This window comes from Amphiprion ocellaris, chromosome 8 (assembly GCF_022539595.1).
Source record: "Amphiprion ocellaris isolate individual 3 ecotype Okinawa chromosome 8, ASM2253959v1, whole genome shotgun sequence".
Taxonomy (NCBI): Eukaryota; Metazoa; Chordata; class Actinopteri; family Pomacentridae; genus Amphiprion; species Amphiprion ocellaris.
The window spans coordinates 19,328,581-19,616,938 of record NC_072773.1 but is presented as its reverse complement, the minus strand read 5'-3'; the positions used below and the strand labels follow the sequence as shown (position 1 = coordinate 19,616,938).

General features: G+C 39.3%; 12 protein-coding genes and 1 long non-coding RNA gene across 18 annotated transcripts; 7 read left to right on the top strand and 6 right to left on the bottom strand.

Moving 5' to 3' along the window:
* Positions 1–27,135: 27,135 nt before the first annotated feature.
* fam43b (family with sequence similarity 43 member B) lies at positions 27,136–29,472 on the bottom strand. Its single transcript, XM_023261434.3, has one exon. It carries the CDS (start codon positions 29,292–29,294, stop codon positions 28,299–28,301), a length of 996 nt encoding a protein of 331 aa, XP_023117202.2. The 5' UTR covers positions 29,295–29,472; the 3' UTR covers positions 27,136–28,298.
* Positions 29,473–44,748: 15,276 nt separating this feature from the next.
* mul1b (mitochondrial E3 ubiquitin protein ligase 1b) lies at positions 44,749–50,351 on the top strand. The gene is made up of 5 exons (XM_023261431.3): positions 44,749–44,869; positions 46,934–47,076; positions 47,172–47,259; positions 47,450–47,570; positions 48,882–50,351. The coding sequence occupies exons 2-5, from the start codon at positions 46,957–46,959 to the stop codon at positions 49,609–49,611; spliced, it is 1,059 nt and encodes a 352-aa protein (XP_023117199.2). The 5' UTR covers positions 44,749–44,869; positions 46,934–46,956; the 3' UTR covers positions 49,612–50,351.
* A 17,436-nt stretch (positions 50,352–67,787) lies between these two features.
* vwa5b1 (von Willebrand factor A domain containing 5B1) lies at positions 67,788–96,604 on the bottom strand. Its single transcript, XM_035944092.2, has 22 exons — positions 96,305–96,604; positions 92,370–92,526; positions 92,060–92,221; positions 90,464–90,683; positions 90,093–90,247; positions 89,472–89,603; positions 88,066–88,190; positions 85,600–85,776; positions 84,387–84,497; positions 82,888–83,090; positions 80,882–80,996; positions 80,475–80,660; positions 80,008–80,200; positions 78,549–78,745; positions 77,440–77,680; positions 76,148–76,441; positions 75,466–75,603; positions 73,957–74,091; positions 73,360–73,431; positions 72,850–72,919; positions 71,697–71,820; positions 67,788–70,665 (listed from the first exon to the last, which is right to left on the bottom strand). The coding sequence occupies exons 2-22, from the start codon at positions 92,506–92,508 to the stop codon at positions 70,006–70,008; spliced, it is 3,849 nt and encodes a 1,282-aa protein (XP_035799985.1). The 5' UTR covers positions 92,509–92,526; positions 96,305–96,604; the 3' UTR covers positions 67,788–70,005.
* Positions 96,605–96,653: 49 nt separating this feature from the next.
* On the top strand, positions 96,654–107,076 carry ddx19a (DEAD-box helicase 19a). The gene is made up of 12 exons (XM_023261424.3): positions 96,654–96,753; positions 98,890–99,077; positions 99,229–99,283; positions 99,390–99,582; positions 99,670–99,762; positions 103,552–103,654; positions 103,746–103,860; positions 104,387–104,564; positions 104,670–104,907; positions 105,794–105,956; positions 106,067–106,258; positions 106,340–107,076. Exons 2-12 carry the CDS (start codon positions 99,015–99,017, stop codon positions 106,399–106,401), a joined length of 1,455 nt encoding a protein of 484 aa, XP_023117192.2. The 5' UTR covers positions 96,654–96,753; positions 98,890–99,014; the 3' UTR covers positions 106,402–107,076.
* Positions 107,077–107,114: 38 nt separating this feature from the next.
* On the bottom strand, positions 107,115–109,198 carry ubxn10 (UBX domain protein 10). Its single transcript, XM_023261452.3, has 2 exons — positions 109,122–109,198; positions 107,115–108,996 (listed from the first exon to the last, which is right to left on the bottom strand). The coding sequence occupies exon 2, from the start codon at positions 108,931–108,933 to the stop codon at positions 108,232–108,234; it is 702 nt and encodes a 233-aa protein (XP_023117220.2). The 5' UTR covers positions 108,934–108,996; positions 109,122–109,198; the 3' UTR covers positions 107,115–108,231.
* Positions 109,199–109,989: 791 nt separating this feature from the next.
* Positions 109,990–112,985, bottom strand: cptp (ceramide-1-phosphate transfer protein). Its single transcript, XM_023261435.3, has 3 exons — positions 112,860–112,985; positions 112,586–112,738; positions 109,990–111,754 (listed from the first exon to the last, which is right to left on the bottom strand). Exons 2-3 carry the CDS (start codon positions 112,717–112,719, stop codon positions 111,232–111,234), a joined length of 657 nt encoding a protein of 218 aa, XP_023117203.2. The 5' UTR covers positions 112,720–112,738; positions 112,860–112,985; the 3' UTR covers positions 109,990–111,231.
* An 809-nt stretch (positions 112,986–113,794) lies between these two features.
* ints11 (integrator complex subunit 11) lies at positions 113,795–127,716 on the top strand. Its single transcript, XM_023261439.3, has 17 exons — positions 113,795–114,000; positions 114,233–114,330; positions 115,996–116,069; positions 116,167–116,395; positions 116,516–116,614; positions 116,697–116,731; positions 117,902–118,040; positions 118,152–118,216; positions 118,590–118,779; positions 118,873–118,956; positions 119,037–119,126; positions 120,212–120,374; positions 120,487–120,597; positions 121,710–121,771; positions 122,111–122,253; positions 123,202–123,331; positions 127,349–127,716. The coding sequence occupies exons 1-17, from the start codon at positions 113,973–113,975 to the stop codon at positions 127,412–127,414; spliced, it is 1,806 nt and encodes a 601-aa protein (XP_023117207.1). The 5' UTR covers positions 113,795–113,972; the 3' UTR covers positions 127,415–127,716.
* Positions 127,717–127,781: 65 nt separating this feature from the next.
* LOC111562742 (lysophosphatidic acid receptor 6) lies at positions 127,782–128,750 on the bottom strand. The gene has a single exon (XM_035944096.2). The coding sequence runs from the start codon at positions 128,748–128,750 to the stop codon at positions 127,782–127,784; it is 969 nt and encodes a 322-aa protein (XP_035799989.2).
* Positions 128,751–132,702: 3,952 nt separating this feature from the next.
* On the bottom strand, positions 132,703–134,906 carry LOC129349567 (uncharacterized). The gene is made up of 3 exons (XR_008602622.1): positions 134,771–134,906; positions 133,109–133,383; positions 132,703–132,828 (listed from the first exon to the last, which is right to left on the bottom strand). It is a non-coding gene; the product is annotated as an uncharacterized LOC129349567 (long non-coding RNA).
* A 7,736-nt stretch (positions 134,907–142,642) lies between these two features.
* Positions 142,643–149,300, top strand: LOC111562740 (PHD and RING finger domain-containing protein 1-like). Its single transcript, XM_023261438.3, has 5 exons — positions 142,643–146,228; positions 147,867–147,950; positions 148,039–148,172; positions 148,403–148,494; positions 148,914–149,300. Exons 1-5 carry the CDS (start codon positions 146,130–146,132, stop codon positions 149,099–149,101), a joined length of 597 nt encoding a protein of 198 aa, XP_023117206.1. The 5' UTR covers positions 142,643–146,129; the 3' UTR covers positions 149,102–149,300.
* Positions 149,301–150,560: 1,260 nt separating this feature from the next.
* Positions 150,561–152,718, top strand: LOC111562739 (zinc finger protein 257-like). The gene is made up of 2 exons (XM_023261437.3): positions 150,561–150,950; positions 152,130–152,718. The coding sequence occupies exons 1-2, from the start codon at positions 150,732–150,734 to the stop codon at positions 152,652–152,654; spliced, it is 744 nt and encodes a 247-aa protein (XP_023117205.2). The 5' UTR covers positions 150,561–150,731; the 3' UTR covers positions 152,655–152,718.
* Positions 152,719–170,137: 17,419 nt separating this feature from the next.
* On the top strand, positions 170,138–252,223 carry acap3a (ArfGAP with coiled-coil, ankyrin repeat and PH domains 3a). Its single transcript, XM_023261421.3, has 24 exons — positions 170,138–170,339; positions 206,537–206,594; positions 211,026–211,145; positions 211,823–211,876; positions 222,284–222,342; positions 222,683–222,866; positions 225,263–225,307; positions 225,407–225,502; positions 225,928–226,002; positions 230,946–230,957; positions 236,025–236,137; positions 237,617–237,668; positions 238,024–238,124; positions 239,657–239,768; positions 240,119–240,327; positions 241,970–242,039; positions 243,046–243,140; positions 243,226–243,443; positions 244,962–245,051; positions 245,237–245,329; positions 245,439–245,665; positions 247,274–247,383; positions 248,403–248,513; positions 248,621–252,223. Exons 1-24 carry the CDS (start codon positions 170,293–170,295, stop codon positions 248,766–248,768), a joined length of 2,499 nt encoding a protein of 832 aa, XP_023117189.2. The 5' UTR covers positions 170,138–170,292; the 3' UTR covers positions 248,769–252,223.
* Positions 252,224–258,124: 5,901 nt separating this feature from the next.
* On the top strand, positions 258,125–283,137 carry hipk1a (homeodomain interacting protein kinase 1a). 6 transcript variants are annotated; one of them, XM_035944076.2, is made up of 17 exons: positions 258,125–258,459; positions 264,263–264,990; positions 265,631–266,004; positions 266,086–266,209; positions 267,469–267,588; positions 267,691–267,777; positions 268,682–268,863; positions 268,976–269,126; positions 271,228–271,432; positions 271,548–271,666; positions 273,748–273,840; positions 275,301–275,449; positions 275,730–275,882; positions 277,295–277,462; positions 277,608–277,801; positions 279,196–279,329; positions 280,856–283,137. In XM_035944076.2, the coding sequence occupies exons 1-17, from the start codon at positions 258,420–258,422 to the stop codon at positions 281,261–281,263; spliced, it is 3,429 nt and encodes a 1,142-aa protein (XP_035799969.2). In that variant the 5' UTR covers positions 258,125–258,419; the 3' UTR covers positions 281,264–283,137. The 6 variants fall into 6 exon arrangements, with proteins under 6 accessions (XP_035799969.2, XP_023117194.2, XP_023117193.2 ...); XM_023261426.3 differs by having other exon boundaries at positions 275,298–275,449; positions 279,199–279,329; XM_023261425.3 differs by having other exon boundaries at positions 275,298–275,449.
* The last annotated feature ends 5,221 nt before the right edge of the window (positions 283,138–288,358 follow it).

Below are 288,358 nucleotides of genomic sequence, written 5' to 3'. Positions count from 1 at the left end.
CAAGCACAAGGCAAGGAGGAGCGCTTTCTCAAACAGACTTCAACGGTGTAATGTCACATTCGGAGCACATTCAGACGACTCTGTAAGCCATAGAAATATAACTAGATGCCAGTTTTCATCTTCTGTGAGACTGAAAAATGACACATGAAAGCCAGTGGAAAAAAGCAAAGCAGGTACTGCAAGATGTTAAGTATTTTCTGAGGTAGTTTGGCCTGAGAAAATGGATGTGAGTACATTTGAATATTTAATGAAATTAAAGTTCTGCTCAGTGCTTCTGGCGGTGTTTCTTGCTCACAGTTATTAGCTGTGGATATGGTGTGATTTAGCTGCTGAATATTTCAGTCAGTCATGCTTTTCTGCTTCGTCAAAACAACCACGAGGTTCATAAATTCATAATTCTGCTTTGGGAATCTTCTTTTTGATACTTGCATGTTCTGAGGAAAGATTCTCACTACTGATTCCACTTTTCCTGACCTATTTCCTCTTTATGTAACAATGTGGCTGTCTAAGCCCATTTCCAAATCAGTTCTTGTTTTGTCTGCCTCCTCCTGTCCTTTTCACTTTTGCTATTATTCTGCAGATGAGTGCTATTATTGTTTCCTTCATACCATCAGTGAGATTTAGACCCCATTCAGTCAAAATATGGAGGAAAAGGATAGAAGCTTATCCCTAAATGCTTCTCTGCTCTTTTTATTATTGGCTCTTCCATCCATCAGGGAAGTCTCCCCAGAGATCTCTGATTCATGCATCATGGTAGTTGTATAAATATTTGGTATTTTAAATTTTAAAAAAGAAGTCAGGTCAGCTGAGTGTCCCACAGGGAGATGTGCTGAGTGAACTCGGAGAGACTTTCATCAACCAGTGCAACTGTTAACGATGAAACATTTCCCCTTGAAATAAAAAGAATAATGAAAGAGCTCAATATTTTTAATAGTCATGAGTCACACAGTCAGGATGATGGCGAAATCGACTTCATATTTCACTTTTAGCTCCACATGGGTAATTCCATTAAACAAGATACGCAACACATAAGGAAAAATGTTATGAAACCAAAACATTTGTGCACATAATGTAGAAGAGATATACAAGAGGGGCAGTGGTGATTAAAGTAAATAAACCACACTGTTAGTTACATGTGGTGTCACTGCATGTAATTCAATTAAAGCAGATGGCAAAAGTCCAAGAGTTGAAAAATACGCTGGAGAAGAACAAAAACATTAATCTGATGGGTTTTTTGAAAGAAAGAACACACTGTTTCTCTCACAAATGACAAATTTATCTGCAATAAAAGAGCCAGTGCTCAGTTTGACATCAGGATTTTGCTGCTAGTCTTACTTGGTTTGGTAGACCAGTTAGCGTCTAGTGCTATTCAATATTGGCTTATTTGAGATCGATAATGTTGTGTAGCTGATATTCAGTTAGTTTTCTGGCTTCGCTACCCATTTTTTATTGTATCAAATTCACTGTAAGTCAGTTGCACAGCAACATCTATCCAAAGTTTGCCAACATGGCAAAATCTCAGGGTGGACCATAGTGAGCAAAAATGTGCTGGGTTGCTTAGAAATTCAAATTCAAAATGCCCTTCTTTTAAAAGCTACATTGTCTGACCATAAATCTAAATAAAAACTTGGTGTCAGATTTTATCAGGTGGGTCAATATATAATTGCGGAACTTTTTGTTACATAGTTGACATTTTTGCTGTTTACAGTCCTAAAATCAACATGGCTGCCTGTAATCAAACACCACATGGCATTTTTAGAGAAAGATTCTTCTAAATGTTATACATACAATTGAGTAAACTTGAAATTGAAAGTTATTTATAAAGATATTGCAGTAAACCTGTTGACATGCAATAAATCCACATTTGACTCACACACTGCTTTATATTAAATAACCAGTCTTTTCTTCAGGAGGAAATGACATCATGTGGAGCAGGTCATGTGATCTGGAATTAACACACTTCCTTGAGAGGTGTTTCTGTAATGGGTAACTTAGTTGAAAGTGACACAGATACAATTTATTTTCCATATAAAATTTGATATATTGCCAAAAAAGAAATATCTGTCAACATGATCTCAACTTAGTAAAAAAGAACACAATCAAAACATTTTTTGAATAAGCTCATTTTATTATTGTTTTGCTAATTAGAAGGTGGTTGTTATTAAAGTCACATGGTTATTTAGTTGACATCTTAGTGATATCCAGTCATTTTTTATTAATAAGTGATTGTTTCCATAATAAATAATTGTGGAATTTGTAAAGACAGGGTCATAATGAACATTTTTTTTTTTTTTTTACTTTTAATGAAAATGTGTGCAACATATATCCCATGGACTTCAAAGGTCCCTCAATTAAATATTGACCCAGGTACAAGATCAGATAAATGTCAATATTTGTCAAGAAATAAAAAAACAAAATGTAAAGATAGACACCTGTAGGCACAATTAAGCTAATGTAGGTTATCAAGATAATGTATATGTGGTATAAGCAGGTGTGATTCAGATTCAGACAGCTTTATTGATGTAAGAAGGGCAGTTCATTTGCATCTACCAGTGCCATACACATATCTGACTTCAAAACTTAAGGTAAAGTAGTTATATATCAACATACAGACGATACAAGATAACATCAAGCAGCAACCGTAAGGCAAAAACATTTGTTATAGTTCATTTAAATGGTAACTAATGTAAATAATTAAATAACCAAGTTCAAAAGACTATAAGACTCATTTAAAATTCCTACAGCCAGTGTTTAATAGTCTGGCAGCAGGAGGACTGAAGTCTGGGAGTTTTGCTTTGTTCTCCTCAGTGGCGCATTTTAACGTCGGCATGAGGGCATCGCTGTGAATTCACTGGACAGAACATGGTCAGACTGGCTGATTATTCCTTTTGTTGTCTGGGCCGCCTGTGTCTCACAAAGGGAGCACAAGTCTCTTTGCTGGAGTGCATTTATCACAAAGCAAACTTTCACAACATCATTTAGAGCATTTTTATCATTCACAGTCAATTTGTTTAACCAGCAAATAAATGAGAAAGTTAGAAGATGTTCAAGTATAACTGAGAGGTGGTAATGTCACCAGCTCTCTCTCCATCTAAACTCTCTATCTAAACCATGTAACTGCATCTTTATTTATAAGGCACACTGGCCCCAAGTAATATTTTTCCTCACGTTTTTCCTCACGCAACCTCATCTGGAAACAAGAGACATATCAGCAACATTCAGACAAAAACCCACAGCAGTCATCACAGTCTGAGTCAAACATTGCTAAATCCTGATTGGTGCTCAGAGGTACGTGACATCAGTGTTTTCCAACAAACCCCACCCACTTCAACACAGTGAAAAGAGCACAGCCAAAACCAGTACAGAAGAAACGGAAGTAACTCTAAATGCTCTAACTTTTTCAGACAGTGTGCTGTTGATGTTGGAGAATAAGAATCTAGAATGGAAAACAGGCTTTCAGGGCCTTTAGGTCCTGCACGGGATGGATATAAGAGCATGCAAAGCTTCATTATAGTATATGAAGTCACAAAACATTCTGCCATATAATATTCAAAGCCTTGCTGCTCTCATTGGATAAGAAATACTGAATACTTGGCCTGGACTGAAGCTGCGTGTCTGATGTCGACTCCGAGAGAGGCTTAAGACGCATTTTGTTGAGGCAGATTTTTAATGAACAGCACACTTCAGGGTTTGAGTGGCTCCGAGGTAGGAAGGGTTCATAAAGCCTGACTGTGTATGAAACAATTAGAGCTTTGCTCACTTATTATTTTCTAGCCCAGACATCCCAGGAGGGCTTCTCTCTGAGGAGAGCTGGGGAAGAGGATATTTTCAATCTCAGCTCTAACAGGCAATCTCTGTTTGGCATTTACACAGCCGCTGTCCACCTTCACTCAGACAATTACTGTACCTCAGCCCCGAAACCAGACAAATCCCAGTGGAAACCGACAGACAAATATGATCAGTAACGACGATTATCTAACTGTAAAATCAATAAGATGGAACACAGATGTATCAGCTGCAGCAAATGGTGCTGCTTTCAAGTAGTTCAGTATTAGTTTGACGTGTTTAAGACTCCACCAGGGTCGTATCTCAGTTTTCTTCCAGCTTCCTATACAGGCCATTGATTAGTATGATGCATAGATCTTTACCATCATCTTGTCCAAACACTTTTTTGCAGACAAAGTGAGAAAATCTTAGAGAATGATGACGTTTAGAACTCTACCGTTTTAGCATGGTACCAAAACAATATGTGTCTGTATCCATCTGGAGTCAGTTCAGCACTTTAGAAATAATTTAAAATGATAATAATAACAATGATTTGTAAAAGCAATGAAGTTGAAAAACGGGTTGAATGCATCCAAGTTTAACTGTAAGTTAGATAGAACTCTTGTAATAATTTAACCATAAGTCTTTTTATGCTAATTATTTTATCCAAACACTTATTTCCACACAACCATTTACTACACTGTGCATTTGGATGACTTTTATGTTGGGCCAGTCCTAAGAGGAACTACTAACCAAATGTATTGTCTCCATTTTTAATAGCCTGTTTAGGATAATTAACTTTAGTATTCTTGTTGTTCTCAGTATACAGCTGATAGGAATTAAGTGCTTCTGTGTTTAGTTAAGTTTCTATCCGTCTATGCACTATTAATATAGATACAGAAATTAATACATCACTTTATCATTAAGCATGTGGATTAATGTTAGTTTAGCCACCAAATCTACTGTGATCCGCAGGATTTTAGTCGTTTAGTGTTTTTTTCATCTGCATATTGACCTATTTGAGCTGCAGACTAATTTAATCATGTGGAATAAATAAACTGAACACTCAAAATGCCAAGTTAATTTTTCATTTACCAACGAGGGGAAAGTCAATAACCAAATTAAACTTTAATTTTAACTGCAGCTATCGCTCAAGCTTGTTTTCACTTCATGTAGCTCTATGACTAGCTGTCTAAATAGCTGTCTCTCTGTAGCTTTACTGCAAACAGATCACCAATCTGAGTACAGCAACTGCAGCCCGGGTGGACACACAAAGACACAGCAATGCAGTGCGAGGAATATGCACCTGTTTGCATCTAGGTACATATTTACTTTTCAGGCAGTGTTGTGTAAATTCATTTCCAAATCCCCTCTGAGGTGCATCATTCTGGAAGTGAGCTGAAAATCACGTTTTTTGTCCCTAGGATGGCCCAGCTTTCTCTGCCTCTGATTGGTTAGTCCTTGTTGCCTTCGTTGGTGGGGTTGGTTAGGTTCAGATATGAGGGAAAACCATTTCTCAAGATGCTCTGGGCTTCAAAGTACATTAAGTATTCTGTTTGCAGCACCTGGGCAGTCTTTGCATCCCTAAGGCTGGTTTAGAAACATGCATTGAGAATTGAGAAAACTGGCTGTGTCTCTTCTAAAAGTTATAAATCAACAAATCTCTGAATTAAACAGCATCTTGAATATATTTAATAGATCTATTCATGCACCAGGCCTTTGTAAAACCAGTTATATGTCCAAAATGCCCGTTGATAAAAAAATTGTTATTGTTGGCACTCTGACCGACAACACCTGATGCAAATTATATTTCTCCAATGAGACAGTTTACAATAGAAAATACTGGCCTATAAAGTTGCAAAGCGAAAGAATAGTTTTCGTATTCAATTTTCAAGTGACGATGGACTAAGGAATGAAGAACAGTTCATTCAAAGTCAGTGGGCCAGTGTTGACTGCAAAATCTGCACCTCTTCTGTGGTTAATCTTCATTTTAGAATGATTCCTTACTCTCTGAAGTCAAGCAGCAGTAGTGACAATATGCAAATACTACAAGCCCATTTTGGGGTAAACTGAATATGCAAAGGTAGTCTTACATGGCATTGTTTATGACACAGGGAATTTATCCTATCCTAAAAGATCATTTGAAAACATAACTACTCCTCCAGGCACCAGTGTCTCATTTTTCAGGGCAGTTTGATTTTCACAGAAGACATCAGAAAGTCCTATGCAGGTTAATTCACAGTTTTAGGCATATGTATATATATATAGTTACTACTTTTTGCCTGCCTTTGTAGGTGGGGACAAACTAAATGTGAAAAAGCTGGGAAGCCAGTCTGAGGGCATCCTGGAGAAGGCAAGAACTTTGCATTGTATGAAAGTATGGAAGACGTAGTGTAACTTGTTAAAAACACACACTGTACATTAGTAACATTAAAGAGTTCCAACAAGTACGTATAGGGAAAACTGAGAAAAAATGTGTCATTTCAAAATGTCTATTTAAATAATTTGTTTTATGTTCTTTACCTTTTATTTTAAAGTGTCATCTTTTTGTACTGTAGTGATGCTGATTTAGTTGTAACTTGATTGTAACTAATTTCTGTTTGGACTGTGTAATTGCCATGTTATTAATGGACTATTACAATATAACGTGTTATTAGAAAGCAGATTTTTTTGTGTTTCTGCTTTAATTTTCTAATATATATGTAAAGAGGTAATTGCCTTGTAGTACTTGTGCCTTCTTTTTTCCCTTTTTTTCCTCCTTTATTATCAAAACCGCCAAAAACTTTTGGTTAATAGCGCCTGTTGTATCCAAGTAGAGTGCTGTGATATGCTCTAATGGACTCGCATTGAAGCTCTGCACTGTGCTGTTTTCAAGATAATCAGTGAAACTGTTGTCATGATCCTAAACAGTAACAAATATTCTCCCTCGGCAATCTCCCCCGAGGGCTCCTTAGCCAGTGCCAGATTTTCAACCCATCAGCCAGTTTTCATTTCCTTCACAGAGGGTGAAGACGCGAAGCATTCTTCCATAACAGAGAACAAGTCTAATGGCTTAGAGTATATTAACTTTCCCATTCTATGGTCTCAGTGTGTGGACATAACCACTGCTAATTTTTGTTACCGAGTCACAGCAGTGTCATCCACGCGTTTCACGTAGAACGCCGAGGCGGTGTGAACTGACTAATGTGGGGCTATTTATGGACGCCAGTGAGAGCTTCATGATTAACTCTGTCAAGTGTGGGAGGCAATGCTTTCACACACTGGGAAATTTAAACCATAGCCTTCCTCTCCCCGATTCTGCCCATCTGATTTATCTAATGGCTTTGGTATCTCATCTACAGGCTGCCTGCTCGGTGCCCTTCACTCTGTTCATGTGATATAAAAGGAGGAAAAACCCATATGCTTCATATTCAAGGAGGGAAAACACATGAATTAATGCTGAATGTTTTTACTGTTGAAATAGGAGCTAATGTGCTAACTTAGACAGGTATCATGTTTACCATCTTAAAGTAGTCAGCGTGCATGCTAACATTTGCTTGTAAACTCAGTACAGCTTAGACTAAAGAGAATACTATTAATTCTGCAGGTATTGGATCATAAACCACATGGGGGAAATTAAATTTTTTACCCAAGGGTGGTACTAGATGAAAAGTCATTAGGATTACAGTCTCTAGAGACCATAAATGTCTGTAGCAAATTTATGACAGTCCATCCCATAGGTGACATTTCCCTCAGAACCACACGTATCAATGCCATCATTGTACAGGAGAAGTCAGAAGGTGATCATTGTTAGTAGGACTCATCCTCTGTGGACTCTGTATGCCACAAAATGTTACTCCAATTCTTCTGGTTTAGCTTCTTGATGATGGCAGTTGACAAGTCAAGTACATGGTGTTAAATATGAAAAGTCAACAGACCACCCAGGTTGTTAAAATGCGTTCTCTGTAAACTATGAAAGGCTGCAGAACTCAGTCTAGACTTCAGCCCCACCAATGCTGGTATCCATAGAGCCACACAGCCAGCACTGCTAAAAGATAAAGGAATTAGGTTGCTTTGCAGTAGCTGACTTGCTTCAAGTGCTTGCTGCATTGCATTGATGCATTTCCACACATATCTACACTCCACATCTGGCCACGGAACAGCAGAGCAGGGAAGCCGAGTGTTGCTGGGGATCATTTCCCGCTTTGAGACTCGGCTTAGCTGAGGGGGCTTGGCAGGAGCTGCCTCTGACAAACACATTGTTTAAAGCTTCAGGAGATTAGCTGAGCTACAGCCACTGCCAAGTGCTGATATGACTGCTGCTGAATTTACAGCAGGTCCGCTGAATGAAAGTTGTCTGGGTCGGGCTCTCTGGGGGCCGTGACAGGCAGGTGTGTTTATTCCAGCTGAGGAGTGTGAGCAGGAGGCAGCTACTGAAGGCATCTGCAGTGCTGTTAGAGCTGAGCAGGGGCTGGGAACAGGGGTTAGGCCCTGCGGCGATGCTCCCACCCAAAGGCAATCTCATTCTAAAAGGTTCTCATTACCCCCAAGCTGCTGCAATCAGGTATGCCGTAAATCCTTCGGATCCAATTTATTCTGGAATGGGCTGACATGGAGCCTCCACACTAACAGCTTTCCAGGTCTTCCAACCTCACATTCACACACCTCTAATCCGCTGATTACAACAGCTGACAAGAGAGAAGTCTTACTAATCAAATGAATTAATCTTAGCTGGGTGTCATGTTCATTACCTGCGCAGTTAATTAATTTCTCACCACATCTTGTTTATTTTAAACCTGTTAAACATTTGTAAGTTATCGGCTGTTACTGCCTGCAGAATTAACAGTAAATTGTCTCCTTTCTCGTATGTATAGTATGTGTCCATTTTATTCAAACATCCATTATGTATACGCCACTTAATCCTCATATGAGTCGCAGGGGGCGCTGAAATCTGTAACAGCAGACTTGCAGCAAAAGCATTGGACACCCTGGACAGGTCGCCAGTCTATCCCAGGGCTACACATAGAGGCTACTGTGCAGCCCTGTGTCCATTTTACTCTAGTCTTATTCAGTGACATTTTCTGTGCTTCTATTCCCTCAACTGACATCACTGCCAGAACTAATGGAGAGGCTGAAACAGTTTCTTGATCTGATATTTGCAGCTCCCTCTTCCCTCCCTTTACATATTTTATTTAAAAGCCAGTCCAGTTCAGCGAGGGACAGTCTTCATCACCAGTTTCTTAAGGAAAATGCCAAATCTCCAGCTCAGATTAGAAACTAATCTCACGAGCCAAAACTACAGGAACCCCCTAAAATTTCACAGCATATGCTCAGGGAGCTCAGCATATGGTGTGGAGGCTCCGAGCCATGTCGCCTGTCTCATGAGTAAGCTTTCGTTTCTTTGATACTAAGGACAAAAGCAAAAAGGGAGCAATTATCAATGACAGATGCAAATGAAATTTACAGTGAAATTCAATAAAAAACTGTTGCAGTTGTTAAAAATATAACAATATAACTCATTCAGTGCATTTTTGTTTTTCTTCAGATTTTTGTTTATGTGGACTTTTGGAGGATTAGGATTTGCGGTTTTTGAACATGAACAGTTCTTCCAAGCGAGAGACAAGAGACTGTTATGGTGATACAACAAATCCAAATCCTGCAGCCTCTGCTTCACTGACACTGAAAGGAAATCTGGTGGAGATAAGGATATTTTTACTGAGTTCAGAGCCTCTAGCACTATGCTTAAAAAAAATGAAATAAAAGCTAATTTGGGCGTAATACACTCTCCGTCCCCAAAAATCCTTCTCTGCATTAATTACTAGTGAAACAGCTCCAAGTTTAGTCTCCTGACGATTGCACAGATGGATGCTTTGGCTCTTTGGTTTCCAGCTTTTTTGGATTCATGTATGTTTTAAAATAATATTCAACCTGTTTCTAGGGCTGCAGGCAAAGTGTATACATGCAAATTTATGCATTTCAGTGTCATGAGTGTGTTTCCCACATTGGTAACTGTATCCACCAGCGGTCTAATTTAATGTTAGATGTTCCTCTCAGGTCATTACGGAGGATGTACTGCAGCACACTGCTCCCTCCACTTTTCGGAAAATAGCGTACAGGAATGAGTAATGAAGACTTGAGGTGGCTCGCTGTGTGCACTCCAACATTTATTTTCTGCTGTTAACTGCCTTGTTAGCGGCACATCCTGCTGCTCTCTGCTTCCCTAGCATGATTGGAGGTAATTGTTTTCGGTATGCATCATTGAAAAACTCCCAGAAAGCAATGAACTGCCAAAAAAAACAAAAAAAAAAAACAGTAGCGACAACAAGATCTCAGCCGATCTCTCTCTGTCAGGTTTGTTGTTGTGAAGTTAGTGGGGTTGTTAAAAATGCTGTTTTTTCTTCTCTCTTTCAACGCCGTGATGGAATTTGATGGTGACTGTGGGCCGTCCTCGTTATCGGTGGAAGGAGGATGTGGTGAGATTTGGGCATCAGTTTTGACTTTACTCCAGGCAAGGCTGCTTTTGAATATGGCATGAACAGATGCCGATACATGTCTTTTTTGGCAACTCCGGAAAAGTTGCAGATTGAGGCTACTGGCATGTTTTTCTCATAACGAGTTTCCACAATGTTTTCCTAAAAAGCTTTCCGCATAAGAACTGTGTGATGTTTGTATCCCCTCTTGCCAGAATTTACCCATTTTATTATATTATCCAGGCATCTTTTACACAGTCACTCAGGTCTGTCACCTTCCTTGTCTTTTAACATTATGTAGAACATCCAAGAAGATCTGGCTGTGAGAGAAGTCAGAGAACTGACAGAAATTATAACCAAGTGTCTGTCCATGCAGGCCATTCTGACTATGTGTTTGCATATATTTCTTAAAATATATGCTAAAATACATCATTACAGGAGGTAAAATGTAATGATGACATTCTACCGAGGCCACAATGTTCGAATCACAAGATGTACCTAAAACAAAGACTGTATGAGGTTTTAATATAAACAAAGGACGCAGGGCTGATCACACATGATGTGGTCATGCAGCTCATGACAGGAGGTGAAATTAAGGTGAAAATTGTACTTTCCACAGAGTAAAAACTTGTATTAAATTTAATGCTTTCTGAGACAGTAGTTGGCCTTGAGACCAGCTGACTTTGTTGTACTCTGTGTAGTGTAAAATGAATCTACAAGTTCCCTGAAGATCTGTTGCTTTTTTCTTTTCCCAGCTGTGTTATAATAATTCAGTATTTCAGTAACTATGTTCGTTGTATAAATGTTCCACCACACAGTGCTGATCATGGTGTCTTATTAGGCATAACGTTTGTGAATGCAGCCCCAAGTCTGACTCCTGCCTGTGGTCAACTCCCTGGTCAGGGGCAGCTTATATAAGACACCCTTTGGCCTACAGTACGCGTGGTCTTCATGAGGCCAGGCTGTCTGGTGCAGCGGGAAATTGACATTACACACAACTTGGCCTTCTATACTGCCAACATAGTGGTTGCTTTTTGCTCTAGTTTTGATCTGACATGTTGGCTGAGCCTGTTGTCACACCTTTTCAACTGATCCTGTGTTCACAGCATGAACCAGAGGTGGTGAATAGTGTTGCCTGGTTGTTATTCTGCCAAGGAACACAGTGGAGTTATGTGTCGATCAGCGTACGTCTGTCCGTCTGTTTGTCTTTTAGCAACATTACTCAAAAACAAATTAACAGATTTCGATGAAATTTTCAGGGAAGGTCAGAAATGACACAAGGACCAAGTGATTAGATTTTGGCAGTGATGAGGCTTATAGTCTGGATCTATGGATTTGTTAAAGATTTCTGTGTCATTGCGAGATAGTGGCATAGTGTCACTGTAACTATCGACCACTGCGGACATATAGGGACTAATCTGTCGGGAATGATAGAAGGAACAATTGATTAAATTGTGGGGGTCCCATCAATTCCCGCCGCCTGTTACATATTTAGGTCACGTAATTCAGTATCCGTACATAACATACACATGCATAACAAACGCCTGTGCTCACCGCAAGGTAATTTATTAAAAATTTAATCAGTCAGAAATGATACGACGACTGAGCAGCCTCGGCAGAGTTCTGCGCTCTCTGAGTGCTTTTTTTGTTGCACTTGAATTGATTTTTTTTGTTGTTAACCGAACTGAGTTGTATATTTGTGTGTGATTCCTTTCTTATTAGTTTCACGTCTTTTTCAGCGAGGCAGGGCGCCCTGCACTGCATGAATGTTAGTAAAGCACACTGGGACCAGAGCGCAGCTTGCACCATTCTGTTTGAAGTGAAGATTGCTCTGAGGAGGGGTATGAGAAGTGGACTATAAAGCAAATTTGATGTAGCAAGGCTGTTTTTGTGTAAGATGGCTCAACAGAACCTAAAACTCCAGAGATCACTACAGTTGTTATCAGCTTTCTTTGTTAACCAGGTTTTTTGCTTCAGATTTTGTGGGCACTTGACAAAAAATGGACCGATTCTGTGACACCTACTTCATTCAAGAGGAACAGGTTATAATGGGGAACTATAAAGAATATAAAATGCTGGCTATAATGCTGGTTAAAAAACTGCCGATGTATTTATTTTACGTCTCAGCATTTCACTGCAGCTGCTTAACTCCAGTGTGACAGCTGGACATTAGAGCTGTAAAACTTTGAACCTCATCAGTTTAAAAATGATATTGCATTGACATGCACTTAACAGAGAATATGCAGTACTTCTTGTCGACTTGATAGATCTATTGTTCTCATTTGATGTCATCCCTCGCCCCTCCCCATCCGACGTTATATCCGCCTCCTTCATCCAATGAGAGACTGCCTCGTCATCCTATCATGCTCCTTCATCCAATCGGAGGTTTATTCTAATTAACTGAACCTTTGCTGTCTGTGCAGCATCAAGAAAATCAAGAAAACCCTGGATACCTGCTAAACAGACTTGCTAACCTGTTAATCTCGCTTCATCGTCCAGCACTCTGAGAACTTCTCAGTGTTGTCTTCTTGTCCACAAATGGCTGCAGCTCATTCTCCCTGATTCCACCTATGTTGCGTCATGACTAGCTGGATGGTTTACTGCGAATACATCTGTCCTGTATCAGTACAGAGTCTGTGTGCCTTGTTATCAGCTTTTCACAAAGCTTTGAATGTCTCTGAGATTATACTTTCTGGGGTGTCATTTTACACGCTTTTATCACATAGCCTTTTTACCTGCCTGAACAAAAAAAGAGTCTATTGATCGACTCAGTTTGTTCAGAACTGAGCTGCCGGGCTGTTAACCAGAACCATGAAAGGCAAGAACATCACTCCTGTTTCAGCCTCGTTACACAGAGCCCCAGTATGTTTTAGGATAGACTTTAGGATTGTATTGATTACCTTTACGGCCCTTCCTGGTTATATTTCTGACCTTTTTAGTACTGTATGTACCACTACATACTTTGAGATCCTCAGGCAGAGATCATTGGTCTGTTCAAAGAGCCCGGCTGAAAACTAAATGGGACAGAACTACAAGCAGAAATCAGGTTGGGTCAGTGGTCTCAAGTTTCCTCCTAAAACATCTCTTATCAGAGAGCCTTTCCTGATTTTACTTGGGTTTTAATTTTCTTTAAACTGTCTTATTTCCTTCAATATTCTTTTTACATTTTCTAACACTGTTTTCATATACCATGTTGTGTTTTTTCTGTCTTTACGGGGCACTCTAGCTTAGATTTTGAAAAGCGCTCTGTAAATGAATATTGTTTTATCTCTAAAATGAGCTTAACATTTTATTTTTTAACAGTTTACCTCATCAAATGTAAAACATATAACCGTGAAATTTACTGCACTGAGCCGTGCCCATTAGATGAATCCTAATAACTTTTTCATCACCTGTTCTTTCCTATAGCTAGTGTCTGGTTCTAATGAGATATCTTGACAAATACTAATTGCATTGCCATCGCATTGCAGAAATCTATTTCCCCTGTAGGAAAAATTAGAGTAACTTTGATCTCCTACACTTTAAACCTGGTTGAACTCCTGCAAAAACGGATGAGACCTCCATCACATTTGCTGCACTTTGTGGTTAGTGCTAATTAAATCTTAGCAAGGTTTATCAGTAAAACAACATGTTACCATTGTCAGTGTGAGCATGTTAGCATGCCGTCATCAACACACTAACATTAACTGTGTGCCTCATTAGAGCCTCACAGAGCTGCTGCCATGGCTGTCGTCTTGCTGAATGCGTGAGTAAGTAGATAAACGTGTCAAATGTGTTCTGCATCAGATGATATTGTCTGGTTCAGGCTGTGAGGCGGTGAGCTTGTTGCAATTCACAGGGTCACGGCTCTGTGGCTGCTGAGCGCAGAGCGGCTGCTGCCTCAGCCTCAAGAGTCCCCTGGACGCTAAAAGGACACTGCAGAGCGAAGCCTGATTCATGGCTAAATGGAGATGATCCTTGGCCATGGTAAACTTCCTAACAAACCTGCTGCACCTACAGGGATCCCTGCTTGCCTCATATCTACAGATGGCATTTTAGTCATGTCTGCAGAGAAGAGAAAGGACTGTGCCAGATTGAGAGAAGCCAAATCAGGAGACGGAGGTGGAAGATATATATTTATATGAAGGAATAGGAGGAAAAAAAGCATTGGTGCTTGGTTTTGAATTCAAGCAGCCTGTATGATTATTAAAATCCATCAGCAGCTGAAAAAGGAATGTAGCATTCATCTTGTGGAATTTATCAGCACAGAGACTAATTTGTTCTTGTTTTATTTTGAAGAGAGATGATTATGTAAGGAATGTTTTGAGCGGCTGTAATCAGTGTTTTCGTATTAGCAGTGGATCCCATGGATGAGGGCATTCATTGAGACAAACTTCCAGCTAATTATCATTTAACTTTTGTGTTCCACTAACTCTATAGACCGTTATAGCATCATTCAGCTCATTACTTTGATTATTTTGCTCTAAAAAGTCACTATATGACTGGCGAACATCTAGCAGCAGACAAAGTTAGCAGCTTCCAGGTGGAGAAACTGGAGTCAGACAGTCAGTGGAGACCCAATCAGAGTTAAAAAGGAGACTGAATACAGGATCCCCTGAATACAGAATTCATCTTCTACATCACGATATTTTAAAAAAAATGTATTTTTATTGCTTGATATTTAAAAAAAAATCTTTATATAATTTCTTTAATGAGTAGCATAAATGGACCGAATGTGTAATTTTATCATTTCTGTGATCTTGTGATTCCGGGTGATAAATAAATTGGATCTTTAACTTCAACACAGTGGAAACCCTTGATGCGGCTGTTTAGTTTTGAAGCCAGAGAACAAAAATGTTGAGCTTCCTTTCAAGGCCTCAGGTGTAAACTGTCCCAGAATCAGGAGATGGACTTGTGATGAGGACATGACAGCAACATTACTTGAACATCTCTTGTTCAAACACAGCCCCTAAAGGATCACTCTAGCTACACAATGAAATTAATAGTTTATTAGATATGTAGTTAGACAAAAGCATGCAAAATCAATTAAATACATCTCAATATACCCCAGTTCTCCCTTTGATTTGAACTGTTGTGCACTGAAGCAAAGAATAAACTTGTCCTTGCTTAAATGAATTTATCTTTTGCATAATTCCTCTCCAAAATTAAATTTACTCACTCGCAAAACATCTTATTCAGTTCTCAAAACATCCCTCTGCGCCTCCACATAAATATGATTCCACATCAGAAGCTCCTGTATATTCAGTCGCACTTATTGTAAGTGCATAATCTAGACGTTCAAGCATGAGCACAAAATAAACCCTGCTGCTGAGGAATGTTATGTAAGCAACCTGGCTTTTTTTTTTTTTTTTCATTTGATTGGCCATGAAAAATCACCATAAAATCCCTTTCATCAATCTGTTTGCCATGCAGCCAGCGTACAGGGACAGAGCTGATGCAGCAGACTGCAGCTACAGGTTTAAATCACAAGCACAATGAATGTTTGCTTAAATGAATGCCCCGCTTCTTTTTTTTTTTTATTTCTGTCTTTCTGTCACCATCTCCTCAATCACCCTAACGCTGACTTTTTCTCTCTCACACAAATTTACCGTTCTCTGTCTCGTGAAGCAGAATATTAAACACCATGGCTGTCCAATATGTACCCGACTGAATACCTTGGCTCCCTTCCAACTCATTTGTCTTACGTCTCTGAAGCTGATAAAACTGACATGTCTAGTCTCCATTCACAAGAAGCAACCAAGATATTAATATGACCCCTGGCTGCGTTTGAAATGAGAACTCAGACTTGTGAAGAAGCCACATTCATCTCTCCTCATTTATCATTTATCAAAAGAAGTCTCGAAAGTGACAGTTTGAGTGATTCTGATGCGGCCCACTTTACCTGAAGCTTATTTACTGAGGCCTTTTTCTTGTTTTGAAACTTAAGAAGTCTTCTCCCCAACTGGCAGCTCATACATTCATACATACATCTCAGGAGCTCAGCGGAGTTTAGAGCTTTTTTAGTCTTCGAGCCCACTTCTTCCATCCTAATGCACTTTGGCTGAGCAAGTTGTAATTGAACTGATACGAAAATGTATTTTCTATTAGAAAGAATTTATTTAGACTTGTGATTAGGTATCACATCCGAGTATGACCGCCTTTCCTCGAATTCCTCCACTGGCCAGTACTCAACCATACCTGAACACACACACTTCCTGCATACACTGTTAACATGATCAAAATTCAATACAACTGACAGCGTTCCTGGAGCTGACTCCTTCATGTTGCTGTTGCTTTTGCTTTGGATGCACAGACAAGGACATTCAACACACTCTTGTTTGCCTACAAACCTCATTTGTCCTGCAAAGCCACAACGCAAGTATCAAGATCTGCATGCATGTGCAGATTTATGAGGTGATAGGTGGTGCAGAGAACCACTTTTTTCACATCAAGATTGCTTTATTACTATTTCAAACAACTTTGTCCTTCCCTTCCGATGTCTACTTGTTACCATTATCAACATTTTTCTGTGCTATGGGAAACAATAATAACAATCTCTGGGCAGCAAACCTACCAAACTGAAAATTTCAAGTTTTATCAAAGCTTTGGATTGTGCACTAAGGCAACCGCTGCAGCTTTTATTTTTTACAATTGATTATCCATTTTAATGACAGTGCTCCTCGCCCTGCATGCAAATGTTCCACTAAGCCAGATGGTGTCAGAGTTCATAGGTTACAACATTAGAAGGCAGCATCGGTGAAGTTTTATATGGATGAAACCAAATTACGATGATGTAAGTATCTAGTCATGGATGTAGTTTCTTAATGCAAGCTGTAGTTTATTCTATACTCACAGAACATTGTCTTTAATCCTGTTAAAAATCAGCCTGTTTTGAGTTTTTAAGTGCACAGCAGCATGTTAGAGAATATAAAAAGAAACCCCAGGAACATGCTTCACTTTCTCACAATGGCAGATGAAGCTCTATGGGAGTTTGCAGTGAGTTACTGAAGCTTTAAATAAACAATGTGCACTCATATGTGACCGTTTAAATTTGGTTCTACAAAGTTCTAACCCAGCAGTGGCAGAGCTGCCATGCAAGGCCACCTGTCATCAGGAGACATTTGAGGTCCAAGGACACTTTGGCACATGAAGAAGCCAGAAGATCAAACCACCAACTCTGCAATTAGAGGACTAGCAACCCAATCTGACTCCTGAGCCATGGCAGCTCCAGTTCAGAGTGACCTCAAATTAACCTCGGAGTAAAAATTAATGTGTCACAACTTTGGCTCTCTAAGCAGTTCAGATATTGGCTGATTAGCAGTTACACTCAATGTATGTGAGTCTGTGTTTGAAGTTGCTTTCACATCAACTCACGCCGCCTTGAGAAAATTCGCATCTGCTATAATTGCCTCTCTCCACTGATATGAGAGTTCTGTCTGAACTCTGGTCAGATGTTTTCTCAAAAAAGAGAGAATTTCTCTTTCAGTTTAACTTTAAATTCAATACTTTATAACCAACAGTTGGCACACATTGAGCCCTCTACCTGTGAAAGGTTATGAAGATCCTTGATGAAAGAACTCCAGCACAGCGTGTGCAAGGCGGCTGGAGAATATTCAGGGAACATGTTTGTGAACGATCGGTGGCAATGGCTGTCTGTTTTCCTAACGCAGACACAGGAGATGATGAGGTTTAAAATTAATTAGAATTACAAAGTGTGTGTGTGTTTGAGTGTGTGTGTGGTGCTTTTGGGGACCACATCAGTATTTCCCTCCAGCTCTTGTCAACATTTTCAGAGCACAGTTGGCGTGTCATGCAGTAGTGACGAGATAACTGAAAAACGGGAGCAAGGACAGTCACCTCAACAAAAAAGATGAAAACTTAACTGTGAATAAATGAATGCATGAGGGCAGAGAGGGGCTGAATGCAGACATGAGGAATTTATAGATGCTTAAATGTTGAAGCAGTTATGTGTCATGCGCTGCTGTTACATCTTAAAAAAGCCAATTTTGCACAGCTTTGAGCCTGAGATAAACCGTCATGCGATGTAGCGTTTTACATCTTTAATCTGTCTCTGATGATGATGCCCTCCTTAACCTCAGTTTCCAGGCTGCGCCCTGTAGAGATTGGCAGGTTTTATAATGACTTCCTCCTGCTCCCAAATGAACGCGTGCACAGTTTGAAAGAGCACAAGGGATTTGTCATGCATGTAAATCGCCAAACGAGGTAACCCAAGTGGAACTCAGTACCTCTGGTAAAATTAGACTAATGAAATAGCCCAAGAAAAACAAAGTGTTTAAATCTGAGTAGGTGTTATTGAATATCTATTGTTCTGTAAGGGTTTAAATTAATTTAAGCTCTAAAAAAGAAGGTTGCATAGATTCCCAAAATATACGCTAACATTACAAACCTGCCTGGAGGCGCAGTCTTATTTAACATTTTAGCTGTGATAGCAGCAGCGCAGCTCCAGGGTTGGCAGTTCGATCTATTTGGGGCACAAACCACATGGGCACAGACACCCTGAGCAGTGGATCCCCGGTTTGATCTGCAGTGTTTCGCGCTTCCCAAAAAACTCTTGGTCTCATATATCTACAAATAACAGCAATTAGATTAAATGGCATTAAGGTCTGCACAGATATTCAGGATTTCCAGACCTCCAGACTTTGGTAATGTCTTGAGTTTTCATGGCACAAACTTTCAAAATTTTCTACATTCATTTTTGTATTCTAATCAGTTCAGCATCTTTTTGTCTGAAGTTCATATTTGTGGTTTAGATGGATTGCCATTAAATTTGGCATCGACAGTTATGCCCCCCTCAGGATCACTGATATTAACTTTGGCAACCCATTAACTATAATATGCTGTACTTTGTTATGGTTATAGCAGAATGTTATGGAATATTAATCAACACAGATATCTAAATCATCAAACAATGATAAAGTTGCACGTGAACAAGACCTCAAGAAATAACTTTTTAAAAAATTTGTGGTTACGCATGTCTTAAAACAGAATCTGGATATCACGTGCAAATCCAATTATGGCAGCATTTGAAGAGCCTTCCATCATCACAGGAGTCAAATGGTATTTGCTTCCTTGTTAGCTTGACAAGTAGACCTCATTAGGTCGAAGTCTGGCAGCTCTGACTGTTTCACAGAGGATAAAAGAGGTTATTAGACGTCTTCAAGTTGAGAAACTGAGATCACTTTGAACAGACCACTTAAAATATAATTGAGTGTGTTTTCCTTCCATCAGTTATGTCCAGCTACTTCAATTCTGTCAGTAATTAACAGACGTTCTCTTTCTGTTGTGTATAACAGCAGTTATTCATTTAAACACTGCCTTGCTGTTCTGAAAATCCTTTGCAGTGTACTATTATGGACAGAATTATGTTTCACTATAGGGACTAAAATTCATTTGAATTTGAATCTCTCAATTGGAACAGTGTAATATTTTGAAATTGGATTCAGTTTGCTCAAAATCACTTTCTAGTGGCAAATATTTCTGCATGACGATGAGGCTGTTGTAGCATTAGAATGAATGAACAGATTTTATGCTGCACTTGTATATATGTATTTCCTGGTATACTCGTTTTCACTGTTTTGTTTAAATGGGATTAATGAATGAACAAATCAGCCATCAGTAACCGATGCTGCAGTGTGATCGTCTGTGCATTAAGCCATGCTGAAAATATTGCTGTACCCTGGCCTGTTCCCTCTAATAGGCTGGAGAGGTCCAGCCTGTTTGTTTTTGTGCATCCTTGTTTATTCAGGTACTGTGGCCACGGCTGGCTCGCATCCACACACGGCCTCCTCTGTGGCATGTGCCAACCCACTCACATGCCGGCCAAATCCACCCACTCGGCTGCCCCTTTTATCCACCTGCCACTCTCTGTAGATCATCAAATAGAGAAAAAAGCCTGATCTTATCCTCAAACACTGTCTACCTAAATGAAATGCCCTCAGCCTTGTATGTGCATGAGTGTGTGCTTTGGCCCAGTTTCTTTTATGACTGTGTGTGTGTGTGTGTGTGTGTGTGTGTGTGTGTGTGTGTGTGTGTGTGTGTGTGTGTGTGTGTGTGTGTGTGTGGCTAAGTGATCGCTCTCTGTTGACTTGTTTCACCGTTCCCCAGGTAATAGGAAACTGGGAAACAAACGGATGCTGGACCGATTGCCTCTTCACTGTCCGACAAAATGCTTCAGGGTTAAATAGGGAATTTTTTTTCTTTTTTCTTTTTGATGGAGCCATGTTTTCTTCTACTTCACAAAACTTTCTCCGGAGTGGTTCCGTTTGGTCATTACATTAGTCATTCCTTTCAGCAAGACATGAAAGAGCTAAAAGTGCTTCATCAGACTGAACTCAGAGACCCACAGATCTAATGACAAGTACGCCTCCGCTGTTTCTGCAAATAGCGGCAAGTGTGATGATAATTGCAGCCAATTACTTTCCTGTTGCCCCCCTAGTGGTCTGTAAAAGCTAAATATAAGAAGCCTTGAGCAGGGAGGCGAATTACGTGGCTTTAAAATATTATACTTCTCTCCATCTGATGCAGTGGCTTAAAACTATTGCAGAGAAAACATCTGAAACTATGTATTAACTTTACTGCAACCCATTTAATGTTATTAATATGACAAAGGAATCTCTTGTTTTACATGTTTCTTAACCTCCTATATGGACATTTTGCTGAGAGTTCAATCATAAGACTGGCATTACTCTTGTGTCTGTTGGTAAATATGAAGCTGCAGCTAGTTAGCTTAGCCTAACTAGCTTTAGATAGAAAACAGCCAGTCAAACTCACAGATTATTCAATGACAGTTAGGTGATTATACAACGATTGATCAAAAAGCTCCAAGACTGTGCAGGGAAAGCAACATGTGTAATCAATAACTGTCATAAGTCGGGATGTCACACGATACCTCACTATCAACAGTGGAACCTGTGTTGCATTTTTATACATTATGTCAAGCACCATCTGGAATAAGTGGTGAATCTGTTAAACTGGTGACCCTTCAAATTGAACTAAGAGGAAGAAGTTCCAAGGAGCCTGATCTGGTGAGTAGAGCAGGTGGAAAGCAATGATTGAAAAAAAAAAGTGCTTTCTGCCACACTTCAAGTCATTTGCTCCAAATGTTCTCCCTCAGGCTCCTCAGGATAGTACTTAAGAACGTTGCCTTAACAGTCCGACCCTGGGACGTGAATTCCTGGTGCACAACCCTGTCAATGTTGAGGAAAACAATCAGCACACTCCTGGTCCTTGCAAACTGTGGGCTCTTCACTGTAAATCCTGCTGGGTGGTAGCCGAAGACCCACCTCATGGCACCAGTGAGGATCTTCAACATGACAGTTGGATCATCTGACACAGGATGCGTTTCTTCTCTGCATCAGTTTGAGTTCCACAGAGTAATTGCAGATGTGGACACAAAAACATTGTTTGATCAACCTTCATACCTGTCTGTTCACTATGAAATCACTGGGAGATGGTTAGCTTAGCTTGGCATAAACACTGGAATCAGTGGAAGGCAGCTAGCCTGGCTCAGATCCAGGTAAGGGTAGAACAGTATTTTCTTCTGTCTTCCATAACTTTTACAAAATATCCACATCTAGGTCAGACCAACTCTTCTGATGTGTCACAGCTTCTATTCTTCAGAAAACAGAGGATTCAGAATGCAGAACACACCTTCGTATTCCTTCAAACCTCCTACTTGATGCTCCTGCTGGGGGGCTACAATGTTGCTGTTGTCTCCACACAGGGCCGTCTGACTGGTGTAATTCTAAAATATTGCTGATGCATTGCTGTTGATGTTGTAAGGAAAACAGCTATTTAACCGTCTCTGGCCCATTCCAAGCTAATGCTCACAGAACACAGGCTTCCTTCCTCGGGCCTTTAAGAATCTGTAGGTCGAGATGGTCACCTTGTAATCTTTTTACTCAGTGCACAATGTGTTTACACACATATTTAGACTGCCAGTCAAAAGTTTGGACACTCCGTCTCATTCAGTGGTTTTTGTTTAATTATTTTATACGTTGTAGATTGATAGTGAAGACATCAAAACTATAAAATAATACATATTGAATTGTGTTGTAAACCAAAAAGTGTTAATCTTCAATATGAATTTACAATGTAGAAAATAATACAAATACATAAAAATCATTGAATGAGAAGGTGTGTCCAAACTTTTGACTGGTAGTGTACATCTGACTATAACAACATTCAACATGTTTGTCCCAAAACAATCATTATTCCACCACTTTAACTCACTTTAAGTCAAGTAACTAAACTATATTTTCTGTAAGTTCTTTTTTCTGTTTTCTCTGCTGACCCCTAAACAGAGTTACGTATAAGATTTTGTATTTTGTGTACCATTACATTCTTGTCCAAATGTAGTCTAACTCATCAGGTTTAGGCTCCTACAATCTGTGTTACCATTTTCAAAATCCACTTCGCTATGAGAAACAACAATAAGCTCCAGGCAGCGACTAAAAATTTTGTTTTGGATTGTGCAGTAAGGCATCCCTACCAGTTATCTTCAGTGCATCCTGCCCCCTGATACAAGCACGAAGTCACGAATCTGCAAAATCACAAACATTTCTTTGTATTTTACCCTCTAAGGCCAAATCTGTGTTTTTCTCCAAGCGCTGTTGATGTCAGCGGATAATTACACCAGTCAGCGTATATCACTGGTGTGAGACAAGGTTGAGCTGGAGTGTAACTGGATCTCACCGTTACAATCAATGAAGCGGCTGACGCACTATACAGCACAACAACCACAAAACAATTTAAGCAGACCCCAAAAGGACGCCATAAAAGAACACAAACATGTGCTCCCAGGTTATTGATTTTATAATTAGTCAGTGTAATGGCTCTTCTGTGACGTCAGGGGACGAGTGATACGTACAATCCTCCTGCAATCCTCCTGTGCTGCAGGCTGTGGTAGAAAGACGTCAGGCGGGGGTGTGTGACAGGGTTATTACGTTTCCTCATGCGGGTTAGGGGTTCTCCCATTACTAAAATCTTTTTAAAGCCCCTTTCCAAATTTGCAAAGGGTAATTTAAACAGGTTTAATAGTAATATTGTGCCACAAAGAGCAGAAGATATTTGCTGCATCTCGTTTTCAATAAACTCAGCAGCAGAAAGGAACACAGGGAGGAGCAGTAAAGCTGACTGAAACACTGTTCAAGACTGTTTCACCACCATGAATTTATCTGCAGCGTTTGCCCTGCTACGAAATAACTTCTTTCAGGGAAAAAAATTGAGGAGGCTGATATATAACTCACTTTTCTGAGCAGCATTATTAAGCAAACTGCATGCACGGTTTTCCTGAGGCATGGTTTTTCATCTCACACTTCCACCCAGACAGTTTCAGGCACTAGTGATTATGTTTTTATGGGATAAAACTATTAATGTTTCATGGCATTAACTAATCCCTGATTCTCATGAATTACTTAGCTGTGTAGTTCTACTCAGTGGCACTCAAGTTTTAGGGTTAGGGTTAGGGTTAGGGTTTTTCCAGACTATTGAGCGCACCTCAATATAAGCCGCACCCACTAAATTTAAAAAGAAAAAAGTTTTGTACATATATAAGCCGCACCTGACTATAAGCCACATGTGTCCACATTGTAACGTGATATATTTACACAGAAAGATTTTTTTAAACCTTTAATTAAATAAATGCTTTTTTTCCTGAACAGTGCCTGTAACACGGCAGTAAAACACATTGAGTCAGTTCACGCTGCCGACTCCGTCTCATCATGGATTCATTGATACAAAGCTTACGTGCAGCAGCTCTATTTCCTTCTTCAACAGGCAGATCGATTGCCTTTAACTTAAAAGCTGCATTATATGCATTTATTTGTGTGTTTTCCATGATGATGGTGTGTGCATGAAGCGCGAAATGACTGATCTGAAGAATTTTGTGTGAGTACATTTGATTTAATTCGAACAGTTCCATTGGTCCTGTCATGGACAGTTTTTCCCCCCGTTCCTCGTTGGCTCATCGGCTTTTGCCCCTCTCCCTCTGCTCGGCTAGTGATCAGCTCAGAAGGAGAGCAGCTGTGGCAATCCACACCTGTGGGTCATCACAATCACCTTCGGCTTTATAAGCGAGCTCCACGCTGCATGCAGTGTGGGATTGTACTGTTTTCACGGAGTGAGTACTGTTTGCACTGTTTGCTCTGAGGGAGCACTGTTTCGAGCCTTTTTGCCAGACTGATCGATGGAGCTGCCTGCCTTCACCAGTAAGACCTCCAGATAGAGGTCCTAGACCCCCGCATTAGCTACCTCTGGTTGAGATGCAGCACATGGCCTCCAGACAGAGGACGTGCCCCCACCGGACTGCACCGATCAGCTCTGCCCGCGCTGCCGGACTCGGAGTCTCCGCTGCACGCCAGCAGCCACTCATGACTGGACGCCATCAGCGCCAACGTGTGCCTCCGTGACTGCCGAGCTTCCAGGGGCCTGCCTTCCTTCCCTCTTCCTCACTTTAGTGAGTTTCTGGCCATAGTGGCAAATTATTGTTTCTGAACAAAGAAATCTGATTGCACCCACTTGTCTACCGCTCTGTGAATTCTCACTTGGGTTCGCAAAATTTCCACTCACCGGAACAGGTCCACTGTGACCTGTTCGGTAATTTCATTCTGATATGATGAGGCTAAACGTATTGGCGGCATGAAGCTCGCCCGTAAAAATCTATACATTAGCTGCATCATTGTATAAGCCGCAGGGTTCAAAGCGTGAGAAAAAAGTAGCGGCTTATAGTCCGGAAAGTACGGCAGTTTCAAACCGATCATCCTTTTAACTATATGTTTACTATTATAACTATGACGGCACAGTCATTTTATCCCAGACCATGTCTGCTCTTACACCTTACCTTGTTGTTTTTGTGCCGCAACCTGGCAAACCTTAATCATAGCATTCTCATCACAAAATAGATTTCTTTTCAACAGGGATCTGAAATGATTTCAGAAGTTGCAGGCAGTGCATCAGACAGATGAATGTTTTGATCTGGAGGGAATGGGCAAATAATGTATTTCGTTGTTTCATTTGGACAATTCATTGGAGAAGAAATAAGATAAATGTAAATTTTTGTCTAGTCAGCAGCATAAACCTTAGAGCACACACACACATACACACACACACACACACACACACACACAGAGCCACTTTTTTTGCAAGTTTTATTACTTTTCATGTCTCTGTACTGAGCAGTCTCATTGATTCAGTGTCCTTCCTTGGTCTGCACGGACTGTTCTTCTTCTGCCTCTTGCAAAAGCTGCTTTATTTGTACAACTCTCACTGGAACAAAATGGACTGCTACACACTGCCAGCTGTTTGAGACACAACATTTTGTTCCTCCATTGGTTTTCTCATGCTGGCAATGATCTGGCCTGTCGTGCTGTCACTCATCTCCTCGTGTTTGCTACACAGATGCTCCACGCAGGATGAGAAAGCCTCTGAAAAGATGTGTGCACACAAAAGCAGCTTCATGCATCTCCTAAGATGCCCCCCAGTAAAATGGAGCAGCACGATTGTGTGTGACACTTGACGGGCCGGCGTCTGCCGTGTTTGATTAGATTTCGTGTTTTTTAAGAGCATCTCCTGCGGCTGGTGATGTGACAAAACATAAAAATCTCCGGATGTGGGCTTGAGCCCTTGTTATTCTGGAATATGGCTGTGATAAAGCCCAGCATGCACCTTGCTGCTGCCATCTGCTCTCTCTCTTCTGTTTGCCTGACAAGAGTTATGTTTACATAAAAGCACAGTGGCTCCTTTGCGAACCACTATGTTAACACAGCACTGGCTGCATATCACATACAATGTGTTTCTGCCACGAGTGTCAGTGAGCAAACAGCGTGACTTAATCGCATTGTGCTTCATGTGACTGTTTATCTATGCAGAACAGGACTCGTCACACTCAAGAGTAATACAATAAAGCAAGTATTAACATTCTGCAGTTCTCCTGTCTATGAATGGATATGTTGCAAGGGCATAGGATTACTTTATTATCTATCTTCTGACATCCTGCTCTCTTTCAGGGGTAGTTTATTACAAGAAAAGAAAAATATTGATCTCAAAGGTTCCGGCTGAAAGTATCCCTTCAGAACAATCCGTCTCAGCAATTCAAACCTAGTCTAAATGGTTTTGCTCTCTCATCCATCAACACAGCAGAGCATACTTGTCTTCAAAAGCAGAATTCTTAATGAGAAATATCAACTCAAACAGCTTTTGATGTGGCTATGTGAGACAATTAAAAGTGAATTTACGAACAGTTTGAACATGAATAATTTCACAGCAGTAATAGACTATATTCATCGCAGTGCAGTGCTACGTTTTGATGATATAGTGTGGATATGAAATATTAATTCACTGTTGTTCATGCTGGTGATTATACACTGCCCCATTGCAAAACACTACAGCGTGCTTCAGTTATAAATGTTTCATTGTGATTCCAGTAAATCAGCTTAAAGATTCTGTCATGACTAAAATGGCTGATGTTCACAGTAAAATGGTTGATGGGTGAGTCAACTTCCTGGTCCCCGTTTTGGATCACTCGGTACTGTCAGAGGCTGTCAGCCGTCCTGCAGAGCTAACGTGCTTTATGCTAATTTCCTGAACAATTCAATCCCCTGATTAATTGCTCTCCTCAGAGTAAGGCAGTGGAAAGCCAGTACAAGGCCTCTAGAAATTTATCAAACCACATTAACATCTAATGAAACTGACTGGCAGCTTTAAGTTGATACTGCGTGTCTTTTCTTGTGGCATCTTTTTATACAGTTTAACAGCTGAGGAATGAGATTATGCTGCTGTAGAAATGCTGTTATTTTGTCTTTGAAGTGCAGGTTAGTTGTATTTTCACATCACAAACATGCAAATGTGCGCCAGTGGAATGCAGAGTTGTTGGATTCATTTGAATAATCTCTTTGATAACATCTAGAAATAGATTTCTCCGAGATTCAACAAGGAAACCCAAGTGAGGGTAATTTTTATTCATCATATCTGGAAAATAAATAGCTTCATCTCATAGTAATCACAATGCATCTTTAGACGGTAGCACAGATATTATCAACAGGAAATTAGCTAAAGTCATATTCAAATAGTTTTGTGTGAAATTGTGAGGGTCCATCTGCATTTTTGCAAGGGCTCATGGAAAAACTGCATTAGCAAAACTTGGCTAAAAAGGGCACAGCAATGGCAAACTGCTATTTTTTTTTTAGTTTTTGGCAAACCAGGTGACGTTGCAATTGATATAAAGTGAAATGCATTACACAAATTAGACAATGCTGCGTGAACAGTTGTGCATTTGTCCCTGCTCACACATTTATCACAGTGTTCATTTTAAAAGCCGAAGGATCAAAGATCTGACATGAAAAAAGACAAAAGCTCAGCACGAAAAGGTTACTGCTGACTTGTCATGCATAAATGATGAGGACTGTAACAAATGGCAGCAATAAATATGTCGACTCGATGGCTTGCCTCCTAAATTATAGCCTTATTCATTAGTCGGCTGTGATCATTAGGAAAACCGTAATAAACTTCTCACGATTGAGAGCGCCCGGAAAGGTCAGTCTGTGAGCAATTTCAGTGAGGATTGTCGTATTAAAAAAAATTACACAAATTTACAAAGAGCCTCCCTGAAAAATATTACAAGTCGAGCCAAAAAAACATCCCTGCTGGCAAACACGGCTTTAATCATACTCACAAAAATAAGAGACAGAGGACTACTAAACGCATCCTGCTTGGTGCTGCGATCAATGTGTGACCCGCATGTCAGTGATCTCAGCCTCGGTGCTCTGGTGTTTTCTGAAAGCGTAGTCCCCGTCCGTCATTGTGCTGTCGTTAGTCTGTGCATCACCAGCCCTCTTTTGTAAACACGCAGGTTCCCAAACTGCTACAGTCACACCAGCGTCTGAGCCATCTGGCCAGAATAGCAATTACTCCCACAGAAGGATCATCTGCCTTTTCTCTACCACCCAGTAAGTAGGAGAAGTTTCTGGTAAACACTTCACATCACATGGATGGGCAGGAGGGAGCCTGAGTGGGGTTCCAGTGGAGGGCAAAGAGAGGAATGTGTTATTGTAGTGTTACAGAATCCCATTCTCTAAACTGCAATTACGGTCACACCAGAGATGTTATGAACGTAAACGTGTTGTTGTTGCTGTCACTGACAAAGTTGATTTGGCACTGCTCCAGTTGGGCAATGTCCCCAATGGCCAACTCTGATAATAACTGAGTTGGGTCTGTGTTTGTTGTTAACACCTTCTGCTTCTCCTGCTGCTCGTCGACATCCTCCTCTGATTTTTGCTTCCCATCTCTGTTCTCCCTCTCATCATCCTCTTCCTCTTCTTCCTCTGTGATGGAGCAGAGGCGGGTGGTACTCGCGGGGTTGTCTGGAGGCGGTCGGTAGTGGCACTGCCCGTTCAGCAGCCTCCTCAGTGGCATCAGGGGCACCGCTTCCTCGCCCAGCAACTGCTGCTGGCAGTGCCGGAAATCACTCTGACGCTTCAGGCGTTTGAACTCGCTGAAGGCAGAGGTGGAGTTCTGGTAGAGGCTGTGGGCGATGGCCTGGGCCTTCTCCGACTTGCTCACCAGGACAGCGTGACACCGGAGCACCACCGCCATGTTCTTGACCTGGTGCCTGTAGATCCAAGCCAGGATCTTGGGACGACACGGGTCAGCGTTGCAATAGGTGATTCTGTTCAGTGAGTAAAGATGGATGGGTTTCTTTTTCCCGGATTTGTCAGCACTCATCCGGATGCCTTGTGATCCCACCGTTAACCTCATTTTGACACTTTGCTCCCCATAGTTGCTCCTCGCCCAGATCTTGGCCACTGCCTCCTGAGTGCAGCCGTCTCCCTTTGCCATGATGGTGACCACGCTCCCCAGGTATCGCACATTGTAAACTGGCTCCTCTTTATTCAGTTCCACCTTTTGCCGTTTGGTATGGAAGATGCTGCCCACCCAGTCGAAGGGGCAGTCGGGCAGCAAGTCAGGACAGGATCGGAGTAGGGAGGAGAGGATGGAGTGGTAGGTCAGCCCGGTCCCTAGGCTCTTGGGCTTACTCTTGGCCTCGTCCTCCACCAGAACAAACTTATTCCTCCTCCAGGGCAGCATCGCGAGGGAAGAGCTGGAGCGGGTGAGCCCCTCTTTTGCTGCGATTCCTCTCGTCAGCTCAGGCAAGTAGCGTAGGAAAGCCGATGTGTGCGAGAGAGAGGAAAAGCAGAGAGAAGCTGCTTTGTGAAGCACAGAGGAGAGACTGAGAGCTGCGAGCCTCAGCCAGTCTGTTCCCTGCTCGCTCCTCCTTCCTCTCCTCCTCCTCCTCTTTCTCCTCTGTTGTCTGCATCATGCAGCGCTGATCAGTGCAGGAGCCTTCGCCCGGCGCTCGGACACCCTCACCCCCCTCCCTGCTCCGTTGTTTTGCTTCCAAATGGCTCCCTACCAAAGCAATATTTATCCTTCCAGCTTTGCACTGATGTATCACTGTATCCATGGTACTAGTAAATTTGAGAAAAACAGAAGCGCAGAACAGACCACTCTCAGGGGTCTGAGTTGACAACTTTTTAATTCAAGTATAAAAGTCACTTGTGTGATTTATTGGTTCCAATAGTGGAAACATAATGGTCTTGTGATGCTGTTAACTCAAGGATACCTGTTAGTAATTAATTTTCAGTATGTCATCTTATTCCCTCTGCTAGACACAACCACAAGCTTGTATTATTGTCTATTTAATTAAACAGCCTTTTAACACAGGATATATCTAAGTGTGTGGTGTCCTCTAATGCGATGAAAGGTTTGTTTACAACAATAATTTAGAGGTATGACTACTGGTATAGCACACAAAAGACAGAATTTGGAAAGTACGACACCAACTTTTCCATTACGCGCATGAAATATGATCTCAAATACAGTGGTCAAGCTAATAAGGATTAGTAGTGATGTTACTGAATAATTGCAGAGCAAGTTTCTTAAATAAAAAATTGATATGGAAGCACAGTATATTTGTAATTGATAATGTTATTTATCTGCTATGCCTAAGGCCATTGTCTGCTCAAGTAATTTAGAAAAGCAAGGAAATAAATTCTCATTCTTGTCCCATTGAAATTACATTTGCATACTAATTTGTCTCCAGTTATATTTTAAATGAAATGCAACTGCTAAGTTATGTTGACAATGAACATTTTGTTTCCAATCTTCAAATTTTGAGTGGTCAGGTTTGACCAAAAAAGCATTTTGTTCAAGTCAGCTAGAGATCACAGCTCTGATATAAAAAAAAGAGAAAAATAGATTAAATAAATGAATCCCAAAGGAAATTCTTGAATCCTAAAGAAATTTATTAACCAAAAGAAAAAAAACAACAAATGTTGAAAAGATAACATAACCGTATTAACCTGTCTTGAACTAGCCACCATTGATTCGTCTGCTATGTTAACAAAGTTTCTTGAGAGATGGGAAAGTCTGACTGAAATTTCTCAGAAACGACTGAACAGCCTGATTGGTACAGACATTCAAAGTCACCAGAGAATGACACCTATCGCCTTTTCCTGAACTACCACCAACAGACCCAGTTTTACCAGCTTTCTGAAATATAGTATATAGCAGAAGTGAGGACACCCCAGTGCAACATCACTTACTTGCTAAATGTTTAAAAATTTTATCATCTTAAAGCAAATGGATTACTTCTAAGTTGAACAGGATACTTACAGTAATGTCAAAATCAAAACTAACAGCTTAGGTTCATTATACAAAAATACAGGCCCTACAGGGGAAAGTCAAGGCAACAAAAGTCAGTAAAGCTTTCATCACTGAGACTCAAATCTTTTATATTTTCAAGACTGGACGTATATACCTTTGTTTCTGATGACAACATAAAGCTTCCTGAGCATGTACAGCGTTGGACAAATTTCTGGCTGTTCAGAGATGTTATTCTTCTAAGAAAATTTATTTTTCTTTGCTGGAGAGGTTTGTGCTGTTCAGCCTTTATTTTACGCCAAAGTTGTTCAATTTGACGACATACTTGACGAGGTCATGCTTTTTCCCTTTTCTTCGGAATTCTTGTGTGATTTTGGCAGTGTGATTTGGATTGTTAAACTGGAGCGTTCTTCCTCTGCCAAGATTCTGCAGAGTTATATTTCTAAAGTATTTGGTTTTGATTGGTCATAATAGGAAATACATTCCTTATTACCTAAGAAATAATAATTATGAATATAAAATTAAAATAAATGTAAATTCAAAATATACCTGCCAATCTCTCATCAAGCTTTACATTTTGTTTAGTATTTTTTAATACTTGCCAACAGGTCAGCTGATATAGTTTAACCAATACAAACAGACCCTCAGTGGTTAAACACACATTATAATAATGATAATGCCGATGATGATATGTTTCTCTAAAATGCACCTGTTTCCTCAAATTAGTGGCATATAATTAGAAATTCTGTGTTAAAACTCTGTGCACTTTACATGAGTATATACATGAACATCTGTCCTACGTTACCACTGTGTGCCCAACCATATGTTTGGTGTTTACTGACTGCTGCAGTAAATCTCAATAAGCATCATACTGTATGTGTCTGCTACCGAGCTGTGCCGAGCAGCACGGACTGAGCTGTCATGTGTCCATGTTGGATGAAGTTCTCTGCTGAGAGAATAGTTACTGTGGCAACACTGGAAAATAAATGTCCCTCGCTCTACTCCTGCTGTGTGCTGTGAATTAAAGAACCCCATGAATAGCAAATAAATGGAACTGCTTTAGAGGTGCTATCTCACATATAGATGCTTATTCTTATTATTATTACTATTATAATAAGTAAGAGAGCAAAAGTGACTGGAGAAAGATTTGTGATGTCTTTTCAGCCCTGTTTAAAATTCCAGTTACTGGCTCAGGATGCTCACTGAAAAGAAGGCCTTTCAGCCAGGGGCTTGTGGCCCAACACAAGACTGTTTGGAAATGATGAAATTGAATTAATGGTTTTGGAATAATCAGGGCAGTCATCAAAAAGAAGACATGACCATTGAGAAATGATTAACAGACGTTTGTTCTCAGTCTAGCTGGCTGTTTCGTGAACAAAGACCACGATCTGACCCAGAACGAGCTGCTGTCTACATGAGTCACCAAAGACAGCGTGATTGAGAGGTCTGATGCAAACAAATGTGGTCCCATAAATCACCTCTTTAACGTGTGATAGCTCATTGCTACCCACAGAAGATTAACGAAGACCCCGATATGCTAAATTGAAAAGATCCATCATGGTTTGGCCTTTACAGAAATGGATGCATGTATTCAGTATTGACCGATCTTAGTTAACATCTTGTACACAAGGGCCCTTCAATGAAATTAGGATGTTACGTGTCTATTTTCTTTGTCTTGAGTAATGTTTTACTCTCTTATGTTAAACTGTGTTGCTGTAACTACGGTTAAAAGCAAAAGAGGACTTTGTTCAATGGACAGAGGGTAATGCATTTTTTAAAAAATCTGTTTGCATTTAAGGTGAATGGTACACATCTTTTTAGGAGTTGGTGCAAACCAGTTTCTTATATATGCATTTTTTAACATTTAAACAGCAACAGATAGCACAATGTCTATGCAAAAAAGTAAAAAATACTAAAATACAACGTGATAATGTTTGAAGGTTCTCAAAAAAAATAATGTCCACTGACCCAACCATTTTCTTCATCTTATTTGGGACATGTTGGCAGCAGGCTCAGGAGGTCATTCCAGCTCATTTTCCAGCTCGTCTTGGTGTTTCCGAGCCAGATGAGATATGTAATCCCTCCAGCGAGTTCTGATTCAAATTGGATGTGCCCTGAAAACCCTCAAACAAAGGCACACTGGAGGCATCTTAATCAGATACCCCAACCATCACAGCAAGCTGCTTTCAACACATAGCAGTAACCCTACTCTGAGCTCATCAAACTCTCTGAAGTTGAGGCCAGCCACCCTGAGGAGGAAACTCATTTCACAATGGTCCAGTAAAGGGGAGCTGAGCCAGAAAGCAAAACTCACAAGTTACCAGTTGACCTACATAACCACCCTCTTCTATGGTCAAGAGCTCTGGGTAGTGACCAAAAGGATAAGATACAAGGTTCCTGATGCCTGCGCTTATCTTTGTAGGTGGTGGGAGACAACTCCATGTCACTTCTTTGGGCTGTGCCTGTCAAGCCTGACAAGACAAAAGTCTTGAATTACCTACATTTTCTTTAATTTCATTCAGCAAACTAACTGAGGCAGGAAACATGAAAGCTTTTGCTCCGATCTGTGTAAAAAGTTTAAAACATGCATTATCTTGTTGCAGAGGTTGTAGTTAGTTTGTAATGGTAATCATTACAAATATCATTGTACGGCCCAGCGTTGTTCTGTGTTTGTGGTTTGTGTTCATTAACTTGACTTACTTTAGCATGTTAGCATGCTAACACCTGACAAAAAAGGTGTTGCTAAGCTGAGCAGGGTATTGATTATAAAAGCACTAAAAAATTAAGTTTTTGATGTGATGAAAGAGGAAAGGTGAGAAATTACCAGGGTCACATTTTAGTTCATCTCAAGAGGGACATCAAATTTAGTATGAACAGACCTTAATTTCTAGCATTGCTCCACCAATGTGAATTATACATTGTTTATTTGCTGTTCAGTTGCAAGTTCAGAAACCCAACTCCTGCTTTATCATCATCGTCTTTGTTAGTCTTCGTTTCTTTGCTGTAAAAATGTAAATCAGTTCTTTAGCCCATACAACCCACTACGGGTGCAGACAGTTATCAAAGAAAACCAGTTACTTTGATCTAAGTGACAACCCTCCCTCACCTCCCAAATTCTTCATCCTTATCTTTCGTTCGTTCGTCTCGTTGCTCTTGAAGACATCCTTTTATCCAGGGCAATATATGCTACGTATTTCTGTCTAGCAAGGCAGCCTAATTGAATTGGTCTCTCTCTCCATCACGATACACGTACCCAGTGCAGTGTAATCAATGAGAGGGGCATGGCAGAGAGGGGCCCGGCTCTTAGATGGCTGATTTATGGTTGTACGTGAGGGCGGCAGCGAGGCAGACCGGCACAGAGCAAAGAACGAGAGAGAGGCAATGATGACAGAAAGGCTACTGTGCTCTTTATAAATCAGACTGCTGCCACTGATAGCACGCCTACACCCAATCAAAAATAGGACTCACAAAAATGATAAGAGAGTGTTACTGAACGGTTCACAGGGCTGAAGTCTTTTCTTTGTTTACAAAAGGAGGAAGCCCCAAGGGAGGACAATCGATATGATCTCATTCCCATATTATAGATTCCATAGGCTTGGCTGAATGCGTAATGCAGTTCAAGTGAATCATAGTTTAATGAACAGGCACGGCATTATATAGAGGAGGCTCATTCCCTCCCTTAATCAGGAGAACCGTACAGTCACAGGGGACCTGCAGGTCAAGTGATGCACTGGAGTAAGTGAAGTACTTGACTGCATATAAGGTAATAGAAAAAAATAAGCAAACAACTCTAGAGAAATCAGAATTAAGGGGTAATTAATACATAACTAATAAAATTAAGTTCATGATCTGGATTCCAAACATTCAAAGGAGGAAGTAGTTCAACATGTTGGTGCTTATTATTGTTCATTCAGGCAATAGTTAGATAGGAAAATTTATTTCAGTTTTCTGTCAAATATGAGCCTAGTAGTTGGTTATCTTAACTTATAGACACAGACTGTATATAAGAAATAAACGTAGCCTCCAGATCTGAAAAGTAAAGACAATGTGTAGGCGCCTTAAACCTGCTTCTTTTTGACATCCAGCATGGGGCGACTCCTTTGGTTACAAAAAGAAGTCTGATTGTAAAGATGTCAGTGAGACAATGAGCCAACTCCTCCCTTGACTGAACATTGTTCAGTTTATGATCTCAAACACCACTTTAAAGTCTTCCTCAGTGCAGCATGGTGTTTTTCTGTACTTGATTTCTGAGTCACATCCACCCACATCCATACATTAAAGCTGCTGCAATCAATCCAGTGGATAAACTTGACGAATATCTCTGCAACGCATTGGCAAAAAGCAAGGCATTTCTGCATCTAAGCTATTCTTTAACGTAATGGAGGTAGCAGGTATGTGTTGGCAGTTAATGCCTGTGTGACAGCAGATGCAGACAATGGAACACAGGTAGAGATTGGAGCCGATACTGATCACTTAAAAACTGCAATGATCGACCCCGATCCCGATGCATACAGTTACTCAGGTGATCTCTAGTTGTTATATTTACATTCTGTATCTGTAATGACTACACAGCTCATAATCAACTAACCAGATGTAGACATGCTGGTATTTTTGGCATATTACATTTAACATACTGTGCACTGGGACATATTGAACCTTTTTCTGGCAAATGATATAGTGTGGGATTATGGATATTGGCAAGTTCTCTTAAGTGTCAGTGTTATACCTGTAATAGATAGAATAAGAGGGCCTTGGGGTAAAGTCTAAATATTTCTTTTATCAGGTATTTTGATGTGATAGATTTGAAGCAGATATGTTGTTGTGTGTATCCATGCATTACAGAAAGTGATCTCTCTGAAAATAACTACCAAATTTGTCAATGGGTAGCCCAGTAACAATAACACATTATTGTACTACAGTACAATAAGCAGCTCCAGTGAATACGTGGACCTGTGTTTGGAAGGTGAGGTAGCAGATACCACCAAAGGTTTAATAACTACTACTGTCATCCACAAACATTTCTAGAGTTTCCGTTACACAGACAAGACGCCAGTCATTTATTTGTTGGTGGTAGCAAGTGGTGCAGCTGGAACTTATTGTGCCATAAGTGCTCATGCGTTTTGCCGAGATAAAACAAACAATTAATAGTAATTAGTGAACGGTAGATGTGCTAGCAGGTGGATCTTGTTATCTTCAGACAGAAGAGAGCTTCATAATAAACAGACAAGCAAGTCTGCTGTAACACTGCAAGAAGGCAAATAAAATGCTGCATCTTCCCAAAACGGCAACCTATTCCTTGTGTGCTATTTAGAATCACCATTTTGGGTTCGTACTCAAATTTTAATGCTCCATGAAAAGTGTTACAGGTGAATACTTTTGAAGTTTGGAAGGACAGAATATGAGAGGCAACACAATAAGTACTGTGCCAAATGCATTCATTATACATCCTGTGCTCTTGTTGAGAAATGTTCAAAGCAATCCTCCGTGCCCAGAATGCCAGCTGATTTCAATATCTCAAGACTTTTCCAAATAATATGCTTTTCAGTGGGTGAATAAGCAGATTGTATGCCACGGCTAAACGCTGTGAGATACAGTCATAGAATTTAAAAAAAAAAAAAAAAAATCTTACAGTTATTTATGCGAGGCTCTGCTTTTGATGTTTTTTTACTAGACTTTTGATCGCATCCTTGATACAGAATGTTGGAGTCCATTAGAGTCACCTGAGTGAAGATAAAAGACTTGCATTTGATGTTTTATCTTATTTAGATACTGAAGGATGGTATATGTCAAGTAAGTCTGGACTAATATGAAAGTTAAAAGCGTGATGAAACTTTGCTCTACATTGGTTCAGCTACAGTTGTGACCAAAACTTTACATACCTTTGTAAATACCATTCATGTCATGGCCACCTTGAGTTTCAAATTACTCTTACAACTCTTTAATTTTCTATGATGGAGTCATTGAAATGTATGCTTTGTCACAAAAAAAAAAAATCACTGATGAAATTTGGTTCTTTCATAGATTTATTCGGTCTTCTGCAAAAATGACAAAATCTGCTGGTGCAAAAATACACATATATACATTTGGTTAAATGCCCTATGACCATTTTTACCTTGACGAGGTGCTTTTGGTGGCCGTCCACCTGCTTCTGGTTGCATTTTGACCACACTTTTTGACATGTTTCATCAGCACAGTCCATACGTTCTTGATAGGGTTTACGTGAGGGCATTTGGGGGGGCCAGTATAAAGTCTTAATTCTAGCCGATTTTCTTTTTTGTTTATGCACTTATATTGAGTTTTTGGGATCATTGTCTTGTAGGGACACCAGACTGCATCCAAGATATAACCTCCTAGTTAATGATTTTAGGTTTTCCTGAAGAATGGTAATCCTCCTTCTTCATTATCCCATTTACTTTGTATGACGCACCAGTTTCACTGGCAGCAAAACAGCCCCAGAGCATAATACTGCCACCACCATGCTTGACGGTAGGTTTGGTGTTCCTGGGGTTCAGAGCTTCATCTTCCATCCTCTAAACATATTTGAAGTCGTTGTGGCCAAATAGCCAATTTTTTTTCCATAATGTCTTTTCTTTGTCCATGTGGTCAACAGTAAACTTAATTCAGGCTTTTATTTATTTATTTATTTATTTTAAAATTCTTTATTTTAATTCTTTATTTTTTTTTTTGCTGTTAAAACAGGTAAGCTCAGTTGAGAACAATTTCTCATTAACAATGATGACCTGGCAAGAGGCCCCAGCAGGAAGAAAGATAACAAATAAACAAGCACATATACAAAAAATTACACACAAGTTTAAATAGAGATTAAAAACACCCTAAATTAATGCTAGAAATTCAATGAAAACATTCAGCATGTGCAGTGGTCAACAAGTGTCTGCTTAAAAGTGTAAGGTGATGGGAGCGAAGCCAGTTTCAGAGATTTTTGGAGGGAATTCCAATTGATCGCTTTAAGGCGACGTTTCTGGAGGAAGAGCTTTGTTCTTGCATGGCAGCCCCGCAGTTCACTGTGATGTGAAACACACTTGACTGTGGACACTGACACTTGTGTTCCAGCAACTTCTAATTCATTTTTGGTGATTCTTGGTAAAGTCTTGACTATCCTGACCCAATTGTCTCTGAGCAGCAAGTGAGAGTTTGTGTTTTCTTCCCGTTTGTGGCAGTAACACAACTGTACCATGCACTTCATACTTATAGTGGTTTGCACATTTGATTTTGAGATTTGTAGTTGCTTTGATATGGCTACAAGTGACTTTCCTGACTTGTTCAAGTCAGTGATTTCCTTTTTCAGATCTAGACTGAACCCCTTAGACTTTTCCATTGTAGCATTAGTTTCTGAGTCTGATGAGTGTATCAAATGAACCCTAATTAAATTGGCTTAAACAAGTCAGCAGCTGTAGTCAGTTGTTATTACTTTCGAGAAGTTAAGAGGCCATGCCACTAAGACAATTAGATTAAGACAACTTTTTATCACCAAAACTGATAATTCAAGCTGTTGTGTGTATATTTTTGACCTAGCAGATTTTGTCATATTTCCAGAAGACGTAGAGTAAACCTATGAAATGCGTGACTGTCTATTTGTGAAAAAGATGCATGTGGTTTAATGATTCCATCACAGAAAATTAGAAGTGGTAGGAGTCACTGGAAACTTAAGCTACTGCCATGATATCAATGGTCTTTACAAGTGTATGCAAATGTTTGTTCATTAGTGTAATTGAATATTCCAAAGGTTGGTTCTTTGGCTGTATATTTTGTCATTTCATCAACAATGTGAAAAGTATGACTGCTGTGTTATTTCATGTGCAACTGAATAGACTCGAGATAAAGGTGTTGGTCTGGATGTTGCACATGTAGGCGAAGTGTTAGGCTCATCTGAAACAGTCCCAGCAAATTCAAACTGTCATCCTTTTAATAGTACAGCATGAAGATGGCACATGTGATGTTCTTCTCACCTCTTGTACTCCTCCCATAAAGCTGCTGCCTCCATCTGCTGTCCCTATTTCTGTCTGTTCCAAATCCACATGAATGTGTGTCAGGCTGGCATCTGAACTGAAGTCTTGATGTGACAGACACAAAGAAATTATATGGGAGGTTTACGTGGGCAGAGGGGGCTACTGGGTGTGCAAGGTAGACTCTGTCCACAAACAAGGTGACTAATGTTGAACAGAAGCCTCGAGGACATTTCTGTTCTTTTGTTGAGGCCGAAAACAAGGTTGCACCTTTTCCTGGCAGAAGCAAGCCACAGATTCTTGAAGGCTAATCATTCACATGTCAGGTTGATTATGTCAAACTGATTCAGCCAGAGGAGTTCACTCTGTGAGCTTTTCTTGTTATTTTACTGAACCTATAATGTTTTTGAAAGCATAGTTCAGGCAAGCAGCCATTAAAGTGAATGCTGTATTTCAGAGACCTTCCAAAACAGTGAATGCAGTTGATCGACTGCAGAGATAGAAGACAAACAGCTAAAAGAGGCGGATTGAAGGCTGGTCTGACTGTTGCTTCCTTCTGTGTATCAATCAAAACCACAGCCGTTATTACATTCAGCTCTTCTTTGCTGTTTGCCTAGCAAAGCACATGCATCTGCTTTAAGTATTTTTTCCATTTATTCAAAGAAGCAAAGTGCAAAAAGCTGCCATATCAAATAAGAAAAAATGGGAAACAAGTGATTTTTTTAAAAAATACACCCAGAATTTCCTGCTTTATCTTACAGAGCTTTCATGCTACGATGCTGCTCCCAGTTACAAATGGAGTCTGTCATTTTGGAGAAACTAACTTATAACTTGCATATTTAAGTGGTTGGCATATGTCAGATTTACTGCAACTCTTGCTTCACTTTCCCCACTGTAAAGGTCATCAGATTTATTACCCTGCTGTGCACAAGCAGGAACATGTATGAGTTGACAGAACATGCTAGATTAGTGTGTAATTCAGCTAATGTTTTGTACAAACAACACTTTGTTTTCGTGCACACAGAATGAAATATGAGGAGATATTCACTGAATCAGACAAAAACTGTCTTGGATTCAACCCGGTCTCCACAAAATTACAATCTTCTTGAACTAAACTGCATTCTCAATAATATTTCAAGGAATGCATAGTATTCATATTGTCTCATGTTGTATGTTGTATGAAGACATCCAGTTTTAAAGAGCAGCAAAGACAATATTACACTTTGGTTCACACTTCAACATGTGGGAAGCTTGGTTAAGTTTAGGCACCAAAATAACTTGGTTAGGGTTAGAAAAAAGATCATAGTGTGGACTAAAATATGACTGTTTCACAACATGTTTGAAGCCTCTATTTTCTGGGTTACCAAGGTGACAGGTCCCACCCAATGTAATCTATGATTGGATGGCTGAAAAGGAACTACAGTAAGTCAGTAAAATAAGTGGGAAAGATATGTTGATGAGAAGCACATTTGTGATAGAACAAACAAACAGAATCCAGCAGGAAATACATTTTCCTCAAGACATTATTGAGACTCCAGCTTCGTTGTAAAGGACTGGGCTGATTGAATTCATAGCACTGACTCCACATGTAACTGTGTCACAGTGGACAAGGTAATTTCTGACTACTGGATCTTTTTTTTTTTTTTGAGAAAAATATACCTCAATATTTTTTTATCATTTTGACCATTGCATGTAATTGCATTCGTCCAGCATCAATTCTGTACTGTAGCTTTAGTAACAGGGCCACAAAGAACAGTTTGTATTATTAGAGCCAGAATGAACTGGAGACAACTAAACTAATTTCCCAAGGTTTTCTTCTCTTGTTGTCACAAAAAGCTATCTTGAATTGATGTAATGATCACCTGACACCTAATTTGACTTAATAATCTGCCTTTAATGTGAGAATTATTAAAATATTGCAACATACTTGCAAGTCATTGCATTTGTTTTCAACAATAATCCATCCTGATCATGTGAATGATGCATTGTGGTCTAAATGACTACACCAATCCATCTGTTCGTGTCTCGCTCCATTTTTCAATCACATATAAACAAGATTCTGAGATACTTAAACTCCTTCACTTGGGGCTGAAACCAACCCCCAACCCAGAGGTCTCTGGCTCTTGTGCTAGGCACACATTGGCCATAACTAACCATACTCGAGCAAAAGGTGGGTTATAAGTGTTCCCTGCACCAGAAGAACAACTTAGGCCAAACGTTTGGTTGACTTTGTGGTTGTATCATCAGACCTGCAGCTGTATGTCTTAGAAACTGGTGAAGAGAGAAGCAGAACTGTCAGATCATCACCACCAGTTAGTGAATTGGATCAGATGGTGGGGAACTGGGCAGTAGGACAGGCCTTTAAAACCTAAACACATATCATAATAATAAGAACTTTTAATGTATAAAGCACCTTTGCTAAACAGATTTTACAAAGTACTTTGACAGATCAGCCCACTCAAGAAGACAATATTACAACAGAAAGTCAGTCAGGCCAAACAGAACTAAATACCAGAGAAACAAGAAGTGGAAAAAATGCCATAACACAGAATAAACAAGAGTAAAGGAAACAACATCACATAAAGGCAAGTCTATAAAATTGTATTTTAAGAAGTGATTTAAAATAAGCTACTGATTCTGCATGTAGAGGCTGAACTGAAAACAGAAGCATCTTTCTCTACGGTCATCAACTCCCACCTCTGGAAGAATCTCTCATTTATTTCTTATGAGCTGATTATTCTGATGTGATTCTTTCAAGCTTCTAGTTTTAATAGTGAAGAAATGCTTTCAAGGTATGCTTATGCACAGTCCTTGGATAAATGGCCTCTATTCTACAGTTACCTTGATGTACGCTGAGTACAGCATCAACAAAGAATGTTTTCTCAGACTGAAGATTGGTAATGAAATGACTTTGAACTCATTTGTATGGGTTTGGATAGGATTTTGACTGCAGTCATCCCTTCAGCATGACCCAAATTCTTTTAAAAAGCAGTTTCAACCAGCAGCATAAATCCAGACTGCAAAATATCACTGAAATACACTGTTTCCCCCCCAGAGCTCTGGTTGCACTAATGGCAGCGCTATTATTGAATGTAACTGGCTGCTGGTTATTTGTTCCACAGTTCACTATCAGATGATTCACTCACAATCCCGTGCAGCATGAAAGGTTTGCAGTGGTGAGTTTTTGACAGGTGGTGGACCTGGACCAAATTGAAGTTTTGGCATATTTGGAGATATTATATTTTTACATCTGTATCCAAAATAACTAAATATCAGCAGCATAGTTTCTTTATACAGTATAGCAATCAAAGCTGTACTAGTTTGTAGCTTAAAATACTTCTTAAATGCCAGACAGGACAGATTCAGACAGTGTCAGCAGTGCGTGAATTTTCAAGTAAAACAGCCACTTCATACAGAGTACTATTTGACTGAGAACGTAACACCTCTGAGGAAATACACCACACTCATGATGCAACAAGAATGTGCAGAGCAGCAATATATTAAAAAGCAAATTTAGTTATTCAGCTGATGTGGTCCATCAAGGCAAAAAGCTCACATGTTCTACTGAATGATCAATCTACTGACTCACATCGTGCCTTATTTTTTCTGATAAACATATTACTTCTGTCGGGGATTTTTAAAAAAAAAAAATTTCCAGAAGTAACCGTGCCCATAGTGTTCACCAGAGATAGTTAAGGCCACAGGCTGCCATCAAAACTAGTGAGGAAAATCACAATTTGTATGCAGGTCTGGAGGAGCTGCGAGCTGAGAGGGTCATCTCAGGGTGAGAAAGTGCTCCTGCCCTCCAGGTGGCCTGCGGTGCTCCCTCACATTTTTATGGATTAGAATCTGTATTAATTTTACTATGCAGCAGCTCTGACTTTATGTCCTCTGCAGTGGCACAAGAGAGTGTAAATGCTGCAGCAGAAAAAACTGAATGTGACAGAAAATCAGCACAGGAATCGTCAAAAACACTAATAGAGCAACAAAGATCCCAAAATTACCAGAATTATGTATTTTACCAATCACTTAGTTGTTATTTACTTCCTAAATGTGCAATCCTGTAGCACATATATCAGAGCAAAGTGGTGGACATGCTGACTAGCACAGGTTTTAGTTAATAGCTTTAATCATAGATGAATCTCTAAATGACCAAAGAGGACAAAGCATTTATAGCACAGTATGTTTGTGCTGTACGTCAGGTACACTTATGTAAATCCTCATTTGGACAAACAGCTTTTTTCTGTTCGGTTAAGCATTTGTTATTCTCTCTCGACTTTACCTGATCGTCTTAAACTCACAATAAAAGGGTTCAGCCATGTTGTCCTGACTGCTCCACTGTTTCTTGTTTTATGATGCTTTCTTCCTGAGTTTATGCATTTTAAAGCCTGTTCCAGGGAAGAACATTGCAAACCAGCCGATGCCATAAATGCAGTGAATTGTGGCATGAATATCTGCTGCACACAGGAGCACAGTTTATTTAATGCTTTAATAAATGAACTTTAAATACAAATAAACAATTGTAACAATGTGTTTAGAGTTGCTGTAGTTGAGGTACTTAAATTGTCCCACTTCTTACTAACTGCTTCGTAAACTTACATAATATAGTTTATGTTTGTGATACATGAAAAGACCTTATTATGATTATTATTATTATTATTATTATTATTATTATTATTATTATACATTTTGCACTTAACTTGTTGTCTTAGAATATTACTTTTGCAGTTAGTATGCAGATATCTTGAGAGAGTTTGTACTAACAGGGAGTGTTATATGTGCCAATGTCAACCAAACCATGACCGTATAAACCAAAAAAACTTTACAAACTTCAATATTTTGGGTACTTTTGTAAACTGAAAACCATTGTATCGTCTTATTCTTGATTTTTAAATTCAGTAGTTAAATTTCTATAATAAAAAATATTGTAGGGTCTTAATATTTGTTAAATAATTTTTTATTATACATAATACTACAAGCTCTTATATATTTAAATTAGTTAGGTACATTTGTGTTTTGTATAATATTCTAGAGTCTTAGCCTTAATGTTTAGACTTGTTTTGTAAATTTATACATTAAATAATGTTGTAAGATCTTTCATTTTTTAAGATAAGTTTGTAAAATAAACAATATCACAGGATTTTAACCGATCCCAACTTTAAGATTTATATTAATAAATTTGTACAATAAATTATACTCTAGGGTCTTAACCTTAATACTTAAACCTGGTGGATAAATCTGTATAGTAAATACCATTGTAAAGTCTGAGCCTTAGTGTTTAATTTAGTTAGGGTAATTTATGTCAGACATAATACAGTAAGATCATAACCTTAAAATTTGAATGAGTTTAGTAAGTTCAGATAAATAATACTGTAAGATCTTAACATCATTATGTAAATTAGCTAATAAATGTCTATAATATAATTTATTTATATAATAAATAATATTGCATTCACCCTAGCATTTAATGTTGTTCAGCAAATGCATAGAATAAACAATACTGTGGGATATAGGCCTTAATGTTTAAATTACTTTAGCAAATTCATATGATAAAAACCATTATAGGGCTGTAACCTTCATATTTAAATTTGTATCGTCTTATTTCTCTTTGGGAAAACACTTATGTTGATTTAAAAGTTGTGTTAATAACAGTTTCCTGTCTTCACAATAATTTACATTATAGGGACAAAAATAGTTATTTGTTTCTTCCTGTCAGGGTATAACAAGAGTCAAATGAAGCAATAACCCAGCCAGAGATTATTTAGATTTTTGATTTTTAGTTCTATATTTATTGAACTTGTAGAGTGTTATTGGCCCATATGCTGATAATCCCACCTGCAGCCTATGTTACACGCATAGACAGTATATACTATAATAAAGATGAAGTGAAATGGGACTGTGAGTGGTAAGACTTGGTGGTTTCACAGTGACATCTGGTGGCCGGGAGGAGACTTTGCATGTTAGCGTCGTGTTTGTGTTGAACTGAGACGCAGCTGCTGTTTAGGTTTGTTTACAAGACAACCAGAGTAAACACAGGTCAGTCAGTCAGAACAAGCTGTTCCTGATATTACACTGTTTTATACTGTGACAGCTGCAGCATATTTTAAGCAGGTGGCTGCTTCGTCTTGTCCTTGTTAGCCGGAGCAAAGCTAGCAAATTGCTAATTCCGCTAAGCTAGCCAGTACGCTCAGTTACGGAAGTGTAAGCGAGTGCTCGCTGATATTAGCGAACTAAACCTTTGAGCTAAACCTACGACTGGGTTTAAAGGCTTCAAGCAAAAAGTAGCTTTCTCTGAACGGCTAACATTACTGCGCTAAGTGTCTATTTGACAGTTAGCACTGAGTGACTTGTGCTAACTGAAGCTAACTTCTGGAATTGTTGGGTCGCATAATGGACTCCAGTTATAAAAACTTGTCAGTTCAAGGAAGGTCAAAGCTAGCATTGAATAGCCAGGGCTATCAAAAATAATGCTTGTTATAGTGTCTGCCACAGAGCCTTAAATATGAAATATCATTTATGCAGCTGGTTTAACAAGCTACTCTTGTCCCTAATTGCCAGCCCAGTCGCCCTGGGCTCATTTGCAGCCTGTCAACAGTCATGAGAGCTCTGTGCGGTGGTGGAAGAAGTACTGCAGGGTGTTGAATATATATATACACTAATAGTCTAGCAACCAGGGTCAGAACTGAGAAATATTACAAAAACGCCTCTTTCTACAGGGATTATTATAATTGATTACTGCATTTTAATGTAGTAGCTGCTTCAGAATATGCTAATTTTATTTAGATTAAGTACTACTTAATGCATAATGTATCAGCTGATTGCATGTCAAATTTATAATGTTTGTTGTAGGTATGTGCCAGACAGTTTTTCAGTGTGCGGAAAGCTGTCATTATTTCTGTTTTGATCATCATTTCAACCGTTCTTGCAAGAAAAAGTTCCAAATAGTTTCTGGTTCCAGCTTCTCAAATGAGAGGACTTGCTGCTTTATTCAGTTTTCATCTCCCCGCTAATTGAATATCTTAAGTTTTGAACTTTTTGTGTCAAAGCATAAGACATCTGAGGCCAAACTGAAATGACTAATCAATATGCAGACACAGAGGGAAAATTAACAGGCCGCTAATTTGCTTTGAACAGCTGGGTTCATTGATAATTAGAGAGTGACACATTACATCACCACAACGGATGTGAAATGCAGCAATCAAGATGTGATTCAAGTGCAGACGCAGACTTTCAGCTTTAATTCGAGGGGTTTAACAAGAATATTGCATTAAATGTTTAGTAATCACAGCCATGTTTTACATACTGGCTGCATTGTCACAGGTTAAAAAATAATTGGACAAACTAACGTAATTATACATCCTAATTATCAAGGAAACAGGCCATATCTGGCTTTGTTGCTGTGCTTTTGAGCTTTTAAAAATAGAGGCAAAAGAAAAGGCTGTATTTCCTGAACAGTTTATGCAAAATGTCTATGCTTTTTTCACAGCTCCATTTGAAATTGTTTAGGTAGAGAGGCAAAACTGGTAAAATTGTTTCACTGTCCAAATACTTACAGGCCGACATGGAGCTGCCTACGTTTTCCCAGATTCATCCTCTGGAGATGTGATGTGTTGTGTTTTCAGTGATATTAAGCAAAACATCTTTGTGGTTTTGGCTGCTGCTCTAAAAAATACACAAGCCATTTGAACATTTTATTTTGTATTATTTTGATTGACACTTTGGCTTATTTTCTTAGATTTCTTAAAGCATTTTTGAAAATGTTCTACAGACTAATTTGTAATGACAGTAATTGTCAACTGCTGCCTACTGTTGAGTAATTTATTCTTTCTTTTAGTGGAGTCATATTTTATGGGATGACCATGATTTTATGTAGAATTCTCCTCTAAAAAACCATGTGCACTTTCCTCTTAAGTGTTATTGTGCAGATGGAAATAAAAATAATGAACCTCAAAATTGCACTTAAGCACAGTGCATGTGACAATGGATTGAATTGAACTCTCCACCACGGATTTCGTGTAGCAACAGTGAACATCTATTTAACTGACGGTGTCACATGGAAGGTAACGTAGTGGTCTGTGTTTGTCACCTCTCTTGAAACAGCCCTGAATGCTGCAGATCACAGGATGGACTCCAGTGGGAAACCCTCAACTGCACAGGTGGTGGTTTTAGCCACCAGCTCGGCCCTGACTGCCATCTTCTACTCCATTTACAGGAGCAGAGCTACGACGGTTGCCAGATTAAAGGTCAGCCATGTTTCTGTACACTCTGTCATGCGTGCAAGTGTGTGACTTTGTTACCTGTTATGTTCTAGTTTTTAATTGTAAATATCTTTCCACAGGAAGCAAAGAAAGTCTCAATTGATCAAGATTTGAAAAACATCCTGTCTGAAACACCTGGAAGATGTGTCCCTTATGCTGTCATAGAAGGTTTGCTGAACTATTTTGAAAGCTTAATTGAAGTTACTGTTGTGGGAAATACATTTTTACTGAAGCAACTTAGTATCTGCAGGAAATTTTTAAAAATCTACCAAATAATTTGTTCATGATTCCTTAACTTTGCCATGTGTAATTAGAACAGTAGCTCTACACTGCATTTTCATTTTATTACCCACTGCAGGTGTGGTGAGATCTGTGAAGGAAACTTTGAACAGCCAGTTTGTTGATAACTGCAAAGGCGTTATTGAGAGACTGACGCTGAAGGAGGAGAAGATGGTGTGGAATCGCACCACTCATCTGTGGTAAGTGTAACTGTAATGCTATTCTGAAAATATTAAACACAGATGAAGATTAAATGACACTTTTGTGCTGTTTATGTGGTTCATCTGTTTTTTTTTATAGCATTTTTTTGCGTGCTACAGTGAACATATCAGCTCTGTGAAGCTGTTCTCATTTGAGGAAACAATCTGAAACCACAAAGGAGAAATTTATGTTTGATAATTTTTGGTTTCATCGTGGGTTTTTTGAGCCATATTTGTCTGAATACCATCATCAAAGTCTGAGTCTTGCGCAGATGGAGATGATGAATTCATACAGCCATACAAATCTCATATAAAGCAGTAAAGTCAGTGTTCTATCAGCAGCCACACAGAAACTAGATGCTACACCAGAGCACCAGACTGAACAGTAAACTATCATTTATTTCCGGCTTGTTGCTCAATAGCTTAAAAATGTGGCCAAGGAGAGATTCGACATTCAGTGGGGGAAAGTACACCGCTGCTGTCAGTTTGCAGTCGAGTGTGTCAACCATGTAAACAAACCTGCAAATGTCACTTTAGTCATATTTACATGATGGTGTGGATTTTGTTGTTAGGAGGCACTCAGTTAGTTTTGGTCGTGCTTATTAACTCCAAACCCATTTTTCTTTCATCACTCATAATTAAAAACAGATTACAATGCATTTAATATAGGCCAACAATATTTTTAAATACAAAAAAACTTAAAAATGACAGACATAAGTGAAAAATCTAGTTGCCTAATCAAAAAATCTGCCAGAAATATACTTAATATCCACTTTCCATCCATTTTTTTGTCATTACAAGTGGAATATCCTTTAATTTTGGGCTGCTGGTCAGACAAAACAAAGATTATTCTAAAGTTTACCTTCAATTTCACTATTTTCATTTCAGTGTAGGGTAATGTTTTCTAATGTTACAGTAACTCAGAGTCTACCTATGAGCATGTATGAAAGAGAACAGTGGAGGGTTTGTTATTTTAGCCCATGAAGCTAATTTTACATTACTGATGATGATGATGATAGTAGTGAGGAGACTGCTACTCAAGCAAAACATCGAGAGGGCAGAAAAAATGTCACTCACTGCCATCTCCTCATTCAACCAATCAGTTTCTAGCCCCGCACAGCAGTTTTTTCGATCTGCTCAGAAAAACCTACCCAGGAATAGAACTTTTTTCACCCCTAAGCAGCCCAGACATACGTTCTATAAGGGTGGTTCTTGCGGTCAGTGACATGCACAAGCAACTGTAAATGATCCGATTAGTCGAGAATGAAAATAATCACCAGTTGCAGCCCTAACTCTGATATTACTGTACAGGAACAGCACAGAGAAAGTCATCCACCAGCGCACCAACACAGTTCCATTTGGCCTTGGGTCTCATGATGAAGGTTTTGCCGACACAGTTCGGATTATACGACCATTAGACGCTGCAGAATTGGACCTGGAGACCACCTACGAGAACTTCCACCCCACAGTCCAGTCCTTGTCCAATGTTATCGGCCACTTCATCAGTGGCGAGCGACCCAAAGGCATCCACGAAACAGAGGAGATGTTGCGTGTGGGAGACAGCGTCACTGGAGTCGGAGAGCTGGTCCTGGACAACAACCTGATCAAGCTCCAACCTCCCAAACAGGGCTTCTGTTATTTCCTCACCCGGCTGGATTACGAGTCTCTCCTGAGGAGTCAGGGGAACAGTGTCAGACTGTGGAGGATTCTGACCGTCATGTTCGGCGTGGCTGCCTGTTCCATGCTCCTCTTCATCCTGTGGAAGCGATACACGCACCACAGACAGAGTAAGAAGGAGAGGAGCATGCTGGAGGAGTTCAAGGAGCAGCAGAGGAAACGAATACGTGAACTGAACGTGGAGGAGAGCAGCGTGTCCCCCACCAGCTGTACTGTCTGCCTGAGCCGGGAGCGCTCCTGTGTGTTTCTGGAGTGTGGTCATGTGTGTGCCTGCACTCAGTGCTACGAGGCCTTACCAGAGCCAAAGAAATGTCCCATCTGCAGGTCAGCTATTGACAGGGTGGTGTCTCTTTACAACAGCTAATGTGCAAATATCTTGTGAACATAAACCTGGAAGTGGGAGTATATCATTTTAAAGCCATCTTCTCAGGCTTGAAAAGGGTCAAATCTGCACTTCTTGTTGCAATTAATTTCGCTTTTAAACAATAAGAGTCTCTGTGCTGAGTCATGATGCAATCACATTTCCAATCAAATCAAATGTGGGAACTGTAATTCATCTGGACTGAGAAAATTTAATTTCTTCTGTCATTGTGAGAGAGAAATAAGATCTCTTTGTCTGCAACTAACAAAACAAATATTGATGTTACAAATCTTGGCTCTGCTTCCTGACAACAATCAATCTGGAAGGTTAAGAGCATTTTCTGAGATTGTTAAAAATACAGTAGATCAGTTACAAAGTCTAAATGTTGTGACACAATGGATATTTTTCAGTGAGAAAACAAAGCCTACTGTTTATTCTACAACTCAGCTTGTTGCTGCCATTACTCAAAATAAGCTGCCATCTTTCTTCCTGCAGGACAATGATAGTGTATAAAAATGTCACATGTTCAAGTGTTGTGTCACTGGTTCAAGTTTCAGTTTATTACATTTATTTTTAAGTGACCTTGTACAAAAAAAACATCAATCTCTTCCAAAGAAAAGAGATGTGTTGTCCCAGAGTTGGCTACTAGCTACTATCCATGTACAGTTTCTGGGCTGGCAGACACGGGGTAAAAGTCGACACTTAAAAATTAGCAAATGCAATAAATACTCTACTGAAACTTCCTCTTAAGTCTCTCTTTTAACTTCTTACAATAAGACACTCTTATCCTTTTTAAAAGAGTGAGCAGGAGACACTCCTCAGTGCTTGGTTATTTCTGACAATGTCTGAAGTTCTAATGCTTTTTAGTCATTCCATCTCAAATCGACAACTTCTGTTCAACCATCTCTGATTTTCCTGAAATTTTATAGAACACAACATGGATATTTATGAAATTTTAGCTTGACATATTAAATACTTTCCAAGATTTTTATTTATTTTTTTAATCAACCCACTTTCAGCATGTTTTTTGCACATTGAAATTTGAGGCTATGTTTGAATGACAATGTTTTCGGAACTGTTCAGGATACAAGCTGGGAATTTTCATGTTGTAAAGTCCCATCTTTGAACATACATTCATAAAAAAAAAAAAAAAAAACTGATAATACAGTCAACTAGTGATACTTTCTGAATCACGTAGCTGCATGTTAGAGTAGAACAAAATATATAGATGAATTTTTCATATGTATTGATTGTATGTATTAATAGATACTTTATTACAAAAATGAAGAAAAAGTTGTTTTTGTTTAACTGATAGAACAGATATGACAAGCTGTACCAGAACGACAGAAATACTGCTGGTTGAGCAGAAGGCCCCTGATGATTTTAGATGGAATAACCCTTTTTGGAAGCATCTCATAATCTCAAAAAGACCGATTATGTAATCATCTTGAAATGTTTTGGGGAATCGTGGCCTGTCTTGCTCTTTACATTTGATTCGAAAGTGTGCACAGGCCATTGAGTCTCCCTGACAGCTTTGCTGAGGTCTTACAGTTCATTTCAGGTTGTGTTTTGTGCAGCGCTCTGGAGAGTACAGCCTGTGGTTCACACTAAAAAGAGTGAAGTGGGGTGGTGGGGGGATAATTGTATGAGTTGGTGTTCTTGCTCTAGAGAAGGGCAGCAAGTTAACCCTGTCCTGGTCTTTTTTGATTTTCCTCTGGGTGCCTACGAATAGAGAAAGGTGCACAGGCTTCACTGTCTCAGCCACAGTTCAGAGAAATGGCAGCTTGAGTTTTATACATCAGAGCCACTCATTGTTGGACTTTAAATCCACTCACTGTGTGTCTGCACCTGAAACCTCATTAAAGACAAATAGCATGTAGACCGAATAATGTGAAAAGGCTGTATTACTTTAATCGTGTCAGTCACTGAGTAAAATAAAGACACAAGAGGGAGGCTGAGGTTTCTGCCAGGAGAGGGAGGTGTTGGCCTTTGAGGATTTGAACTCAGATCGAGAACATTTTTTTAACCTCTGCTGTATTTGTTGCTCCACTTAAACGTGCCTCTACATTTAGATATTCAGAGAAATCTATTTTTAAAATATGAATCCAGTTGCAGTTTAGAAATGCTCATCCTCTTATAAAATACTAAATTTAATTTTCCTTTTCAATTATTCAATTATTAATCAAGTGACCGGTGGTATGTTTTCATCTTAATGCATTTTGGAAGGTATAAAACCTTTATTTTAGCCGTTATTCTTTTAGAAATGTGTTCATATTGGGCGTTCATATTTTTAGTCAGGCAAATGAAAACCTAAGACAGACTAAAGGCAGGAGAAAATTCTTTAGCATTATTCAATTTTAGGCCTGCAGGGCCCCCAGAGGAGACCATCTTAAGGGCCTCTGTAGTTACAGATTATTCTGTATTATACAAAAAGTCCCATTTTATCATTCCACATTATGCCATTTATCCTCACGTGTATTATTTAACATTACTTTGGGAGCTTGGTATTATCACTACATTAGTATTCAGCAGTCGACTCACAGATATCTATTTTCCAGGAGTGAGCTAATGCTGGTTGGTCTCTGAAGGAACCTGAGCTAAATGTCAGATATACAGTGTAATTGAGCAGGAAGCGCATAATGCACTCCTCCCTGTTCGGTACATTGACAGTACAAAAAGCCCACTTTACCGTCAGGCCTGGAGCTCATTTACGAACAGACATTCAAACTTTGGTGCTCGTCCTTTTCTTGATTTCTGTTCTAATTTTTTATATTTAATTTCTTTCTTTTTTTTTTTCTTTTTTTTTGCTCTGTTACTGTTAAAGGTTTTAACCATGTTAGCAGCATAGTTATGTAGGGTTGGCATTGTTCTTCTGTCAGTCCACAACTTTGGTTTAGACTGATACACTGCATCTTAACATTTATTAGACTGGATTGGCTGAAAATTCAGTGCAAATGTCTTTTCGTGTAGCACCATTAGAGTTGAAATATTTAAAATTAACTTTCCTACTACTATTAAGTTAATAAGACAGATTACCTGCAAAAATAACCACGTTCCCACCAGCCCGAGCTGCACTTCTAATTAGCAAGTGTTAGCATGCTAATTAGCACAGAAAAAATTAGGGAAAGTATCTGATTGCGATATTACTGACAAATACTGTAAACTGAGAAGCACTATAACCTTTTAAAGTCACATTTGAAAGTAAACTTAAATATGATGGAGCATTTACACATGATACCATCAAAAGTGTGACTCTCACACGGTAACACAACATGAATTTGTAAAACCACATATTGAAACCAGGGGCAGACCCGCTACATAACGTACATCCTAACTCCCATGTTCGATTTGAAATCAAATAACTGTTTATCTAATGCTAATACAGGAATCTAAGGAGACGTAATCACAAACATTGTACCTCATGAACGTCAGCATTTAGCATATCCATATTCTGTTGCTTAATGTATATTTTGTAGCTCGTGTATGCGGGTTACAATGATTGTAATTATGACTGGACAGCCTATTTAAATTGTCGGTCAGTACAGGTGGTCTGTGTTCATGGTTTAACGTCCATTTTACATGAATTCTCATGAGCACTCCTGACCCTGTCAAACTAAAAGTAAATTGACAACATTGTTAAAAAATCAAGAGGATAGCTTCCATTATTGATTTGTAAGCTATTTAGACTGTCAGGGCTGAAATATCTGTACAGATGCTATATGAAGGATCTTCAGTCCAATGCTAATATGCAACAGATTAAAACTGTGATATATTGTAAGCAGTTTATTGTCTGTAATCTGCATGCATGTAGTCTCTTTGACTGATAAACATCACCATCAACCACATTTCCTCTGTAAACACAAAACCTTCAAAATCAGCCAAATAAGATCAGAATCGCTCCAACTTAAACGTAACGTTTCTATCAAACGCCATATTGTTAAGTCACCACTTAAACTAATCAGCTGTCATGTCCTGAGGCCCCAAGAACTGCAGCGACTGGCAACAAAACCTGCAACCAGCTCAATCTGATCGGATCAATTTAGACAGAAATCTAAACAGCTGCTCACCAATTGTACTTTGAAAACTCTATATCCAACTTTGGATTTAAAAAAAATACAAAAAACAAATATGGACGCCTCTCATCAGTCAAACGATTCAGTTTTTAAGTCTAATTCAATATTGAAATGAACACTCCTGTGGGAATCTTTCCATCAGCCCTCTGTGATGTGTGTGGCACAAATACACCATTTCCTGTCAGATGTACTTTTGTGTCACATCAGAGTCCTTTATTATCAAGTCTTTGATGTCAAATGTTTACCATATGCTCTGACTTAGAAATCAAGCAATGATAGCAATAGATCCCACTTGTGAAAACATCACTTGTTCAGCCAACAGTCGTGCATTAACAAAGCACTCCCAGTCATTGTGCCGCCAACATGAAAGCAGCAGCTCTGGTCTAACACCATGGAAACCCTTCAATCTGGTCCTGCAGGGCTTTTAGCAGCAGGAACTGTCACTGTTCTGACAGTGAGTGAACCATAAAAGGCATTCCTACTATTATTCCACTCATAAGAGTTTTGAATTTCAATGCTGCATAAGGATTGGTCAAGAACTGCAACATAAGAGCCATACACGGGATTAGTGATCCGTCATTAAGGTAGTGAGTAGCTCTTAAAAAAAGTGAGATGTCTACCTTGAAGTATTTACTCTTAGGTGGAAAGAGACTTTTTTTCCAAGTGCACCAACTGGCCCAAATTCAAATCATTTTAAAAATAACTCTGATATGGTTTTGCTGACCAAGATGACAGTTGAATCAGGCAAAACGCACATCAGAGAAGACACTGGACTGAACAGCACACTAGATTTCTATGGAATCTGCTGCAACAACCATGGAAACTGGCTGCTATGACTTCAATTAATGCAGAATAGTAACTGAATATGAAGAATCTCCACAGTGCGGTCAAAATGTTCTAATTTAACTGAACACTTCTGCTCTTTAGCTCTGGAACTGACTTCATTGCAATAAGAATGAGCTGCCTTATTACTGAAGGCAGCTCATTCTGATCAACGTCTTAACACTGACCAGTTCTCTCATATTACACTGTTTTTCATAGCACTCTAAGCTCAAAAAAGTTCTTTTATACCACAGAATAAGTGGAGTTGGCACTGCTCTCAAATAAGCGACTATAAATGACTCCTTGTTAGAAAGTAACACCCTTGAACCACTTCACCTATTCTTTTCTTTTATCTGGGAAGTACTGCTGACTGGCATATTTTTTTTAATACAGTAATTCAAATACAGTAAATGGTGTGATTCTGTGGTCACAAACTGAAAAAGAACAAAGTATTCTTAACAAATACAACGAAATGTAAAGATTTTTGATATGTACAGATTTGGTCTGGGTTTTTTTGTTGGTTTGCTTTGTTTGTTTTTTACAGTTAACACTTACTAGATGTCTGTAATTTAACAAAATAGGAAAAAAAATGTAAAACAACAGTTAAAACGATTTACGATTTTTCAATCCTTAATATGTAGAATTTTTCTTTAAAATAACAGCAAACATCTATTGAATAATGATAATTTTTGCTGATTTAAATACAGTAAAACAGTATAATTTTGTGGCCTAACACTGTAAAAGAATAAAAACACAAATTTTTAATAGGAACATTAGGGTCGATAGGTAAATGAAGCTTTTGTACATAGATTCTAGGTGTTGATATGCATTCAAAACATTCATAAAATAAACTGATACTGAAGCAAAATAAAGCCAATATACCATGCAGCAGGACGAACTCATTGTAAAAATCTCAGGTTGTTGCCATGGCAACTGTTAATCGTCCCTTTAACTTTTGTACTCCCAAAATTTGAGGAAACAGTCATGTTTTGTGCACTGCAGCCTTCCTCTGGACTAGATTTAAGCCAGACAGTGCAATGTTTGCTCTTTGTGCTATTTATGTGCACATTAAACTGCAGTGACACAGCAGCAGAGGTGCTGTGAGGTTAGGATCTTTGAACGCTGGAGGCAAAGCCCAGCTAGAAATATTTAGATTAGATGGTCAATTATGTTCTGTGTTCATCTGCACGCCCCAACAGATCAGCTGTTGATCGCAGATTGGAGTTATTTACATAAAAGCTTCTCTGAACCCAGAGCTCCATCAGAGCTGTCAGGACATTTTTATTAACTTAAACCATCTTTATTATGTACAGTTTTGGCTTGTTTCATTTTTTCAGTGATTTTACTTTTTTTCACTGTAATTGAACAGAGAAATACTGTAAAATAGTGAACTATAAACTGTCAATAAAACAAAAAACAATCGGAACTTGTTTGTCACACTACATGGTTCAGTTGCAGATGCACATTTGTATCAACATGATACTGATATTGATTTTGACACACAATTGGGCTCCTATAAAAGTCCTGTGACCTATTCAGCTCCTCATTCTGGACTTGGAGGGAAACTTCTGCAAAACCTGAGTGCTGCAAAGCTGAGCTCTATGGAGATCTGAAAATCATCATAAGAGCTAAACTTGCTGAAGAACCACTCAGTGAATAACTGAAAGAGCAACAGGAAACCAGCTTGACAAACATCTGGTCAGCCTCCAGGCAGAGAGGAGCAACTGCTGGCTGGAGGTCTGCCAGACCCAGACAGTCAGAGCAAGTAAGAAAATGAAACTCGTGTTTTCTTGCACCTATACTGGCCTCTCTGCACAGCACAAAAAGCTGAATTAAGTTTGCTGAGGTACAAAATTTTTGTTGACAAGACAGTGATGTGATGTTTTCTTAGTGTAAAATTGTTGTTAATGAGTTGAAGCAAGAAATGTGAGGAATGTCTTAAAATAATAAAACTCACAATGTCTGAATGTACGGGTGTAAAGGAAACAGCTGAGTTTGTGTGCTTATGACAGAAAAGGTTTGCTATTGGGTGTACATGACTTAGTCAAGGGCTCCAAGGTTCAGCGTGCGTAATTATACATGTGGTTTCATGCACTGCGTGTGATTATATCAGTGTTTTATAGATGATGGAGAAAGTGGCATCATGCTGCAGACAAAGTACACATAGTATCATGAAAAATAACCTGTTTTCTTCTCCTTTTCACACTTTCTGATCCCAAGAATAATACAAATATGTCTAAAGGAATAATATTTGGCAGGTTTAGTGAAAGTAATTCGCCATTTTGCAGAAACATTATTCCACCTACTGAAGTCCTCTCTCCTGCCTTTAATGAATACATGCAGCTTCACACCGCAGCAAAAACGGTAACTGTTTCTTTAAATGGAGAGAGAGGTGTGCATTTACATGGCTCAGCAGCGGTGTAAATCTTGAACACAAAATGTTGTGTGTTCTTCTATACACCAGACAAATCAGCTGTTCCGCACCACGTCCAGATTTACACAGTGGAATTTGTTATAACAAAACTTACCTGTGTGAATCCTGAGCTCGATCAGACGTTTCAATATGATCAGCCTTCATTACACAGAAATTATCTTTTCCTGTTTTAATTGTGTTGTAAGATTGGAGTAACAGAAGATTACACCATTGCGTTAAATGCGTCTACACTTCTACAATTTCACTGAGCAGATGCTTTTATCCAAAGACATCTTAGAGTAGACACAACACAAGCAAGGATCTAGACAGGAGAAAACAACCCGGATAAGTGCCACGAAATAAACAGACATCTCTTTTGAATTCTATGTTTTGGCATGTTGTGTTGACTTAATGTAGTTATGTAATATTTCCTCCTTGTATTTATATCCCAGGACCTAACAAAGGGTTACCACCCTGCATCCTGCTGCTCCACAGTATCAGTGTGTCCCATGTTTGATACATCACGTTTAGCAGCTACATTACCAGAGTTGCTCATTGCAGAAATACAGACACCAAAAGAATCAAGATCTTCATAAAGACAGCCCATGATTTCCTGGAGTCCAGCAGAGAGGACTCAGTCTTTGAGCGCAACGTTTCATAGCATACATAATAATTGCTACTCAGCCTTGTCATCTGCCTCACATGTTGTGTTTCTCTCGCTCTGGTTTTGTGAGGACTTTGAAAACAGCAGGTATTGCTCGACAAGACTCTACCTGAGCTGCTGGAGCAGAGAAATGTCAAACTGGTCTCTCACCAGAAAATCAGACCCATCACACAGCACCTAAGAGGATTTGATCATTTTACCACCATTCAATGATAACAAAATCTGTCTACTGATTTACACAACATATTAAATATGCACCGACGGAAGTTGCTCACCAACATTTGGATGACAAAATGTCAACTCTGGTGCATTACCTCATTTTCTGTCCCTGTAGCTGCTCACAGCTCTCGAGACTCTGAGTAATGCTGGTTTAATTTATGCGAATATCAACCCAACGTAACATCATGTGGGTGAATCTAAAAGACCGGGCCTTAAGGATCAAACTGACCAGCATGTTCAGTATTCATGTTGCACGGAGGGCTGAATGTTCAAATTTACCCTCAAGGGTTACATCTGGGGTCACCAACCTTTTTGAACCTGAGAGCAACTTCAAGGGTACTGAGTAGTACGAAGTGCACCTTGTTTGATGCAAACTTCCTCAATAGCAAACTTGCACCATCATCTTTAAACAATAATAATGAAAATAATATGTAAAAAGACTGTCTGATCACATTTATGTTAATTATTCCTTACAATAATTATTAACAACGATTTCCACAACAATGACGGTAGGAAACAAACACACACACACACACACACACACACACACACACACACACACATATATGGAAATCTGTTCCAATATTTAAAAGTCAGAGGTATCCCATCTCTGAAACTTTTGTAAATATCTTTCTGGGCAGTTTTGTATGAATCAGCATATTTGCAGCATTTTGTTCAAAATCACACCAGTTACATTTCTGTGCAAATTGTCACTTCTAACATTTTAGGAAATCATTAACTGTCATCAAATCATGCTTCATTTGTGCAAACCTCTACCTTTGTAACATTTTTGAACAATTCATGAACTCTGTCCCATGTTTGTACAAATTAGCAGTTATGTAAAAAAAAAATCAACTCTTTCACATTTTGAAATGAATCCTATCACATTAGTACCAATCACCAGCATTTTTCACCAGCATTGCAACATTTTTAACAGATCATAACAATAAATCATTACATGTTTTCAACAAATTATTTTTCACATTTTTGTGTAATGGCACGGTGTTTTGAATGACAACATATGTTACCTCTTTCTCTGTCTGTAAATGTGTGTTAGTGGGAAGCCTGGCATTGCAGAGCTTATCATGTCTTACCTTTACCTTGCAGCTCACGGTTCAGATGGTTCAGTTTCCCAGTGATGTCCTATAAAAATCCAAGAATCCACTCAGTGTCCTCAAGCAGCAAGGTGTCTTCCCCTTTGGATTGCATCAACTCTTTGATTTCGGCCAAAAGTGACAAAAAACGCTGCAAAACTGGTCCCTGCTGATCCATGGGGTTTCTGTGTGTAGTAACAGGTCACCATGTTCAGCTAACAGCTCCTCCAGCAGCACCTTCAATGTCCTGGTTGTTTGGTTTTGGAGCCATTTATCATCTTTACGACACGAGTCATCACATGATCAAATCCGACCACTTTTGTACATACATATGGCCTGCTGGTGAATGATGCAGTGGTAATGTAGGAATGTTGGGAAGTCTGGATCACCTCTGCATCGTACAATGAAGCCTGCATGGCGACCCGTCATGGAGGGAGCCCCATCTGTCGTAACTGAAACAAGCTTTTCTAATGGTATATTTTTCTCCACGAAGAAACTTTTCGCCGTGTAGTAGATGCCCAAGCTGCCGTTAAGTCCGGGGCTTTTTCTGTCCGTAGTGCGCATACAGTCTATGTGCTACCAGGTGGCTAGTTAGCATGGAAGCTTTGTGGCGGCTAAATTAGCGTCTCTCCACATTGTGCCGCTTTGCCGACGCAATAGTCGCGACGCAAATAGGACACATACCTTTATCTTTCACCGTCGTGAAGAAGAACTCTTCCTCCCAGTCATCGTAAAAATCGTGTTTTCTCTTTCACGTCTCTGTCATGTTTTGGGAGTAAAAACCACATCTAGCTTCCCAAGGTGTCTGCGCCCGGACGCTTCAGCAAAGAGTGACGTGGTGGTTTGACATGCGCAGTGAACTTTGACTCGGACAAGGTCAAAGTTCATTTACACCGAAGACATTTTTGTTTTTTTAAAAAAATCTAATAAATATTGTAATTTAGAATCTGCATTAATGTAAGTATTTTTGATTTAAAAAGGACAACAACTATATTTTTTTATAAGGAATTTCACGGTGACGTGATATTTTTAGAACGTGTCACAGGCAACTCACATGGTCTCTGCGGGCAACCAGGCGCCTGCGGGCAACGTGTTGGCTACCCCTGGGTTACATGTATAAGCAATGAAAAGAAGAATCTCTGTCGCTCTGTGAAATACGTTTCACTAAGGCAGTTTTCACTATCAGACTCACTGTGTTGATGTTAAAGAGCTATTGGCCAACAAAACACATCAACCTTCAGAACTGATGTAGAACATATTAGCTGCAATCTGCTCCTCTTCAATTACTGTGATGTAGCTACAGCACATAATCACACACTATGCATTCCTGCACTCTGCAGCCAGCGGTGACGTGTCATCATTCCTTCAGTTTTAATAATTGTATTTAAGTTTTGACATAATATTTCAAGTAGATGCATTAAACGTATTGGTTTAGAATATGATTTTCAGGCTTAAATAGTACACTAATTTACAACTGTTTGTCTCGTTATCTTCTCTGTGTGTGCTACATGAAGGTCTTCTTTGAAGTTATTCATGATGCAAGAGGGCCAGAAAATAGTGAAAGAAGGCGTCACTAGATTTAGTTTTTGCTTCTGTTGATGTTCGGACCAGCACAATATCAGAGTTCTTGCAGACAAGTGTTCTCAAGGGATGAGGCTGGTGACTTTCTACATTTTTCTTACTGTCAACAAATAATGTGGAAAGCCAAACCAACAATGAATAGATCCTACTTTCATGTACTGTGCATCCTCGTATGCTGCATTTTTTTTGCAGAACTTTGTTGTTTCTCCAGAAACTGTTTAAAACACATCAGCGAGCCACACTGTTGTACTGGGTGACATGATCCTTTGTGACGAAAATGTGTGGGAAGTTAGTTTGTGTAGAACCAACTCTAAAGATTAAAAACAGTCATTGAATGTTAAATCTCCACAGTGTAAAACAGAAGCCTGAACAAGATCAAAATGTGTTTCTATTTACAAGGCTTTCCAAGCTGTTTGTGCAACATGTCACCATGTCAAAGAAAGTAATTATAAAGTCAGAATGGTGCAACATGTAGCACAACAAACTAAGCCAGAAAAGAAAGAAACCTTCTAGTTGCGAGGATTTCTCCTTCAGTACAGACAGATTTACAAAAGTGTTCTATAAAATAATGAACATGTCGGCCGGTACAGTCGCCTTGCTCCCTGATGCGATTTTATTTGTTTAGGACTCTATTGCACACAGAGACAAGATATATCAGCCTTTGGATGCACAAACAATGCTGGTTAGTACAATATATTGCTGAGTTTACTTTATAAAGTAAAGAATATCACTTGCCTTAACCTTGATATATTCCAAATGTTAGATTTAGTTTAATGTAAATTCTTGACCTCCTTGTTTGACTTCTTGGCTGTTGTACTTCTTTCTGTTCTACTTAATATCATCAGTCAGCTGATATGTTTTTAATCATATAGATTGTTTAGATAACTGAGCAATTGATGGCTGATATAAAATACCAGTACCATTTGTTTGGGGTTTTTTTTTGCATCTGATAACATACAATTTAAAAGCACTAAGAGAGTGCAGTACTCTGCCAAGGCAGCTCAGTCGTTGTATGATTTCTGACAGACAAGTCCCAGTAAGTCACAATCACGTGATCGTCATCAGGCAGCTGACATAGTGTTCACTTGTTGTCATAGTTATAGTGACGCTGTGCCGCTATCTCGCAATGATACAGAAATCTTTAACCAATCCGTTGGTTCACCACTGTTCCTTCCTTGGACCACGTTTGATAGATACTGACTGCTGCAGACCAGGAACACCCCACAAGAGCTGCAGTTTTGGAGATGCTCTGACCCATTCATCGAGCCATCACAATTTGGCTCTTGTCAAACTCCCTCAAATCCAAATGTTGCCTATTTTTCCAGCTTTGAACACGTCAACTTTGAGGACAAAATGTTCACCCGCTGCCTAATGCATCCAACCCACTAACAGGGGCGATGATGAAGGGATAATCAGTGTTATTCACTTCACATCACCTGTCAGTGGTCATAATGTTATGCCTGATCGGTGTGTAATATTTTATAATATGTCTTTTACATTAATTTCTCAATAGATTACAAAGAATGTGACCTGTCAAATCTGTCACTTCATTATTTGAAAAAAAGAGGTATGAATGAAGACAAACAAAAAGCCATCTGAACCCTTTTCTGTCTTTTAGACAGCTTAACATTGAATGGTGACCTACATGGAAGAGAGGGTTTAGCAGAGTTTTTCGTCTTTTAGTTAGGTTAAACTGACCTGTCACTAAGAGATATCTAACAAATGTTCAAAGGGGAATTCAAGTTGTGCAAAGATGGCAATTTGATGTTTGATGAAGCAACAGTTCATCTGACAAATCTGACAGGTCCATCTTTTCTTTGTGTGCATACATTAGCTACTGATCTGTGAGACCCAGGAGACGGTGACTCAACACTCATGTAAATCAATGTAAATCTAATGCAAATGTAATACACTGCTGAAGTGAGCTGACCGATCTGATCAGGCTTTGCAACAAAATGATCAGGATTCATCAGCTCAGATACGAGGCTGTAGCTCACACACAACAGATGAAGATCAGTGGCTTCTCAGCAGCAATTAACCTTTAACAATAGCTTCTATATTTGCTGTAAATGAGACAGATGTATTTCCACTCCATTACCACAACTGGAGCCAGGCAATTCTTGAAAAATGCAAATGGCCCAGCTCTCTGTTACAGAGCTGGCATTGAACTTGCACTGAAATATCAAGCACAGTACACAAACAGGGAAAGTCAAGTTATTTGCATAGTCCCATGAAATTAATAACACCAATCAGATCCACAATGTCATTAGACACATTTGACTACATCCATCAAACCCTGATGGAAAAGTATGTTTTAATAATACAATATGCAACATATGCAATCAGGGAACAACATCTGCAAGAGCCCCACAGTGTCGTCCAGCTAAATTACACAAAATCATCTAGAGTAGTATTGAGGTCATGTATTTCTAATTTGATTTGCTTAGATGCACAGACAATTAGTCTCAAGCTTGCCAAGTCCAATTTATCTTCCATAAAGGAAAGAAGGATTTGCAGTTGTGGCTATTTATGTCATGCAGGAAGCCAGTATATGACTTTAATTACCAATCAGCATTGTAATAACAGTCACAATACTACTCCCATCACAATTTGTCTTTAGCAGAACAGTTATGAGATCCTGTTCTCTTTTATTCGCACCATTCATTCTTAACTGTCAGCCGGATTATTGTGTTTTCCCACCGCCCACTCCCACAGCTCCCCATATACTCCTCAACTAGGACACAGGGTAGATGGGGTTACAGTAGACGTCCCCCTTTGGGGAGCATAAAGCCACTGTTTCCCTGGTTTTGTAATCACTGACAGAAATGAAATCTGCTTTTGCTAGACACCTTCTAATGTTGTTTTCCATTGAACTTTTCCTCGCCTTTCAGAACAGAACCTGCAAAGATACTGAAGTTAATTTTCAAGGACAGTATTAACACATGTGGCTTGGATCAGGCTCATTTTATTCACAAGGATGACACAATGCCAAGCTGTAGAATAGCAGGAAAAAAATGCTGGAATCCATGCTCTAAGTTTCCAGAAATTCGGCTGTGAAAAACTCATACTGTAAGCATTTGCAGGAAGTGGATGGATAAGATGTTAATATTATTTATACAGAACCAAAAAGGCTTCCTACTGGTAACGTAGACACTATTTCAACATAAAGATGAAGCAGCTGGCTGCAGTGAAGTCTCATTCATGTCTCTGAGTCGTGCAGCAAACTTCTGTCACTTTGCATTTCACTGCCTGTACTGTGTGAGCAAGTGGCAAATGAAAACTCCTTATCTTGTTTCTATTGTCTTCTTAGATTTAACAGAGGAGTCTTTACATGCAGAGCCCTGATTAGGATGGTTCAAAGGCCAAAAAAGTACAAAAGGAAGAAAAAAATGCTACAAATAATTTTTTGGTGAAAAATAAAGCTTCATGGTCATCGGTTCTGAGACAGCGTGAGTGAAATTTTTCTAAAAAGATTTTTTCCGTTTCAGATCCAGTCTGTATTGTTTTGAAATTGAAACCCCAAAAGTCCAGCATACCATATAAATATTTGGACTGTCAGTACGCATCTCAAAACAAGTGTGGTGTTGTACAATCAGGATAAATGACTCTAATATATGACATGGATAACACACACTTGTTTAATGTCAGCGAGCTTTCAGGATGCAGCTGCTGGCAAAAAAAAAAAAAAAAAAAAAAAGCCTGTAGACAAGTTCTGTTTGAGGTTTCTGCATGTCTTACTGAGAGTGATGACACAGGTCTGTTTACTTATACTTTGCTACAAAAGCAAAACTCTGTTAGGGGGCGTTCTGTGTTCGACTGAAGGATCAGAGCTGAGCTGATTGCAATGACTCACAGTGAGAAGCCTTCATGTTCAGCGGTTGTGCATGCTAAACTAAACGACGGTTAGCTTTTACTTTAAAACCTGGCTGAAAGCACAGAAAAGATACACATGACTATTTCCTATGAAGCATCAGGATACCATCCTTATGTTAAATGAAGAGGAGAAAAACTGGCGTGATGAAATAAGAAGTGAAATTGAGTTTTGTGTTGCTCTGTAATCTTCTCTTGTTCCAAATAAATGCTCTATTACAAATTGTGCTCTGTAAAAAGAAAATCTTTCAGCAAGGGTGTGACCACAGAGTTTTAAAGGATGTTTATTAAAGGGTGTTTTATTCTGCTTTGGATATGCTAAATCATTTATTAAATCATTAAATTGTGTTTTTATTGTTCGTGCTTTGCGGTGACTGTCCATCGTGTTTGCACTGTCTCCTGCTGTCTTTTTTTGGTTTTTGTTTGTCGGTTTTGTTTGTTTTAGTTAGTCCGCCTTGCTTGCAGGGCCCATAGATGGAAAGACCTGGGGGTGCATCGTGTGAGAGCGGATTAACTCTTTCTGTTTTTGTTCAGTGTTTTGTTTGTTTTACTCACTTCCTTATTGTGATTCCTGGTGAGTAATGATCAGCCTTGATCCCCAGTAGCAGTGAGACCTGACTTAAGTGTGATGCTTGTAGGCACGAGTGTATTGATTGCAGTGTTATTTGGTATGCAGTGGAGTTTTTAGAGTGCAGTGATTTATTTATTTTTTCCCACCCTTGGATCATCGGGCTCATGTGCAGTTGGTCTTAATGGCATATGATTAGACCCCGTTCAGATGAATAGGATTGTGATTTTATGATTTTGTACTATGGACAATAGATACTGATATTAATCACCTACCTTCCCTGTTCTCCTCTTTGTTTAATGCTTGACCTGTTAGGTTTAACACGTTGTTGAGACCTGGGTTTCACACCATGACATGAAATATGCTTTAAAAAAATTGTAGAATACTGTAACGTTCAAACGCTGTAAAAACAATGAAAATGACAGTAAATATGTGCAAAATGACATTTTTACCAGATTTTAACAATTGTAAATTCTGTTTTTGTGTGCTTTTATTAGATGTTATCTTTAATTTAAAACAATAAAACCACAGTTCCCAGACACTAACAACCAGCTCATCATAAAATTTGGCTAAAAAAACAAAGAAACTGTTCCCATATGATTCATTAGCGCATTGGATGTTTGACATTTAAAAAAGATGAGAAATGAAAAACCTGGAAGAACCAAAACTTTCCCTTTTGATACTGATGTAGTCCATCATCATTGATGTTTAAATGGACATTAAAAAATCAGAAAGCTTAAGAGATACATCTCTTTCGGTTGTTGCTGTTGTGGTTGTTGTCGTGGGAATGATATTGAACATCCGTGGCTAATCATAAAACATTTATGGTTATAGCCTCAGATGCCCAGGCTGAAGGACGCCACTGTATTCTAGTGGTCTGGATTAAATAAGAGCTCAGCCTCTTCTGTAGCTACAGTTGCAGCTGTAAGGTAGAATAACTGTTAATGCAGATGCACTGAAACCAGATCTGCATTTCATGTTTTCCATCCTGAATTTGAATAACTATGGCTTCCCATCAGTGGAAGAAATAACCACTATTCTCACTGTAGCTTCACACTGCATATAGTATAATGGTATAATTTACTATATATAGAAATATGAGTGAAATGTTAGTATATTTGTTCAAACAAAACCTTTATAACAAGTCCTATAGCCAGTAGCTTAGCAACAGCACATGGTTCAAACATTTCATGAGGTGACTTTTCATGTGTCGGTGAAATGATTTGCTCGGTAAGATCACAACACACCTGAAAATACATCATGGACATGAATCTGTGGATTTGTGTGTGCGCTGTTTAAAGCACTGCACACTGTCAGGAACTGTTTGAGTCTTGTTTGATCTCTAAAGCAGAGGTGAAGATGGCTATTAGAGGGCAGTAATGAGATATCATTTTTCTTATCCAGCAGTCTGTTGTCTGGCCCAGTCTCCCTTTATTCCTCTTTCATTTGCCCTTTTTATATTTCTGTCTCTCATGCTGGGCATGTTTTACTTCATAATAACCGGGATGATCTAGATGGCGTCTTGTCTTCCTAATTACCAGCATTCTCTCTGAAATTGAAGGAGCCATATTATGGTAGCTGTTGTTGATAATGAAGCTTGTACTGTGTCACTAAGGGAAAAAAAAATCCAACCTAATGTCACCTTGACATCAGCCTACTTCCTGACAGGAGGACAGTATGTACAGAGTGTGTGTAAAGTGTGAAGTGTTATTTAATCTGCTGTTAACATTTACACTTATTAAGTGTGCAAATCAACACACAAACGAGGTACAGTCTAAACCACAGTGGATTAAGAACAAACCATTAAGAGTAAACAACAATTATCAAATTCAATTAAAACTGTATCATCTCTCAATATTTATATTAAGTTAACAAGAGTGATTCCTCTTATGAAAAAACAAAAACCTTCTTTTGAAAAACACTTTGAAAACTGAGGCCTCTAAATAGAAACCTATTGCAACAAAGGTGAAAACACCTGTCATCACTGATACAAAACTGTAAATACTTTCCAGTGTTTTCCAATTCACACACATACTCACACAGGATGCTCACCTGCCACTGGGTTCCATATCTTGCTAAAGGACACTTTAGCATGCAGGATGCTGGTAACTGCCAACCTTACAGCTGGTGAACAAGCCATTCTCCCACCTGAGCTACAGCCACCCGAGTCCTGACAACACTTTCACAAAGGTCTCTTTTATAGGTGTGGTGCAGTTTAACCCACAAGGGATTTCCAAGTTGGAATATCATGAGTGACAACTAGGAGCGAAGTGGAACTAGATTTAAGAAGAGAGACTGCAGACTCACAACACTCTCATTGGTTTTGTCAGGATGCAGCCCTTAGACTGATGTGTTGTAATGAGAGCAGCAACTGAAAGGAAAATGTTGGTGTGACTGAAACTTGAGAGAGTTGAAGGTGGGACTCCGTTATCCATGAAGCAGACTGAATGAGGCAAAGCTGGTGGGCCATTTCATATAAAAATCAACCAAATCTGACAAAAAGTTTCGGCCTGATCCCTTCAGAATCAGATGATTTTTTTTTTGTACAATCAAGTTAGTTATTATGTGCACATTGAGGACCTAATATACTAAAGTTATTGCAGCCCCCCCCCCACCCCCCACCCCCCCGCCGCGACCCTAATGAGGATTAAGCGGTGTATAGACAATGGATAGATGGACTAAAGTTATTGCACAACAATATTAGCTGATTTTTAGGGGGTCAGGCACTGGGAGGTACTGATTGATTACATGTGGAATGGCTGACTTATAATCAGCATAGTAAGAGAACCTACACTAAGAACACAGGGGTCCAAGCACCAGTCCCTGAGGTACTTCTTGTTGCCATCAGTGGGCCAATAATAGCTTTAGACCTGCATTTTTGTTTGTAGAATTCTTTTATTACATGCACCCGCAGAGCTGGTCATAGCATCAACAGTTATAAAGACACTACAGAAACTTTCAACAGCCTCAAACAGTCAACAATCATTTATAAAGGCACAAACAGCAAGTTGAAAGATACTGCACTGAACAACCGACCCAATACGTGAAAAATACAACTTATTACAAATACAGCTGCACTTACTACTGCAACTACAACACAAAAATATTACTATTTGACATCTATGCTGTATTTCTCATTTCAGAGAGTAAAATACTGCACTACTGGCTCCAATAAGGCAATTCACTCATCAAACATTAGAACATAAACACCTGTGTTCATGCAGACGGACTTATGCAACTCAGCCTGAGTGGAAAAAAACCTGAGTAAAGCAACACTGTAATGAAATAAAAAAAGGAGAGAATAAATGCCGAAAAATGCTTAAATGGACCAGAAATAAATCAAGAAAGGTTTAAGAAAGAAAGAAAGCTACCTATTGTATATTTTAAAAGACAGAACCAATCATTACTGCAGTGAGCAGATTTACGTTTTCTGCCGACTTTAAACCTTGTTTAGGCACTTGCGGTAAATTAGCTGTAACAATGACAACTTAGCAGGGGCCTTTCCTCTCTGATTGCCAGAGCCGGATTGCAGCACATTCTGTATTTATCAGGACTGAGTGGCACCAACTGTTTGAAAATCCATTACTAAGTCCATCATTAGTGATCTATTCTAACCTCTAGCTAGTTTCAAATCATTTTAACTGTATAATTAAAGCTGCATAATGTGCAAATAAATAGAAAACACCTGTAGTGTCAGACAATCAAAAGCAATCAACTATGTAAACAGTAAATCGCCATATGCACCCGTGTGACAGTTTCAGAGTGGGAGAGAAGCATTAAACCCATTTGTATATGTGGATATTACATAATTTTATTTATGTAATTCTAAGTAGTATTCATGTAGTTCACAGTGAGTGGGAAACATCTGATTATACTAACCAAACATTATTTTTTAAACTTTTGTAGCTTGAGGTGTTATTTTATGAGAAGCTTAATACAAATAAAAACAATATATATTTATATATTTCTGTTTTCTACATTTACATATTCCTAATTCATATATTCTTCAGTATTGTTGTGGACAAGCCTTAACCACATCCCTTTACATCTTTTCTATTCTGACCAGGTAATATTTTAGCAAACTAACATCTGTTTTTGATTTTGTTCACTATGCAACTGTTAGTTAAACCTATTAGTAACAGGGTGTAAATATTAAGTAACAACTAATCTCTGTTTAAAGACTAGTTTGTGTAGCACAGTTCCTTTTAAATGAGTGTAAAAATTCATATACATAGTAAAACTTTTGCTCATAAACTGGCCGATGTTGAACTTACAAACCGCTGGTGCAGCCGACTCATAAAACTAATGCATGATCAAAACTTCTACTGCAAAACAGATGTACTCAGATAAGTGAAAAACTATAAACTCTATGTATCGTAAATAATAACTACATGCTAGTGGGATACACATTCATAGATTCCCACCTGTACTACTTTTTTTTAAACAAACTGTAACATATGTTTTATATTTACTTCAGCTTTTTGCATATTTTTCTGTCTCTGCTAAAATTAAACTGCAAAAACGGCAAACAGGAATAACACTGTGATGTAACAGGCATTAGAAAAGAGTGGCAGTACTGCTAGCCTACACCCGGATGTTTTCTTAACGCGTTTTTTTTTCTTTCTCACACAACAGTCAATTCAGAAAACGCTGTAAAAACAGTATGTGACAATCAGTGGAGCAGTTTTCTCATGCCTTTGTTTTGTAGAATTCTACCCATAACATCAATATGATGACAATAAGAGCTTTTCTCACGTTAATGGTCAGTGGCCCGGCATGCTACGATTTTAACACTGACCTTCTTCTCCTTGAAACTCAGATCTGTGGCATCACTCTGGTAGATCCTTTTGCTAACAGAGATCCAGCTACTGAATATGGCACCAGCGAGGTATTAGCTTGCAGCCTGTGATATGTTTGTAGGAACAGCACACACACACACACACACACACACACACACAGAAGAAATACACACTGTTCACAACTGCAAAATCAGACTCCAGAAGACATACTGCTGAACAGAGAATAGTACAGCCTCAGTTAGCATAGTATCATATGGGATTGAGTACTTTCAGTGGCCTGGATAAGTGTGGAACTCAGACACTGTTAGGGTTGTAACACAGCATGTTCAGTTGCAGATTTTCATCCCAGTGCCTGAGGATGATGAACAGCTGATTGGCGGCGGCCTTGATGGAGGCTAAATCTCGGCCTTCTGGGATGTCCTGTGCACTCAGCCACATGCTGGCTTTAGCGGCCACCAGTTCCCACTCTATGAAATAGCTGGCAGAGCTGTGCTCCAGCCAGGCGAGGGCCACTGCTGTGGCCCAAACCATACTTTCTGGATCCAGCATCCTCTTTAGCATACCGCCGGGCGACACTGTTTCCGAGCCTCCTGACCCAGAGCTACGCGAACTGTCCGTCTGGGAGTGTGGGGAGAGCGGCGGCTCAGTCGTGTTGGATGGACTGGCTAACATCGAGGAACTAGCTTCTGTCCAGGCGTTCCTGGACAGATGAGAAGGGCTCTGGATGCCTGCGGTGTGCTCTGCAGGTTGCTGAAATGCTTCTGACTCAAATGGTGATCTGCTGCCACCATCGGCACTCTCTGTGCGGCGGCTGCTGGAGTGAGACAGGTGGCCCAGGCTGGTGCGGTGGCTAGTGAAGGGGGACGTCCACTTTAGCTTGTCCATGGGTACACTAATGGCATCACAGAGGGCTGCATCCAGGGGAAACGCACCACTAGCTAACTGCAACAACACCTGCACAGAAGGAAATAGTTACAGTTTGACATTTAAATTTTTTTTCCTTTATATTTTACAGCCTTTAATTAGCAGTGTAGTGGAACTTGTGGGGGGGGGGGGGGGGGGGGGGTGCAGTCAGAGTTAATTGAAAATCGATTTGCATCTTTATTTTATTTATTTTTTGTATTTTGCATGAAAAGAAAAGTGGGGGAGCACCTGAACAGCTGCTTTGAATGCATTCTGTTCTTCTGCTCTGATTTTTTTTTTTTTTTTTTTTTAAAAAAGGTCATCATTTCCTGCTATAATCAACGGCTTATTGTGATTTGGCTTTGAAAAGGATTCCGCGTTGTTATGTGAAATGAAATTTTTTTCTGGTGCAACTATTCTATGTGTCTTTTTTTTCTGCAGCTATTCATTTCTGACTGATATTTCATTCCACTGAGTTCAGGAAGTGATGAATAATACATTGTCAAGGTGGTCTGTGCTGCATAATGAAAGCTTCCTTCAACATCTTGGCTCCTGTAGTGGTGAGTTGTGGTCTTATAACTTTAAGCACTGATGCTGCTTTAGGCCCGATTAATCCATTGCTGAGAATTTATTTTGCAAGTCAGAAAGGAGGCAGATCTGTGGTTTGCTGTTACACTAGTTTTAGGTGAAAAACATGAAATTGTTGCATAGTTTATACAGCTACTTTGATGGTCTATTTAGGATACCGTTAGTAAACTTAATATGTTCTCACTCTTTATCTAGTAATTATTTTTTTAATTTGAGCATGAACAGTATGACTAATAAAACAGATGCTTTTTTGGTCATTTTTGTATTGCTTTTATTGCTATCCAGTTTTTTTGAGAGACTGAATGAATTTACAAAGATGGAGGTCTGCAGAGGCCTCAACACAAATAAGGCTCCGTATTGTTCACATAACCTCAAACTCAGCAGGCAGTGACACATTTGTCTCTCTGGGCAAATCTACACTCATTTCAAATTAGTGTCCATCAAAAAAGCATGCAGGTTGACAGAACATTCACTTGTATAGATGTGTTCCCCACCAGAGGAATGTAGTCTTTGTTCTCGTTGTCACTCTCTCCAATTGAATCCCCCGACTTGCTGTGAGATCGACACATGAATCCTTTGGCAGCTCGAGTCAGCAGACGAGTCCTGCTGAGGGCCAACCTTACAGAGGAGAGAGGGGGCGTGCAGGTGTGAAACACAGTGAGCACTATGTGTGGCACAAATCACTTTTAGATTGAACAGACGGCTTCCATCAGGATAGACAGGCAACAGTTTCTTTTTAATGTTCTGCTACATGCGATTGGATATTTAAGCCATGCTAGCAGCGTGGCTCTGGGGATGGAAAGGTCATCAGTCTCGCCCTTTGTCCGGACTGAAATATCTCAGACTAGTATTGAATGGACTGACATGAAAGTGTTCAGACTATGAATGTCTACAGGAGAACATGCATGGCATCCTAAAAATAAACCCTGAAGCCTTCAAATGACTGGGTGTTTTGTGAAATGCTTCACCAAATATTTGATGGATTTGGTGCAGAAACTAACCCTAATCAGACACCTAAATCTGGACAAAAATATCAGTATCATTTGCAATATTACTTCTCTCAATAGTTTGTGCAGTATCAGTTTCAGCAGAATATTTTTTTAACTTCATGTGCAATGTTTCATTATCATGTATATTATTATTTAACAACTGCAGTGTCATTAGCCGCATCACTTCTTACTTCTTCTGTGCAGAGGTGAGCAGAATTCTCTCTTTCATTATTTACTCATCTAATTGTCACTTTTCACAAGAGAATGCAACACTTTAACAGTCTTCCAGGGCATAGTGTCAGAAAACATGTCATTATTTTCAAAATTTTAACCATTCTCAACCACTCGCCACTTTATCTTCATTCAAACAACTTTTCATCCTGCCAGACATCAAACCAACTAGTTATTTTTTTTATCTTCAGAGTGCTGCTAGCAGGACTGTTGACTCTCGGTCTTGATTTTTAAGAGGAGATCAAATTGTAATTAATCTTTATATGTTCACAGCAAATGACGGCTCCAGCATTATCCTGATGCGTTAACCTCAAGACTGCATGTTCTAAGTCAAAATCAGCTGACAGAAATGGATGAAGACATTCAAAATATTCTCCTCCCTGTGAAGCAGCAGAATAATAATGCCACTCAGCTACCAATCACCCACCTGGCAGAAAAAAGGCTCTCCACTGATTTCTGCGACTGGTCAGAGGTCACAGATGGACTCCTTTGGTAGACTTGGAGACAGAAAAGCAGAGTTAGACACTTCGCTATGTAGCTCTCAACACGAGTGTCACATAATCAAGAATAAAACACACCCACTGAGATGTAACAATGACAGGAGAGGACATCCGGTTTATGATAGCAGCTGCCTCGCCTGTGCAGGTAAAACCCCTCTTGTTTGCTTATGTGTCTTCAGTACGTGCTCATTGTTTTGTTTAGTTTTTTAAAAAAAGGTCCAGACAGCTTTTGTCAATACGAGCCACAAAATCGTGTTGAGGTCTGTCATCACTTTTAAGGAGAGAGACTAAAACGTCAATAATCTCATGTTTCACATTTGGAAAAAAGCCACTCTGTTGCCCAGAAAACACACCGCCTGGCAGTTTATGTCAAGGTCTTTGTGAAGGAAAATTGAGGAGACAGTAAATTCGACAACCGGCCAATGTGTCAAACTTACCCTCTGTAAAGCTGCACCTCTCCCAGCCAGAGGAGGAGGGTGTGCTGCATGGAGAGGCAGCCTCTTCTGCACCTGGGATAATGATGAAACTGATTTAAAACTAATTGTCAGCCCTGCTTTATTTCATGTTTTCGAATCTAAGAAGACACTCTTCTGTTATAAAAGACAGCATTGTCTAATAATGCTGATGCAACTCATCTGCATCGCTGCCCGCTGTGCACCTTCTGGTCTTAGCTCCTGCTGTTGCTATGCCACCACTGAAGACCAGATCCAACTCGATCCTTTTTAGTTAAAGTTGGAGTATTTTCTTAATATAATTTAGCACACAGCTTTCTAACAGAGCTGATGATGTAAAACTGCAACCTTTACATTTCAAATAAGGGCAGGTTTGAAATCAAAAATCACCTTTTCCCCAATGAATGACATTCCTTTGTGTGAATACTCACTACTTCTTATTCAACCCAAGACTTTTATCTACCTTCCTCTACAGCTCTTCTCTTATTCATTTCTCCTGCATTCCTTGTTGGTTATTGATCTAGGATTTAAAGCTCCCCTCAGGGACTGAAATGTGAGCTCAGAATCAAAAAAGCAGCCTACTGTTGAGCAGCAGGACATCTTCGGTTTCCTCCGACATACCACCAGACTGAGAGCGACCCAGTCCGATGGAGTAGCCTTTGGTCTTCCTGCTCCCAGATCGAGACCTGGAGTGCGAGCCTTTCTTCAGACCTTCACCTGAAAGCAAAACTGAATCATAATCTGTTTTTAAGCTGTCTTTGGCCTGTGCTGCACAATTTGAAAGTGTTCCTAGATTAAAACGATTTTACATTTGGAGTTAAGCCAGAGCTAAAATTGATTTTAGTCTCATTAAGTGATATTTTCTTCTGACTTTCCCAGAGTTGCTGCTGCTCACCAATCAAAGTTTTTGTTTAATCAGACTAGATTATTGATTTGTCCATTTATCCCATTGCAAGTTTTGAAAATCTACTAGTGGCTCTTTCAAATGCCTTACTTCATGTAGGAAACACACTAAAAAATAAAAACATAAACAAAAGAGAAAAGCACAAAAGTTTCATATTTCAGGACCTCAAGCCAGATATTATTTGCCATTTTTGCTTGACTGATTCTTGTGCAGCTTCTAGGCATATTTCTGTTCAATGTGGGCTCATTTTCACTTCAGTATAATATTTTGCACCTCTTTGAAAACAGCACAACCATGAACAGAATTAAAGAGAACTCAGAAAATGTTGGGCACAGTAGTAATGCTATAAATCATTAAAAGAATCTGAATTTTTTTGATTATTTTGCAACATGTACAACATTGTTCCAGGTGTCAGGTTCACAGATGTTACGAACACTGGAAACATACATGCATACAATAGTTATTTTACTATTTGCATTTTTAATTTCCTTCCTATCTGCTCTTTGTGAACACAGACTGCAGTTCAGCTGAACACAGAATTTTTGTATTTTGTTCAGAATCTCTTCAGTGCAAACAGTTTATTTTTATTTTTGGTTAATTTTTAAACAGGACATATAGAATACAGCAATTTAAAAAAAAAAATCATGATTTAAAGCTTAGATTAGGTCAAGTTTTCTGACAGAACAGCACATCACAGATAAGTAGTTACAGGGTATTTAGAAAGTTGAAAATCCAAAGATTCTTTCTGTTTTTAGTTTCTGGCTCTGATAAATTGGGTAGTTTGGTGATTTCTTTAAAGACAATTTGCCTTTCAAACATGCCATTGCATTTTAGACTTCAGAGGGTTAACGATTGTAAAAATTAGTTGATAATTAAAATTGATTATTTTCTGAAAGAGTAATAATTTGCTTTAGTTGTTTCGGCTTTTCAAGATATGAATACTGAGCTTCAGTTTGTGCTAGCACATTACTTTTGGGAAGAGTTGTGTTTTTTCTTTGCTAAGCTAAGCTAATCCACGCTTCCTGTTTAATGATGAGACATGAGAGTGACACTGACTTTCTCATTTAACTCTTGCAGGCCAATTTTCCTGAACATCAAACTACAAAAAGAAGTCTGTCTAGTCTGTCTTTGATGGCAGGGTTCAACTCAAACCTAAAACGTCTTTTCATTTAAGCCATATCACTTACCGGGGTTTATATATTCAATATGTGTCTGCAAATACTCATTAGTGTCCAGGTCGATGGGGACAAACGCTGTATATTTGCTCAGTATATTGCAGGCCTTGCTGGTGTGAATAGCATATAACTGGTACTTCCTGCCAGACCCTGTGAATCACAAAATGCAGAAAACAGTTAGGATATCACAGGATATCATCATAGTACACAATATTTTGCTATATGGAAAGATTAACATTATTCCAAACAACTACAATTAACTCATGCATCATGAATACCATATCATGAAACGTATCTGTTAGCTTAGCTTAGCATTAAGACTGGAAACTGGGGGAAACAGCGAACTTGGCTCCATCCAAACTTGACAAAATCCACCTAACAGCACTTCTAAAGTTCTTAACGTGTCTTCTTTGTGTAAACCAGATTATTTTGTTTTTTTCCAGTCTTTTTGCTAAGCCAAGCTAAGCTAAGCTAAGCTAACTGGCTGCTAGCTGTAACCTTGCATCTAACAGACAGACAGGATAGTAGTATTGATGCTTTTGAATACCATTAATGAGTCAGAATATTAAAGTATTTAAAGTCTAAAATTTCAGTAACAAATAAGAGAAGGTTTCATATGAAATTGCTGTGTCTGATGTCTTTATAATTTCCTTAAAATGTACTGAATGTCAACTTTATTCCTCGTTCAGCTCACCGTGCTCAATCTCACACTCCTTATCCGCCATGTGCTCAAAGTCCTGTATGATGGAGCGTCCGGCCAGGTGGTGGAAGGTCTCGTTCCACAGCTCCTCGTGAACCTTTTCCTCGCGTTCCCGGCCATTCAGGAAAGGCTTGATATCAAAGACCACCTCCCACTTCATTGGTTTCCCACACAGCAGTCCAGACACTACAGCCTTGCAGTCACCTTTGTGCTGGTTGGCAGCACCCAGATCTGAAGTCAGGGTCTCCTGTGGGGTTTCTGCTTGACATAACTGGTGTCCATAACCATCTGAAATATCACAGGAGCAAAATTTGATACCTGAGTGAATGTGCTTTAATCAATCAGACTGTGTGTTGCATTTTTATTTTCATTGGACTAGATTTATCTTAAACTAATTTATCTCCTGCTTCTATCTCTCTCCATTTATCCTGCTTGAATTGTACTTTAATAACGGGTTTTTAAAATGCTACCTCTTTTGATTAATTTATTTCTAAGACAATTTTCTGTTTTGTCCCCAGATATAGAAACCCATTTCCTGTGCTCAATCATCTGTCAAGACTAAAATGTCAGATGTATTTCAATCAGTAACAGTCACAACAGCCTTAATAAATCTGTTTGTGGTTTTGGCTCATTATAGCCTATTAGTTAATCGCTACATAAAGCCAACATACAGTTAGCTTAGCTTAGCATAAAGATAAGCAATCTCTGTGGCACCTGACCAAACACTATTCAAGCGCAAAATATTTTGGGACATAATGTCATAACATGCTATTTTTACACTTCACGGGATGTAATGTTTAAATAAGTGAGGTTTATAGGGTTTTTAAAGAGGTCTTCAGTCTTTGTGCTTAGCTAAGCTAACCAGCGACTGGCTGTAGCTTCATATCTACATTAGAATGAAACTTTTCATTTAACTGTCAACCACAATGTGAACATGAGAATTTTCAAAAATGCCAAAATACACTGCCTTTAAGATATATTCACCTCCTGTGGAGGTTTTCCATTTTGGTTACTTTTCAACGTTGAATCATTGGTCAACTTATTTGGCTTTTTTTTGACAAGAAATTAGGAAAAAAAAAGACTATTTCATGTCAAAGTGAAAACAGATTTCTACATAGTAATGTCACCTTTTTAATTTTACATTTTAAATTTGTAATTAACTGACATCACAACAAATCTATTTTCCCGTTGACTTGAAAGAGTCTTTATCTGTAAGGACTTGTCAAAAATGCCAGTTTTATGCTTTCAGTACATTTTTCAATATGACAAAATGTTTGTGTTCCCACCTATGTCTCCGACGCTGCCAACAGATGGGCTGTCTGTGGATGATCTGGATCCATCTTCCCCAGGAGTGCTACGAGTCGCAGGCGTATCGCTGTTGCCGCCTGGCGGACGGTTGTCCTGGGGCTGTGAATGGAAATGAAGCTCGGAGTTGGCATCCTGCTGCGAAGGCGGCTCCTGCTGAGGGAGCGACCTGTGACAGCTGCCAGGACGCCCTCTGGACGATGTGGCACACAGGCTTGCCAGCTGTGGTGGGAAACCATAAAAGCGATATAATTCAAAGTACCCTGGTGCTCACAGGTTTAACAACGCGTGGGAGCTCATCCACTAATTGTAATTCTGCTCATTTCTGTGGTCACTCAGGCTCAGAGTTCAACGTGCTTTCAAGTGATTAATGATATAAGGAGTCTGAAATCATTTGCATGTCATTTACTCTGGAGGTCATTTTCTTCTTTTGAAATATCTATAAAATGGTGAAAACTAAGGAAAAGCATCCATCAGTCTTATATTTGTCATTTTTTTCTGATGAAGAGACAAAAATACCAACACAACAAACTGGAAATTCTCGCTGTGCTGTGTTCAATAAAAATATTTCAAAGGAGTGTAACGGCAGGACTGTTTGGTTTCTAAGGACAAGAGTAAAAGCCCTCAGGTTGTTGCAGTGTTTTATATCATGCTCCTTTCATTTGTGGAAAAAAATACAATGTTGCTGTGCTTATTTATTCAGTCAAGCAAGAAGGTAATAGATCCTCGCGTGGGTTTACAAAAGAAGATAGAATTTCTTCACAGCCTTTAACATTCTGTTTCGTTACACTAACCTGCTCCCTGAGTAATATTCACCCCTAATTGCCATTCATAAATGCTGCCCTTCATTACTGAGGAGGGCACATTGTCTGTTCTTGATTACTTCCCAGGCCAGACACAGGTCAGGTGGATGTTTAATTTGTCAACACTGTCTGAATACAAATATCATTTTCTACATAATGACAGCTTGACAAGGCTATTATACAAATTTAGATTCTCCTGCCTTCCATGCTTTATTTTCTGTGTGTTATACGTGAGCTGCAGCTACATTACAAACTGAATGAGACATATTTTGCAAACTAGATATCACCTGGTAGTCACTCTTCCACTGGGCCTCGTGTTCAGGACTCATCTGGCCAATTAGCTCCTGGACTTTTGCTCTCCTCAGTGGATTCTTTGCCATCACAGAGCTGGGGTCACTGGGAGTGTAGACCTTCTTGGCTGGGTTGTAGTCTGTTATCTGGTTGGTACTGTATGCACGTCTTCTTGGTGACGTCCTATCAAAACCTGGTGTTTGTTTTTTCAAAAATGAAAATATTCAAGTCAGAAAATGTAAAAACAAATAATTGTAAGATTGTGTCATTTTGAAAGAATGATTGCTAACTAATCCAACACCACTGCGTATTTTTGTATATACTTTTTTTTTCACATTATTTTAGCAACTTTTTGCACTGTTCCTTGTAGTTTCAATGTTTTCAGCTCCAGTATATCTGAGAAGATCTTCACCTTTTGCACCATAAATATTACTGTTCTCCTGTACATATCCATTGGCATTGTTCTTTTATATTCAATAATTGTCTCTTTCAGTGTGATGAATGAGTGAATTCTGTAGATATTTCCATCACGGCACTATGCAGAGACAATGGGAACTAAGCATTTCATTGCGCTGACAACACTGTTATTGCTGCATACGACAATAAAACCTTTGAATCCTGACTCAACATGCGCAGTTCCCTGCAGTTTTTCTGCTGTTTGCTTTCCTGAATAGAGAAAAATAGCTGTTGTGCTTCCTTTCACCCTCCCTAAAGCAGAATTTTGATTGAAATAAACTTCGAGACAATGTAAATGCAACGTAAATGTTGCTATGTCTCTATTTTACATGTTTACAAATGTTGATTTACAACACAAACTATACTTTACAAGCTGAAAATCTGACGAGATAGTTGGCAAATGCAGCAACAGACAAATTTGCAGCCCTGTGAGGCTGTACTTGAGGATAGTGGTTGTTTGGGCAAAATATTAGCACCAGCACAGCATGTTCACAGTGGCAATGCTGACATGCTGATGTTTAGCATTCTGTTATCTTAGACTGGGGCGTTGGCAGAATGTTAAGGGAACACTAAAGTTATTAAAATTCATCCTCAGGGAAACATAAATGTCTGCACTTAAGTTGATGGCAATCCATCCAACTGCTGTCAAGACATTTCATTCAAAACCATAAATATAAGCCTCATAGTGATGCTACATGAAAAATGTCAAGAGATTGCCATATTCAACAGGACAGATGCTTCGGGTTCCATGAACAAGCGTATGTGATTTCATGTCAATCATCTAACAAATATCTGAGCCTGGTGAAATAACGAACACACAACTTCACCATTGGGGATAAAAATATCATTTCCACCTAACAGGACATCAGCAAATGATCAGTGCATGAACATACAAGAAGTTACAGCAAACTGTAGAAGTTGGAGGACACAAATTCACATTTTCCACACAGATAGTTTATGAAAATGTAAATCTCAGTCATATATCATGTCAGTTCTTACCCATGGAGTCAGGCTCTGTGGGAAGAGGACTGCCGTCTGTCATGGAGTCCTGGTAGGAGTCGCCAAAAGGTGCTTCCCTGGAGGACCCCTGACTGTCTGCGCCAGATTTCAGCAAGTCCTCTTCTTGAGAATGATAAAACACTGAGCTAGTGGACTCCATGGAGCGCATCATGCTGTATCGCCTCCTCTTATCCTGTTGACATTTTGAGTAAGTGACACATCTGAAATAAGTGCTCCAATAAAGACCTATTCGCAAGGTTTGATAAAAAGCCTCTTCAAAGTAGCCCTTTTTTTTTAACCTCCCTCAAGATTTATTTCAAACTCCTTTCAGCGGCACCAGAGAAGAGATTTAAGTGGAAAGATTAAAGGATTTATCAAACTCAACATGGTGCAATATGAGGTTCCTTTTTTGAAACGTTCACAACACAGAAAATCATCATGCATGCAGTCATTTGTCACTTTCTTACAGATTTGGGGTTGGCATGGTAGCGGGTGGTGTCACAAACCACACTGTAACCGATCAGGCGGTCCCCTGGAAACAAGAAGGAGTTGCCCACAGGGGAGAGCAGCACTTCTTTGGTTTCAGGAAAAAGCCATTCAATGGAAATGTCACTGAGTACAGGAGACATGGTTTTCTTCAGGGACTTTATCATCTGTGGAGTAAAAACAAGGCCACCAAAATAGGTCTTCATATATGAAACATGGCTTCTATCTGACAAGTACATAAAATGGATGGCGTTTCTAGGATGTGATTTCCTAATTGGTACCAGTGGCAGACACTCAGCAGTTTGAAACCGCTGTATAATGGCACTCCAGTGGCCCTCAGACTCGTTGACTGTTCTCAAGGCTGATACACAAAGCTGGCAACGAGTACCTTGGGCTGCAGCCTCTCTCCGTCAGCCAGAAACTCAGCGGTTCCTTTGGAAACTGCCGCCAGTCCCTGCACCAGCCTCCTGCAGGCATTCTGTCCTATGCCGAACGTAAAACATCTGCACAAACAAATTAAATGCTGCAGTCCATGGACAGATCGCGAGACACGTGAGCACAACAACAGGTGTTTTCTCAGGATGTGCACCACATTTTGCTGACAATCAAGGATAAGATGGAACAACATTTTCTTTTATAGTGAAAAGTAGAAACATGCCTGCTGCTTGCCAGAGTTCTTCACTGAGGTTAACTGATGCTTTTTTAATTTTACTATTGTGATTCCTTTGTTAACAGAGGCCAATTTCATTGCACCAGTTTTGTCCTAATCAGACAGTGCAGATTAAAATGGAAAAGTCACCTTCTATGTACACTGTAAAAAACAAAAAAAACAAAAAACAAACTATGACAATCTTGCAGCAAAGGGTACCTGAAAAGAATAAGGTTAAAGAAAGTGGAATACTGTAACATATTGTTACATTCCATAACTGTAAAGACTGTGAAAATAACAGCAAATGTCTAAAATAATGTAAAATAATGATTATTTTAGTTGCTTTCAATACTGTAAAACTACGTCATTTTATAGTCACAAATTGGACGAGAATAGATTACTGTTTTTTGGTTGTTTTTTTTTTTTTTTAAAGATTTTTGAGGCAAAAAATTATATACAGCTTTCCTTTTTCAACAATCAACATGTAATTTAATACCCTGTATCTGTGATTTTACCAGATATTTTCTGTAATTTCACAAAACAGAGAAAATCTGTAAAATGCCAGTTGCAGATGATTTACTACTTTTCAATCTATAATATACAATAATATACATTTTTTGCTGATTTCAATATAGTAAAAGAAAATAGTGTAATTTTGAGGTGAAATGTTAAAGTATGACTAGCTACTGGTAAAATGCAGATAACTTATGTGAGCATAATTTACAATTGTGGTATTTTTAGGATTACATTTAAAAGAAAATAATTTCCCATCTGTTAATTTACTAAATATTATCTGTAATACAACAAAACAGGGAAACTGTGAAACAACATAACAAAAATGTACAGTTAGAAACTGTTTAACAGCATTCAATGTTTACAGTGTGGCTAAAAACCTAACATGGAATTTCAGATTAAAGATTCATCATTGTTTGTCTGTATCTGACTGGCAGTGCTGATTTGCAAACAGTGTGTTAATGACCCAGGAAGTGTTGATAATTTACTTAATTCAATCATCTGGGGGCAGCCATCCATTAAAAGCAGGAAGACTAAAGTCAATTATTTCCAAAGTGACTCAGGACAGCAATTCACAATGTGACATTTAGATGCAAGTAGCAAAAAAAAAAAAAAAAAACTCCCCAATGTACTGCAGACCTATTGTGCCACCGGTGCTCTCTCTAATTTAGCAGCTGGTGTTCATAAGCCGCTGGGAGCTTTCCTATTTCCTTATTCTAGCTCTAACACGGCTTTGTCATTTTTTAATCTCAAATCGAGGCTGCACAAAAGCTGGCTTTCTGATAGATTCTTTGTAGTGATATCTAATGTTTGACATGGACTCAACATAAGCTGCATGTTCCCAGATTTCATTTTGAGAGGATTACAGCTCCACAACCAGGTGTTGCATTTAAGCTCCCTGGCAAACCAGAGATGTGATTTTATGTTATCAGAGGGGCTCTGTATTTTCTGTCTGTGTCATGGGCATAACCAGGAGATGAATTTACTTGTATTTGTTTTGACACAATGTACAGTAACTTCCTAGTCAAGCAGCTCCCTTCCTCACATCAGCCTTTGTGTTAAATGTCTGCAGGTATGAATCACAGTTAGCATCGAATGGGTCGTTGTGTAACATGTTTAGAACCCAACAGTTCTGGTGATACAATATTGACAATATCCCTAACAATGTCATTCAGTATTGATCTAACATTTAGAGCAGAGTGTTTTAACGGTATTTTAACAGTAATACTTGCCTGACGTAGCGTGCATGGCTGCGGACCAGCTCGATAACTTTGCCTGTGTTGCTGATGGCTCCGTCTGTGAGCAGAAACAGCAGGCGGGGGTGTCCACTGAACACCGGCTGCCTCAGGATCCAGGAGAGCGGTGCCAGGATGTTGGTCCCCCCCATATCAGCTCGGATCTTTCTGACATACTCACAAGCCAGGGCCAGGGCATCCTGGATCACGAAGATGAGAAGGTGTTGTATTAAATTAGGTAATGTGTCAAGCACATCACAACATTCAGCAGTGTCATGCTGATATTATAATCATAGCTGCATTTCAAAGCAAAATGTTAATCATCAAAAAACGGTGCCTGCAACAGTCATTTCCTCAAGATAATGTTAATTGCATTGAGGAAAAAATGTGAAGTTTGAACATGGAACCAGTGCAGAATACAAAAGCTGTACATTGTAAATGTTATTTTTTTTTAAATACACTATTATTTATATATATTCATACAAGATTTAATTAATTTAGTCCACCTATTTACTTTGTCATCTATATCTACCATAACACATTTAATCGGACACCAAACTTCAGATATTTTAGTGTTTTCAACGTGATCTTTCAATGTAAGCTAACAGCTCTCAAAATGTAATCCTTGATTTGGCAAAAAAAAAGCTCCCAATCTGAGTTCAGGAAGCAGACATCGTCTATACTTTTAAGATCAGGCTTAAATCCTTTTTTTTTTTTTTTTTTTTTTTTTTTGGTTAATAAAGCTTATAGCTGGTGGTGCCTCATGTGTCCCTGCATCATTAGTTGAGGAGCTGGAGGCTTAGACTGCTGGTTGGCTTCCCATGATGCACTGGGCACCTCCCATCTACTCTCCTCTTTTTCACTTTTTCTCTGTCTATATATACACTATAATTACATGTTATTAAGTTTATGTCTTATTTGTCCAGTAGTTTGTTCTCCCTGATCTCCTTTTTTCCTTCTGCCTCTCCCCTATACCCTCACCCAAACCAGTTGAGGCAGATGACCTTGTTCGGCTGCAAGTTTCTTCTTCCTACTGACACCAAGAGCGTCCTCAAAGGGAATCCGAGTTGCTTTTGTGGCTGTGTCAGCACAATGCCAATGTCCACTGTAGTCAATTTGTGTTATAAATAAATTGGTTATTAACTGATAAAGCTGCCAATTATTGATTTAAAAACATTAAAAAAATTGCGTCTTTCATATCCTGCCATAAATTGTGCTCTCTCTCTTTACAACATCTATGTGACAGCAGATGCAAACAAAGGATCAGACTTAGGTCTGTGCTGATACTGATGAAAAATTGACCCCAATTCTGATCTTGAATATTGAATTGGGGCATTTCTACCGTGGTTTTCAACATAAAATCATTTCCTTCTTTACTCCTGACAGACATGATTTTTTTCTCCATCCAAAGCAATACATTGTGCAACTGTGTCTGAGCCGAACTACTCATGACTAATAAAGTGAAGTGCCTCTTTCATTATACAGAGCTACATTACCTCTTCATAGTTCTGGCTGGTTGTGTACAGTGATTTAAATGTAGATCCAAAGCCAATGATGTTGAAAAGGCAGCCAGGCACCAGGCTCTTGAGAATAACCACCATGGCATCCTGAGGAGAAGAGCAGATTTGAGTCCTGAGCAAAGACTGTGATATCTGAAATAAAAAACATTTAAATAATTAAAGGCAAAGCTCGTCTGCTCATTAGGTGCTTAATGAACTGTGGATCTATGTGATCATTCCCACTGCAATACAACTACATCTGTAAATGCGTGGCTGAATGGAAGCACAGTGCTCTACATGGCTGTCAAAACAGATTTTCTCAAGGAGAGGAGTGAGTGGCATCATGCAGTTTCCATCACTGTCTCTTCTACAGCTGAGGGGCAATTTTTTTTACAATGATACTCAACTAAACCTCTATTCAAGTGAAAAGCACAAACACCACATTGGTTACACGATCCAGAACAAAATATCTGGTCAGTTGCTTTGATAAAGAAAAGATATACTATATAATACTCTAGTTTTCCAGATATGTTCAACAGTATTCTGCAGGAGTTCCTGAAAAGATCAATTTTGAATAGTCATGAAATCACTGTCAGGCTCACCCTGGTCTTGAGCCCAGACTCCATAGTATCAGACTCGTTCAATAAAAGCCCCAGTGTGAGTCACAAATAAACAGCATCCAGTATTACATCACAGGGCAGGGTCAGTGCACAAGCAGCCAAACAACATACAAACATATTAACAAATAAAGCAACCTTGAATGACACTGACTCCGCTCTGCCGGTATTGATTGAGGCTCTCATGAAGACTGATAAGGTCTCACAGATTGTCTAAAATCTAGCAACTGGGAGATGTTTGGTGAATAGTAAATGATTTGTTCAATCAATATCCTTGTGTACACGCTCTTCCCACTGCTGGCTAACTACATTTATAATCTCCACAGACCACAGACACAGTATGGCTGTGAGCCCACGAAGCAATCATACAGCCTCTAATGACATGTTTTGATGCAGTTGCTTTCCATTAATTTTCTTATAAACCTTGAATATTTTGATGTATTTTGTGCCAACTATAATTTCTTTTGAACAAAAAAAACTCTATAATCTGGAGTGTGCCATGTAGTGTAATTTATATGTAAATCAGCATGTGCCTTAATGTATGTCTGCAACAAGGCATCACTGCAACACACACCACACTGAGATAAGAATACCTTCACGCGGTTGATGTTAACACCGCTCATGCTGCCGCTGCGGTCAATAAGGAAGATAAATTCACCGTGAACCTTCCTCAGATCAGAGCAGACAGATTTGAGGTCAGGACAAAAGTTCAACATGACCACAGGGTTGTGAAGGATGTCCTTATGGAGTCGCTTGTGAATTATATCTACCTGGAAAGACAGACGAATCAAAAGAAACCATGAGCATGAATTAATGGGAACTTACACCATGAGATGACCAAACTCTTTGAATTCGCACGGGCTTAAATTTAACACTTATAAACGCAGAAAAGGACCCACAAAAGAGACCAAGTCGACAGGGCACATCAATTATTGTAGACGTGCAGGCAGACTGTGGTGTGCCTTTGGAGTGTTTCCATAGAAACCCTTTTTTTATGGCTAAGTGCTCTCTCTCCTCCTCCTGTTTAGGTCCGCTGGTCACTTAACAACCTCATCATAGCAGGGCTGTGAATGGACGCATGCATAAGCAGGGGTGTAGCAGTGATGGAAGAACTAACTGGCTGAGGGCCATTGAAGTCTTCTGTCCTTTCATTATTAAACAACACTTTGTCTTATGCATAATAATTACAACAGCCTTGAAGGGAATAATGCTCCACTGTCTCTCCAAGGAAAACTCCTCAGAAAAGCCTCAGAAATTTCTTTTGAGTATTGTTTTAAGGATATGGTGAAGAAAACAATTACTAACAGCAGTTGCTTGTATACAAACAAAATATATGTATGCTAATGTTACGCTATGCTGCAAAGCTATCGAAGAAGACAGGTTGAAAAATAAAATGAACCTTTAATAATGCAAATGCAACAGATACTATATAATTGGTATAACAAAAAAAAAGATTGTGTTAAGACCTGACTAGCTGACAAGTAAGTGCTAATCGGGAAGCTAAACAGCAACAGCTTGTGTTAGCAAACGCTAAAGCAAAATGATGCAAAGCTATTAAAGTAGTCCATATTTAAAGTGTTATTTAAACTGAACAGGTTTAAAAATGCTGTTAGGTAAATGCAGATGTAACTGCATATTTGGATAAAAACAAAAACAAACAAAACAAACAAACTAACAACATAACAAATTTGTTTTACAACCTGGCAAGCTCTCAAGTTAGTGCCTAGTTAGCTAGTTAGATTGCAACAGCTAGCCTTAGCTAAAGCTAAACCTAAACACTGCAAAGCTATTCAAGCAGATGATTAAAAAATAATGTTAAAACTGAATTACTTGAGTTCAATCATTCAGTCAGGTAAATGCAGCTGTTAATGCTACTTGAGGAAAATAAAAAGTTAAGACTTGATTATGAATGCTATTTCTCTGGTTAGATAGCAACAGCTAGACTTAGCAACAAAACATACTTTTTCTTTCCAAACCTGTATTTAAAACATATCCATTTTTGGAAAACTAAAATCTCAGTAAATGTACACATAATTTCCAGACAACTAATTTGGATTGTAGCTCAGTATTCATGTCAGAGGGAAAAAAATAAAGCTAATTAACCCTAAATTTAAATTAGCCAGCTTCTTGAGATGGTAGATTACAGCAAGTTGGTTAGCCAGAGTTTTAACATTTTGAAATTTAGTATGTTTGTGTTTATTTTAGCATACTGTTTTTTTTTCAGTTTTACAATATATAGCATATATTGTAACAAAGTTAATTTGTGGAACTGCAAGAAATTCCACAAATTAGGCACACCTGTGAAGTGAAAACCATTTCAGGTGATGAAGCTCATAGAGAGAATGCCAAGAGTGTGTGAAGCAGTACTCAAAGCAAAGGGTAGCTTTTTGTTTACTACATAATTCCATATGTGTTCCTTTATAGTTTTGATGCCTTTAGTGAGAATCTACAATGTAAATAGTCAAGAAAATAAGAGAAAAAACATTAAATAAGAAGGTGCGTCCAAACTTTCGACTGGTAGCGCATATCATAACATACAGACAGAATTCCTGACAACTATGGAGTGTAAATAATTAAAGTATATTTTCTTAAACAAACTACTTAAAATGGGCATAACTAAAAGAACACATTTTGTTGCAGTTTGGTTGCTGTTTTCCTTGCATATCCAGATTTTCTTTGTATTGTGTAAGTTATGAGGTAGCGTAAACCAACCGTCAGGATGGGCATAGTGTCATAAACAAAGAAAAAAATAAATGGACAAAATAAAGAAGTACTGCTTTTGCAGAAATCACTTTTTTGTGTCAGAACGAAGCCAACTCTACTCGTGGTGTACTTGAAATTTAGAGTGAGTGGTGCCAATGTATTAGATTGTATTGTATTGCATTGTACTGCCTAACAAAATAACATTTCAACAAAAACGTAGCTTCATGAAAATAGTGTTTAATGGAGTGATTGTTCATGGCACTGTGCTATTGTGAACCTCTCCCCTCAAAATGAGTTTGGTATGATATTGCTGTCATCAGTTCAGGTACATGGTGCCGATGTCGAGACACACTCACTTTCCTCTCATTGCTAGAGTCCTTCTTGGTGGCCTTGATGAAATCGTTCCGGCCGTGAAGATACTCATCGTACTCCTCCGGTGTCATGTCACCATTCTCAATCAGCACATGTGGCAGATGAGGCTCTGAAGTAACACACTTAGTCAGACATTACTATAAACATTGCAGACAGATTATACAACAGTTGAACAATATCCGAAACCGACAGCATCACAGGGAAGGGGAGCGTGGTAATCTGAAACTCACAGTTATCCCCATATTGATGTTAGAATTAAGGGGTGATTGTGTTTAAAGATGCTGTAGCACAGCTCGGTCTCAAAAAAAACAAAATGATCTCAGAGGGTTGAGTGAATCTTGGGGATTTGAGCAGGGTATTTGCAGGTCTTGAAAAAGCTTTAAAAGTATCGATTTTTGCCCTCTCCAAAATGTGTTTCCTTTCATTTCATTCTAAATATGTTTGTAGCCTGCTGCAGGCAGTGACACAGTCCTAAAATGTTTTTGATTCTAGCAAAAGTTTCTGTGCTATTTTGTAGATCTCTGACCATAAAATTCATGTGCACCCTCAGTTAATTAGATATTTTCCACATCCATGAATTCATTCATTTTCTGCTGCAAATGCAGGCTGTGTTTACTGATGAATAAATAATACTCCTTTATTGCCCTTTTTGGTTATTAATGTCTTTCATGCTTTGGTCAGTATGATTGTGAAATCTGTATTCATTTGCATTACATGTGTTATTCTACTTATATTTAAAGTCTTAAATTTAACTTGATGCACCTATCAGAAACCCTATAGTCAGCAGTGGCCATTAATCAACTGAGCTGTTGATGAAAACAGACTGATCCTTTCTGTTTTTTGGATTGTTCAGAGAGACCTATAACGCAGCACGGTTTCGTCCATCTCTCTGCTTGAGCTGAGCATCCATGTTGTGATTGAAATTGCAGCGCCGGTCTGGGTTGAATTAAATTGCCCAGCACTGGCCGCAGGTCTGTTTGTGAACAAAGCCTTCATAAGAGGCCTATTGGATCAGTGAGACCTTGGTTCATTCCTGCCTCTGGGAAACAACTGGCCCACACATACTGCAGGTCAAGACAGCAGTAACGGAGAGAAAGGCCTACCAGAAAAATCACCTGACAATTCCCACCCACACAATGCAGTCTGACTCTGCTGTCATGTCATATATTATTAACAGTTTCCCTGATGAGAGACTCACACTCACAAGGTGAGGCAGTAAATCACCTTTTCACTTATGTGATCATTGGAAAATAATTCTGTGAAAAAATGTCTGACTGAACTAAAAAACAAAACAAAAAAAAAAAACAGTTCCAGACTGCTTCACTTGAAAACAGAGGACAGACTAATTGCAGGACTGTGCTGTGAGTGAGTTCAGAAGTGGCAGACCTACCGCTGGGGTAGATGAGGATTTTGACAGGGTAGTCATAAGTGTATTTGTCCGCCAGAGTGATGACAACACTGGTGGCAGAGCGGGCCAGAGGGTCTGCATCAGCTCTGATGGCATGAGAAGGGCTCTCCACACCTACACAGAGCATCAGCACGCATCGATTAACGAGTGGCTACACATCCAGTATTAACAGCAATAGCAAAGCGGTTATTTACATGTGAACGGGCACAAACTTCCACAAGATTTTATAAACCACATAACTTAAGTATTGATGCATCCAAGTGCTCATGGAGTTTGAGAAAATATGCAGAATAAACAACCAGAAATTAAAGTCACCAAGATGTTAAGTTTAAGGAAACAGTTTGACACTTTTGAATATACATTTATTTGCTTTCTTGCAGGAGCTGCACAAGAATACTGATACCACCTTGAAATACACATTTTTACTTAGCAAAACACTCAATAAAATCTATTTTAATCAACAACTCACACATACGCTTAAGTACAAGGACACTTGTTTCTGCACTTCATTGCAGAAGGCCTCAAAATTACAGCTTTTTGTTGAGATTTTGAGTGTTTCCAAGAAATGTAATGCTAATAGATTTGCAAGTTTATTTCACTGACCTGCAAGGAGATAGGGAGCCCGTATCTCCAGTTGGAAGTTAAACTCATAGTCCATTGAGTTGATGGCTTCCTCCTCCAGCAGTGAAGCCAACCACAGCTGAGGAGAGTTGGGAGTTTGATCATGTGGACTTGAGGCATAGTTGTGTCTTTCCCTCCTAAAAGTGGAACAATGGAGCCATAAATATACAAAATGTTAGTACAGCCAATTTCTATCCATATTAATACAAATATGGGATCTTAAAATCCTTTTTACAGAGTCAAATCTAATTTAGGAACATACCAGATTTAAACACTGCATCTATCATTCTCTAATAAAACAACAAGACAATGACTTTTTATGTCTTTCACGACTTCATCAGTTTTTTTCTTACGTTCTGGAGAAGTTTGGGGACAGTCCGTGCTCCTCGTTGATGGTCCTCTGTACCCGAGGTGTGCACACCGGAGGGGATGAGACCTTGATGCCGCCGCTGGGCAGAGTGGAGAGTTCAGAGGAGGTACTGACCAGAATGTGTACTGTTTCCATTGGAGGGATGATCCCAAGATTAACCACCAACACTGTCCTCTCAAAATCTTCATCCATCACTATGTGTCCTGTAACACCACATTAGAACAGCGGGAAACCTCATTTTAAACATTCACCGCAGTAATGGTGCTTCTGTATGTGACAAAACTATTACAAAGCTATCCAGGTGACATCATGTTAACGGCCTGATTCCTTCGTTCACTCTTTTATTCCATCCGAAACAATCACTCCTTCCATAGAAAGTCATTTTTACAGATTAATGTAGAGATCTCAGTTATATCGCCGTGAGCAACTTTAGATCCCACTAAGTAGGCTTTCAACGCATTCCTAATGCTACACTTAAGATAAAAGCAGATCTTTAGAGAGACCCCAGGCTTTCATTATCACTGCTGTCTTTGAGGATTAAGATTGCTCTCAGAGGTACTTCTGTTTAAGTAAAACATCATACTACAATGTTTTTATTATCTCACACTCTGTTGCTTAATTTACCAATGATAAAATCCTTATATCTAACAAATCCTAAACCATATTTTGGTTCAAACTCGGTGCAAATGTGTTGGATTTCCAAATGCGTACCGATGCAACAGAGAGCAATGAAATATTGAAAGAGATGGGACTTTTGAGAGACAGATTTCAAAAAGAATGATCAAACTCAAAGCAGTACAAGAAGACCGACTTTTCATTTTCATACGAGCTAAGCTTCAAAAACTGGATCCTACATTTCCAGTAACGTAAAGCCTTGTGTCTCTCTGACTGATAAATCCTCATGTTCTTGAAATCTGTCAATGTGTTGACTGTAGAAAGCTACGCACATATCTGCAACAGACATTCTATATTTTATGTTTCACATGTTTTCACAGGTTAAGTTGTACTCCTTGTGAAAAGTAGGCAGATACTCATATGTAAAATCCCAATAGACCTTTTAAACCTGTGTAAACAGATTTTTTTGGCCAGTTTGGTGAAGCAACATTGACATATTTTCATGCTTTAAAGTTGATATGATGAATGTGTCAGCCAACAGCCACTTGTAAGAGTAACACATTGGAGTAGCATTAGTATTAATTTGAAACTGTATTTCTGGGGGCAGGATGAATTAAAGCCAATGTTCACTTTCCTTTTAGCTCTGTTTTGGTCTCCACCAACTTCTGAGGGAAATGTCTGGCTTTGCAGCTCCACTAGCTAGTATATCACTGTGTCTGTCTTGTCTTTGGGACTTAGGAGGTAAAGGAAAACAGGTTTGTCAGAGTGGAAAATGGAGGTGGAAACAGGGTTTCTGAAAGGGAGCAAACCATTGTTGCAATTGAAAGCCCCTAAAATGATCCACAGAGCCAGTGGGTATTTGTAGTTTTTTGATTCTCCTCTGTCATTTCACCACATCTACAAAATTACACAGTTGCTCATCTGATCCTTATAACAATATTGATTAGAGCTGCTTGAATCTTACCACTGCCACTCTGCAGAGCTCCATTAGATGTGTTGCAGCAATCCAGATAACAGTCATCAATTTTTGCCTTGTCTTTGATTTGCAGTGTTACGATTTGGCTGGATATCATAGCCTCAAACCCTACAACAATGGAATTTTCCTCCAGTGGATAAATGAAGATCCCTAAAAGGCAGTAAAGAGTAAAAAAACATGAAACAGAGGCAACAAACAAACAATTGCCCACGAGGAAACACATGTTTGTAAAATTGGTTGAATTGGTTGAATGTGGCTAGCAAACACAATACTGAAGTGACACATTAATCTCACTCACCCTCGATTGCATGATCATCCATATTTTCATAGGTCATAGAGGCAGTCAGAGCGAGAGTGTAACCCCTGACACAGGAAGTGATGTCAGATACACTGAGCGGCAGAGCGCTCCGGGTCTCCTTGTTAATCAGTCCAGGCATGGTGCTGGTTTTGGGATTCTGGTTTGAAAAGAAAACATATAAGTTCCTTAAGCCAGAAACAAGTCACCTCCGTAGTGTTTGACATTAAATACATAATGTACAAAACCATCTGAGAGACTTTTTAATTAGTGTTGTTTTGCAAAACTGGATATTTTGCTATGTAGGTGTGTGAGCACGCTATGTACATTGTTAATTAAGTTATACTTTTATTAGATCTTATTTATGTACAGCAAACAGCTGGATTGAATTAACAATGTAGATAGTGTGCTCACACACCTACATACCAAAATATCCAGTTGTGCAAAACAACACGAACCAAAAAGCCTCTTAGATGGTATTTAAACTTCATCATCTCATTTCTGTTTTCTAATCAGTCTACTTGCATGAACACTGTTATAAAATGCGTTTTCGATCTATGGGCTGTGTCTGTCTACATCATGATTCCACATGGAAAAAAAATCCAGAAGAATTGAAAAATGTGATTGTGTGACTTCAAAAATACAGAAAAGAATACAGGATGATCGGAACGAAAAATCTCTCAAAACTTAGTTGCAGCAGCAACCATGTGGTACAGAATTAGAAACAGTATCACAAGTCAGACCTGCAGCCTAAAATGATGCCACAGACGGTGTGCTATTTGTACAACTGAGCTCTGAAATACAGATGAGCAGGTGCTTCAGCCTTTGCACAGGGGTCAGTGGAAGTTTGAGTTTCAGTGACAGCTCAGACAGTGTAAAGGACAGTGAAGAATGCCAACCTGTATTGATGACATTCAGGAAAAGCACACCTTCTTGCTCTTTTGTACAAAACTGCAAGATTAAACTCACCCATTCTTTGGCCAGATGAGACCAAGGTGAATTTGTATGACTTTGGACTGTCACAGTGAATGCATAGTCCTGACAGTGAGGTGGAAGTGTAATGATATGAGGCAGCATGAAAGCAAAAGGTGCAGAGAGATGACATTTATAGATGGCATAATGAATGCTTGTGGATATTCCAAAATACTGGCAGGAAAGATGTCTGTAGTCTGCAGAACCTCAGCAGAAAAGGAATATTCCTGCATGATAACGATCAACACAAGAGATTCTAAAGTAGGAAAAATGGAAAACTATGACCTGACCAAGTATGTGACTTGAATCCAATAGAACACCTTTATGGTATTTTGAAGAGGAAGGCAGAGCAAAGAGCGACTGAAAAATAGTCTCCAAAGAGCAAATACTCTACAGGCCAACTTAGAACTAAAGGAATTATTGAGAGGTTATACAATTTAGAATTGTTTGACATTTAAGTGATATTCCACAGCGCTGAACTCATTTCTGTTGTATACTGTATGTTAATACCTCTGCCTGCATTTGTGACACTAACATATTCACATGTATACATCGATATGACTTTTCTTCAAAAGAATTCCAACAGGAAATTAAGAAAACTGGAGAAACAAATAATTAGCAATAATTTCAAAACTTTATGGAATAGTTTTGTTTATTTTATTAACAATGACAATAATTAAACAGTCTGATTTTAATTCATAATGGCATTTTGCAAATTACACTTCTGTTTTTATTTCATATTGTCGCTTTTAACGACATAGAACCAGCCTCTATTAAGCTAACAAACTCAACAACTGCTACCTAACTTAGCTTACTAGCTCTGGTTAGGCAGAACAACAACAACAATGTCAAAGTTATTTGGATTCAACTGGCTGCTGCTGCAAATACTCATATAGCATGAGTTGTTAATTCAGTATTGAATTATATTCAAAAAAGCTGAGTTTTAGTTAAAAAGCCAATGATGGATTGACCTTTTAACAGCGCTTGTGTTGAGAGATGTGGCTGCATTCACATTTTATTATTGTTAAATTAGGTAAATGTCATAATTTCGTACATGTTGTGTCAATATGACCATTTAATGAGAGAAGTGGGACTGATTAATTCTAATTATGCATCCTACACTGTGGGCAATAAACTGTGATTTCTTTTTAATATGTGCAAATTTTCATGTAATGTGTGATGACAGAAACATCTAAAAGTCGCCTTTAAATACACTTGTATTTGTAGTGAAAACAAGTTTTATGTATTTATTAATTGTATTGAAATATGTGCAAAAATAATGTTCACCTGTGAATAATAGCATTTTAACATCTGCCAACAATATGTGACTTACTGTGTAGTATGTGTTTTTAACGAGCTTAAACCCCTTCATATATTTTAGGGATATTGGATTTCTTCATTTCAAATTTGTTAGGATGTTTAGATGTGTTTTAGCAGACATTTCTTTTAAAGGAAACTTTTTGGAAAGGTAAAGCAATAACATCAAACACACAGCATGTTCTCATTACAGACTCCAAACATTAGAGCTGAAGCTGCTATCTGGATGTCAATTCAGTGCTTCAATCGCCATAATCTCTCTTAATATGAAAACAAGAAGCCTAAGGTAAGGTGACACTGGTGCTTTGAGAGTGTAAAATTATGGGACTAAAACGAATTTATAGTAGCATCATCATTACAACGCAGTAACAACAGAATCGGAAAGAAAAAAGGAGTATTTACTGCTGTGTGAGGAGACAAAAAAAACTTCAGATGCATTAAATATGCAAATGGAAGAATACAGCATAATTAATTTTGTAGAATATTCAATAAAATTATGTGCTGCTTTAGGGTGATGCTTCATCAATAATTCTGTCTCCTCCACCAGCAATCTTGGTTATGCTGTCAGGGGTCTGCATCTGCTGCATGACCAGAGCCCCACACAGGCTTAATAGGAAGTGTTATGACGGAAGCAATATCCATAGAGACAGCTCTGATTGCTTGCTTGCCTGCAGACAGACCAGCAGCATCTCTGAAGTGTGCATTTGTTTGTGATCGTGGGATTGATTAAAACATCAGGCGTTCTCCTTCCCCCACACAAACCATAAAATCATTACCACCAATAAAAAATTCCTACTTCAAGCGCAACTTCCTCACTCACTGGCTACACAAGAAGCCCTTCAGAATCAATGAGAAAATCGATCAGTCTTTCCAACGGTCAAATTAGGGTTTTAGGTACCACATTGTTATTTATGGTGAGGAAAAGGTCATGCAGATGTAATTTTGGACTATTTTGTTGCCCGTCTCAACAGTGCCATCATGTGTCCATTCAACCACAGACTGAGAAGCACATCCCTTTGTCCCTCTATAGGAACAATCTCCTCCAATAGGTGGACAAAAGAAAGACTTAGTGAAAGACTAAAATCAAGCACAGCTGGACTGCAAAACGATAAAATGAGGATTTAGACACAAAACCTGAATATATAATTACAAAACAATGTAAAATAAACATCTAACTCATATGAAAGGTTCTAATTTTACACAAGTTGCAGCAAAAAGCTACATTTCAGTGAGCTAAGCAAACATCTTTCTCTTTACGGTATTTCAGTTTATAGTAATTAGTGTTAAAAGTGACGGTCCCAGGGTGCTTCTCTCCTGGCTGGCTCAGTCACATGAATCATCTTCTGGGATTTACTAAAAGACCACCAAACCGTCAACTCTCAGCATCAGCATTGCCACAGTTCTCTGCACTCATTAGTGTCAAAACACAGAGCAGATGTTGTGTAGCCACCTGTTGAAGCACAGTGTCTGTATCTGTGTTTACAGTGGAAATGGAGACGCACCACTGGCAGTTCTGATCATTACCACACCGACTGACCTTTTTCTTCATTTAAAACAAAAGACAGGCATGTTTAAATCATGTACCATCACAGAGGCACACTGCGGCATTAAAATTCATCTGAGTCCCAGTGTCAGCTTCATTATCTTACCTTTCATTTGTGTGAACTGGGTGTGCAGCGAGGACCTCTCTCTCTGTCAGAACTCCACTTGTCATGAAAGATATCCTCCTCTTCGACCTCTCTCAGCTCCCCCTTTTTTTTGTTTTTCTCTGTGGCGTAGAGGGAATAGGAGTGCTGCAACAGGTGGCTGGAACTACACAGGCAGCAGCCACATTGTTACTTAGACTGCAAAGAAAGGCAAGGTAACAGTGGTTCAATCAAGCTCAGCAACATGTGGTTGCAAAACTGTTTCATTTATTGTCTCCTCCTCCTCCTCCCTGTGTGGATGCTGGAGTTTCAGAGCAAGAGAGAGAGAGAGAGAGAGGGAGAGAGAGGAAGAGGGAGAGAGGGGGATGAGACTGAGGGATTCAAACATTCCCATTCAAAGCACCAGCACCACCCACTCACTCCAGCGCTCGATGATGACATGAACCATTCAGGTATCTTTTTTTAATAGCAAGAGATCAGTGTGCATGACATGTACTGTAACACCAGGAGCAAACAGGAGGGAGTAATACACCTTCATCCCCTCTAATCTCTCTGCCGTCCTGTCTCTGATGTGATTGGAAAAGCCCTTAATGATTTAAAGCCGACGTGGGTGTTCGGCTGTGTCTGTGTTTTGTGATCACTCGGTTTGATACGTCTGTTTTTTCTGTGCGAGGTTACCATGACAATTAATATGTGTTTGCAAAACCATTTGGGCGTAGCTGTGAGCATGTAGATGGTGTCTATGTGTGAGAGAGTGTGTGTGGGTGGGTTGGCTGAAACTCAACATCCGCCTCCAAATTGAATTAACCTGCAGCCAATAAAACTGCCTCCCTCCCTCTCGCTGTCTGTTTCTCAACCTCTCACACCCTCACTTCCTCTCTTTCTCACAGCACTAAGAAAGTTAGAGGCAAATTCCACTTATTTGTTTTGCAACCAGCAATAACTAACAGTACCACTAACTCAGCAAAGCACTTGATCTTTCAGATGTCATTTGATGGCCTATACTGGCCCCAATATTGACAGTTTCCAATTACATAGGGCAAAAATTTGCAAGTCCTCACATTTGAGAAGCTCTGCTATAAATACTACTTAAATGACTGAGTCATCAATTAATGGGCACACAAGGTAATTTAGCATGCTATCAACTGCTGAGCACAAAGTTCTCATTAAGGTTTTATGCATTTTATACCTCTGAAGTATTTCATCTGTCATGAAAAGCCCTGAATTTAGCTTGCATGAGTTAGAATAATCACTCTTACAAATTAAACAGCAAATTAATGAGTAAGCAGATTAATCTGTAACAAATAATATAACTGTCAGTTCCAGCCCTACTATAAAGACATTACTTTTCGTATTTTTTGTTATGAAAACACCTCAACTCTGAACATATACATTTCAGTGGGATTTATTTAACCTTATGGAGGTATAGAAAAAATTCTACATTAAAGAAAGCAGGTTGATCAATGGACAATAATTCTAAGAAGTGGTTGCAGTCCCACTGGTAAAATAGCAATGCTAACTGAAATAATAAAGATAAAATTTTTAGTAGAATCAATATACACTGTAAAAATAAATCAATAAAAAATCCCAGTCAAAAAACAAACAGAGAAATCCTCTAACATAACTAGCTGATTTAAATGCAGTAAACCTGTGTAATTTTACACACTGTAAAATAATGGATTATTATGACAATTACCACTATCATTAATCAATAATAACTATTATATTTGTAAAAACAGATTGTTGACGTGGTTACTACGCATAGTTTTGACCTGATTTTTGTTTTTCACTCAACATGTAAATTAATTTTTTGTGTGATTTTACTAGATATTATCTGTAATTTAATAAAATAGGGAAATTCTGTGAAGTTACACTAAATAGTTCAAAAAAAAGATTTGTGATTTGAACGTTTTCTCCTTTTTTCAACAGTTAACGGGTAAATGAATACTTTTTTTCCCTCTGATTTTATGCCTCATCTGTAAATTCGACAAAACGGGAAATATCTGTCCAAAAAAAATGGAAATACTTGAATTTATACAGAGTAGTGACGATTGGGATGACAACAGTCCACCTTAGGAGTAAAATAAATCACCTAACATAGTATGGCATGCAGGTCAAAGCAAATCTTAGATGAAAATTAATCTCTTACTAAGCATACCATGAGTAATATCGGTGCAGTTAGATTAAAAATGTATTATTGTTAAGTTAGTAAAATACCTTTTAATGTAGTAGTTGAGTTCACGGCATTTGGTAGGTGTGTCAGGTTCACGTCGCAAATATGGCGGAACTGCTGTGTTGCGCTCAAGACATCCTCATAAAGTGCGTAAATGAAACGTCGCATGCATTTAAGCGTGTCCTATCGTACAAAGGAACGTACAAAGAACGTAAAATAAATACTCCATTAAGAATATAATCAGCTGTGATAAAAGGTGTAGAAAAACTTATTTTATTAATTACATATCATGATACACAGCAGATTTATGCTTAACAATTTGGAAAATGACAGATTCTCAGCTATTTAGTTTTCTGTTTGGCTGCTTCTGTTGACGAAGTGTGTTTGTTACCGTTTTTTTCTGGATCTCCTGAAGGCATCACGGGGGTTCCAGTGGTGACAGTTGGCTCAGGCCGAGAGCGGGACGACGTTGACGCTGACTGCAAACTTTACCGAAACTTTGGTTTTCCCCCGAAAGAAACTCACGGTTAATGTTAGAAAATGTTCGGAGACTCGTGGTCGCATTCAGCGGACCTTCAAGAGGCCGCAGCTTCTTCTATACAGGTACGTTTTGAAGGTGGCCAACAGCTCCAAAACTAACGGCAAACACGGGCTAGCTAATTACATGCTAATCGCTCTTTAGCAGGCTAGTTTAATGCGCTAGTTTACTGATTTATCGGCTATTAATGTGATTAATATTACTTTCTCTCACCAGTTTGACAAAAGGGATCGTGTTCATGGTCAACGTAACACGACAGGAGATATTAATGGTAACTTAATTAGTTTTTTCCTCTAATTTATATTTGAGCTAATTAATTTTACCGCTGAAGTTGGTGATGCATTCACAGTCCCTTGATGGTGTTTCCACCTGCGCAGGCAACCTCGTGCCGGAAAAGGCTAGGAGTGGAGACTGGAAAGGAGAGGGGGACAAAGTGAACCTGGCTGAGGAGTCTCTGTTGAATAAAATGATTCGCCACGCTCTGGTGAGGAACAGAAACGAGGTGGAGGTCCTGCAGGCGGACCCCACCTCCCCACTGTACTCCGTGAAGACGTTTGAGGAGCTGAGACTGTGAGCCTGAGAGGAAAACCGCTGTACCTGCGATTTGGCTCTTAAGTAGATAAATATATGCTTATTCTATTCTTTTATTTTTATTAGGAAACCTGAGCTGCTGAAGGGTGTGTACAACATGGGCTTCAATAGACCATCCAGAATTCAGGAATGTGCCTTACCTATGATGCTGGCACAACCGTGAGTTCATTTTCACTCTTTTTAATTTGTGCAAAAACAGTTAAATCACGTTGTCATTATATAAATAGATAAATTGAATGCTTTATTGAGCCTTGAAGGGAAATTGCAGTGTTGCAGCAGCGATTTACATTTCACAAAACACATAGAACGTGCATTAAGCTGACATGAGGTAGGTAAGAAGAACATTCATTTATGTGCATAAAATTTACTTGCGGACATAGTTTCCTTAAAATAAGGACCCTGCAATATTATTTATGTGAATTTGCTTAATCAATACAATATCTAGGTGAAGTACTGAGGTAATCTAAATATTGAGATTAAGACCCTACAATATTATGTAGATTCACTCAACTAACTTAAATATTAAAGGTGAGACTTAAACAATATTGCATGTAATACAAGTTACCTGACTAACCTTAATGTTTCAGGTAAAATCCTACAATGTCAAATACTCTACCAAATTACCTGATGATTTAAAAAGTAAAACTTTACAAAATTATAAATGGAAAGACCAGCAAATCCAAAGAAAAACGAGCATATTGGTGCAGTGTTCAGATTTCACAAGCTGCAGGCAGCAGTGTTCAAGCATTTTTTTTTTATTATTATTTGCAAAGGAAATATTTGTATTATTACACTTTTTTGACAAAGGTGGCTGTTTTAGGTGCTGTTACTTGTAGCTTTTACTGAGCAGAATTAGGTAAGTATTCTATACTCGCTAGCAAAAGTATTCATTGATTTATTGAAAAAATACTTGTAATGATTACTTGCTTTTCTAGGTTTTATATCATAAAATTGTGCAGTGGACTCCAAAAGTCTGTGGCTACACATATTTTCATGTAAATGTGAAAATAATGAGCAAGTCTGACGATTCAGCACTGTTTCCAGGTCAGCAATCACATTAACTCCTGTTAACCTAACCACAGATACAGAATTAGCGAAGTAAACAACACAGAATTCCAGTCAGCAAAAATACTGTCAAAAAAGGCTGTTGATTAGTGGCCTCAGCAGTGTCTCTAAACCACTTCTCAAGAGGGGAAACAAGGCCAAACTCTTGGCATGGGCAAAGACATAGCAGCCTTTCTCTGTGGATGATGAAAGAAAAGTTATATTTACTGATGAATCCCAGTTAAAGATCACTGGCCATAACATAAGGGTGAGTGTAAGAAGACGATCACGAGGTAGAGTGATGCCACAGTCTGTCAAACCCACAGTGAAGTCTGAGGTAGCTTTGCAACTCTGGAGCTGGACACCTGTAGTCAATCGATTCCTCTCTGACCAAGGATGTCCACGCTCTGGTTTTCTTCTTTGTGGAGAATAATTCATACTGTAGCAGGATGACGAAGAACTTGACCAAGGAGTGTTAACTGCCATAGATTTCTCTCCACATTCACCTGACCTCAGCCCCACTGAGCAGTTATGGAGGTACTTGAAGACAGAAAAAGCCAAACATTCTTGACATGACAGAAAGCCATTTGGAGCATTGTCACGACAGGTTGTGATAAAATGTCTTATCCGGCTTCAACAAGCTGGTGGAATCCATGCAGCTCGAGTGCAGTTGTCATTAAACCAAAAGGGCACCAAGCAAACACTAAAGATATTCTGAAATTCATGGACATTTTTCACTGATTAAATTATTATTATGATTAGGCAATTAAAAAGTTCTTAAGTTCGAAGCAAATGCAAGATTTAAGAATCTGCGCTAGTGGCCTCAGTCTTTTGGACCCCAACTTGACAACTGATGCTCACTTTTCGCAGGTTTTGTGGTATTCTATAGATAATAGGGCTGCAGCTATCGGTTATTATTAGTAATCGAGCATTGTATTGATTATTCTGGTGATTAGTCGAGTAATTGGAATTCGCACTTGGTATGCACGTTACAGCATGAAAAGCGAAAAGTGAGCAGAACACGGGCGGACATCTGTGGTGTATTGTACATATATAGTATAGTACAGGGGTATTGTACATATATAGTATAGTATCAGGGGTATTGTACATATATAGTGTAGTACAGGGGTATTGTACATATATAGTATAGTACAGGGGTATTGTACATATATAGTATAGTACAGGGGTATTGTACATATATAGTATAGTATCAGGGGTATTGTACATATATAGTGTAGTACAGGGGTATTGTACATATATAGTATAGTACAGGGGTATTGTACATATATAGTATAGTACAGGGGTATTGTACATATATAGTGTAGTACAGGGGTATTGTACATATATAGTATAGTATCGGGGCATTGTACATGTATAGTATCGGGGCATTGTACATATATAGTATAGTATAGGGGTATTGTACATATATAGTACAGTATAGGGGTATTGTACATATATAGTATAGTACAGGGGTATTCGACTAAAACTCAAAGCCATGGGAACCCATCATGTATTTAGTTGGTGATGCAGAAATCCCATAAATGGTTTTTTGTTTGGTCCATTTAAACTGCCGATACTGCAGCTGATAGAACAGAAAGAAGAAAACTGCTCAGTTTATTAGTAATTATTTCAGAGAATATTCAATCAGTAACATTAATTTCACTTTGATTTGGCTACAAATTAAAGTGATTTCCTTCATTATGAGACAGTGTCAGACCTACATGCACTTCAGTACAATATGTTTGAATATATGAAGTTTGATAGTTTAATTATGCAGTTTTCTGTTAGAAATAATCCCCTGCATTGATCGGTAAAATAAATATATTAACGCAAGTTTAACGGTTTTCAACCAGCATTCCTGTCTTACATAATTTCCAGTTGCAGCGCATTTTACCGTCATAAATTTTTATATTCCTCATTGTTCTCCGTTAAAACAACCTGTTTGCGATCATTTCATGTTGTGTGGAAAACAAGTCAAATGATGCGTTGAACACTCCTGTTTGTGTAGACGAGTTTGAAGCAGAAAGTCTGAGTTAAAAAAAAGAATTGAAAACCACCTTCATACTTGTTAACTCTGAGATTTTTGTTTTTGTTGAGCCGACTGACACAAAGAACGCCTGACTATGTCAAACTGCCCTTGTAGTTCAGCCCCCTGATCTGCTAAATGCCGTAAACACTAGAAAAGCTGCGACGGTTAAAACAGAAGCGTCCCATTAAATATAAAATCCCCTTATCATTTATTGACTACAGTCTGGGTGCACCAGTTAGTGACCTGGGGTCTAGTGTGTTGTGGATTAAACAAAGCCTTGATCCATAGAATTTTGCCTCGAGGAATTTTAGTAATCAAATGACTCCAATAGCTCAAGGAATCGTTTCAGCCCTAATAGATAATATAGATTTTATAGATAAAATAGATAATTTAATGACTTAAGTACTAAAAAACATTTTACTTTACAAGCCATTAACTCATCCGAGATTTATGTAGACTGGAAAACTCATTGTAGGCTATATTTCAATCAGAGTACCACTAATGGGAAATTTGGCATGAAGTAAATAGAAAATGGTTGCAACTATTTCTTTTTGTTGTTGATTAACCTGCCTAGTATTTATTTACTGTCTTAAACATCACATCAGTAAGAAAGTTTATATGATGTTTTGTCATTTTAGAGCCTACAACAAAAAATGGGGCATTTTTCTTTAAAAAATTAAGTCAAATCTAAATAACTGCTAATTAATACATGCTAGCAGATCATTTCAGCTTTGAAATGGACTATAATTATTGTCCTATGTAATGTCTATAAATTCCAAACAATAGTTCCTATAAAAATCCTCTTTTATTTTCATTACGTGAGGTTTGCCTATGATTTATCCACTTTCTTAATTCTCTACCTTCTCTGCTTCCAGACCTCAGAATCTGATCGCACAGGCACAGTCTGGCACAGGGAAAACTGCTGCTTTTTCTCTGGCCATGCTCAGCCATGTAAACCCTGCCAATAAGTGGACTCAGGTAAGCAGAGCATCTTCAGAGACTCAGAGCCAGCTGGTGTCCCTTAATCGGATCCTGAAGTGTACTCACCATTTTAAACTTTGTCTTTTAGTGCCTCTGTATCTCGCCAACGTACGAGCTTGCACTGCAGATCGGTCAAGTAATTGAGCAAATGGGGAAGTTCTGTCCAGATGTGAAAGTGCAATACGCCATTCGTGGGAACAGAAGTAAGAAGTTGACCACAAGTGTAATTGGGTTTTTCCATCTCAAATCATCAGGGGCCTTCTGCTAGACCATCTCTGATTTGTGTCAAACTCTTTTTATCACAAGCAATGGAAATTTTAAATGGTATCAGTGAAATTTGAACAAGCATGTTTTTTTGCACTTTGATATCTGAGGATGTGTTTGAAAGCAATATCTCAAAAACTGTTAAAGAAAAAAGCGGGAAATGTTCACTGTTTTTCTGACAGTCACTGATTCAGAATCTGCAATATTAGACAAGTAGATCAAATGTTCGCTTATCTCAGAAAGTTTAATAAAGATTTGATATATAATTCTGAAATCTCACAAGTATTGTAGTTTTAAATATCCCTATTTTATGCTGTAAAATTGTCAGGAAAATCCTAGATGGTCGAGTAGAAATTGTTTAAAGATTTGATGATTTGACATGGAATGACCCAACCTCTGTAGGAAGAAAGCACTTGTAGTCATCAGGTAGCTGTATTTGTACATGACTATGTGCTTTGTGTTCAGTGCAGCGAGGCGTTCAGCTGCAGGATCACATTGTCATTGGAACACCGGGCACACTACTTGACTGGTGCACAAAGTACAAGCACATTGACCCCAAGAAAATTACTATGTTTGTGCTGGACGAGGCTGATGTGATGATTGCCACGCAGGGTCATCAAGACCAGAGCCTCCGCATCTATCGGTGGGTTTTGCTTAGAGAAACCTAAAGACATAATAGAAACAGTTTTCATTCTGTCATGTCAGTCAACAAGCTTCTCTAGTCACAATTATCTTCGTACTGATGCAGACAGCTGACAAAGGACTGTCAGATGCTCCTTTTCTCTGCAACCTTTGAGGACTCTGTGTGGAGGTTTGCAGAGCGAGTGGTTCCTGACCCCAATATCATCAAGCTGAAGCGGGAAGAGGAGACGCTGGATAACATTAAACAGTTCTATGTGGACTGTAAGGACAAGGACGAAAAGTTCACAGCCCTCTGTGACCTGTATGGGTGTCTTACCGTAGCACAGGCCATGATCTTCTGCCATGTAAGTCAGCTGTTTGTAGCACAGAATTATTATTATTATTATTATTATTACAAATTATCATGTTTCTTTTATTGTATGTCTTTTAACACAGTAGCTAGACAGTTACTGATACTCACATGGGAATTGTGACTAAATGAAGTACTAAAATAAGGCCCTTTGATATTATTAATTATGCAAACTTACCTGGGTAATATATTGTAAATGGTAAGGTTAAGACCCTACATATACATAATACAAAGGAACCTAAAATATTATATACTTGAACAAATTACCTGTCTAGATTATTAAAGTTAAGATCTTACAAAATTACATGAATTGAAAGACTGCACATGAGCAGCATGTTCATGACAGTGGAGAGGAAATGTCCCGTTATCAGAAAAATACCTCAGTCCCTTTTTAACCCTATGAGGTTAAGTATAAGGGAACTGGATTTCTCTTTGTGGTTCTACTTCTTCAACTGATGACGTCTCTTGGATGAGAAATGAAATGTCCACAAGAACCAAAAAAATAAGTACAGTTGTTTTTTACTGAAGGTCGTAGGATTATTACCTGGATGACGCAGAATCTACACAAACATTTTTCTTTTTTAGCCTTTTCCAAACAAGGCAGCCAGTGTCAGACCCACCGCCTCTGACGCTGTTGTTTGTTTACATTCTGGCAGTTGGTCCATCACATCTCCTTCCGGACGACAACCAAAATTTAGTTTGCAATGTGTCTGGGTGACATCACAGCAAGAATTTATAGCTCTATAATAGCCTAATCTGACACACAGAGCATCTAATCAAACTAAAATAACAAGTAGATAAGAATACATTTTTCAATTCAAGATACTTTCTCCTGATAAGACGTGATATTAACAATTTGTCTTTGCTGAAACTTTGTTCAGACTCGCATGATGGCTTCTTGGCTGGTTGAACAGCTGTGCAAAGAAGGACATCAGGTGGCAATGCTGAGTGGGCTACTGACGGTGGAGCAGAGAGCTGCTGTCATAGAACGCTTCAGGAGCGGCAAAGAGAAGGTGCTTGTGACCACAAATGTGTGCTCCAGAGGTAAGAAACGCTACGACTGACATTTTAAAATGAACCTAAGAATAAACCTGTTCATGCTGGCAGGTAGGTATGAATATCCAAGCAGCTGTTTGTGGTCATGTGGATTACAGGTATAGATGTGGAGCAGGTGTCGCTGGTGGTCAACTTTGACCTCCCTGTGGACTTTGACGGGAATGCGGACAGTGAAACGTACCTCCACCGGATTGGCCGCACAGGACGCTTTGGCAGACAAGGGTTTGCCGTCAATATGGTGGACAGCAAGCACAGCATGGATATTATCAACCAAATTGAGATGCATTTCAGTATGTTGTGTCGTTTTTCAGTATGATCACGTTAACCTGAACATAAATCCACATCCTAACTGCTTTTCTTTTCTCCCACAGACAGGAAAATCAGAAAACTTGACACACACAATCTTGAAGAAATGGAGAGCCTGTCGACCTGAATTCTTTGCTACATACACTGCCTGCAACAGAAGCAGTTACCTCAAATATGACTTGAGTTCTTTCAAGGGTTCATTGTTTGTAATTTATTGTTTACAGATGCATGCAAATGTGGGTTTGCTAAACTTATTTTACGGCAGTATCTTGAGCCAATTTTTTCACTTTTTGCATTTGTCTGATTTTGATTGTTGTTCATTTGTCACCTTATAGCTTTAAGCGGTGTCTCTACCGTAGACTAACTGCTAGCTGTTAAAACAGCATGTAAGAGGTGTGATTATGGTTTGTAGTGTTGTATTTGATCATTATTATTATTAATGCTGGGTTCAAAGAATGTTACCTCTGTAAATATTTGCATGTTTCTTCGAGGGTGAGTGGATATTCTTGAATAACTTGAAGCATTTGAAGGTTTAAAATGTCTGTTTCAGCTGAGAGGGAGTTGACTGTTAGTTTGTTGAAAACTTAATTTGGTGTGATATCAGACTGTGAAGTCAGAGCTGTTCCATCATTTTGTGACTCCATTCAATTGGATAAAATATAAAAGCTGAGTGTTTGGTGCATGTTGAACACAGTTTTCGCCTTTCTGAACTGCACATTTTCTCTATCTGTGATAACAACTGAACACTTGCAAATACAGTTTTGATTAAATCTAGCTTCCATGCTTCATACTTAGAAATCAGGATAGTAGTTGTGTGAATTCTTCATATGTACAATCTAGTGCATTGTGAGGAACAATTTTATTTGGCAGAAAAGAACCACACAGAAAATATTGCCAAGAAAACAAGACACTCTGATTTCTCACTTTTATAGTGAAAGCATATTGTGATCCTTCCGCTGTTAATTCAACAATTCCAAGAGTTTATTTTGCTTTTTTCCTCGCCATCTGGTAAAACTCTTGTGTGTTGTAGCTGAAACGGAGTGTGATATTGTGGCTGTGATTATTTAAAAGCATACAGGATTGCCTTGAGTTTTTGTTTGATTTAGTCACTGAATGAATTCAGTGTTGAATGAACTTTTGGTTTTTTAAATCTGAGTCAAATATATTTTTCCTCAGAAAACATCCTTATGGAGCATCATAAATTCTATAATATGTGCAGTATCGTTCAAAAGTTTGGAGTCACCTGGGCAATTTGATGTTTTCCATGAAAACTCACACTTTTAATACTGTGCTTACATAACTGCACTAGGGTTTTCTAATCATCAATTAGCCTTTCAACACCATTAGCTAACACATTGTCCCATTAGAACATAGGAGAGATGGTTGCTGGAAATGTTCCTCTGTACCTCTATGGAGATATTCCATTAAAAATCAGTCGTTTCCAGCTAGAATAGTCATTTACCACATTAACAATGTCTAGACTGGATTTCTGATTCATTTAATGTTATCTTCATTGAAAAAAATGCCTTTCTTTCAAAAATAACATTTGTAAGTGACCCCAAACTTTTGAACGGTAGTGTATAAAAATTATTAATTTAATTGTTCACACAATGCAGTGATTCTATTGTGTGGACAGTGTCCAAATATATATATACTAACCCAACATTTGAGAGGTTCGTACCTTTCATTTTCACAAAATCTGAAATAGTCTTATACTACAGAGAAAAGTAGATCCTTTGTGTTTGTGCACTGGAGGCTTAAAGTTATGTTGAACTTGTGTAAGCTGCAGATTTGGATCATGTTTGGCTTTTACATCCATGTTTTAATTGATTTAATAGAAACGTCGTACAGCAAAATAATATAAAAACGGCATTTAAAACTGCACATACAGCATTATGCACAATGAAAGTCAAATAATATTTGTGAATGAACGGGGCGTTAAATGCCACCACAAAGCTCACTCATGTTCCACCTCGCTGTCATTATTCTGAGAGATGCACAGCACTGATCTGTTCACGATGCCACACTGTGCCAGAGTCATGTCCAGGTCTGTGAAGGTCCTGCGGGGCACATCCATGGTCTCTATGAAAGCCTCTCCGTACCTGTCTCCATACCTGACCTCTGCGCTGCTCCTCACCGTATGTAGAGTGTCTGTGGGGTCAAAGTGCTGCTGAAACCTCCTACCACACGGTGCTCTGACAGCAAGCAGCAGACTTCCGCTGCCTCTGGCCTCTTCGGCTGCTTTTGGCGCTGCGTCGGGGCGCTTTGGCCAGACTCGGAGGTCCCCTTCGGATCTGCAGGTCTGGGTCACAGTATCATCCGACAGACTGAGCCTGGACATGTTTTTATCCAGGCTCGTCCCCGGACTTACCTCTGAACGCCTCCTCTCTATGGATGGAAGGACCTTGTACTTGTTGAGGGACTGTGGCGGAGCTGCAGGAGCGTGTCGCAGTATGTGAAAGACCTGATCCTGGCTCAGCTGGCCAGGCGGCCACATTGTCGGCTGAGACCGGGAGCGGAGGTTTCTGTCCGGCCTGCTGCACACAGGAGAACTGGGCGGCCTCTGGATACTGCCTGCTTCACCTGCATACATGGAGCTGTTGCTGTTTACAGCCGGTCTGTTTCGCCCTTTGGAGGACTTTGGCCTTGTTAAATGCATCGAGAAGCTGCCGTTCAGAAAAGTCTGTCAGTGAAGGTTCCCAGATGTTTCTCGGCTCCAGTCCTTCGTAAAAACAGTGAAGAAAGTCATCGCTGAGTTAATAACAGCCTTGGAGAGAGTTTTAGAGGCTGTCTGAAGTATACATGTGCGCTACTGTAGCTGAATGCCAGGTTAGAATGTTAAAATACCGTTTGTGTGCATTACTTTCCTCCCAGTTTCCACTTGGAGCAGTAGGTTCCTGCTCTTGAGCGTCAGCGAGGTTGCCATGACACTCTGGTTGCCATGACGACCTGCTGTTGGAGGCGGGGCGTCCCCTGGTGTTGGAGCCGCGTAACCGCAGCTAAATTCATCACATTTAATAGAGTGCTAATGTGCTTTGTTGTCATTATACAGTGTATAAAGAGATTGATTTAATGTTCCTCAGTTATGTATAGTACACTAAAGTAGAATTTATTTGGATTAACAAAGTTTAATTTGAAAATTAAAATTGAATTACTAAAACAAAAAAAGCTTGAAAAAACGAATTTACTTGTAATTAGTCTAGAATATATAAAAATTTCACTTAATTAACTGATGGAAAATGTCAAATTTTTCACAAGAAAATTCTATGAGATGTACTAGTAAGGTAGTCGCTAAATATTGGCAACTTTATTAGAAAGCTCAGTGGTTCTCAAACTTTTTTTGTCACAAGGATGATCTTTACACCTGATTATAGCTGTAAATCATCATAACTTAGACTAAAGCCAAGGTACACAGTGGCATTAGTGGCAAAGGCAGATGGATGACTTTACTTTGCCTACATCACTGTGTCTCACATTTTGTTAATAGTTTTACTGCAAGATCAAACATACTTGCAAACTGAGCAGTTATCAGGTTAGAATCTTAATACTTGGCTTTATCAGCCTGTTTGTGGGGTTTGTGGTATTAAAAAGATGGTTACAGGGAAGAGTTTAGAGACTCAGTCACATTTGGAGTAATAAGAACTTATATCATCATCTGCATTAAACAACAGGATGGTGTTTAAATCAATCAAACAAAAAAAAAATCCAACAAATGTTTCAAATAATCATCAGCCCAGTTTTTATTAAGTTACACTGTTTATGAATGACCAGTAATATATATTATATAGAATATAAAGTACAGCACATTCTTGTAGAACTTTACGTCCTTTACTTCAGATAGTGTTGCCCAGTGTGTATTTGAGGATTTATATTAATGCCCTATAACCTGTACATCAGCAGTAAACATAGCATATTTTGTTATCTATACATATATGTAAATCATAATCAGTAGACTCCACGACTAAGATTTTTTTTGTTCCCTAAAAAACTAATATTCACTAATAGAACAACAGAGAATTCTCTGTATGTGGTTTGATGATTTGGGTTTTTTGCAAAAAATTTAAAGATTCATAACTATACTCATGTCAGAGTTTGTTTTCTACTTCTGTAATTAATATTGGTAGTTTGGCACTTTTTTTTGTAAATGATTTGAAAATTTTTGCTAATGGCTACAGTTTGTTGGTTGTCTTTCAGCTGCATTTTTACGATGAAACTACCATGTCAATGTTTCAATGTAATATAGATTTATATTATTAATATATGAATTAAGGGATTTATTACGACATTACATTATTACAAGCATTTCTCTGATACATAGAAATAATGATTGGTGTCCAAGAGATATCAAATAACTAATTTGTTACTTCCTCAATTCACTGTTTGGTCCATAAAGCTTCATAAAACACCATGAAAAAGGTCTATTATCTCAACAAATGTCTTGTTTTTGTCAGACAAAAACTCCCAAATATTACATTTTTTCTAATGTAAAACCCAGACACCCAGCAAATTCTTAGATGTGGGAAGCAAATATTTGTTTTGTTCTTGATTAATAAATGCATTGTTGCCTCCGTAGTTTTAAATATTGTACTGCCAAATGAAAAATATCAACTGTTTTTCTTGTTTGTTTGTTTAATAAAGTATGAAACCCACAGCTTTTAGCAGCAAGTAGATACTTCTAAACCCAACTTTAGTTCCCTTCATCTATTTAAATTAAAACCCAATAGCTTTATAACAAATGTTGTATTTAAAAGATTGTTCAAAGCCGGATTATGTCAAGACATAGTTAAACATGCTGCATTCTATATTAAAAACTGATATGCAGTAGCTTCAGATAAGTGTCAGTGAATTTATACTTAATTGTCACACAACTCTTGAATCACTAAACTGGAATAGCAGCTGCCTCAACAGCCTTCAGCAGGGTGAAGCATGAGGTGACAATTGTAGCTCTTCTTCCTGTCTACGGTAAGTCCAGAAGGAGATGTTGAGCATAAAGTTCCTCAGTGATCTGGTAAACCTCAGAGATAAGAGGTAGGGCCTCCCCGAGCATGGCCACAACCTGCTCTGGTGGGCCAACATTCATCACTTCGAAGAAAGCAGGGCGCCCAGGGAGCACAAGGAATGCCATGCCCGCAGCCTTACGGACCACCCATGGGTGGTGCAGGGCAAGGGACTCATTGTACGACTCTGCACACATGACAGACGTCTTGCTGTCCTCGGTGCTGGTGCGAAGGCGTTCCAGGAAGAGCTCCAGCCACCTGAGTGCACGGTGCAGCCTGAGCAGAGTGCGACAGCCTGACTCTGGATGGCTGCCTCTCTTGGTCAGGTCCACAAGTTCATTGTCCAGCTCGTACTTTACCATCGACTGCACTGTGATGTACTGAGAACCGTTCTCCCCGTTCAGGTAGTTCACCAGGACCTGGATCTTGTTGACAGCATCTTTTGAAATGAAGCCAAAGACGCTTCCCAGGCTATTCAGAAACCTGTTACATGGACAAACAAACACTCAGATAACAACTATAGGACCTTGAGTCTACAGGTACAGCTCAGTGTACTATGCACAGTAATGTCATGTTTTTAATGCCTACAAATTATGATCAGTTCACATCACACAAGGAATTCCAAGAATCTGCCCAGCTTGAGTTTTTCTCATTTTACACTATTTTATACTTCTACTTCATGGTTCAGCAGTGAGAGATCATTTACATTTCACTCCACGACATATATATGACAGAAAAAAATCTGCAAAAGAAATACAATTAATTTCAACACATTCAAGGAGCTGCCAATCAGCTTGTTCTGTTTATTTGGGCTGAGTATTAATTTTTTTAAAGTATTTGCTTACTTTAGACACTGTCAGTTAGTACTTATCTTTATTTGAGATTTCTTTAGTTTGTATTGATTTTCTATTACTGATTGATTCTAATCTGTTTTATTTTCAACATTTGCCATCTTATATAGAGAAACCTGAAGAAAGTCCAGCACCTTTTTAATGATTCTCTGCGGATTGTTTAGATTATCTAATAAGTTACAGCAAATAAAGATCAGAGAAGTATCAAAAAAATTAAAACAGTTTGAACTTTTTGAGTCTTTAACAGATAGATAGATAGATAGATAGATAGATACTTTATTAATCCCGAGAGAAATTCAATTGTTTACAGCTCTTATTTTGAACTTTAGCAGGCTTTCAATGCCGGATTCCTACTTGTATTAAAAGATTTTACACTCATATATTCGTGCTTTTTCTTATGAATACTTGTTTTACAACTATGTTGGACCAAAATTTGCAAAATATCTGACCCTATATCACTTACTTCACAAGTCCACGCCAGCCAGCGACGTACTGTTCAAGATAGACTTCTTTATTTTCCGACAGACACAACTTAAAAGTGTCAAGCACCTCCGTTAAGCAGAATTTTTGGTCGTCTGAAGCCACAGAACCAGCCATGGTTTTCTACAAGGAAGTGCTGTCGACAAGAACGAATAAGCAACAAATGAATGGGAAAATGTATTTAACAGCTACCAACAAACTGTATGTCGCAACTCGCGTAAATGCTGAGGTAAACAAACAGACAGTGAATGCGCTACCTGCAGGAAAACTTCAATATGAAAGGAAAACTGAGCATTTCTCTTCGTCGACTATGAAACCGCAGCTCTTGGTCGCGCTGATCCGCCTCTACTGCGCAGACTCCAGCCTCATCCGCTTCTACTGCGCAGACGCGATCCACAAAAACACGAAGCTTGAAACTTTACCTTCAAAATAAAAGTGCTGGAAATTTAGCACGAAGAATATAAAATTAAAGAAATTTATGTAAGTTAAGGAGAAAAGGTTCTTAACTAAACTAAAATTTAATTAATTCATTCAATGTTTATTTATACTTAGAATACATTGACAATTAGAATCTGCCATTGCTCCCAAAACACGCATACAAAAACAAAACAAACAAAAACGCATGCATTTAAACAATACAATGAATTAAAGGAGGAAAATAAATAAAACCATTACGAATAATCATAATTTAAAAAAATGAATAAACAGCTGGAGGTAAAATATGATGAACTATTAATTAATTGGAAAAATAACTGTCAGAACGATAAAAACATATTCATTATTCACAGCTGCACTGAATAAAAATTTCAAAGTATAGTCCTACTTCTAAGCAATTCAAGCGCATTTCTGAAATAGAGGTAAAAGAAATATTCACATTACTAATACTGCACGTGGTAAAAGTAAGGCTTGCTTTCTATTAATATATTACCTTTAATAATACATCATGTAATATTTGTTAAATTTTGTGTTAATATTCAAAGTTACTAGTGAGGAAAGTTGTCAAATAAATGAAAAAATCCTCCAAAAATATAGCAGATTGTAAGTATTGAGGAGTATAAAAGTATTTGAAAATGGTAGGTGAATATAATACTTAAGTATATTTACTCAATTATATTCCACTTCTGATCTCTGCAGTAGTCTTCTTTCAAATGAGTTTTATTTTGAATATACCAGTGGGAAGTTGTACGTTTAGCGGTTAGCTTGACACTGCTAACAAAAGTCGGTGTATGAAATCCTCGCATGTGTACAAATTTCAGACTACAAACTTTTCTTAGTAGTTCAGTGTTGGTTTATTGGAGTCCGCCTGGTCGTTTGAGTTACATTTCTGTTGTTTATCTGTCTACAAAAGCAGCCTGCTCTGATGAGAAAACATGCCTGAAATTAACGTAACACCGCTCGGTGAGTAGAGCTACTAAGCTAGCATCTGCTAAGCTAGTTCCGTCAACATTGCATTTAGCTAGACAACTTTAACGCTAGTTTAAGTGTCTGGGTGTCTCTTTTTGAAAAGCAGTAAAGTGTGTTTTTTGTGACTGCGGTCTAAAACAGCTTCTGAGTTTCACTGTTTAGCTCCTGTTGGTTAGTTGGAGCTGCTGAATCTGTGTGTTTGAGGGTTGTGTGTTCCCTCTCCAAGGTGCTGGACAGGATGTCGGCCGTAGCTGCATCCTTGTCTCTATCGGAGGCAAAAACATCATGCTGGACTGTGGGATGCACATGGGATACAACGATGATGTAAGTCAAGGAGAGCATTTATCAGAGATGTTACCGCTGCTGTGTGGGAGAACAGTATGACTCGTTTTCAACATTGGTTTGGTTCGGTTAGATTTTATTTATAAAAAAAAAAAAAAAAAAAAAAAATCCCCAAAAAACATTAGGCTCTTTGATTAGATAAACACTTTACTCGTCCCCTTGGGAAAAGTCGAGTATCCAGTATCTCACACATATGACACATGTTACAGGTAAAGAATAAAAATGTGCTAAGAGTGTATAAAGACCCAGGACTATTGCAATGTTCCTGGGAACCTTTAATAGATTGATGTTGTATGGCAGTCAGCAATCCAGGTCATGAGCCACTGCCCCTGACTGAGGTGTTGTGGCTGCTCAGTCCTGCAGCACAGTGTGGTGGAAAAATCTACAGTTTTTCTTCAGAATTTGTCCAGTGAGTGCATCCATCCATTATCTATACACCACTGAATCCTCATTAGGGTTGCAGGGTGGCTGGAGTCTAACCCAGCTGACTTAGGGTGAAAGCAGGGGACACCCTGGACAGGTTACCAGTCTATCTCATAGCTACACATAGAGACACAAGTACACTCACATTTACACTTACGAATAATTTAGAATTACCAATTAACCTCAGTATGTTTTCGAATTGTGGGAAGAAGCCGTCGCACCCGGTGAACACCTATGGAGAACATGCAAACTCTACACAGAAAGATTCCAGGCCAAGATTTGTACCCAAGACCTTCTAGCTGTGGGACGACACTGCTACCCACAAACCACTGAGCCACCCCTATTATAACACAGCCATATTAAATGTATAACTAAAAATAAGGTGGATAATCAATTAGTCAATCCATAGGAAATGTCAGACAGTGTTTTGACAATTAGGGCTGCACAGTGGCGTAGTGGTTAGCACTTTCGCCTTGCAGCGAGAAGGTCCCTGGTTCACGTCCCGGCTTTCCCGGGATCTTTCTGCATGGAGTTTGCATGTTCTCCCTGTGCATGCGTGGGTTTTCTCTGGGTACTCTGGCTTCCTCCCACAGTCCAAAAATATGCTGAGGTTAATTGATTACTCTAAATTGTCCGTAGGTGTGAATGTGAGAGTGCTTGTTTGTCTTTGTATGTAGCCCTGTGACAGACTGGCGACCTGTCTAGGGTGTCCCCTGCCTTCGCCCGAGTCAGCTGGGATAGGCTCCAGCGCCCCCCACGACCCTAGTGAGGATTAAGCGGTGTATAGATAATGGATGGATGGATGTTTTGACAATTATTTAATCAATTTTTAAGCTCTCCCAAAAAATCCAAAGTATTCTGTCATCGCATTTTAATGGTAGGAGTATTTGCGATTGTTAATTGAATAACTTTAGGTTTTGGATGATTGGATGCCATTTTTTGTGCCATTTTAAAGACTTGCTTGAAAAGAATTTGCAGATTAAACGAAGATGTAAATCATCATACTTGAAAAGTATTGAAGTTTAGTCAAGTCTCTCTTCTCTACACTTACAGGTTCTCTCTAGTGAAAGTTATTACAGAAGGGAGTTTTCTTTTGAATGCAAAGCCTTGAAAGCCTGTATTTAAAAACTTAATTTCATAGTGTGAGTCTCATTTTTGTGTGTTTTAAATAAGATGCTCTACAGTATGATGTCAGTTAAATAATAATTTGTGTTGTAATTTTAGAGACGTTTCCCAGACTTTTCTTATATAACCCAGAACGGACGTCTGACAGACTTTTTGGACTGTGTGATCATCAGGTTTGTCGTCTGAATATCATCCAGACATTGAACCCTTTCTAACTCAACACTTCGGACATTCTGTGTTTTTACATGACTACACCTGTTCTGTTCTCAGCCATTTCCACTTGGACCACTGTGGTGCTCTGCCCTACATGAGTGAGATGGTGGGCTATGATGGACCCATCTACATGACCCATCCCACCAAGGCCATCTGTCCCATTTTACTGGAAGATTTCCGGAAAATCACAGTTGACAAAAAGGGAGAAACCAACTTCTTCACGTCACAGATGATCAAAGACTGCATGAAGAAAGTGGTTCCTTTGAACCTCCACCAAACTGTCCAGGTGCTGTGCCATCATTTTTGACGTTCTCTCACAAACATGGAAACTAATCACATATTTTCTGCACCAGCTGCTCGTCGCAGTTGACGGTAAATCAAGCTGTCTCTGTTGTGCTGTTGACAGGTGGATGATGAGCTGGAGATCAAGGCGTACTATGCAGGCCATGTCCTGGGAGCTGCCATGGTGCACATCAAAGTGGGATCGGAGTCTGTGGTTTACACTGTGAGTGTAAACAAGTATGCAAAGAGTCACATTTGCTGAATTTAACAACTGCAATCTTACAATAATGTCTTTCTCATTTTAGGGAGACTATAACATGACACCAGACAGACATTTAGGGTAAGTAGCTAGAGTGTATTTTTTATCAGTCTTCTGGAAATCTTTTGGAAAAATTCTTTTATCTACACTAACAAACAAACATTTAGACACATCTACCTTTTCAGAATGTTCTTTCTTCATTTTTACCATTTTTAAAAGAGTAGAATATAACCGAAGACATCAAAACTATAAAATCTCTGAACCTCAAACCCATTTGGTTAGTTTCAAAGGCATGTGATCTTTTCAAACTTACAAATATTACACAATTTATCACAGTCAAAACCACAAATGCACAAACAATCATTGGAGTTCAACCTTCCTGATAGTCCTTGAACATAGTAGATGTGACTTTTGCTTTGTTTTGGAAAAAATACCCTAAATGAAGCTTCATATGGAATCAAAATCATTGTATTCTACATGTCATTTAAAATTTTGCTTTTTTTTTTTTTTTTTTTTTACATATATATTACTAATTCACTGCTTCTAGGAACAACTCGGAAGCCATGAGCGACTCAGCTGCAACTAACAGTCGTATGAAAAAAATTAAGGGGTTAGTTGGCTGTAGTGCAGGCTGTGTTTACACAGAGCAGAGAAGAAAAATAATGAAAAATGTAAGCAGTAAAATATCTATGGTATGTAGAGTCAGCAGTGGCCTTCTAGTACTGGTAATACCTGTGGGCAGTTGAAAAGAATTTTCAGGTTTTAACAGTCGCTGTAAAATAAATTAATAAATTAATATTAATCTGCTTTGTACTTAGTGGACCATCACTAATTAGAGTTTGAGCCAAAACTCACCTCCAGGCTTTGTCAGGGGTTTTCAACCAAGAAACGGAGTGAGGCAGTGCTGCATCAGATAATCCACAACCACCCACCTAAACCCAGCTGGTTTGAGATGAGTTTAACTGCAGTGAAGGAAAATCAGCCAAGAAATGCCTCTAAAAGATTGTTGGAAAAGCTCTAAATGATAACCACATGAAGATGCTTGACACAATGTGCAGCTGTTATCAAAGAAAACTTTTTGTCTGCACTTTTTTTTTCCTCACTACATACTTCCATATTTATTATTTAATTCATTTTGACATCATCAGTTTTTTTGTACACGTTAGAAAATCAGCAAAAATAATGTCTAATAGTTTCACTGGTGCTGATGCTATTGCTCACTCTCTTCATCTTTGTGTTGTATATTTGTAGAGCTGCATGGATCGATAAGTGCCGTCCGGACATCCTCATTTCAGAATCTACATATGCCACCACCATCCGCGACTCAAAAAGATGCAGAGAGAGGGACTTTCTGAAGAAAGTGCACGAAACCATAGAAAGAGGGGGAAAGGTAAAAATAATTTTTAGTTGAATATTGTATTTAGGCGTGTAAGATTTGCTTTTGTCTTATTTTTACATATTTTCTAAGTTATATTTTCTTGTTTTCTTGTAAACCTTCCAGGTTCTCATTCCAGTTTTTGCTCTTGGACGAGCACAAGAACTCTGCATCCTCTTGGAAACATTCTGGTAGAGTTCAGTTTAAAAAGACACCCCAGTAGCAATAAGACATAAGCTTTTTATAAATGCATCCATCATAGGCTTTTTTTTTTACAGCAAGGAGATCACTGGAAACAAGAGAGCAAAGGCAGTAGTGTGTGGAGATAATCACAGTCTGTTCTGTTTTTCTGGCTTGTCCTTGTTGGCATTCCAATTAAATACAAGTGCTGTCAGTGAGAAGTAATTGTACATGATTGCTAGACAAAAAGGTCACACATTTGCCTGGACGGCTCCCTAAAATAGTTGTGTTCTTTTTTTTAAACTTGATAGAGTAATGGTGGTGTATGAACTTTATAATTGGCTTGCTGGACAGACACTGTAATTACCTCTTCTCCGAACACAGGGAGAGAATGAACCTGAAGGCCCCAATCTACTTCTCCACCGGGCTGACGGAGAAAGCTAATCATTACTACAAGCTTTTCATAACTTGGACCAACCAGAAGATTCGAAAAACCTTTGTACAGAGAAACATGTTTGAATTTAAGCACATCAAGGCTTTTGATCGCTCCTATGCTGATAATCCTGGACCTATGGTAAGTCTGTTTTTTCCTGCAAGGTGTGAATTTTTAAAAAACTTCTTGGAAAATTCAAACGGCAGTGCAGTGCAGCGATGTTTATGCTTTCAGGTGGTGTTTGCCACACCGGGGATGCTGCATGCTGGTCAGTCTTTGCAGATATTCAAGAAATGGGCAGGCAATGAGAAGAACATGGTGAGTCTTGTACGCAAACACACAGCAAGTATTTGAGTAACAACTTTTAAAACTTAAAATGAAATACCTTTTTTTCATAGGTAATCATGCCTGGGTATTGTGTACAAGGAACAATCGGTCATAAGATCCTAAATGGGCAGAGGAAGCTGGAGATGGAAGGAAGAGCCACAGTAAGATTATTGATTTCTTTTGCTCTAACAAAAAGACTTATTCATGCCGACTGAGCAGATACAATCACCTTGTATTCATGACATTCTCTCACCTCTTTCCTGTCACTTGTATCAGTAAATGATGAGATTGTAAAAGATCCAGGCCCACATGCTTATTTGTCTTCTTGTGGGGAGTTAAATGAGTAGCTTGACTCTTACAGCCTGGAATCAACAGGGAATCTGTTAGCTTGACATTAAGACTGGAAACAGGTGGGAAAACTACTAGCCTGTGTTTGTGTAAATGTCATTCTACCAGTAACACTAAAGAACACAATTATATGTAGTGATTATTTCACAGCCAGGTGCAGTGAAATAGTTCGTAAGAGCTCTGAGATTAGCAAAGCTAACCAACTCCAGGCAGTAGTTTCATATATGAACACACTGAGGGAAGGAGTTCCTAAACTTTGGAAATATTTCTTATAGTATATTAGCATTAACTGATAGAAATTTCAGAGAAGATAAAATAGTGAATGATCTCAGCAAGAAAGCAGATTATTTTGAACCATTCTTTTGACATTCAGTGAAAGAACATGAAATTCTGAACAGTGTGAAAAACAACATTGGCAGAATTGCTCCCTCTGATTCTTTGGTGCAGGAAAAAAACTTTGACTTTTCTGAAGATAAACAAACACTTTGTAGGTTGTTAGTTAATTTTAATCTATTCCAAAAGGATGCCTTCTCTCAGGTATCTTTTTCTGACAGAAAAGTACAAGACTGACACCCTATTTATAGCATGACGACAAACACAAAACTGTTTCCATTGGCTTATTTGAAATAGTCTATCAAGTGTAACCTATGGAATGCTTAATATCAGAAACGCCAAATTGTAACCCCATATCTTATCACGGCCTAAGTTCTCTATTTAATAACCTACCTATAACACCCATATGTGTGAAAACAGTGGCCAGTCTTACCATGAAATAAAATATTTTGTTTGTCTGAAAATGAGTAAACATGTAAATCCTAATTGTTAGAATAGATCTTGTACCTAATAAACGTGATTGCCTATATGAGCTTACAGCTGAGTTTGTTTTCACACCTTGCAGTTGGATGTGAAGCTGCAGGTGGAGTACATGTCCTTCAGCGCGCATGCAGATGCAAAGGGCATCATGCAGCTCATTCGGATGGCGGAGCCTCGCAACATGCTGCTGGTACACGGGGAGGCAGTAAAAATGGAGTTCCTCAAGGGCAAGATTGAGCAGGAGTTCAGTGAGTGCAGCTGTAGTCACACTTGTAGACGATGCACACATCAGTAGTGTTTAAAATAAGTCAGGGAAGACGGAGTTTCCAGCCTGATTAATGCGTCTGTTTTAAATGTCAGGCATCGACTGTTACATGCCGGCCAACGGAGAAACAGCGACGGTAACGACTAACCCCAGCGTACCCGTGGATATCTCACTCAACCTGCTGAAGAGGGAGATGGCCCTTGGAGGTATCTTCTGTTCTGTGGTATCACTGGTTTACATGCAGAGTGCCTATATAGTTTCACTTTAGATTTCCAAGGGTTTGACCTGACATTTTGACTTCTCTTCCTTTGAAAGAAGCGGTTGTTCTGCGTGCTTTACACGGCTCATGCCACCTCCGTACAGTATCATGACCCAAATTAGTTTTCAGAATGACAAATGCCATTTATGACAGGATGAAAGGAAATGAAAAGTCATGTTGGTTAGGACCGACTTTTTTCCAGTTTCTGAGCTTTCCAAGTTGTGTTGGAGGACTATATCTTGTATTTTCGTGTGTTTACAGTTATTGTGGCAGTGTTATGAGGTCTAAATGCAGGCATGGTTTTTTTATGCTCACTTTTCATGTGATGGTCTGAATATTTTTGTGAGAAGAGCTTCACCTTTAACATAATTTTCATGATAAATTTTAGATAATATTAGATTATAGAGTACTAAGTCTTACACCAAAATATTGTGGCTACCTGCGCTAGCTGTAATGTTGGTTGTACTGTTAGATTTGTAAATTATATGTTTATTTGACAAGCACAACGCTTCTTGCATGTATTGCATCAGATTAAAACAAGCTACTTTTCATCCTTAGTCAGGCCATCAGTGATTATGGGGTGAAAGAATTAACAGTCATGCACAGCAGTGAATTATTATGAATCAAACCAGTGCACCAGAACAAACACTATAAAATAATGATGTTATACTCAGAATAAACTGTATGCCTCTAATTTACAGCCAGAAGGCATACTGCCAGTAATCTAAACATAATTATACACTAGCAGTTCTTCAATTTATTAATGTTCCAACATATAGTCATCGTGTCTTAGCTCTTAGCTGACATGCATTTGAGTGGTGTCATAATGGAGGACAACTCCCATATAGTTGTTGAATTATTGATGATGATGACTAGCCTCTCTTTTCCTGGAGGGACTCTTATGTTTCAGTGCATTGAGATGCAGCCCACATACTTTCTCTCTAGCAAGATGTTGTTTTGCCTTTTACTATTCCGTCCAGTTTTGAACATCAGAATGCGTGTTAATCTTATTATTTATTTGTTAATCTATTAGCATATAATAATGTTATTATGTTGAAGGGCCCCTGCCGGATCCTAAAAAACCTCGCACCATGCATGGAACCCTGATCATGAAAGAAAATGTAAGTACACGGCTCACAGGCTTTTGATACACACTTAGTTTCCAGTTTCTTAGGAACACCAAGTTAAAACTAGCATAGTAGTCCTGCAGTAAATGTTACCTCCCTAAAGGTTGTTCAGTTTGCTGATTGATTTTTTTTTATCTGTACTCTATTTTGTCCACCACATTTGTATCAATGTGGGCATCAGTCATTTTTCTCACAGTTGTAGCTAAACCTAAAAAACTGCCCACTGACTGTATCTGTAGCCCTTTCATTTGTGATCTGCAGTTTCTTACTTATCGATCATAATTTACCATATTATTATCATTATTTACCCTCCTGACGTTTTTCTGAGCACAGAGTCTGAAGCTGGTGTCGTCGGAGCAGGCCCTGAAGGAGCTGGGCCTCAACGAACATCAGTTACGCTTCACCTGCCGCGTGCAGCTCCAAGACCCGCACAGCGACCCTGACACACTCCACAGAATCTACACACACCTCAAGAGGTGAGACGAACAGCAGCTGTCTCCATCTCACATTTCATCTGCATTCATTTGCAATTCATCTCCACCCTTGACTTTGTCTACCTTCCTCCTGCAATCATATCAATAGTTTTCCTCCTTGTTTTCTTCCTGTTCTCACATCCAGTCTGTTGTAGGTTCTCTCAGTATAATTACGACTTGAGCATTAAGTGTTGGTTACCTTTTACAAGGGATGTCCCGATCTAATTTCAAAGATCCGAATCAAGACATTTTGAAACTTAACAGTATTGATACCTGAGCTTGATCCATTTGATGTCACAAGCAATATATAACATAGCAGTTTGTGCCATCATACTACTTGTGATCACAATGTGTGTAATATACAAACACACACAGCAGTGTTGAAGCAGGTTAACATGAGAACCAGAACCTGAAAAATCCTCCACCTTAATGTTCATCACATCTCTGATCCCCTGAGTGGAGCGAGTGGGCGAGAGACCCTGAGAGAGATGCAGCAGATTGCTGTTATTTCTACCTGAAGCTTTAGTAAACCCTGCTGTTGATTCTCATCTGGAATCTGAGAGCCCAAACACAAAACTACCAAGCCGGAGCATTTCTGCCTGTTTTACACTAAAGTGAGGTTTGCATCAGGTATCAACTGATATGATTTTTTTTTACCGATGATTACAGAATTTCCCTCTGTTTCAGTCTAAGTGGTAATCAAAACAGACTATTAAACGATTTCCCTTTACCTGTGTTTGCATCGCTCCATCTACATCAGACTGATTTTAATAACTTTATTTAAAGTATGAGTTATCTGAAAAAAATTATATCAACTTTGATCAGGACATGCCTATCCTTTACTGTTGGATGTTTTTGCTTTCTGTAAAATATTACATCTGCTACATTTTGTAGTATAATAGGTTTTATTTCATTTAACCTCTTCCTTGTGCATTTTTCTATTTGCTTCAGTGTGTTGAAAGGTTACACCATCCAGCACCTCCCTGATGGCACAGTCATGGTGGAGTCTATCGTCATCAAAGTCTCTTCCTCTGCCGAAGACACTAACGCCAAAGTCTTGCTGCTTTCCTGGAGTTATCAGGTAAAACATCGTCATTGTCCTTGCAGTGGCGTGTTAATTTTAACAATCTAATCATATTTGAAAGGCCGTTTAAGCAAACTGGGGCAAAAACACAACAGGTTGAAGACATAAAAAGTGAGGGTACTATACATTCAATACAGGTTATAATAAAAGGTAAACAGTGATAAAAGCTCCCACCTAATTTAAGGCTATTTTTTAATTTGTGTGTACAAAACAGAGAGGAAATACAGTTTCATGAGAAAGTATTTGCGTTTACATGTGGCAAATATGCAAAAATAGAAGATTTCTGTAGGGGGGCGAATACTTTTTCACGGCACTGTGTATTGTAAAAAGGTTAATGTATCAATAAGGTGGGAGAAAGTGCAGCAGAAACTCCTGAGGCGATGAGGACTAACCTTGAACAATGAAACATACATATACGTCCTATTCGACACGATTTTCCATCATTTGAGGTTTGACTGAAACTTTTTACCTGCTAGTTGCACCTTCTTTTTCTGCAGTGGTTCAGTGGCTCTTCGTGGAAAACTAATTGCACCAAATGTCTCTTTCAATGCACCCAGCTTCTAGTATTGCATAACAGTAGTGGATTGAAACATGCATTCATTTTCATGCAACTCTTCATTTTTGGGGGATGAACATAATTGTATTAAGTAAAAAATAATGAGAATAAAAGTGTACTATAAAATAGGAAGGAAAAAAAATACTGTTTTTAGCAGTTATCTCTCATTTGATATGATTAAATAGTTCCACCTGTTGTGGGACCAAACCTGTATCTGGTGTTTTTGTGAGCAGTCAGGTCACAAACATTTGATAAATATAGACCTGATCTCAAATGCCTTCGTTACCTGTGAAGATTTGAGTTAAATAAAATGGAAAAAACACCTTTTCAAAGTTTAATCCTGCGTCCCCATGTTGATTGTTTATTTGACATGGCATTCTGTCATTTGGACTGAAGTCACTTCTTATGCCATTTTTCCTCGTGGCAGAGGAAACGGTTACAGAGAGAACCATGGTATATAGGCGAGTTATCATCATCGATAGCTTCTGATTTTAATGTGACTGAATTGAAATTTGTTCTGGTTTCTAATATTATAATGTACAATAAAATAAAACAAGCAGCTGAGAAGGAGGGCTCCATCTTTAGCACAAGGACAGTGATAAAGGTTAAAGATAATAGCACCATTTTCTGTCCTAGATTCTAATCTGTGCCTGGCAATAGTAAACATTTTGGGTGAAACCCGCTGTGACCACAGCACTGAGGGGATGGCAGTTAAGTTGTGTATGCATGCCCACACAGTCCTGATGGCAAACGGTTCAACCGTAAGGTGCAAGTGTGTGGGTGTACAGTAAGAGAATAGGGGCTTTGAACGTGACAATAGAATGAAAGTAGACTGCTGAACTCAGTCACTGCGCAATGGAAGGAGGGAGGTTCTGTGGCTTCATGTGTTCTATGTAGAACAAAGAACAAAGGGCAAGAAAGACATGAAAAAGATGTTATTTTCTGCTTCGTGTTATATCTTTACTTTTGCTTCTTAAAAGTATGTTACAGATATGATAGACGCTAACGTTAAGCCCAAGATGCCACAAAAGTTTTGAATCTGTTTGAATATCAGTCGAACTATACGAACTGTAAGAACCTGAATAATTTGTTTAACATTTTAAAGATTAAATGTTTTCTCAGAAAGTCTCAGCATGTAGTATGTACCTTTAATTTTCTAACGCTCTCTATTTATAGCTGTAAAAACACTAGAGGGAGGTTTACATCAGGTTTTTTTTTTAGCAGGAAAAAGCATCTATAAATTCAACATTATGTTTTTAATGTTGATCATAAACCAAATAAGATGCTATACTGCATTTATGTCATGTGCCGGTCAAAACAGTTAAAGAGGGGAAAATGTAGCATCTGCACACTGAATTATAGCCAAACAAAATTATTGGACTGAAAATGCTGCAGATAAATATCTGCTATCAAATTTTTTGCTGCTTACATGTCTTAAAAAAACAAATCTATTGTCTCAGGGATTTTTATTACAGATGTCACAAATCATAAAATTCTGTAAAGATTTTCGATATTTACTGTCATACTGAAAAATTTGGTTGAAAAAATAATTAAATGAATCTGATTTCAAATAACATTTATTGTCAAAATTCAGGATGCAAGGATTTAAAGCTTTTTTGGCACGGAAAAAAATATGTTCTACAGGTTGTGCTTAAAAAATACTATGCATAGTACAAGGAGGATATGGATTCAAATGAAAAATAAAGGATGCAATCATAATAATAATATGCATCTTTATTTATAGAACACTTTTTAAATTCCAGTGTACAAAGTGCCTCACAAGACAGCAAAATAAGACAAGTCATAAAATCATGAGAACTGAAAAGACAGATAAACCCACAAATAGTGTGTAAAACTCAACAGAGTGTTAGAAAATATTTAAAACATGTTATTGAAAGAAACATAAGACAGTTCAAAGGAAATTAAAACTCAGTTAGGCTCACTAAAGGCTTTCCGACAAACTAGTAGAGACCTAAAAAGAAATCAATGACGCAACCGACCCAATTCCCCAGGTAGATCGCCATAGAGTCTTGGGACTCTGAATGTCCTCTTTAGTTTTGAACTGGGGCAGACAAAGACCACGTTTCTTGGCTCTGGTTGAAAGTTTGGCAGCTGAGTTTTACACTAACTGCTGTCAATCAGTGGCTTTCTGCTCAGGCAGATAAAAAAGGCTGTTACAGTAATCTAAGCATGATGAAGTAAGAGCTTGTAAAATAGTCTCTGTGATCTTAAAAGTTAAAATAGACGTATTTCTAACATGATAGCAACATGTTTGTACTCTCCTTGTGGCGTCCAGGAAGAAGCTGACGTTAGTGTAAAACCAGGCTTGACGTTATCTGAAAGCAAACCAGCTGATGTTAGAGTCTATTTAGTCATGTAAAACCAGTCTTTGTTCTGTCAGAGTTGAACTGAAGGGATTTCTTCAACATCCAGTTTTTGGCATCAGAAAAATGGTCACTGAGAAAACTTGGCATACCAGACTCAGAGGATCCAAGGTGCAGGAAAATGTGTCATCAGCAAAGAAACAAAAAAAACATGTTTGTATCATTCCATCTCAGATCATCCAGATAATTTGAACAATTTCTGCTGAACCATTTCTGATTTGCTTGTAAATTTTATATGGTAAGACAAGAATATTTCTAAAAATATTTGTGAAATTTTAGCTTGATTTATCAAATACTTTCCAAGATATTTAATTTTTTTAAAAATTGCCCTTCAGCCTACTTTCTGCACATATTCTTGCACATGGAAACTTGAGACGAAGTTTTAACGACAGTATCTCAACAACTCTTATTATTTTTTTATAGATAGCAATAAGCAAGCAAATCACGGAGATGATTGAGCAGATGACCCCTGATGATTTGATGTTTACGGTAATGGGATAAAATCGACTTACACTTTATGTGTTTGAAGGACATCGGAGTATGTGGTCATTTTTTGTTGCAAAAAAAGCACGTTATCCTTGGTTTTGTCTTCAAAAACGTGACAGTTCTTGCTTTTCTTTCCTTTATGTTAATATAGATTAACCATCTTTGAGCTTTAGAAAATTTTAACGAGCTTGTTTCACTTTAGTTTAACGCCAAATCAGAAGATTTTTCAGGCACGAAAGAATAAAAATCACAAGTTAAAGCCCAAATTCACTGTAACAAGTTTTCTATATAAAATATGACATAGGATATGAGCATCAGGGACAAAGCAAAGCATTCCAAGAGTGCTATTTTTTAAATTAATATTTGCATTTCTGCTTCTTAAGTCCCTTTAATACATATCCTGTTTTTTAAAAAATCCCTTGTCTGATGTGTGACGAAGTGTTGCTTCTGAAGTATTAAAGTTAAGCAGTCATAAGGTAAAAGTTTGAATTCCTCTGCTTGTAGGGGAGGTTCATGTTAATTCATGTTACAGTAAAAATATGTTGTTTACTGTGTTATTTCCTACAATATTTTTTTTCTTCTCGTCAGGACGAAGACCTGGGGAGCTTCCTCTCCACTCTGCTGAAAAAGGGGCTTCCATCTGGACTCTGCTGAAATGCCTTCTGCTCCACAGCGGTGAACATTGCAAAGCAAATTCGGACTAAAAACACTTCTTTTGTAGTCATTCTTCTAGAGGCTACAAGCTTAAAAAAAAAATCTCTGCTCTTCACCTGTAAACTTCAACAACATCAAGTCTGAACCTGCTCCCGTTTATTGTTATTGTTATTGTATTGAGCCTTTTCATAGACTCATTTATAAAAAAAAAAACAAAAAAAAAAAACAGACACTCACATTCTGATTTATCCCTTTATTTTGTGTATAAAGCCATTTTGAATAAAAACATACATACCCAGTGATGATGAAGGAAGCACGGAGCTATATTTACAGCTATATTTACATTAGGGACGTGTTGACAACTCTCTCAGTTCACTGTAATGATATAGACACCCCTGTTCCTGGTCACCCATCCCCACAGCCATGTCATCTTTAATCGCTTCCATTTGAAGTGGCTGGTGGTGATGTAGTACAGCACGGGGTCCAGACATGTGTTGAGGACAACGAGCGCCATGGTGGCCCGCCGGGCGTCGTAGATGGCGTTGGCAGCGGAGCAGCTCTCTATGATCTCCAACCGTCGAAGGAGGTGCAGCAGGTAGACTACGTGGTTGGGCAGAAAGCAGAGCAGTGTGATGGCCAGGATGGTGTAAATGACCCTCACTGCTTTTTGTGCTGTTTTAGTCCCGATCATGGCAATGCGCCTCGCGGCCAGCGGGTAGCACACCAGGATTATCAAAGAGGGCACCAGGGAGCCGAAGATCAGTACCAACACGCTGTACGGCCTCAGACGTGTGTCCCACTCTTTTTTGGCGAAGTTCTCGAAGCAGCTGTGGCCCGCAGAGTCGTCCGCGTTGCTCTCCAGAGGTCCCATGACGATGAAGACCAGAATGGCCACTCCGGCGATGAACCAGAGCATCACACTCACAATCAGAGAGCACCGGGCGCTCCGCAGCCTCAGGTAAGTATGTGGATACACTGTGGCCATGTAGCGATCCACACAGATACAAGTCATGAAGCAGATGCTCATGTAGATGTTGGCAAAGAAAAGAATCCCAGTGACCCGGCAGGCGACGTCCCCGAACACCCAGTTGTTGCTGTTGAGGTGGTAGTGGATCCGAAACGGTAGCGTGCAGAGGATGATGACATCTGCCAGGGCCAGGTTGCTGATGTAGATGCTGAAGGCTGTGCGAGGAGTGACCCTGAAGGTGAAGACGAAGAGGGCTGCCAGATTTCCCGGAAGACCGATGATTAAAGCGGGGATGTAGACTGCTGGGAAAAGATAGTACTGATACTCTGCTGGTGGGGCACTGCAGTTGCCGTCTGTTCTGTTATTCATGGCAGATTGAGTGTTTCTTGTCAAATCAAAGAAAGCGTAGGCAGATTATGGAAAACGTTGCAGCATTGCAGGCCGTCTTCTGCAACTGGAGTGAGACAAACATGTTTCCATTCAGAGTTCTTCCACCTTTACTTTACACAGCATGTTACTTAACTGATTAGTAATAAATCCAGTAAGTCATTCTGTTACTCTGCTTCTAACCCTCCAGAAAACTCATTAGATTATTCCATATTTAAGTTTATTAACAATGAAGGTAATTTAACACATTTTTACTGCACTTGTTTCAGGAATCACCTAAAAAGCACAAAGCGGGACAAAGTGGAGAAATGAATAAATCAGCAAGGTAACACCTCAGTAATAACAATGTTCTTCAGTTGTTGAATATTTAATCTTCCTGATTGATTTTTACACAAATTCAAATCCTGAGTTTCACAACATTGGTGGGTTTTCACCTCATTCTCATGAGTTAAACATTTTCTTGACTAACTTATTTTCCTATATAAAGTAATGAAATGTGAGGAATTTTGGATTAAAAAGTCACTTACCAAGCTGCGTATGGACCACTTCACTTGACCTCCAAATGCAGAAAGCTCCGCAGCACGTTGAAAACATACGGTGAAGGCTGGGTTTTGTTTGTGCTGCTCCTCTCAGACTGCGCTGACTTTAAACCATGTGGCTCTTTGCTAAGACGTCTTCATTTCCTGTTCCAGTGTGAAGGTGTAAGAGACAGACAGGAAACCATAGCATGACAGTATTTTAGCAGTCTACTTATATCATCCACCCACAGCAGCACCCTAAGAGATGAGTGTGTGTGTGTGTGTGTGTGTGTTTTAAGTAACTTGTGGGTTTTATTTTAAAGTATAACATCAGTATTATAAATTTAACTTCTCATTTTCACTTAACTCAAACACAAAAACAAGTGCAGAGAGCAAAAAAACAACACAATTATAAGGCCAAGTACAAAAACAAAGCAAACCATAACCCACATGGAAACTGATGCGCTTTATCTTTTTGTGTTTTAAAGATGCCCTACTGTAGTCGAGGGAACATTTTCCTGCACATCTGTATTGTTTCAGATGCAGCAGCTTCTCCTGAACTGTGTCCAGTTGTTTAATGATTCAATAGAGAAAAACTGAAGGCTTTACAGTCTCCTTAAATACGGGGTGGGCCATAAGTTTCCATACATAGATAATGAATAATGTATAATTTTTTATGTTTCAGATACCCTAGATCAGTTGTTCCCAACCTGGGGTCCGCGCCCCCTCAGGGGGGGCGCCAGAGATCTGAGGGGGGTCGGCTCCCTGTCCTGATCTGATCCTTGTGATTGTTGAGGGTCTTGGAGAAAGCAAACCTACACAGAAAACAAAAACACAGAGAAAACACTCATTAATTCAGAGATAAATAATTGCATTTTAGCTGGATAAATGCATATGCTAATATTAACATGAAGTATGTCATGATCCATTTACTTCATCAAGTTATCTGGTGTTAGTTGAGCTGCCAGACATGTAATATGCTGATCCTGGGTCAGTTTACATCATTTCTTCTCATATCTGGATGATGTGTCTCATTTTCTATTTCATCTTTAAGGACTCTTCCCTACTTTCTATTTTAAAATGTTTGGGGTTTAGGAGGGGGCTGTGAAGGAAAAACACACAGATACATTGTTGATTGAGTCTCACATAAATCATATTTCTACAGAAAACTATATGCTGTAAACTAAGTACTTGTATAAGCAGACAATATCTCATTCACTTGGTAAACTCAGCCCCTCATCGTCATGTGACTTCTGGAGCTGTGTCTCATTTGTCCCTTCTGCCGGGGCCCTCTTTTCAGTCGTCTTTTCATTTTGTGTCCTCGAGTCATTCAGCATCAGTGCTGCAAGAAAACAAAGAAAACAACACGGCAGAATCTGGTCTAGGTTTCTATAAAAGGATACAATAGTATTTTTTAGGGAGCATGTTTGGCAGCTGACAGTATCTTAAAAGTATCAATCAGGCATCCAACAGCATGAAAAGTATAAAATCAGCATATATGAAACTCATCTTTTTCCCTATATAATACTTACAAAGTGCTTTTCAAGACACTCAAAGATGTTTCACAAAGTAGAAAAAAATTTTAAAAAAATTTTTTAACGTAGAAGCAGCATCTGGAAAATGGATTATGACTTGTAGGCAGGGTTGCAAAGATGTGTCCTTATGGATTTCTTGAATATGGAGTGTGAGAGGAGGACTCTCTGATGCTTCTGGTAAGTGGAGAAAGCTCCATGTCCCCAGGTCTGGTACTTGGTCCAGATGGAGGGTGACAGGAGGCCAGCATCAGCAGAGTGGAGGGTGTGGGTGAGAGTGTGTCAGTGCAGGAGTTCAGTGAGGTATGGAGGAGCCAGGTTGTGGGGAGGGATCCAGCAAGCTGGGACCCCACTCTGGTAGTGAGGAGACCATACCACAAATACTTACCTCTTCCCAGTTTTAGCTCCCAGAAATGTGGGCCTCGTCCCTGGTGCTCAGAGGGCAGCTAAAAGCACTCATGTTCAGGCTGCATGGGTAGCCAGGACTCAGGGCAGTGTTCAGCTGCAAGCGTTCTTTTTATCTCTCCGTCAGAGCAGTCAGGTCAGATGACAAAGTTAACAACTATCAACTTTCTTCTAATATTCCCTTCATTTTCTGTGGATATGAAATCAACACTTAACTGAAGTGAATCATGTTTGTATGTTTTGAAAGTTTTTTTAGGAATCACAGGAACTGTCTCCTACAAAGTCTGCCTCACATTAATATTACAGCTGATAGTGATAGACATCATTACTGCTATCTTGAACACACCCCAAACTTTGATGTAATGCTGTCAGTGTATCAGTAAATTCTCAGACTTGTCAAAGTCTCAGCATTAAAACACACAATGAAACAAAGCAGATTTTAGGTCAATAAATTGTCCATCCTCCACCCTGAAAGAGCTTTGGTTGATGGCAGAGTCTATCTGTCATTTTGACTAATATTCACTGGGGAAAAATTTTAACTTGTAGTTTTCTGTTTCTATTGCTGAATAAATAAGAAAAGTCAGTAAAATTACACATATTATCTGTGAATTAACAACCCAACAGTCATGTTAATTATTCTGCCCATAATGTCAAACAATTTTTTTTCTATTTTTTACAAACTACAGTAATTTGATATAACTTTTAGGTCTATCGGATTATTGAAAGTGTTTGGTTTCAGCAATTCAGGAAAAATGTGGTAAATAACAGATCTCCACAAACTGTATGATGCATTCTCACGCTCACTCCAATAAAACAGGGATAGTTAACCAGATGCAGCACACAAAACTGCACAAAAACTCTGCTTTTCATGAAAAGGGTATGTAACCATGTAACTGTGTTAGTCTAAAAAATGTCACTTTCTGATTGCTCATTGTAATTTTCGAAGATTTGCTCTGTGGTCATTTTCAGTCAAATGTTGCAAAAACCACAGTGTCAACTGTCAACATTCATTAATAGAGATGCATAATATTTAAACATGTAAACATAAGAGTACACTCCCACTGGGGAGAGTGATTGAAACTTTTACACATGGGGAATAAATTCACCATCAACAAACAGTGTGACATATATATAACATTACAGATCTTTGACACGAGGAGGTGTTAATTTAAAAAAAAATGGCAGAAATGTATTCAAGTATTACTTCTAAAATATGTTTTCTTCCAGGCTTCGTCAAAATGTTCATGTGGGCCTACTGAAACATGTGCTGTGCAGTGAGAAGTATCTGTAGTCATAAAGTTGGCTCCATGTATGCATTGTATGTGTGCAAATGACGTGAGTCATGATGACATACTTAGTAAATGTAAGAACTTCATTTTTTATACACATTAACCTTGGCTTCACTGTAATCAATAGCAAACATCACACTGTCATCAGTTTGACTGTGACTCACCCAATGCGATGTCTTTATAGGCTGGTCCACAAGTGGCCTCTGCTTTCACCCCTTCAGCTCTTGGTGTGATGGCTGGATAGACGGTCTGTCATCTTCTGAGCCTGAAGTCTTTGTATCAATGTCCACACTGGCAGCACAGATAGGGCTGAAGACTGCAATCAAAATGATCACACATGCGACCACTTGTTGCGAGTGTGCGAGCTAAAATTTCATGTGAGTGAATGGTGATCATTTAGCTGTATTGTTGTCGCTTTAACCAGCTCAGGCAGCCACTGCGTTAGCCATAGTGGTGGAAAACAACTTTTATGACTTCATGGCTCTGCCAGTCTTTTCTTGCCTGATGAGTAAAATGAGTTATTAAGCTGTTGTGCGTTCCTCAACAACAACTGAGGAAAGAAAAGGCCGAGAGGGAGAAGTCAGAGTCATACACACCTGATGATCAGACTGTAGATGCAGGCAGGACCACCTTTCCTGCGTCCTTGTCCTCTGCCTCACCCTCATCTTGACATTTCTGTCATTGCCTGACACATGGTCAGCTGAGAACTTTCAATTTTTTTTAGGGAACAGTCTTCATGTTCTCATTTCATTCATGCAACTGGTTTTCTGCCTTTTCAGTCTGCTGCAGGATGTCTGCCTCTTGGGCCTTAATTTAACTGCTGCTGTGGTCTATTGCAAGGGAGGTGGGATGAGGGGGACCTGAGGGAGGCCTATAAATAAACAAGAATAAAAGGAGTTAGTCCACTCTCACAAGGCACACCCTCAGATCTTTTCATCTACAGGCCCTGCAAGGCCAGGCAGGCTAACTACAGCAAACAAATCTGAACAGTCACTGTGAAAAGCACAAACAAGAGATACAAAATTAACGATTAAATGAATGATTAAAAAAATGTTCACCTGCAATACATTCCTGCATACCTGCTATACCGACATCTCACACACAACAAGAAATCAAACCCCCCCATAAAAGTTGTGTGGCCATACTGCAATATCCAGAGACATACAGCTGTTAAAAAGGCACACCTTAACTTTTGTGGAACGAGCTACCCCTTAAACATCCAACAAATGTCTTACCACAAATCATGACAACTGAGGCATTGTGTTTTCTCTGTCCTCCCACATAAAATATTCAGCACCTCCCCAATCACTTAACTCAAGTTATTGCTTCCTCTTCCAATCAGAGGCCGATAGTGGAGCACCATCCCATGCCACTGGTTTCATGAAGTTAGTGAAATTGGGTTCAGTAACAATAACAACTATGAGAAGATCTTAAATACAGCACTAGCCAAGAAGAGGGATACCAAAGATGATGGACATGCCACAAAACTTTTTGCAAAAATACCTGGGGTTTGATGGCTGAACAACCCAATGAAACCCAGAGGATACATTCAGCAAAAAGACATAAATAGGTTTGTAAATGTCACTGTTCTCAACCACCTGGTTGATCTGTTAGCAGTTGGGCATGTGAAAATCCTGACCACAGAACTGTGTGGGCTTCAATTCCCTATGGGTTGAGGCTTACCATCTGATAAATACAAAGTTCTCAAATCTTCTAGGACTCTCTGGAAGGCCTGAAGAAAATTCCTGTGTTTCGAGATTTTCACAGTCAAACTACATTTAAGCTTCGAGCGAACCTGTCAACATTAATGACCACGGAATAAAGCTAAAAAGAAATTAGCATACTGGTCAGTTGTAATTCAGTTGTACAACTGCTTACGAGGAAAGGGGATTAAAACACAAACCATCCATGACAAACCAGCATCTAATCTATTAGTTTCATGGAGCTAATACAATGTGTTGCTAATCATATAAGGCACTAATATTATCTCATGAGCAGCGTTTACCAACACAACATTCACATTACACTGAATATAAAACAGTCTTACAAATACACCAGTATACAGAACATGTGTGTCTGGCATTTTTAAAAACTCAGAACAGTCTGTTAGTCGGCTAACGCAATTAGCACGAGTAAACGTGGATTAACCGTTCGGCTAACGCTGCTAGCTTGCTAATGTACTCAGCACAAGTCAACTCGGTAAACAATACTACAGTTTAGCATAACGGCTAGCTGCCTCACGCTTGTACTGAACTCACCAAAGTGTCGGCGCAAAATGTCAACTACTAGCGGAGAAACGGCGTCAGATCTCTCTAGCCTCAGGCAGAAATGCCAACAGCCGCTATGACAAGCACAACAACGTTTCACTACCTGTGTAGCTGTGACTTTCAACGGGCGCACGGACCGAAACAGTCCGAGGCGGGACAAACGACCTTACCGGTAAGCCACATGAACCACTGGCCGCTTATCAAAGTCAATAAGCGAATAATTATTTTATTAAAATTATTTTACATTATACTTCACACTTATTGGGCATACACCCTGTGCAGTGTTGTCTTTTGAAGCCCTGTGTTGTTTTTTAAACTTTTCGGCCGTTGGTGGAATCTGCGCGGAGCTTGTGCATAGAACGTGAGGTCACAATCAATCACAGCCTGTGAAATATTATGACATCATTGATGACGCCACGCTCAAAACTGTATAAATTAACAAGAAGTCAGATAAGCTAGCCACACTTTGAGAGAACAGTCGTTTGAAAACACCAGCACAGAGAGAAAGATTCTTCAGTAAATTCACCTATCAACAATCCTTTGGAATACCATGGCAAAGAACCTCAGTATTAGAAAAGGAAACACGCTTGGCAGTTTCCACGTGGTAGAAGGCATTCTTGGTGAAGGAGCCTTTGGTGTTGTGGCAAAATGCCGCAATACAGAGACCCAAAAGTCAGTTGCAGTCAAAGTGAACAAGGGCGAGGAAGGCGTTCTGCAACAGGCCCTCTATGAAATTGCCGTACTGAAGCGGATGCAGTGTCTGGATCATGACATCTGCAACATCGTCCAATGGGACGGATATTTCTTTGACAAAGAAAATATCTGCATCACCTTTGAGCTACTTGATATGAGTCTCCGCGGTTACATGGAGGAGCAGGACAGGTTCTTTACCATTGGAGAGCTGAAGCCGATATTACATCAGCTGGCCACAGCTCTCGCCAGCCTGCACTCCATTGGTATCACACACATGGACTTAAAACCTGATAACATCATGGTTGTTGACCGCAGTCATCAACCATTGAAAGTCAAACTTATTGACTTTGGCCTAGCACGTCCAGTGTCAGCGCTACACCAAGGTGAATTTGTGGGGACGCGCGTTTACCGTGCACCAGAAATGTTACTGGGAGTACCCTTCAATGAGTCCGTTGATATGTGGGCTCTGGGTCTAGTGATGGCAGAGCTGGCCATGGGGTGCTGTATGTACCCGGGCAATTCGCATTACGATATGGTCAGATATATCGTAGAAACCCAAGGCCAGCCACCGGATGACCTCCTGGATAATGGGTTGTACACTAATGATTATTTCTATCCCCAAGACAACAGCAGCTCACGCTGGAGATTCAAGACTCCAAAGGATATTTATCGTGAACGCAGGTTCCGTGCATCCGAGACCAGGAGTGTTATGCTCAAATCTCTGGATGAAATTGAGCAAAACATGAAGCAAGACGCTGACCACCCCAGGGATCAGAAGATGTTCATTAGCTTGATCAAAAGCATGCTGAACCTTGATGCGTCCAACCGGATCACAGCTCAACAGGTTCTGGACCATGAATTTTTTGCTGCCAGCATCCCTCAGAGCCCATCAAGAGATGCTGGGACTCAATTAACACACATAGACAACCAACAACATGGAAGTTTCAACGTCCAGCATCCAGTTCCTTTCCGGGCTGCTATGTCGCTGCAGGAACATGTACACTTTCACCTCCGACATTCAGTTCCCTCCCGGGCTGCTGTTTCATTGGAGGAACATGTCAACTTGAACTTCCAACATCCAGTTCACACATCGTGGCAGGAATCTGAAGACTTAAGTGTCCAATTACCAACTACACCCGTGGCTGTTACATCACCCAAAAACTCTGTGGATACCGGCCTACCTAAAATCTCTGACATCGAAATGATGCCCACAGGAGATGCTGACGTCAAAATAACCCACACAGAAGTTCTACATCAAACTCCTTCTGAGGCTGGTACAATGGGTGAGTGCTGTCCAGGAGCAGGCGGTCAGATTGAGGACATTTCCATTAAAAGAAGCCACATCAAAGATGAAGTCCTTCATCCAACTCTCTCCTCGACATCATCGGAGCAGAGCTCAGATGCCGACACTAGAACTGAGGTCAAGACAAAGAAGAAGAGCTTGTGGAAACGCATCAAGAGAAGAGTTACAAAGGCTTTCCACAAATACATCTTGTGTGGATCAGTAAGCCCTTCTCCAACTTCTCCACCCTGATTCCTCTCTCTATCTTATCTATCTATCTATCTAAATTGATTAATCGGACTCTCTAAATTGCCTCCCAAAAACAAAAAGATAAAAAAATAAAACCAAATTAAAATAAAACAACAAAAAATCTATTATCAGTCATTATCAGTAAATAAATATAATTTGCCCTTAATTCTACTTTTGTTTGTTTCTCTCAGTAAATGCACCACTGCACCACATTCTGGTTGTTGTTGTTCAAACACTGGTGGTTCTGATTTAAACAGAACTAAAGCTCAGAAGGTAGTTTTTAGTACTGAACAGGGTTCATATGGTGGACAACAGCTTGTTGTTCCAACAATGTCATTGTTTTTTCATTTAATGTGTACATACTGTATCCTACTTGCACGCAGCTGATCTGCACCACAGCTTTTAATTCATTGTATTGGACAGTAAATGCATTGTCTTGTATTTCTCTTTGTATAAAGTTGGATGTAAAGAAGAATCTTACTGTAACATTAAACCTGATTACTCAAAACTTTAGCGCACAGGGAAACTAGTCAAAGTAATGTTTAATTTCTACATGTGTCTGTCTGAAGCAAGAACTTGGGAATTTCCCCATAATCTTCCAGATTGTGGTCTTTCATTCAATTTTCTTTCTCAGTGTAGCCAAATATTTACAATTATTTTGTTATGTGGTTGTTGGTTATCAGATCCAGTGTGAGCAGTATATTTTTGGACACTTTTTAAGTGAGTCATGTAGAATCAAATGATTTTACGGAAATATCACAATTTTCAGTTTAGAATTTGGGAATTTTCCCGATGGAACCAAGCATCACATATGATTTGCTCAGGCACTGTTGCAAAGTTGGAAACCTCACCATCCTTCCTCACAGGAAGTGCTGTCTAACTAGCCTGTACATGCTCCAGTCTGCTTCAAATTATACATGTGTGATCAGAGTCCAGCCCTAATCACGTCCATAGGTTGATATACACTCACAGTCATAGCGCCACATGGCGGCCATTTTGAATTTCTCGCCATTAAACAGGAAGTGCTGTGTAACCAGACTGTACATGCTCCAATCTGCCTGAAATTTTACATGCATGATCAGAGTCCGGCCCTAATCACATCTTTGTGCCACTTGGCGGCCATTTTGGATTTCTCGCCATGAAACAGGAAGTGCTGTGTAACCAGCCTGTACATGCTCCAATCTGCCTGAAATTTTACATGCATGATCAGAGTCCGGCCCTAATCACATCTTTGTGCCACTTGGCGGCCATTTTGGATTTCTCGCCATGAAACAGGAAGTGCTGTGTAACCAGCCTGTACATGCCCCAATCTGCCTGAAATTTTACATGCATGATCAGAGTCCGGCCCTAATCACATCTTTGTGCCACTTGGCGGCCATTTTGGATTTCTCGCCATGAAACAGGAAGTGCTGTGTAACCAGCCTGTACATGCTCCAATCTGCCTGAAATTTTACATGTATGATCAGAGTCCGGCCCTAATCACATCTTTGCACCACTTGGCGGCCATTTTGGATTTCTCGCCATGAAACAGGAAGTGCTGTGTAAGTAGCCTGTACATGCTCCAATCTGCCTGAAACTTTACTCTCTCAGTTGCAGCGCCTCCTGGTGGATATGCGTGGGCCAGTCGGGCCGCTCGGATGCGAGGACTCATCCAACGCTGCTTGCAGCTTTTATTGGTTTAGTGGTTGGAAGTCAATAAAACATTAGCGTCAGTCAAATTGAATGCGTCAGTGGATGGAAGTGGTGGTTGCCTTGTGCTGCTCTTCACTTCACTGCAGCTCCATGGCTCCATCTGCTGGACGGACAGAAGTGCAGCAGCTGATGGCAGCTTCTTTGACCTCACGCTGCTGTCAGACCCCAGATTAGGGTTTATTTCAGATATATATAATAGAAAATAGTAATTAAAAAATAAGCTGATGTTGTATTTTTGCAGCAGTGAGTTTTACAGGGTTAAGAGCAACCAGTCAAAGGTTATTACTGAGGATTTTAAACAAAAACATTCAGGCAAACAGTTAACATCATAGGGTGCCTGACATGTTTGTTTTTTTTCCGGGTCGATACAGATTTTTTTTGTAATCAAGGAGATCAATAACCAAGATTTGGAATCACTACACATTTGCAGAAAAAATAAAGTTTTTGAACAGCACATAAAGTTAAGTTAAAATTAAAATAATCACGAGTTGCAGCCTTTGCTTATTTATGTTTTACATGCTGAAGTTGTCCTTCAGTGTTTCACTGATCAGATTGTGCTGTGGGCAGGAACAAGATCAGAGGGAGGCAGCTGCAGCAGACCCAATGTAGTTTCACATTCATTTATCTGATCAGATTTCAGGGGGCTTTTTTTTTTTTTTTTTTTTTTTTTTTTAAGAAATGGGACCAATAATTGAAAACATGCTAAATATCAGATGGGATCATTGGTGTCACAGGACATCTGCAGACACAGGTCAAAGATTACAAGGAGTTTATTTAACGAATGAAACTAAAACCAACACAGAAAGGATAACTAAACCAAGGTGAAAACAAAAAGGGGAAACCAGACTAATTGTAGGAGAAAGGTTCTGGTTTCAAAGTCTCTGGTCTGGCAGAGAGCGGAAGAATGAAGAACCAGGGCCTTCGTGGATTAAGGTGATTGAGAACAGGTGAATCAACCCCCACACCTGTGAGAGAGATGGATGGATGGATGGATGGATGGATGGATGGATAGATAGGTAGGGAGGTAGATGGACCATAGATAGATGGATGGATAGGTAGATTCTGCAGTGGGGAAATTTTCAGTGTGGCAGTAGCAGATAGGAAAAAAAGTAAAAAGAAAAGCAGCACTCAGTGCACAGATATAAATAGATGCTTTCTCCTTAGAGAAGAAATAGAAATGCTTGTAAAAAAAAAAAAAATCTTGTGAAATTGCACATATTGACTTATTTACATTTTATTGCAGTTACTTCATGGGTGATCTGAACTACTGGGAGCAGGTTTGATTGAACACAGTCTGACTGCTGCAGGAAGGAAGGACCTCCTTCAAACATTGTGGGTGAAGCAGTCTGTCCCTGAAGGAGCTGCCGGTGATGGTCCTGTTTCCTGCAGGGGGTGGGAGATGTCCTCCATGATAGACAACAGCTTTGTCATCATCCTCCTGTCTAACACCAGCCCAGGACAGAGCTTGCTTTCTTAACCAGTTTCTTTAGTCTCTTCCTGTCTGCAGCCGTGATGCTGCTGCTCCAGCAGACCACTCCATACAGGATGGCTGATACCACCACACAACCATAAAAGGTCCTCAGAATTGCTCCCTGCACCCCGAAGGACCTCAGTTTCCTGAGCAGGTGAAGTCTGTTCTGACCTTTCTTACACCGTGCGTTGGTGTTCTATCTCTAGACATGTTTGAATGTCTTTATCAATAAATGGTCAAACACATGTTGAGTGTCAGTTCAGCTCTTTGTTCCACACATGTATATGTTCCTATGTGATTGGTGTCTTGCAGTCAGAGTGTAAAGAATTGAAGCTGTCAGAGGCTTTCTGTGGTGAAGAGGCTGCAGGACATCAGCTGCTCCAACAGGTGACGCCTTTGTTCTTTGGCTCCAACCAGAACCAGCAATAAATCAGCATGAGCTGCAGCTTATCCACCTCATAGAGTGTATAATAAAGAAACCAAGAGGTTTTAGTTGATAGCTGTCTCTAGTGAATGACCAGCAGTGTCTTGTTCAGGTTGTGAGGAGAAGTAAAAAGCTTACAGCAGCTGGTATTCCCAGGTAGTCTCCCATCCAAATACTAATCAGGCCCAACCCTGCTTAGCTTTGCAGATCAGATGAGATTGGGTGTATTCAGTCTCAGAAACAAACCTGCAATGTAAGTTCTGTACCTCACATGATTCAAATCTCCACTCACACCTTTTATTTGTCCTTTGATTGCTCCAGTACTGATTGATGCCATCATTTAAGTCAATTTACAACAACGCCTTGTAGGAAATGTGGTGCAGAGGTAAGTTCTGTGCCTCACATGTTGAAGGTCCATGGTTCAAATCCCCACTCACACTTTTTATGTGTCCTTTGGATGCTCCAGTACTAATTGCTAGCATCATTTAAGCAAAGTTAGAGCAGCATCTTGTAGGACAGGTGGTGTAGAGGTAAGTTTTTTGCCTGGCATGTTGAAGGTCCCCGGTTGAAATCCACCTTAGTACCTTTATTATCTTCACCTCCTTAATAGTTTTGTGTACCATCATTTACGAAAACTAACAGTTACACCCAGTAGGAAGGATAGTGCAGTGGTAAGTTATCTGCCTCTCATCCAGGAGGTTTTTGGTTCGAATCCAGCCCAGGGCTCTTTTGACACTTTTTAAGATAAGATAAAGATAAGATAAAGTTCTTTATTTCTCCCCACTCCAGGGGAAATTTACATTGTTACAGCAGCTTTATTTACAATATATACATACTTTGGCTGTATGACAACCTCTTTCAACCATCATTACAACAAAGTCCACGAAGGACCTTGTGTGAAAGATAGCTCACACATAGGTTGTGTGTCTGTCATGTGGAGGGTCACGGTTCGAATCCCCACTGGGAACCTTGCGGAGGATGATAGTGGAGTGGAAAGGTTGTGGTCTGTGGTGTGGAGTGTCCAGTGGATTGGAGTTGAAGGGTGGTTCCTGCGTAACCAAGAAGTTGCTGGAAAAGGCAAAGAGCGCAAAGAGCGCAAAGAGCGCAAAGAGCGCAAAGAGCGCAAAGAGCGCAAAGAGCGCAAAGAGCGCAAAGAGCGCAAAGAGCGCAAAGAGCGCAAAGAGCGCAAAGAGCGCAAAGAGCGCAAAGAGCGCAAAGAGCGCAAAGAGCGCAAAGAGCGCAAAGAGCGCAAAGAGCGCAAAGAGCGCAAAGAGCGCAAAGAGCGCAAAGAGCGCAAAGAGCGCAAAGAGCGCAAAGAGCGCAAAGAGCGCAAAGAGCGCAAAGAGCGCAAAGAGCGCAAAGAGCGCAAAGAGCGCAAAGAGCGCAAAGAGCGCAAAGAGCGCAAAGAGCGCAAAGAGCGCAAAGAGCGCAAACTCTCTTTCAAGAACATTTTTGGCGAATTTTGTCCAAATGTGAAAAAAAAGCTTGAGCAGAGTGGGGGATTGAACCTGCACTCTCCAGGTTCCAAACCACCATCACTACCTCTGGACTACCAGTCCTACATACCCAAATACAGGCTTTTCTTCTATTCGTCAAGGCGGTGACATCAACACTGAAAGAAAAAAAAAAACAATCCACAAAATCAAAAAAAGAACATAATCTACCTACAACTTTTAAAGAACACGCTAAAAAACACAATACTAAAAAGTCACACTCTTCTCCTCATCACTCATTTTTACATTTTAACACAATTTCAAAGCCACACAAATCACATTCTTCATGTCAAATCACTTCTCTTCACTACAAATGGGAGAGAACAGCAAACAAATAAAATACAACTTATGGCTTAAATATCTTCAAAATCTCTTTGCTATTCCTCTACATTCAAATTCCTCAACACCACTCAACAATCACCTGCAGGATCTCTTACTTCTTTCTTAGCTCTGACAAAACATCTTCAAGACTCTGAGAAGACAACTCATTTTCAACACATTTGCTGCTTCGTCTAAGTGTCCACACACATCTCCAGTCATCCACAGGCCTCACCACTGATCAGCTGCACAAACTTACATGTTAAACTTCTCCAAAGATAAAATACAGGCCCTTCTGTCTGATCACAACTTTTACTGGTGGCTCATATTTCAAGTTCATTTCCTTGCAAAGTCTTTATTTTGGATTAAAGTGGGATCTGTGACCAGGCAGATCACTTGTTTATTCTTAGCATTTGGATTTCACTGACATTCCTGTCATGTAGAAAAATAGAAATATCTTTGCATTGATTCAGCTAAACTAACTGCAGACACTGAGAGGCGTAAAGTTCAACAAATGCTGTTTTTATTTACTTCACTGGTGACATCAGTAGATGCTTGCAGTGAAACCACCACTGCAAATATTTATGCATTAAAGTATCGCAACTGAAAACTCCCTACAAACGTCCACTTCTAACACCACAAACATTGTCCAGAGGAAATGATATTAGCTGAACATAAAAACATACACATATGTAACTCATCAAGACACACAAAAATGTAATTGACACCCATGACCAAAATCCAACAGGAAGTCAGCCATTTTGAACTATATGTTATATGTTTTGACGATTTTGGGTCATTTTTAGACATTTTCAAAAGCTATAAACTCAAACAGGGTAACACCGAGAGAGATGAAATTCGGCCAGGATGTACTACACACATGGGTGATCAAAAGTTATCAAAATGCTCCGCAAAAGTCTGAGGGCGTGGCCATGGCGGCCTCCTGAACTTTGATGCTTCGCCATGAAATATCAACTGCTGTGTAACCGCCCTAAACATGCTCCAATCTGCCTCAAACTTTACATGTATGATCAGAGTCCCGCCCTGATGACATTCACATGCTGAAATACAGCCACAGTCATAGCGCCACCTGGTGGATAGAAGGAAAAGCTCTATAACTAGCCTGTACATGGTCCGATCTGCCTGAAATTTTATATGTGGAATCACAGTCTGACCCTGATCACATCCATTGGCCAATATACACTCTCGGTCGCAGCGCCACCTGGTGGATGGACAGGAAGAGCTCTGTAAGTAGCCTGAACATGCTCCAGTCTGCCTGAAATTTTACGGCTGTGATCAGAGTCCAGCCCTCATCGCATCCATAGGCCGACATGCACTTTTGGTCGCAGCGCCACCTGGTGGACATGCGTGGATTCGCCGGCCAGCAAGGATGCGAGGACCCGTCCAACGCTGCTTGCAGCTTTAATTAGTTTGTGTGCAGTTAGAAAATTACTGACGGAAACGGTGTCTGGAAAAACGCAAAACGGGTGAAGATTCATCAGGACCTAAAAACTCCGGCTATACCTCGAGAGTTACCTTAAATTTGGTTTTATTAAAGGACAAGACAGAATTATGTTATTTGTGGTGAAATGCTCACAAATGACAGCACGAAGCCAGCGAATTACGGCGACGTCAGGAAACAAAACACAGTTCGGTAAAGTCGGAAAGATTTTCACAAATTCGAATTTCCGGCATCAATAACTCATTAAATATACGTTGTCTAAACATGAACGATGCCTCTTTTCCATCGTTGTAAGGTAGACAATGTACTACAAGCCCAGGTAAATCAAAAGTAGCTGTCTTTCGAGCCGCAGAAATAACATAGGTGTCTATGAGCAGCCGGCTGTGTGACGAGTGAACAGGGACTGTATGCAAAATGCAAAACCGCTGCAAACAGCGAAGAGACACAAATATTCAACAAATTTACTGCAGTCAGCAACTGACTCCTGCTGGTCATACTACAACTCTTGGTTTGATATTAAGGCGCCGCGCTGGGGTGCAGCTTATAGTGGGGGCTCCAAGTCAAACAGGTTGGGAACCACTGCCCTAGAAGACGCGTTTGACGCTATCTTTGGGGGCACTTGAAGGCCATGGTGTATCAGGTGAAGATACGCGACATAAATCATCTCAAGGAACGTATCACCAACGCCATTTCAAGCATAACTTCAACTGTGCTAATGCAAGTTTATCAACAGTGGAAAACACGTATTAATATGTGTTTTCGAAACAATGGTAATCATATAGAGCACATCATATCAATAAAAATGGTTGTCCAACATAAAATGTTTATTTTTCCTATGTATGGAAACTTATGGCCCACCCTGTATAACTGTAATGAATATAAACAACAGAGACTACCACATGAGCACCTTGTCAGACGAGTGTCTTTTTTAATCTTCATATGGTTTGAGGGCTGGCCTGGTGTTGTAGTTGCTTTATGCGATCACATCAAAGGAACATACAGTTCAAACGTGCTTCACTTTTTCTTTTACGTTTGGTCCTCTATGTATGAACTGTGACCTGGTTCTGAAGTCAAGGAAAATGAAAAGTGGCATCTCAAACTTGGTTCTGGTAAATTAAGTTACTCCGATGAAGGCATCTGTGCAAATGTCAATATATATGATTTGGAGTTAAACACCTTGTTCTCCATATCAGTCTACATTCAGTAATTCAAAACCACAAAGTAAGACACAGTTTTCACATTTTTTTTCAGAAATTTAATACAAATCAAAAAAACTGAAAACTCTCGTCTAAATAAGTTTTCAGACTCTTATTTTAGTTTATAGAGGGCCCTTCTACAGTTTTGCATGACTTGATTTGAACAGGTTATCATATTTTTCCCTGCAAATCCTTGAAAACTTTGTCAGACTGGATGGAAATCTACAAAATAAAAGTGCATATAAAGTGAAGGGGTCTGAATACTTCTTGAAGCAAGTGCATGTCACAGATGTTACTATGGCAACATGAGCTCTGTGAGTGGTTTTACATTGCCGGATTTAAAAAAACACATGGGATAATTTATAATCCTACGTTCTTTCGACTCTGTACATTGTGTTCAGTTTACCAATGCTAGAATTTTACATGGCACCAGGCTCACTGTGCTCGTGTAATTAATTATAATGATAATAATAATTAAAGCTTTTAAGAAGAAAATGTTGTTTAAGTTACAGCTATTCTGCGCATTCTGTCTCTCACACGTACAGAAAGGAAGTCCGTGTTAGCCGCTTTTATTCTGAAGGAAGAGGATCGGATGTTTTTTATGTGTCGCGCGGAATATGAAGTAGCTTCAAAATAGCACCTTGAGATTTTATTTTTCAGCTAATATGCGAACAGAAATTCTGCGAGGTAACACATGCGGTAGCTAAGTAAAAAACAAAAAAGCTGGTCGTGGTTTGTTTTAATTAAACGCTCTACTCGGAAACGACTTCACGAAAGTCTAAGCTACCGGCTAATGCTAGCTAGCTAACCACCGAGCTAGTTGTCAACATCAAAATGTAATTGATGAATCTCCGCCACACCCGAACGGAGAACTGTAGAGAGGAGCTCTACACATTTTACAGCTCTAATGGAGATAAACTGACTCGACATTCCTCCTGCTTTAGCTGTTTCCTAGAAACGTGCCTCAAATCAAATCTAAACGGATAAAGCCTTGTCCGGTTGCATTTACAACATGAAGCAGACAAATGCAGGTGCTGGAAAAAGTGGGGTTTTGATGTCAGATTTAGATAATGCTACATCTGCCTGAGTCCCTTTGGACAGCAGACGAGGGGTCTCTGGACAACTGCCAGCATGTCTTTTGTCTTGAATGTATCCAGCGGTGGTCTCAGGTAAACAAACATCACCTGACACAGATGAATTCTTATTCTTAATCTGTGTCCAGCCTTATCCTAATTTATGTGATATATTGCCGGTTTCAGGAAGAAAAAAACGCACACCTATACGTTTGAGAATCTGGACGATGTTAGCATTTTGTTTTAAAGTACGTCTAAATGTTTCTTTAGATCGATATATAAACCGTGTAATATATACGAGCATAACATTGATGAAAAACTGGAATTTTCACCACATGCCATAAGTATTTGGAAAAACGTAATAACTTTAGAGGGGCTGCACAGTGGTGTAGTGGTTAGCACTTTCGCCTTGCAGCGAAAAGATCCCTGGTTCGCATCCCGGCTTTCCCGCGATCTTTCTGCATGGAGTATGCGTGGGTTTTCTCCCACAGTCCAAAAACATGCTGAGGTTAATTGATCATTCTAAATTGCCCGTAGGTGTGAATGTGAGAGTGATTGTCTCTGTATGTAGCCCTGCGACAGACTGGCGACCTGTCTAGGGTGTCCCCTGCCTTCGCCCGAGTCAGCTGGGATAGGCTCCAGCCCCCTCGCGACCCTAGTGAGGATTAAGCGGTGTATAGATAATGGGATGGGGCTAATAACTTTAGAATGATTGATGGGAAAAATAGGGGGAAGCATGGGTGTAAAATATCCAAAATAACTTTCCAAAAGCTGAACAAAACCATAGGCAGCATTTTTCATGTGGCATCAAAAAAGCTTTTTGCTTTGGATGGCAATCGGATTTAATTTAAAGATCATTGTTATACCGTCAGACAAGTTTGTGTCGTGTTGAGTTTCCTATGTAGTAGCAACAACTGCACAACAATGCTGCCATTGTCTGTTTTTGATTAACGTTATTTCTGTAGCAGAATATTTCTAGATAACTGATGTTACATTTCCATTCAAAACAGTCTTCCTTTCTAGTATTTATAGTGTGTCAAAGTTTTGTTTTAAACTTAATGTGGTGTATTAGAAAAAAATAGTTGTCCCGTCTTAAGGGTAATGTAAAATGGTTTTAAAGACAATCTCAGACATGTGAAAACTGTTTAATGTCTTTTAAAATGTAAATGGGATTCACACTGGTGTTGAATTAATCTGCTTAAGTTGTCAGTCAAGAATGACAAAACTTTTCTGTTCCCAGCCCCTTTATTGTGAGGTTCTCTCTGTTTTATGGCATTCTAAATTAGAGCTGGAGCCAAGGATTGGCTTATTGATTTATTATAGATTGATTAATCTTCTGATTCAGTCAACTGGTTTGTCAGTAAAATGACAGTAAATAGTACCTTCCTTGTTTGATCAACAGTCCATAATCCAAAAATATTTAGTTTACTGTCATTTATGATAAAGAACAACATCAAGTTGTCACATTTGAGGAGCTTGAAATAGCATATTTTGGGGATTTCTGATTAAAATGACTGAAGCTTTTATTAAAATAGGTGCAGACTGACTTGTCCATAGATTTATTTGTAAATAACTGAATGAAATATATTTGGGTTTAGAAATTAGTTGCAGGTGCATGTTGTGCATTGCAGTCCAGTTTTATCTATGTGGAGAATGTGCATCACATTGTAAACACTTGTAAGTGTAAACATTAATTGAGACTTGCATATTTAGTTGTTTTGTCCTGAATCACAGACAGCCAACACCTTCCCAGTGGATCGGATCAGTTTTGCTTTCATCTACCAGAGACAGTGCCCTGGAGGGGACGTACAAAAGGAGGTTTGCTGAAAGAAGCTTTCTGCCATATATTTGCAAATACACAGTATGTATAAACAGTGCTGATGGTTGAAGTGTTCGTGTACTGCAGATCAAAATTAGTTCACGGAAGCAGGAGGATGATGAGGAGGAGGAGGAGGAAGAGAGCAATACTGTTGTCTGTGAGGAATGTGGATGTAGCAATCAGGAGCACCAGATGCTGGTGTGCAGCTGCTGTGATTCAGGGTATGACTTTACAGTGCTGACACTCTCAGATTTTTTTTATGTAGTGGTTCATATCTGAGCAGATTTTTCTCTTTGACATGATTTCACCCTTTGAAGCTCTGTCATTGTCAGCACATACCAGGGGTTGTTTTAGGTGTAGCAGTAGGATGATGTTCAATATGTGTTGTAGCTGCTGGTCATGTGCACCAGTTGAGAGTATTTCATCCCAGAACTGTGGCTGAACTTTTCAGGTATCACGTGGACTGTTTGACATCACCATTTAACAGAAGCCCTGAAGATTTCTGGATTTGTCCTGAGTGTGTGCTCATACCTTATTATACAGGTAATGCTGTGTATAATAGCTTTTTTTTTTAAGCACCTTTTTTCTAATGAAATTTCAAAGTGTTGCAAGAAGTAGACATTAAAATACAGGAAATTAAACCAATATTAAAATAAGATCTGTCTAACTGCTTATTAGAATAGACACAGAACATCCAAACTGCAGATTAATTTTAGGAATGTTTTTGAATTGTTCTCTATCTGGAAACTACAAAAGCACAAATGCCTCTTCCAGCCACGGTAAAATGGACAAAATGCAGGTGTTCTAGTGTGGTACTTTGTCAGCAGAATAACATGGGAAAGATTCACCCAAAAGTAGTTTGAGGAGAGTTTGATGAGATAGGACAAGTGGAAAATAGGTGAGAGAGCTTTTAAAAAGAACAAGATGTTGATAGAATTTTACAAGAAATGGTCTCTGTGCAGGCAGCACCATTGAGGAGGAGATCAGTGATGGAGAACTAGCAGACCTCCTTGCTGATGTGGATGAAACTTCATTGACCAGCAGCTGCCTTCGGCCCGTGATTCGTCCCAGCAGCTCCACTGAAAGACGACGCAGCGCCAGAATCCAGAGCAGAGCCAGCAGGAGTCCAAGTGGTCGCCTCCAAACCTGAGTACCAAGAGTTTATTTAATGAGCTGCTAATGTGAGGATTTCACATGATCAACTTTATTTTGGACAAATAAGGTGTCCATCTGAATAATTCTGCAAAGATTTATGTGTGCATAATAGTAGTATGACTGAAACGCCACAATGTTTGTATCGGTACATGATATTAGTCACAAATAAATATTTTGTACGAAATCAAAATCAATACTGTGGTCCTTAGAGTTTAACTTGTTTTTATTGTTACCTTAAAAAAAAACTGTTACCCGGGGAGCCATTTTTAAGGATTTAATATTTACAGAAGTATAATTCCCACAGCCATGCCTTTCGGTAAGGAGACGCAAAAAATTGTTTCCAGCAGATGAAAGTAACTGCTGCAGCAGAGGCCAAGTTTGTCATTATAGACCCTTGAAAATTAAAACAGCATAGAATTTAAAAAAACGATTCTTGTTTGTATAAAGATATAGACATATAGGCATATCTGTATTTCCTACAAGAAATACAGTCCACATTTCATTGACTTTTGTGCGTCTATCATTAGTACAAGGTGTGACATAACATGCACTATTGCCATCAACAGATTACTGTCTACGTCGTCACTGAATTTCATGGCTGTGAGAGTTAGCATTTAAAAATAATGTCTTCCAAGAAAATATGCTTATCTTTTTTTCCTTTTATTGTTTAAGGGTTATAATATATACATTTCTAGCAGTGACAGCAACCACGGTTCAGCCAAAGTATTTTACATAACTTAGTTCTGGGTCCCTAAAAAGGAAAAAGTTAACTCAGTGGAACAACATATTGCCTGAATTCTGTGTGAATTGACACAGACTGACCCAAAGCAGTTATACACTACTAGACTGTCAAAAGCACACAAAACACACAGTAAACAAAGTTAAATATGAATTTGCAGAGGACAGAAAGGATTTTCTGTAGCAGTCTTTACTATTGTGGAACTGAAGAAGTGAAAATAGTCTGATTACTAGTTCATGTCAAATGTTGTGTATTACGTTCAGCAGTTTGTGCAGCATCCTTCTCTCAACAACTCCAGAGCAGTCAAGTCATACCAAGCACAGTTAAATCTTTCTGAAATACTTTGATATCATGAACTATATTAAGTTCTCAACACAGAGGATGAAAAAGACCCATTTGTCAGCTTATGTCTTATGATTTTTACGTACAACGCAGTTATAAAATTACACAGTTAAAGCATAATTAAAATATAAAAAAAATAAATAAAAATGGAATAAAAATAATTATTCAAGTGTCTGATACTTAGTGCCTTGAATTCGATGTTTTTTAAAAACACTTCTGGAATTCAAACCATTTGAAGTGGAATTACCTTTGGTTGCCTTGGAAACCACCAATACATCTCTAGATCCTCGGTGACTCTGACCTGTGTGAAGATGCTTGCTAAACTGCGACAGTTCATTAAACGTCATCCATATAAACGGTAAGAAATAAAACAAATGAAAGGGCAAAAACTGACTGGAACAGTGACATTTAAACTCTTTCATTGTTCAAACTAGTTTCTATCATGGATTTTCAAGCTACAGTTATTTAAAAAATGCACAAACTACAGTGGATATGAATCTAACTAGATTTTCTGTTATTGCTCTTTACTGTCTGTTTTAAGCTAATGTTTTCAAGATCAAATCCATTTTCATGCTCAAGATTAGAAGTTTATTCAAGTGTTTGCATGACAAGTTTTACTGTAATTGGTGGTATATTTATAGTTTTAGGGGTTTCCCTGGATTTACGATCTTTATTTGATTTTGTCAGAGCTGCTTCATCGATGGACGACTCTCTGGCTGAACACAAGAGTTGCACCAGCAGTGAAATGAGCTCATTGGCTGCGGTAAGTCACTTCAACTTGTAGCCACTGTGTATAGAATTGAAACTTGTCCGGTTTTGGCTACTTTAGCACATCTCAGGCAGTAGTAGTCATGTGGAAACTGGCTGCTTGGAAACACCTGCTGCACCTACCTTGTTAGGGAAACGTAGAAATCCTCCACTGACAAGGATGTGAGTCTGAATAATGAACTAAAAACAAACTGATAATGCTGTGGGTTTATTAGGATTTGATAGCAAATGTCAGATAAAACACTTTTAGATTTTATTATATAGAAAAAGTAACCTTGACAAAAGAAACCTCAGTGCATTTTCACTTCTACCAGCTTTCATTTGTTCAGGGTGTATTTATACCAAACATTTTCAGTTCAGGCCTTTTGGTTTGGCCCATCAAACAAATGTAGCCACTGTGTTTGCAAATGAAGCTCCACATTTTCACCTCACCATCAACCAGAGCTTGAAAACCTTCCAACATGATTCAATTCTGCTGTTTGGGAACACGACAGTTTCATAGTTAACAATAGTAAGGATAGACAAAGTCAGGGGGAACTGGATGGAAGCTGCATGCATTGCTAAGCTGTAATCAGGTATGTAGCAGGTTGTATGTCAAATTTGTTCACTCATTTGAGGCGGCTTCATTCCACTGTGAACATCAGTAGTACAAGAAAACAAGGAGTTCTGTGCAAACTCAGTTTCCTGTGAAAATTTAAGCAGCATCTTGCTAACAATTCAGACTCCGCTAAAGTGATAACAGAGGTGTTTTTATAGCAGCTGACCTCATTGTTGGGTTTTAAATACACACTGAAAGTGATCAAGCCCTGTTATAAGTTCCCTCATCCACATTTCAGATAGCAATTCATAGCAGCTATCTATTACTTATCATAATATGTTGTCGTTCTTCCAAATGCTTGGTGGGTATCTACTTTCTAAATTCTGCATCTTATTGAACTTTAATTGTATTGTTTTTTATATTTGAGAGAAAAATCTTTAATGCTTTGGATTTCTTGTTTTCATGTTACGCTCTGAACATAATGACGCATGATCTGAAAACTGAGGGTGTGTGCAGAAGTGTGATTTTTGTGTACTGTTACACCCCTACCTCTTCCTGTGTAATTCAATAGCATTTGCCATTTATTATCCTCTTGCACTGCTGTGACCACCACTTTGTCTGTTCTTCGTTTCATAGGACCAGACGTGCAAGTCTGGATGTCTTGATGCTGGTGGAAGTGGTTTGAGTCAAGGAGAGCTGGATCAAGCTACCCAAGCTTTAGAGAACCCACATTGTTGTAACGAGTGTGGGAAAGTCTTCAGGCGGTCATCATATTTGAAACATCATATGCTCATCCACACTGGAGAAAAACCTTACCTCTGTGACCAGTGTGGAAAGGCTTTCAGACAGTCAGGACATTTGAATCGTCACATGCTCATCCACACTGGAGAAAAGCCTTACATGTGTGACCAGTGTGGAAAGACTTTCACACAATCAATTGATGTGAAACGTCACTTGCTCATCCACACTGGAGAAAAACCTTACCTCTGTGACCAGTGTGGAAAGGCTTTCAGACAGTCAGGACATTTGAATCATCATATGCTCATCCACATTGGAGAAACTGCAGCTCCACTGAAAGACGACGCAGCGCCAGAATCCAGAGCAGAGCCAGCAGGAATCCAAGTGGTCGCCCCCAAACCTGAGTGCCAAGAGTTTATTTAATGAGCTGCTGATGTGAGGATTTCACATGATCAACTTTTTTCTTTTGAAAAATAAAGTGTATTTCTGAATAGTTCTGCAATGATTAATGTGTGCATAAAAGTACAAAGTGTCTCTAAAGTAAAATGTTATGTAGAACTCAGCAGTATGACTGAAACGCCACAATATTTGTATCGATAAATTATAATAGTCATAAATAATTCAATGTTTTGTATGAAATCAACACCAATACTGTGGTCTTTAAAACTCAACTTGTTTTTATTGTAACCTTCAGAAAACCTCTTACCTGGGGAGGCATTTTTAAGGGTTTAATATTTCCAGAAGTATAATTTCCACAGCTGTGCCATTCAGTAAGGAGACGCACAAAATTGTTTCTGGCAGACGGAAGTAACTGCTGCAGCAGAGGTCAAATTTGTAATTATTGACCCTTGAAAATGAAGAGTATGCAATTTTAAAAAAGTTCCTGTAAGTGTAAGTGTTCTTGTAAGTATATAGACAGATACATAGATTGATTGATTGATTTTGTGTCATGCACACAAGTGTGTCAAACCCTCATGGATTTACAAGATACCAACATACTAGCACTGCAGCAATACATCCAAAACACACATTATTCTGCTGCTCAGTCCTTAAACAAAATATGTTGCCTTTTATCCCAGGCCTGGCAAAGAAATTCTGCCATGAAAAAGGGTTCTCTTCTAAAACATAATTCTAGTTTTTCATGGTCATCCAACCAAAAGAAATCAAAATAAACAGATCTTACTGAAACGTACCTCTCTGATATCTTCATATACAGGACAGTAAAACATAAAATGAACCTCATTCTCAACTTCTCCTAAATTACACAGCAAGCAAAGTCTGTCCTTTTCTGGAGTATCATTCAACCTTCCAGTCTCTAAAGCTAATGGTAATGTTCCTGAGCATAACTGTGCACACAGGGTCTCTGTCTTTTACTTAGATTATATTTCACGTAAGGTTCCACATTGTATCTATCCTTTAGAAGACAATAAGTTCGGAATTTTGGTTTATACCAAATATCAACAGACCATTTTTCTCAAAACCTAAGAAACATATTACTCCTCATCTTCTGAATATCACAAAGTAGCCTATTATGAAAAATAAATGATGAGATGTTCAGATGAAATAAAGATTTTAGCTCATTTTCCCAGGGGTGATGATTGGAGATGCCCCAGTTAAATATCTTTTCTGTAATTCTCTGATTGGACATTTTCACCAGTCTATTCCAAAAGCAAAGCATTTGACATTTATGTCTGATATTTGGAGGTTTCCATCCCATATCTCCAGTAATGGCCAAAACTGAAATATATACATGGATATAGATATAGATATATAGGTATATCTATATTCAAAAAATACAGTCTTCGGTCCACATTTCATCAACTTCTGTGGTCTCTATCATTATGCGTTTTTTGGAGTTTCCCTGGATTTACGATCTTTATTTGATTTTGTCAGAGCTGCTTCATCGATGGACGACTCTCTGGCTGAACACAAGAGTTGCACCAGCAGTGAAATGAGCTCATTGGCTGCGGTAAGTCACTTCAACTTGTAGCCACTGTGTATAGAATTGAAACTTGTCCGGTTTTGGCTACTTTAGCACATCTCAGGCAGTAGTAGTCATGTGGAAACTGGCTGCTTGGAAACACCTGCTGCACCTACCTTGTTAGGGAAACGTAAAAATCCTCCACTGACAAGGATGTGAGTCTGAATAATGAACTGAAAACAAACTGATAATGCTGTGGGTTTATTAGGCTTTAATAGTAAATGTCAGATAAAATTCTGCTGTTTGGGAACACGACAGTTTCTTAGTTAACAATAGTAAGGATGGAAAAAGTCAGGGGGAACTGGATGGAAGCTGCATGCATTGCTAAGCTGTAATCAGGTATGTAGTAGGTTGTATGTCAAATTTGTTCACTCATTTGAGGCGGCTTCACTCCACTGTGAACATCAGTAGTACAAGAAAACAAGGAGTTCTGTGCAAACTCAGTTTCCTGTGAAAATTTAAGCAGCCTCTTGCTAACAATTCAGACTCCGCTAAAGTGATAACAGAGGTTTTTTTTTATAGCAGCTGACCTCATTGTTGGGTTTTAAATACACACTGAAAGTGATCAAGCCCTGTTATAAGTTCCCTCATCCACATTTCAGATAGCAATTCATAGCAGCTATCTATTACTTATCATAATATGTTGTCATTCTTCCAAATGCTTGGTGGGTATCTACTTTCTAAACTCTGCATCGTATTGAATTTTAATTGCATTATTTTTCATATTTGAGAGAAAAATCTTTAATGCTTTGGATGTTTTGTTTTCATTTTACACTCTGAACATAATGACGCATGATCTGAAAACTGAGGGTTTGTGCTGAAGTGTGATTTTTGTGTACTGTTACACCCCTACCTCTTCCTGTGTAATTCAATAGCATTTGCCATTTATTATCCTCTTGCAATGCTGTGACCACCACTTTGTCTGTTCTTTGTTTCATAGGACCAGACATGCAAGTCTGGATGTCTTGATGTGGGTGGGAATGGTTTGAGTCAAGGAGAGCTGGATCAAGCTACCCAAGCTTTAGAGAACCCACATTGTTGTAACCTGCAACTAAACCAGCTCCCCCACCAGTTCTCGCATCCCCACCCCTACCCCCACCCCCCCCATCTTTGTTCTGGCAACTCCTGTGACGTTGCTGGTGACAAACTGTAATGGCCCTGCTGTTCCTTTGGACCCATCACTGACGTGGAGAGGAGGGGTGTGCTGCATGGGCAACAGCTTGTTCTCCATCAAACACTGCCCAGGCTTTCATCCAACACACCAACACAAACACTAACACTGTTACTTGGAGAGGACACTCCAGCTTTGCTTTGGTGTTGACAAAACAACAGTTACCAGTTTTAAGCCACCGCTCGATTGGCATGGAGCGTGGTGCCAGGGGTTGCTCCCGATGGTGGGAGAGACCTTCGGATCTCACCGAACAGCTACCACCCGCCTCAAGCTGGGCAGCCCCCATCCAGCAGGGTGCCGTCCTGCCACAGTCTGCCATCTCCATTGGGTGCATGGGATTAGGAAACCTTCCGAAAAGCAGACTGCAACTTTTGCACCAAGCAAATACAAAAGATATACATTGAGATCACCAAGAGTATCGGGAAGGCAGCTACAACATTTGCTCGTCTCACTTCAGGAGTGTGGACCAACCCCAAGCTGACCGTGAAGACCAGGATGGCAATGTACAACGCCTGCGTCATCAGCACTCTGCTGCACGGCAGCAAGACATGGACCACATATGCCAGACAGGAGAGAAAACTCAACACCTTCCATCTGAGATGCGTCTGCCGTATTCTGGGCATATCCTGGCAAGACAGAGTGTCTAACACCGAGGTCCTATCCCGAGCCAACCTTTTAAGCTTGTTCACCCTGCTCAGACAGCATAGGCTGCGTTGGCTAGGCCATATCCACCGCATGGAGGATGGCCGTATTCCAAAAGACATCCTCTATGGAGAGTTGGCATCTGGGTGGAGAACCAAAGGTCGCCCTCAGCTACGTCACAAGGACGTCTGCAAGAGAGACATGAAGGCCCTCGACATCAACACTGAGTCCTGAATCAACACCTCAACTTAGGGGAAGTGAAGCTGACTAACGCAGAAACAGAAAGGAAGGCCCGCAGAAAGGAGTGCAACAACCCTAACAGACCGGAGAGCACATACAAATGCGACTTTTGCAACAGAGATTGTCATTCCCGCATTGGTCCCCTTAGCCACAAGCGACGCTGCAACAGCCAAACAGACAGGACAGCCAGGATGTACACCCATGATCAACTCTGATCGACGGAGGCCTACTAACTAACTAAAAGTCCCACAGCCCAGGTGACCAGTGTGGGGAGGCTTTCACACGATCAGCGACTTTGAATCATCATATGGATACCCACACTGGAGAAAAGCCTTACATCTGTGACCAGTGTGGGAAGGCTTTCACACAGTCAGGGAATTTGGTAGTAATCCGACCTCTCATCTCAGACCAGGGAATTAATCATTATTAAAAGTCCCACAGCCCAGGTGATGATATTTTTATTTTAGCCCCAATGCTGTGTAGTCAAAAAACCCTCAAAAAACCCTAGGCATTCATTTAAAAAATCACCTGCATAGGCAGGCATTTGTTTAACATTTTATCCCATTTTTCCTTCTTCTCGTTGCTCTTCTTAATGTTTCACTGTATTTGCTAAGATTTCTTTTCACTTTCTAATCATTTGTAGATTTTAATGTTTTGTAAAGCACCTTGAAACTCCTTTAACAGATGTGACATTTACCTTTGCCAAATTCCACTTGACTTCACTTATGTGTCCGTAACATAGACTGTGTCTATGGTTGTTAAAGGTACATTTTAAAGATGTCTTGTTTCCTGTTTGTTTTTATTTTTGCAACGTTACTAACTAAACAAACTAAATTATGTCTTCATAAATAGCTCTTGTCACATTTCTCATTTTAGTGGTGCAATATAGCAATAGCACTAGAAAACTGAATGAGTAATACAATCCTAATTACACTTCAAAATGGGGTAAGAGATTAACATTCACAGTCACAACAAATCAATACGACAATTTCGCTCAATGCAGAATTATAGTAAAGCTATTGGAATGAAAACTATTAACAGAATTTTAATTTCAGCTGAAAGTGGTGAAGCCACTGCGAAGACACATCTGATAAAAGGCATTGAAGGTGGTCAGGAATCTTGTTGTAAAGCTCAGGTGCTCTGTAAAAAAGTGACATTTTGATTGTAATCCCCTACAGACAGGCGAATTATGGCACTTTTGGTTTTCCAAACCCTGCCAGACAAGGTGTGGATTGCAGTGATCCCAATAATGCGTCAGTCAGTAAGTCATCAGTTATTTATCAGTGTCGAGATCCTGACATGTAAAATGTAACGTGTGTGTGTGTGTGTGTGTGTGTGTGTGTGTGTGTGTGTGTGTGTGTGTGTGTGTGTGTGTGTGTGTGTGTGTGTGTGTGTGTGTGCATGTGTGTGTGTGTGTGTTTCACAGATTTAAAGACAAGAAAAAGAAGGAAGTGTGCACTTTCAGGCAACAGTCTGAGCAGCTACATTTGATTTTGTCAGACCACAGGGGATCACAAGGTGGCAGCATTGTGTCAGCAGAGTTCAGGTTTAGCAGCAAGAGTTAAAATGCAGGAGCTTCTTCCTTTTACTCTTTTTCTTGGTCATACCTTGCAAAACCAAACAAATCCTAAAAAACAAAAACAAACAAAAAAAAAACAACTAATCATCTGAACTCCTCAGAATCATGGGAAATTTTTTGACCGTGAAATTTTGACAGCTGTGAGGGCCTGTTATTTTGAAAATGTTCATAGTATGATAGTACATTTTGCATGGCTTTTTTTAAATATTCTTTAGTTATTGTGCCAAAAAAAAAAGTTGATTCTGAATGGGTTATGTGGGAAGCATTGACTGTTTCTCAAAAAAAATCTGTATCGGAATTGGCCCCAGCAATCCACTATCAGCTTTTTTTCCCAATATCTTTCGATATCCAAGTTGCTTATAACCCAACAACTGGTCGCAAACCTTTTGGCAGGAAAAAGGAAAACGTATGTTTATTTTTCAGGATTTCCTCTAATCTTTGTCAGGCTTTTTTGCTTGTGGGTCACTGCATACTTTTACTTTTGAAGTTCTACTTTAAGTAAAACATCGGTTTGGTAAAGAGCTATAGCAAGCAAAATGGCTTCCATTTAAAGCACCAAAGAAATAAATCACTTACTGAGCTAAGAGATACAGCATGATGTGTTAATAACACCTACTTTAATAAATGATATTCTGCATACTGGGTCACATCCACAGGCCCTTGACACATGACCTTTCTGAGTCTGAGGCCGACTTTGCCAGAAGCTGTTTGCCGTCATTCTAAGCTCACTGCTGACTTATTTAACAGTCCTGCCAATGCACATTAACCTGTGAAGCTAATGTCTCAGTCATCTTCTCTGCATCGCTGCAGGGTGTGATTAACCTCACAGCGTCGCCGCTGCAGCAGGAAAGTAACTTGGGAGATTTTCATGCTTTTACTTGAGCGGTCTGCTCACACTGTCCTCGAAAAAGTAGAAGATTAGGTATCAAAGTAGAACATTTGAGCCTCTCGGAAAACAGACAAATACACAAGCATGGATAAAAATAACTTCTCTAGAGCAAACTTTGCAGCTCCCACTACAGCGTATGAAGCTTTCATCCTGTTTTAAAAGATAAGACTGGTGATGTTCTATGTTTTTCTTCCTGTCAGCAAATCCCATGAAAAGAGCAAAGCCTACAATGAACTGATCAGATAATGAGTAGTGATTGTGTATCCAGCGTTTGACCTACTAAAAATACGCCAATGAGCCACACCCTTTCACCGTGCAACAAATCTCCTCATTAACACCCACTTGGTGCTATTAATTTTTGGGTTAAAAACAATCCCTACCAAATGCAGGAATATTAACTAATATTAACTTTTGCATTCACTTTCTTTGTGTTTTTTAACTTAAAGCTTGGAGCCGTTTTTTTTTTTAGTTTGACTCTTAGGAGTGAAAACAGAGAAAAGATAAAGCTCTTAAAAACTGTGGAATAGCTGAGAATGCACTCTGACAAAATCACTCCAAGTAACAGAAAATTAGGAAAAAGCTGTCAGCATCTGAACACTGACTGGAACTGGCCATCAGTCTAGAACAGTATTTTCTCTTATATCTCAGGAGAGTGCTTACATATTGTATGATCTGGTATTGTTGTTGTATCAAACCTTATTGGAAATACACCAATATCACTGGAGCCGCCGTTGCTCAAGCCCTTCCCAGCTGTCCTGTTCTTTTTTGGTCACAATTCAAGTATGCTGTTGTCGTTTCAGGAGAAACTTGTAATATTAGCTGCTCTGACTGCTGCTCAGAAAACAATATGAAGAATTTGGTTGATCCCACCACTGATTTGGAGAGAATGTGGCTAAATGTCTTTTAAGACGCTTGTTTACTTGAAAGATTCATTTCCAGAATTAACAGGACTGACGTTGGTGCTCTGGTCACTTAGTTTAAAGGAGCTGCTGTTATTCAGAGCCTTAATGTCAGAATCCCAAGCAGTTCTTGGGTGTCCTGTCACATTTTTCCTGACTGTGGGCTCATTTTTTACTGCAATGCAAAGTCCTGCACTTCTGTGGAAGCAGCACAACCAGGGCTAGAAGTGGAGGGAACTCAGAGACGTCTTCTGTGCCGTACAGCAAAGTTCTGATGACATAAATCATCAAAATAATAAGAAAAAAACAAAGTTAGTATTTATTTGTGTATTTTACAAAATTAAAAAAAAAAAAACCTTGGTGCTGTGCATACTGTGGATATAACAGATTAGGATTTTAAATTTGTTTTCATACTTGTCTCCTATTCTGATCTTGAACATCCTGCAGTTCATCCCAGTTCATCCAAAACATTCCTGAAATTTTAGTTACGTTGGCTTCTTGGTTATGCTAAACAGCGTGTAATTTTTTTTAGTTTTTTACAGAATGTGATTTGTGCAAACAATAAATAGGTAGAACAAAAAAATAAATGATTGTTTAAAAAAATCACAATTTTCGACTTAGATTTGGTTCATTTACTAGACTGATTGTGGCTCTAATAAATTATGTATTTTTTGAAATTTCTTAAAAGGTAACAGGGTGTTCAGAGAGTTAAATGAATCCATGTTTTTGCTTTGTCTTCACTTAACTCACCTAAACCAGTCTATTTAGATCTGTCAGCTACTTACCTGTATGTTTATTTAGTAGTAACAGTAATGTTTATTTTATTTAGTAGTAACAGTTAGGCTTTGGACTGAAAATCACAGACCTGGAAGAGAGGGTAAGATGTACTAATTAACAGGCTAATTGTTGCATTGTTGTTTTGGACTTTTCATGAGATGAACTCAGAGATGAAAAATATAGAATAACAGCAATCCAAGGTTCCTTCAGGATCATTTGCAGCAGATTTATGAATAGGATGTGGTTGCTGTCATGTGGGATATCAATCTTTAGGAACATTCTGTACTGATAAACAGACTCAGTGGAGAAAAGAATCAGTAGAAGTCTTGACCTTTGTTAATCGCGTTAGAGTAAGTCTAATTGCTTAAGGAGTCACAGGCTTTATAGCTCCAAGTGCTGCAGCTCCTCATCCACTGCAGTGTGTTGCTCCTGTCGGTGATCAGTGACAGTCCCATAAAGAGAGCCGAGGGTGAATACTAGGTCAGGGATGGAGGAGCTGGAACAGAAAACACAGGAAAGTACTTTTTCAGGAAGTGTGTTTCATCGAGTCAGCTAAAGTGGTATTAAATGTTCAGAGAAATCCGCATCATCACCAGAAGGATGACAGGGAGTCATCCGGGGTTGGAGGGGTCAACGAAAGAACAACAGCAGAGTGTGGAAACTTTAATTTCACATTTTTGTAAGGTGCCAAAGTTGATTCGAGGACCTAAATGATCGTCCTGAGTTTTGGTAAATGAGCAGCTTATTTCTGTGTTAACAAATTGTCGATGCTGCCATCCATACGAGGTTAAAGATTTCTGAATCAAAAGATATTTTTATCATACATTATATTTAAACTGTAGATAGTTGATTATTTGGTTTAGTAATTTAAGGCCTCTAAAATACACTGAAAATAATGTTTGGGCTCAACAAAAAACTATTTACACAACAGTTTGCATCAATCTTTTTGAGTTATAACAACTTCCAATTAAACAAACTACATTAAATTAAAGGAAATGGCTTTTCCTCTTCAATCAATGATACCTTTGATTTCCACTTTATTAATGATTGGTAGCATAAACACAAGTTTTAACTTGATCAGTCATAAAATTAGGTTGTTCCAACCAGCATTTTAATGTTATTTAAATGGACTTTTTAAGTATTATCTACTTAATTACAATTATTACGAACACATGTTTTTTATTTGGCAAATCCTAACTAATTAAACTGCTCCAGTGTTAAACAGGTAGATCAGGGGACTTAAAATCCTGATTTCAAGCTTAAAAATATGGTACCTAAGCCAACTTCATTACGTTAATTCAACTTAAATGTAGTTTTTAACCAACTAATGCAAAAATGTAATTACTCACCAAATTAAGGTTACAAAAGTAGTAGCATTATTTGTCAGCAATTAACAAAACATATGTCTTTAATTTTTATTTAATTTTATTCAAGTGGTACGTCCCTTGAATTAATACTTAGAGTGTGGAAAGCTGCTCAACCTTGTCTTCCTACAGCTAAATCCACAAACTACGAGTGTTTTCTCTGTACACTTTGTCTGCTGCACTTTGCAGCGTCTCAGCTTCAACATTTTGTTCGTTCTCTTCAGTTCTGCTCAGCAAACACGCCCAGCCAACGAAGGTGAACATTTGTTTTCCTGTGCACGTTGTTTTGGGGGAAAGTAGGGCAAGAAGAGCTGCAGGCTTGTTAAGTCCCCGCCCAGTGAATCACAACACACACTCTGATAAGCACACACACACACAACTGAGCGGGGATACACGACTACTATAATTTCATCACACTGAGCTGCAGTAGGAGTTGGCTGATTGCTTGACATCACAGCAGTCTTTTTCTTTTCTGATATGTCTCACGAACCAGTTGATTTTAAGGCGACTGTTGATACTTAAAGGGCATCAGAGGACTGATTTAATATCAGATGACCAGATGTGAGCGGATGGATGAGATCCTGAGAATAATGTGGATGCTGGTGTTGCTAGGCGATGGCTCGGTGCTGCTGAGGGAGGGAGGCGGGATGAGGGCAATCAGAGAAGCTGCTCGCTATTGAAGTCTGAGTCTTTGAGACTCTCCAATACTTGAGTTGTGCCACATAGTTCTGTTGGTTGAGGTCGGCCTACCTGCTGTGGCTGCCTGCTAACACTGACACTTCACATGGAAACAAAGACAACTAACCACTTCCTGGTCTCAGTATGAGCCATGCTGGCCTGCTAGTGGGTTGTCAGTGCACTACTTTCAAATTTCGCTGCTACAGTTGAATGAATTACTATGATATTTTGCACAAACATTCATGATGCCCAGAGGATGAATCCCATCGATTTTAATTTAATATAGTGCCACCGTAGGGTTGCCTTCTGTTTCTTTAAGTATCAACAACTACTGGACACATTGTCATGACATTTGACACACACATGTTCCCCTCACAGTTAGCCATAGTAATTCTGCTGATCACATATCTTTACAACGACATGGAGGCGCTCCAGCTTGAATACACATGCTGAGCTAGCATTAGCATGCTAAATTGCTTAAAATGTCAATAGTAGCACGTTTCGCTGGTATAATATTCATCATTTTTGTGGGTTAGCATGCTAACAGTTGCTAATTAGTATAAAGTACTGGTCCAACTAGTGTTTACATTTTCATCATCAGTACGCTTTGCACTGGGGTTAACATCTTATTTTACTCATCAGCCTAAAATAACATCATATGAACATGCTAAGAAGATTTTTTTTTTTTTTTAATTATTGTTGAGGTGCTTTAAAATTTTTTAGGGCGGATCTTGTTAGTGTTGATGTTACAGTTTCAAAATAAAATTTCATATTTTCAGTCACTTTTTAGTAATTCTAATGTATTTTAAAAACTTTAAATGTTTTTTTTTCAATATTTATACTATAGTTTGTGCAATTGTGAACAAGCTACATTTTAGTATCTGCTAACAATGCATGATTTAGTGTGTTTGAGTTCGGACCATCTCACATACAGTAAAGTATTCAAGGGATGTTGTATTTCAGTTATAATGTATACATATTTCAACAGAATACTCATGAGACTTTGTGGAAAGACTTTTTCATCTTAATACTTTGAAATATGTGGTGAACAAAATATGCCAAAGCACAAAAAAGGCAAGTCAAAATTTGAACATTCAAATTTTTGATTAGCTAAGATTTAAATGCAGACTACATTTTAGATGATGGTTGAATTAATTTTGTTTTACTAATATGGTTTTAATAGTTGATCAGCTAAAATGTAGCTTAGGCTAACTCTTTAGATGACTGTTGAATTAATATTTATTTAGTGTCAGTTATGGTTGAAAATCTAATGTTTTTTCAACTTTGATTCCATTGTCAGACGCCAACGTAGATTCAACGTTTCACCCTGATTTCAGTGTTGATTCGATCTGATTTTGCTGTCATGGTTGTGTAACAAAATTTGCCTACTAGTGCTACTAAATGTCACATTATATATTAAATTTTTCTTGTTTAATCTGTACTGATGAGTAAAAATGACAATTTCATTAGAGGTTGGGCATAGGATTTTTTTGGGGTCAGGTCTTTTTTTTTGGAAAAGCTAAGCAAGGTGTTTCCATCTGTTTCTAGTCTTTATGATGAACCAGCTGCAAACGTTTGCTTCATTTTTACCTCACAGACATCCATCATCTTATCTAATTCTCAGCAAGAAAGCTAATAAAAGTATTTGCCAAAACCGTCAAACTATAAGATTTTTATTTTAATCTTTCTTCTCACGCTGAACAGACAAATCTGTCTAAAGCATCCACAGTATCACACAAATACTACACTGTCATCATACCAGTATCTCTCTAAGTGCACTTGGCACACGCACATTGCTGCTAGTGTGATCACAGCAGTTCTAGCGCAAGATTAAAATAATTTAAGATACACTTTTGGAGTAACTCTGTGCTGAGAAGACATATGCATGCATAATACAGAACATCCACGCGGCATCTGCACATGCCTCATTGGCGGCGGCTTGTAGCGCCTTGCACCTGCAGCCAGAAGGAATAACATTACAAGTTGTGTGCTCAGCAGTGCAGCTCTCTCCAGCAGACCAAAGAGGGGAGCAAAAGTAGGTCACCATCCCAGAGACCCACACATCTCTCCCAGTGAATCCACGCTGCAGTGGTGCTTGTGTCTGCCACGAGACGGCCTCTGATGGAAGCCAAGATGGGAGTCGACAGCTCCCTTCCTCTCTGCACAAAGGCAGGATGGAGTCGTTGCTGCTCCTGGTACATGCCACAATGTGTTAGCAACAAAGACAGCAGGAGATGACTATGAACACGAAGCAGTCCATTACTGAAACGAAAGCTCGTAACCTGCTACCAATATCCCACCAGGTAATTCTTAAGTTAATATTTTGACATTTTGGGAAGTGCACTTTGGATAAAAAGTAATAGTACTCTCAAATCTTCTCTTCAAACGAAGAGCTACCGTCAGCAGCCTGTTAGCTTAGCATAAAGACTGGACCAAGGGGGAACAGCTAGCTAGCAAAAGTAAGTATAGTCCTAACAAAAAGTATTGTTATTTTGATGTGAGTCTGTTTTGTGGTACACACACATAGCTAACATCAGCACACTACTTGCTCAAACTGACAACGTGTGCTAATGTTTGTCAGGTATCATGCTCCCCATGTTCAACCCTGCTGTTAGCACTGGTTATGCAATTAGCATCAAGTAACAACACAATTTAAACCTTTCTCCTGATAAAGGTGTTAGATAATGAGTTAAGTTAGATTCACACTGAAGGACAACATCAGTCCCTCCACACTTAAGATAATTTATACAACAATAAAAAAGTCACTGTTTAACATTCCCAATTTGTCTGCTTTTTTTAATCCTAGGGAAAATTGTCAGTTTTTGTGGAACGTTAAGCTATGTTGTTGCTACTATAGCTATATATTTAGACAAGTTTTAGGCTTCTCATTTGATTTATAAGCAGATTTTCCTGAATGTTGACTTATTCCTGGATTGCGACTGTTCAGAAGGTAAAAAAAAAATGTGGTCAGGATGTTGAGTTCAAGCATAAAGCCATCTTAATACACAATCAAACTGTTACCAAGCTACCACAGTCCTCCTACGCATCACACACAAAGATCAAGTGCTGCATTAATAAAATCCAGAGCAGTGTAGTTTATATGCTGCTACCAAGTTTGCTCTTAAGTTTCTCCAGCAGTGTGCACTTTGAGATCAGCCGGCTGCTGACTCAGCAGCCTCGGTAGGAGCTTTGATCTCAGATTAGTAAAAGGAGCTGGGGGTGAGGCGAAGAGGGAGAGGAGAGGTACAGAGTCAAAAGATGGAGAAATTCCTGCTTTAGTCCATAAAGAGGAGGAGGACATTTATGTAACAAGACTCACCTTCTTCTATCTGACTTCCAGCAAAACTGAAAGACGAGAATTTTTTATAATCAGTGGCTGAGGAAGTATTCAGACCCTTTTTCAAGTAAACGTAGAAATAGCATATTGTAAAAAATGCGCAGTTGCAAGTAAAAGTTCACCTTTTGATATTTATAGGAAAAGAATGCAATTGTACACAGGAAAATGTATTAAAAATAACCATATTTAATGCAAAAAAACCCCCACTCCTTCTGTGACGGAGTTACTAATATCTGCTACAGCATTAGATCAATAGGCTTAGTATTTTCTCAATGTCTTGTTGAAATGGATCAAGTTTGTAAAAGTGAGTCCTAAGTAGCTCCATCAGAATTACTTTTTGAAGCACTGTTAAATCTAAAATCTAAAATTATCAAAAACAATATTAACATTATTAAAGTAGAGATACTGAGACCATGAAATATTTGATATTTTATTGTTGTAATTTACATTTCTGTTGATTACCTAATTGTTTCATTGTTCCTGCTCTACTTGTATTCACTCTTTGATAGTTTAATCTATAACAAAGCTGTTTTTTTTTCTTTTCAGCTCTTTGTCCATTTAGTTTGTATCTTAATTTGTAAAGTAACTTCAAATTAAAGCTGTGAAATAAATGTAGTTCTCTAATATCTAGTTTCCCCTGAGGTGTAGTGGAGTAGCGTTATAAAGTGCTGTGAAAAGATAATACTCCTATGAAGTACACATATCTAATATTGCTACTTAACTGCAGTACTTGCATGTACTTAATTACAGGTATTTAAGTCTGAGAATAAACAACACTAGTTTCTCTGTGAGGATGGCCCAGCAGTGCTTTGATCTGAATGCTTATTCTAGCATGTGATCATCCTCACTGTTACAACCTTAATTTAGCAAATTGAATATTTTACCCTCTTTGTTTTTAATGCTACAATGCAAACATTTGCTAATTAGCAGAAAACACAAAATACAGCAGAAGCCGATGAAAATGTCTCAAAACAGGGGCGCTCGTATAGCTCAATGCGTTGAGCAGGCGACGCATGTACAGGGGCTGGTCCCCGATGCAGCTGGCCTGGGTTCGATTCCCGCTCGCGGCCCTTTGCTGCATGTCTTCCCCCGACTCTTCTCCCGTTTCCTGTTTCTCTCACACTGCACCTATCCAATAAAGCCGATGAAAGGCCAAAAAAAATAACTTTAAAAAAAAAAAAAAGAAAATGTCTCAAAACCACAGTTTTGGACAAATTATACATTTCTGATTCAATAGAGGCACTATGAGAACCTTATAAAGGTCATTACAGTTAATCCTGATGGGAGCATGAATATCTTACACGTCCAAGTTTTTAATAACCACAGAATACAAGACAAATTTATTGTCACCATGTAGAACCCTATTGGATTCAACTTCTGGGGACCATGAATAGTTAATATGATGAGGTAGAAGATAAGATAATCCTTTAGTAATCCTGCTGTGAGCAAATTTGCAGTGTTACAGCGGCAAATCGGATAGCGCAGAAACATACACAAACAAGAAAAGCACTCAGAGAGCGCACTACTCTGCCAAGGCTGCTCAGGCGTTGTATGATTTCCAGATAAGTCCTGATAAGTTCACAGCGGTTGATTTGTAGTAGGCAGCTGACGTAGTGTTCACTTGTTGTCACAGTTACAGTGACGCCGTGCCGCTATCTCACAATGATACAGAAATCTTTTAAAAAATCCGTGGATCCAGAATATAAGCCCCATCACTGCCAAAATCTAATCAGGTGGTCCTTGTGTCATTTCTGACCTTCCCTGAAAATTTCATCCAAATCTGTTTTTCAGTTTCTGAGTAATGTTGCACACAGACAGATTAACAGATGGAAGGACAAACGTACGCCGATCGTCACATAACTCTGCTGCGTTCCTTGGCAGAGTAAAAATAAAACTAGACCAGAAATATGAGTAAATACACTACATGATAATTAAAAATGTAACAATAGTAATAAGTGAAATACAATTTGTGGTGACAATTCATGCATGAGATATTTCACTGGGTTGCTCAAAGGTTTTCAGCTGATGATGGTGCTGAAATCTGTAGGTTCATCCTCTGGGGGTCACGGATGTCTGCACAGTAGTTTCACTGTTATACATACAATTGTTCCTGAGATATTTCAAGCTGAACTAAAGTTTTGGTCCAGTGTTGTTCCTGAAAAATCCAAATATTTTGTACCAAATATTTTCTAAACAGCTGATAGCGTGTCCATTGTTCCTCTGAGACTTTGTTATATCACAGAAAGATGGTGGCGTTGAGTCCAGACTCCTGTGCTGAGAGTCGATGAGATCATCTCCATTCATGGCCTGAGCTGCAGCCTTTCTAAAGCCGGGATATGAGGGAACAATGGCGCTCAGTGAAAACCTGTAGTGAAATCCCAAGCAGGCGCTCTTTCTCCAAGCTTTCCCATTTCCTGTGAATTAATAATAGCTCTGATGGGGAAATGGATGGACTTATTTAACAGCTATGGGAAAGTAGGAAGATATGGCAACTCAAGGATGTATTGAAGGTACATTTAAATTTTTTTTAAAAAGTCAGATTTTTACCTGAAGTAGATGTGACAGCTTGCACAACAGTAAACAGAGATGATCTGAAGTGGTAAACTTCCCATACTGTAGAAAGGTGTGGAACGTTAGATGAATAAGTGAAGCCACTGTCTACACTGTCTGATGCCAGAGAATTCTTTCAACCCACTTCTCTGATGAATAAATACTGTAGCACTGGGAAGAATTATTATTTTATCATTAATTGTGGAAAATCCACAGTATAGCATGCAGTAGGGCCCACATTTTCATTATATTTTGACATTTAAATGTTTACCTTTTTGCTGTTTTAGTAGAAAGCAGAGAAAAATTTCATATGACTTTAGTCACGGCAGGAGTAATTTTGCTGTTGTCATTCAAATGAGTTTGAAAGTGACATCAGCTTTTTATGGTGCTGCATTCAAGTGCTATTGGAAATACCAAAGCTGTTGTAAGTTTTGCGCATAAAACCAGATTGTACGACTGTTAAAACTGAAGTTACTGTGATCAGTGGTGCAGAGTAAAACTATACAATTACATTTAGTTGTTAGTAGGACACCTGAACACATATTTTACAACACTTTCTAAAGGAAAATGTTGTGCTTTTTGGTCAACTACATGTAAATGTATGTAATTTAAGATTTAGTATTTTTCAAAAATGATTGATATATATAATACAATACTGTTTTTTTTGACTGAACTTTCCAACAGTGCATAAAGTAATCAAACTGGCTCAACCAGATAAGTAGGTTTTCTGTTGTCTTTAACCTTTAAAGCACAGTTTGCTGTTAATACTACCTCCGTGTCTATAAAATTTTTTGTACATTGTGGCACATTACACTCCCTCCACCATTTTCTATGATACCACGATGTGATGAAGCAGATTCAGTGTAATGTTTAAAAGATAAATGTGCCTTTAGGCTACTGCTTTAGTAAAATTTGTTGCATCTTTACCAGCTGTGAAAGATGCTGAAGATACATTCCCTCAGTATGTAGAACATGTGCAACATGTTCTTTTTTCAGCACTGAGTCTTGTTTTTTACACTCAATATCTGAATCATAAATTCTCTTACAAAAACTGAATTTATTGTGGAAAATGTAATTATATGAATGATATAACTCACCCGCCAGAGGGTCCAATCTGGCCCGCGGGATGACTGTGCAAAATGTAAATATTAAAGAGAAGACATTAACTGCAAACCGTAAATTTGCATATAGGTAAATTAAAAAAAATCTAGATCTTGACAAGTTGTTTTTATCATAACGTAAAATACTACATTGTTCAGTTCTAGATGCCTGTGACTAAATGCTTTGTGCCTTTGCAGATAAACTGTGAGCTGTAAGTTGTAATGTGTAAATGATAAATTGAGGCATAATATTGCTAAAATTGAACTTCTTTTTCTTAAGAAATTTCAGGTTGTTCATGATGTTTTGCAAGAAGATACTTCATTAAATGTGAACATTTTCAGAATGTTTTTTTGCACTAAAACTAAGGAAAAAAATTAGGAGTTGTCCTTATTTACAGGTTATTGTGCTATGATTTTACTGGTCCAGCCCACTTGAGATAAATTAGGCTGCACGCGGCCCCTGAACTAAAATGAGTTTGACACCACGGTTTTATGGTATTTTGTGTTATGTTATTTCTCTGTTTTAAAAATTGTATTTTATGTTATGCATTTACATTGCCCTTAAAGCACTTTGAATAACCTCTTTGTGTGAAAAGCTGCTACATAAATAAACTTGCTCTCTTGCTCCGATCAGGTCGTGAGCTAGGACTGCGGAGCTATAGAGTCCGAGCCTTGCAGCGGTCCCTGAACGCAGCAGCGGGTCCAGCTCGGAGAGCGGCGTCTCCGGGAGTCAGAGCGGGACGGAGCCGCTGCAGGAGGAGCAGCAGATCGACGGATAGTCTCATCTACACTTCAACCCACCCGGGACATGAAATCCGTGTTTTAATCGCGTGGAAACTTGTGTCCAGTCCAAGATGACGGTGGATTTTGAGGACTGCATCAAAGACTCTCCCCGGTTTAGGTAAGAGGAGAAACTCTGCTGGCTGACTGTGTCTCTGAACTGTTGAACGCCTCGATCCTCTCTGCTCGGCTGCTATTGATGAGACGATCCACGTTGTTTCACATCTTTGCATGCGTCTCCTCGGTGGGGTTAATGCTTTGATCCGATAACTGGTGGATTACGATCACAGTTTGGATCATCAGTCAGATTTGGGCGCGTTTTCTTCCAGTAGACGCGATGATGAAGATGAGCAGTGAACTGTCACACGTTCTCACTGGGAGCTGCTGGGGTTTCTTGATGCATTTATCATTTAAGATATGAGGCCAGCATCATACACTATAAAAACTAGAAGCCTTTAAACGTTTTTTAACTGTAATTTTTTGAGCTATTTACAGTTTTTTTTGTTTCAATTTTGTGAAACTCCAGAAAATATGAATTAAATTCATCGAAAAAAGTATTAATTTACATGTTAGCCACAAGAAATCAGGCCAAAACTGAACAATGTCCATATGAAAAAACAGTATTTTAAAGATATTATTTTATATAAAATGGCCATAAAATTACATTGTATCTGAATGAGCTAAAAATGTCATTATTTTGTGGAAATTTTCTGTTATTTTCACAGATTTTCACAGTTTTGTTAAACTACAGATTATATCACATAACATCACACTTGTAAATCACAATTGTAAATTAAATCACTGTAAGTCCACCTCAAAAATCTGTATTTTTTCAAATGTTATTTTACAATCAGTAACCATAAATTTACACCATTTAAATCTGCTAAAAATATTATTATTTTGCAGATATTTGCATTTTTCACAGTTTGTACACTTGTTGAATGTTGCCATTTTTAGCAGATCTTTTTCAGGCACCCTTGCTGCCAGATATTTACCACTTTTTCTAGATTTTTTTTAACCGTGTACCTATCAACAGAAATAATTATATTTTTCACAAGACAAAGAAAAACAGCAAATCTTTATTTCTGCCAAACCAGAAGTCAATATTTATTTATTGACATGAAACAAAGACCTGCTAATTAATTTTTCTGTCATCGATAAATGATTGATTGTTGCAGCAGCTCTGGTTCAAACTGTGTCACTAATCAGTGGATCAGAGGAAACTGAACGTTTCCACACAGACTGTGCCAAAGCCCCTGACCGTCGTGCACCAAAGGTTACATAAATACGGCAGGAATTTTCTACACCCACATCTAAACTTGGTCTGCTGCTCCCACAGAGTCAAGAGCCTCTCAGGCTGTGAAGGTCCTTTACTGCAGGGAAAAATACATTCAGCATACTACATTAGTATAAAAGCAAGTCTGGATGAATCTGTAGGGGGATTTCTTACAATTTCCTGCTGTGTTTGTGTGAAACAGGAATTTTGGTGGCCTTGAACTAATCTATCACAATGCAATAAGTGCACATATTTCAGATTTGTCATACAGCTTTTTTTTTTTGCTAAATTTGTGTCGATCCTAACACTGTTTGTACTGAAAAAACAGGACACTAGGAGGAAGCATGTGGGTTTAAACAAAGACAAAAATGAATAAATAGATGATCTTCAATAATTAAACAGCCCTACATGTTCATTTTCAAGGACTTATGTTGATCTTTGCTGCTTATGTGAAATAAATACAGCAGCACTGACATGACGAAGAACAAGACCGATTCCTTCTCATATTTTTAAGTATGTAAGTTGATCATATGTTTGTTTTTGTTCAATCTGAATACGAAAGAAGTCTGTTGTGAATGTAATGGAGTAAAAAATACAATATTTCCCACTTAAATGTAGCAGATAGAAGTCTCAAGTAACATAAAATGGAAATACTCCAGTAAAGTCCCTTAAAGTTGAGGTTGAGTTAATATATATATGCTTTCTAACACTGTACTTGTGTGCTCCCGGAGATAAAATCTCTGCTTCCAAATCAAAGAGTTCCAGACTTGGCAGCAGCACCTTAATGACTGCCATCTGGAGCCGGAGGAAGACACATCTCGACCTTCTCCTTCCTCGTTTCATATGCTAAGCAGCACTCGGGGTCACAGCGAGACAAGCTGCATGCTAAAGAGTCACCTTGCTCATTATTTAGAGCTGTGAGATGCCTCACTGTCTATTTGTGTTATGAACTGCTGGATAAAGTCATCTCTTATCTGCGAGTGTGGAATGAAAATATGCCGCCTCCTGCTCCTCCTCCTCCTCCTCGTCTTCATATGCTGTACAGATTTTTAGATTTTCTCCCATGCTGCAGAGATGTTCTCATACGTGAGCTTTCCTCCAGTTTACAGCATTTTAAGAGTCTTTTATCTGTTGCCCGAGATGTTTAAGCGACTAGAAGAGATGCTGAATGAGACCAAGTGAATGCGTGTTCCTGCAGCCACTGAAGCCTGTAACAGCGTTTTCAGAGAGCATTCAAACGGCTCCTTTGTGGAGCTAAAAGCGGCGCTACAGTATAGTGTTACGTAACAACCCCGGAGGTGGATGACTGGAAGGAAGCAGCAGGAAAATCAGGGCCTTTCACTGTTAGGATTGGCATGACACGCTGCGTCCCACACGTGTAAAATCCTGCAGGAAGTCAGCTCGGCCCGAACATCTGACAAGTGGCGGTCGTGTTTGTTTGGACCGCTGATGCATGAGTCACCCTGTGGAGCAAAGCATCTCCTGTTTGGATGCTCTTTGCAGGGCAGGACCTGAAAGATGCAGAGGCTGCAAAGATCAGCGTCAAGTATTTCATTAGATTAGAAAATTTTAGGTCAGAAAAATATCTCATTCTATCATTTATGTTTTATGTCTCCGTGCCAGCGGCTGCTTTGGCTGAAGGCTTTGTGTTTTCGGGTTCAGTCCGGTTCCCGTAAACACGACATATCAGGAACGCCTCCAGTGAATTTCCCTGAATTTGGCACAAACATCCATCCTTGAACTCAGCAGTAAACTGATTTGATTTTGGCAATTAAACATCAAACATGGGGCCTCACACAGCATGTTTTTGGCTTTAACTCAACCATTCATCTGCTAATTATGAAAAAATAGGTCAAAGGCCAGCTTCACTGTGACATCATAATATTCTGCAGAAACACAGTGTGGCTGTCATTTACCTTTATAATTCAGAGACAGAATCTGAGATTGCGACCATGTCAATCTGGACAGACATGGATGTAAACTAGAGCTCTACTGGCTGGTTGAAGCATATAGCCACAGGGCAGTTATTCTGATTTGGATATTGCTACATTTTTATATATTTGTGTTTTTACAATTTCCATTTTTTGGTTTATTTTTTCAAAGACAACATACCTTACAATCCCAATGATTGGTTTTGGGGTTAGGAGATAGTTGATCACAAGCCTTTGTTGTAGTGTTTTGACAAAAGCATGAATGAAAGACAAGAAAAACTCCAACCTAGATCCCTACATCTGACAATGCACAGATGCTGCCGTGGTTCATGATTAGCATGTCTTTGTGGTTTTCTATTTTTGATGCTTCATCTTCTGTCCCAGAATGCCACAACTTTCTCACTGGCTCAAAAGGGTGCACACCGCTTTGGATGCCGTTGTTTCTTTGCATTTCATTTGTGTTGTGATAGACAATGCTGTGATCGGTCTCAGCCAAGAAGTTATGAGTCTGTAATCTGACAAATCTGAGAACCAAATACGTTGTAGTCTGAGCCCATCATGAGCGCCTCCCAGCAGTACGATGAGTTCATGGCCCACAGATCCCCTGACCAGACTTTGTGTTTAGTCTCAGACAGATGTGACACTGCAGCCGGTGATGCTCTACACATCTGTGTTGGTCTGCAGTGATTTCACGGCTGCAGGAGCTCCTGTGTTTGTGTTTGCTCTGTCACAACACTGACAACGGGCAACGTTTGACCTGTTTTCTCCCCACTGACATGTTAATTTGTCGCCACACTTACGTACTGTTGAAGGATAATATATATATGACGGCCCTCACTCAGGTATCTCCAAAAGGCCTGAGATGTTTCAGGAATGTAATTTCAGAGTTGCGCATATGGTCAGTGAAATCCTTTAACATCTCTTGCATCGAAACATGATGTTAGAAGTCATTGTGTGTTTTTCTGAAGCTATGACTAAAGACTACTTTCTAAAGACTTATGAAGTCATAAGTCTTCAGGAACCTACAAGAGAAGTCCAGTTGATTTCTGCTGAAACTCCTATGATTACCATCACCTGGATGATTGAGAATCAAAAATATTAGGACTCACACAACCCTTAGTGGGCTGCACAGTGGCGTGGTGATTAGCACTTTCGCCTTGCAGCTAGAAGATCCCTGGTTTGCGTCCCGGCCTTCCCGGGATCTTTCTGCATGGAGTTTGCATGTTCTCCCTGTGCATGTCTGGGTTTTCTCTGGGAACTCAGGCTTCCTCCCACAGGTTAATTGGTTATTCTAAATTGCCCGTAGGTATAAATGCAAGTGTGATTGTTTGTCTGTATATGTAGCCCTGCGACAGACTGGTAACCTGTCCAAGGTGTCCCCTGGCTTCATTCTAAGTCGGCTGGAATAGACTCCAGCCCCCCTGCAACCCTAATGAGGATTAAGCGGTGTGTAGATGATGGATGGATGGACAACCCTTACCCTTCAGTTTGAAGCTACTTTAAGCCTGAAGATGTTTTTTCAACGCAGATCTTGAATCCTTATGAATGCAGAGCTAGAAATGGATATTTCATTAACGTCCATTTTGCTATTTGGCGGGATCCTCAGCATCCCTGCTGCTCCGTTCCCGTGAGCCTCCACTCCTCCAGCAGAATATAACTATTGTCCAGTGAGTTTCTTACTTCCGCTGAGAGACAGACTCTTTTCTCTGTGTCTGAATGGCCTCGGGCAGCGAGCCCCGATGATCCTTCCTCCCCTCCCATGTCAACGGCTGGGGGCGGCTAGCTGAGGCGAGGCCGCCGTCATGATGAAGGGCTTCTTATTGAGTCACAGTGCAGCAGCAGAGAGCCCCGGCAGGCGGGGAATCCCAGGCCAGTGACCTGTGGCGCTCGCTGCTCGTGAGTCTCCAACTTCTGTGAGAAAATGACTGGATGGATGAATTTGTGACACACAGTCAGATGACAGGGTGAGAGGAGGGGGGTGACACATTCCTGGAGTTGCCTGGAATGGAGGAAATGCTGAATATTTAGTGAATTAACTCCATCAGTTTGATGGAATGAGTCAAATAATAGGAAATCAGGTTTGTAAGTTGTGAAGTCAGTACATGAGAGCTTTAGAATGCATTTATTAGTGACACAGCTGAAATCACAGGGATGATACCAGCCTTACAGGGTGGTAAATGCAAACTTATACCTTAAAGGATCAAATTGACATTCAATGCAAGAAACTCTCCTTCTTTTTAGAGCTGAATATTATTTAATATCATTTTGGGAGCTTCAGAGGTTTGGTGAGAATTAGCCGCAAATATTCAAAACTTCAATTACGAGAGACAATGGATGAACCTACAATAACATGAAAAGTAGCCATGGATGGTAAGCTGATGTTACTCTTTGTTAGCATGCAGATTATAGGTGCAGAACAGCTAAGTTGCAACTAAAGTTTTTGGGTAAACTTGATATAGGTTTGTGATGTCTGGCAGTCACCTTTTTGGGGTCATTTTTGCAACTTTCTAACTTTCTCCGAACTACAGACTGCACGCAGTCACTTGACTATATTGACATCTTGCTAGGATGTAGATTGCTAGCATAAACCCTCTACTGGCAGCAGATTTTACGCAGTTTTCTCATTTTCTTTCAGTACCTACATGTTAGAATAGAACAGATCTTCATTGTAAATGTTAAACAACAAGATGCAGTTTAGCAGCTCTTTGGGTCAAAGCATGTGATAAAAGAACACCAAGTTATCACAATAAAAAAGCGATACTGCAGCAACCTGCCTGATTGAAAAGTTCAAGGTTCCATGAGGATTTTGATCATGCACTAAGACAGTCTGCCAGTTTTTTTGGTGAATTATCCATTTTAATGACACTTCTTGCCTCTTTGCCTGCAAATGATCCACCAAAGCAATTCCCCATGTCACAGTTCTTCAGGAACAGGGTGCTGCATCCTTCACTTAGCTCCGCCCAATCCGATTCTGATTGGTTTAAAGAAATACAACCAAGCTAATACAAACAGGTTTTCCCCCTACAGTAGGCTGATAATGAGGTGCAGCCAGACCATTCTGTTCTACAGATCAGTCTGACTTCAGAAAGCTGAAATTATAACTTGTAAGCTGCTCACATGCTGCTGTCAAGGTGGGACCATGAGATGAGAGCTGTGATGAACTGAGATTGAATTTCCACATCTGAGAATAACTAATAGTAAATAATTTTTATGCATAATAATGTTGGATCAGTATTTCTTTTTTCATGTTTTTGGAATTTTTTTGTTGTATTGCATGTTTTGCTTTTAAAAGGAGGATTTAAATACTGATCTAAACATTCTTTCTATGACAGTGATTGAAGCTCTGAACTATTCAGTTTGGTCTTTTTTTGCAAGCAAAGTAGTGAACAAACATGTATCCAACTTCAAAATTGTGAGGATTTGCTGTTTAATATCTTTGTCGGCTAAATATTTTTTGGGTCTTGGACAGAAATAATTAACAATTTGAAGACATGGCTACATGTCAGGCACACTGTTGTTCAAATTGTGCAACTTTTTGCAGCATTGTTTAGTGGAATAGATTCATTTTGGTTCTGTTCTTTTAATATTTCAGTGTCTGTGGGGAAAGAGGTTAGTAAGATTGCTCTTACTTTACTGCAACAAACTAAATGTCTAGCAAGAGCCCTTTAGCGCCCTGATTGAATTTTGGGAGCTGTTCCTGCTCATTACAGTCATGTATTAACAACGACGGCATTTATTACATTTTTAATGGTGCCAAAAAACATCTTCCTGCTGGGAGTCACGCTAAATCCCAGGCTTCAGGTTCATCTTGGTTCACAGTTGTGACAAATCGTCTTTGTGTTTTGGGAGCTCGGCGGATGTTTCTTGTGTTTCTGGATATCCAGCTGCATGGAGCTGGAAGGGATTTCTGCTGCGTGGTCTTGTTGCTTCTGCTCTATTTCAGACTGACCTCCTTCCATCTTGAATCTGTGTCAGTGGCCCTTCTGTTTAGCCAAGAGTGCTCTTTGCAGAACTGACTGGCCAGTTGGGGGTGTTGTGGGGGAGCACCATTATTGCGACTGAAAAAAAAATTTGCTCATATCCACACTGTAAAATGCATTTTTAAAAACTGTATTTTCCCCCTGTTATGTTAAATTACAGATAATAATTTATGTATTGTATTCATTTACATGTTAACCCTTAGAAAAAACAGACCAAAACTGTAAAGGATGTCCAAATATTGGTGTTTTTTTTATAATAGTGATTCATTCTTTTACAGCATTCAACTGTTAACAAACGCAGAATATTTTTACTGTATTTTAATAGTAAAAAATTACAAAACATTTTTTACAGATATGAAAGAAAAATTATGTATTTTGAGGACAGAAAAAAAAATTCTAACTACATATCTTCTCTATTTTGTTAAATTACACATAATATCTAGTAAAATTGCTAAAAAGAAATATTTATTTACCTGTTGACTGTAAAAAAAAAAAAAATAAAAAATAAAAAACCAAAAAATGCACAGGCCAAAACTGTGAATAATGCCAAAAAAAAAAAAAATCTGTTTAATAAAGTTGTTTTTTTTTTTTTACAATGTGTGGCTGTAAAATTACATAATTTTTGTATTTAAATCAGGTAAAAAAACATAAATATGTTACAAATACTTGTTGTTATTTTTACCCTTACAGTATTCTACTTTTTTAAAATCTATTTTTTCTGGTTCCCTTGCTGCCAAATTCACAGTGTAGCTGGTCACCATCACATTCTTATCTTTATCCTGCCTTTATTTATTATATTTATTATTCTTTTACACGATCTATCTTATTATATCATATTGCATATTTTTTCCCAGGTGGCAGCATAAAAAAACTCCTCCTGCGGCCTGCGTTCTGCTCGACATCTGTTTAATGACCTCTCCTTGTGATTTGTGCGTTAGATTCATTAAACTCATGCTCTACTACCATCTCCCCCACCCATCCTAGTTTATTCTGCTATTTTAATTTTCATCCGTGAGCTTGATTTAATGACAGACAGCTCAGTGGCGCCAGGCTGCAGGCCTTTCCACTCACTTGTTAAGGGCGTCAGTGAGCTCTGTGCGCTCCAGGTAATGAAAGTGACGGGGATTAAGGCAGCAGTGTGCAGTTTGATGGCCGCGTGTCTTAATCAGGGATTGCCCCACATTCACCCGCTCAATCCCCGGACGGCAAGGTGTTGCACCTGGAGGCTTAGCATCCAATTGGTGTCATCCTGATGTGAAGGAGTGCAAACAGATCTAATGATACGAAGGGCAATATGATTTTTTAATCACAGCGTTGTTGCCCTCATGCAGAGAAAGCACGGCACCATTAGCTGGAAAAGCTTTTATCTTGTTTTTAAATGAGATCAGATGAAGGGCTTTTGCCATTTGGAACCTCAAAGCTCACCAGGCTCCAAAGCATGTAGGGCAGCTACAGGAAGGTCGCTGCACAAAAATGGAAGAAATATGTGTCATCTCTGCAAACACAAAGGCAGGAGATAAACAAATCTTCAAGGCAGAACTCAGGAGATAGTGTTTGCTTACAGCGCATGTAAATGGACTGAGAGCACCTTTTTACCTTGATAACGCAGATGCAGCAGCCAGTTGGTAGAACTGTAGATCTGCAGGAGTCTGTAATCAGTCCACTGGAGTTCTGTTAGTCCTTGTAGCAGAATTCAAACACTCCAAGAAAATGGCAGAGGCACTCAGCTCATATGTACGAAAACATCACATACATTATATACATTAAAGTGTGTTCACATATTACCGGACCACATCACACAGCTGTGTGTAAAGATGGACGACGCATCACCTGTTCAGTCGCAGTGCAAAAAGTGTAGCCAAAATATCACAGAAATGGGCGCTGCCATCTTCTGCTGGTGATCATTTGCAACCTCAGCAGTGATCCAGAGAGTTCTTCCTTCCCAAATATGAACTTCATGTAGCCCAGCCACAACCATCAAAAAAAAAATTGGTAATTGTTAGCTGTAACTATATCTGCCAATTACTACTTTCTTCTACAGTAAATCATGATTTACTGAAGGAACAGTTGTCTGTGTGGTATCATACAGTTATAGTGCAATAAATCATAAAAAAGAAACCAAAACAGTGACTTTTAGAAAAAAAAAATACAAACTTAGAATCAATATTCAAAGCATCTTTCCAAGTACACATGTAGAATAAAATGCTTGTTTATTTTTTCCAGTGGCTCTGCACAGATGAGTAGTTCAAGGACCATCTCAAAGTTGATAATGCGACGGATCTGTCTCTGAAAAATATAAAATTATTTATTTCTTTGGTAAAGATAACATGCCTTTCAAACAGGGTTTTGGGGTTGAAAGTAATAAAGATGATTAATCACAAAAAAAACTTGCTTGTCATAATATTTGACAAAAGCATGAATAAGACGAGAAAAACTGTTGTAAATTTTTTAAAGCTTTCTTTTCCGTCACAACTGTCAATCATGGTGAGTTACACCCTTTTCATAGCATCAAATGACTAATCAGCAACAAATTCATCAAAAATATGAACTTTTAAAACAACACTAGTGTGATAAGAAGTACTTAAAATGACAAAAAATGTATTTGGGGAAAAAACATTTGAGAAAATGCTCAGGGTTTATGAGATCGACGAATATGATCTGTAACATCATACGTCTTCTATCTCCACACCATCTGGTCATGAGTACCTGTTTGAAAGTCAGAAACAGTGATATGTTTTGTAACTCACACATATCTTGCACAGGAGGTCACAGAAGAGTTTTACTTAGTTTATATGGAGCCGAATCAGATGTGTCTATTTGTACGTTCTATATCCTGGAAGTTAATGCGTGATTTGTGCAAATGGAGATTAATCCCTGATGAAATGCTTTGAGAAGCAGAGATGATGTCACCTCTTTTGTGGCTGTTGCATTGAAGGAGGCGACTCTCCGCGGGAGCCCTGGCTGTCCCTCTCATTTCAATTTAATGAATAGCAAGACGTTTCGCACACTGCACACACAAAGAGCCCTGAAAAGCAGAGCGCTGCATACCGAACACTGTGCTAATCTGCTTCTGTCAGACATCCTGAGAGGTGACAAAGACCCGGACCTGAACAAACAACCGGCAAGAGCACCAGCACTTTATTAAGTGCGATGAAATCCAATAGCCAAACCTCAGAATTACCGCTCTGCTCAATTCCTCCCTTTCAGATCCGCCGTCCGTCTGTACCACCGGTTGAGCAAACTGTGCCGCAGACATTGAATCAGCACTATGGCAACATCTTGAGGCCTAAATGATGGACGACTTGTAGTAAATTGGCATTAGTATTCCCTGCACAGCCCATGGTGAGGCAGGGGAGCTGGGATATAAGAGCTGGGCCAGTGAGAGCAGGCTCACACTCACTGAGCACATTTTTAACACTTTGGCCTTTGGTCTTACTTCACAGTGATGGTGAACGAAATCGCTCACAATTCAGCATCTGTTTCTTAGCAGATTGCTTTATGGTAATGAAGGCTGACCATCTGATCTCAATTCTTTATGGCCGTAGATATCAAATGTCTCCTTCTGGGAAAATCCACTTTTGCCCTCGATACGTATTAGACGGGCTCCAATTTGAGACAGGTCAGATCATGTGTTTTTTCAGAAACATGAGAGACACACTGAGAATCTGTGTACCAGAGCGTAGCCAACAACAGGCTGCAGAAATCTGTCGATTAGCTTCATCTGTTCACCTTCAGCCCTTTCTGACCCTGCAGGGAGGGAGTTAAACCTCGGCTGCAACGTGACTCCATGCAAGGCCCTGTGAAATGGACTATAATTCTGAGTTAATATAAATAGTCAGACTAATGTTCCTGTTGGATTAACCATGCTGTAAAGCCGAGCTGTCAGCTGTACTGCAGCACAGGCCGGCGTAATTCAACAGGACAGCAGAGTAACTATTCTCCTCCTCTCTGCTCTGATCACTCCCTTGTTTTTGTTGCTTTCACATCACGTTAAAGGAATAATTTGATGTTATGGGAAATGTTCTTATTCGCTTACTGTTTGGAACATTTGATTAGAATATCGAGCCGGTTTGCTTAGTTTAGCGTAAAGACTGAAAACAGGGAGAAACTGTTGTTTGTCTCAGAAGAAACAAACAAAATGCCTTTGCCAACACATTATATCACGTTTGTTTAAACTGGACCAAAGCTGATGATATGGGGGGATTGTGCTCCTGGAACAAGAACCTCCCTGCATCGCCAGAAAATAGTCTGGCCCGTAACAGCAAGCTGCTTTGATACAAAACCTGTTGTATGGATTAAACAAATACTATATGACCTAATTAATTACTGAGCTGTAGAGGTGCTCGGCTCACTCACTTGTTCCACCTTTTTACAGTCTTCATGATAGGATAAATGTCTGTTTCGTTATGATTTGTCTAAAACACATCTTAGAAAGTATCGCCAGCTACTATCAACAGTAGTTTTTAACCCTTTGAACCCCAGTTTGTGAGCATTTTTTACTCACTGTTAGCTAATTTTTCAGAGCAATATGAAGTTCTGCACCTCTGTGGAAACAACACAACCAGGACTAGAAGCAGAGGCAACTCAGAACTGCTGTATGTGCAGTATGACCCAGTTATGCCATCAATCATAAAAAATGAAAAGAAAGAAAACAAAGTTGAATTTGTTAGATTTTTTTATTTCATGAAAAAAACAAACTGGAATCAAAATGTCCAGTGTTTCAAAATGCCCCAGGAACATACATAGATATTTTTTCTTCTTACATTTTTGATTTGTGTCCATTGTTGTCTCATTTCAGCTCTGTGTAAACACAGCCTGCAGTTCAGTCAAAAGGTTGCAGAATTTTTGTCATGTGACTGTTGGTTTTTGTGCAGAATCTGGTTAGAGGGGGAAAAAAAAGTAACACATAGAAGTAAATGATTTTAACAAAATATCACAATTTTTATCTTAGCGCTGGTTAATTTTCCAGTATAAACCAAAAGTTATACATAAATTAGTTCAAGGACTGTCTGAAAGTTGAAACTTCTTCCTGTTTTCGCAATTACGTATCAAAATAAATAGTGTAATTTTTTAAACCCACTGGTGGGTTTTAGAGTTGAGAGGGTTAACTTCAAAAACTCTTTGTGGGCATGTTGCAGTAACTCCTCAGAGCAGACATTCGACACATCGTGAAGCTCCAACTGGCTGATTGTCTCTCGTCTTCATGCTCAGCAAAGCTAAGCTTACCAGCAGGCCGTTTTGTGGTATTTCTTAAGTCGCTCTGTCTGACCACGTTAGAAATCAAATGTGTTTATAGTATGTAAATATAACTCCCCACTGGGATCGTTAAGCCCAGATTGTTGAAATGCTTCCCTTCACGAGTTCATGAAGTGGAAACATTAAAAAAGTTTTGCGTTTTTAGACCCAGATTAATCTGTGTCAGGTTTTCTCATTAGGGCTGCAGCGTGTTCGTGTCACGTTTTACATTCAGAATAGATTCCTAATTGGAAAATACCCAGTTTCCTCAGCACATAATAGCTGCATTGCTCCGGTCTCACAGTCCATCTGTCAGCTGTGTTTTTAGACTCCGCTGGAAGACATTTGCTGTTTTTTAAAAGCTTGCCCTCCAGTCGAAGGCAGCATGTGAGGAACTGTCTTCAGGGCTTAGCTGTTTTGCTTGTGGCTGTGCGTCATTTGTCAGCAGACTTACAGATAACCTGCATTTGGCTTTATTTTATGACTCCACTCCTTATACATAAAATTAGCTTTACGTGGAGTGGAATCTGGGTGTGACAGGACAAATAGAAAGAAAGTTATGACTGAACTGATTTCACTGGTGAATATCATGTCTCTGCAACATCTCCCCTGATGACCCAGCTGCTCTCTTAGGAGGAAAGTGGCTGGGTAGTTTCCAGGTGTGTCAACATCTGCCCGTGCTACGTGTTTATCACCCGGTGGGTCAGAAAATGGGATAAGGTTATTGATAGAAGTGGGAATTTCTCCTGCACAGCTGGGGAATAAGAAATGACTGTACGTCCCGGCACTCAGCTCAGATTCAAAATGCTGAATCACACGTGTACAAGCATCTGTTTTTGATTTGTTCCATCCCTCTCACTCCCTGCCTCATACTCTCCCCTTCTCTTTCCCTTTTCCGTCCTCCCTGCCTTCCTCTGTGTGCGGGGGTAGACCTCTGGTCGCGGCTGAGCCAGAACCGGGTCTAGGGATGAGTCAGGAAGTGCGTCAGTTTGCTCAAATATTAAAAGCAGGTTGCAGTAAAGGGCAAAACCCCAGAGACACGATGTGTGTGAGGAAGTTGCTGACTCCGCCATTATGACACCCAGCCCTGAGTCACAACAGAGATCCCTTAAACGCCCTTAAACTACTTCCAGTGGTAATAATCGACAGTCCACCTCTGCACACAAGGAGAGGACTGATTTCTCCTCCTGTCAGTGAAGAAACATGTTGATTCTTGTTTTTAATTAATGGAATAGTGTCTTTACAGTGTAGTTTCTTGTTTCCATCCTTTGACAAAATGAGGATTTTTAGCTTATGTCATTCTTCCACCAAAGTTAGGTATTTCAATGTCATTTGTTTAATAGCAAATTTAGCTAAAGATTTAGAACTGCCAATCTGAATGTCATGAAACTTGGTAGAGAGGCTGGCAACACTGGTCATGGCCAGATCAAGAACCCATTAAATTTTGGTGTGGCTCAGGATGAATCTATAAAACAAATGTTTGGGCTCAACAAAAACATTGCAAAACAATTTGAATTCATATTTTTGAGTTCTGACAACTTCTAATGAAATGATATTTAGGTGCTTTTGCGTAGAACCTCAATCATCATTTGATTAGTTGATTGACAGTAGATTATTTTAATAATTTATTTTGCATGTAAGATAGTTTAAAATGCAAAAATTCAAAGAATCAAGGCTTTTTTACTGATCAGTATCTGCATAAACCTAATCCCTGTCCTTTGTTTACGTCTGCTGTCTCACGTGTCGTAAATTTGAATCTTTTGCTTTAGAAATGCATCATTAACAATCAAACACTGAATAAGTTATGATACAAATGGAATACACTGTTGTTTTAAGCCATGGATTCATGACAAAGGCTGCAGGCCGCTACATATCCTACTCGGATATAAAAAACGCTATCCAAGTTGATCCCGCCTCGAGTTAACATGTGCCCTGGCCGGGGGTCATTAAGCGTGGCAGAAGACTATGTCATGGTGCCCCTTCACTAGCTAAACCCTTGCAATGCTTTCTGTTTGCCAACATGGAACTGCCCACCTCCTCTAGTCGCTACAGTATTAAACAGAAAGAAAATGAAAACTTCACTGTTAAATCCCAAGTTCCTGTTTCTTTTAGCTTATACAAAATTTAACATTTTTGGGCTTTGAGCTGTAGTTGACAAAAAAAAGATGTTTGATTTCATCATCCTGTGCTTTTGGAAGACGTGATAGGTGTTGTTTTTGTTTCAAAATAAAATTTATTTTTAAATATTTTGGCATTTTAAGCTTTATTAGATAGATGTGGATGAACTACAGGCCGTCAAGGTCGGGCTGGCCGAGATTTGAACCGTGAACTCATTGTTTAAAGGCATTTGTGCCTATGTGGTATACAGTTTAACCACTCAGCTTTTAGGTCACACTAGGCTATACCATTAATTGATCAACTGAAAAATGTAACCATCAAGTGAATCAATAGTAAAAATCATTATCTGCAGCACTACTTTGTGCTTACCAGGAGAGTTCATCTCATTTTTATGTCTCTTGTAAAGAAATTTTGAAGGTCATTTGTAGGGCTGCCACAAACGACGCGTCGACGAATCGCCTGAGCACGATACGTCATCAAAAGCGGAAGTGAGCGCGCAATGCAACAGAAATCACCATCCGAGTGGAGCGCGGAACACGCATGGACATCCGCGCTGTATCGTGCATATATAGTATATGCACGATGCGGCACGGATGTCCGCGCTGTATCGTAAACGCGGATGTCCACACTGTATTGTGCGTATATAATATATGCATATGCTATATATGCACGATACAGCGCGGATGTCCATGCGTGTTCCGCGCTCCACTTGGACGGTGATTTCTGTTGCATTGCGCGCTCACGTCCGCTTTTGATGACGTATCGTGCTCAGGCGATTAGTCGACGCGTCGTTTGTGGCAGCCCTAGTCATTTGTGTTCATGTTTTCTCTATTTGTGTCACCGTTCTGTATTTGATTGCATTTTCTCACTTTGCAGGATTTTCAGAAATGTTGCCCAGCTAATGATAAATTGGTGAAAATATTTCCTTTGCTTGTGTTTTGTATTTCTTAATTTGCAGCACAGTGACCTCTCAGGGCTATGGCAGAAAAATGCTTAGTTCAGTTTCACTAAAGACAAAGTTGCTGTCTTCATGGAGCTTGTTTTGTCCAGTAAATAGTCTACATTCATGCAAGACAACGAAACTCAGACCAAATCCTCACAAATGAGAAGCTGGGGCTACTAAATTTCTCCATCAATCCGTAACTGTTCCCATCATGCCTTGGGTGATGCATACAGGAATGATGATGTTGGAAACCGTATAACCTGTTTAACCTGTATAAAGCCACACTGGAAGAGCTGTTAACAGTTTGCTTTTGCCCCGTCCTCATTAATGTACACACAACTATCAGTTGATTACATTTGGAACTCAAGAAAATGTATGAATATGATTATAAGGCGAAATCTAAAGCTGCAGTGTTTTCTGATTTTCATCATTTCAACATCAACAACATACGAACCGTCACTGTGTTGCAGAGTTTATCATCTTACCGTCACTGAACCATCCATTGTGTCATTATTTCATTGACCTTGTGTGCATTTTTACGACTGACAGCTCAGTCTATATTTTGCATTCCACTTAACTCATTCTTCATTGTTTTCTCACTTGATGTTTGTTGCGGCTCTCTGAGAGAGTGTGGTTTGGTGAAGAGGCCAACGAACCGTGACTCAACTTCATTTTTCACAGAAAAATGTGCAATTCTCCTCCTTTCTTTCTTCTGTCTAAGTCTGGGACTGTGACTCTCTGGAGGGTTGTTTTTCTTTGCCATTTTTCTGCATTGTTAACTGAGTACAGGCAGCTATCAAACGCTGCACTTCATGTCATTGTCTTTTGCACATCAGTTGTCTTGTACACTCTTACAGGAATATTAGCAAATATTGTCATTTTCAATTATCTGCATATACAAATCTTGAGCAATAAAGAAAACATAACATATTCTACACTGTAAAAACAGATGTATAAAAGAAACCTGTGAAAATCTGGCAACAGAGGAACTCGAAAAAATACATTGTAAACCGTAAAAAACAGGAAAATGTTGTTAAAATAATATTTTTAGTTGATTTAAATAGAGTAAAATTGTGTAATTATAGAGAACTTGTGAAGGTCAGTAAGAATACAGATTTTTGATGTGGAAATTATGTACAATTTTTGCATTTAACATGTAAATGAATACTTGATTTCTTTGGTATAACTATATTACCTGGAATTTGTAAAAACAAGAAAAATCTTTTTTCAAGCTTGATATCCATTATTTTTCTGTGCAATAATGCAAGTAACTGTAAAATTATATTTTTTTCTGATTAAAACATAGTAAAAATTATAATTATTACAGTCTGACATAAACAAATGAGTAAAGTTGTAAAAATACACATTTTTGCTGTGGACATTATGTTCAATTTTGATGGTAAAATGGTAAAACAACTTGAATAGTTTTAAAAAGATGAAATTCAAAAAGTGTGGAAAAACATAGGTGGTTTTTTTGTTGTTTTTTTTTTTTTTTTTTTTTACAGTGGATGTGTGGGATTTTTGTTTCCCTATACCCTCCCAAGCCTTTGTCCTCTTGTTATTCTTCCTTGCTGGCAGTGTCAGGGCCCGGTTATGTCCCTGCTGGTTGACACAGCAGTCACATCAACATTCAGGCCCTTTGGCTGATGTTGGAGGGGTCGGGGGTCACGGAGGAGGGCCGGACAGTGACGTCAGCGTCATGCTGCTGACTTCAGACCAGAGGAAACACCTGGGGGAAACCCAGAAGGAAGAGAGACTGTCAGTCAGCTGGACTGACACTGACAGTCACATGATGGGACAGTGTTGAACTCAGCTCCACATGATACACCATGAATCTGCTGCGAAATGAAGTTTAGTTTGGAGTGTTTTTAAAAAAAAATTGGATTAAAAATCGAAAACAGACTTTCCAGTTGTAGTTTGCTGAGAATGAAAGGGTTGTGAGCATAATTCATGTGGCTGTCGTTAGAACTGTTGTTTCTGCGAGCACCATCTCCCAAGCTTCTAGACAGGAAGGAGCTGAATGCTTCACACGTCTGGTATGTCTTTCTAGTGCAAGCCAAGCTGCATGTTTAGCCCACAAAAATGCCGGGAAGACTCCCAGCTCAGCCCCAACACCGCCGGACACATCACGGCTGTGTAGGGATTTTCACTAGGGGGAATTTAGCTATTTCACCAAAATGTCAGGGTGTTACACTGCAGGATTGGCTCACTCTGAGCTATTCTGTGCTGGTTTTTACTCAGGCAGGCTGGTGTGCTGCCCAGAAAAGGGCTGCGAGAAGCTCCACGACTGTAGGCTTTATTGTCTTCCTCCCTTCAATGGAACATTGTCCAGGCCGGTTCTCACAGCCCAGGCCGGTTCTCACAGCCCAGGCCTCTTCAGGATCCTCTGTGTGTGTGCTCGTTCTTTCTTCTCCCTCGTCTTCATTGACATTTTTGTGTGTTGCAGTCATCACGGACCACCCTGAGTTAATATAAACCTGCGCCGCCGGCCGAGACCTCTCATATCCTGACCTGTCTTTGGCCTGTCAGCCTGCTGATCAACAGCATCCCCTCCCTCCCCACCTACCCTTACAATGCTGTTGTGACGTCGCACACATCCTCTATGTAATAATAAACACACGATCTGAGACTCACCCTTCAAACCTGTTTCCCCTGTGATGGAGCTCAGGAAGCATTCACAGACCAAACTTGTGCAGAGGCCAGCTCTTAACACAGGAGTGGTGTAAACACAACATAGTGGTGGTGTGCTGAAAAGGTTAATCTATGTCACGTTTCCCCTATTTGACTGTCTTTATTGCGGTTTCCACTTGGGCTGTGGTGGCCTAATTGCACGACCTCCTCACTCCATAGCTGATGGGGGATGCGTTGAGCTGGCAATGCATTATGTATGGTAGCTTCACCCAGCCGGTTTGTTAAAAAGCCTAATTGCAGCCACTTCTCCCTGTTGCGAGCTAATTTTATAATCACGCAGTGGTACCACTTCTTAACCTGCGGCCCTCTCAGTCTTGATTATTCCACAGTTCAAACTGAAAACAAGAAAAGATCTGGCCTCTGTCCAGAGAACTGTTGAAAGACCTACATCAGGGGCTAAAATCAGCATTGTTTGTATGAGCTTTGCTAGCAGCTAAGTGGCTCCACCAGTTCTGTCCAGGCCTAAACCCCTGTCAGACACACAGTCTTTTCCAGTGATCTGATGGCATCTGAATGTGTTGGCTGATGAAAAATTTTTTTTTCAGAAATAATTGTTAACCAGGTTTTGACCAAATGTTAACAGGGGATGAGGGTTAGTTTATGGCCTCCAGCTGTATGTAGGAGTCTGTCCGCAGAGTTTACTGAATACCTGCAGCATTAGACAGCATTACTATGAAATATTTTGTCTGTTTTTGTTAATTATTTGACCCATAAAATGTGTCATACTTATGACAACTTACCTTCAGACTTTAGGCTTCTGGCTTCACCAGCCAGCATGTGAAACGTGCAACAAACTCCTCATATTTGAGGAGTCAACTAATTGCTTCTGTCATCACTGCTGGTTCTTGGTCTGTTTTAGTTATTTGTATCTCAGTATCACCTGACTGTTGCTCAAGAAAGGAAGAAAGTCATTGCGGTGTGTTAAAGAAACAGTGATTTCAGTGTCATTTTTGGCCACGTGTAGTTACAGACTGTTGCATCACACCACTCTGCTCTTCCCTTGAACCGATCTGTGGTGGTGGTGTGTGTTCCTGCTGATGTTTTATCCATTAAAGCTGTGAGAGCAGGATTGTTGTGTTGGGTTGATATCAAAGTGGGAGTTTATTGTTTATGAGATCTGCAGAATGACTTCACCACTGACCAACAACAAGTCAAGGTCACTCAGGACCCGCTGGCCACGTTCCTGTTCATTGTCCCTGTTTTCCAAGATCGGCGGTGTTAACAGGAAGTTCAGGACTCATGGCTGCTTCCAGAGTCACTGTAAATACTGGACTGGACCTCATCCTTTCTTCCTCTCTGAGTTTATCATCCTATTATATGCAGCAGATTGAGCTCTTTGTCTGGACTAAGCATCATCAGTTATTGCTAGCTGATCTCTATGATCTCCTCTGCTGTGGTTGTAGTGTTCAGTACAGACTGGTGATCTATTAGCAGCTAATACAGCTCCAACCACAAAGCTCCAGAGGCTTTTTGGAACTTGAATGGTTTGTTGAAAACACTGAAGGAACAAACAACACTAAAGGCAATCTGTTAATTGCTAATTTTCAGCTCTATATTTACTCCCCCAAGGAGACAGAGCCTCGGCGGAGTTATGTGACGATCGCCGTTGGTTTGTGTGTTTGTCTGTCTGTCCGTTTGTCTGTTAGCAACATGACTCAAAAACCGATAAATGAATTTCGACAGTGTTTTACATCAAAAATTTCACTCTTATTTAAAAAATGGAAATTTTGTGATTTCCAACAGTTACAGATTTTAATGTTATTTTACATACGTATGTGAATCTATCTGTCTGTCCGTGCACAACATCACTCAAAACTCAACTGCTGCGGACTTATCGTGACTTATCCGTTGGAAATGATACAAGGAACAATTAATTAAATTGTGGGGGTGTTTCCGAGTCCATCAATTCCTGCCGCCCGCTATATATTTAGGTCACGCAATTCGGTATCCGTACATAATGTACACATGCATAACACATGCCTGTGCTCAGCGCAAGGTCATTTTGTTTGTGGGTACATCTATATTAAATGGCCACATTCTGTGTTGCCATGATGTCTGCTACGAATGTTTTCAAGATTTCAGCCATCGGAAATGTTACAACTGAGCAGTCTTGGCGGAGTACTGCGCTCTCTGAGTGCTTTTCTTGTTTCAATCTGGGGCTCCACTAGAGTAGATTTGCATGATTCATGTTTTAAAAAAAAAATCCTATTCATCATATATTGACCATTCACACAGACCTCCTACCTCTGTAAGGCACCCCTCCCTAAAAGCCCACTCTTTTCTGATTGGCCGGCGTCTGGAAGCCTACACGCCTGTATTTGTGAACTGTGCTGCCTGTAATGGATCAGATGACACTGTAAAGTAAGCTGTGACAAGCTGACTTCAGGTCGTCGTAAAATTGGAAGTTGACCCAAATTGAAAGCCCTGGCCGGTAGGCATTAAGTGTCACAGAAGACTTTCTCATGGTGGCCCTTTACCCAGCTAAACTCCCACAATGCTCTCTGCTTGCCAACATGGAACTGCTGGTAGTTCACAACCAGTCACTTCAAAATATTTTACACCTCTTTTTATCATCTTGGTTAATTTGCTTAAAGTTTTCACTACAATGACAAAAAATGCATAAAACATGCATCGCAATACCTTTATCCAGAATTATTTACCTAAGTTCAAGGATCCTAAACAATAATTGTCCACTGCTGTTTGAGATTCCGTTTCATTGTTGTTTAATGTGCACATTATTTTCTCAATTGGTCTCTTTTTAAATGGAAAATTTTGGGCAATAAAGAAAAGCAATAAATCCACACATTTGAACTGACGATTGATTAATATTTTTTTTTAGATTAGTTGCCACTTAATTATCTGTCTCAAGAATCAATCAACTAATGCTTTCATATCACTATTCAATCAAGATATTTTTTGCTGTATTTCTAGGAACTAGTTAACCATACTAGTCTCCACAACACTGAATCAATAAAGTGAATGGGTTATGGTTAGTAGGCTCCTGCTAGCTCATGTATTTGGAAATATGTGTGAAGGTAAAACCTGTTCAGTAGCATGATAACAGTAAACATACTGGTTCCCAGGATGCAGCAAAAATCAATTCCCTGCTATTGAGTTATTTAAACAGATTAGATCGGTAGAAAAAGTATGATGAAGATGCAGTTTTCTCAGGAAAAATAGGTTGTAATGCGGCTTTTAGACACTTTGCGTCTTCAGTGTTGAAATCTCTCCAGCTGTCTGACTGCAGAATGAAAGGAGATATTGTGCAGGAGACGTCTGTTCCAAAGCTGACCTGTAGTTAAAGCTTTGAAATATTAGTGGAAAGGCTGACACAGGAAAGAAAACCCTCACAGATCCAACTCAGATGCAGCAGGAAAGAGACTTTCTGCCACATTACGTTCAGGCCTGTGCTTTCACACATCCGTTCATATTTTTGACGCAAGCAGCTCTAATGCTCAGCTAATAAGTCTGGCTTCACTCGGGTCATGTACCCATAAATTAATCTGTCTGAGATGGAGCTAAAATTAAAATAATCCAGATGTTTCGCCACTTCTCGGCGGCACAAATCCCAGAGCCAGATAAATTATAAATGGAATCAATGTTATTTCCCTTATTTTAGACATTAAAAAAAATCTCAGAGGATGAGTTTAATGAGAAGAAAGCAGCTATAGACGACACATTTGCATATTTTGTGCATGAAAGGGCCTTTAATCATCTGCTGATTAGTCTCCTCACTGTCTTTAACTTGTATAAAGATGTTTGTTTGCTTTAGTCCACTAATTATGTGGATGTCTCTGTTAGGGAAGAGTCTGCATGTTGTCCTGGTAGTGTTCGGGTTTTGAATTTGAGCGGGGCAGATTTTAAAAAGAAGCGGGAAAGCCTTCCTCAGCTGTTGTTGCTGGTCTGTCTTGTCTGTGGCTGTGAAGTAGGAGGACGGAGGGGGAGATATGAAGTGTTTTTTCTCTCGGCAGACGGACCCTCTTCTTGTGCTGCTTCAGCTTGGACTGCGATCAGACGGCGGCTGAGGGCAGCTGCTCGGGGGTCACTGCAGGGTCAGGAGTCAGGATTTGGCAGCCGGTGTCTACTGTATGTGTGAATGAGTTGCTAGTACATTAGTCTCTCACTACCAATAAGGGGCAGTAGTGAATGTGCCATCTATTAGTTTATGTAGCCTTGCTATCAGCCTGGCAATGTTTATCAGCTGTAACCTGAAATATCTCAATATCTGTTGGACTGGTTGCCATGAAAGTTTGAACAGACATTCATGGTCTCCAGATTATGAATATTGTTGGTATTGGTGATCCACTGGCTTTTCTTGTTGACTTCTATGAGGGTCACATGTCTTGAGATTTTAATTTGTCTGATACTTTCATTTATGACCATGTGAGATTAAAGCCTCTGCTGTGTTTTGTGCTAAAAAGCAAATGTTAGCATGCTAACAAGATAAGTTTACAAGGTCAAAGTAACTTCCTCCCGCAGTCCAAAGACTTGCATGGTACATTAAATTTTAACAATTTTCTTGACCAATAGCCAGCAGCACTATGAATCAATAATCACTGAATTGCCATTAGACTCACAGGGGTGATTTGGTTACAGTACTCAATTAGTGGTTGAAATGCTGTCCTAGTAGATTCCACTTCATTTTAATTAGTGAGCTCTGGCTTACAGCTTTAACTGCCCATAGAAACTGTGTCATGGTGGCCTGTTGCTAGCTAAACCACTACAATAATCTCTGCCTGCCAACTTTGACCTGCCTGTATTTGTAGCTACTGCTATGGTGTTTGCACACTTTGCTATCTAAATAAATTAGGCACAGGAGACATGAGGTGTTTATTACTGTGCTTTAGAGCTACTGGTAGGTTGGTTAATTACTCCAGGCAGAACCATGTTAGCTATTTCCCTTTATTCCGGTCTTAATGCTAAGCTAAGCTAAGCTAACCCGCTGTTGGATGTTGACTTATATTGAATGGACATATGTGGAAGTGATTATCAATGTCCTTGTCCAAATCTTGCAGGGAAGCTACAGAGAATATTTCTCAAAATGTCAATGTATTTTTTTATGGTTTTCTCTCTGCATTTTGAAACGAGTTGTGTTAATGTTCTGAATCTGATTTTCGTTCTTCTCTTTGGACATATCAGAGAACAGCCTTGGCAGGAGGTTTTGCAGGAATAAACTTGGCTGCAGGAATCTTGTTTGATTTGAATGTTTCTGCTGAAGAATGTCTGTGTGTCGCTCTCTTCATGTGCACATTGAGAAGATGGGATTCATCTGCTCAGATTAAGTGGGAATGCTATCCTCTGCTCTGGGACTGCCGGCCTGTTTGCCTGGCTGCTTTACTGCCTGTGAACTGCTGGCCGACGGACAGCACCAGAACTAATGTCTCTCGCCAAGGGAGAATCTGAAAATATGCACACATGTTGTTCAAGGTCCAGCAGGACACTAACAGAGGGTGATGCAGGAGAACGATTTGCAACAGCAGGGACAGCATAAAAATGTAAATCTGTGATGCTCAGTTTGAGATGTTTGCTTGTTGCATGCAGTCTTTCCTTAAAGGTGCTGTTCATTCATTTTACACATGGAGATCAGTTTACTCATCACGAGGAGGACTGAGGTTGTGTAATTTCTTCTTAGGCTTTTCACAGCGATTTCTAAACTGTGAGAAAATAAGCTTAGCGATACAACAGAAAGCCTGTATTACAAATTTAAAGATGTGTGCTTCAACTGGGCGAGGATGGGGATGTTGTGTGATGGCATTCTGTAACAAGAGCATCTCATGTGCTTACAAACAGAGTAAGCATGACAGCTGTGGAGCGAACTACATGAGCAAGATTTATGAGTTAGTGAGGTATGCTGAGCCTAAAGTCAAGGTTTTCAATGTCACAAAGGTGTCTCTCTTTTAACCCACTGGATCACCAACTGATGCTGCAGAGCTAACCTGCTCCAGAGGAGGTTCTGTTCAGAGTTTGGGATTTTAATCGGCTCTAACTAATGCTACGCTTATACCAATTCTTTTCTGATGCTTCTCTTTGCGTGATGTAGATTCTCAGCTCAGGGAATATGTTACTTCTGCAAACCTGTTGAGCTGTATGCTAGTAATATCACTGGATGAAGCCGAGCAGTTACAGTAGTACAAGCTGTATGAGTCGTGTTACCATGGTCCCCACATGCATTCAGTTTTGAAGCTTAGTCTTGATTTGCTCCTGCTATTAGAACACAGGTTAGAAAACTGGCACATATCATAGAAACTATTCATTCACTAATAATTTCCACGTATCCTTCATTTTGCAACAGTGTCAGACCTAAATGGACTTCTTCAACATTCTGTTTAAATGAATGAAATTTGAAATTTAACAGCTCTAATGTGCAGCTGGCATGTTAGAAACTGCATTGAGCGCTCACGAATGGGTTTAATCAAACGATTAATGGTTTTCTACCAGCATTACTCTTAAGGGTAACTTCCAGTAACAGCATTTTTTTTATCGCAATAAATGTTTTAGTTCCTCTTAGCTCTCTATTATAACAACCTGTTCCGTTTGAATGAAAAAGACTGCGCACAACTGGTCCATTTTGTGTAGAAGAAGAGTAAGCACACCCAGAACCTGGTGAAGAAAACCTGAAGAAAGTAGAGAACTACTGTTATGATACCCATCATCTCTGACTGGGGTTTTTGGTTTTGTCGAGCGAGTTAAGCAAAGAAAGTCTGGATATGTCAAACCTGCTTCATATTACAGCCGTCATGAGGAGCTTGCACGTTGGAAGAGTGTAAGTAACTCAGAAAAAAAACAAGTTCCCTTTGTCAATTGGAGAAATGGACAGTGGAGCTAATGTGGTGAGAGCAACCACTCTGACAAATGGATGACTGTCATGCTTTGCTGTTAAACTCACATGGAGTTTAATGGAGAGAGGGCAAACTCAACCTCTCTATGTCTTTCTCTTCCTCTGGGTTCTTATCAGTTGTAGACAATCGCAAAAACACTCACTTGATGTTAATATCAGTATAATGGATGGGCATAGTGACGGATTTTAGATACTACCCTGCAGGACACTGTTGAGCCTTTGCAACAAGCTGTAACCTGTTCTTAGAATCTATCGAGGACTCTGTGTGTTACTTCGAACATTTTGAAAAGAATTATGGAACTTATTTATCTGACATCAACTGTGCAGACCTATCTGTGGTGTACGAAATCACTGCCAGCATGTTGACTCTCTTGTCCAATCCAAAACTGTGTTACTGAGTAGTGAACATCCACAAAGACTCAGCTGAGGCCTCAGCCTTCAAATATTCACTAATAACTTGCACAAAGTTGTTTTTTCCGGTTGTGGAAAATGGATAAAATGTTGAAAAATTCAAATTCCATTTTACTTTTTCTTGTTTTTGAGATATTATGTGACATTGATGTCTTTTTTTTTTTGGTGAATACTGTGAGCGGTAGTGTCTACGTTGTGAGTAAGATTCCTTTTTCTATTTTTTTTTTGCCTAATCAATCATTTAGTTCAGTATTTGGTGATGGCTGGGTTTTATTGTTTTGGATCACTGTGTTTACACAACTCTCAGAGTGTTTTCTGATGTGACTTGTGGTCAAAAAGACATTGTTGAGTCGTGCTATTTTTATATCGTCATTTGAGACGCCAACGCCCAACAAGCGCTTACTCTTGTGGACTAGTCGACAGCTTCTTTGAAGAAATAATGAAAATGTTACTTTTACTCTGGTTTCTAATTGTTTGCCAATATATTTTTTTATTAAATATGGGACACTAACTACCTCTTCTAATATGATTAATGGTCGTCTCTAACCGCAACTGTATAAAATCATCCAGTAAAACCAGCATGAGAGTTTATTCAGGCTTTTTCTGTGAACTTTTTAATTATTCTTGGTTTTCCTGTGCAGTTAAAATGTCAAGAGCAGATGTAAGTGTATTTTCAGATTAAAAAAAACATTGTAATTTCTGGCACAGGGAGATATTAAACACTGGCATTAATCAATCAGTCCTTTTGGTATTAGTGCTGGCATTCTGAAAGTCATTGCTTTTCAGCTTCAGAGGATAAGTCTTTGCTTTTTTACATGATATGCTTGTTTTTATATGTGTTTTCTGAGGAGATGCTTTAAGCCTCAGGCTGCTCTTTCCCTCAGAATTTATGTGCTGTGGTCTGTGGCATTCAGAGAAACACCAGACAGCCAAAACACTGGCATGTTGGAGGAAGAGTTGGCAGGGCTGTGGCAGCAACCGAGGAAGAGGAGGAGGAGGAGGAGGTGGTGGTGGAGGAGGAGGAGGAGGAGGAGGTGGTGGTGGAGGAGCAGACAGGCAAAAGTTCAGCCACAGCAGGCAGACTGGTCATCTGAGGTGGAGCGCTCAACCTGCCGCCAGACTAGATATCCTCTTCAGTTAGAAAAAAACATCAGGGGTGTTGATTTTGGAGCAGTCAGGAGAGAGGAATATGTATCGTCAGCCAGACTCGGGCTCCCCCTTATCTCCTCACCTCCAATTTCACCTCCTCCAGACGTCTCGCAGCAGCATGAACTGATGTTCTGATGAAGGGGCCTTAACGTAAACTCAGCTGAGCTTCACATGCAGATATTGAAAGTTTCTGACATCTTATCCCAGTTTAGGCTCTGGTGGATTCAGTCACAGCAGTGCAGGAGGGAGGTTCTGGAGAGGTTCTGGGGTCGTGTCACAGAGCCGCTTTGGGCTTCACTGAGCCTCCGTGATCCCAGATCCACCATCACCCAGAAACTTGTTCACAGCTGCCCATGTTAAGTCAGGTGATCCCTGTGCAGCTCTGATGGGAAAGCCATGGTTTTTAATGTCCTCACCAGAACCTGTGACACCTGCACACTGTCTGAATCCAAAAAGACATGTTGTCTTTAAAAAAATGCCAAAACAGCACCAAAACAGTAATAATAATTGGATTTATCCCTCATTTATGATGTTGTTCTGTTGGGAAACTTATCCAAATCTAAGCTTAAAATCATGAAATTTCATCAAAATCACTTTATTTTACATCTGTCATTTTAAAAAATTGCCAAAATAAATTGTTTGCAATAACCAGATTCTGTCAAAAATAAAAATTCCAGCACTTTTGTATGCAACAATGAAGCCATTATTGACTCAGGTGTGACTAACAATCATGTGACAAAAATTGAGTGACTTTTAGAATGAACTGGACAAGTATTTCTATCTTTTTTATGATTTATGGCATTATAGCACTGTTTCATACTGAGCAAAAGATATTTTTTATTTATCTCTGCTCCTAGCCACAGCTGTGCTGTCTCCATAGAGATGCACTGAAAAATGAGCAGACAATAAGTAAAATGTGACAGGAGCAGAAAACGCCCAGAACCAACTTGGGGCTGAGAAGTTTTTAAGGAGTAACATCCAAATATTAAAAGTATATGCGAAGTACTGGTCAAGGGGTGATATCCTATCATTATTTTAACAGTTCTAACAAACTAATTACAGACAATGTTAACTATACGAAATTTCCCCGCTGTGGGATCAATAAAGGTTTAATCTATAAAACCCACTGGATGCTGACCTTAGACATAATAGTAGAGTATGTTATCTATTCAACAATATGTTTAGCACTTTCAACATATTCACAGTTTTTTTCAACCTCTCAGGTTTACTACACTTGAAAAAGTGAGAAGAAACATGAAGGAAACCAAGAAAAGTAACTCATCTGTTCTTGCTTTTCCTCTGTTTATTACTTTATTACTTGTCACCTCATAGCAAACCAAATGCTTCAGCTCTGGTCAGGTTGCTGTAGAAATTAGCTTAACCTGATCCAGAGCAGTATGTGTTACCATAGTGATCTACCCTGATCTGCACTGAAAAAAATAGCTTTGTAATACCAAATCACATTGTGGAAATGGGAAAGGTTTGCTGCTCAAAACTGAGATGCACAAGTGAAGAAAATGCTAAAAATATGAAGCATGCACACATATCTATTTTGAGACTCTCTAATGTAATTTGCATTTCAGAGGCTCCTCATTGCATGCAACAACAATTAGCCTATTAAAGTAAATTATACGCTACTGGGTTATTCCGTTTTGTGCCCAGCAGTAGACGTAGAATATCTGAGCCTCATGTAAATGTTTGTACTGTTCATTCAGATGGAGCTGTCCTGCCCTGAGTCCCTGTCAGTGATTTATGAGAGCATGGATACACATGCACTGCTGCTGAAATAGACCCAGTGTTTTTTAGAGTGGCATTTCCACAAGGATGAGTTCAGTCAGGTGGTAGTTGGGACAGTCACTGTCATTTCACTTCACTGAGAGCCTCCAGGAGAGTGAGGTTTTGACTTTCATAGGGAACACACTGGTGTAGTCATCGAGCAAGTGATGTACGGCTGATTTTGTTTGATTGAAGGATGATAGAAATGCTGTTCTGTAACTGCTGTTAATCTATGGTTGCTGACAATGACAAACTGCAGCATGAAAATCTGGCTCCCACCTCTTAGATCTGAATAATTTCTGGTGGTCTTCATCTTAACAGAAATGCTTGACATTGATTCTCAATAAATGGCTTTAACTTAGTATTTGGTCATCAAGATCATTTGTGATGAAATTTCTGCAGCCTGACTTATTGATTATTTGCTCCCTCGAGGTCCTGCCCTCATCTGAACTCAGCACCAGACAGTTTCTGTACGGAGATCAGACACCCGAGGCCCCTGTGAGGAAACAGTTTGGTGGTCTCTGTATTGAACCCAGTGAATGAGTGGGTGGGCTGGGAGGGTCGCCGTCTACGAGGGCGGATGAATGTTCCTGTAGAAACAGGGTTTGGTGAATGGTTGCCACTCAGCTGTCTAGCTACACACAAGTATTTGGCACAGCAGAGAACCAGAGGGCGGGCGGTGAAGACTAACCTCCACTTGTAGATGAGTTGATCGGGCCTGAATATATGACCTGACATGAGACACACATGCTAACCCTGTGATGATGGATGCCACATATCCAGTATATGCAGCTAAATCTCTGCATTCGGCGTTGGCTTAATGCTCAGCCCGCCAACGTGTTGTAATCGAAGCATAAATGAGTAATTATTGCCGCAGCAGACATGTCACTTCTGTGAGGCCATTAGTGCAGATGTGTGTTGCTGAAGACGAGGGTTTGAGGTTTAATGCTCGCTGAAGTCTGGTGCAGAAATGTGAGCGGTGTTTACGGAGCGCTCAAGCTCTAAGAACAGAAAGCAGCCCAGTTTAAGTATGAGGGACACATCTAAGCTTTCAAGTGGAAATAAAAGCCTGGGCTTATGAAACAATAGTCAAGGCTTTGAACACATGTTGAGGAGGGTTTTACTGGAGACATTTGAACTCCCTCTGCACCTTAAATGCATTAGGATTAGGTTACTGCAGATTACGGGGCAGCGTAATTCTTAAATTATCAGGATAATGAAGTAAATGCGACGCCAGCTGGGTGAGTGCAAAGGTTTCTTTGGAGGTCCAGGTCAGCAGTTGCAACACTGGCTGTTGACAGTCTGGGGAGTGGATTGTTTGCTCACCCCTACAACCTTTGTTACTGTCAAGCTTTCTATTATCACACAGCAGTTTACAATGATAATGGTGGATTATTGGTAGGGTTTGAATTGTTCTACAAACCAGATCCTACTTTTTTTGCTGAAAACAATTGATTTTAATTACTGAAATAACTGCCAGGAGCAGATTTTAGCAGCTTTATATTGCAGTCTCTGGATGATTTTTTGTCTAAAAGAGATCAATCAATTACTTGTCAACTGTCAAATTAATCACCAGCTATTTTGTTAAGCGATTGTCTTTGAGTAATTCTACTCAAAGAACAAAAGAGTAAATTCTTTGATTGCAGCTTCTTAAATGCAAACATTTTCTGGTTTCTTCACTCGCCTTTGAGTGTGAACTAAATATCTTTATCTTTGTTGAGGACAAAACAAGACATTTTTGTGGAACTTGTGTTCTCAGATCTTCATGAAACAACCCTATTAAAGGATGCTATATGAATTAAAGCAAGTGCGTCTGCATGGAGGCATCGAGGATTTCATTGGTTGATGTCTAGCGCTGTGCTGGTTTGGAACATTTCACTAGGTTGTTTCATAGTGATCTGAGAGCACAAGTCCAAAAGCAGAAATTTTGCAAGTGCACAGAAGCAGTCTGAGTGGAAGAGATGCCGTCAAACTGAAGCACGGGACGTTTGTTTTTGGAGAAATCCATAGTCTGACAGGCATGGGGGAAGGGTTTAAACGAATGGTCGCTTGTGTGTGTGAGGATATTTTTGAGTGACTAGTTATTGCTCTGAAAATGGACTTAGGAGATTTATTTTTAATGGTTGGCATCGCGTAGCCAGGGGTACCTCCTTGACCCTGGTTTAGTTCATGTAGTGGTGTGCAGGAGGAGGAGGAGGAGGGGGCATTAGGAGCTGTGCAGCTAAGAATAACTGGAGCCTAAAGGGAGTTTGCTGCTAAGCTCTCCCTCCCCCCTCCAATCAGCCATTCAGCTCTGCAATCCGGCCTCAATTAGGACACTAAAGCAATCAATATTCTAACAAAATGCTGCTGTTTCTCCAGACAGGAAGCTGCTTTGTCACAATGGGGCCCTCAGACAGACGGGGCCGCCCCGTCTCCAGCCCCTCGGCCCTCCTCCACCACCCCACCCTTTTTCTGGAGTAGTTTTTGAATTCGGATGAGATGGAACACGCTGAAGAGAGTGTAGAGGAGCAAACAGAAATCCATGTCGAGCCTCCTCTGCAGCTGTTCCTATTTGTGTGCTGTCACTGCCACATCACTCGCTGGCTAATTCGCCCTCCCCAGTGAGCCGCCCTCTGGAGGTTTAGCCGGTGAGCCCCAGCTGGAGGACACTTTGGGTTTGGTTGTATTTTTAGGGGTCACTACCTGGACTCAGTGTTGGCTTTCTAATCAGTATCCCACCTGCTCACTCTCCCCATCCAGACCACCAGGCTGCTCCGCCTCGATTCACCCTCAAAAACAAAACCCTGTGGGGCGTGTGTGCCCAGCTGCATCTCTGTCAGCCATCACACACAGCCGCCAAGACACTCCTCAAAGCTGTGGACAGTAAAGTACATCAACTCAAGCACTCTGGTTGATTTTCACATCAACAAATCACATTTTATGTGTTTTACACTCTTTTTATCCTCCGTTAAAACTCATGAAAATATGATGATCAGTATATTAATCTACTGAATGGTGTTAAAATTAGTTCAAATTTGCATGACGGAAAAGCCAAAACTCACATAAAATTCCAATATTAGGGATTGAAACATTAACCGTGTTTCTTTTAGCCTGAAAATGCCACCATGCGACTGTTGAGTGTCTTGTGGTGATGGACAGGGATGGCTCCGGGTTTCATCCATCCCTCCCCACATGGTCACAGTGCAGCTAACGCTTCCAGATGTGCGAGCTCTGGCTCATGGGACAGCTGTTCCCTCCAGGCTCTAACCCCCGCACTACTCCTGTCTCACTGCACATGGCTTCCATAATGGATGCACATGGTGCCCCGGGCCTGTAGCCACGGTAACCATCTCCTAAGTGGGCCGCGGAGGTCCCCGATGCGCCTGTGATTTGACCCTTATTCACACCACAAGGAGCGGAGAAGTTCAACAGACAATAACACGACTGACAACGAGGCTACTGGGACAAAAGATGACCACCATTAAAGCCTCGTGAGGAGACTATTAAACAGCAGTAAGTCTGCGTTTGGTCACTCAGATCAACATGGTGGTCATCAGTGGCTGATGAGGAGCAGTAGCACAGTGTGTTTGTAACTTGTCGGGCAGGGTTGGTGGGATCATTGATGGCATGAAGCGGAGTAGTTAAGCTGTGGTGTAAAAACATAATAAACACGGAGATTGTGCTGAGCGAGCTGCAGCTCTGGTGGTTTCTGGCTGGTGGCGTGCTGACGGGGCATCCACTGGAGCGGCCGAGGTGCAGTTTACTGGGCCGACATCGCAGAACACCTCTGTTTCTCTTTAATTCAAGAGCCACTGCTTCTGCCCTAACTACTTTCACATGATGCTAAAGACTGCTGAAATGTAAATAAACATTTTGTCCGAGCTGGCGCTGTTTGTGAAGTGAAAAAGGACTTTCAGAAAATGTTTTCATTATAGCAAGCAGTGCTGGAAAATAGTATTCACATTCTTTTTCCAGGCTTATTTATAAATATTCAATTCATAGAGCAACATTATCAGTCATGTGGGTTGTGTTTGTGTCCACTGGGCGACTGTAAGTCCAAATTTCTCTTTTTTGGGCTCAGTTTTTGCTTTCTGAGGGAACTGTCTGTGTGTAATTACCAGCTAATCTCTATGTCTCAAATAGTTGCTGAAGGGTTTTAGAGCCGTTTCTATGGGGAAGCTCTAAAGCTGAAAATGAGGCCTTAATTGCTGAGACAGAGAATGAAAACAGTAAAGTTAGACATCTTAACAATGAGCTGAAAGTTTCCTTGACGCCTCATTTCCTAATTACTCTGTCTACAAATACATGTCAGCCAGAACTCCATGCTCTGGGATCCTCTGAGATCCTCTGGGATCTGCGATGTGTTTGTGAAACTCCTCTTTTCTCTGTATTCTGAAATTTTGCAGTGGATTTCGGAGAGACTACGCCCAGAAGCTGGAAAAACCAACAGGCTGACTGGCTGTTCAGCTGCCAGACTAAGTTGAGAGTCAAATTGTGTAAATGTAAAACTAAAAATAAAATTGTTTGGTTCGTTTAACACGTGCTAGCTGTGTAACGTATGTAGTGTCAGCATATAAAACTGGCGACACACCTGGACATACTAACCTGAATGTGAAAAACTCAAAATGGACGTTTCTGTAATAGCTGCGGTGAAGTTCCATCTGTAAAGAAATGCATTTCCTAGCATCTGGAATTGCGGGCACGAAACAAAATTGGGTCAAAATCAGACATTAAGGTCTAAAAATTGAGTGGAGCAGCAGATTGAGGTGATAATTCTCTGTACTACGAGCTCACATAGTCACCTGAGAAATTATTCTGCAAAAAAATATTTAAATGTTAGTTACACTGTTATAAACTGTTCGAACTGGAAGGATTCTGCCAAATTCTAACTTAAATATGTAAAAGCTAATGCTTTTTGGCGCAAAAACAAAAATGAGCATTAACAGACCTCTACTATAAAAACTTACTATATTATTTCTGACTTTACACTAATTCATTAGTTTTCCTTCATTTCTAAAATATATTCAGTTGACTTAAGTTTGCCATACATTGCTGCCTTTGAATAAATGCCCTGGATTCATGAAAATTTAACTTGCTTCATCCTTTATCCTTAATTGTTTTAGGTGTTTTAGTGAATTATGCATTTTTAATTGTTAAACAGATTTGGTCAATCTCAATTCTTGATCATAATTTCTAAAGACACATTCTGGCAAACAGGAACCCTCAGGGAACCTGCAGGGAACATTCCCTACAAGAATGAACTATTTGAGTAAATAACTATTAAAACACTAAAAATACAGCAAAATACTGGTGACCACAGCTGCCAGTATTTTACTGAAATTTTACAGTAAAAGTGCATATTATTAGGAAATTAAGTAAAAACAGTTGCAGAACATTGTCCCCAGTGAGTTTTATACTACATTGCTGTACTATGTTATTAAAAATGTAATAATAAATAATACTGATGAATTACTGTGTAGATTAGATTTCACAGTTTTATTTGGTCAGTCTGGTATGCTTTTGAAAATAGTTGCCAATAACTTATTATATTTCATTAATGGGTTACAGCATCCACCAGTCTATTAAATATAGATTCACTGGCCAAGGAAACAAAATGTAAGGTTTAATTCAACTGCAAAAATCTTTTATCATGTCAAAGATGCAGCAGAAAATATCGAAGCTCCTGAAAGCCTTTGTACACAATAGAAAAAAGACTATTCTGTCATTTTAAGGTCAGTCTGGCTGAGTGCTGCCGAAAGATGTGAGCAGAACTAGCCTCCTAAACAACGAGAGCCTGCATTATTACAAAAAGGGCAGTTTGAAAAATGACATCAGCAATGAAAACAGCTTTGCTCAGTGCGAAATTATCCCTGGGTGTGGTTGGCTCAAGGCTGTTCAGTAGGAGATCAGTTAAGGTTACAATAACAGATGTCCACATGTGGAGTAATGTGGTATCGATTATTTAGGTTATGCCTGTTTCCATTTTGTATGAGTTAGAGCTTTTGACAGATATTTCCTCTCTGGAGTATTTCCCCTGCCACTTGCTCGGGTTCCATATGAAAGTAGATGGTGAGAGTAAAAGCTGTGGGGGTGGAGAACACGTGCCATCCTCCGTCCCCTGATTCCGGCCATGCAGGCTAATCCACCCGAGGCCAGGGAGGCAGAGATGAGACAAGTTATATATCTTGCCAGCCTTGGCCGATATATGCCACAGATGCTCTCATCAAGAAGCTGCTGTGCAGCACAACCTCCGTATCAAATGAGTCAAGTGTGTGAGAAAAGCGAAGCTGGAGAGCTGCCAGAAGTGCAAATTGGATGGTCCAACATCTTTAGAAATGCTCTCCCCCCATTGTAGCATTCCCAAATCCAGAATCTGACATTCCCACTCTCTTCTTGCCTCCTCTCCCTAGCTCATTATATCGCTGTCTCTGGAAACAACACATGTCAAAACTAGGAATGTTCTCCTTGTGGAATTGTCTGAAAATGTGCACTATTGTCCCTTCTCTAGGAGTGTGAGCCTTTGAGTGTGCCCATTCAGAACAACTATACGTCTGATTTCTGATGTGGTTGTGCGACATGTCAGGTTGTTTTCTAGCGTAACTTGGGCCTAAAAGCATACGGCTAGTCATTACTGGAGATTCTAGCTGCCTAAATCAATAAACACTCACAAAATAGAAAAATACATAAATGTTTGCTAATTAATTGCTAAAAAAAAAAAGCGCTATTAGGGGACTGTAATTGAACAAAGTGTACTAATCTTGGGAGATGCTTGAGTCGAGAGTTGAACTTTAGCTTGGAAATATCTGCCCCAGAAGAATATACATCAGAGGGAGAATCAGCTACAGGTGATAATGTCTGTAAGCCAAATCTGATGCCCTGACAGAGTTGTTAAGGGCTGAAGATTTACTTTGCAGCTTCATAGCATGACACAATCTGCAGATGGCTGTAGCAATGTTGATTTTTTAAAATAATTTGTTTGATTTAATGTATACATCTGTTTGCACTTTAAATGGGGTGGAGAGCTGTATAATTTACAGACATTCTACACCAAAAAGTTTGAAAATCTGGCAGCAAGGATGCCTGAAAACAACAGTGTAACAATGGTGAAAGTAATGATAAATATCTGTATAATTGTGATGTTTTTAACTGATTTAAATGCAGTACAATCATGTAATGTTATGGCCATTCAAATTAGGGAAAATTGTAAAAATGAAAAATTGTAAAAAGTGACAATGCATATCAGTTAAGATGCATGCAAACACCTAGGCTGACCGACATTTCCATCACTCGGATCGATGTGGTGAAAATGGGATGGTAGGTTGATTGACAGAGCAGTGATTGTAGGAGGAGGATGGCCATAGATCATCTTTATACTCCAAAGAAACCACGAGGCCCCACTGTGCTGCAGCAAGCACATAATGAATGAGCAGAAATTGACACATCAAGGCGGCCAGCATTGGCCACATACTCCGACATCAGCTCGGTATGTGGAGAAGACGGGGAGTGGTGTTTGTTGTAGGGGTGACGTCATGCAGCCTCTGGGTGTAAATCACACCTCTCCCAAGGGTGGGGGGCTCCAGATGTGGCTGGGTGTGGTTTTGGTGGTGCTGGTGTTGACAGTGAGTAGGTGGATTTGGGGATTGTGTGGTGGACCAGACAGCCAGATCCCCTCACTGTGTCGATACCACGTCTGTCACTTTGTTTTGACAGAGGCGAGCTGCTCCCAGGACGGCGTCTCAATCACTTAAAGCACACCCACAACTCTCGCCTGGTCCTGCCCGAACACATCTGACTCGGCTTCACTAAGCTCCATGTGTCACTCACAGATTTATGGAGTCTCCTGGTTTCTGAGAATGTGGGAAATCATAAGCAGATTGTAGAGTGGTGGCTTTCCAGTGTGATAAATGACCTTAATGGAATTTAATAGAGTTGTACAGGGACACAATGCCACACATCCATTAATAGCTTCTTCTGCTTTTGTTTTACAGGGCAAATATTGATGAGGTGGAGACAGAAGTTGTGGAGATTGAGGCAAAACTAGATAAGGTAAGACAGTTACTGTTTTCCCTGTCAGCTCACTAAATTTGTCCATCCATCTGGTCCATGTGTCAGAATATGTTGAGAGGCATATTTTCAGTGCATTTATGTCTGTAAGTGACTTTCTTTGTACTCTATCACTTTTTTCCTTTTATTTTCCTGTGAAGCACCTTGTAAGTTCTCTTGATCGTTCTATTCTGTGCCCATAAAATCATCTGTCTATAAAGGTTTGGCAACAATAACACAGAATTCTTGGTGTTTATAGTCAGATATTACAGCCTATGTTGTTGGTACTTGTTTTATGTTCTTGCTTTACAAGCAGTCAGTGGATTTTCTATGTGCTGAATTTAAATTAAATGGAACTCTCCCCTTCAGCTATAACACTGTTTTCAAGCACACCTGAGGGTAAATCTATAGCTTTAAAGCAGCAGTGATTTTTTTTTTAGTCATGCATGCATTTATATGCAACTAAATTGCGCCAACAAATACATTTTGAAGCAAACATAATGAGCAAACTTTGTTAAATTAGGTATCTGACAAGTTCCAAATACGTTTTTACCATTGTTACTGAAGATATTCTCAGTAACTTCATTGTCAACATATTTTTTCAAACTAAAGCTAAAGTATTTTTTGTAATTGCCATATAATAGTAACTTGTATGAACTAGAAAAGCACTCAGAGAGCACAGTACTCCGCCAAGTCTGCTCATTCCTTGTATCATTCCGGACTAATAAATCCTGATAAGTCAGCAGCAGTCGATTTGTTGTAAGATCACAATCATGTGATCATCAGCAGGCAGCTGACATAGTGTTCACTTGTTGTCATAGTTACAGTGACGCAGTGCCATGCTCAATGATACAGAAATTGTGGATTCAGACTATAAGTCGATTCACTGCCAAAATCTAATCAATTGGTCTGTATGTCATTTCTGACCTCTGAAAATTTCATGTACATCCGTTAGTTTGTTTTTGAGTAATGTTGCTAACGGACAGACAGACCAACACCAGTCGTCACATAACTCTGCCGCGTTCCTTGGCGGAGTAACTACAGCATTAGGAAAATTTTGGATGGTTACAGTTAGACACATCACTTAGTTATGGTTCAGGAAAGGCAGACTTTAACACAGAAAAAGCCCACAGTAGCTTGAGACACAGTGTGTTGAATCCCATGACCTGTTTCTAACCTTAAACAGCCTTAGAGTCTGAAAATAAACCCCAGTCGCTTTAGTCGCATGCTTTGTACACCCACCATCCACCCCAACCACCTTTTGCTGACTCGGATGCAGTTTCTATATGTGGTGCTTCATTCATTGTAAACACAGTGTTACCTCTTTATTCTTCTCTTTATAAACATATTCAACCTGCTGCGTGATTTGGTCATGAATGTCTGTTATTTATGTTATTCAATAAGGAAATTAGAAACCTACATTTATACATGTTCTTTCAACAGATTTTCCTTATGTATTGCACAAGAAAAATTAATCCAGTTATTTGATCTTACATGGATACCATTGACATTGGTTGTCGTCACACAACCGGTATAATTAATCCATATAAATGCTACAGTTTCATTCCTTTGCATGCTTCATTTAATTCTTAAAAGTTCAACGTGCACTTTATAAAGAAGTCCATTTGTAAGTTATCAGTCCTTATTTGCAGAAAAAACATTTTAAAAATCCTCTGAGGTTTAGAGCACAAACCATTAGCAGTAATGTCTGTCCTTTGTCTCTTTACTATCTCTATAATAAAGTCACAGTGTTCAAATGAAAACTTACCAGTTTTAAAAATGTGAAGTATGAAAATTTGCTTACAGCACAAGATTATTATTCTCTACTGTAAATAATCTCCTGGGTGTACAAAAGAGGGCTGTGCTGCGTTCCATGTTTTAAATCATTTACGAAGGAATCCATGCAACATATGGGACCCCATGATCTCACGCCTGTGTGGTTGTCATATTGCATAATAAATGACAGAAAAGGAGGAATCTTTGTGAGCTCTGCACATTCTGTCACACCATATTGTGTTGCGACAGACATTAGACACAATTTTACCATTATACTTATTACTCTGCAGTCTTCTCTCTGCATAACCGACAGTATAATGTCACTAAGTCCAGTACAGCTCAAGTTCGCTGAAACATGACGTGGCAGCAGTGCAATGTGGGGATCACTGAAATCATCAGACTGCATGGTTGTCTAAGCACCCAGTTGCCCTGTAATGAGGCAGCCAGATGCTTTTCCATGTAACGCTCATGTCACAGGTCCATCTGGTCCTTTTGACTTTACAGTATGTCAGTGGAAGCCAGGATTAGTCAGACTGCTCTCTTTTTACTGCCATCAGTGTTGGAAACCTACACTGTTGCACATATTTGTACCACAATTACACACTTGCATGCAAATTGATAATTTTACATCACTTTATACCTTTTGCTGTAGTTTGCAGAAATTATTCCAATATAGTCCAGTTGCAATGTCTAAAAGTAGATGATGAAAGAGGAACACTGGATTAGGAAAATACTGTGATCCAAACCTACAATGGTTTATTGATGTAGTTTTCATGCGCTAACAAGATTATTATTCTCTAGATAGGTCAGAGATAACAAGGCAGGCCTACTGTATACTCTGGGCGGTAACTTTACTTAGTAATAGTTTTAGAAGGGTCGGCCAACATTTTGTGATTTTAATGAAAATTAAAACACATCTGCATGCTTATATCCAGTCTAAGATAGTGGGCATGCTAAACATCAGCCTATTAGCATAGTTTTTCATTCATGTGTTAGCAGGCTGATGTTGATCAAAGGTCACCATTTTTAGAAATACACTGAATCTCTTTCAGTGAAGTTTCATTGGGAAAACTGATCCATTTCAATTTCTGTGCATGAAAAATTAAGCGACAGTTAGCTTAGCATAGCATAAGGACAAGGGAAAACAGTGAATCTGTAAAAACCTGTCGTTTTACCACTTTGATTTGAGTATGACTGAAACAAACAAGATTCAAACTGTTCACTGAGCTTTAGCTGTGCATTAAAAAAGTAGGGCCAGGGTAGATTTCCCCCCTGCTTCCAATCATTATGCTAGCTAAGCTAGTCGTGTTTTTGCCTTGGCTTCATCCTGAGCTGACGGACACCAGAGCGGTATATATTTTCTTATGTAACACAGCAAAAAGAAAAATAAAAAACAGATATGCATATGTCCCACAATACCCTGTAAACTTTAGAAAAGACTGTATCAGCTTCTTGTCTGGTTAGCAGCTGGGAGGAAATGGGATTTTGTTGGAGGAGGCGTGTGCTGAAAAGCAGAAAACCTGGCATTAGAACAGAGTCAAAATGAGAACAAATTAATTTTCCTCTCATGAAAGCAGAAGCTAAACAAAGCAGGCTTTATGGTAGACATCACAAATTTTGCTGACAGTTGCAGAGAAAATGTACATTGTATCAGAGTCTGTTATCATTTATCCAGTCCTGGATAATGTTAGGGCTCTGTAGCAGGGTGGCATGCTGATGTCAGGGGATAACATGTGGAGCCCACCTGCACACACGACCACATGTGAACACAGGTGATGAGCAGACAGAAAACATGCAACTGTATGACCTCCATGCTTGTCCATGTGTGGAGATAAAAACATGGAGAAACAAAAGTTGGAGTGTTGTGGCTGAGCAAATGATGATGAGCCTTAAAAATCGCTGGCCTGAAGCATTGTGTGTACCTTAGTGATGATCACATGGACCCTCTGGTTGAGCACATTTTACCAAGTCTTGTCACGATTACATGTGCAATCTCAATTTTCTTGCAATGCAGTGCAATCCTAACTCCTTATTTGACATCTGTGAGTATGACCTGTATGTTTCTCAATGATTCAATATGCAGTACGGTTTACATCAAGTTCTAATTGTTGTTTCAGAATGTCATTCTGTTGAAGAAAGCCCCATTTAGACGGGATTCACTCTGTAATTTTAACAGTATCATTCTGGACAGCATTTTAACTATCCAGAAGTTACAGATATGGTTTATAATAATGTAATAAACACAAAGCCAAAAGCCTCTTAAGGAGGCACAGAAAGATGAAGGGCAAGGCAAATTGTGAAAATCTTGCTCCTCCTTTGAGTCATGGCGCGGTCAAATCTTAAAATACAGACATGGCACACATTGATTTTATTTAGTGTGATTTACACTCTTTGTCTCAAATAAGCTTCTGTTAGTCTACTGGTGACTGCCAAATACAATAGTCGCGTAGATCAGGTTATGTATTGTGAACATCGCTAGCATCAAATTCTACAAGTACTCAGGGCTCACATATGTGCTCTACACAAGCTTAGATAACGTTCAAGTCCTCTTTGTTCTTAATTGAAACTACAGCATTGCTAATATGATGTGTGTGGTGAAAGCTTCGACATTATGCTATGATACCTTTATTTAACCCCATGTCTTTCTGTTCCCCACAGCTGGTGAAGCTATGCAGTGGGATGATTGAAGCAGGAAAGGCATATGTCAGCGCCAACAAGCTCTTTGTCAACGGCATCCGGGATCTGTCTCAGCAGTGCAAGAAGGATGAGATGATCTCGGTGAGGTTCTGATGACGCCCAAACCAAGTCATTTCATCTTGTCTCAGTTTCATCCACTACAACAACCTTTACTGTTGTTTTTATTGTCTGTATTTGTTATTTAGTGGATATGGTTGTTGCATTTTGTGGCCTTGGAGAATGGGGACTTTCCTTGTCTTTAGGCGTTAGCCTTCCAGCTCTGTTTGTGTGTGAATAAACCTGATTACTAACAGATTAGTCAGTGAGGATCGGATCGGGCCTGGAAACTTACTTCTGGCTCGGCTCGCAACACCAGTATCTTGGACTATTTTCATTGCTGCTGACATTAAGTACTATTAAAAGCCCTCCTGGCTTCAGCTGTATGACTAATTGTAAGTTTCTTATTAAAGTCTTGTTCACATTTGTAGTTTCCATTGTAAAAAAAACCAAAAGAGAAGTGAATCAGCCCAGCAATTATAGCTCTGTTTCCCGTACGTGGTTCAAGTGTACCTCAGTGACATTAACCAGCTTTGACTTAGTTTTTACATGCGAATCTTTTCATTTTCTTCCATTTAGAATTCAAATACATTGTGGTTTTAGTTTGTGACAGCTTTTATGTGCTTGCTTTATAGTAAAAAATGCAAATGCAGCAGCGGTTATGAGAATATTTCTGCATGTATTGTGTAGTTAAAGAATGTTTCGTGTTGTTTTCTGTGCAGGAGTGCCTGGAGAAGTGCGGGGAAAGCCTCCAAGAGATCATAAACTATCACATGGTAAGTCGGCCATGTGTTCCACATACAGTAGATCAAGACAGAGCAACATAAAGCTAATATTACCTAGCATTTAGGGCCACACAAGGGTCCTGTTTTCACTTATATATAAGATGGATATAATATGATACCGGGGGTGATTCCAGCTTCTGTCAGACATCATTAAATCTGTCTGTTGCTTTGTCAGTGCTACATCTCAGATTGCCAAAAAGACAATCTGAGATGCTTTTATGTGAGGAAAACATCTGACATGGCATCATGAACACCTTTATTAAGGACTACAGCTTCATTAATAGTTAATAAACATTTAGCTGATACATTAAAACTCACTTTAAGGCCATTTATACAAATGTTGGATTGCCGGGTTGTGAAAACCTCCCATGGACAAGTATCGTAATTTTTTTTTTTTTGTATAAAACCTTCAAAATTAGCAATTCAGTGTATACTTAAATAGAGGGTATAAATGTTTAAATAGTTGGTGTTGGCTATTATTAAATGCACTTTTGCCCAGATTGTCCTTAGACCTTTTTCTACAAATCATTTAACCAAGTCCACAATATTTATTATTTAAAAGCAATATATGAATAATTGATGCTATATATGGATAAAAGAGCATTTCAAGTGTTTATTAATGGAGCCATGTCTTTATTAATTCATCATCAGTCTATACACCAGCAACCAGTTAAACTTGTTGACAGTGTACTAGAAAACACAGTATATCATAAACCATGTATTGAGTAGGGCATTAAGTACACTTGCAAAACTGAAGGTGTAGTTAGTGTTTGTGTTGTACTGGACTGTAATACTGTAATGTAGCATATGTAGTAGAGTTAATGCCTCTCTGACAATGTCAATCAAAATATTGAAAAAAAAATATCTGGTTTCGTATGTGCATCAAATAAATCGTCACTGAATGCTAATTTTGGGGATAATATAATTAGAACTTTAACATTTTGTTTCTTTTGATGCCTTATAGTTCATCTTTAAAGCATAAGACCATTAGTTACTATTCATAAATCCTGTCCATGGCAGGTACCACAAAGGCCATTTCTAGTTTTCAAAGCACCTATCTGCAGGCTTTCACCAGTAAAAGTGAAATAATATTTTCCTTCTTTGCAGCTTTGTTACTGTATTTTCTTCATCCACATGTGTCCCTGACATTAAACAGAGCTTGTGCTTTACTGCCGAGTCATTTCCCCTCCTCGCCTCTGAGGCCGCTGACCCCCTGCCCCCATCCTACCCCCATCCTGCCCCCATCCTGCCCCCATCCTGCCCCCATCCTGCCCCCATCCTGCTCCTCTGAGGCCCTTTGAAGTCCATTAGCTTGAACACGTTGCGTGCTTGATGATGCTGTAAAGTGCAGAGCATATGTGTGTGGATCACATTCCTTTCTGAAGCCGCAGCAAAGATGTGTCATCGCAAATCAGCGACTCCCTCCTCCCCAGTCTGTCGGCAGAGAGGGAGGTCAGCTTTACAAATGGAGGGTTAATGGCTTGGGTCGCTCAGGCAGGCCTGGATTAGCTTTAGCCGCTGGACTGTAGTAACCCTGTACAACCTTGACATGTTACATGTGGCATGTGTACAGTATGGATGTGCGTGACTGTCGATAGCATGTCTCTTGTGAGGGTTCAGGTTCTCTTGACAAAAGACCTTAGTGGGAAATTAAAAAGTCTTAAATTTTATTTACAGGAATGAGGATTATTTTTTCCTGGCTGCTGTTTGGCAGTAATGTTTAGTATAAAATGTCTCTGTATGTGATCGTGGATTGTCAGGAGATATTCTGCACCAGTAGACTATGAGATTGGGATTGTGGATTGCAAACCCAGTTCCTGGATCAAACAGTGCAGTATCAAAGAAGATAATCAGCTCAGCATGGATAAGCGATTTGTCCATTTTCTGCTCTTCATCTTGGTCCAGGTCTTATTAATTTCATCATGACTGCTGGAAATACATAATTTTCGGCCATATTTTCCCTTCTAGTTTTATCGTTGTCAATTTTGACCAGTCTGTCTGTAAAACAGGTTTTAAATTGCATTCACTGCAAAGTTTTGAATGTAATTCTGTGAACCCTGCAACAGTGTAGTAGTGATGAATAAAGGCTGAAATCACAGGAATGACAAACATTAGGACAGTGATTCTTATTAGCAGCTGGTTAGCTTAGCTTAGCAGAAAGACTGGAAACAAAGGGGAACCACTAGCCTTGTTCTGTCTAAAGGTAACAAAATGAGCCTATAAATAACTGTGGTTGTTTTCTCTATGTGTACAAAAACTACAGCTCTTTTACAATAACAGTTTGAAATGTTCATCAGGTCATGTGCCAGACCATAGTACAGAAAAAGCCCTGCACTTAAGCCGATATAAAACCTCAAATTGTTCTCAAGTTTTTGGAGTGCAGTCAGTCGCTCAGTAACAGTAGCATGACTGCCACTGCCGCCGTGTGTTTGGCCAAAGGGAATCATTGTTTAGTTGTTTTTTTTCTCTTAGTATAATCTTTCAGATCTTGACCTTACTATGTGAAGTGCCCTGAGATGATCTCTGCTGTAAACTGAGGCTTCACGTAAAACTGAATTGAATGACTGAATATAACCTTAAAAAAGTCATTTGAGGCCAGGTTTCGCAATGAATCGGATAAGCTTGAGTGATTAGTTTTGTAAGAATGAAACCCAATTTCTTTTCATTTCCGCAGCTGCGCCATCCTCAAACTCAATTAAACTAACCTTTCCTGCTTGTTCAGTCAGCTAACCAACTGTTGAGTGAAAGCCATGAACTGGAAAGAAGAGAACTGTTCAATCAACAATACTGATACTATCAATGAAAGTGGGAATGTAGGGGGGAGCAGAGGGCTGCATATGAAGCAACCAATCAGGAGGAACCTGATGGCTGCTTGCTAACAGTTTAAGGGTTCCATACACACTTATTTGGCTGGTAAATGCACATACAAACTACATATTTACACAGCAATGCAAAACCGCATACAATTTACAACTTGTTTTGTTTTTTTTTTTGTTTTTTTACAAATGCTGACATACCTACCAGGTACACAATTGTGCAAACAGTTTTTGTTTCCTAATTATCTTTGCAATACTTACATTTAACTTACGTTTAACATGTTTCAGTAACCTTTGTTGTCAGGATGATCGCAGCATCATGGAGCTGCACAGCTTCCTCAGGGAAGGCAGAATTCATTTTCCACACGTAAAGGAGAGGATAAATCACACAGGAGAAGAGAGCTAATCCCTGGAATATGATGAGCCACACCTTCAGTAAGAGGAAAGAGACGATCCTAATGTCTAAATTTAGGCTGCACTTCAAATCACAGACTTTCCCTTTTTGCTTTTAGTAGAAACTGCAGCTGCTTTAGAAAGTATGTACTGCTGCATACCATGACTACAGCTGGATGTAGAAGGATATCCTGGTATTTTTGCCTGCATTTGACATGATACATATTGGAACATAGTAAATTTTACTGTCATACTATATATTATACAAGGATGGACACTGGAATGTGTCCTTACTGTATGTGTGAAGTATTTTTTTCTTTAGTGATACTAGTAATATATATGTTTCTGTACTCTTTGCAGCATCACTAGTAATGTTTGAGGCTGTGAAGTGTGATGCTTTATTGGATTGTGGGATGCCTTTCATTTTGCTGATCCCTGTGTAAATGTATTCACACTGGAGCTTTGGCAGTCGTAGTGAATTTCTGTTCCCGCTGCTTGCCATCTTGTATCAGAAGCAGACTTCTGATATCCGTCCGTCTGTCAGCGCTGCTGTCAGACTGACAGATCCCCCGTTTGTCTGGTTCACTGTGTCACACTTTAGAGACCATAAGAGAGTGTGGTTTGGCCTGAGACCAGCTGGCCTGCTCTACTGTAAGCTCAGCTGGGCCTTCAGCCTCCTGTTTCCTCCTCTTCCTCCCTCCTGTCTATTAGAGCCTAGAGTCTGACTGGACATTAATACGATTGTCTCTCAAAGGTTTCTTTGATGTACATGCAGAACAGAGGAGATGGGTGTAAGTGCAGTGCGATATGAGGAACGCCCCTGAGAGCGAACGATGCGTAGTAACATTTTCTTTTGGCATCTTTGACGCGTACATATTTTAATCAGGAAAGACACCGTGTGCATTTAAGTGTGCGCCGCTCCTGGAGCCGAGGGACCCCAGCAGAGCTCCGATGAATAAGAAATGATGATGGTTATATCTGCTACTTGTGAAGGTCGTCCCTCTGTGTGCATACTTTGCAGTGCAGCTGCCACTGTGCTCTCCCTATACAGCAGACACTCAAGAATATTAAATGGCACCGTACAAATGGGACCTCTGAGTGCCAGCCGCCCTTGTCGCAGCAATGCTCGGATGCCTTTGTAACCCAGAAAAGAAACAAACAGCACGTATGTTTGAGCGCATACACAGACAAGCAATCACTCGGATCCAAAGAAAGTATAAAAGAGTCTTGGCCCTTGCTTCCCTCCATTTCCTGATAGCTTGGCTCCCTTTGCCAGTCCAATACCACACAACAGAACAAACAGGCTCTGTTTGTATGAATGTCAAAAGCAGGCCAAGTATAGCTCTTTTCACTTACGCTCAGATCCTGAGAGTCTTTTCTTTTCCAAAGATTTCACAATAGATTTTTCTTTCACATCACCAGAATCAGGCCGACATTTTTTATCAGTTTCTATTCAGTTCAAGCAGAAAATTCCTTTTGAATACTCAATGAATTATTGACTTGTGTTTGACTCTATGAACATACATTAGAAATGAGGGGAGACTGGCAGAGATACAAAGAGACTAACATATGCGAGTCTTAATGCACTGACAACAGTAAAGGCTCATATGTTGGGGTTGATGTGATTTACAGCAGGCACACGCAGAGAAAACATGTTTTAGTTATTGCTACATTTGATTTTCAGATTCATATCCAGTATCAGATTTTAATGCCTTTGAAATAAGATGTTCCTGCAGTAGGATGTATATACTGAATGAGTGAATTCCCATGTGAGATGCCAATGCCAGTGTCTCGGTTATTTTTGGAAGCTGGAAAACAAAGCAAGACAAAGCAGGAAGGCACTTCTCCTTGCAAATGCAACCCCAATCATTCCTCACTGCATTCTTTGTTCACAAAGTAAAAATATATGAACATGCGTCCCCAAAGGGAGCGCATGATGCTTTAACTGAGCAAGTACAGATGTCACTGTTTTCTGACTCTTTGCTGTTCCTCATCACTTTCACAGCTGCTAGTTTATTAGTCGTGCTATGCAGCAACAACGTCTTGCAGCAAAATGTTGGCTGCATCTGGTTTGTTTCGGTTAGCTTAAAGACTGGAAACCGGTAGAAACGGCCATCCTGAATCTGTCCAAAGCTAACAAAATTGTCTTAAAGCTCACTAATTAACCTGTTTGTTATATTCACCCAAAGCGTTCAAAACACCAAGGTCATAAAACTGTTTCTTTTGAACGATTTTCTGTTATTTTACCAATTTTTGCAGTTGGGCTTAATTACAGATAATATCTAGTAAAATCACTGAAAAATTAAGATACGAATCGTTCACATGTTAGCTGTTAAAAAGATCAAACCTGTAAATACGGTTTGATCAAAAACAACATTTACTATGTTTGGCCATTAAATTACACTACTGTATTTGAATTAGGAAACATTTTTCAGATTTTTGCTGTTTTTTTTTTGTGTATTAAAGTTTTAAAATTTGTACATTACTTTTAAAATGTTATTTTGCAAATTTTCTGTTTTCTTAAATTACAGATAATAGTAAAATCCCATTTAGTCAAGTCATCAAGTATTAAATGCATGTTGACTGTAAAAAAACAGATAAGTTATGTTAACTATAATGTTCACATTTAATCTTTTTTTTTAACAAATAGTTGTGCGTTTTTTTTACAACTATGAAATTATGCTGTTTGACTATAGCTAAAATATAAATTCTTTTTAGATGCTGTTATGTTTTACAGTATTTGAATGTTACAATATTTCATTATTTTATGTATTTTTTCTGGCACCTTTTCTCCCACATTTTCAACATCTTTTACAGAATGTTTTGTGTAGCTGCTGTACTATAAAGTCCAAGCAAGTAATTTCTGTCATTTTTTAGCTCAGCCTTTAACCCAACTCTGTTTGAGCTATGTGTGCCACAGCAAAATCGGACAACATTACAAACTACGTGTCCGTTTTCCCTTTTACATGCTGCTGGGGTAGTACATCCCAGTTGTTCAAGAATCTGCCTCGTCTTTTACCGGGTCATCCTTCGTGGAAATATCTGATGCGTCCACCACATCCAAAGCCCTTGATCAGAGATCTGTGTTGATGGCAAAGATTGACTGTTGCAACCACAATGTATTTTTTACTTCAGCGCTGCTGGAAGGAGCATGTATGACTTCCTGAGTAATGTCTAAAAACAACAGCATTTTTTGCCACACTGACATTTTTGACAGAAGTGCTGAAGTTGTGTGCTTACTCTTGTGCAGGGAGTGGAGCTTAAGATAATTGCTTGACTGACTTCATTACGTTATTCTGTCTCAACATGCTGGCCCAGTGAAAGTGCATTAGTACACTGATACAGTAGCCCATTGTGATGGTGTCTGCAGCAGGTCTCATTCTTCAGCTCTGATATCAGGTCGATGGAGATATAGCCAGATATTCTTGACTGACTAACATGTTTGACAGTGTTTTTTTAATTCAGCCACATTCCAGCACCATTGTTTGTGGAGATCTGTCAAATATGAGAGTAAAATGTTATTGTAGTGTGTAATTGCTAAGAAGATTTCAAGTCCAAACAAAGGGACATTTTGTTCATATTGTTAACATGACGAATCTGTAGCCACAACAGGGGCTAATTAGCAACTGAATCAAGTTTAAGTAATATTAATGTAACTGGCTTAAATTAGATGAATTTAAATCATCTGATTCCTCTCAGTTGAACAGCCTGCTCTGCTATAACGTTATTAGCTAGTCTAGCCGCTTGAAATTTCCAGTTTTTCCAACTTAAGTATTTGCTTTACCCAAATGTAAAATGTAAAACATGAATTTCTTAGCGTTCTTGCCTTGTCTCCACTCTGAAATCCTACTGGAAGAAAACGACTGGAACTAAAATTTTTGAAGAAACATTAACCTCATGACGTCAGATGCACAATGCTAAAAGAGGTGTAAACCTAATTTCTTTTTTCCCCATACTTTCGCTGAAATCAGGATACGTGTTTATATGGCCAAAGTGTGGTTTCAAGTTGATAGAATCCTTCAAAGTAAACTGACAGCGCCAAAGCAGAAAGATAAAGGAGAATTATATGCCAAAGATTCTCTTGTCTTGTCAAGCATATTAATGATGCAACTGCATTCTATTTAAGGTGCCTAGCCGACAATCACATCACAAACTGTTGTGTTGTGTGTTACTGTAGTTGGCAAAGAAACAGAAGATGTTTGCAAAAGCTTTGTTTGGAAATCCAAGTTTTGAATATTTGAAAACTTAAAATTTTTTTGTCCTGATTTACAGCAACTAGCAGATTTTTCTTGCTGCATTTTAAGGCATGTTATGTCCACCAACAGTCCATCAGTGGATCAGGGTGAAACGGTCAACAGAACTGCATTTGAAGAGATAATGGGAATCATTCATTACACTGTTTCTCCACAGTGCTAATGTGGGTCACAGCTCCACCTTACCTTCAGGCAGAACAGCTTAAGCTAATGGAAAATTGGGCATTGTTTTTTTTTTTTAACACATCCTGTCAAGTGCAGTGTCTGACAAGTGGAGATTTTGACCTGACGAAAGCAGGTTAGTTGTTATGAGTCAATGTCTGAACACCTTGAAAGTCTGTCACTGCTTTTATGGCAATCAATCCAAAATTTGTCAGTGAATTTCACGTATCGTTGAAATGACACACCAACTATTATAACTATCCCAGAGCCTTGTCTGTATTGTAGTGAAATTAAAATACAGCATCCCTCACTGCCATTCTCTATTTCAGCTGGTTCACGTTGTACACAGACAACCTGTGGCATCTTGGTGTAACTAAAGTATGGTGTCAACTTGCCACAAGGCAGCTCAGGAATGCAACAGGCACGGCTACCTCCAGAGGTGGGAAGTCTCAGCAGCTCTACTGCCACACACAAACATCGTAGAGGTGGAGCTGACAGCTTTTAAAGACTGCGGTTTACATTGAGCCGCCGTCCACCTCAGTCCTGTCTGCACGGTGCTCAAACAAGTCCAACGCTGCAGTGTTTATGGCCGCCGCACACCGCTGCCCTGCTGATTTTGTTTTGAGTCATCGCATGCTTGTGGGAATCCCTGATGGCACGAGCTTCCAGTTCCCACTTGCGCTTTTCTCAAAGCTTGTTAAACTGCGTTCAGGCACACAAATCCACAATCAGACCCGAGTGATCTGCTGTCAAACAGGGTGGCGTTTGACCATGCCACTTTGCTAAGAAGCTGGAAAGCTTTCCTCACTTTTCACTTTGTCGCTGGCAATTTGGATAAAGCAGCATCTGGTGCAGTAGTCAGTAAAGAGCATGTTCTCAGAGAGGCTTTGTTGTTCCACTTTACTCTCACACTTATTTGGACCCAGTGGGTTTATGGAGCAGTGAAAGGCGGCCTTAACTCACCATCAAAACAAACACGTCTCTCCCAGAGGTGTCTGGAATACCGTAAAACTGACCGCTTCCATCTGAGAAACATTTTATTTTTAAGTCACATTCCAGTCATTGGTGTTTTTTCTTCGCTGGCTATTGGCTCTCTCTGTACACTGCTGACAGTAGCAACAACAGAGAAGTGCCTTACTCATCATCAGCGCCTGTAATCCCTGAATTAAAACACCCTATAAGCCTAGTTTAATAGAGCCTGGCCAACTCAAATCTTCTAATCCCCACAGACACTTGCACATCCAATTATTCAGGCAGGATGAGGCAGAAAACCCTTTAACCAGTCTAGCTGCTCGTTTGTGGTGATAACACGTGAACTGTTTAACTGGTTTGCACCCTGCGTTGGATGCAGACATCGTACCAAAAGCCTCCTCTCCTCCCTCCCTCACTGCCCGAGTGACCTATTTAGCAGCAGCAGCAGCAGCAGCAGCAGCAGGATGGCAGCCGCAGTCACAGACCATGTGCTCAGAGGGTTCAAAGAGACGAGGAGGGATCTTAAATGCAAAACACCTAACTGAAGGCAGCGTGTTATTGTGTTAGAGCAGTTGTGATCAAGTCAGAGCGACATCCCCCCTCCATTCATTCCAACAGGCATTAATGGCTCACTTGCATCATTTATGTGCATCTGGTTAAAACAGATGTATGTTGTCGCCCTCTGCTGGTTGGAAATTTAGCACACTGTCGTCTCCCTCCAAAAAACCTGAAAGGAGAAATAGTAAAATGCACTGTTGTATTGGCAGCATGTTTACAAAAATAACTAAGCACATTTACTCTCATTAAGTATAACTATGAGGCACTTTTACTTGAGTATTTTCATTTTCTGCTACGTACACATACCATTCATTTACTGAAGTAACTTTGCAGATGCGCTTTAAAACTATAAAGAACAGCCAATAAACAAAGTAAATAGCAATAAGGGTTTACAAGGGGTCCAGCAGTATATAAAGGAGTTAAAAGTTCACTTATCATTTATCCATGATGTACACATAAATGCATTACCATAATTTTTACTTTTGGTATCTGAAGTATATTTTTTGCTAATAAGTGATGTTTAGAATGTATTTCACATGTAAGTGCTTCTTCCACTTATATTATTTGCTGTGTTGCTTTCATAGTAATATCATTAAGTAAATTATTGGGTTAAAAATGACCCGGTTTGGCTCACTTCACCCAGAACCAGTGGACTGTTTTTATATTGTAGCTGAAAAAAATGGTACATTTAAACCAGCAATGAATGCAACAAAGTCATATTTTGCCCCCAAAATGGCACAAATTGACCGTTTGCTGTACAAAATCTATGAATATAAAATTCAAAATGCACTTACAAACGATACACGTACTACTAACTATCAGTACCAAATATTAATATGCACATTTAGAGCTTAAATAGATCATAGCATTTCACCAAAGTGCAGCAGCCATGTAAAATACATGATATGTGATTTGAGCTGCAGCTAATTTTTATTATTGATTAACTTGTTCCTTGCTTTCTTGTGTAAAATGTCAGAATATGGTAAAAATCTCCCTCATAATTTCCCTAAAGCATAAGTTGAGTTGTCCATAACCCAATGATGCTCTATTTACTATAGCATCTGACAAAGAAATGCAGTAATATGTCATATCTCAGAAGCGGAAATTACGAAATTTTGGCTTCACAACTGACTTGAATCGTAATCTTAACAATTCTGCACCAGCAATGTCTGAGCTTTGTGCCTTTGCCGTTCGACTCCACTTGTTATCAAGACGCACTAACATGTTCTTGTCGTCTGTTTCAGATACTGTTCGATCAAGCCCAGCGGTCTGTGAAGCAGCAGCTGCACAACTTTGTGAAAGAGTGAGTAAACCTGTGATTCCTGGTGAATTAGTCACGTATCCCTGCAGAATTTTAGCTTTATTAAAAATTCAGCACATTTGCAGAAAGGCCACAACCTTTCAAAGGCAAACATACCCTTGTAACCCCCGAAAACCTTTTTTGGAGTGTTCAAATATTAAACATGATACAAGTTTCTGCAGCCCAAATCTGTTGTCAGAGACGTATAGAGCAAAGCAGCTAAAGCAGGAGACTGCGGAGACACTACTTTACATATCTAAGATGTTTCTTTCTGGATTTGAAATTGTGATCTGTGTAAAGTTGCTGCTTCCTCTCCCAAACTTTGTTCCTCTGTGTCTGTCAGGGATGTTCGGAAGTTTAAAGAGACCAAGAAGCACTTTGACAGGGTGCGCGAAGATATGGAAATAGCGCAGGTGAAGAATGCTCAGGCGCCCAGGAACAAGCCTCACGAGGTGGAAGAAGCCACCAGCACGCTCAGCATCACCCGCAAGTGCTTCCGACACCTCGCTCTGGACTACGTACTGCAGGTCCGATAAACGACTCTGACCAATACCTCCTAAATGTCTCCTCTGACCAGTGTGTTATTGTATACAACGTAATGTGACTGTTGACGCTGATACATCAGTGTGTCTGCAGTATTTGACTGCTGGAGCTGCTGAAGACGAAGCTAATTTTAACTCGTGCATCTAAAGTTAAGTAGTAAAGTGGGATCTCAGCACAATGTTGCCAAATAAATCTGATGGACCATGAGATCACTAGTTGAAAACGAAAGATAAAGGTTAGGTCTGTTTTGGATTTTTCTCTGATCTTTATTTGTGTTATGAAATTTGGTTATTTTACAGTTATGGGATGTTTTCAGTTCCATTGTCTGTTGGCAAGATTACATGAAAACTATCAGGCTGAATTTTATAAAATTTGATGAAAAGCTTGTTGAATCCATGGGCAAAGACAGAGCCCATTAAACTTTGATGCAGGTCCATATCTCTTTGTTTAACAATACGAGGCAGAGCGTGCCTCCATCTGCTCTACTAGTTTAAACATCAGACACTGCTTTTATTCACCATTTCACTTGCCAACATGATAGGAAACCTCTGCTTTATTCACAATTCATCTATCTTACGTGTTTATTTTGTGAAATTACAGCATCTCCATGATAAAATCTAAAATGTAACTGGCAGCTAACATTTGTATTTTTCTCTTCATTTTGGCAAATCAGCACCATGGAAAGATGTTCTGCTTTGGGTACTTGCAGTTGTTCATACTTAACAAACAGCACATCACCTGCATTGCTTTTGATACTAAAGAATGTCTCAGTCGGCCGAGTTTTCTGGATGTCAGAAAACACTAATTATGAGATGTCTGGGTGCTTTATTTTACTGAGTAATGACTCTAAGAAGAAGTAGTGTGACATTTGTGGATAATCAGCTGCATGACAGGGATAAATCTGCCTTTTATCAGTTTATATCCAAATAATAAATGTCTTCATCTTCGTTTACATTCCCACTTGACAGACTCACGTTGCCAGTAAAGTACTGTCAGGAAATGACCATGATGTAGCCCGTTAGCCTGCAGTGACGTCTGTGTCCGTCCCTCTGCTTATGTGACACATCCGTTGCTGTAGTCATGTGCAGCATGATTTTACTTTGCTGACAAGTTGTAACCTCCTGCCCACGACTGCCTGCGGGAACAAAAGCAGACTGATTCAGAGTGATGGCCGTGATGGCCGTGCCCTCTTTCCATTCTTCAGTTCGTCTCCTATCAGCCTTCTCTCATGGCTCTGACCCTTTTGAGGCTTAATCTGAAGTGTCTGGAGACAGAAGAGGTCATAGCTGTAGGGAGACGTGTTTTATACCTAAGTGACCTCTTAAATGTAGCACAACAGATCTTCAAGGTTTGGATCAGTTGATATATACAATGAAAAGACTTTAACCCTCTTAACCCCAAAACCCGCCAATGGGTTTAAAAGGCTTGTTTTCTTTTCAAAATCTGCAAAATCATTTATCAGAGCCAGAAATGTAATCAACAACAGAAAGAATTCTCAGATTTGTAACTTTCTTCTTGAACTATTCATCTGTAAGGTGCCGTTCTGTTAGAAAACTCAACTTGAAATCATGATATTTTGTCAAAGTCACGTTATTATATATACCTTATTTAAAACTTCACCAAAAGAAAACTGCTTGTAGTGACCAAAACTGGTAAAGAACACAAAAATCTGCACTCCTCAGCGTAACTGGGAAGTCATGACTGACTCATCTGTGACGAACAGCCACATGAAAAAAAATCAGGAACTTTTCAGCTGAACTGCAGGCTGTGTTTACACGGAGCAGATAGGATGAACATATTTAAGCAAGTTTTAAAAAACCTAAGTGGTAAAATATCCACAATATGTAAAGTGGCCATTTCTCCCCTGAATACTGGTAACACCTATGGAAACTTGGAAGCATTTTGTACACGTTGAACAGTTTTTGTCTTTTTTGGGTGGTAAAATAATTAAATATGCAAATTCAACTTTTGATTTTTAGTGTTTTTAATGATTTATGGCTTTGTAATTGTGTCAATCTGCACAAAAACTTGAGTTCTCTCTCCTCCTAACCATTGTCGTACTGTTTCCATAGAGCTGTAGGACTTTGTATTGCTGTGAAAATTGAGCCCACAGTGAGTAACAATGTGACAGGAGCAAAAAATAATGTCCACAAACTGCTTGGGATTCACAGGGTTCACTCAGGAAAAGTGAGGAAGAAAATGTTTGTCCATCAGGTGCTGTGTATTGACGCTCGTCTTTTGTCACTTGACTCAGATAAGGAAAATACAATCATGTCCACTAGAGGGAGTCGTCTCTATAGCTTGTAGGTGTCAGAACCACTGTGTAGTGCATAAGCAAGACTTTTGCAATAATATTTCTATCTTCTCTTTTTCTCTGCAGATCAATGTCCTTCAGGCGAAGAAGAAATTTGAGATCCTGGATGCTGTGAGTCAGTGGAGATACAGCGCCGCCCTTCATCTTTATATTCCACAGACACAGTCTGGCCTGAATTCTTCTTCATGTTCATATTTCTGTCTCCTGCAGATGCTGTCATTCATGCACGCCCAGTACTCACTGTTTCAGCAGGGCTACAACCTGCTGGATGAGATCGATCCATACATGAAGAAACTGGCTGCTGAGGTAAGCACAGCATCATCATCGTCATCATCACTTCCAGCAGTATTGTTGCGTCCCCCCAGGACGGTCTGTTGTGATTGATCCTCACTGAACTACAAACAAGGAACATTTACGTAATTTGTCCCTTAATTTTTCCGCTTAATGATTGAAACAGTTTGATACATTCGATTTCAGCCTCCTTCCCTTGAAGAAAAGACTCCGTTACCGCACATGTTATCATGAAGCAGCTCGTTAGTTGAGAACTGAATCAGCGTTTCATTACTAAACATTGATTTGATTGGAGGCTTGTCATGTGTTGGCTAGTGGAAAGTGTCACAGTCAGCTGCTCTGTACCGTTTACTGTACTTATTACTGTTATCTCACTACTACATGGATACTGGCTGCACTTTTGACTCAGGCAACTCCTTTCTGTGTGAACTGACTTTCAGCTGGATCAGCTGGTGATTGATTCGGCCATGGAGAAGAGGGAAATGGAGCATAAACATGCAACCATTCAGCAGAGGGTGAGTTCCTGTTCTGTTCTGAACAAATGAAGCAGGATTTCTTCCAAAAAGTCCTCTTAGTGTGTTAAATTAGATTTTTCAACATCTCAAATATTTTCCCTTGCCTCTTGTACAATGAATGAAAGAATGAAAGAGTTTTTTGTGTAAATTATAAAAAATTTAGTATTTTTTGTTTGCATATTTTCCGTTTTGTTAAATTACAAATAACTAGTAAAATCCCAGACAAAATAGTCATTTGCATAAATTAGATTATAATACATACAAACAAGCAAACACTGCATAATTTCCACATTAAAAATCTGTATTTTTACAAATAGTAATCGCGTAATCATAAAATAACTCAGTTTTACTGTATTTAAATCGGCTGCTGAGTCATCACAGATTTTTTTTTATGGATTTTTTGTTTTTGCTTCTTGGAGACATTTCTTTATTTGTAAAGATTGTTCCGCCTTTATCTGACAGAAACATAAAAGTGGATAAAGAGAGTAGAGTAAAGACATGCTGCAGCTGGTCTGGTCAACTGAAAATTGAAGCACTGACAAATCATTTTTGCCCGTGTGGTTTGGACCTCAACCACTCAGCTGCTGGATCACCCCTTAAAGACACTTATCCACTAAAACTGGAATTGTTGTGATAGTGGATTTTACTGAAGGAGGAGTTTCAGTCAGCAGCATCAGACCTGTAGCAAACACAGTCACTGCTGTCGTCATCTGATACCAAGCAAGAGTCGCTTTTATCTAAAATACTTCACTCAGTTAATGTATTTTTTAATCCATCCATTAGTTGCATTAATTAACATCACTATATAGTTTTTAGACAGTGTACTGCTTGGAAATGCAGAATAAGCATATTTTTAAAACTATATTGCCTCCACTGGTTTTCTATTGTACTCTTTTTTTTTTGCCAGCATGATTCTGCAACAGGTGTTAAATTATGTTGTGTATGTGTGTATGTAGTCCTAAATTTAATATGGATTTAATTTCTCATAGAAAAAAGAAGTCTCCACACTGACCAGAAAGGTAGAGGAGGCTTTTCAGATACACTAATGGAATTTACTTTGATCCTAAGGATTTGTTGCAGGTTCTCTTATACAGTTTGTTTCTCCTCCCATTCATGTTTGTTTTATTTCTATTGTATTTTACAGTCCTCATGTTTGGACTCTTTAATAGGTTGGAAGGTTCCCACTGAGCTGTTCTGACAAACTAACAGAGTGTGAATGTGCATCACACCTACGTCCAACATCCAGTCTGCCACTTGGTGCGATGCGTCTGTTGTGACTGGGGAGGGATTAGACCTGGGCAGCTGGGACGTGTTTGATTAATCTCCCTAACAAGGTCCAGGCATCGATTAAAGCATTAAATCAGGTGGAATTAAGTGTTTTAAGAAGATATTAATCCCACTGTTGTCTGCTGTATATGGCAACCCTCAGCACATGTATGTGCTGAGGCAGAAGCAGGAGCCTCAAAGCACTTCTAGTGCAGAGAAGTGCTGACATTATGCTTTGTTTTGTGATCGAATGAATAGCAGTGTTGGGTTGGTTTAGGCTGAAATATCTCAGCAACTATGGTGGACCATTATGAAACTTTATACAGGTATGGATGGATCTTCTCACTTCTTATCTAGCACTGCCATGAGGTTGGTATATGTGGGTCTTAGTGGATTATCTTTAACGTTTATTGGATTCTATATTTGCTGCAGACATCCATGACCCTCCTTCAGGATGTATTTTCAGATTTCACTTTGCTAAACAAACAATAACTGACATGCTCAAGTGAATAATCCAGTGTGACGGGTGTTGACCCACAAACTCACAAAACCAGCAGCACTCTTGATTTAGTATGTAGCACTCGCTATGCAAAATTCAAAGTATAACATAGTGAAATAAGGTTTCATTGTGTCTTAACAAACCACCACGACCTTCAAAGATGATCATGTGACTTTGCTAGTTTGTGGAGTTGTGCTGCAGGACAGGGCAATAAGTGCAGAGGTATAATCTTTTACATCAAGGAGAAAAAATGCTGTTGATGAAGCAGATGTGTTTCATTATTTTTTCACCTTTATAAAGTTTCAGCAGAAAGGGCAAAAATGTTAAAAAATTAAAACTATCATGAGTGAAACAGACTTGTAGCAAGCTCGCATCCTTGTCAAATGTGACATTTATTATCGATAGACATACAGATTTCAGTGTCTATCACTGCATTATCCTGGTTTCTTGGGTCTGAACAATATCAGATAACAACGTGAAGCTGTTGTAATTACTAAATAAATCTGATCTTCAGTAATCTGTTACTAGTGAAATTTAAGGAACGTTCAGTCAGGCAGAGGGGCCTCCTGTCCCATAACACAAATATAGTTAAAACTCTGAACTGTAGTTTTATCTCTGACTAAAAATGTCCTGACAGCTGTGGTGGAGCTCAGAATTAATCCAGAGAAGCTTTAATACAAATATTTCCACCACATAAACCTGGACTCTGTATGGAACAGCTGAATTGTAGGATTTGTAGAGCGTTATTTAACATTAAACCTTTGTTCATGAAGTTACTGCTGCGTCACTAGAATAAATGCACACAGCACTTTCAATTTAAAGAAACATTTATTGATTCTGCTGCTGTGTGAAACTGTAGATATTTTCCTTTTATTAAATCAAAGGAAAGACATACTGCCACCTGTGGGTAGCAAACAGGACTTCTGTAGGTATGTTAATGTTTCTGCAAAATCTCAAATAATGCTCAGGTAAACCTGAACCACATTATTGTTTGTGACATTAATCTAACCTGCTTCAGATCTGTCTGAGCTACATTAATCACAGTATTTGACCAACATGTCAATACGTTATACAATAGATACCAGGGTGGTGTTACATGGACACAAGCAGGAGCCTGATCTAACACAGCTGATGCTGAAAGACCCAAAACACCGGATGACCCCACAAACCATCACTGATGATGTATTTAAGGACATCAAGATGATGAATTGTTTGTTAAAAGAAGTGAGACCGATAACTTATAATATGAGGAAAAACTACAAGAAGCAAAATGTACCGAAGTTGATTAATCATGCTGCAGTGGTCTATACATTGAAAACAGATAGGAAACAAGAAAAGCACTCAGAGAGCGCAGTACTCCACTAAGGCTGCTCAGTCGTTGTATGATTAATGGCGGATAAGTCCCGACAAGCCCGCAGTGGTCTATTTGTAGTAGGATCTCAATCATGTGATCGTCAGCAGGCAGCTGACGTAGTGTTCACTTGTCTTAGCTACAGTGATGCCGTGCTGCTGTCTTGCGATGATACAGAAATCTTTAACAAATCTGTGGATCCAGACTATAAGTCGCATCACTGCCAAAATCTAATCAGGTGGTCCTTGTGTCATTTCTGACCTTCCCTGAAAATTTCATCCAAATCCTTTATTCCCTTTTTGAGTAATGTTGCGCACAGACAGACAGACGGACAAACGTATGCTGATCATGACATAACTCCACCGCATTCCTTGGCAGAATAATAACGGGTCTGATGATGTGGTTCATAAGAAGAGGGCAACATATTACATTTAACATATTTTCTACTGTATTTTCAGTGTTTAAAGCAACAGTGAATCACACTGAACATGTTACAACTTCATGTTGGCACTAGAAGGAAATTCAGCTGATCATCAAAGTGATCAAGATTTATGAATTCAGTCCACTACTGTTTGTAGAAACTTTATTAGCATTCCATGTGATAGCAGTTTAGTCATTTTAGCCAACAGTTGTCTGCTAGCGGAAAACATGCTAACAGATTAGGTTGCTAGCTGGAGTGATACTCCAATCGGGATCCTGACACTCACTCCAATTATTTTTCAATAATAAAATAAAAAACCGAAATGAATATGTACAATAGTTTTCCTAATGCTCACAGGTGTTACCAAGAATGAAAACCAATGGTAACTCTACATACTATACATGTTTTACTTTATTCGTGTTTTAGTTTCTTTCCCTATTTGACTTATTTGACTGTTAGTCATTGATGGCTTCATTGTTGTGCAGAGGAGAACAGAATATTTTTGCTTTTGACAGAATCTGGATAGTACAAATTTTTTATTCATAGAATTTTGAAATGAAATGTAAAATCAAGTGATTCTGATGAAATATCAAAGTTTTTAGCTTCGACATTTAGTCGACTGAATTAACGGCACATCACAACGAGCATCTGAAGAATGGATATTTTGACAAATCTTTCTGTTTTTACAGTTACTGATTTTGTAAAATATACAATTTGCCTTTCAAACCCATTAGTGGGAGTTCAGAGCATTAAAGTCTCACTACGTCTAAGTATAGCTGTCAACTCTTTAATTTTGTTCAGCAGTGATTTTACATGTTTCAAATAGGCTCTAAAAATATACCGTATGTATCCTGTTGTTTGAATAATGGAATCCATAAACGGGGGTTGCACTCCCTGTCTGGCATCTCCTCCTTTAATAATTCAGAAAGCCTTATTTTCAGCAGGCCAATGTCTGTCTCCTCTGTACCCCAGGATCAGTGGCCATCTGTCAGACAGCTCCATCCAGTGTCCTCCCTCCAGGCGCTGTGCTCTGTGCTGTGGACAGACCCACAGGGAAGGGCTGGGTCACATGTAGGGCCTTATTGATCTGTTTTTGCCAGAGCTGTTAGACATTAAGCTTCATACAGCATCCATCATCAAGGGACATGTAGTGGTGAAAAAAGCAAGGTCACAATCAGAAGCCACGCTGAATGAAAATATTGTTTTTACTGTGGCAGGTGGGTGATGTTTTTTTGTCGCTGAAGTGTGATTGAAAGCCAGTAAGGAGGATAATGAGAGGTGCAGTGAACCTGAAAGATTAGCGTATTATCTTCGTTTAAACCAGTCTGCCGTTGGAGGCTCTAATGCTCTGTTTCTTCTCTTTTTTTTTCTGCTTGTATGTTCCCAACGCCACCATCTCCTCCCAGACTCTGATGCAGGTGAGTACGACTCCATTTGTTTCCCATTTGAATTCTCATTTTCACTTGAAGCGCATCTTTGGTTTGGAGTGTGGGCAGATTGCAGCGTCGCCCTCAGTGTTAGCAGGGAACATTAGCAAACCCCTTTGAAGTTTTCTACTGCTGTAGTTGGACTCTACAAGCCTTGAGGGCAAGATGAAGTGCATCCTGAATCATTTATACAAAACAATTAGAAACACTGAACTTAGTTTGAATGGCCTATATAGAAACTGTCTGTTACATCAGCCACTGGGAAGAGATCATTGCAGCATCCTAGAATAGATAACAGCCTGTTTACCACAGAATAAGCTTGTCCTGCATAAAAACAAGACATTTAGTCCTGAATTTGTACTTATTCATAATGTTTTCTGTCATTTCACTCTATCTAAATCTTAAATATTGCCTAACAGATTTTAAATCGTGCACATTGTCATTATATTGTGTTTTATATTTGCCATCTGCTGCTTTTAGAACAACATGGCTTACTTTGTTATTCATTCTCCTTCCTTTAAAGAGATTTTTTTCCTGTTCCTTACCTTCCTCAACACATGAAGTATGTGTAATAAGCCTTGAGTAAACTTATACAGAACAAAGGGGCAGCCGTTACTCAGCGGTGCAAAAACCAGGGGAGCAGAAAGGGAGTTAAAGTGCTCCATCCGTGGACTGTCACTATAGCTGGCTGGGCACACAGTGCAGGGAAAGCATCTAAATGCCAGAGCCATTCATTTTTAACGGCAGGTTTAATGGAGAAGTCCTGTCCGAGGCCGCATGCTCTGCCTTCTATTCCATATTTCTGTCTTTACATCACCAGGGCAGCGCTACTTGCTGCCACTGTGCATTGCCAGGTTTATTTTTACTGCATGAAGCTCCGCAATGTTAGATGTTATGAGAAAAAAAACAGTTATATTTTTTTGCTGCCATGTTTTTTGCTTAGATACATTAACTTAGTTATTGCATGAGACCATTGAACCACAGCTTAACACAGACTAATGACAATAATACATTTTTCAGAAAGGCCCTAACTCTACAGGTTTTAAGTTTTTCAGCCTGAGAAATGAAAATGAGCTTAATATGTAATAGTAATCCCCTAGCATCATCACTTAGCTTACAGATTCTTCTGACTTCCTTTAGAATACTTGTGTCGGCTTCATAGCTTTTCTTTTCTGATGGAATAAACTTCAAACTCTACATCTGCTGCAGCTCAGTATATTATCAATTTTTACTGCCCCCAACAAGGGCAAATATTGCTGTAGTCGTCTGATTTTGTAGCTCACTGACAGCAACCTTAAATAAGCCACTGAAGTTCATATTCAGGTTTTAGTTTCTGTCCCTATTTCACTTATTTGACTGTTGGTCGCAGCTGAGTCATTAATGGCTTCATAGTTGTGCAGAGGAGAACAGAATATTTTGCTATTACCATTATGATTCCAGAGTAGTGTACCAGTTTCCAATTTATTTCCATCACATTAAGTCACAACAAGAGAGTTGAAACAATTCACCAGCCCTAAAGGCACAAGCATAAATAATTTAATCTACATAACATAATGTAAGTACATATAAAAGAATGGCAACATTTAGGGCAGAAGCTGTTGTTATTATAAATTCATTATTTGCCTGGCAGAGTTATAAAATAGTGATATTTTTTAGCCATAAGTCCAAATCCCATAGCTGTTCAGTTAGTGCTAATGTAAGACTACCATATGCATAAAGTATTCACATCAAGAAGTTGAAAACAATTTTTAGAGCTTTTTTTGTTTACATTTAGCAAAAAAAAAAAAAAAACATTCTGAAAACTGAATTGTGTTTCGATATAAATTCAGATTATTTTTGTGTTTTGACTTTTTGGTGCAGCTCACATAAAATTGGTCCGAAAAAAAAGACAGTTCACGAATTTCTTTTAACATATCGTCCTGCCTTTGAAGCAAAAGGTGTCCTAGAAGTTGTTTTTTCTCTCTGAATAATCTTGTCACTCAGGAGAGAAAAAAAGGCTTTCTCTGTAGACAAAAATAGGTCTTAGCACATGTACTCATTATCACATGATGTTTCAGCCCTGGGCTTTCATTTGATGAGGTCATCAGGTGGCCAAAATGTAAACCTGAGCAATGCTGAATAGAGGAAAATCTTGGGTCCAAGTATTCAGAGAAACCAGAGGAAGGTCTTCTTATCAGGTAGTCACCAACTCAAGTGGTCACTGATCTGTTAACATGTGCTCTTCAGGACTGTTGTTCAATCTCATTTTTCAATTTAAGCATTAACTTGAGCCTGTCTGATCACCACAGGTTGCGCTCTTTGTCGTTTCGTTGTGCCAACTTCTTTCACACTGGCACAATGAGTCTGGGCCTGTGGAGTGGTCACTGTCTGGTATGTTTTCATGTTGGGGTAGCATTTGAGAAGACCGTCTGTAACTCTGTAGTTGAGTCAAGCAGGTTAGTAGTGGATTAAGTGGAGGCGGTGGAGCAGGTGTCCGGCAGGTACGTACGCCACAAAGCCGGTCTGTAACAGATGAAAGCTGTTCAACTGTAGTAATAATGAGGCACAGAATGATCCTACCGACAATAAACAAAGGCTTCACAGCAGACTGAGTAATCACTGCTACCAACTGGGTTCACCATTTGGTGCTCCAGCTCTGCAACCTGGCCTGCAGGTCGACCTACGCACAGCAGCAGCAGCAGGTGGATGAAGCATCGGGACATTGGACGTTGTCTGATCATCCGGTGTTCCCTCCTGGTGTATTTTCCGCCTGGTGCTGCACAACAATTTACTTATTGGCTCATCACATTTGGAAGTCTCCCGCTTGTTTAATAATTCACCTATGTTCAGTTTCTGTCTGTGTGACGTTGCATCATTAAAAATAGATGATCTTTGTTGTGGGCCTGAGAGATTGCAGTGCAGAGTTCCACCCAGTGCACAGCTTGTTCAGCGTTGCCTCAGTGTTTGTGATGTGCTACTTTCAGAGCAGAGAGGCTGCAGGTAAGATGGATCCCATTGATTTCTTACAGATTTATTAGTTGCACTGCAGGGACTGACGTGAGCAGAGCTGCTGTCACTGTAGATGGTAAATCAAGCTCTCAGTGGGGCTTGTTTGGTGATCTTGGCTGCCTGCCAGATAGTTTCCCACTGGGTCAACATGGGGCTGAAACTCCCACCTTCTCCAGCGAGGGAGGTGTGTTCAGGGAGTTGTAAAACTGCAGCAAATCCAGCACTGAAGTGTCAAAGCAGCCTGCTTGTTTTTGGGTCAAGAGCAGCTACAGTAGTGAATGGTGAGGTCCACTGTTCGTCCACAGCATCCTGCCGTGGAGACATTGGCAGCTGTATGGTAATTAGAGTTAATCCTGAGGCTCACAGTGCAGCAGGCAGGTGGCTGCAGTGGAGGGCACACATGTCAGTGTTGGGATTACTCTCCTTGCTGCAGCGGCACAATGTGTTAGCCTCCGCCGCGAGAGCTGCAGCATGAAGACAGACTTTTACTCTGGGAGGTCTGGTTTTCAAGTTTTTTTACTTTCTTTGTGATTTTTAATGTTGCTGGAACGTACGAAACGTTTGAAAATGAAAATCTTTTGCAACTGGGACCACAGTTTGGTGGGTATATTTTAAGTTTTTTTTAAAGATACTGTTCAACTTCATTCTAAGAGTGACCATGTCTGGTTTCGCTTTAAAGTGAGCGTTCTGTTAAAGACTTTCTACTCTGTATGATCCTCACACTTACTCTCTTCATGTCTGATTATCTACTCTTACTTTCTCTCAGCACAGACTCAGATGAAAGTTCACAGGAATAATCCTCAGTAACTGTATGTGTATATGTAAAACTGAATGTACATTGGGAGACGTTGCACGGAAAAATGCAGTCGTGAATAGCAATTGATTTGTCTTCATTAATATATGTGTGAGTTGTTTTACTAAAAGGAGTTTGGTTGTAAAACGTTTACCCCGAATATGAATTGCTGATTTTACTTTTCTCAACTTTTATTTTTAATTCCAGTTTAACCATTTGTCCTCTCAGTTACATTTTTGTTTTTCACAAATGTTTTTTCTCTTATTCTAAAGATCAGTTATTGATGTGGTAATTTCCGTAGGTGTTGGCTGTGATTTCATTTGCGACAGACTGTGGCTTTAGTATAAAAATGTGTTTTCTCACGCTGGGATTTTGGTGCCTGTGTTCAGAAATTCAGCCTATTTTTAAACGTATACAAGTTAAACTGCTGACGTGTGCAGCGCAGTAAGTTGTTCTATTATTCAGACAGGCAGTAAGAAGTTAATGGTGTGTTGGGAGCTGCTGTAAGGGCATATTCTCTGTTATGAAACAGCAGAGTAGGTGAAGGTTGTTTTTATATGGGTCACTCCAGCAGAGACGTTCACATATTCTCTGCATGTTAACAAGAAACAGCCTGAACTCGCTCCGGAGGGAAGACTGGTTCTGGTGTTTCTCCGAAGGCTACATGCTTGCAAAGTTTGAAATTCAATTATGGATAAGTTAATCTTCTGTCCTACTGTATATTACATTACTTCTAAAATGTAGGTTGTCAAAACACTCAAATTTAAATAATGCATTTGTGCTCTCTAGAATTCTCTAATTTAGAGTTCAGGACCATAATTATGCCCTGAGCTCTAAATACCTGTGTACCACTTCCTGTTGGCTGGCATTAAAGTGCTCGGCTGTTAGTCATGAAGAGGTTGGAGGCTAATTTCATACAAATCACGCTGATTATGTAATAATCTGCGTCACTCTCGCATCTGTTGTCTTATGAAACGCCCCAGTATGCCACACAGGAAGGTGGCATGCAACTTCCATGCATACATGGACAGACACGTGACCGTTTCTACATGGTCGCACAAATTATGATGAGTCCTATATGGACTGCATGTACAGTAAAGTGCACATCGAATGTTGCTGGTATTCCAGGAATATTTCTCATGCAGCGCTTCACTGCCGAAGACGGTTTAGTTTCGTGTTTGGTCATTAAAAGGTTAGAGCAACAGCAATCAGCAGCCCTCTGATCTCCATCCAAGACAGCTTGAATTTATGTTGCAGCTCTTTCTCTTCTCCTTCAGGACTTTTCATATGACGACTCTAAGGTGGAGTTCAACGTGGATGCTCCTAATGGTGTGGTGATGGAGGGTTACCTGTTCAAGAGGGCCAGCAATGCCTTCAAGACCTGGAACAGGTAACCAGCATGGCTGAAATCTTTGTATAAGTACTGTAATGTATCACATTAGTATATTATACAAAGGTTATTGAAGATAAAACATTGTATACCTTGTTAGCAAGTGTTTAAGATAAGATACAACTTTATAAATCCTGAAGGAAATTCTTGTGCCAGAAATTGCTAAAAAAAAACAAAAACGAAAGCATGACAATAAATGCATTAAAAAATAAGTAATTTAGCTCCGCTGTTTGTACTTTTTCATAACATTTTCCTGTCATTTCACCACCTGTCTGAGTCTTACATATTGCATAAATATTATATAGCAGACTTTATGTAGTGTATATTATCACTTTATTTAGTTTTATATTTGCAACATAATAAGAGATAAAATAATACTTTACTAGAAAGTAATATTGCAGATTACATTGATAATATAGTTCAAATTGAAGTTTCCAGTGTTTCAGCTGTTTAAGAGGGAAGTGATCATTTTTCAAACAATGCACAGAAAATCCAGATATGACATATTTTTGTGATACTCAGAAGGAAGGTTACATGCTACAACAGCAGAAAGACACAAGAAAACAGATGAAGTATTGTATAAAAAAAAAAAAAATCTAACCTGTTTTTATAGCTGAAACACTGAACTCTGAACAACAATATCAATGCAATATGCAATATTACTTTCCCAGTAGTTTTTGGCAATATCAATTTCTGAATCATTTGGAATATTTTAGTTTCATGTGCAATATTACGTTATTACTTCAGAGTCATAGCCAGTGTTACCTCTCGTTCTATTTAAGCTCACTTATTTTATTTTTATTTAGTAATGTATCATACTCATATCGCACTGCGTTTCTATTACACGCTGCATTTACTCTCTTATGTAATTTTTCTGAACAGTATCTTGCATAGCATTTTCCTTCAGGATTGATAAAATATATCTTATCTAAAATGCGTTTGGTGTTCTGTGTAGGGTATTAAAATTAAACCAAACCAAGTATAACATGCATAATTGTAATGGTAATAATTATATACTGCATATTAAAGCATGTAGTGTTATTTGTACATCTGGGTTATATGCACAAACCACATAGCAGATGTGTTCAAGCTGAGATGAAAGTACTGAAAAACAGAAAGTTTGACTTTTGGAGCAAAATTTGATAGAGGCAATCTAAGCTGAAAGGGTTGCTAACCAACATTAGAGCTTCCACCTGTATCTCATGGTCCTCTATTCTGTCCAAGGTTAGATTATCTTCACAAAACAGCAAGTTAGTTACCATAGCTTGGATCACTCGTGTAAAAAAAAAAAAAAAAAAAACCCTCCTTCTCACAGTGCAATGCAGTAAAATGTAAAAATGCAGCAGGTTAGTAAGGCTGTGATGTGAAGCAATCTTCTTGGTCACTGGTATCCACAGGGGTTCCTCTTTGCACGCTGACCTAACATTTTGTAGGATATCCATCTAAAATATGTTTTATTCATCTCCCTTCTCTCTCTAGACGGTGGTTCTCCATACAAAACAGCCAGTTGGTCTATCAGAAGAAGCTCAAGGCAAGTCCATATATCTCTAAACTATCAGCTTTCTCCCAGGGCAAAGTGGGCTCCGAGAGGTTAAGTGCAGCTGTAATGTTTTTGAACGTGATCTTCTTTGAAATCCGTCATTGCTCACTGACTTCATGTTTGTGAGTCAAGAGATGTCTGCTCATAACTGAGTGCTCAAACTGCAGTCAACAGGGTGGCTTTTTCTGCCTGACATCCGTGTGTGTAAATAATGTAATGGAAAGATACGCTGAGGCCGGCAGCTGCCAGGAAAAATGTCTTATCAGGGAGGAACAGCTGTTTTCTACCTGTACTGTATTGGGGCTGATGATAAGTACAGGAATGAGAGGTTGTGTTGTGTTAGCAGGATTCTCTGACAGTGGTGGTGGAGGACCTCCGACTGTGCTCTGTTAAACCGTGTGAGGACATCGAGAGGAGGTTCTGCTTTGAGGTCGTCTCCCCCTCCAAGTAAGGCACAATCTCACTGTCAACATCATAGCCATAGTAGCAGCGTTGCTCCAGTGACGGCAGCATTAGTCGGTTTGTCTACTTTGGTGTCAAATGAATATCTTGTGACTGTTTGATTGCCATGAAATGTTGAACACACAGTCATGGTCTCCAGACAATGAAGCTCACAGACTTTGTTGAGTTTACAGACCAGGGAATTGAAATGATTGAAGCATTCTAGCAGAGACCTTTTTTTTTTTTTTTTTTAAACCTATTGGCCCTAGAGAATGGTACTGTGTTATTGAGGCCTCAGTGTTGCAAGATTGAGAGTTATATTACAAAAATTAGATAAAAAAAAAAAAAAAACATGAAAAAAAGTCACAAATAAGTAAACTCTGAACAAAATCTGAGATGGTACAGCATCACTCCTATCTGGAATGACACAAACTGACCCTTACACTGAAATTCTACTAAATAAAACTAGACAAACATGCTAAAGTAAGATGGTAATGTCAACATATGTACTGAATATCAGCAAGTTAGCATCGTCATTATGAGCAGGCTGGTATACTGATGATGGCATTTACCTCAAAACTACTGCTGTGTCTGAGCCTCACAGAGCTGCTATCATGACTGGTAGACTGTGTACCTGTATAATCTGTTTACTTGGGCTTTAGGAAATCACCATAATACCACTTAAAGTTAATCTATAAGCGTACATTGCAGTACAACTGTAGTTTTACTTTCTGTTTAGTGCTAATTATCAAATGTCAGCATGCTAACAGGTACCAATTTAAGATACATGTTTAGCATGCATATTACCTGTAAAATGAGTCATTTTATTTAAATCTTTTTTTTTAAAGTATGTTCTCTCGTTTTAAGATACACAAATGCATAATTTGACTTGTTTCTTTTACTTTTAAGTCAGCTTTTCCAACAGCTTAACACTGTTTAGCAAATGTTAGCTGTTAACATTTTTATTTGTGGTAGTGAAAAAGGTAAACAAAATTGCTAAACATTAGCATGTTAGCGTTGGCATAGTTAGCATATTAGCAGGAAATTATTAGTGTTGACAGTTTTACAGAGCTGCTAACATGGCTACACACTCATATTACATTTGTTTTACTTTAATCTTTTTAACTGTGTACCAGGAAATCATCATAGCAACTTTTTAATTTAAGCTCTACGATGCATCCTGTCAAGATCACAAGCTGTAAAACTGATTTATTTCATTTTAATCATACTAAAACATAAGTTGTAATACTCAGCCTTACTAATCCTTAGATTCTATTTAGCACAGTTTAATGCTAAACTGAGATAGTGAACATGGTAAACATACATGATGGTAAATTTTAGCATGCCAGCTTGTTGACAATAGCATTTAGCTCAAAACGCGACCATGCCTAAGTGCAGTAGCATACACCTGCCCTTATTAGTGTTGTCTTGTTTTATTGTTTTTATCTGTGCATTATGAAATTATAGTGCTACTGTGCAGATTTGTCAGGACAGTACTTTAAGACTTGTGAATACTATTGTGATGTTTTGTCTTACAGGAGCTGCATGCTTCAGGCTGAGTCTGAGAAGCTAAGACAAGCATGGATACAGGCAGTTCAAGCTAGCATTGCTTCAGCCTACAGAGAGAGCCCAGACACCTACTACATTGAAGTATGTCACAGTCATCCAGTGGTAACAAATGTGCCTAGTAGCATGTCTAAAACTCCCTAATTAACCCTAATTATTTGTTTAATCTGTACAAAAAAGTCAAAAGGGCAATTAATGCCAACAAAAATGTCCATAATTCGACTATGACTAATAACAAATAAAACTTTACTTTCAGCAATATTTTTTTAAAGTTGTCTTGCTATTTTGACTTCAATAAATGACCTCAATGTTTCTCTCAGTTCTGTATAACTATAAATTGAATAGAACCTTTCCTAAACACTGTTATTAAGCATAAACACACAGGCATACTGAGTGCCCACAATCCTAACGGATGTTTTTGTGTTTATTTTTAGCATCTGGACAGAACAGCCTCTCCATCCACCAGCAGTATTGATTCGGCCAGTGAGCCGCGGGAGCGCAGCGCCCGAGGAGAGACCATCCTGCAGCGCATCCAGTGTCTGCCGGGGAACGAGCAGTGCTGCGACTGTGGTCAGGCCGACCCTCGCTGGGCCTCCATCAACCTGGGTATCCTGCTGTGTATCGAGTGCTCCGGCATCCACAGGTAGAGAAGTCCAGAAAAACATCTGCATCTTTTAAAGTAATAAAAATGATCATCCAAAGAGAATCGATGAGCCAGGTTGAATTGTGGGTAATGTAGACTGTAGGTTTTGACAAGAGAGAATATGTGACATAAAAAAGAAAATATTTCTGGTTTTTCTGGATCCATTCAGATTTTTTTTTTTAATCCGCTGTGAGTCTAACAGTCTTATAAGACTGCACTGGTAAGTATGTGGAGTACTCTTTAAAGTTAAATTTTGAATGCAGGACTTTTACTTGTAATGGGATAGTTTCTTACTTTGGAGTCAGTACTCCCATCCTGATACGTCCTGGCATACGTTTGTCCTTCCGTCTGTTAGTCTGTCTGTGTGCAACATTACTCAAAAATGGAATACTGGATTTAGATGAAATTTTCAGGGAAGGTCAGAAATGACACAAGGACCAAGTGATTAGATTTTGGCAGTGATGCGGCTTATAGTCTGGACCCACGGATTTGTTAAGTATTTCTATGTCATTGCGAGATAGCGACACAGCATCACTGTTACTATGACAACAAGTGAACGCTACGTCAGCTGCCCGCTGATGATCACATGATTGCAATCCTACTACAAATCCACAGTTGCAGACTTATCGGGACTTACCCGTTGGAAATCATACAACGACTGAGCAGCCTTGGCGGAGTACTGCGCTCTCTGAGTGCTTTTCTTGTTTTAAAAGCTTAACAAACTAGACACAAGTGTGGAGGACTTAAGGATGCAAAGCACAGTTGTGTATGTTGTACTGCAATTATCTTCTAAGTAGATAAACTACAATACAGCAGGTAAAATTGTAGTAAAAGGACAAAGTTTGTATTTAAAACAAATGATATTACAGAGCATATGGAATATTTCAGTCATCTTCAGCAGATTAATGTATACAAAGCTTCACAGTGTCACATGCGGAGCTGCATGCAAAGTGATGCACATTGAGGCTTCAATGTCCAAGTAAGAGGGATTTCTGAGTAGCAGTCAGTGAAAGATCTGATAACTTGTTCTGTGCTGTGCTGGCTCTGAAGACTGTAAAAGCTGCCAGCTGTCTGTTCCTTTGGCCTTACTTTGCACTGCTAAAGGCAGCGAGCACGTTCTGCCACACACACAGCTTAAGAATTACATCACTGAGGTTAGTTTTCAAGGGCCCGCTGGGAAAACTGGCCCTCGGGAGTTGCGTGTTTACTTTCAAGTTGCAATTATCATTGCTTATGTAATGACGAAACTCGTCCCTGTGTGTGTTCCCACCTGTTGGATATTCATGTTCCCTCTGTGGACTCGTCTTCTCACAGTTAGATCAGTCGTGGCCTCTTCCTACAATGCAGTTTCTTTCTAACATGCAACTGTTGCCTGGATACCAGACAGTGATTTGCATGACATTAGGAGCCCGGGATAAAACTTGCGGCTATTCAAACCAGGTCAATGCACAACACCGTATTATTCATTAAAGTTCCTCTTCTCATATTAGAAGAGTATTTTAGTTGAGTTGACCACCATCTGCTGCTTTGCACTCATAAGAAAGTAATCCTTCCACTTTCACTGTAAAATAGTTTCTCCACAGAACTTCAAAAGCATATTTGGACTCAAAATATATTTGTTCTTCTTGTGTTGTTGCTGCAGGAGTCTTGGAGTTCATTGTTCAAAAGTGCGCTCACTAACGCTGGACTCGTGGGAACCAGAATTATTAAAGGTACAGTTTGTCTCAAGAAATGAGCCACAGAGAAGTTGTTAATGCATTAGAGGAAGTGCCTCACATTTATAGATACACACTTGCAGAGAAGACAGATGCCACTCATTTATCTGTGTGTTAAGGCGTAGTCAACAGCCAGTTAGCTTAGCTTAGCATTAAGACTGAAAACGGGGAAACTACTTGCCTGGCTCTATTCAAAGGTAACAAATCAACTTATCAAAATCTTTAAAACATGAAATATTTGCAGCTTGTTTTTTAATCCATTCAAATGAAGAAACATACACCCAAGAAGCTGTGGTTTTACACGGGGTTATGTACTTGACATTTTCTTTAGTAGGACCAATTGCTGGTAAATCAGTGGAGATGCCAGGAAGTTAATGGCTCTCATTGTATTCATTTGTTTCCAAATACTCTGACAAGAAAGTATTTATTGACAACCTGTTTTTCTGTGAAAAATTAAATTGGAACGACACAAAATTTCACTTTTTTATCCACAAATACTACAAAAATCACAAATTAATTAATAACTGGTTCAGTGCCGAATCTTATTCAGATTCCTGCAGATCTTCAATTATCTAACTTTCAGTAGATTTAGTGACTTGACATGGTGCACTAAGAAGCACCTTACGTTAAGTAATGTTGTCTCTGTTGGTTGTTATCTGATGTTAGTGGTTCTTGAATGAAAACCGCAACCTAAACAAACAACATGTGAAGTGTCAGTTAATGAGCTTTAAAGATGTTGGCAGATGTTTGTACACTTGAACAGAGCCAGGCTAACTGCTTCCTAGTTTCTCCAGTCCCTATGCTAAGCTAAACTAAGTTGTTACAGCTGTGGCCATCCACATCAGGCCATCCACATGCCAGAATGTTCTTGTGCAAACCACTTACCAACTTCTAGCTTTGACTTTTTGTTTAACGGACAAATATGAGTGAGAACTTCATTTTGTCTTCATATTCCGCAAAATGTCAAACTATTGTGATATCTTTTATGTTTCTCTCTGTGTAGTTAATGTGTGAGCTTGGAAACAGTGTCATCAACCACATCTATGAAGGCTCATATCAAGAACAAGGTCTGAAGAAACCACTACCATCCAGTTCAAGGTAGGGAGACATAAAACACAGCTAGCAAGAATATATATAAATCTTGCTTTTGAGATGCGAAAGTTTGTCACGTGGTGCTTTGCAGGCAAGAAAAAGAGGCTTGGATTAAGGCGAAGTATGTGGAGAAGAAATTCCTGAAGAAGCTGGGCTCCACAGAGATACTCATCAACGGGGAGAGGAAGTCGGAGCGGCGGTGGAGCGTGAAGAAGTGTCGGAGGCACAACAGCGCCACCACGGTACCTAAAACACGGCGGAGATACCGACAAGAGCCGGGCAGCACCTCCCCTTCCACCCTCTCCTCAGGTACGTCGGCTAATCTCTGTTGATGTGATGTGTTTTCATTGAATCAGATCAAAGCTGTAAGAAACCAATTGTGCTGAAATTTTAAATGATTGTTTCATCATGTTATACAGTAAATCAGATGTTTTCAGACCTGGCTGGTTGAAGGGTGTGCAGATGGAAAGACGTGAGTCAGAGATACAGTATAACGTTAAACAGACAGGTGCATGCCATCTGATAAACACAGTCAGCAGTCGGATTGGCAGCAGTGACTGCGGCACACAGGTCATGGAGGCAGTTAAGAAGCTTTAAAACCCTTAGAGACCTGTTGTTGTACTCATTCTTGAACTTGCAGACATTATGCGCACATTTTTAGATTCACAAAGACTTAAAAGACCAATGTTCAGTGCAAATGAAATCTGGAAATCATAGAAAAAAAAAACATTCCTCATCGCCTAGTTACTTTTTTTTTCAGTATGAAAGTAATCCTGTGTTTGCTTTTTGTACTTGATAAACACTTTGTTTGAAATGGCAAAGAATGTGACTGAAAAAAGAACACCTGTCACAGTCTAGGAAAAATCTGTTGTCAAATATACATAAAAGATACTGAAGAACCCTCACGCTTTTTTATTTTCAGACTACAGACTACTACCCTCAGGTAGATGTTATGGAGCCTGTAAATATAAGAACCACCATTTTAAACAGTCTTTTATTCCTCATTCAAGCGAACAGCAACTCAATCCAAACTCTGGATTTGACTAGACTATGCATTTGATCTGCAAACTTGATGTCTGAATCTCTGTTTTTTGTTTTGCAATACGGTTCTCTTGCATTTGTACAAATGTAGATGTATGTGGATGTATATGTATGTTTCAATCAAGAATCTTTTCATATATGATGTTATTTAAATATGGTTTTAATGTGCCTATTTTTTGTTTGTTCAATTGGTTTGTTTATTGCATGGTTATACTTAAAAATTTGCACTAGTGCCCAAGCAAATTGAAGGCCTAGGTGATAAAAAGAATCAGTGGTCCACACTCCATCAATACAATAATAAATCTGTTGAATGTTTGATAGTTTCACTTAAATGCAATAGATGTAAAGTGCTAAAGATAAGATCATGAAACTGCAAAGTGTGTTCTCTCTCTGGATCATGAACAACTTATCATACCTTGATAATGGAGCTCCTTTGCCGACCTAAAGTCATTAAATTCAAAATAAGGTGGTTTAAAAAAACAATAAGAAATGACACTTTTTTCCTGGCCTTTATTAGTAATAGGTTATTTAAAAATTACCGATTATATCGCCTAAAATAAAACGTTTTGTTATGTCTGTATCGTCCAGCCCTTCTCAGATCTACAACAACATGATGATATGAGCCATTGAGGGGAAACAGTTCTTAAAAACTTAGACAAACATATACAGTATAGTGATGTTACTTTACAAGAAAGAGACAGAGATTGAAAGAATAATATAATGCTCCAACAAATGCTCTTCCTCTGCTTTCCTAACGTGTATCACTCATCTGTGTTTGTCTCGCAGCAGCAGCAAAGTTCAGACGAGAATCTCTGTTTTGTCCGGATGAGCTGGACTCTCTCTTCTCCTACTTTGATACCGGATCTGGGCCTCGAAGTAAGCGACTCACTGGTTCAGCAATTTACACCCTTAACCATAGGCCCCTGTTCTCATTAAAACGTTGGGTCAGGATGCTTGAATCCTGTGTTGGACCTTGCTTCTGCCCTTGAATAATATTGTAGCACCTGAAAAAGACAGCGGTGACTAATGTGTCCATGTTGTGGCGTCTCTCGGTCCGGCAGGCCTGAGCAGTGACAGTGGGTTGGGAGGCAGCACAGATGGCAGCACAGACATCCTGGTGTTTGGCTCGGTGGTGGACAGCGTCACAGAGGAGGGTGAGTCCAGTGGAGGAATGTTCAACTGCAACTCCAGCAACAGATTCTATGTTTTGTGAATCCTGCATTGCTGGCACATGAGCGCTTTGTCTGGTTTTGCTGTCCTCAGAGTGTGAGGTGTCAGAGGACTCGAGCGGTGAAGCGGAGCTGGAGGCCGAGCCAGAGACGTCAGACCCAGAGGACATGAGGGACCTTCATCCTGGAGCGCTGCTCTACAAAGCCTCAAAAGCTCGCAACCTGCCGGTCATGGCTGAAGCGTTGGCTCACGGGGCTGATGTCAATTCAGTCAACGATGAGGACGAAGGAAAGACGCCCCTCATACAGGCTGTGATTGGGGTGAGTCAGTCGAGTGAACAGGTCTGCAAACTTCTCAAACTTCAAGTATCGTATCTCAGTTAATGTTTCCACCAATTTTACACATGAAGCTGTGCTATAAGGAGAACTTCTTGGCCTGCATAATGTCTGAAGAACTTTGTCAAGTGGGACAAAATAATGTTGGTCATGTAGTCAGGAGTCGTGTGTGTTGCTTGGAGTTTTGTTGCCTTCAGATGGGATTGTGTTTACTGTGTTCATAAAAAGAATCCATATGAATGAAATAACCATATAAAAATTGATACTGAGCAGTAAATTTTTGCAGGGTGAAAGCATGATAGAGAGCTAGTGCACCTGCATCTAAAAAATCTGGATAAAAAAACTAAATAATATTATTAATTAGGTTTTGTATATTAAATACCGTGTTCTGAATATGATTGGAATGTGTATTAAACTCACAAATTGAAATATTATAACACAGGGGTGTCAAACTCATTCTAGTTCAGGGGCCACATTTAGCCCAGTTTGCTCTGAAGTGGGCCAGACCAGAGCATTGTGACCAATAAATAACCACAACTCCAAATATTTCCTTTGTTTTAGTGCAAAAAAGTAGATTCTGAAAATGTTCACATTTAAGGAATTATACTTTTACAGAACATTATGAACAACCTGAAATTTCTTAAGAAAAATAAATTCAATTTCAACAATATTATGCCTCAGTTTATCATTTACACAGTACAACTTCCAGATCACAGAGTGTCTACAAAGGAACAGAACATTTGGTCGCTGGTATCTGGCACTGACTGATATAGTATTTTATTTTATGATCAAAACGACAAAAGTCAGACAAAAAAAAACCCCAACAAAAAACAACAAAAACAAGACAAAATATTACAAAAATGATACACAAAATGGCAATAATGAGAAACTAAATGACAAAAAATGAGACAAACGAGACGAAACAAAACAAAAAAGAGACAAAAAATTTGACAAAAAAGTTTCAGAGCAAAAAAGAAATGGACAGCACAAGTGAGACAACAAAACACAAAATGACAAAAACGACACACAAAACAGCAAATAAGCAAAACACAAAGTGACAAAAATAAGATGACAAACACAAGCGAGACAAAAAGGAAACACAAAAGGACAAAAATGAGAAACAAAATGACAAAAACATGAGACAAACAACAAAAGTCAGACAAATAAAAGACAAAAACAAGACAAAATATTACAAAAATGAGACACAAAACAAAAAAACAATGAACAATCTAGTATTTTACTTTATGATCAAAACAACTTGTCAGTGTCTAGAAATTATTTTAAATTTATAGTTTTACAAATTTACAATCTGTGTTAATGTTGTCGCTGGAATGTTTACACTTTACAAAATCGTCCCGCGGGCCGGATTGGACCCTCTGGAGGGCCGTTTTTGACCCGCGGGCCACATGTTTGACGCCCTTGCTTTAATACAATAAGATTATTAACTATGTAAACAAAAGTCCCCTCAAAAAGGCACCAAACTGAGCAGGAATGTCAACAGATGGGGGTGTTTCAATATCAGTTCATCAAACTCTCTGAATTTCTACCAATATTTTGTCGTCAGCGTGAAGCTAACTGGCAGCTTTATTTTAGGGGTCATTGATCGCCTGTGAGTTTCTGCTGCAGAACGCTGCTGATGTCAACCAAAGAGACGCGAGAGGGCGGGGACCCCTGCATCATGCCACATATCTGGGACACACAGGGTGAGTCATGATGCGCAGAGAGGCTGTTTACTCTCCTGCTGCATGAGTGATTTAAGACAATTGATTTTCCTCTTCATTAGAGGCTCCGGCTTGTTGTACAAGTTTGCATTGTCTTTAAAACTGTTGTTGACCATGAAGTGGGTATAATTGATATTTTCACGCCAATTAAAACAGTCTTGCAAACAGTCAGTAGTCACAGAGATGAACCTCAACAGAACTGTCACCCAAAACTCCCCCTATTTTACAGGGATTTGCTCATTTTTAGCTGTTCGCCTGCAACTTTTCGACTCAGTCACAGCTGGCAGCTGGGAACACTGTCATTAAATCTCTAATTCACTGATAAAACCAAGCAGGGCTGCTTTAATGCATTATCCAAATCTTTTTCAAAACTTTCTATTTTTAGTGGACGTTGTTTCCAGTAGCAAAGAGGATTTTGATAACAGGAACACGCAGATAGCAGAAGAATAGGACATAGCTGCATGAAATGCACGGCGTAAATGACATCTGGTGAGAGATTAACTCAGCACCACAGAGCAGACGGACACAATAAAATACTGAGCAGCTGAAGAGCCTGATATTTCCCTCAGGAGTTGTTCAAAACCAAAACAGAGCTGACAGAGAGAAAATATTGATTGGGCTTCCATTTATTATGCGGCCAGAAGCACAACTCCAAATGATTGTGTAAATAATTAACAATTTACTAGCACTTTTAATCAGTTTTGACAGGTTCAAGAATTGTAGAACTTGACACTCTGTGGTGTAAAACTCTTTCTTGGCATTTTTGTGAATGAATCTTGACCACGAATGCACCAGAAGTGGGCACCTTTTGTCGCAAATTTAGAAGGATGAGCTGTGTGCACTTGAAACACTTTCTTGAGCAAAAAGAAGAAGATGAAACAGATTTAAAATAACAACATGGATGTGTTCCTGCATGAGTACAGAGACATTCCCTGATTCTAATAAGTTTCAGAGAGAATCTTATTAGCTGTGCATTAATCTCATTTCCTTTGTATTTCCAGGCAGGTGTGTTTATTCCTCAAACGTGGAGCTACGCAGAACGACGGTGATGAGGACGGTCAGGACCCTCTGAGTATAGCTGTGCAGCAAGCCAATGCAGATATAGTCACGCTGTATGTCATCTTACATACATAATGCAGATTCGACCAAGTTTTCTCAGGTTTTGATGAATATTTAACGCTCTGCTCCTCCTCTCTTTGTATCTCCATCTTCCCTTCAGGCTGCGTCTGGCCCGGATGAACGAGGAGATGCGGGAGTCGGAGGGACCCTTCGGACAGCCAGGTCAATACCCAACCAGCAGCCCCACTGAGCAGCAGTATAAGAAATGCATACAGGAGTTTATCTGCCTCACTATAGCCGACTGCTAATCGAGTGCAGTCAGGGTGAAGCAGTGCAGGGGGTGCCGGTAGACATATGACGAGGCTCTTATGCTTCGAGCTCGTCCAAGAGACTTTTCACCACCAGTTTATCTTCTTCTCTACGTCAGAATATTGCTAGTGTTCCTCTTCCCTGCACAGTCTGTCCACCTCAGAACAGACACCTGCCAGCAGACAGCTCCTCTCTCAGGATCTCACAACAACTCAGTGCTCATTTACTTTAATGATGTCAGATTTGCCAAAAAAAAAAAAAAAAAAAAAAAAAAAGGAAATCATTGTAGATGCTTTTAGCGAGGTGCTGATCAGCAGAGAAATCACTGCCAAGGAAGGATTAGTCAGTTTGTAAAGCTTAGCAGGCTGTGAACGGACCACAAATGAAGTCAACCGCAGAGTTTTCAGGAACAGTCTTGGTTTGGTAGTTTCAGAGGGTACGAGGTGCTCTGAACCAAAGACCTGCAACAGCTGCTTTTATTCTAAGACTCGATTTCGTTTCACCATTTGACTGAGTTGTGTTAAGTGGGAGCAGATTTTCTGGCTTTCTGAAGTAAAACTCACATTTTTGTCAGTAATTGATAACTTCCAGCTGACTTCTTCCTACTGATCAACAGCACCAGAGGCTCATGGGTGCATCTAAAGCTGTCCGCTTATGCCAAAATGATGATCCTAACATGACTTCTCTTCCTTGCAGAACCAGTGAAGCTCCTACTTCATACCTCTGTAGCCCAGTAATAATAATAATGTGAACTGATAGTGCAGATAAATCTGTGATTTTTAATTAACCTGAGGATCTGTCCAACATGCACTTGTGATCAAATGATGAAGGAGCTCTTTATTTAAATATTGTGACTGTTACGAGGGGAAACTGTGAGGCTAGTGATAACTGTGACTGACAGTAAATGATCCTAGAATCGTTTCTCTGTATTGATCGATAGATTGATCAAGCGAAGCTTTTACGTTTAACTAAAAGCGAAATGATGCACTTTGTCTTACCAACAGTGATTTGACTTCCAGTTTGTTTTTCATTCATTTTTATTTATGACAAAACTCCCAGAGCAATAGTGCAATGATTATGTCAGTGCAGATAATCAGTATTTTTTTGTATTATGTTTGACAACGATGCAGATGGTATTTTTTTAAGCTGGATATATTTTGTTAGATTTTATTTTGCTGAGCACACGTACAGCAACAGTGTTATCTTCTCATTATGAGAAATCCTCCGCAGCTTCACGGTATTTAATCACTCGTTGGTGAAGTTTTTCTGCAAAAACAAACTGCACTGGAAGATGGACATTTTTTGATAAATCACGCTAAACTAACATGTATTACTGTATATACAATATTTGTATGTCAAAATGTTTGTTTATGATAATCTGGTATATCACAACTAGACCTATATTAGATTTGTTCTTTGTTTATGATGCATGGGTGGCTGTTGCCCAGGTCCTCTGCAGCCTGTTCTTACCTTCTGTACCCAGTGTATGTGACTCTTTGACATTTAGTATTGTTGAGTAATGTTAATATCCTTATTATATACTGCCAAATCGTGACAACAGTGCATGGAATGACTTTCATGACAGAAATTAGTGGATGCAAAAACACTGAGCGCCCTTTTCCCCTCCGTCTTCCACTGACAGGATGATGTGATGATAACAGTGAACAGAGCAGCATGCAGCTGTATTTAATCATCCAGTCTAGACGACCACTTGTTTGCCCTCTCGGTAGCTCACAGTAAACGGCAGTGACTCAGAATAGGCTGACCACAATGTTGCATTATCTGAGGCAGAATTAGCCTGCTGGAAAATACTGATGATTTCCCAAAGATGTCGATTGTCTTTCAAAGATGCTGTGGACTGTTGGGGTTTAGTTCAAACCAAAGAAAATCAGCAGAGAGCCAGCAAGTGTTTTTACATTTTTGTTTTCATAGTAGAAACATGAAGATTTTTTTTAACTATAGAGGGCTGTACAAAAAGGATGGAAGCAGAGAGACTTTCTCCAGGGTTATTAGCTATTATATTAGCTGGTTTGAAGCTTAATATGCCACCAGAACAACACTCTTATACACTCAGATTGCACATAGGGAGAACGAATCGTAATTACCGATATGATAGTGGCCATAAGAAGTACTGCAATAACATTAACATGCCAGAATATGTGGGTTGAAATGAGGTTGTGTTTACCGTGTTCACAAGAAAGGTGAACATGTGACTGGGGTATTCACAGTTTTATCATTGGTGATATTTATTGAGTTTATTTGTGACTCTTCAGTCACATTTTCAGAACCAGCGGATGCTACTGAAGTTCATTGTTCTTTGGATTGTAAGTTAATATATTGTAATTTTAGTGCTATAGTTTTTTATAATGTCTCAGGGAAATATTATTATTTTCTAACAACTCCATCTTTTCATTATGCCTGAGCATTTCCAAATTCCCCCATTTGAAATGAATTAATTAATTGATATGTCACACCTTTCAGCAAAGTGAGAAATCCATTTTTTTTAATCACTCCAAATAATTTTTGTACAGTCCTCAAATTGTATTTGCAGATGAAATGTTTTTAAAAGAACGTGACAGTGACAGACGGGTATTTTCTGTCAACAACCAAAACAAAACAAAGAAAATAGAAAACAACCTCATTTTTAATATTTAAAAAAAGTTCTAACCAGCAACAAATAATAAATCAGAAAAGGCAAATTTTCCTATTTCACCAGTGTTTTAAATCAACAATTACAAAATGAGAAAATTGGCCCATTTTTCATTTTTCCTTTGGAACCAACAAATATAGAAAACTGGCTTATTTTCCTTTTCTTTTTTTCTTTTTTGTTTGTTGTTTTAAACCAACAACAAAAACGCTAGAAAGCGTGCCCACTCTCCATTTTAAACCAAAAGCATAAAAATATATCTGCTTCCTGTTTTTTTTGTGTTTAGTGTTTGACAGGAAAACAGATCATACTTTAGTATTCAGACCCAGAAGGAGCAGCTCACTCGTTTTTCTCCTTCCTCCTCGTCAGTGATGGATTCAAAGCACTTTGAAAACAGTCCGTCTCTCTTAACGCAGCCTTTTCTTACCTTGTGCAGTACAACATGTGGCAACTGTGGGAGCCACAGGAATACTTTCCAACTATTTTGTTTTTGCGTGATGAACAAACTGAACAATCATTTGCGTTGCGCCATAGAAGGATTATGTGTTGTACAGCTCAGTGTGTCTACAGTGACTGTTGTGTATATAAACTAAAAACTATTAACACTTCTTTCTTCTAACATGCCATTTTTAACTTTCTTGTATTTTTTCCGTCTCTGACTGTTATCTGTACAATTTCTTTGAATATTGTAAGAGAGCGTGTGTCTCTGACTATTTGTGCATATTAACACTAACTGCTACCTTTGTTTTCCTCCCGGTGTCTCTGAAATGATGCTGAAAATAAACCGAAGGTGTGACTAAAAACTAACCTCTCCTTTGCTTCTGTGTTTCTTTTACTTTGCTTCTTACTAACTTTATCCGACATCATTAACACACTAAACTTGAACAAATGTCTCTGATTTTTGCTGCATGACTGAATAACTACTAACTGTTTGAATCAGAAAAGGGGTGTTTGATGAAGAGCTTAAACAGTGTACCGTATATAGAAGCTGTATAAATGCACCTAATAAATGGTGTGATGTTAAATAACAAGTGTACAAACTAATGACGCAAACTGTAATCTGTAGTCACATTTAATGTTTTATGATTACGCACAAAGAGAACAAATCCTGACAATGAGTTATAAGTAGTTAGAATTAATATAATAAGTACTTCATTAGTGATATAAATAATAAATATAATAAAATTGTCTCATCTATACTTTATCTTTTATGTGAAGCACATTGAGTTCCTTTTAATGAAAAGTACTATTTAAATCAAATAGTCATGATGCAAGCAGCACATGAAGACAAAGTATAGGTATATTATATCATTATATATTACATTATTCATTAGTTATTAACTATTAATCTTTGCTGAAGTAGTAGCACAACTTTTGATAGCATTCATGATTCATGTCTGAGCATCACAGCTACATTTAAACACTTTATATGTTGTTCTGTATTTATATTTGAACCGTTTTTGCCTCTATTTGTGATTTTGACACTGCAACTATAAACCACTTTTGCTTTAATCTGTGATGAAGCATCACGTTTTAATAAGTTAAATGTATTTTTTTGTATCCGAAATCTGAGTATTGATTACAGATTTTAATGAAATGGATGAAAAAGTGCAATATTTCACTGTGGTTTATTTGTTGGCGTGTTATTATGTCACGCGCATACAAGCAACTGAACCGTGTGTCCAAGCAACCAAGCTATAATTCATGTACTTTACTACTATTCAAAAGTTTGGGGTCACTTAGAAATGTCCTTATTTTTGAAAGAAACACATTTTTTTTTCAATGACGATAACATTAAATGAATCAGAAATCCAGTGTAGACATTGTTAATGTGGTAAATGACTATTCTAGCTGGAAACAGCTGATTTTTAATGGAATATCTCCATAGAGGTACAGAGGAACATTTCCAGCAACTATCACTCCTGTGTTCTAATGCTACATTATGTTAGCTAATGGTGTTGAAATTCTAATTGATTAGAAAACCCTTGTGCAATTATGTTAACACATGAATAAACATGTGAGTTTTCATAGAAAACATGAAATTGCCTGGGTGACCCCAAACTTTTGAATGGTAGTGTATATTCATAAATTACACCATCAGACCTTGTTGCTCCACTTGTTTGCTCTCATTGCTCAGCATCTTTAATGTAGGGCGTCTTATGTTGTCATTATTTAGCTGCCCAATATTGTCTCCTGTTCATTTTCTGCATGTTTTACTCTGAATCCTGCACGTCTTCCTTCCTTGACGCTTTTCATCTTTTTTGTTTGCTTTCTCCTGTGCTGTTGCTTTATGATAGTTTTATGGGGTCACTTTACATCTTGCTCATCTAATTCACCCTCTGGCCTGCACTGTATTTTGACAGTTGCCTCAGAAGAAATTGAGACACTTATAGTTTTCTAAATGTAATTTTAAAGTACACACAAACAAAGATAACATGTTTTGAAGTATTTGCAAACTTGTTAAAAATGAAAAACTGATATTTCTATCATGAAGAGCTTCCAAACTAAGGTGCGTGTACCATCTTACTGTGATGGGACTCATTGTGATGGGATTAATTTTCAATTAATCTGGTGATTGTTTTCTAAATTATTTGTTTTTTTACATGTAAAATGTCACAGTTTCCCAAATATAAATGTAGCACATTGATAGATATGTCTTCTTTGCCAAAACCAAAAAATATCAAATGTTTTAATTATATAAAACTGTAAATTAGCACATTTTAGGAAAAGAAATGAGTAACTATTTGGCAAAATGAAAATGATTGCCAATGAATTCTCTGTTGATGGACGGTTCAAATGAAAAATGCATTTACAAAAACAACATAAAACAGTCAATAAATTCATCTTTTAAAAATACACAAATTGATTTAGAAATTTAAAAAATGGTGTGTCATAATATATAATGCAGTTCAAAAAGAGAAATAAATTACTGAATTTGCAAATTGAATGCTATTTCACAGCTACTTTAAAGCTAACGTCGGCCAATCTATTTACAATATTGTTTGAATAAATGATTCCTTTAAATAAGGCAGTTTTACAAATATAAAAGTAGCACACTGATATATCTTGTTATTTCTTAAACTAAATGTCCAATTTATTATAAAACTAACAAACAACTGAAAATCACTACATTTTACAGCAGAAATGAGCAAATATTTTGCTTTTTTGCTTGAGAAAGGACTCAGATTATTCTTTAAAATAATTGCCTAATACTTTGACTAACCCTCGGTGGTTACTAAAGAAAAAATCTAATTTACTAATTTAGATAAACCATTTTATCAAACATTATTTTTGATGAGTTGTGTTGACATAATAATGTTGGTAATTGTACCAACGCATGTTATTTAAAGTCAAATTTCTGCATTAGTTGATTTAAAACTAAATTCACGTTGTGGTAACTTAATGAAATGGCCTTGATGTCTTCATTTTTCTTCACTGTGAGTTCAGAACAGTTGAAACTGGTAGAATAAACCTGTTTACTATAGAGGAAATGTTGGATCCTCTAACTCAGTGTAATCTGTTAGTTGAACACAATCTGATTAGAAGTTTACATAACTCAAGAAGACTGATACAAACACTCTTTTGTGTGGAGTCAAAACATTTTTTTTGAGTTTACAATGAGGTTTGAGCTCTTTCTCAGGAATGTCCGTCCCCTTTTTAATTATCCAAGCCTGGGAGCTCTCACAGACACAAAGGAGTTCTGCTGCTTCTGTTGTGGCTGTAGATTCAGCGGTTACCATGGCGACAGTAAAAGTAAAAGCTCAGTATTTGAAAAGTTGGAAAAGAGGAAGGGGAGGAGGCCTGGCGGAACCTCGGCCTGCTTCTGGCCCTTCACATAAAGGCTGTTTTGACTGTTCAAAGAGAATCAGGTCTGTGATTTTCATCGTCTCTTCTTGTCGTTTTTCTCCTTCAGGAGACGCCACGTACCTCGACATCTTCAGAGAATTCTCCCACATGGCGTCTCACAACCCGGAGAAGCTGAAACGAAGGAGTTTGCACTTCCGACACTCCTTCAGGTAGTCTGCCGAGCCTCCGGAGGGGAACTGAATACTTGAAAAGAGCAACTTTCCATACATTACTCAGAGCTGGGGTTCAGTGCTGAGACTCCGATGCTGTTGAATAAATTCCACTCTCATATTATACTACCTGGTCTGTTTTACTCGACGGGGATCCCAGTTAAAGTGCATTAAAGTGAAGAAAGTTTAGGATGCTGCCTTGTATCTCAGATCAAGCTTCTGCTCTGTGAGGATCTGCTGGACTTTTCCTCTCTAATATAAATGCAGCATTGCTTTTGTACAGTGTTAGATAAGCACTTGTTTTGTTTCTATATTGTTGTTTTTCTTTTCAGATTCATTGAAGGAGTTTCATCAATACTGCATGTATAAACGTGCTTTCTAGCCAGTTTGTGTGCTGCATGCATGTACTCTCATTAGACTTCATACTCCAACCTGAACTCAGCTACAAAGTGTCATATGACCGTCAGTTATCACCATGTTGAAGCCGCAGTGTTACTTCTCTTGATGAGCAGTTCATTTTGATATGAAATGTGTTTTTGTGTTGCCTCCATCGACTATGCTGGTCTAGTCTTTGTGATATTTTGTTCAAATGGACTTTGCAGTGCCACTATGGGACGCAGCAAATGTGCTGCAGAAGTTAAAATGCTAATATATCTGAAGGAGCAGGAGCACTGATGAAAGATGGATGAAAATAAACGTTGTTGTGTGTTTGAATGGGTCCAAGTCTTTCTTTGTGGATGAGACAACAGCGTCCCCTTGTGGTGAACTGTGAGACTCATCCGTCTTAAGATTTCATCACACCTCACTGTACTGAGAGAAAGTTGGCATGAAGTTTATGGCATTATCATTATATGCAAGATTTCTGCAACAACATGGTATTTATTTTATCTTTAGTCAAACTTTTTTGAACCACATGCATCCCACTGAACGTAGCAATCATTTTACAAAAAGTCTTGACTAAGATGGCAGTATTTTCAGAAAAACACTTAAAGATACTAAAAAACTGGTGCTGAAAAATAAAAATAATGGCAGCTGATTGATTTATAATTACATAGTTCGTATGTGTCACCACAAGGTACCGAAAGTGCCACAGAAATTGTAATAAGGCATTTTTTTAAAAAAATGCTTTTTAAATTACAACAGGCATTAATACATTTGTTACAAATTAATTAATTCATAAATAAGAAAACTAAATTACAAACTAGTCCACTGTTGTCTTAATTGTTAATATAAAAGAGAATAAAATAATAAAATAAAAACAGCTTGAATCAAAAATGTATTCAAAAAATTGAAAAACAGTCAATAAGTCAATTACAAAAAACTATTTCATGAATAAATAAAGGGATTTCAAAATCCTGTTGTAAATGTTGTTTAAAAGGACAAAAAATAGCTGAATTTGCAAAGTGATACTATTTCTAAACTACTTCATTTTTAACATTTGTTAATTTTTCAGCATTTTTTAATGAATGTCACGATTCCCTTTGAAAGCTTCCATATTATGTGATGTATTGTTGCAAAATCTTTTTCAAAATGTGTGGCCCCATGAACATACACCCATTCAAATGAGATATTAGTCATATTCTCATTCTAAAACCCTCCAATGGATTTTCATGACCTTTCGTGTTTTTAAAAATCACCAAACAGCAGAGCCTGATCAGAGCCCGAAACTGTAAAAACAGAAAGAATAGTCAGATTTTCAGTTTTCCAGCAGATTCTGCTTTTCCCGTTTCAGGGTGTGGACAGCTGAAAGAAGGCACAAGCCGACACGCTAGTTGATGTGTTTCTTAATGTCTCTACCTAACCGAAACAAAGACCTTTCACTTTTCAAACACACCTTGAATGCCTGAACTTGTTTTTTTTTTTTTTTAATGTCATTTAAAACTCTTTTTTTTTTTTTTTTACATATGTAATTATTCTGCCCTCCTAAAACATACTTCATAAATGAAATAAATACAGCATGGCTCAAAACAGAGCAACAAGTTTTGGTATGTTCCCGACTCTACACTGTAGTAAATTGTGCATAATTTACCTGACTAACTTAAATACCATAGTTAAAACCCTGCAATATTATAATACACATTAATCTAACAAAGTTAAATATTAAGATTAAGATTGCATAATATTATTAATTGTACAAATTTGTTTGACTGATTTCAACATAGGGTGTCCCTTGCCTTCTCCCTAAGTCAGCTGGGATAGACTCCAGTGTTAGGATGATTTCAACATTCAGGTTAAGACCCTACATTATTATAAAAACATACATTTGTGTAGCTAATTGAAATATTAGGGTTAAGACCCTACAAGGTTATATATAATACAAATCTACATGATGATTTAATTGTATTTTAGTTTTGTAAAACAAACAAATGAATAAATACATTTTTAAAAACGATATATTTTTTCTAATATGTGTCATAACTGTCATACTGCACAGAGGATGTTTCTGAGCTTCTAGCCATAGTTGTGCTGTTTTTACAGATTTCCGGGACTTTATATTAAAGAATGATCCCACTGTGAGTAAAAATGTGACCGGAACAAATAAACTGCTTGTGCTTCGATGGTTTAATTATTGCCAAATGGTCAGACTCTCTGTTCAGTTCTGTCAAACAAAGATAGGGAAATAAAGCAGAGTGGGAGAATCAGTCGAGCGCCAGACGATCTTTGGCTGCAGTGACGTCATGACGCACTGTACGTCGCTGGGCAGGAAGCAGCGAGCGGACGGTCCGCGGTGATGATGGAGCTCCGTCCAGCCGACGGGGCTCGCTGCTTTAACATCTGACATTTCGGGGCACATGATGCTCGGTTTGCTCGCTTGATGCGCGATGAGGCTGCGGACGGAGGAAGGAATGAGTGGGATGCTCTCGGAGAGCTAACTAGCTGTTAGCTCAGTTAGCGTCCTCCGTCCTGCTGCAGGAGGCGAGCAGCTCAGCTGATCGGCTGCAGCTCCACACACAGCCCGGCAAGGAGATGATGATGAAGAGGCCTTAATGTCCGATCGGCGACGGTGCGCTCAATCATCCGGTACAGGTGAGACTACCGGAGGAAGGGTCGGTGTCAGGGTGACTGTCAGGCAGCAGAGGAGGCAAAAGTGAAACTGATGTGAGGCTCAGGTGGAGACCTGTAGATAGGGTTGCCACCTTTCAGAAATGAAAATAAAGGACGCCCACCACGGCTCCTCGGGGCCACGGGTCAGTAAAGTTGGAAAGATATTCACAGATTCGGACTTCCAGGATCAATAACTCATTAAACATACTTTGTCAAAACATAAACGATGCCTCTTTCCCATCTTTGTAAGGTAGACAATGTGCTACAAGCACAGTATTATCAACAGTAGCTGTCTTTCAAGTTGCAGGAATAACATTGATGTCAACAGGAGCCAGTTGAAGGCTGCAGTGATTTTGGTGACACTACAGTGTATCAGAGTGAAGTTATTGAATAATTGTGTGTCTCTTCACTGTTGCAGCGATTTTGCACTTTGCAAATGGTCCCTGTTCACTCCATAGACATGTTATTTGCGCAGCTTGAAAGACAGATACTTTTGAATAAACTTGGCTTGTAGCACGTTTATGTTTTGACAGCCTATATCTAATGAGTTATTGATGTCAGAAGTCTGAATCTGTGAATATCTCTCCAACTTTACTGAACTCGGGGCCACTACCACCCAAGGAGCGGTATGTTTAATTTTGAAAAAAGCACTTAGCCATGCTTAATGCTTCAAGTGCTTTATTAACATAAAACTACGAATTTTGTATTGTTTTATGATCCCAGGTTCTGTCTGAAAATAAGTGGCCTCATTTTAAACAGTGAAACCAAACTAAAATAAAATGTAATGAGCAACCAGTGTGCAATACTGGATTCTACAAAAACATAAACAACTGAATGCAGAATACTGGACAAAGAAATTCTCTACAGACATTTTTTCCCATCTAAATCTTATCTTAACACAATGAATGTATTAGCTTATTTATGTGTATGCATGTATTTATTGATTGATTTAGTACTGTTAACATATCAGAATTCTGAGTTTTTCTTTAGATAGGCAAAATCCATTTATTGATTACATATTGGCTATTAAATAAATGATTATTAATAACTAAAAAGTGTTTAAAATAATAATAAACAACTTAGGCCACATCAGCATGATTATAAGCATCCTCTGGTGAATTCACAACCATATAGCGTAGGAAATCTGGCTGATCACATCATGATGTTCCTTATTACATCTACTTCAGGAGATGACTGGGGGATGATAAACTGTGACCTGCTGGTTGGGTTCTCTCCGTTCTCATGTTTCTTACATGTTGGTCCACTGATGAATGCTGCCTCAGTCAGTCCATGAGCAACAGAAAACACAATTTGTACCCATTGCCAGGGGTTCCACTCTTCCCACTCATGTCTGTACATTTGCAGATGTTTTTCCTTCTTTGGACGTGGTGGAGTTTCTGGTGTAGACATTTTTAAACGTGCACGTGCAGCAGCGTCTGTAACCAGGCAACCAGAGACAGGACCGGACATGCAGAGATCTATCTGCTGGACCTCGCATCGGGTCTACACAGGTCTAAGGAAGATGAAATTGGCTGCCCTTAATATTTCCTGTGTTTTATTTTGTTCACTATACGGTTTTGATGAGTGTGTGACAGGCCTGTATGGAACATTTATGAAAATACAGAACAATTTGCGTCCCGTATTGAATCAATACGGGATGCAGCAATTAATTGTCAAATAAAGGACGATTCCGTATTTTAAGGGACGGGTGGCAACCCTACCTGTAGATGTCAAGGTGGACTAATAATAATCACAGTAATAATAATAATGATCAAATTAATCACAGTTCTTAATTAATTGATAATGATATGGTATTGTAATTATCATGTAACTTTTATTTATATTGCGTCTTTAAAAACAAGTGTTAACAAAGTGCTTTGACAGACAAAGCAAAAGCAGGACACTCAGAAGGCAACTTAACAGCAATTAGGATAAAGTTAAAACAAAAACATACTACAGCCCAGGTAAAATAACAGCCGCTAAGTCATAGTGCTATCCAGTTGATTAATAATTGCTTTTGAATTTGAAGTTTTAATATTAAGATTGAGACCTTACACTATCATAGAAAATGCAAATTCAACTGAATAATATACAAATTAAGGTCAAAACCACTACAATGTTTTATATAAAACAAATTGATCCAGGTAAATATTAAGTTTATAGGTATAATTATTATGTGGATTATTCAGTTATTACTGTGCAGTTATTACAAATTTGAATGACTAACTTAAATACTAAAGTTAACACCTTACAATATTATATATGATTTAAATGTACTAGACCAATTTAAATATTAAGGTACAAATTTACAAATTATAAACCCACAATATTAGCAATTACCCAACCATATTAATAACTATGCAAATTCACCTGACTAATGCAGATAATTTATTTGGTTAGGACCCCAATAAAATGCAAATTTCCAGACTAATTCAAATATTGAAGTTGAGAACCTACAATATTATTCATAATACATAATTACCTGACTAATTTAAGTATTAGGGTTAAGGCTCTACAGTATTGTTAACGGTGCAAAAATGCCCGATAAACTGAAATGTTAAGCTTAAGAACCTACAATATTAACAAATTGCCCAACTAATTGAAAAAATTCGCTTAAAACTCTACAACTCTTCTCCAAAAATATATATGGAAAACATAACAAATCCAAAGATTCTCTATGAATAAGCAAATAGGTGAGATGGCCTGCAGAACCAGGCTCAGGGAGGGCAGCCGTCTACCTCGACTGGTTGGTCAGAGGATAAAGGGTGAGAGAGAAAAAGAAAACAGAGACAAAAATAAACAAAAGAACAAACAATGGACAGACTGAAGGAACCAGTAACAGAATATGAACCTTGTCTAAAATATTATTTGATGAATTGATCAAATAATAGCTGATTAATGAATAATTGACAGCTCAGAGTGAAGCAGTGAAATGTGTGTTTTTACATAATGAATAAATATTGTCATAAATATGTCAATGCTGTTTAAATTTCTCCACTTTTATGCTTGTCTACTTTAGACAAGCATAAAAGTAAGGTTTATTAAGAACCAAGACCTGATGTGTTACTGTCTTGATGGAAGATATGCAGTAAAAATTGCCATTTTATTGTTTGCATGATTCAAATGAAGGTTAGTTAAAGCTCAAAGTTGCTTTTAAAAATATGCCGTAAAGCATCTGAGAATTAGACACCCACTATTGTTATTAAATCCCTTGATATTCCTGCGATTATTAGAAAGAAAACAACTTCTATACCATGGCTACCTGTGCAGTGTTTCTCTGTTTTAAATCTTTGTGAAATCATTATGATCAAAAGTAAATCAACGAATTAACTGATTATTAAAGAAAACGATAGCTGCACTGCAACGCATTTGTGATAATGAGGTACAAGAACATAGAAAGTAGGATTAAACATTGCTGTGAGGCTGCTGCTAAGTATAATTACTGGATACAGACTCAACAAGACTCACAAACCTGAAAACCAAGTAGTGGGATTAAGAGAGGGTGAATAAGACTTAGAAAAGAAGCTCAGGCGTCAACATGGATAACTGCTTCTCTGCAAATGCAGACTTAACCAAACCTACTGAAAAAAACATTCACAGTTCCCGGATAATTGCTGGAAGTTACTTAACTATTCTAGTTTTACATTAGAACATTTATTTTTAGTAATGTATCACATGTTATTGTGATTTTTGTCTTTACTAGCATCCTGTGCCTTTTAGCACCAAACCAATGAACCAACGGATGCCAACAGTTCCCAACAAATGGACTTTTGTTGTTGTTTGTGGTCTTTTTTTATGGGATTTGTTGACTGTGACAAAGATGCAGGAATTTGCCAGTCTTGAGTTTAGCTCAGTATTTTATTAAGATCACATGCAAGCAATAACAGCCTGACAGAAAAACATCTGAGAAACAGTGGAAAGACCTCAAAACACAATCCAATTCCTGAGGAGATGCAAAGAAAAAAATAAAACATATGATACTTTGAACCCCTCATTAAACCCTGGAAGAAGGATTTTGCTGAGCTTTTGACTGCAGCTGATGTAATTTGCAGAAATATGGCCCTAAAATATTGATAATGTTGACAAAATGTACTAAAACATGTGGAGGAAACAATGATTCAGCCAGAAATCACAAACAAAAGAGATGCCTTACAAAAGAACTGATTTAGTCTGTACTTTACAGTTATGTTCATTAGTGATGGTTGTTAGCTCTTTGCCTGTTTATAACATTAATTAAAGGGCGATCCTGTTTAGTTTCAGCCCATCACTGTGACTATTGTAGCTCTGCTGGTCAGGATGACTTTGCAGTCGTCTGAGTTTGTTGTAGAGATTTCGAGAAATGTGGAGTCACGCAATACAAGCAGCTAAAACCTAGTGTTTAAACAGATTACTTTGAATAATTTCTTGGAAAAGTTCCTTGAAAAGCTGCAGGGAGTCGTTCAAATTTATATTTGATTGAATCCCTACGGTGAAGGTGGAGAGTGCACAGTTAACATGATTCATAGAGACACAGTAGCCACATTACTGAGAAATACACCCAATATACCTGGTTGAAATAAACCAAACTTATCTTTCAGGCTTAAATAATACTCTTTGAAAAAATCTCCTACAACCTAAGATAATGAATCACATCGGATATCGGTTCACAACCTAAAAATATTACATTTTATTCACTGTAAAGCAAAGAATGCTGCATATTTACGAAGCTGAGGCCATCTACTGTTTGCCATGTATCAATTATTAAAATAGTCTGATTCATTTTCTCCTGATTGTTTGATCATTGCAGCTTTAGACATTCTATCAAATTGAACATAAACACATTAGGATGCATGATCTTGTTTTCACAGAGCTGCTCAAACGAGACATGTAAAGAGAAATAAATACTTTAATTAAAGCTGTAAGCAGCACTGAACGGGTCCTCACGCCCATGTTGGTCAGCGATGTCAAGCATGTCCACCAGGTGGCGCTGCAACTACGAGTGTATTTCAGCCTATGACCTTTTTGATGGCGACTGTCCACCAAGTGGCGCTATCACTGTGAATGTATGTTAACCTAGATATGTTGTCAGGGCTGGACTGTGATCACACATGTAAAGTCTGAGGCAGATTGGAGCATGTGCAGGCTAGTTAGACAGCATTTCCTGTATCATGGGGAATTGTCGGAATTCCGCCAGCTGCCATTTCCACTCCTTCAGACTTTTGCGGAGCATTTTGATAACTTTTGATCACCAATGCCAGGTGTAGACATGGCCAGATTTCAGTTCTGTTGGGGTTACCCTGTTTGAGTTTATAGCTTTTGAAAACATGCAAAAATTGGTCCAAAATAAGTCACATTATTCAACTTCCTGTTGTGTTTTAGATATGGATTTCAATTACATTTATGTGCATCGTGACAAGTTACTTATTCCTACCAAATTTCATAGCTGTAGGTGACATGTCCTGGTCGTAGAGCTTGTTTTAAATTTTCCAGGTGGCGCTATTGAGCCATTTTGGCTCACACCTATGCAAGTTTCATAAAGTATCTAATTTTTCACTGGTTCTAATGTGTGTGCAAATTTTCAGGAGTTTTCAAGTATTTTTAGGCCTTCAAACCTGTGGATTTCAAGAGGATTTTTGCACCGTTCAGTGCTTGGACCCTAATAATACTACTGAGAATAAATTTTAACAACATAAACAGCACAGAACAATCAGTAGAATAGCATCAACATAATTAAACCGCTACATCTGTGCTACCAGCAGCTTCTGTCAGATGTCTCTCTGATGCAGCTGTTCTTCTTTATCCCCAGACATGGCGTCGCAGCTCCAGGTGTTCTCCTCTCCCTCCGTCTCCTCCAGTGCCTACTCTCGCTCAAAGAGGCTCAAAGTGGAGAACCCTGCCTGGGATGTGTCCAGCCAGCTGGGAGACGGTGCTTACTACCAGCAGAGCCCCACCCAGGGAGCTGCTCCCTCCACCTCCAGCTCCAACTTCAACCCGGTGTACAACTCCAACCACCTGCCGCCGGCCGGCTCCAGGGAGCAGACGGTGGTTCGGGCGGCAGACAGCACCGGCAGCCTTCGCGGGCCTCCGTCCTCCTCCTCTTCCTCCTCCTCCTCCAGCCGGCGCGTCAAGGATGCGGAGTCGTCCTCGCAGCCGTGCGACCTCTACCACAAGCAGTACAGCCTGAAGAGGAAGAGCGAGGAGGTGGACAGCAGCGACAGCGTCCAGATCCTGGAGGAGCTGTCGGCCCCCGTGGTGTCGAACCGCACGGGAGGCGGAGGAGGAACCACCACCGCTCAGTCCATAGCACACTCCACCTCCACCACCAAGAGCAGCAACTCCCACAGCGAGGGCGACTACCAGCTGGTCCAGCATGAGATTCTGTGCTCAATGTCCAACAGCTACGAAGTGCTCGAGTTTCTGGGACGCGGCACATTCGGTCAGGTTGCAAAATGCTGGAAGCGCGGCACAAATGAGATAGTGGCCATTAAAATCTTGAAGAACCATCCGTCTTACGCTCGGCAAGGTCAGATTGAGGTGAGAATGTCGTTTTTAAAAGTGATACAAACAGCAGAGTTGATACTGATAGATTTAGAGATAAACATCCATAAGTCTGTGTAGAAAATACAGAAATAAGCTCAGAACTTGCCTGAGAATCTTCACAGCTTAAAGTTTTCTTCTGCATTAGAGCAGTTCAGTGACAACTTCAGGCTGCACAGTGAACAGGAAGCACTCTTCACAACAGAATTGGACATTTTAAAGCATTATGGGAACTGTAGTTCAACAAAATGGCATGATTATCTCAAATGGAAGCAACAGAAAGCTCTTGACAGTAACTTTTTGTTTATTTTGCATTAGAAGCATATCTATACCAGCCATGTCCACAGGATCTGTCATTTCAACCCTTTCCAGACTCATTCTTGTAGCAACTACATACTTAAATGATAAAAATAGGTTGAAACACAATCTACAAATAGATGATATTTCTCCATCATTCATCTATTGTAATAATAATAATTAATTTATTTTGCACTATTCGGGCATGAATTGCAACACAATGTGCTTAAAATAAAAGCAGATTATCATTTCATTTTTAGTGAAACAATAAAGATCAAATAGAATTTTACCACCAGGATGAGAGTAATTAGCACATAATCCCATCTCCCTCCCCCTGTAGGTGAGCATCCTCAGCCGGCTGAGCACAGAAAACGCTGATGAGTTCAACTTTGTCCGTTCATACGAGTGTTTCCAGCACAAGAACCACACGTGCCTTGTGTTTGAGATGCTGGAGCAGAACCTTTATGACTTCCTGAAGCACAGCAAGTTCAGCCCACTGCTGCTCAAGTGCATCCGGCCGATCCTGCAGCAGGTCGCCACGGCGCTGATGAAGCTGAAGAGCCTGGGGCTGATCCACGCCGACCTGAAGCCCGAAAACATCATGCTGGTGGACCCTCTGAGGCAGCCGTACAGGGTGAAGGTCATCGACTTCGGCTCGGCCAGCCACGTGTCCAAAGCAGTTTGCTCCACTTACCTGCAGTCTCGATATTACAGGCGAGCATTTTGACTTTAATTTCGTCTGCATGCGAAGTACTGCTGCGATCTTGACATTTATGGGTTCTGATGTGCTCGCAGGGCTCCTGAGATCATCCTGGGCCTTCCTTTCTGTGAGGCCATCGACATGTGGTCTTTGGGATGCGTCATCGCTGAGCTGTTCTTGGGATGGCCTCTTTATCCTGGTGCCTCAGAGTACGATCAGGTCATCTGAGGCACTTTCATGCACTTTAAAGTGATGTTTATTTGCAAATACTAATACACATCATACATATTTTAAACATTTCCAAACTGTTTGTGTCACATGTTTCACATTTTTCGGGAGTACACTTAAAATGAAGTCCAGCTTACGAATATCACTCTCATATTAGTCTGTTAGATAGCAGCTAGCTTAGCAAAAACACTGGAAATATGGGAAACGGCTGGCTTGCGTCTGTCCAAAGTGCAATAAAATAAATACTACAATAGTAATATTTTAATATTGACATGTTCTACGTAAAGACCAAGCCCATGTGCAGTGTTTTCCCAGATGATAAGATGATACGTTTAGAGGCATGTGACAGTTTCAGTAAAAATAGTGACTATCAGGTTGTTTACATACCACTTTTGCATTTATTCGGGATGTTTCAAGGATAGGTTCATAAATGTTCAAGTCTGTCTTAAAAATACACTCAGCTGCTCATACAACAACAGCAAAAATGAGAAATATTAGTCATGAATTGCTTCAAAAACAAAATTACATAGTGCTTTACAAAAGAAATTTCAAATAAAACATTTCAGCTCAATAAAATTATGCGCTCCTCTGCAGGACTGTGAAACTATTACTGACTCAGCTGTGACCAACAATCACATCGCAAAAATTCTGGGACTTTTTGACTGACTGGGATGAACTGCAGACTGTGTTTACATAGAACAATAGGAGACAAGTATAGCCAAAAATTTAAAAAATGGAAGTAGTAAAATATTTCTCTCTTATTATCTGTCTGTGGAGTTCTGTTTTCTTGCTTTACAGTATTGGTAACACCTATGGGCGCTTAGTTCAACTTTTAAATGAATTCTGACATTGTATCTATGCTTGATGGCACACATTTTTTTAGTTCTCTCTTCTTCTAGCTATGTTTTTTTCTGTTTCTATGGAGATGCAGGACTTTAAATTGCAATGAAAAATGATCCCACGGTGTATAAAGAAGCAAAAGCAGCCAGAAACTGCTTGGGGCTCAGATAAACTTCTGAAAAACACACCAACACTTAGAGAGGACTGTTGATTGATCCACCAGCAAGAAAGGCCAGTGTTCATATTGGTACCTGACTGTTGTTTTAAGACAAACCTGAAAACCAACAAGACTCCACACACACACACTGTAAGTCCTGAGGTGGTTTCAACTGTATAAATGTACTGAGCACAAACATGCAGCACTATAAGTCTACATTTGTTTCACCCCTTTTTTCATTGGTTTCTCTCAGATTCGTTACATCTCTCAGACCCAGGGCCTTCCAGCAGAGTACCTGCTGAGTGCAGGAACAAAGACCAGCCGCTTTTTCAACAGAGGCCCAGACTCGAGCTACCCGCTCTGGAGACTCAAAGTAGGCCACTCCACAGATATGAGTCCACAAAGAGAACAAACAATTCCACAGTATGTGTACAGTGCATATAATGAGGTCTGGCTGTGGCTGTTCTTTCTGCAGACGCCTGCAGAGCACGAGGCCGAGATGGGCATCAAGTCAAAGGAGGCAAGGAAATACATCTTCAACTGTCTGGATGATATGATGCAGGTGAGTTCCAGCACTTAATTAAATCGTGCAAAGTCTTACCTTCATGCTATGAGTATTTTCAGAGTTACAGGCCCTTGAATTATGTAGAGATGAGTCAGAATCTCATGTTTATTAATTTGCGTTTTTTTTCCCCCAGTGCTTTTAATTCCTGAAAATGTCATGTGTTTATCTCCTGTACTTGGGTATTTATGAGGGCTCAAAATAACTGGAAAAAAAATAACGCACATTAAAAACTGCAAACTTTCGATCTACCCTTGTGTACTTAAGGGTCTGTAACTCTGAAAATATTAGTAGTATTAAGATAAAATTATTTCGTTGCTTCATGAAATATACTAAAGTTGTTGTACTAAGAAAGCATCAGCTGATTCTGAGGGGAACAGGTGGAAGGTACTGATTGATTGCATCGATTGAGGGCATGACACTATAATAATGTTGCTGGAAATGGTTATAATAACGAGGGAAGCCAATTAGGACATTTTAGAGTTAGATGACTCTATTAATCCCTGGAGGGAAATGAAGTTGTTACAGCAGCATGGATTTTCAATGAAGGGGTAAACAATAGGACAATGCAGGATATTGTGGTAGGGTATAAAATATGACAAAAATATCTAAAATGTAATGTAGAAAAAATCAACAGAATATACAAGAATGATACAGAAATGTGCAAATGAACAGAATGTGCTTCGTTGTGCAAATGACGTAAGTAGATGCTGATGAGTTTATAGAATATATACAATAAATGACGTTAAGAATGAAAAGTGTCTGGTTTTTAAAGTGGTTTCATCAGCAGGCAAAGTGATAAAGTCCTTTTGTGATCTGCCAGGCAAATTTTGTGTATATAAGCGTATATTGTATGAGTGTGACACTGCTCTGGTGTTTCATAGTAAACACTGACTCCCTGCAGGTGAACATGACTAACCTGGAGGGCACAGACATCCTGGCAGAGAAGGCTGACAGACGGGAGTTTATAGACCTGCTGAAGAAGATGCTGACGCTAGACGCAGACAAAAGGATCACACCCATGAAGACGCTCAACCATCCGTTTGTCACCATGACGCACCTGCTGCACTTCCCTCACAGCTCACAGTAAGACACAAGCGTAGAGGTGGAAGTAGACAGTCAGTTAGTGACTGTTTCGCCTCCAGGATTCCAGCTGTGCCGTTGTCTGATGATTTTTTATTTCTTTTTTATTTTACAGTGTCAAGTCCTGCTTCCAAAACATGGATATATGCAAACGCAGATGCAGCGCCTTTGAGAATGGAAAAAATATGTTTGCAAGCAACAACACCCCAAGTGCAGCCACCAACCTCACCGTCACATTCAGTAGCCAACTAAACCAGCACAATCAGGTCAGGATGTTGCCTCTAATCTGCCTCTTCATAACATCATTCTTACAGATCCTGTTAACACTCATCAGTACCTCCTAAGCTGTACGAACAAGGGTTAGGGTGGACCCCAGTAGTATTTCATCTGTTTCATTTGTCTGTACCTGTCCATATCCTCTCAATATATATTTTCTTAAAACGTGTGTCGTCTGTAGATACAAATATGAAAGAAACAATGAAATTTGGGTGACTTATGATGTTTTTATTCAAGAGTAAATGAAATGAGAGTAACACAGCATTTTCACTATTTTTGTACTTTTGTGATTTTTGGTGCAGAATCATGTGCAGGAAATGAAATTAACATGTTCTATTCTACCCTTTGATGGTGCAAAGTAAGGAGACATTAATCGTTTGTAGTAGAATAGCATATATATGATCCTTTTGATTAAAACTGTCCTCTTTGCCACTGGGGTCCAGGTGTGAGTGTGATTGTTTGTCGTATTTTAAGTTACTGTACTGTTTTTAAGTTATTCTCTTGTTTTTCACTGTGAAGCACTTTAGTCACCCTTTGGGCTGTTGTAAAGGGCTATAGAAATAAACTTTGATTGCCATAGTTCAGATGATTAATATTGATGATTACTGACATGTATTACTTACAATATTAGTCTTAAAAACTCCTGAATTGAAATGAAACACAATGCAACTGATCACAAGAGCAACATAACACAAACATACATAAAAGATGCACAGTCCAGCTGGGGGCTGCAGCTAGAAGATCCCCGGTTTGCATCCTGGCCTTCCCGGGATCTTTCTGCATGGCGTTTGCATGTTTTCCCTGAGCATGAGGGGGTTTTCTCCAGGTTCTCTGGCTTCTTCCCACAGTTCAAAAATATGATGAGGTCATTTGATAATTCTAAATTGTCCGTAGGTGTGAATGTGAGTGTGATTGTTTGTTTATTTGTATGTGTAACCCTCCAACAGACTGGTGACCTGTCCAGGGTGTCCCCTGCTTTCACCCCGAGTCAGCTGGGATAGACTCCAGCCTCCCTGCGACCCTAATGATGATTAAGCAGTGTTTAGATAATGGATGAATGCACAGTCTGGCTGGGGTCTACATGGTCCCGAATGATTTTTTAAAAAATATATACACCACAAACCTGGTTGGAATCAAATAAGCTTTGGTGTATGTGATGGCAACTAGGTGGGTGACAACTACCTAAAGGGACTGAAAAATCCAACTTGCAAATAAAAAGATATGACAAGTTATATACCTCTGGGGTCCACATGGACCCCAGAGGTACTGATGAGGGTTAAGGGTCAGTACATGTCATTCCAGACAGTGGTGTTGCTCCACTGTCCCAGATTTTGTCCAGAATTGACTTATTTGTTATTTGACACCAAAAACTCAGTTCTGTGAAGTATTTTGGCTGAATTTTAAGAATTTAATATGTCCTCAGACCTGGGAAATTTATTATTTTCACCAAGAAAACAAACAAAAAAAACCTGCGAATCTATTTTAAAGGTAAGAAAACTCCCATTGCCATGAAATTTGGAGAGGATACAGACAGATTTTAAATTTTTGGCCCTTGAGAATGGTAAAAGTGCAATAATTTCAAATGAGGGTGGTATTGGGACCCTAGAAAGTTCCTGAAAATGTTTGTATATAAATGTGTACTCACCAGTTTTTGAGGTTCTACAAATGAGCGAATGAGTCAACATTTTAGAGGCCTTAAAAGTTAGTGAAATGTCAGCCAAGGACTGTATTTGTAGGAAATATGGATCCAGCCATATAAATACAGTACATATCAACCAATTCAACTATTTGGATCTGCTGGAAACTATTTTGTCTGTGTTCTCACCAAATTTCATAGCTGTGGGAGTTATTTTTCTGGAGATATTGAAGCCTTAAAATAGTTTTCAATTTTTTTGCCAGTGAAAATACAGGTCTGAAAACATGAAATTCTGAAAACTCTGCAGAAAAGGGATGAATGTAGAACATCAGCCACGTGTTTTAAAAATTGTTTCCACCACATGCTTTGATAGTTGAGGCCTGGATCTTCTTGCTGAATTGGTCTCATATTTTTAGTCATTGAAACTGGACTTCTCTGTATGTTGTATGTTCCAGATGGCCTCTACAGGAGGCCAGTCATTGTCCCTCAGCAGCAACGTCCCGCTGCTCAACTACCAGCCCGGCCTCTACCAGCAGGCCACAATCAACATCCCTGGTCTGACCCAGCAGGGCGTTCCTCTGCAGACCAGACCCACGCAGCTCTGCGCCCAGACTGAACCCTTCCAGCAGACACTCATAGTTTGCCCCCCAACCATCCAGGGTAAGAATGATGGTGCAGTTTCACCATTCAGCAACAAAATTTATTTTATCTGTCATATTTCTCTTTTGCGGTACATATGTACATGGTAAAATCTGCCTCCTTCTGCTCTTTGTAGGTCTTCAAACCTCCAATAAGCCGTCTGGTTACCCAGTCAGAATGGACAACTCTGTACCTTTAGTTCCTCAGAACCAGTCCTCCCAGTCTCTTCACATCCAGCCCAGCATGCTGGCACAGGTGAGAGCCACTGCAGCATGACTGCGAGGTAAAAGCTGGGCTTCAGTTTAGCTTTATTGAATCAGAATTAACTATAAGTACATTTATTCAGGTATAATACTACTTGTGTTTATATGTTTTGTTTTTTGCTGCCTTATTTTTGAGGGAAATATTTTACTTTTCACTCCATTGCATTTGACACCTGTACTTATTACTTTCTAAAGGAGACATTCTTGAAACTAAAAGTCCTCCACCAGGGCCAATACAGTTCTCACAATTTTAAAACATAATCCAGATCAGCACCATGATTTAACAGGTTCTCATTTGGCCATTCTCCACCTCTTCACCAAGGTTCATAAGATGCAGCTGGTAGTTTTTTCGCAATCTTGCTGACAGACAGACAAAGAAATTGCACTGAATGCATAACACTGCCTTAGCTCTTATAGAGCAAATCTATAAAACAAGTGGCCCCCAACCTGTTTAGTTTAAAGCAGTGTCCACTCAGAGCCCCTGTTTCAGTACGTTGTGACTATTTTTGGGATGTCTTTCATGTAAACTTCTCAAATGTTTTCATTTAATGAAATGTTTGAGGTCTAAAGAAGTCAAATTATTCATCACTTGAAACTACAAAATATTAATCAAACACATACATATAAATTTGTGCCGCAGAACTAATGGTGGAAATGACACTCCGGATTTATCTTGTGCCCTTTTGGAAGACTGTGACCCATAAATTGGGAAACTAATGGTATATAAAGTAGTTAAGAATCTTCTACTCTGAACAGCTACAGCAGGAAGATGCTGCTAAAGAGCCGATGCATCAATAACAATAATAATGTCACATATTTTGATAAACATAGGGACCAGGAACAAGTGCTTGATTTGAGCTCCTCAGTGGTCTGAGGTGTGACAGACTTGAAACTGTCAGCCAAAGTAGGCAAAGAGATTCAGTCTGATAGTATCTGCTACAACTGCTGGTGGCATTTGTCATTTAAACCTGTAAAGTTAGTTGGTCAGCGCCAGCTAAAAATGCTACCAGACTGGTTTGCACGCTGCTCATTACACTCTCCATAGAAGCATTGTAAATATCTTGTCCTGGTGTCATAACAAACTGAACAATCTTGATATCAAGCAAAGACTTTTCTTCTATAGGATTCAAACAGTCCTGCTCTAAAAGTGTCCTCTCAGGCTGCGTCCTCACTAAACCGGCTACATTAACATGCAGAAGTTTCAGCTTGTTTGTGCATACACCTCAATTCATATTAAAATGCTCTGATCCACCCACCTGAGCACCTTACGAAGCTTGTGTGCAGCAAAATGTATCTGTAAATTGGTCAAGTCAGTGTCAGTGGCACATGCTGCTTCCAGAGTAAAAAGATGCATTAAATCATCTCTGACTGATGATGATCTTCTTAGACAACAGATCAACATCAGGCATCAGAGCTCTACGAGGTGTGTTCACAAGTTGTTTTGGTCCTGCAGCTGTAGTAAAATCAGACTTCATAGATAGATAAGCTAAATGTAAGACTCATCTAGTTCTGTCATCGATGATTAAATCTTTGTCTCACTGCAATCAGCCAAGTGTAGAAAATAAATCTTTGTCCATAACCAGTAGACAAACACCTGTTAGACACCAAATGTTTGTAAACATAATCTTTGCAGATCTTTAAAGCTATTCACTGACAGAATCAAGCAGGCCTGCTGTACTGAGTGTTTCAATTTGTAGTGTCTGGACAGCTGCTTTGAAATTGTTCTTAGCTCAGACATAGAAAGTGGAAGGGGAGCAGGAATCACTGTGAAATGAGGAGCTGGTTGCAAGCTTTTACCTGCAAAATACAACTAAGTCAAACCACCAGAAGTCCAACCGAAGTTGTTCCTTCTTGGGTTAGAAAACAATGAAATGCCATGTCACTGCCTCCATCTGTTTGGTTAACAGTATTGGGGATGTTTGCACAAAGCAGCACCAGGCCGTGGCTTTTTAGATGTACATGTTCCATTTTAGTCTGGATGAGGGACCACAATGAAGACAGAAAGATATGTTCACAGGGTTTAGTGAGGACATGGTCTCATAACACCTCCCCCCACCTCCCTTCACCTCCCAGGCTTCCTATGACCCTCTGCTGGTAGGCGGCCTGTACGCCTCAGTGGCAGGGATGCCACGTTTAGGCTCGCTGGATCAGTATACCTCCATGCTGGTAAAGCACCATCGTCACTACCTGAACTCTCTTCTTTATTCTTCTTCCCTCTCACAACGTACAGGTTGTCCATAAAGTCTCTTTACAATTTTAAGAATTTCTTACAAAGGCAGTTGATAAGATATCTTAACCAGATTTGTTTTAAATAAGTGGTTGTCAAAGTTTTTTCTACCTCATTTAATGCACCTCTATATGGGCACCATTAGTTGCACGAAGCACATCAAGACGGTACTTTCTTGCCATGTTCGCTGTAGCATAGCCTCATCAATGGTGGCAACGGCATCAGAAATCTTATGCTTCAAGTCAGTAATGTCCCGTGTCTTTGTTTGATACACGATATCTTTAACATAACCCCATAGAAAGAAGTCCAAGGGAGTGATATCTGGTGAACATGGTGGACAAGGAATTGGCCCATCCCTTCCAATCCTCCGGTCTGAGGAGTAGCCATTTTTTAGGGTTTCATTTAACAGTACCTCTTTCACCAACAGGACACCTGAAACACACAATTTCAATGTGATTACAAACTTTAATAAACACCGATTACAATAAAACAACTCTGGTTAAGATATCTTATCAGCTGCCTTTGTAATAAATTCTTAAAACTGTAAAGAGACTTGATGGACACCCTGTATATCTCAGTGATGCGCAGCTGAGGAAGCATGTGCAACTCACCAGTCTGGATTGTGCTTTTGCTTGCAGTCTAATGTTCGCTGTTAAGTTGATGCAGTTACCAACAATATTATGTTAACCCTTTGATGCGCAACATGGGTCAAAAGTGACCCAGATGCAATGGAAAATGGGTATCTCCTGATTCACACTGCACATCAAAGGGTTAACAGAACTCATCACATTATGTTTGCAACTTAAAAGGTTTATCTCAATCGGTAATTTTTTTCTTGCAACCATACTTTGCAAATTAAGTTGTGAAAATAGGCAACCTGAGGTATTGTATCGAGTGCGTAGCTGTGGAATCAACTGTAATGCCTTCATTTCTGTCTTGTTTGTGCCTCAGACTAACACATTTCCGTTTCAGGTTGGCTGAACCGTCTCTGTTTTTGTTTTTTCTCTGTTTGGCATGAATGCTTGGCATCAGAACCTGAGAGAAATGTTTACTTTGAGCTTGACATGGAATTTACTGTTTCTTAAGTCACTTTTAGCACATTTCTTTCTCAGCAGTTACAAATGCCGCAAAGAATAAACCTGGAAGTGAGATGCGGGATACTAACTAATTTGCTTTGTTCCACTGTAAGTGTGCCATTGTTCTAATGTGACGTCTGCTGGACTTCTTGCTGTAAGATGGAAACAGGAGCATTTACATTTATCTGAATACTACATGTGCTGATTGTGTCTCAGACTTCTGCTGCACTGTGGTCGACACGCTGTACTTTTAATTTCACATCTTTAGCACCAGTTCCTTGCAGTTTTTCAGTATCTTCATCATCTATATGTGCATACAGCAGGGCTGGCCAGCAGGGACACAGCAGATCCTCATCCCTTCCACATGGCAGCAGATGCCTGGCATGTCCATCCACAACCCTGGGCAGGCTGTGGTGCCGGATTCACCCATGGGTGCTCCTATCGCTGACAGTCAGCAGGCTTCAGGCTGGAGGTTGGTTTCGCAAACTTTTACCTTCATACTATGAATATTTTCAGAGTTGCAGGCCCTTGAAGTACATAGAGGTAGATCAAAATTTCTCACTTTATAATTCCTGTTACTCCAGCACTTTCCCTCATAACTTCATAAGTTCAGAAGATAGCCACACGAAATTTTCAGGGATGCAAAACACATTTGAGCTCCATTAGAAACTGCGACCAAATTTTTTGACTTGATTTCAGCTCCGTCTAGGCTTCAAATATAACAGGTTGCTCATGTAGAGTCCTTTTCTCAGGGGTCGCCATGGCAGCCAGTATGATGGCGTCAGCCAGCAGGACTCTGGTGTTGGTCGTCACGCTGCCTCACAGAACCACAGCTCAGGAGCTGCTCACTCAAGATCCCAACCGGGCAAGAGATCGAAGGCTCGACACGCTGAGAGCAGAGCCAGGTATCCAGTCCAGCCTTCACACATTCACGTCTTTTAAGTGCCTTAGTAGGTTGTAAGGTTACAAACATATTGTGTGCAATGTATTGATTATTCTATTATGTTACAAGCTGTAAACACAATCAGATCAGATATTTAAAAGATCTGTGACCAGCACAAAGAAGTTCTGGCATGTAACCATGAAGAATAATGTAATTTAATGAACAGCTTTGGATCAGTGTCAGTTACCGCTTTGGATATCTGTCTCAGTTTTCACAGCATACACAGTGTTTGCAATAAGGGTCAGTTTGTGTTATTCAGATTCCAGAGTTTCTCCACAGTATCAGATTTTGTTCACAGTTTAGCTATTTGTTAAGTGTGACGTAAATCTAAGTTGTGTAAAGTATTTTGGAATATTTCAGGAATTTTTCTATTGTCACCTACAAAGAAACATCTTAGCTGTGAAGCCATTTTAAGGGTTCAGTGTCTCCTGAAATATTACTTCCACAGCCATGAAGCGTGATGTGGAGACAAACAAAACTGTTACCAGTAGATCCAAATGACTGAGTGGCTCTAGCAGAGGTCAAATTTTGAATTATTGGCCCCTTATAATTGGAAACAGTACGCAATTTTCAAACAAGGTTTGTTAATATATGTTTAGGTTTGTTTGGGCTCCATAAAGTTGCTGTAACTGTATGGGTGTATCCATGTTTCATGCTAAAAACACATTCTTTGGCTGACATTTACCAACTTCTGAGGTCTCTAACAGAAGAATTTGTTGTATGGGAAATAAGTCAAGGTTCTAATTTTTTGTGATTTTGACAAGTCAAAATGGTGATGTGGATACCTTTGTAGATCCCAAATGTATCCACAAATGTGTACGTCTGTAGATCCAAAAAACTGGTTTGCATAGGGGTATACATATTTGATATAATGCCTGTAATGTTGACCAAAGATTGTATTTTTAGTAGGAAATATGCACACACATGCACACACACATTTAGGGTGATTCTGGGGCTCCAGAATCACCCTAGTTAAAAAGTCTTCACTGTTTTTTTACCATTTTTATAGCCTGTGCTAGAGCCATTTGACCCTTTGTATCTGCCAAAAATAATTTTGTCTGTATCCTCACCAACTTTCATGGCTCTGGGAATACATTCTGGAGATATTAAACCTTAAATACTGCTTTCCAGCTAAGCCGTTTATGGAAAAAACAAGAGAATTTCCTAGGTGTGAAAAAATCTACTTCTATCAACATGAAACGTGAATTTCTCAACATTCTGTCAAGTTGTTTCACAGAATTTAGTTTTGGGCCCTAAATAATACATTTATGAAGACTGATTCAAATCTGAGATGGTGCAGGAACACATTTTCTGCCTTCTGTCTAACCAACATGGACTGACCTTACAGTGAAAGTGCATCTTTCCCCCCTGCAGACTGGTGTCATCAGTGCATTCAGCCACCACTGCGGTTCACAGCACGTCTTTTGCCGGTGACCAGTCTCAGCCCATCGTCATCTCTGACACACCCAGTCCTGCCGTCAGCATCATCACCATCCACAGCGACTCAGAGGACGAAGATGAGACAAAGTTCCCTGCTGCTTGGTGAGTCATTTCCTGTCTGGAACTATTTTGTCTATTCGCCATATTTACTCTTTTTTTCCCAAGCAAGTTTGTATGTTCGCTATATTGGCATAAATAGATTTTTGTACACGTTGGACAGAGATGAAATGATTATTTACTCTTGCAGCTCTGGAATGAGCCAGAGGACCAATGTGATCAGCTGTGTGACGGTGCATGACTCCCATGACTCCGACTCCTCCACCAGCAGCCCCCTCAGCCCCAAAACCACCTCCCAGCCCACCAAGTCTCTGGCCGTCATCATGCCGTCTGTGAAGAGTCAGCCTGGAGAGAGCACAACCCACAAGACTCCAGCAGCTCCAGGTCCTCTGCTGCACTGCTCTGTTCAACTCACATTCAGTCACATAAAATCCACATTTAATTAAATCGCTGTTATTATTCTTATTGCCTATTCTTCATTCACTTCATACTGATTTAATGTGAAATAACTAAACATAGTTGCACAACGGTTCTCAGTGAATCCCTGTTTAGACTACTCATGCTGACAAATGCACCAGCGCTGGATGAAAAAATGTGTGAAAATGTGTGATCAACCTTTGCAGATGCACCTTTTCTTAGTAGATGTGTACGCCTGTGTTAATTGTGAACGCCGTGTTCTAAGTAGTGCAGTTAGGGCTACATGCTGTATAAATGTCTACTTTGCGGTGTCCACTTTGTTGAACTAAAATTGCTCACATGGCGTATCAGCCAAAAATGATTTGTAGCTACTGTTTGCTTTCTCTTTTATTGCCCCAATGCACATTTGTGTTTTACCGCAAAAATATGCACGTTCTGCTCACTTTTCTAGGCTCAGGCAATATATATAAAACCCTAATGGATTGAAAATTCATAAAACAGTAATAATAGACCTTGTGTGCACTTGGAGGTTTAATTTATAATTGTGGTCTATGGGGAAAATTATTTTGGGCTGCAGGGGCTGAGAAAACACTGTGGAAAACTGGCAGCGAGGCTGAGTCCTGCATCCAGCTCCAGTATATCCACAGTTAGAGTCTCCTTCATTTGAATGAAGGCTGCTAAGTGGTGAGAAAATACACAGATTTTGTGCACGCCTCTGCAGTTTTGGGCCCAAAGACCATCCACATTAGCATTGTTTTCTGTCAAACCAATAGTCTGAGACTTCTGAGACTTCTACACAGATGTTGCAGTAAGAACTTGGGTTACAGTCTGTGCAGACAGATTGCACGTCTGCAAACTGTTATGACTGCATTATTATCAAACCTGGACTGCTATCTTGTAGATGTCGCATATACAAGAGGGATAGACTGAAAAAAACACTGATCATAACTTCAGATGAACTAACGCTAGCTATCCAGCTGGCTGCAGATATCAGGCTGATGTCTCGTCAACGCAAATAGTGCAGATCTTGGCTTAATTTAAGATTATAGCTTGTAAACTTTTGGGACAAAAACCCCAGATCACGGTCAAATCTCTGCCTCACAGATGCTTATTAGGGTTAAACCAGCCAAAGCTCTGGGATTCGAGAGTCACCAATATTTTCCAGCATGCTTAAGATTTGAAAAAAATCCAAAGTCAACTGTTTTTTTTTACACTGTTGTATGTTAAAATGTTGCTCGCTTGTTGTACAGGAGATTCAGATTTCAAGAGCAAAGTCAGAAAAGTTTGACATTGCTATTTGTCTGAATAGTAAATTAGATTAAACTGCACTGACTAACACTGATCCATTTTACTTCCATCAGCAGACCAAGCTACGAGTGGCTCAGGAAAGTCCAAGAAGGGTTCTGCTCAGTCGTCCGGTCGGCCAGGAGATTCCACCACTGATCGCCATCAACGGGCTGCATCCAGCAGATCCCAGCCCCTCAACCTGAGTCAGGTAACAGCCTTCAAACACAACTCTGCTCAGACGTGAACCCATAAAGACCACAGTTCTGTCTCATAACAACACCAGTGCTACAAACTTGTGGTTACTGCTACATACTTCCTCCAGCTTGTTTAAATATGTGGTTTGTTGTAGTTCAGGGACTTTGGCTTCTAAATTTAGGAGACGAAAGTTTAATGCAATTATTATTTAGAAGCATATGAGGCTAAGTAAACAGAACAACAGCTTTCCAGAGTAATGTGTCTCAAAGTTGGAAAAAAAGGTGTTTCGATGTCACATATGCAATATTCTAATGAGTATCTTTTAAAATAGATTTGTAACTTACTGTGGAGATTCTGCTATGATGCATTCATTTATGCCATGTAAACACAGCATATTACTTCACAGTTGTTGTTGTTTGAGTTGCTGTGACATATATTTGTAAAGAGGCTCCTGAACGCTGCTGTACTGAAGTATAAATCAACCAGCAGTCGCAAATATAAGTAAAATGTTCGCAGTCGATCCTTGAGGGTTGTACTGTGAAACAAGTTTGAAATTGTCAGATTTTCTTTGTTTCACTGGCTCCACCCAAAACCCCAATTACAGATAATGGGTATCATGATGGTGGTTATTAGCTTTGTTTGTTAACTACGTGTTCTGCTTCAGACTTTTAACGTGTTTTGTTCCACAAAAGGGACCGATTGTGTGCTGTCCACTTCTTTTAGAGGAACCACTTATTATAATGGACATTTATTACAGTTATAAGTGCTACTATTGTAAATGATGCAAGAGAAGAGAGAGAGAGAGAAGAGAGTGCTGCGAAAAAACTGTCAGTTGTGAAAGTTAATGTGTTTGTTTCAGTGATTCTCAAGGCAGCTGCTTATTTCTAACAGCTGCGCATTAAAGCGTTTCACTTGAAACCTTATTCATTTAAAAAGTGCACCTACATCTGACCCTGTCCTGTAATGAAAGATGTCACTTTAGTTTTTGGCCAAATCACAGCAAAATTAATATCATTGATTGAATATTCTCTGTAATAAATGCCAGTAGAATATTACATTTAAAATCTGTGTTCTATTAGTTGCAGTACAAGCGTTGTAAAATGAACTTACTGATCCATTTTCTGCATTAACCAATGATTACATGTAGGTTCCCATGGCTGCGTAACACATACAGTTTGCACTACTGTAACTGTGCAGCTTCATTCACTGGAATTAGTAACTTATAGCGCAGCATGTTTTGCAGATAAACATATTTCCTCAGCTGAGAATCTGTATCACTCAGAGAGAATTATCAGGAAATGAACTGGTGAGCAAGACGCTTCTTACAGCTGATTAAACTCCCAGTCTCTGATCAGAACTTCCTGCTGAGTAGGTTTGCTGTGCTGCATCAGTTACCATGGTGACCTAGCAGGCTAGGTCATGACACTGAAAACTCAGCTGCTAACACACTAATCTTCATGGTACAGCTCTCTACCTAACTGTGTGCATTAGGATTGAGCTTCTGTTCAAAAACCTCGTCTTTGTTTTCTATTATTTCAGGTACAGCAGTCTGTGATGACATCTTCCCATGAGCAAACAGGAAGCAGTTCCTTGAGGCGACAGCCCACTTACCCTCCTCCCGTCTCCTCCCACTCGTCCTACCGGCTCCATGAGGGCACCCTCTTCAGCTCAACCCCAAACCTGTACGCCTACCCGGCCTCTGCCGCCTTGGCCTCCGTGTCCCAGGCTGTGGACCAGATGCAGGGTGGCTCTTCCCGCCACGGCAGGGCGAGTGGAGCTTACTCCTCGCTGGCGCTGCTCCAGAAGAACGGCAGTTTAGCCCTGGGAGGGTCTGCTGCAGGACAGTATGGAAACCACAACCAACAGCAGCAGCAGCAGCAGCAGCAGCCTTTCCACCGCTCTAGTGCTGCTTACCAACGAAAACTTAACCAGTATCCCTACCTGTAAACACTGAAGGACCAAACCGAGACCGAGACTAGAGACGAGCACAAGCTCAGCACGGGCGACTGTGATCAGACTTGCTTTTAACTTGACTTTTTTCTTTGCCTCGCTGTCCAGTCCTAAAATGTGTGTGTTTTTTACATTTTTTTTTTTTTTTTATCATGGTCAGTTTTTACTTGAATCTATTCTCGTTTCTTTCTGTTGCAGCACAACAACAAACAGTGGAGGCTTTTTAGTGTATTTCGTCACAGTGCTGGACTCCAGCATGTGATCTGAAATTAAACAGTAAGGTTGAAGGTGACTTACAGCTTCATTTTTTTATATATTGTGCCCAAATGTAGGGAACTAAACATGAAACTAAATAGCGCTCTTACTTACAGATTACAATTTTAAATTCATTCTTAACATATAAATCCCCATATTTTGATTTTATGTGAGAATTGTGTGTTGCGGAGAAACTGAAACTTAACTGTTATGCTGTTCTGTTATTATTATTATTATTATTATTATTATTGTTATTATCATGTTGTGGGGCTGCACAGTGGCTTGGTGGTTATCACTTTCGCCTTGCAGCTAGAAGATCCCTGGTTCGCGTCCCGGCTTTCCCGGGATCTTTCTGCATGGAGTTTGCATGTTCTCCCTGTGCATGCGTGGGTTTTCTCCAGGTACTCTGGCTTCCTCCCACAGTCCAAAAACATGCTGAGGTTAATTGGTAACTCTAAATTGTCCGTAGGTGTCAATGTGAGTGTGAGTTTGTCTGTAGCCCTGCGATGTGTCCAGGGTGTCCCCTGCCGAGGCTCCAGCCCCACTGCAACCCTGATGAGGATTAAGTGGTATAGATAATGAATGGATGGATTTTTTTTTTTCAGCTTTATTGATAGGTGCAGTGAGAGACAGACAGGAAAGGAGGGAGAAGAGTGGGGGGAAGACATGCAGCAAAGGGCCACGAGCAGGAATGGAACTCGGGCCGCTGCGTCGGGGACCAGCCCCTGTATGTGGGTCGCCCACTTAACCTGTTGAGCTATACGGGCACCTCGAATGGATGGATTATTGTGTTGCAGTTGTCAGAATCATCCAATAATAGTTTGAAACAACGCATTTACATATACACAGTCGCCTTACATATTTAGGCCAATTTCTCTTTTTTAAGATTTAATGTCTGCACATTGTGATAAGTTGGAAAAATATGTTGTACGTTTCATGTATGAATGTACTGTGTGTTTTATCTGTACTATGAAAACAAACGGCGAACATAAGCTACGTACTGTACTGTATAAAGATGTGTCACTGTTTTCCTTGTTGATTCTGTTTGAGTGCTGGCTCAATTATATTCATGTGTTCAGTATGTTGAACAACGCGGTGCATTTCAGTGTGGAGTAGGACGTATTTAAAGGGGATGGGCTTTTTTTTACAGTTTTAAAGTTACTGTTAAGGTTGCATGTGTCTGACATGGAGTAGCATTCAGGAGAGGTTTGTAATCTGCAGCCGCAGACAGATTAGTAATGTTTCATTTAATTTGTACGACAAACACATTAGTGATATTGGGAAAATGTAAAAGTTGTTGTCTTGTGACGTGATGTCTGTGAAGTAAAGTGTGAACTTAAAAAACACGATTGGGTATCACTCTTACGTAAAAGTCAAAGCCATTTAGACGAAAATTCACAGTACAGCTTTTGGAATTGTGAATAATGAAATCCGACAAAGATGATTTATAAGGATATAAATCGATGTTTAGTATGTTACTGCTTCTAAACAAATCATTGGTTTGGTGAAATGATGGTTGTTCTTACAATCCTGTTGTGTTGTGAAGTGCTACATTACATAGAACACACAATGAACCTTAACCTGTATGTATGCAATAAAATCCTCTCAAAACAGAATTTGGGACTCATGATGATTTAAACTCAGGAAAATTTTTCAATTTAAGCAGTTACACAACTCATACATACACACACACACACACACACACACACACACACTGATCAGGCATAACACTATGATCTCTGACAGGTGAAGTGAATAACACTAATTATCTCTTCATCATGGCACCTGTTAGTGGGTTGGATATATTAGGTAGCAGGTGAACATTTTGTCCTCAAAGTTGATGTGTTAGAAGCAGGAAAAATGGCCACGCATAAGGATTTGAGCCAGTTTGACAAGCGCCAAATTGTGATGGCCAGACAACTGGGTCAGAGCATCTCCAAAACATCAGCTCTTGTGGGATGTTCCTGGTCTGCAGTGGTCAGTATCTATCAAAAATGGTCCAAGGAACAGTGGTGAACCTGCGACAGGGTCATGGACGGCCAAGGCTCATTGATGCATGTGGGGAGCAAATACTGACCTGTGTGGTCCGATTCAACAGACAAGCTACTTTTGCTCAGATTGCTGAAGATATTAATGCTGGTTGTGATAGAAAGGTGTCAGAATACACAATGCATCACAGTTTGTTGTGTATGGAGCTGCATAGCCGCAGACCAGTCAGGATGCCATTGCTGACCCCTGTGTACCACCGAAAACAATAACAATGGGCACGTGAACATCAGAACTGGACCACAGAGCAATGGAAGAAGGTGGCCTGGTCTGATGAATCCTGTTTTCTTTTGTATCACGTGGATGGACGAGTGCGTGCGCATCACCTACCTGGGGAACACATGTCACCAGGATGTACTAGGGGAAGAAGACAAGCCAGTGGAGGCAGTGTGATGCTTTGGGCAGTGGTCTGCTGGGAAATTTTGGGTCCTGCCACCTATGTGGATGTTACTTTGACACGTACCACCTACTTTAGCATTGTTGCAGATAATGTACACCCTTTCATGGAAATGATGACTGGAAATGGTCCAGGAATGGTTTCAGGAGCACAGCAACAAATTTGAGGTGTTTTCTTGGCCTCCAAATTGCCCAGAACTCAATCCAATCGACCATCTGTGGGATGTGGTGAACAAACAAGTCTGAGCCATAGAAGTCCCACCTCACAACTTCCTGGGCTTAAAGGATCTGCAGCTAACTTCTTGGTGCCAGATACCACAGCACACCTTCAGGGGTCTAGTGAAATCCATGCCTCCATGGGTCAGGGATGTTTTGGCAACAAAAGGGGGACAACACAAAATAAGGCTGTTGGCACCTGTAATCACCCAATGACCAAACTTTTCTTTTATGCCACAGTAAAATAAATAGGGGATAGTTTATATTTTTCATGTATATATTATTTAGTCAGATTTAACAAATGATATTGTCAGGTCTCAGCCTTAATATTTATTTTAGTGAGGAAATGGGGTTTTACTCAACAGTTAAGTTACACAGGTAAAAACACACTGTAAATAACGCTGTGGAGTCTGAACCTCAATATTTTACGTTTTTTGGTTAATTGTTAACTTTAGTTTTACTTCTCCACTGCAGCGCACTTTAGCTCTTGATTTAAATATGCTGTATAAATGACAGACAAGCTTATTTTATTATTTCCCAATACTCCCTGTACTGTGCTGTCAATACTTTTCACACTGTAACGTCATTCTGTTGTCAATAAAGTTTGGAGAAAAAGTAACCCCTGCTGTTAACCTGGTGTGTGGATTTTGTGAGAGGTGATTGTGTTGTGGCTTTGCGGTCAGTGTATATTTTGGCAATTGGATTTTCCGTTCTGAAACGGGTATTGAAAAAAAACGAGTGGTTATTTGATTTTCGATTTAAAATACAAAAATTAAAATTGAAATACAAGGCGTTTTTCCTTGTCATGATCAAAAAGGTATGTACGAAATTTTTAAAATGCTTTGATTTTCATTTTATATTTAGAATAACAAAAAAGTATAATCAGTAAGAGACAGAAACGAAAACAGGTCCGTTTTTTCATTTTCTGAGACCGGAAGTGGTCATCAGCAAGTGTGGAGCCAAACATAGTACGGTGCATAGACTGTATATAATTTTTTTCGTGAGTTTTCATGGTCAAAATGAGAGATCATGTGGCCGATCTTATATCAAATCAATATTGATTTTTTTTTTTTTTTTTTTTTATAGAGCGTTAAAGTTTTGCGAAGCCAGGGGGCGGGACTACTTGATTGACAGGCCGGTCTGGCATGATTGACAGGTCCTATGGAGGAGGAAGCAGAGACTCTGCTCTCCTCGTTTGGATTAATTCTGATACAATACTGTTGGTTTATTTATCGGTAGAGCAGCAGAACATTTTCCACAGACAGTTTTCCTGCCCGTTGGCTTGTTTTAACCAGTTTTCTGCCTTCGGCTGATTCTACCAGCAGACACTGAAAGGACTCTAATAGTTCGGTAAGTAAATGTTTATTTTCGTATCGGTGCCGCTTTTAGGGTTGCCACCCGTCCTTTAAAATACGGAATCGTCCTTTATTTGACAATTAATTGTGACGCAAATTGTTCCGTATTTTCATAAATGCCCTGTACACGTCTGTCACACACTCATCAAAACTGTTTAATGAACAAAATAAAAGACAGGAAATATTAAGGGCAGCCAATTTCTTCGACGTAGGACCTATGTAGCGAGGACCCGATGCCAGGTCCAGCGGGTAGATCTCAGACTTCTCTGTGTGTCCGGTCCTGTCTCTGGTTGTCTAGTTACAGAAGGTGCTGCACCCGTGCATCTAAAAATGTCTACAAGCGAAACTCCACCACCTTCAAAGAAGCAAGAACATTTTCAAAATTGCAGACGTGATTGGGAAGACTCGAACCGCTGGCGGTGGGTAAGAGACAAACTGTGTTTTCTGTTGCTCATGGACTGGCTGAAGTAAGGCAGCATCAGGAGACCAACATGTAAGAACCATGACAACAGAGAGAACCCAACCAGCAGCTCACAGTTTATCATCATCTAATCATTTCCTGTAGTCCTTATGGTAAGGGACATCAGAAAAACTCATTCAGCACTCTGATATGCTAAAAGTACTAAATAAAACAATAAATGCATGCATACACACATAAATATGTCAATACATTAATTGTATTAAGATTTAGATGAAAAACAACTGTCTGCAGAGAATTTCTGTGTCCAGTGTTCTGCATTCAGTTGTTAATGTTTTTGTAGAATCCAGTATTGCCCACTGGTTGCTCATTACATTTCATTAATTTGGTTTCACGGTTTAAAATGATGCCACTTATTTTCAGACAGAACCTGTGATCATAAAACTTTGTAAATATATTTTTTTTAAATGTAGGTGATTTTAAGGTAAGACATTAAAGGATGGTTTTCTTAGGTAAATGAATTTAAGGTTTAATTGACTGAAATCTTTCAGTCAATGTTGTGTTTCTTTCAATTTGAAATATTTTTATTTAATTAATACAGCTCAGTCAATTACATTTTATATTATTAAGAATTCTTATTCATTTTAACACTAGATGATGTATCACTTAATTGAGTATTTCAGAGCCAGTTTTTTTTCTTTTCAAGTATCTGTCTTTATAGTGATATTATTAAAATATAATTGCAATGAAACAGCAGCAACATAAGAAATGACCAAATATACAAAGGAAGTGCAGCTATTTTAATATAAAAATGATTTATCAGTTAGAACATGGTTAAAGTGCAGCTAAAGTTAAGTTAGCAAAACTACGGATAAGCAACGTTTCCTTTTACTTCCAGAAAAATAGAAGCCTCATATTTGCTATTTATTTTAAAAAAAATGACTTAAAGCAACACTTCCACCAAGTTTGTTTTAGTTTGTTGGTATTTATCGGTGGAGCAGCAGCACATTTTCCACAGACAGTTTTACTGTCTGTTGTCTTGTTTTAATCAGTTTTCAGTTCAGTAATTCAGTCCTTTGGCTGATTGGACCAACAGACACTAAAGGACTCCAACAGCTGGTTGGTAATAAATGAAAATGTACTGATCGGTGCCAGTTTTAATGAACTTTATGTTCAACTTCACAGTCAGATATAATGTGAGCAGTGAACCCCAGGAGTTGATGGAGTTTATTTGTATGTGTTGATCAGAGAAGAGAGTTAGCATCCAGTGAATATTAGCTTTAATGTGAATTAGCGATGCTAACCGAGCTAGTTGACCAGTCCTGATTAGCAGCTAAATGTAGCATCAAGCTAACGATGTTTGTGTTGTTTCCTTTCAACAGCTGAAGTGTGTTGTGTTCCTGTAATGTGGTTCATTAAGTTCATAAAACTGTGGCTGGTTGACGTTCATGTAACGTTCAGGAAACTTAAATGTGATAACAGTAACGTTAATGTTCTAGTTGTCAGTAATCAGCTTTAATTTGACACTAAAACAGACTCTAATAGTTTTAAATGACATCAGTTTCATTAATTTGTTGAAAATTGTCTAATTTGTTGTTGTGATGTTGCTGCTGATTCATTAAAAGCAGATGATCCATGTTGAAGATACGTTTAGTTCTAGAATCAGAAGTACAAGAAGTAATTGTCTGTAGTTCCGTTTTGATGGATGTTAAATTTTCACTCAAACCCGCCACGAGCTGGGTCTTTAAAATAACCGCCGTCTCGTTACAGAGGGAAAGTAGCAGTTCCTCCTTAAGGCCAGAGATTGCAGCATCTGAGGGTCTCTTCAAAAGAAGATGTAGTTGATGAAGGCGTTATGGAGCAGGACCAGAAAGACCATGACCAAGCAGCCTTGAGATCTTAGGCAGCGTCTCCCTCAGGTGGGTGTCAACGGTGTTCACGGTCAGGTCTGTGGTTATCCTGTCAAAAAACAAAACAGAAAAAAATCTAGATTATAAATTAACATGTAACCAAAGCACTCTGTGTATAATGCCATGGTATAGAATGTAGTTCAGAAAATGTCAAGGTATAGTATACTTTTCAAGCATAACATAATATGGCCTGTAGTTCATAGTATAGAATGTTTGCAAAAAAAAAACAACCCATACATTATTATGTGGTTCAAAGAGCGCAAAATGATAGGATGTTGCCTAAAATTGTCATGTATGATATGTGGTTCAAAAACTGTCATAGTGCAGTATATTGTCAAAATAGTATGTTATTCAAGAAAACATCAGAGTATAATATGTCGTCTAAAAAATGCCATAGAATAATATTTCATTGCACAAGTAAAAGTATAGTAATTTTTAAAACTGTTCAAATTCTTATATGTTGCTAAAAAACAAAAAATTTAAAAAAAAAAAACGT

Bases quoted from the DNA above. Each gene is read 5' to 3' on its own strand.
- fam43b (XM_023261434.3), bottom strand. From the start codon at position 29,294: ATGCTGCCCTGGAGGAGGAATAAGTTTGTTCTGGTGGAGGACGAGGCC.
- mul1b (XM_023261431.3), top strand. From the start codon at position 46,957: ATGGACTCCAGTGGGAAACCCTCAACTGCACAGGTGGTGGTTTTAGCC. The intron at 47,077-47,171 runs GTCAGCCATGTT...ATCTTTCCACAG, and splicing joins CGACGGTTGCCAGATTAAAG to GAAGCAAAGAAAGTCTCAAT. The intron at 47,571-48,881 runs GTAAGTGTAACT...ATTACTGTACAG, and splicing joins AATCGCACCACTCATCTGTG to GAACAGCACAGAGAAAGTCA.
- vwa5b1 (XM_035944092.2), bottom strand. From the start codon at position 92,508: ATGCCTGGACTGATTAACAAGGAGACCCGGAGCGCTCTGCCGCTCAGT. The intron at 88,191-89,471 runs GTAGGTCTGCCA...GTGTTACTTCAG, and splicing joins AATCCTCATCTACCCCAGCG to AGCCTCATCTGCCACATGTG. The intron at 84,498-85,599 runs GTATTCTTATCT...TCTTCTCCTCAG, and splicing joins TTAACATCAACCGCGTGAAG to GATGCCATGGTGGTTATTCT.
- ddx19a (XM_023261424.3), top strand. From the start codon at position 99,015: ATGTTCGGAGACTCGTGGTCGCATTCAGCGGACCTTCAAGAGGCCGCA. The intron at 99,583-99,669 runs GTGAGCCTGAGA...TATTTTTATTAG, and splicing joins ACGTTTGAGGAGCTGAGACT to GAAACCTGAGCTGCTGAAGG. The intron at 103,655-103,745 runs GTAAGCAGAGCA...TTTGTCTTTTAG, and splicing joins CTGCCAATAAGTGGACTCAG to TGCCTCTGTATCTCGCCAAC.
- ubxn10 (XM_023261452.3), bottom strand. From the start codon at position 108,933: ATGCATTTAACAAGGCCAAAGTCCTCCAAAGGGCGAAACAGACCGGCT.
- cptp (XM_023261435.3), bottom strand. From the start codon at position 112,719: ATGGCTGGTTCTGTGGCTTCAGACGACCAAAAATTCTGCTTAACGGAG. The intron at 111,755-112,585 runs GTAAGTGATATA...TCCATGTAACAG, and splicing joins GGCTGGCGTGGACTTGTGAA to GTTTCTGAATAGCCTGGGAA.
- ints11 (XM_023261439.3), top strand. From the start codon at position 113,973: ATGCCTGAAATTAACGTAACACCGCTCG. The intron at 116,070-116,166 runs GTTTGTCGTCTG...TTCTGTTCTCAG, and splicing joins TTGGACTGTGTGATCATCAG to CCATTTCCACTTGGACCACT. The intron at 120,598-121,709 runs GTATCTTCTGTT...ATTATGTTGAAG, and splicing joins GAGGGAGATGGCCCTTGGAG to GGCCCCTGCCGGATCCTAAA.
- LOC111562742 (XM_035944096.2), bottom strand. From the start codon at position 128,750: ATGAATAACAGAACAGACGGCAACTGCAGTGCCCCACCAGCAGAGTAT.
- LOC111562740 (XM_023261438.3), top strand. From the start codon at position 146,130: ATGCTACATCTGCCTGAGTCCCTTTGGACAGCAGACGAGGGGTCTCTG. The intron at 146,229-147,866 runs GTAAACAAACAT...CCTGAATCACAG, and splicing joins GTATCCAGCGGTGGTCTCAG to ACAGCCAACACCTTCCCAGT. The intron at 147,951-148,038 runs GTTTGCTGAAAG...CGTGTACTGCAG, and splicing joins GAGGGGACGTACAAAAGGAG to ATCAAAATTAGTTCACGGAA.
- LOC111562739 (XM_023261437.3), top strand. From the start codon at position 150,732: ATGTTTTCAAGATCAAATCCATTTTCATGCTCAAGATTAGAAGTTTAT. The intron at 150,951-152,129 runs GTAAGTCACTTC...TTCGTTTCATAG, and splicing joins AAATGAGCTCATTGGCTGCG to GACCAGACGTGCAAGTCTGG.
- acap3a (XM_023261421.3), top strand. From the start codon at position 170,293: ATGACGGTGGATTTTGAGGACTGCATCAAAGACTCTCCCCGGTTTAG. The intron at 225,503-225,927 runs GTAAGCACAGCA...ACTGACTTTCAG, and splicing joins TGAAGAAACTGGCTGCTGAG to CTGGATCAGCTGGTGATTGA. The intron at 245,052-245,236 runs GTAAGCGACTCA...TCGGTCCGGCAG, and splicing joins TACCGGATCTGGGCCTCGAA to GCCTGAGCAGTGACAGTGGG.
- hipk1a (XM_023261425.3), top strand. From the start codon at position 258,420: ATGTCCGATCGGCGACGGTGCGCTCAATCATCCGGTACAG. The intron at 264,991-265,630 runs GTGAGAATGTCG...CTCCCCCTGTAG, and splicing joins CTCGGCAAGGTCAGATTGAG to GTGAGCATCCTCAGCCGGCT. The intron at 268,864-268,975 runs GTAAGACACAAG...TTTATTTTACAG, and splicing joins CACTTCCCTCACAGCTCACA to TGTCAAGTCCTGCTTCCAAA.